The sequence below is a fragment of the Megascapheus bottae genome, chromosome 20 (genome assembly GCF_031878675.1).
Source record: "Megascapheus bottae isolate mThoBot1 chromosome 20, mThoBot2.hap1, whole genome shotgun sequence".
Classification (NCBI taxonomy): domain Eukaryota; kingdom Metazoa; phylum Chordata; class Mammalia; order Rodentia; family Geomyidae; genus Megascapheus; species Megascapheus bottae.
Genome location: NC_143528.1, coordinates 38548431 through 38797405, shown reverse-complemented (window position 1 = coordinate 38797405; position 248975 = coordinate 38548431). Strand labels below are relative to the sequence as shown.

The window sequence follows — 248975 nt, the reverse complement described above, 5'->3', positions numbered from 1 at the left end:
GAGGCTTTGGTTGGGGCTTACAGGTAACCAGGAAGCAGCATCTGGGAGTGAGAGTGGGAGACCAGTGAGTTTGTAATAAGGTTAATAACTAAGAAAGGAATTGTGTTAATCAGTTTTCAGTTGGCATAACAAAGTGCCCATGGCTGGATACTTTATAAAGAAAATGCATTTTTAGCTTAGTCTTCTAGAGGCTCAAAAGCATGGCACAGCATTTGCTCAGCTCTTGTTAGAGAGCTGGCCATAGCGAATAACATCACAATGAAGGGAGTTCATGCAAGGGCTGTGATTGGCACACACAGAAGAGCACTTGGGAAAGGTTCAAGATTCCCTTAAAAGAACTGTTCTCACAGGAAGTAATCTGGTCCCAAGAGACCTGAAGGAATCCCTTCTCAGAATGGTGCTCCAAGACTTAATTACCTTCCCTTAGGCCCCACCTCCTAAAGATTCCATTATCTCAATGCTCTCACAGTGTGGCTCATGTTTTCAGTACATTTACCTTTGGGAAACACGTTCAAACCATAGCAGAACTTTAATCATGGCAAAGTCAGAAGGCTCAGATGAGCCTGAAAGGAGAACACAGACTCAGGATCTGAAGCCTGAGTGAGGAGGCAGTTGCCAGGGAACACACAAAGCCCAGGCAGACACACAGAGAGCCAAGGCAGACTGAGAGGAGGAAATAAATGCATCAAGGATGAAGAACAATGTCCTGCCTGAAGCTGATCAGGACATGCTGTGCACATAAACTGACACATTGAATTGTAACTCCTTTGTACAATTAAAGACTATGAAAGAAGAAGGAGGAGGAGAAAGAGGAGGAGGAGGAGGAGGAGGAGCAACATCAGGGACCAGTTTACCCCAGCATTCCCTGGGTTTATCACCAGCAAGTGCAAGAGAGGAGAACTTGATACTAAGAGATACTAAGGTATATAAGAGACTATCAAAACTATACATAGTGGATTTGACACAGGTACTCTTTTTCTCACGGTCTCTAGAATGGACTAATAGGAGGAGAAAAATCACCACCTTTTAGAAAGTGAAAAGCTGGCGTGTAGACAGGGGCTGACAACAGACACAAAAGACTCCGTGTGGAAGCATGATGCAGGAAGGCAAAGGAGTCCCCACAAAGCTTAGCACTCTTGTGGTAGCTGCTTTTAGAAATAGGGTGATGGTGTAGCTAACACTATAGGGGATTGGTCGAAAATCCTTGTAAGACATAGGCCTGGAAACAGTTACTGCAAGCTGATTATGTTCTTTAAGGACCATTTCTCACTTTATAAAGAATCACATGAGAGATTTTTGGAGAGAAAAAAAAGATGAGAAATGTAAAAGATGAGCTTAAAACATGTCTCATGAATTAAAAAAGGAAACCATCAAAACCAATTAAGCCTAGTGTAAACAAGATCAGGCTCCCACTGCCAAAAGATGCTACAGAGGGAAAGGTCGGTGAAGATCGCCATTCCTGGCAGGGCGTTACATCTGTTGGAATGCATGTATTTATCATGGTATTTAAAAAGTCTGCTGGGGGGGCCGGGAGTTTGGCCTAGTGGTAGAGTGCTTGCCTAGCATGCATGAAGACCCGGGTTCAATTCCTCAGTACCACATACATAGGAAAGACCAGAACTGGTTCTGTGGCTCAAGTGGTAGAACACTAACCTTGAGCAAAGCCCAAGGACAGTGCTCAGGCCCTGAGTTCAGTCCCCAGGACTGGCAAAAAAAAAAAAAAAAAAAGGTCTGTTGGGTATTGGCAGCTTATGCCTACAAGCATGGCTACTTAGCAGGCTGAGATCTGAGGATCAGAGTTCCCAGCTGGACCTGGAAGGAAAGTCTGTAAGACATTTTTTTTTTTTTTTTGCCAGTTCTGGGCTTGAACTCAGGGCCTGGGTACTGTGAACCACAGCACCAGTCTGGCTTTTTCTCTGTGTTTGTGGTTCCAGGAAATCCAACCCAGGGCTTCATGCATGCTAGGTGAGCACTCTACCACTAGGCCATGCTCCCAGCTCCCATACAACGCTTTATCACCAATTAACCACCAAAAGGCCAGAAGTGGAGCTGTTCCTCAAGTGATTGAGCACAAAGCCATCCTGATTTCAAGTTCATGCGCCAGAACAAAAATACATGAACAAATATATATATTTTTTTACATTAGTAAATCCAAACGATCTCTTTGGAGGTTGTCTGGGATCCGTTCATTATCTTGAAAACTGGTAAAGGAATGGAAGGAATGGAGTTTTTTTTTTTTAATGTTAAGTGTATATATGTATATAGTTAGATCACAAAATAGATGTTGAGAGGAAAATGGTGGAATATTCAGATGTAAAGACAAAATATGATTTTTTTCTTCTTTTCTAAACAGACTCATTCTCCTAACCAACTGACAAGCATCTACATAGAATGAGAATACAAACGCAATAAAAAAAAGAGTTTATATTCTTTAAAGTAAGCAAACTGACAAATTACACCTTTCAAGTCAAAAGGCGGGCCCCAAATGGATCCTTTCCCCCCTTTCTTGGAGTGCACTTGGATAAATATCATTTTGCCACATGCACACAGCTGTGGAACATGAGCTCGCTATCCTTCGCGGCTGCTTTCGCTGTCGGTGCCTTTGGTGTTGTTTCTGGGTTTGTCTGTTTGGGGAGGGAAAGGCGGGAGCCCAGAAAGGGGGGTCCCTGACAGCTCGCTCTCCCCAGCCACAGCCAGGCACTGCGCGCGCGGTCTGTCGTCCCTCGCGGCGTCCCGTAGTTCGCCATGCGCGCGCGCGCGCGCGCGATTCAAACCGCCGGGGCCGTTGAGCGCGGAGAGCAGACGCGGGCCGCGCGGGGGTGGTGCGGGTCTCGTCCCGGGCATCCTCGGGCCTCACCGCGGCCTTCCTTTACCGAGCCTGCAGCTCCGGTAAGAGGACACCGGAGGACGCGGGCAGGGGAAGAGAGAGGGGCTGGTGCGGGCATCGGTGACCCGGGGTGCGGGGCCCGGACGCCGGTGACCCGGGGCGCGGGCATCAGTGACCCGGGGCGCGGGCATCGGTGACCCGGGCTGCGGGCATCGGTGACCCGGGCTGCGGGAATCGGTGACCCGGAGCGCGGGGCCCGGACGCCGGTGACCCGGGGCGCGGGCATCGGTGACCCGGGGTGCGGGAATCGGTGACCCGGGGCGCGGGGCCCGGACGCCGGTGACCCGGGGCGCGGGGATCGGTGACCCAGGGGTGCGGGCATCGGTGACCCGGGATGCGGGCATGGGTGACCCGGGGTGCGGGGATCGGTGACCCGGGGGTGCGGGCATCGGTGACCCGGGGCGCGGGCATCGGTGACCCGGGGTGCGGGGCCCGGACGGCCGGTGACCTGGGGCGCAGGGCCCGGCGGTCTGTGAAGCCGGACGCGGGGCTCGGGGGCTGGGGCTGGGGACGTGGGGCGTCACGCTGGGAATTGCCCGGGTCTCCCTGACGGTCCCCCGCAGAGTCGCCTCCCAGTGGGGCCCCGGGCAGCGCCCTAGGGTCTCCGGGTTCCCTTTGTAAAGGAAATTGCAGGGGCCTCCCGAGGTGGCTTCCCGTCCCTGGACTCCCGAGTGAGAAGGGCTTTCCTCACACCTTCCGTGTGACTATTTTCATCAGGAGACTGATCGGGCCAATGGAGGGAATCAGTAATTTCAAGACACCAAGCAAAGTAGCTGAACGGAAGAAATCCGGTAAGGTAGCAGAGAGAAGGCCTTTGCTGATGGGTGTTGCCACTAGACATGTTTACGTACTGTTAGTCTAACCAGGAGGACTAATTACCCAGGTCATAATTCGGTTATCCATGGGCTAATTACTAACATTCTTAGGATCTGGAGGTTCTGCCTGGTAAAAAATCAACGTCATGGGCCAGGAGTGTGGCCTAGTGGTAGAGTGCTCGCCGAGCATACACGAAGACCCAGGTTCATTCCTTGGTACCACATACAGAGGAAAAAGCCAGAAGTGGTGCTATGGCTCCAGTGGTAGAGCTCTAGCCTTGAGAAAGTTCAAGGACAGTGCTCAGGCCCTGAGCTCAAGCCCAGGACTGGCAAAAGAAAGAAAGAAAAAAAGATGTCATGCTGGGCGCTGGTGACTCTTGCCTGTAATCCTAGCTACTCAGGCTGGGATCTGAGGATCTTGGTTCAAAGCCAGCCCCGGCACAAAAGTCCTTGGGACTCTTATATCCAGTTAACCACCAGAAAACTGTAAGTGGCCCTGTGGCTCAAGTGATAGAGTGCTAGCCTTGAGCTGAAGAGCTCAGGGACAGCGCCCAGGTTCAGAGTTCAAGCTGCACAGAAGGACCAAAAAAGAAAAAAAAAGTCTATCTCATTTTAATTAACCATTAAGGAATTGCTTTATATCCCTTATTTCCATTACTCTGAGAAAAAGATATATTGTAAGTCAATTGAATGCACAAAAAGAAAAATCTTTTCAATGAACATTTAGATATCCATGAACAGAAAATTACCTTGACCCTTAACTTGCATCAGATACAAAATGGCTGAACATAGAAAATTTCCACACAATATCTTGGGGAGAAAAATCTTACATTGTCTGTTTCTAGTGTATAGTTTAATGTATTTGATCCTGTATGCTGTGACTGTATAAACTCTGTGTGAGTGTGGTGTGTGCTGGCACACGTGTGCGCCTGTGTATTCAGTGGTACCCAGGCCTCAACTCAGATCCCTGAGCTCTTGCATAGTTAGCTTGCTTAGATTTCTTTTTTGCTCATGAATGGTGCTCTACCAATTGAACTCCACTTCTGGCTTTTGCCTTTCTTCTTTTTTTTTTTTTTTGCCGGTTGGACCTGGGGCTTGAACTCAAGGCCAGGGTGTTGTCCCTGAACGTCTTTTGCTCAAGGCTAGTGCTCTACCACTTGAGCCACATTGCTACTTCCAGCCTTTTTTGAGTACTTTATGGGAGATTAAGTCTCATAGATATTATAGCTCCAGCTGGTTTTGAACTGTGATCCTCAGATCCCAGCCTTCTGAGTAGCTGAGGTTTAGGTTGATTACAGACATGAATCACCTGGGCCCAGAAATATAAAAAAAATAGATTCTTTACAATGTTGTATGTTGGTAACATATATGTAAAGACACTTCCTTCTACCCTCTCGTCCCAAACTATGTGATTTCTTTTATACTTCCCACAATGAGTTCAGTGTTTTGTTTTTTTGGTCAGTTGTGAGGCTTGAACTCTGGGCCTGGATGCTGTCCCTGAGCTCTTCAGCTCAAGGCTACCTCCCTACCCCTTGAGTCACAGCTCCACTTCTGGTTTTCTAGTGGTTAATTGGAGATAAGAGTCTCAGACTTTTGTGCCCTGGCTGGCTTTGAAACTCGATCCTCAGATCTCAGCCTCCTGAGTAGGTAGGATGACAGGCCATGAGCCACTGCCCAGTTCGTCGTGTTTCTAAGTGGAAATGTACACGGACATATGGTATTTGCCTTGTTCCCTACAGCATATTAAGTATCAGTTTTTCACAAATCTTTTACAGGTTGGAATTTTTTCCTTTTGTCCCTAGCTATTCTTGTGATTGGTGTTGAATTTTGTGAAGTAATTTTTCTTAATCTGTTGTCACAAGTTTTTCTGATCTATCATTCTGGCAAATTATGTTAAGAACATAATGTCAAAGGAACCTTTAAGAAATGAAAAATACAGTGGATAAGAATAACATTATCCACCAGGTACGGGCAGGGCACTGCACCAGTGGCACGGTGGCTCACACCTGTAATCCTTAATCCTAGCTACTCTGGAGACAGATCTGAGGATCAAGGTTCAAAGCCAGCCTGGGCACAAAAGGACCTGAGACTCTTATCTCCAATTAACCTCTAGAAAATGGGAAGTGGGGCTTGGCTGTAGGGTAGGATGGTAGCCTAGAGCTGAAGAGCTCAGGAACAATGCCCAGGCCCAGGGGTAGGGTGGAAGCCTTGAGCTAAAGAGTTTAAGGACAGTGTCCAGGCTGAGATCAAGCCCCATGACCCACAAAAATAATAACAAAAAAGCATCCAATAGAAGAAAAGTTAATTGAGCTTTAAGACATAGTGACAAAAGTAACCAAAATGGAGCACAGAGGAGCAAAGAGTGTGAAAAGAGTAATGAGACAGTAGCAAAATAGTAGACACAAATTCAGCCACAAATAATTTTATTAAATGTAAATATTCTAAAGTCTTACCGATAAACTGTCCTGAAGAAAATGTTCTATATTTGTATAGAAAACACAATATAAATGTAACTGAGCGCTGGAAATGTAGTTAGTATATGTTAGAAAATATGCAGACTTTGCTAGAATCCACACAGACATGCTGGTACATAAAACAAAGGAAAGTTTTTGCCTGCCAAGGGACCAGGCAAGACCCCTTCTCTGGTATCTGGGGTTACCTGTATAACCTGGGGGGGAGGGAGGAAGAGTTTGGGGGGGTTCTTGCTGCCTTATATGGTTATGACTGGTCAAAGGAGTACTGCCTCGGGTGACTTGTAGGACCTGGGAGGCCTAGGGAGGCCTTGCTGGCTTGTATGGGTATAGCTCAACACCCAGGGCCCTGCCCCAGGGGAGGGGTTGGTGGCTAATTGTTGACCACCTCTACTGACTGGGCCTGCTGCTGCCTAGGACGAGAACATGAGAGACGGGGCCATCAGTATGAATGAGGACCTAAGTTTGTAATTTTATTTTTATTTTTATTAATTTGAATCCAAACTTAGTCACATATGACCAGTGGTAAAAGGGTCTCCAGGAAGTCATCTAAGTGTTTGAAAATAAAACAAGATGTATCTACAGTAGAACTTTTAAGAATGTTAGGCTGCTTTTGTAGAGGTCTCTTCAACCAAAATTTCACTTTTAAATTTCTCTTTCTGATATTTAGTATCATGTTTAACTCCAAGTGTAAACATCCCTGCTTCTCCATTTATGAAAAAGCTGGGCTTCGGGACTGGAGTCAATGTTTACCTGATGAAAAGGTGAGTGTGAGGCTTCAGACAGACCGTCTTACTTATAACCCAGGCTTGTACTGCACTGGAGAGAAGGAAAATGGAAATCCAGATATACAAATACACGATGTGGGGCCGGGAGTTTGGCCTAGTGGTTAAAGTGCCTGCCTAGCATGCACGAAGACCCGGGTTCGATTCCTTGGTACCATATACATAGAAAAAAAGCCGGAAGTGGTGCTGAGGCTCAAGTGGTAGAGCTCTAGCCTTGAGAAAAGTCCAAGGACAGTGCTCAGGCCCTGAGCTCAAGCCCAGGACTGGCAAAAAAAAAAACAAAAACAAAAACCAAATACACGATGTGTTCCTGATCCTACCACACTGACTGCCAGAGCTCTGCCTGCGATGCTTTGATGCTTTTCTTCTTTCCTTGTTATGGAAGTGTCTTACCTTGTAAGTTTTCCTTGGTGTCTTAAGAAAAGGAAGTGGCAGAAGAAAGGCTTCCTTTACAGCATTAATGTAGGAGTTTTAGGAGGAAACCTTAGAGAGCAAACAATGACAGTGTCAGTTCGTGTCCTATCTGGAGGCTTGTCTCAGGATCTTCTGGCCTAACATGTCACAGTTCTTATTTTTTATTGCATCGTTGTTAAAAATGAGGAAATGCCTGATCTTAAAGATTGTGTTTGAAGAAAGATGAAATAATTGAATGAGTATAGTGCTCATGGCTGATAATAAAGACATCAACAGATTATTTTTCTAAAGTTTAACACTACCTAGTTTAATGCTTGTTAAATATATGCTACTTAATGTATTCTTGGAACTAGCCCAACTAGTCTAGCCTTTTTCTTACCATATCTTAGCTTCATCGTTTATATTATTTCTAGATCGACACATTTTCTTTTTTGTTGGGCAGAGCTAAATGGCGTTTGAACTTGGTCTCTTGTTTGCCAGGAAAGTACTCCACCACTTTCACAACTCCTGCTTGGTATGGACTGAGTGATCCGCTGTGCTTCCCCGAAGAATTGGACCTAACATGTTTATCCCCACGTCCCGCCGTGATGATAGACGTGTACCCTGAGCTAAACCACTGGTTGAGGTGTAATCCCACAAACTTTATGCACTGGCTGGCCTTGGACCCCGATCATTCAGATCTCCACTTTCCAAGTAGCGAGGACTACTGGCTTTATTAGATACTTAGAAATTTCTTTTATGAAAAGGCTAGTTAAGAATATTCTCAATCTGGGTGAGAATGGGACTGAATTAGGGCCTCCGACTTGTAAACACAAGCTCTGTCACTGAGCTGCACTTGTATCCCCTGCACTGTGCTGTCTGACCAGGATTTCTTATCTTTTGTTGTTGTTGTTGAAGTCTCTGCAAGGTTTTATCAGCTTTAAGTTCTGATGCTTCAGTATTGATTGTCTCTTAAAACAATTGCATCCTGAGTCTTTTGGGGTACTAAGAATGTTCCAAATCTTAAGATTAATTCTTTCTTTCTTTTTTTTTTTTTTTTTTGCCAGTCCTGGGCCTTGAACTCAGGGCCTGAGCACTGTCCTTGGGCTTTTTCAAGGCTAGAACTCTACCACTTGATTCACAGCACCTCTTCCAGCTTTTTTCTATATATGTGGTACTGAGGAATCAAACCCTGGTCTTCATGCATGCTAGGCAAGCACTCTTACCACTAGGCCAAACTCCTAGCCCTTAAGGTTAAATCTTGTCTTGTATTTCTGAGGTTCTTCTGATTTGTCTTTACATGTACCTTTTTCTTCTTGTAAATAAATGCCTACCTTGTCAGATAAAACTTTCCCTAAATTGTTCTCTTTACTGCGTTAAGCCTTTATTAAAATGGCTAACTTGAAAATTAATACTTGACATTTTTCTCATTTATATGTTTGTCATTTCCTCTGTAAGTATGCATCAGCGTGTGTAGAGATGCAGTGTTGTTTTCTACGTAGGCATAGAGGGGCCAGGTGTTTCTGTGTATTTCTTCTCAAATTCACTTTCATAAATATTTGTTGTTACTATAGTATCCTATACATCATTTCTGATATAACTAAATGTGATAAGTAGTTTGTGTCTTGACATGCTGAAATAGAAAAGTTAAAAGTTGTCATTTTCTTTTTTTTGAATATTAAATTTGTGTTTTTTTAAAAAAAATTATTGTCGGGATAATGTATAGAGGGATTACAATTACATTCGTCAGGTAGTAGGTGCATTACTTCTCACACATTGATACCCCTTCTCATGTTTTTGTCCCTGTTTCCCTCCCCCACTCCCTCCCAATCATCTTGTTTTCCTCCCTTCCCTATTTCAAATAAACAAATAAATGTATATACAGTATACCAATTAACAAAGTCAGATACAGTAACCACATGAGATTAACCATAAAGGCAAAAAAAGAGAAGAGAAATGCACATAGTACATTGAGAACAACAATCACAAAGATAAGCCTCTTGTTTCCCTATCCTAGAGTTCCTTGCATTTAGTCTCGTATGACCTTATGTACCTAGGTTTTGAGCTATTGTAATCTCTGGTAGGAGGGTCCTAGCACTAATTCTTAGAAATGAGGGAAACCATTGAGCCTATGTTCCTGTGGGTCTGGCTTACTTCGCTTAATATGACTTTTTTTTCTCCCAAGTCTTTCCATTTTCTTATTAATGGGGTGATGTCATTCTTTCTGATGACAGCATAGTTGTTATTTTCAAATTCGAATTTTTCCCATTTCCTGCGATTCATTTTGATAGACATTATTTCATATGGTCAGAGGCATAGAGGCATTGTACCTCTGGGTTCTTCCCCTGAGAATATCCTCCTTTGTTGTTACTTTAGCTGTAAAACTTAGAATATTCCGCCTTTATTCTTCCTCCTCCTCTTGGTATATAATTGACCAGACAGTCATCGTCTAGTTGAAATAGAACTTTAGTCTAGAATATATTGAACATATTAAAAAAAGAAACATACTGAGTCCTCAGAAAGTTCTTGTTTATCATTGAAAATGTATTATGGTTTTTATTCAGTTCATGCTTTCACATTTAGATCTCCGAGAGGTCTGTCTCATTCTCCCTGGGCTGTAAAAAAGATAAACCCTGCATGTACTGATCATCATCGAACTGTTTACCAGAAGAGACTAACTGATGAAGCGAAGATTTTAAAAAGTCTTCATCATCCAAACATCGTAGGTAAGTTTAAATTCAGTGTTAAAAGGCTATTTTGGATATCCAGAAACATTGTGTTACCCTTTCTTACCTGGTTTTACTAATCCAAATGAAGTGGATAGGACTATAGATTGTTGGGGAACAAGTTAATGTGAGCTGTCTAAAAATTTGCATGAAATGCTTTATATTCCTAAATTCATAGTCATACTTCGGGGCTGGTAATGTGGCTTAGTGGTAGAGTGCTTGCCCAGCATGCATGAAGCCCTGGGTTGGATTTCTAACACCACACACACAGAAAGAGCCAGAAGTGATGCTGTGGCTCAAGTGGTAGAGTGCTAGTCTTGAGCAAAAGAAGCTCAAGGACAGTGCCCAGGCCCTGAATTCAAGCCACAGGACTGGCAAAAAACCAAAACCAAAAAAAAAAATCATAGTTATACTTCATAGGTATAAATGTAGCCACTGAGGTGCTAATACTGTGAAGATTTCAGGAGGATGAATTGGCCTTCATTTAGTTAGGTTCATTTAGATTCCCTGGTTTTCATTTTACATTTTTAATGCCTGTAAGGCTTCCCTATTTAGGGAAGTGTAGAGTAATAAAAATGTGTTAGCTTGTGCTACTACTGGCAAACACTGAAGGCATTTTAAATTACATGTAGAGTTAGCTTTGTACATAATAGCTATTTTATCGTTAGGTTGGTCCGTGTTTTCAGTCCCCATTACTGTAAAAACCAAATACTACCGTTTATCCTTTTCTAGTAAAGAAATGTAACCTTTTCTTTAGGTTATCGTGCTTTTACTGAAGCCAGTGATGGTAGTCTCTGCCTTGCTATGGAGTATGGAGGAGAAAAGTCCCTAAATGACTTGATAGAGGAGCGAAATAAAGAAAGCCAACATCCTTTTCCAGCAGCTATAATTTTAAAAGTTGCCTTGAACATGGCGAGAGGACTAAAGGTAACCTTTAGGTTACATTTCGTGAAACTTGATGGACTACGATGAAGCTAAAAGTACTTGATGAACCTAATTACAAAGTGAATGAATGCTATTTCCTCCCAAAGGAGAGTCCTCCATTTCTTTATTTTGACAGCAGAATATTTAAGCCTGAGATAAGGTAGCTTTGTAATATGTGAGCTCTATTACTTAATATACATTTAGTAATTATTCCTAGAGGTATACCTTACCCTGCCCCACTCAATAATGGGAACAAATGTCTTAGTGATCAATCTTCATGGAATAAGTTTTGACATTGTAAGTATCCGTATATAGTGAAAAAGCTTTCCTAGCTTTCTGGTTGAGGTAAGGTCTCAGTAACTTTTCGCCCAGGCTGGCCTCAAACTACTGTCTTTCCAAGCTTCATCTCTCTAGTTGCTGGTATTACAGATGTGAGCCACTGTGCCTAGTTCAACTTTCTGTTGTTTTTAATTTTTGAAGTTTAATGATATTTTATCCTGATTTGTGTTCATGTGTGTTCCATTTTTCACAATTTTAGTACCTGCACCAGGAAAAGAAACTGCTTCATGGAGATATAAAATCTTCGAATGTAGTAATTAAAGGTAATTTTGAAACAGTTAAGATCTGTGATGTAGGAGTCTCTCTACCACTGGATGAAAATATGACGGGTAAGTAGCAGTATTTTAAATTTGTATTTTATATTTTTATTTTATGTCAGGCCTGGGTGCTGTCTATATGTTCCTTTTTGCTCAAGACTAGGGCTTTTTTTTTTTTTTTCGGTCATTAATTGGAGGTAAGTGTCTCACAGACTTTCCTGTTACAGCTGGCTTTGAACCACTGTCCCCAGATATCAGCCTCCTGAATAGCTAGAATTACAAGTGTGAGCCATTGGCTCCCAGCAACATTTGCATTTTAACATACATAACAAAGCACATGCTTTACCGGGCTGGTAAAGCGCACTTGTAATCCTAGCTACTCAGTCCAGGCAGGAAAGTCCATGAAACTCTTACCTCCAGTTAACCACCAGCAAGCCAGAAGCGGCACTGTGGTTTAAGTAGTAGAGCACTAGCCTTGAGTTGAAGAGCTCAGGAACAGTGCCTAGACCCAGGGTTTAAGCCCCACAACCAAATTTAAAAAAAGTGTACATGCTTCAACAATGAATTTATAAAGCATGTAATAAGATGCGTCCCTCCTTTTCTATGTTGCCTCCAGTTAGCCTCCTGTCCCCTCCCTTGCCACACTTATAACATAGAGATCAGGTGATGGGCTCAAGGTCACAGCTTGTCACATGTCTTTGAAGCCAGGCAAGAAGTCTGGCTCTGAGTCTGTAATTTTGAGCTCCAGGTCTTTGTATACGTCTCACCTTCTAAGACAATTGCAAATTGGGCAGCTTTTAAAATATTTTTTAGGAGCTGGGAGTTTGGCCTAGTGGTAAAGTGCTTGCCTGGGCATGCATGAAGACCCAAGTTCAATTCCTCGGTACCACATATGTAGAAAAAAAGCCAGAAATTGTCCTGTGTCTCAAGTGGTAGAGCTCTATCGAGCCTTGAGAAAGCCCAAGGACAGCTCTCAAGCCCTGAGTTCTGTATATATATTGGTTTTTTTGGCTGATGGGGAAAAATAATCCTTATTAGTGTTTTCATGGTTAATGGCTATACAATTGACTTGTAAAGTCCTTATTGAAAGTATGTGCCATTTTCTTTGGTTGCTTAAAGATTTCTAGTGCCTGGCCTCAGTTCTGTTTTGCTTGTGTGTTGCTTATTCCAGTGACTGATCCTGAGGCCTGTTATATTGGTACTGAGCCATGGAAACCCAAGGAAGCTTTGGAGGAAGATGGCATCATCACTGACAAGGCAGACATATTTGCCTTCGGCCTAACACTTTGGGAAATGATGACTTTATCTATCCCACACGTTCATCTCTCAGATGATGAAGAAGATGATGAAGGTATTCATAGAAAAATACTTAAACATTTTTTCTTTCATTTGTTTTAGAGAATAACATAATCCCAACTTTCCTATTAGCTTATGACACTGTCTTTACAGTAAAATTTAAAATGCTTGTTTTATTTAGTGGCATAGTTTCTAAGATGCAGATTAATACTGGTGACTAATTTGGTTAGACATAATAACCTAGTCAAACAGGTTGATAGACAATGGGGATAAATTGAGATCTAGAAAAATGAAATTACCTTAAAATCCTCCTCCCCTGAGATCAGAAAGCTGTAATTTGCCCAGTGGTGAGATCATCTGTGCTGTAATCTGGAAATCATACTGCTTGATAAATTGTTTCTACAGGGCAACTTAGGACTTACGCTTTTCGATGACTTTAACTGACAGTGTGTGGTCTGTGTCCTTCATGAGCAGATAAAACTTTTGATGAAAGTGACTTTGATGATGAAGCATACTATGCTGCGTTGGGGACCAGACCACCCATTAATATGGAAGAACTGGATGAGTCTTACCAGAAAGTAATTGAACTCTTTTCCGTGTGCACCAACGAAGATCCCGACGATCGTCCTTCTGCTGCTCAGATTGTTGAGGCTTTGGAGCTAGATGAAGAGTGACCTCAGTGTGGAGCGTGGCTTGTGCATCTATCTGTTCTCGTACTCACATGTGGAGTTGCCGTGGTCTACAGACTTGTACTCTGGACACTGTCTATTTTAGGGCCAATACTCTTAGCGTGAGCACTCAGTGTACTGGGTTTTCAGTGAATTAGTTATTTTTCATAAGGACTTAATACTGGTGATGCAACCCTTATAAACTGGGTCCAACGTTGAGTTGAGCAACGATTAACGTTTATTAAGAATCTTTCTCCAGATATTCTTTCACTGGATGGGTCTGTAATGTTAGCACTTTATGTGGTACAAGTAAGTTGTACCCTTAGCTGGCCTTCCTTGGCTGATGTGCTTGTTAAATAGCCCTGGGACCTGAGGAGAGGTGACACAGTAGCTCTGTGGGGTATTCCTAACCTCTCCTTGTAGCCTGTCTTGCTCCCTCAGCTCTCCCCAGGTCTTTGGTGTTTAATTTATTAAAGTTATTTCCGTACTGAGGTTCCTCATTTAGTTTGTATTTACTAATTTCATAATAGGACAGTACAAAATAAAGGATAGTTTGAGTGCTAGAAAGTATCAGCATTTTATGCTCTAATTAATCAGTGTTGTCATTAAATGTGGTGAATGAATATAACTAGGTTTCTTTCTTTCAACCTTATTTTCTGAATCTGTAAAATGAGGTGGATTTGGATCAGTAGTTTCTGTGCTCCACAGGTCCTGGGAATTTTCAAAGTTATTGAACTATAATTGTGAATCTTGGGGTTATTTACCCAGGCTGTCTACACAATTTAAAAAATTACTGTCAACAAGGAGAAATTCTAATTAGAAAAAAAAGAAAATGATGGTTCTTAATTTTATTGTCGGGAAGAACCATAATTTCCTGAGCTATTAAAAAATGTTAAAATTGCTGGGTACTGTTGGTGCATGCCTATAATCCTAGCTAGTCAGGAGGCCGAGATCTGAAGCAAGTCCAGGCAGTCGTGGGGCTTGAACTCAGGGCCTAGGAACTCTCCTTGAGCTTTCTCAAGGCTAGCACTCTACTACTTGAGCCACAGTACCACTCCTGGCTTTTTCTGTATATGTGGAATTGAGGGCTTTGTACATGCTAGGCAAGCACTCTACCACTAGGCCACTTTCCCAGCCCCACAATACTTTTATTTCTAGTTAAGCACTAAAAAGCTGGTAGTAGGGCTGTGGCTCAAATGGTAGAGCACTAGTCTTCAGCAAAAAAGCTCAGGGACAGTGCCTTGGCTGAGCCACCACATCCAGGAAATAGCAAGTTTTGTAAACGTTAGGTATCAAAAGGTAGTTAGTTATATTTGGCATTGCTCTGTGGCATAGTTGGCTAAACCACCTGTCTTGTAAAAGATAATTTCACTGTGGCATAGTTGGCTAAACCACCTGTCTTGTAAAAGATAATTTCACATTTGAGTAAGATGGTAATGATAGAAAGATGACTGATCTGCTGGCAATGCTTTATTTATTTTTGGTCGGTTGTAGGACTTGAACTCTGGGCTGACCCTGAGCTCTTCAGTTCAAGGCCACTGCCCTACCTCTAGAGCCACAGCGCCACTTCTTGTTTTCTGGTGGTTAATTGGAGATAAGAGTCACATAGACTTTAGTCCCCAGGCTGGCTCTGAACCAATCCCAGTCTCCCAAGTAGCTAGCATTATAGGCGTGAGCCACTGTGCCCAACTAATGCTATAATTTCTTAAGCTGGGTGGCTATGAAGGTATTTTGTAAATAGCTCATTAAGTTCATTTTTTTTGAGGGCGGGGGCATGATAAGAGTCTTACAGTTCTTATTGCCTGGGCTAGCTATAAACCATGGTCCTCAAATCTCAGCCTCCAAGTAGCTAGGATTAAAGTTCATTTTTTAAAAAGTATAATTTTGTATTTACAGAAAAGTTGCAAAGACCTTTTTTGGGGGGAAAGGGGGCATTGGGAATTGAACTCTGGGCCTGGGGACTGTCCCTGAGCTCTTCAGCTCAAGGCTACTGCCCTACTCCTTGAGCCACACACAGTTCCATTTGTTTTTTTGGTGGTTAATTGTAGGTAAGTCTTGTGGACCATCTAGTGCCTGGGCTGGCTTTGAACCTCAGTCCTCAGATCTCAACCTCCTGAGTAGTTAGGATTTACAGGCGTGAGCCACTGCGTCTGGTTTATGCAAAGACTTACACTTCGACTTACTCACCCTTCTCATAGTGCCACCAGTTAAATTGCTAAATTTGCCACCATAAACCAGTTTATCATGTTGCAAATTAACTACGTATTACTCTGAAGTAATGTGCGTACTTACATCCAAAAGAGGACTTTTATTATAAAGCTGAAAAAAAAAAACAGCATTCATATGCCCAAGAAACAATGTTAAGAATACTTTTTATTCTTTTTCAAAAAAACCAGAAATTTTAATAAAACATTTAGAAGAATTTTTAACAGTAGTGCAGAAAATAGCATTAGGATGTTTTGGCATAATTGCAGACATTTTAATACTTCCACATTCTCTTTGAAAGACAGGCCTTTTAAAATTTAGAATCAGGTTAACTTAAAGGCAAATAAAGATGGCATATGACCAGGAATAATACAAGCCTCCCCCCAAAATCCTTCAGCTACATGGCTTTTGAAAATTAAAACAGCTTGAATAAATTATACTTACAAGCTAAGTCCTCCAATAAGCCATCTCATCCAATTCTGTTAATGGCCTTAGTTACTAGTGACAAGTCCCCTAATCTAGCATAGCCAACATTTTCATTTGGCAAAAAGTGATGGAATGACAACAGTGCAGAATAGAACTTAAATTTCAAGCAAGCTTGCATTTGAGTAATTTGATCTGCAAAAAGATAAAACATTGAACCACAAAATTCTGTTCTTTTATAAGGGCTTGGGATCTTACTCATTCCTTACCATGTCTTGCTATAAATTAGAAATTCAAGACACCTAAACACCTCCACTTGTACAGCTCCAGATAACAGTTCTTAAAGGACAAAGAAGTCCATTTCGGTAGAAATTGTCAATGGTCTCACATAGGAAGCAAGTAATTTCTATTTATAGCTATAATGTTTCATAATAAAGAACTCAAGTGCTATTCAGTATTACCCACTTTCTCTCTCTGGGGAGTTTAGCTGGTTTCCAGTGAATTTATTCTGACATTCTAAGTCAAGATACAAGGTTTGTTGGGGATACATGTCTCAATGTTTATTTTGATGTTATCTAGAACATAGCCACATCACATCAGTTTTATCATTAACATTGGATTTAACTATTAAAATTGTATACAAGGAAATTCGGGGTGTTGCAGTACTTGGTTGCAAATAACTTGCCATCTGGTGTTGGGTCAGAAAATGCTATTTCATTAGTGCTGAGAAAACAGCCAAACATGAAGCAATTCCTGAAAAAAGAGGAAAAGATTATTTAACAGTAGACTCAACATAAAACACAATTGACAGGAGATTTGAAAAGACCAACACGAATGTACATCTTCGCTCCTTAATTCTGCTCAACTAAAAAGAAATAGTTGAGAGGAATCCCTCAAATTCTTCAGTATATAATAGACAATGGCTAAGAAAAATGATGGGAGATGAAGGAAAATAAAATCTAAATTACGGCATGGTGGTACGTGGCTGTAACCCCAGCTTGGGAGAGGCAAAAGCATTGTAACTTACATTTTGATAAAATGTTGGTCTGTGACAAATAGTCCTTTATCTCAAGTAGTTTGAAAAACATTGTACATCTGTTATTTACTTCTAGTGCCAACATTTGCCTCAGCTTGACAGAAGTGACATACAAGTGTCTTCCTGACAGTCTTCCCTTCGGCTCAAAGCCAAGAGGTCCCTGGGAAGCTAAGGACTGAGACTGAAGATGGGTAGGATCCATTTTATGTTTTCTTACCTGACAGTGTCTACCAGTCTTCTTGCAATGCGCTTTCTCCTTTTCAGTCTGAAAACCCAGATTCTGCTTATCCCACAGACCGCAGGTTCTGGTACATTTGAACACTGCCAAGCTCTAGAACTTTCTTTACAGCCTGAGGATTCTGGGCTAGATGCTTCAGATAAGACACGAAAAGCCTGCAATGACACACAGAAGTAGCTACAGAGGAGTTCATATTTTTCTTCTCTTTTAATTTCACAATTCTTTTTTCTTTAAATATCCCTAAAGAAAACTATAAGTACAACAAAGATAAACCTAAGTGTACTATTCAGAAATATATCAAGTCACTACCTTTGCAAGAGATGAAGAAGGGTATGAAAGATTCACAAAACCAAAAAAAAAAAAAAAAAAGATCTAGTCTATTAGTATATAACTAGTCTGATTTTTTTTGTCAATCAAAAGACAAACTGGGGGCTGGGAGTTTGGCTTAGTGGTAGAGTGCTTGCCCAGCATGCACAAAGACCTGGGTTTGATTCCTCGGTACCACATACAGAGAAAAAAAACCTGGAAATGGTGCTGAGGCTCAAGTGGTAGAGCTCTAGCCTTGAGAAAGCCCAAGGACAGGGCTCAGGCCCTGAGCTCAAGTCCAGGACTGGCAAAACACACACACACACACACACACACACACACACACACACACACACACACACACACACACACACACACACACACACACACACACACACACACACACACACACACACACACACACACACACACACACACACACACAAAAAGAGAAATCTAGGGGCTGGCAGTGTGGCCTAATGGTGCAGTGCTTGTCTAGCATGCATGAAGACCTGGGTTTGATTCCTCAGTACCACATATATAAAAAAGTTGAAGTGCTGTGGCTCAAGGGATAGAGCACTCGTGTTGAGGAAAAGCCCAAGGACAGTACTCAGGCCCTGAGTTCAAGGCCCAGGATTGGCCAAAAAAAAAAATCTAGATACAAAATCAATATACTAAAGCCAGTACCATTTCTGTACAACTAAAGGCAATATGACCATGAAAGTACTGCAAATCAGACAAGTCAACTGCTTTTCTCGATACAAGAGACGTTTTCTAAAACATCACTAATTAGTGTCAAAACAAGATTCTAATTAAGGGACAAGTAATAACCATGTCATGAAATACACTGATCTGCACTAAGCCATATGGTTCAACAATGTGGATCTATAGATTTGTTTAAAAGTTTCTCTATTTTATAAACTGATTTATTCTGTTTAAGTAAGGCAAAATACCAAATATAAATACACTGTCCACATGGCCTAAGGATATTTTAATGGGGAAAAAATGGTAGAATATTTATATGCTTACTGAGACTTTTTCAAACTTTTTCCTCACAAATGATGCCAATGAGACATACACCATACCTGTTTGATAGGTTCTGCAATTAAACATCCAACTACTCTCTTCTCATCAGATATAAAGAGAAAAGTTTTGGTTTTGTTTAAACATTTGGGAATGGCTTGCTGGAAACCCAACTCATGATCCACAAGTTCTTTTACATCTTCTACCTACAAAAACCGAAGGTGAATTTGATTCAAAGCACACAACAGAAACTACCTATCATTACTATCAATATGGTTATACACTATGTCAATATATGATTTAGCTTCCTTTATATGTCTATTTCCCAAATTTGTACACCCCTAAAATTAAATCTCACTATTGGTATGTACATCTGGTAACTGAGAAAGCTTTACAAACTTTATTTTTTTTTTGTTTTCTGTGCTCATTCTGGGGCTTGAGCTCAACTTGAATACTGTCCATGAACTCCTCTGCTCAAGGCTAGTGACCTTACCTAAGTAAAATCGTAAGTAGATTTCTTGTTGAACATTTTTTTTTTTTTTTGCCAGTGCTGGGCTTGAACTCAGGGCCTGAGCACTGTCCTTGGACTTTTCTCAAGGCTAGAGCTCTATCACTTGAGCCACAGCACTGCTTCCAATTTTTTTCTATGTACGTGGTACCGAGGAATTGAACCTGGGTCTTCGTGCATACTAGGCAAGCACTCTATCACTAGGCCAAAATACTGGCCCCATTGTAGAACAATTTTATCCCCTCCGTTGTTTTCTCTCACTTTCCCTCCCCTAGTGCTCTACCACTTGAGCCATGGCCCCACTTGTGACTTTTGCTGATTGAGGTACAAGTATCACAGACTTTCCTGCCCTGCCCCAGGCTGTGTTTGAACTTCAATCCTTAAATCTCAGCTTCCTGAGTAACCAGGATTAAACATGTGAGCCACCAGCGCCCAGTTTATAAACTTAGTTTGAATTAACACTTTTAGCAGAAATTGAGAATCCTTGGGGAGACACGGAATCATCAAAACAGATCTGTTTTAGCTTTACTGTTCATGTTGGCTACATATCCAACTCAAGAAATACAGGCAACACATGTAAGAAATGGGCTGTTGATACATCAAGGTTGAAAAGCTGAGATAAGTTTATTTTCAGTTATCAACTAATATTCCTTTGTCGTGTGTGTGTGTGTGCGCTGTTACTGGGGTTTGAACTCAGAATCCCGTACACTTCACTTGCATTTTGGGGCACGACTGGTTCGTTACCACTTGAATTTTTGTTGGAGATTGTAGTCTCTTGTACTGTCCTGGCTGAGCTGGCTTCAAGCCACGCTCCTCAGATCAGCCTCTTTAGAAACTGGGATTCCAGGCATGAGCCACTAGCACCTGGCATTTGCCTTTTAATTAATCTAAGTTTGGTTTTGTATAAATGACCAGAAAGTCACCCTACTGCATGTACCAAAGTGACTTGTCTATCCCGCAGTTTAGACTCCAACACAGCGGATTCAAAGATTATGATGCACACCTTTCTGAGAGCGTAACTTGGATCATGTGGCAGGATCAACACAATCTTTCCATCCCAAAATTCCGCAACCACTCTCTCTCTTTTCCAGCCCTGCCAAAGGGGGAATAAAAGGTAGTTCATTTGTAAAGAGAAAACCACAACAACATTCATTAATTTGGTCTGGAGAAGATGGAAGTAGACGATCCAATTAAAAGTTGCTGGCTCCAGCCAGCAGTGAACTGGGATTCCTGACCTTGGAGGTGAAGACTGGGAAAAGAAGACAAAAAGGAGAAGAACACAAGAAAAAGATGGGGTCAGGAGGACTACAGCCCAAGACTCCAGCCTAAGGCGAGCTTAAGACTGAGGTAGGGCCGTTTATTTTAAGTTCCAACCTTAAATACTTTTCTAAAACCAGGAAACTGCCAGGGGTTACATTCATACAAAACAGCAATCAAGTCTCAAATAGGTTAAGTGAGAAGCAATTGACACAGCCCAAAGTCATCATGATAACAGCTTACTTCCGTGTGTACTCAATTGTTCAGGTCCAAGGTCACCCTGACCCCATACTTGGTCCCCAACAAAAAGTAACATGGGAAGGAAGACAAAGATTCTTAGAATTATGGGGCTAATGTGAACAGACTGTGAAGAGCAAGAATTTGAACTACACTTACTACACACATTTTCTTTGCATGTAATAAATACACACGTATATGAAAGGCTGAAGTCGGATTACAGAGAACCTGACTGTTAGATGAATCTTCTCTTATGAAAAATATGTGGATGCCAAATGCCTAGGTATATTTGAACTAGAAGCACCATAGATAAAAAGGTAGGAGCTCAGATCTTGGAACAGAAAATGCCCGGAGAATCCATAGGAAGGTTTTATTTCTCTTCTAAAACTACAAAGAACAAACTATTAAGCAGTAAGAGGGTCATCTCATGCATGAGGTTTGGGGCTTTTTTTGTTTGTTTTGTTTTTTGTACTGGTCGTGGGACTTGAACTCAAGAGTGCTGTCAGCTTTTTCTGGCACTCTACCATGTAAACCAGTTTTACTTCTCTGCTTTTTAGCCCTTAAGTGTCTCACAGACTTTCCTTCCCAGGCTGGCTTTGAACTGCAATCTTCAGATTTCAGCCAGGTGTGAATTACCAGTGTTTAACAGTTTTATATTTTGGTTGTTGAGCCCTGCTCACAGCCCATGGGTTAGGACATACACAGCATATGCTCAATCAATGGCAATACTCTTAGACAATAAGTCTGAAACAGTATTAAAAGCTAACTTTGGGACTGGGGCAAAAACAGGTAAGTGGTATTGTTTTTGGCCTAGCACAGACAAGACCCAGGGTTTTGATGTCCAGTTGTACTGCAAAAAATAAAATAGTTTTGTTTTGTTTTAGTGTCAGTCCCAATTTTATTTTATTTTTGGTGATACTTGGGTTTGAGCTCAAACTCAACCTCAAATTTCTTCAGTTTTCTTGCTCAAAGCTGGCACTCTACCACTACATCTATGTCTCCAGCCCTGCTTTTTTTTTTTACCAGTCCTAGGCTTAAGCTCAGGGCCTGAGCACTGTCCTTGGATTTTTTTCAAGGATAGAACTCTACCTCTTGAGCCTCAGCACCACTTCTGGCTTTTTCTAAGTATGTGGTACCAAGGAATTGAACCCAGGTCTTCGTGCATGCTAGGCAAGCACTCTACCACTAGGCCAAACTCCCGGCCCCAGCCCTGCTTTTTTTGCTGATTATTTTGGAGGTAGGAGTAGCAATTTTTTCTGCTCTGCTGGCTTCAAACTACAAATCTTCCAGATCTCAGCCTCCTGAAGTCAAGAGTTACTGGTATAAGCTACCAGTACCTGGCTTCAGCTTCAACTTTTAAGGGCAAAGAAAAACACCTACAGGCAATGAAATACTTATGGATTTTATATGTCTTTTCGATATTTAAAGTAAAGGGCTATCTCTTCAATCTGGGAGATTATGTTGACTCACCACAAACTTGACTCCCTCCAGGAATCTCTGGTGGTGGTGGGCATGCTGCAGCTCATCTTCAGGGTTGGCAGCAGAGTAGATCATGCCACAAGACTTACACACAGTAGTCCCAAAATGTTTTTGACCTGCATCCTGCAATTGAAGAAGAAAAAATGCATGTAAATAGTTCCACGAGTAGCTCTAAATCAAGTTAATCTAACCGGTCATTTAAATGTCTCCTTATTTTTCTTTTATGCTTGCACAAATAAAATACTAAATGAAACTTAGTCATTATAACTTTGTTTCTTGTTCCCCACTCCTCCCTCCCCCCCCCCCGCCTCGCAAAATTGGAAGAATGAGCAGTAAAACTATAAGAATGAAATGAAATAAGGGGCTGATAAAAGTAATAACATTTTCTCCTTAAAAGGACTTTATAAAAATGGCCTATTATTCCTTCCTACACACAGTCTAAAGAATAAGTATAAATCATAAAACTTATTGTTCAGATGGTTAGACGCTGGTGGCTCATGCCTGTAATCCTAGCTACTCAGGAGGCTGAGATCTGAGGTTCACAGGAAAGTCTCTCAAACTCTACCTTCACTAAATAAACAATATAACAAAAAAAAAATTGGAAGTGGAACAGTGGCTCAAGTGGTACAATGATAGTCTTGAGCAAATGAAGCTCAAGGATAGTGCTTAGTTCCTGAGTTCAAGCCCCAGGACTAGTATTACCACCTTTATTGTTAAGATGAACAGTAGGACTAATGAAGCTTTTAAATGAAAGGTGAAAAAAGTCTGTCTCAAAGAGACAAAAGTAAAAACACAGGATTTCTATATTGATTACACAGGATTTTTAAGTGACTAGAAATGAAGCTTTGCTTCACGAATATAATTTTACATGTAATTGGACATATAAGTACATGGTATGTAGTACAACCTTGACAAGCACAGATAAGTACAGGGAATACTGGTTACTACCATCCAAAACACCTACATCTACACTAATACCAGATCTGCACTAAGGGTTGGGGAAAAAAAATAATAACAAAAAAAAACCCCAAAGCAAACTATCTTAGCCTTTCCTAAGTCACATCTAGTTTTTGAAAATATAATAACCATTTATAGCTCACAGGCCATTGAGTTGGAATTTGCCTATGGCCAGTTTACTAAATGTTGGTTTAACTCAATATAGCTATTCCCATTAAAGCTTTCATTGATCAGTCATTTTCTTAAAATAGTTCACCATCAGCACTGTAGTAAGATAACAACACTGACTTCAAGGCTACCACCACAGCAAAGGTGGCATTCACAAAAATCCAGATAGCTATATCCCAAGTTAACAATGCTCAGATGTCTACCTAAATTATTGTATACGTGAAAGCCACGTGCAAGAGAAACTGTTCTGAATTTACTCACAATTAAGAGCTGGTCTTTTGTTTCTTTATTTGTATTTCTCATATTCATATTTTTCTGAAGATTAGCCTGTTTCAAGAAGTTAGTACCATTCACGGAGCCCAAAGAAATCTGTTCTTCAGCTGTAGATCTTGTAATGAAAAGTTTATAAGTATTATGCAACAGTGAGAGAAACCTGAAGTTCATTCAGAAAGGGTTAGTTTGCTCAAGGGAACCCAGTATTAAGACTCAAATCCTGGTATTCTGACTTCAAGTCCAGATTCTCTACAGAATCAGCTGTACATAAATAGAATCCCTTTGCAAATTAACTTCATTGCCCAAAAGAACTTTTTTTTTGCCATAACAAATCCTAACAATTCTTATCTATATTAAGAAATTAGGGCCGGGAGTTTGGCCTAGTGGTTAAAGTGCTTGCCTAGCATGCATGAAGACCCGGGTTCGATTCCTCGGTACCACATACATAGAAAAAAGCTGGAAGTGGTGCTGAGGCTCAAGTGGTAGAGCTCTAGCCTTGAGAAAACCCAAGGACAGTGCTCAGGCCCTGAGCTCAAGCCCAGGACTGGCAAAAAAAAAAAAAGAAATTACGAGGTAACTTACAATCAGTCACCATGTTAGGACCCAACAACTTTTCTTTTAGGCAATGAGTGAATAAGTTCATTCCCCCCCCCACACACACACACAAAGCAGAATCTCAGCATTAAATTTTTTTTTTTTTTTTTTTGCCAGTCTTAGGGATTGGATAGAGTCTGGGTACTGTCCTTCAGCTTTCTCAAAAGACTAGTGTTCTACCACTTGAGCCACAATACACTTCTGGCTTTTTCTGTGTGTGTAGTACGAGAGGAATGGAATCCAGGGCTTCATGCATGACAGGCAAGCACTCTACCACTAGGTCACACTCCTAGCACCCTATCCTTTTCCTTTTTTTGGCCCGTTCTGGGCTTGAGCTCAGGGCCTGAGCATTATCCTTGGACTTTCTTAAGGCCAGAGCTCTACCACTTGAGCCTCAGCACCACCTCTGGCTTTTTTTCTATGCATGTGGTACCGAGGAATCGAACCCGGGTCTTCGTGCATGCTAGGCAAGCCCTCTACCACTAGGCCAAACTCCCAGCCCCTTTCTTTTTTTTTGGTGGGTCATGGGGCTTCAACTCTGGGCCTGGGCACTGTCCCAGTGCTCTTCAGCTCAAGTCTATCACCCTACCCTTTCTGCCACAGCCCCACTTCCCATTTTCTAGTGATTAACTCGAGATAAGAGCCTCAAGTTTAGTGCCCCAGCTGGCTTTGAACTTCAATCCTCAGATCTCAGCCTCCTGAGTAGCTAGGATTAAGCCACCATGCCCAGCTCATTAAAATTAATAGATACACATGTTAGTGGCCAGGTACTATATGATATTAAAAATTATCTTCCAGTTGGGTGTGGTGGCTCCCGCCTGTAATCCTAGCTACTCAGGAGGCTGAGATCTGATGATCTCGGTTCATTCAAAGTCAGCCAGGGCACAAAAGAATGTGAGACTCTTATCTCCAATTAACCTCTAGAAAACGGGAAGTGGGGCTAGGCTCAAGGGGTAGGGCAGTAGCTTTGAGCTGAAGAGCCCAGGGACAAAGCCCATGCCCAGGGGTAGGGGAGCTGAAGAGCTCAGGGACTGCGCTCAGGCTGAGTTCAAGCCCCATGACCCACCATATATATATATATATATATATATAATCTCTTCCAAGCCCATGAAGACCTTTCCCATCTCATAAAGTTTCTATGAAAATAACTAATTTTATAACCTACTGTCAATATTAGTCTTGTATTTCCCTTAGTGGTGAACTAAATGTTGTCTAACTTAAATAGCATAAGAAAAGGAAGTCTATAGAATTAATGAAATTTCAACATTAAAGCAAGAGCCTGGCACCAGTGACTCATGTCTGTAATCCTAATGACTCAGGAGGCTGAGATCTGAGGATGCTTCAAAGCCAGCCTGAGCAGGAAAGTCCCATGAGATTCTTATGTCCAATTAACCATCAGAATCCCAGACGTGGCTCAAAGTGGTAGAATGCTAGCCTTGAGAGAAAAAGTTCGGGGCAGTGCCAAGGCCCTGAGTTCAAGCCCCACAACTGACAAAATAAGTAAAGCAAGAACAATTCCTACCTTTTTGCATTGACTGAAGACACACTGAAGATGGGGTAGACAGTGGACTCAGAAGAAACTGGTAGAGGAAAAAAAAAGCCATAATTTTTATTACCAAGTAAAATCAAATCCTAAATTATAAGACTATGAAGATAAATAGGACCAAACGATTCACAACTTGACTTCAAGACATAATCAAGACACTGTGTTGGCAAAGAAGAGCCAAAAAGGCCAATGGGAGAAAATAGCTAGCAATAAATTCATATAGATTCAGCTGATTTTGGCAGGGGGGCAATGGAAAAAGAAAAAGACTGGAAATGTATGGTGGTGACTAGTCTGCATATCCACAGGCAAAAAAATTAGACATACTCACATATTACATAAAAACTAACTCAAGGGGCCAGGAGTTTGGCCTAGTGGTAGAGTGCTTGCCTAGCATGCATGTCCTTGGTACCACATACTTAGAAAAAGCCAGAAGTGGTGCTGAGGCTCAAGTGGTAGAGCTCTAGCCTTGAGAAAGGCCAAGGACAGTGCTCAGGCCCTGAGCTCAAGCCCAGGACTGGCAAAAAAAAAAAAAAAACTAACTCAAGTTACTGATCAAATTGCAAAACATAGACATGTAGAATAAAGCCTGTGTGGGACAGGGTATGTCAGAGATATCAATATGAACTCATTTTAATGTGTGCAGATGAAGATACACAGAAACAATTATAGGTATGTGTACATACACATCATGTATTTCGTTGGTAAAAATGCTAATTCCTGAAAAAACCCTTAATTTGTTAAGGACTGGGTAATTAAACAATATTGGGTTCAGACCTAAAAGCTGGCAATTCATATCTGAAATCCTAGCTACTGAGGAGGCTGCGATCTGAAGATCAAGGTTCCAAAACCAGCCCAGGCAGGAAAATCCATGAAACCGTTATTGCTCCTCCCACCCAACAAAACGCTGGAAGACTGGAAGAGGAGCTGTGGCTCAAGTGGCAGAGTGGTAGTCTTGGGCAAAAAACAAAACAAAAACAAAGCTCAGTATGAGCATAAGCCTTAGGACTAGCACAAGAATTTCTTATCTGTTACTTTAGAAGGTTCTAAGGATGGATTTCAGTGGCTTAAAAATTCTGATCATAACTGGGCTTTGGTCACAAATTTATACACACATACACAAACATTTTCTTTATACCTTGCTATTATTTTGAGGAAAAAGAATATAAATGATTCTTACAATGAGAACACTCAAATCTAGAGCTTAGGCAATTTGGCTACAACTACAGACCACTTAGGTCTTAGTATTCTTGTACAGTTTTAACTTAAAAGCTTCTTTTCCCCTGATTTTTAAAACATTCTTTGTTTTACCACAGAAATTAGCTACTAAAAATGGGTACACTAGTAAAAATTAGACCCGGAAACTATCTTTATATATTAATTTCATATTCACAAATACTAGGCATTATTATAAGTAGCTAAACTGTGAGAAATTTTACTTACTTGTCTTGTTTTCAACAGAATTGTCTGAAGGAAAACTGTTATCTTTAAGTTTATATTCCTTTGAAGAAACTACTGCACCAGATGAATCCTAAAAATAATGACCGCATTAAAAAATAAAGGCAATATATAATTCTTAGTGAATCTGAATAGGCTAATTTCCAAAACATAGTTCATTATGAGTTCTAATTTAAAATGGGATTTTTCTATCCTCCACTTTTAGGAAAATTTCTTTTGTATTCAATAATGTAAATTGCCCCATTTTTTTTTTTTTGTTGGTTGGGGGGCTTAAACTCGGCCTGGGCACTGTCCCTGAGCTTTTCAGCTCAAGGCTACCGCCCTACCATCGAACCACAGCTGCCACTTCTGGTTTTCTAGTGGCTAATTGGAGATAAAAGCCTCATGGTCTTTGGTGGTCTTTAGTGGCTCAGGCTGGCTTTGAACTGTGATCCTCAGATCTTAGCCTCCTGTGTAGCTAGGATTACAGGCATTAGCCACGGCACCTGGCTTATAAATTGACTTTTAACAATCAAGAGTACTTATTAATATTGTAATCTGTCATTATTGTCAAAAACATGTTTACTTCCAGATAGAGATCCAGATTATAGTTAACATCCTGATCTGGCTAAGAATTTTCCCAGTTTCTTATCTTTTGAATAGGAGCAAGAAAAGTGGGAAAAGCAAAGTAGAAAATCATAAAAGAATTTTTTATTAACATTACTAATTTGGTGAGTCAGGAAATACATAGCTGGAGGGAAAAAAAGAGGACATTTTTGATTAAAGTAGAATTCCTCTTCCAGACATTATCATCTTAAAGGAGACAGGGAAAATCTGTCATGGCATCATTTCTCTGAACTCCAGTGTACACACCTCTACTCTTTTAGGTTCATTCTTAGAGAACCAGTTCCTACAGATTTTTTTTTTTTTTTTTTTGCCAGTCCTGGGTTTGAGCTCAGGGCCTGAGCACTGTCCTTGGACTTTCTCAAGGCTAGAGCTCTACCACTTGAGCCTCAGCACCACTTCCAGCTTTTTCTATGTATATGGTACCAAGGAATCAAACCCTGACTTCGTGCATGCTAGTCAAGCACTCTACCACTAGGCCAAACTCCCAGCCCAAGTTCCTACAGATTTAAGATATACAAGTCCAGCTTGTCAGATTACTGAAAATAAGAATGAACTAAAAACCTAGCTAAATAACTACCTCTTTGAAGTAAAACTCAGAAAATATTTATTTTGGTGCCAGGACTTAGGCTTGAACTCAAGTACTGGGGCACTGTCCCCTTAGCTTTTTGGCTCAAGGCTGTGCACTTTACCACTTAAGCCACATGTTCCACTTCTGGCTTTTTTAAGTGGAAGATTGTCATGGATTTTCCTGCCCCCACAGGCTTTGTGATTCTCAAGTCTCAGCCTCCAGGGTAGATGGGATTACTGGTATGAGCTACCAGTGCTTGGCTAGAAAATAAATGAAGACAGAAATGGTGTTACACTTAGTTATCTGTTTGTTGTATGGAAATGGGAACAATAATTGGGAGATGGACAAGGAAATTGCACTTTCTTTTTTTTGTGAGTGATGGGGCTTAAACTCCACCTGGGTGCAGTCCCTGAGCTCTATATCTTAAGGCCTACCCCTGGGTCTGGGCACTGTCCCTGAGTTCTTCAGCTCCAGGCTACCACCCTACCCTTGAGCCAAGCCCCAGTTCTCATTTTCTAGGGGTTAACTGGACATAAGAGTCTTAGGTCTTTTTGTTCCCTGGCAGGCTTTGAACCTTATTAACATTACTAATTTGGTGAGTCAGGAAATACATATCTGGAGGGAAAAAAAGAAGACTTTTTGATTAAAGTAGAATTCCTCTTCCAGATATTATCATCTTAAGAGACAGGGAAAATCAGTCATGGCATCATTTCTCTAGACTCCACAGTGCACACACCTCTCTCTACCCTTTTAGGTTCATTCTTAGAGAACCATCCTCCTGAGTAGCCAGGATTACAGGTGTGAGCCACCATGCCCGGCTCACACATTATTTTCTTTTGCTGGATTGAATTTTCACTTGCACTGTACCTCAATTTTTCTTACAAAGAGATAAATTCATTTGCAGCCGGCTGGGAGTTTGGCTCAGTGCTAGAATGCTTGCCTAGCATGCAAAAAGACCCGGATTCAATTCCTTGGTACCACATATGTAGGAAAAAAACCAGAAATGGTGCTGTGGCTTAAGTGATAGAGCTTTAGCCTTGAGAAAGCCCAAGGACAGCGCTCAGGCCCTGAGTTCAAGCCCCAAAACTGGCAAAAAAAAAAAAATCATATGTAGCAAGTAAATTGCACTTGTAAGAGCAGCATTCAAAACTAGAAAGAAAACCAAATCATGTTCAATTATATTATTTAAGTTGAAGACTTACTAGGTAGCTCTTTCTGAGGTGATAGACTTAGCTTTCCTTACCTTTATTAATTCTTGTTTGTTTGTACTTCTTGTATGTAGTAGTTCAACATTCTTTTCTAGTAACAGGCACTTTGACACTTGAGTCTCTACAAATGTTTTTCTCTTACATGTAGCCTCTGAATGCGAATCTCTGATTGTTTCTGGTTTATTTTGGTGTGCGACGCTTAGTGACTGTGCATCTTCTGGCAACTTTTTAAGAGACTTTTTTTTCCTACCAATAAAAAATGCAGCTCCACCTTGGAGTGTGACCTGCGGTTTTACCTTTTGGCTTAGAACCCGTGGAGTATTCGGATTACTTTCAGCTAGATAACAATTATGTTTTTTCTCTACCACAGGCTTATTTGTCACTTGATTTTTCTGCTTGGAAATTCTAGAATCTTTTGACACATGCTTGATATGGGTATAACTTCGTTGACACTTAGCAGTTAAACGCTTCTGTGTTTTTCTGTTCAGCTTTTTTATAGGTACTGGTTTTCCATGTAATTTTTCTGTCATAATGGGAGTAGGTTTATCTTCACCATTAGTCTGAAGACAAGATCTATAGTCTCTTATCAACTTTCTCTCCAGAGGATTGAGATACAACTTATCTTTGTTGTAAAAAGATACCGTGGACACAGCAGATTTAAATGGTGAGCTGTGACTTCCAGATGGCAATCTGGTTTTTGGAGTTGTTTTGCATGGACTTGAAATTAGATGGCGTTGTGGAAAGCAAAGTCCTCCACTGCCTTCTTTTTTATCGTCCTTCCATTCAGAGTACTTTTTAGAAGGTGAGGGAAGTAGACTTTCAGTGAGATTCAAAATTACTTCCTGTGATGAAATGTCTGAGAACAGGCTATGAAAAGAAACAAAGTCCATTGATAGGTTAATTATTTTACTACAAAACTTGTGTGGAAACCTACTGCTACACAAACTCCCTTTATATCAAAAACTATACACATTGAAAACAAACATATTAAAAAAATATCAGAATGCACTCCTCTCCATCAAGCAAATACACATGCATTATGTTTAAAAAAACAGAATGATTCTCAAATCGTTTTTAATAAAGAATATAGGAGGATCACATTGTTTGAAGGAGGGGGGTCACATTGTTTAAAAAGAAATGAACTAAAAAAAAAAGAAATGAACTCATCTTACATATGTAACTACTCATGAAAGAAAAGAATATAAAATATCTTTCTACAGGAAGATATTTATAGTATTTGCAAGAAGGCTTTTGGGGTATGTGTGTTTGTGTTCAATAACCAGAAAAGCCAGGTTCTTTTGTTTTTTATTTTTGTGCTAGTATTGGGGTGCCAAGATGCTGTTCCTTGTGTTTCTTGCTGAAGGCTGGTGCTCTACCACTTGAGTCTCTACTCCTACTTCTTGGAGATAAGAGTTTCATGGACTTTCTTGCCGAGGCTGGCTTTGAACCTTGATTCTCAGAGCTCAGCTTCTTGGGTATGTAGAATTCCAAGTACATGGGTGCCCAGCTTGAAAGTTAGTTTATTTTAAATAAAATTGAATTATCTCTGGTATTACATGTAATAAGGATGGAGTACTAGTCTCCTTATCCCCTCTTATCCACAAGGGCACACATTCTAAGACCTTTCATGGATGCTTGAAAATACAGACAGAGTCCAACCATACATATACTACACTTTCTATACACACCTATGCAATGATTTAATTTAGAAAATAAGAACAGTAGGAGACTAACAACAAAAAAAAACAAAACAGAGTTTTTTTTTCTCTCAAAAGAAAAAAATCTTACTATATGATCATTGTCTTTTCTAATATTTTCAGACCTAGTTGACTGTAGGTAATGAAAACTTCAGATACAGGAAGTCTCTGCACACAAAACTGTAGCATTGCTTACAGATAAGCATTGACTCTAGGTTGGATATTGTATTCCATATTACAAGAATGAGTGGAAGGAACAAGGAAATAAAAGGTTATTTCCTAGCCATAAAAAAAGCTATTTGAGGGGGCCGGGAGTTTGGCCTACTGGTAGAGTGCTTGCCTAGCATGCATGAAGACCTGGGTTCGATTCCTCAGTACCACATATACTAGAAAAGCCCAGAAATGGTGCTGAGGCTCAAGTGGTAGAGCTCTAGCCTTGAGAAAGCTCAAGGACAGTGCTCAGGCCCTGAGCTCAAGCCCAGGACTGGCAAAAAAAAAAAAAAAAAAAAAAAACCAACAAAACTATTTGATGGCCAAGAGAGTAGTCTAGTGGTAGAGTGCTTGCCTAGCATGCATGAAGACCTGGGTTCGATTCCTCACATACAGAGAAAGCCGGAAGTGGTGCTGAGGCTCAAGTGGTAGAGCTCTAGCCTTGAGAAAGTCCAAGGACAGCGTTCATGCCCCAGCACTGGCCAAACAAACACCTATTTGAGTGCCTCCCAAAAGACTACATGATTTGTTACATAAGCTTGTTATATAGAGCCAGAATAGAGAATACTATGGCTACAAGGAGCAGACTCAGAGAAATGGCGAGTTAAGATGCCGGCTTGTTAGTTTGAACGTTTGTGTGTCTAGGATCACACTCACCTGTCAGGGCTCCAAAGCCTCTGCTTCCTCTTTCTGGGGGTGAACACTGCCATCTTCTTGACTGAACTCTTGAACTCACCAATGGGTATAAACGTGACGAGGTCAGCGCTGAGAACGGCGAGCAGCGGGTCAAGCTTCAGGGACGGTGCGCGCTGCCCCCTTCGGCTGTCTCGGCGGACGGAGATCAACCCACGGTCTTCCGAGGGCCCCTCCCACGGCACCCCCGCTCCCGGGCACCCTGCGCGCGGGCAGAGGCCCCCGACTTCCCACGGCACGCAGGGCGAAGCACCCCGGGCCTCCAGAGCCAAGCCCGCAGCCCGAACCGGGCGTGTGGGACCCCGCCGGGCCGGGCGAGGAACGCGCCGCGGGACCCGGGACCCGCCCGCGGCTCGGCCTCCCGCCCGCCGCGCCGCCGCGCCGCCGGCAGAAGCTCCTTCCGCTTGACACTCACCTCGGTGGTCGGAGTCCGCGGTTCCCCACGGCTCCTTCTATCAGCAGCCCCAGCGCGGGAGCTGCAGCCTGCAGCCCGGACCCCCGCAGACTTCTCAGCCCAGCAGACGCTCCACGAGCATATTCAAATTAGCGCGCGCCAGGCCACACAGGCGCTGCCGCGTTCCGATTCGTCGTCCTCAGAGGCTGGCCCTCGGATTGGTCAAGTTTTAGCGCTTGCCCCACCCTCCCAGAGGGCTAGCCTCAAGGTTCTCCCGCCCTTGGAAGGCAGAGCGGGCGGGGAAAGAGGGAAACTCGCTTCTGTCAATCAACCTCGCGGCTGGGGGCGGAGGGGGGGAGTGAGGGGCGGGGGAAGTGTCTCCACTTCCGTAAGCCCTTTAAAGATGCATTTTGGGAATTGTAGTTTTTAGGACCGAAGGACTCGAGGTCAAATTCTGGGGTCCAAGATTCTTGAGGCACTTCTTTATCACATTTGAGGTTCGACAGTTGTACTTTTTAAAAACAAATTATAATACTTCAAGGTCCCATTTCCACTTATCTTTTACTTTTTAAAAATAAGATCAGGGCATGAGTATCTGCTATGATGCAAGCATTTTCATATATTCAGTACTCATCACAAGCATATGAGATACATACTACCATTCCCATTTCCCAACCATAAAACTAAAAACAATTATTTACGAAACACTGTTTCTTGCGTTGGGAACCGTGACTGTACTCTTCAGTTTAATCAGTTTAATTATTGTTGCTGTTTTTCAGTTGACACCTCTGGCTAATCTGGCACATTTTTAGCTTGAAATATATTTACTTGAGTGGTGCACTCAATTTCAGAGAATGCAATTGGCCAAAATGAAGTGTCAAAAGACTACATTGCAAGAAAAAAAAATTAGTCATGGACCTTAATGGCTTTTGTTCAGGACTCATTAATCAAGGGAGCTTCTCTTCTATTTTTCTCTGCTGGGCAATAGCAGAATGCTGGGTTTGTGATAGAAGAAAAGAATCAGAATAGGAAAAGCACAGGTTGATACGCAGTTTACCTCAAGGAACTTTTTTGGGAAGAGTTGAAACATAAAAGACTTCTTTATACATTGTGCAAATTCAATTAGACTGAAATCTCCTGTCTTTCCAGAGAATACCGGTATGTTTTGGATTGTATTTTGTTGCTTGCTTAAAGCTTCAGTTTGATTAAATGACATTTAGCATAAGTGACTCCATTTTGGTTTGATCTCTTCTGTTGGGGTCACTCCAAAACAATGGCACCAGAAGTAATAAAAGTAATCCAGTTAAAACTTAGTGCTGTGGGAAGTTTATGAACTTTATACATACTTCACTTTATAGCAAGAGGGCCTCTGAGGTTCAGAGGTTTGTGATTTGCCCAACCTTATAAGGTAAGAGATGCACATTTTACACTTAAAGGCAAAATAGTTTATCAACAAACTCCACGAGGCATGCTTCCCCAGGTGACTCTCAATAACTTGTTTAAACTCCATCTTTGATGCCTTTCAACTTACCTAACCCTTGCAAAATACTCTTGAGTTTAGTGCTCCATTTTCATTGCTTGGCAGATGAAATTATTGAATACACCTAACGTATGGAGGAAATAGAGTCAAACTATGTTCCAGGAAAAAAAAAGATTGAATTAGGTTGGAGGCGTGACTCAGCAGTAAAGCACCTGCCTGCCATGTACAGGGCACTGAGTTCAAGGACTGGGGACCAAAAATCAAAACAAGTCACAACAACAACCACCCCGAAACTGAGGGAGAATGGACTCAGCACCCCAGCTGCGAAGGGTTATTCAGGGGAGGGGACAAGCCGCTTTTCCAGCGCAGTCCATTGTTATGGAGTGCAGTCGCAGCAGGGAGGGCGGCCAGCTCCTGCTCACCGTGGAGGAGGGGGGATTGCTTGATGAGCCAAGCGTGCATCTTCAGGCGTCTGGTCACAGAGTGGGGGATCACACAGGGACTTCCAGGTGAAGGGAGGCAGCCTCCGCTGCTCCCAGGAGATGCTGAATGTCCCTGCTAGGTCAGGATGGGGTGGGGGGCGATCCTGGGGCTTGGGCTCAGGGCCTGAGCGCTGCCCTTGTACTTTCTCAAGGCTAGAGCGCTACCGCCTGAGCCACGGCACCACTTCCGGGTTTTTTCTACGTACAGATGGTACCGAGGACTCGAACCCGGGTCCTCGTGCACGCTAGGCGAGCACTCTACCCACTGGGCCGCACTCCCGGCCCCTGTCACGGTTCTTATTTCTGATGGTGCTGTGGAGTCTGAACTCCGGGCCGCGCGCTCGCTGGCAGGCGCTCTGCCCCCTGAGCCACGGCCCCAGCCCGTCAGGGCCTCGTTTCCCCGTATCAGCCCCTCCCTCCAACCCTTCAGCTCCCTCACCCTCCCACCCCCCACCCCCGGCTTCGCCAGGATTAAAGATGGCGCCGGGAGGACGGCGTTGTGACGTGACCCGACGTAACCCGGAAGTGAACGCGCGAGTTCCGGCAGGCGGCGGCGGTCGCGGCGCTTCTGAGGTACCGGGAGGTTCAGGACCTCCGAGTGAGGGACTTGGCGCGGGGTGGCGGAGCGGCCGCCGGGATCATGGTGTTCTACTTCACCAGCAGCAGCGGCGGTGAGTGCGCGCCGCCGTCCCCGCGGCCCTCCCCGCGCGGGGCCCGAGCCCTCGCCGCGCCCCGGGGTCCGCCCCGCGGCCCTCCCCGCGCGGCCCGGGCTGGGGCTCGAGGCGCCTGCGCGCGGCTCCCCCCGGGGGGCCCGGGCTGGGGCTCGAGGCGCCTGCGCGCGCGGCCCTCGGAGCAGCCGCCGTCCCGGGGAGCTGGGGAAGCCCCCGCGGGCACCACTCCCGGGGGCGGAGCGCGTCGTGAGCCGAGGCTGCGGGCGCGCGGCCGGGAACTGCGGCGTCGGTTTTCCAGCCGGGCAGGGGCTGCGGCCCGCGTGCCTGGAGCAGCGCCGTGCCGAGGCCGTGGGCAGCAGCGCGCACGCCGCGCAGTGGAGCTCGACCGGGATGCCCCGCCGCCAGCCTCCCCGCCGCAGGCGCGAGCCTCGTGACGGCTCCTTCTTCTCCCGCGAGCCCTGTCCTTTTCGGTCCACGTTTTCTCGGTTCGCTGGAGACGGGCTCTGGACGTCTTTCCCGCCCTGGCCGGCCTGGAGCCCCTCTCCTCCGGGTCTCCGCCTCACCCAGAGACCTAGCATTGCGGGCAGGAGCCGCCCCTGGCTCTCTGCTGGCATTTCGGTCAGTTTGAAGTACCGGCGGCAGAGCTTTCTGCGGGCTGCCTGAGGGGGCGTGGCACCCACACGCGTGAGCACGTGTGCAGGCACGTTTTCATACGCTCAATCTTAGTCGGTTTACATGAGTTCAGAGTGTTTCATTTACAGCTCTTCTACAACACATCAGTCCTTTGCACATGATCCTTTTTTGTTGTTTGTTTTTGATTTTCCCAGTCCTGGGCTTGAGCTCAGGGCCTGAGCGCTGTCCTTGGACTTTCTCAAGGCTAGAGCTCCACCACTTGGGCCACAGCACCACGTGTGGCTTTTCTCTATGTATGTGGTACCAAGGAATCGAACCCAGTTCTTTGTGCATGCTAGGCAAGCACTTTAACCACTAGGCCAAACTCCCGGCCCTGTAAATGATCTTTAAAAATTTTTTTTTTATTATTATAAAGGTGATGTACAAAAGGGTTACAGTTAACATATGTCAGGTAAAGAGTACATTTCTTTGTGGGCAATGTCACCCCTTAGGTTGTAAAACGAACATCACTCTTTGGTGTAGTATTCAATTAAACACAATTTCAGAATTATAGAATTTCAGTAGAGTTATAGGATTACAAAGATGTGCACATGAAAAGTTGATAGTGGACTAGACTGTGCCTAGATAACCTGAAACACTTTTTATCCCTTACCTTCTGGCTTCATGCTATTCAACTGCCTTAACATGAAGCTATATTGAAGCTAAATATTCTCGTCAATGAGTCAACAGATGTCCACTCCTTTCAAGTTAGGTCTCAACTACTTTCAAGGAATTATGGACTGCAGTCATTGTGTCACCCTGAGGGAATCAAGAATCTCCCTCCCCATGGAAGGCAAAGGAAAATTGATACATAAAGAAGTTTCTCATTACTGAAGGTACAAGCAGGCTTTAATTTAAGCATTGATATGGAAATGAAGTACTTTGGCCTTCTGACCGTATGCACATGTGTGTTCTGTTGAGTGGCACTGACTTTATAATACAGCCAGATATGTGCTGCAACTTAAAGACTGAAGAAACATTCACAGGTTTAGTTTCCATTGAGGCAAAACAACTTTCAGTAGACTAGCTTGGCAACCTAGCACCTAATTTATGCTTTCAGCTCCTGATCCTAACTTTGCATTAGAAACAGCTTAGAAAACTTTTTGAAAATGCAAAGGCTAACCACCTCTCCCCTGATGTTTGAAATTAGTTGTCTGAAGTGGAGCTGGGCACAGTTGGGTGATTCTGATATACTATTTTTGAAGAAGTTGGGGAGACAAGGTTCTGGAAGTAGAAGAGGGGTTACTAAGCATAGGGTACCTCTTTAAAACTCTTAGTATGTAGTCTGTTTTTAGCTCTCGAAGAAGGCAGAGGTATTGGAGTGAGTTGGAATTGCCGCTGGGCTGTGTCCTCAGAAAGCAGGAGAGGATTCATATTTAACAACAAATGGGAAACTTCTTTGGGGTTGGGGGTAGGGATTCGAAGTGAGTAGTTACACTCTCTGAACTGTGTAGCTTAATCTTTGTTTTTATCTGCCTTTGAAAAAATGTAAAAGTTGAAAGGTGCTGAAGGTTCACACCAGTAATCCTAGCTATCCAAGAAGCTGAGATCTGAGGATCATGGTTCAAAGCTAGCTAGGACAGGAAAAGTCTGTGAGACTATCATCTCCAATTAACCACCAAATGCCCAAAATGGCACTGTGGCTCAAGTGGTATTGAAACAGCTCAGAGACATCAATGCCTAGGTCCCAATCCCCAGTTCCAGCACCAGAAAAAAAAAGTCATTCTTGACTCGAAGGCTCTCCAGAAACAGGTAATGGACTGAATTTGGCCCAGAGAGCTATGGTTTTCCAAATCTCAAATCTAGTAATTTGTTGCTTGTTTTTCCCATGAAGCAATATTTTGATAATGAAGTTAATTATTTCTTTTTCTTTTTCTTTTGTTTTAGTTAACTCATCTACTTACACTATTTACATGGGGAAGGATAAATACGAAAGTAAGTTTTCAAAAGCATTTAATTTTGAAACTTCCAGCAGGTAAGTACTCCCCTGACAATTGTTGGATGAGTTTAATTTTAGTTTTTTATTCTTAAAATTTAATTGACCAATGGTTGTACATATACATACATACATATATACATTACATATTGACTAAATGATATAATTGACATGTTTTCCATCTCAGACATATATTGTTGTTTTATACTATGAACATTCAGCTGCTTTGAGTTATACATTATTAAGTGTATTCACTTTACTGTGCAGTAAAACAACAGAACTTATTCTTCCTGTACTGCTGTCATATTATAGTTGTTCCAGTTGCCTATCTCCTCCTGTCCTCTTTCCACACTTCCCAGCCTCTGGTAACCACAAGTTCAGGGTTTGTTTTTAATTTAAACACACACACACACACACACACACACTTTATTGTCAAAATGTCATATGTTTCAGAGTAAAAGAAGGAATTATTGGTAATTGCAAATGTAAGTTGGAACTGCCCAGGTACAATATACAGTCTACCTCTCATAACAGTAAGTAGTGTATAAGATTCCCTCTCTCTGTCTCTCTCTTTCTTTCTCCCTCTCTCTTTCTCCCTCTCTCCTTCCCCCCTCCCTCCACCTGCCTCCCTCCCTTCCCCTCACCCCTCTCTCTCTCTTTCTCTCTTTCTCTGTTGTTGTTGGTTGTGGGGCTTGAACTCAGGACCTGAACTCTGTCTCTGAGCTCCTTTTGCTCAAAGCTAGCACTCTACTACTTTGAGTCACAGCTCCATTTCCAGTTTTCTGATCGCTAATTGGAAATGAGTCTTGTGAACTTTCCTACCTGGGTTTGATTCAACCAATCCTCAGATCTCAGCCTCCTGAGTAGCTAGGATTTCATGCGTAAGACCCTGGCGCCTGGCTTATTGTTGAAACCGCCATGGTTTATTAATACTTGACTTTTAGGTTTCTTCTGGTCATTTCCACTTGTTCTCTGGCATCCTCCTTATGTGTCTCCTTGAGGTACACAGAGCAGTAAGCCACAGCAGGAAGTGTCCTACAGTACAGATCAGCGCACAGCTACATTGTGCACGGTGTATAAACCCCCGTGTTTCCTCCCGTTACATCAAAGGTGGGAATCTGAGACTTCAGTAACAGAAGTACCTGCAGCCACACTGCTGCATACAGTTGTTTAGGTCTTTTGTTGTGCAACTTGGGGAACAGGGTTTTACATATTTCTTGCAGTCAAAGGCTGCCCTGTTTCTGGTTTACACTGGTGGCTAGCAGTGACATTCCTACCGTTCATTAGTATCCTACCTTCTGCATTAGTATCCTGCTTCCTGTCTTCTCTTTGTGAGAGCATGTGCCAGTCTCTGAACTCTCTGGGAATTCAGGTTTGACTTACACAAAAAGAAGTGTGTGTCAATTTTATTGTGAACTAAGACAGAAAAATAAAACTTACTTTTAAAATGTATGGGGGGAGGGAAATGGGGACAAAAACATGAGAAGGGGTATCAATATGTGTGAAGTAAAGCTCCTTCTATCTGCTGAATATATCTAACTCCTCTACTAATTACAATAAAAAATTTTTAAAGATGTATGAGTATTTCTATCATAGAATTTTTTTTCTTTTGGCCAACAATACTGTTTCTTTAAAAAGACAAAAATTTTTTTTTTGGGTGGGGGGGCCTTGAACTCTGGCCTGGGTGCTGTCCCTGAGCTCAAGGTTACTGCCCTATTCCTGGGCCTGGGTGCTGTCCCTGAGCTCTTCAGCCCTACCCTTGAACTACAGCCCCACTTCCCATTTTCTAGTGATTTATTGGAGATGAGTTTCTTGGCTTTGTATTGCCCGGAATGGCTTTGAATTGTGATCCTCAGATCTCAGCCTCCTGAGTAGCTAGGATTACAGGCGTGAGCTACTGCACCCAGCTTATAATTCGTTGGGGTTTTTTTTATGTCAGCAAGATTTCAATCATTGTATTTGTCTCAAATATATTTCTTTGGTGTTAATAAAGTGGAATTCCATGAAAGCAATAAAATATATGGACAAAATAAGATTAATAGGTACTATAGGAGAAGGTCAGGTGGTAATGGGATAGGAGCACTGAGCTTAGAAGGCGTTTGTGGGAGGAGTGGGGAGACTGGGTGGTCAGGTGTAGGGATTAGTACTGCAGATACATATTTGGCTGGGCAGTTGTCAGCAGGTGTTAAGTCTGGATGGTACCTTTAGTGCTGAACTTTGCTGTCGTGATTGCAGGTGAGTGTAGTGCTTCACTTGAGGAATCTCCATTGTCGTCTGAGCTGTCCATTTTTCCTGTCTGCCTGTAGGAAAGGGCCCTGAAGTCCCCAAGCTCCTCGTGCATCATGTGTATTTCTAGTAGTTCTGACTTTCCAAGAACTGGATTAAATGCATTTTAAGAGGAGACCATTTACTTAGCTCAACAGCCAACAGGTCTGTTCTTTTCATAGCCAGCAGGTGTCATCAGAGAGCCACACATTGCCCCTTGAGATGCTCTCATTTCCCATTTCTTTTTCTGTTACCTGTTGTTTGCTCAACTTCCCAATCAAGCTAGTTGAAAGCCCCCAGAAAATTCATGTCTGCTGACAGTGCTTTTATCCAAGAGTGGTAGGCAAACACCCCATTCAGGTTTCATAGACTACACTTTCTTGGGTACATTGCTGTGTGTGCGTGCACTGCCCTCAGGTTAGGCTTGAACTCACAATCCCCCCCTCCTTATCCTTGCTAGTACTGGCATTAGAGGCATATATCACCCCGGCCAACTCTTAAGTACATTTTAAAACATATTAATGCTTTGTTTGCCATACAATTCTTAAGGTACTTAATACTTAAGTACTTCTATGTAAGGCATAATTATTGCTAATTATTAATGTGGTTATAGAAGTATTTACTAGTGTGATATTTCTGAATTGTTTCTGAATTGGGGCGGGGAGTGTGGCCTAGCAGTAGAGTGCTTACCTAGCATGCACAAAGTCAGGTTCGATTTGTCAGTACCATATACATAGAAAAAGCCAGAAGTGATGCTGTGGCTCATGTGGCAGAGAGCTAGACTTGAGCAAAAAGTGTCCAAGGACAGTGCCCAGGCCCTGAGTTTAAGCCCAGAACTGGCAAAAAAAAATTCATAACACACTAAAAAGTATTTCTTTATCTACCGGGTAGGTCATTAAAACAATCAGATTGTAATAGAATGTTTTTGATGACACATCGGTTCATCAGTTCTCTACCTCCTCCTTCTCAGTACCTGAGAAGGTCCTCTCCCCACCTCCCCAGACAGCTGTTTTCACTATTCACCTCTCTTCTGGTATTTTATTTCCATATGTAGTAACCTGAGGTGATTTTTCTTTCCTCTTCTTGTTTTTGCTGGCCCTGGTGCTTGAACTCAGGGCTTGGCCATTGTCCTTGAGCCTCTTTGTGCTCAAGGCTAGTGTTCTACCACTTTGGCCAGGGTACCACTTCTGGCTTTTTCTGAGTAGTTTATTGGGGTCTCACAGACTTGGGCAGGCTTTGAACTGTAATCCTCCGGTCTCAGCCTCCTGAGTAGCAAAGATAATAGGCATAAGTTACCAATGCCTGGCTTTTACTTTCTTTTTGTATACCTTGTATTTGTGTTATCCCTAATTTTCTATAATTGTTTAATCAGTCTTTTTTTTTTTTCTTTAAGAATGAAAGCTTTGGGCCAAGAGTATAGCCTTCGTGATAGAGTGATTGCCTACCATGCAGGAAACCCTGGGTTCAACTCCTCAGTACCATATACACAGAAAAAGTCAGAAGTAGTACTGTGGTTCAAGTGGTAGAGTGCTATTCCTGAGAAAACTCAAGGACAGTGCCCAGGCCCCTAGTTCATGTCCCAAGACTGGAAAGAAAAAGCTTAATATATTGTTAGGTTTTAGGAAGACCGTTTTAACTTTTTTAAGTACTACTTTAGTGAGTCAGTTTTCTGAAGTATTTCCTAACTCTTTGGCCACTGATTTGTCAGTGTTAGCTTCATTATCTTCAAGTTTTAAATTGTTTATAGTTTAGGTCATTCAGTTGTAAAGCCAAAAGGCTTTTGTTGACTTTTTTCTCTTGTATCTCACTGTAGATGAAGATCTTATAAAGTATGGCTGGCCAGAAGATATTTGGTAAGTAACAATTTGGTTCTGCTCTCTATGGATCTTAGTTTACTTTCTTAAACTTGGCCAGCCTCCTGCCTCCTAATGATGCAAACTACAATGTGTGAATGGTGTTTCTGCTTCTTGGTATTCAGGGGCAGTGAGTGGCTCATTTCCTGCCTTTATGTTTACTGGATACATTGACAAGATTGTCTTGAGCTCTGATCTCAGGCATCCCTGTACATGTGCCTAGCTTTGAAAAACCCATCGTCTGCCTTCCCTTTGTCTTCTAAGCCCCCTGTGAGGTTAGCCTTGTTTTGATCTGGTTTGCCCCTTCTTTCCAAAATAACTTTAAACCATTTTCCTCTTTAATTTATTTTGCTATTCATCAAACCCAGTACAGAAAAAAATGAACAAAAAGACATCTTCATTTTAGTTGAATTATTTTCTCTTTTCTAGTTCTTAGGGGCCCTTTGAAGTGTGCATGGGCTTCTGGTATGTTCTCTTTCTGTCACCTTATCCACTCTCATTGAGTGACTTTCTTCCTGTTTCCATTGTCACTGCTCACTCTGGCCCTCATGATCTTTCTCTTGCAGCCCTATCCTGTGTGTTTAGTGATGCTTCGTCTTCTCAACTTGCAATGCTCTCCACCTAATGTTGGCCATGCAGAAAAGTCCTCAGATTCTGTTGCTTGGCTATGACAGTAGCAGTGACCATTTTTCAAGCACTGAACTGTATGGCAGATACTAGTAAGCATTTACCTCTGTTAATTCAATTTCTCCATAACCCTGTGAAGTATTGAATTCTGTGCCTATTCTTCAGATGAGGAACCAAGTGGGACTTCTGTCTGTTTGTCGCTGGCCCCTGTTCTGGTTCTGAATTATTGCTTTCCTCTCTTTTGCCCGCAGAACACTTCTTTCTTCTTTTTTCTTTTTTTTTTTCCTCTTTTTTGCTAGTCCTAGGGTTTGAGCTCAGGGCTTGAGCACTGTCCTTGGGTACTTTTTGCTCAAAGCTAGCCCTCTGTCGCTTGAGCTACAGCCACTGGCTTTTCTGAGTATGTGGTACCTAGGAACTGGACCCAGGGCTTCATGCATGCTAGGCAAGCACTCTACCACTAGGCTGCGCTCCCGGCCCTGCAGATCACTTCTTTTCCCCTTGGCTGTCATAGCAGGTGCCATTTGCTGACTTCCTAAATGACTAGCTCTCTGCTTTCCTACAGAGGATCCATTGAACAGTTCATTGTAGCAGCTGCTTTCTGGTTGTCTCCCAACTGGAATATTTGTACTTGTCTTTAAGTTCCAAAGATCCCCAGACTCTAAAATCTCCATGAGTATGCATATAAAATCATTACCTAATGAAAGTCAGCTTATCACACTTTTTAACTTGTTTTCAAATTAAATTAAGTATAGCTGAAATTTATAATTTTCAACCTATGCTCAATAAATTATGACTTGAAATTTAAATTTCATTAACCTTAGAACTCACAAAATGGCTGTCGATAGGTATCCACAGACCTGTTTTGATACTTAGGATCGCCAGCTTAATGACTGGTTTAGATGTAATCAGTTTTTTCTTCCAGAAGTAATTTGAGACCTGATTGAGCTGGAATAGGCCCAAGCCTCCAGGCAGTCTGGTTCTTGGACGGGCAGTGCTGGCAGTCTTTCAGCTAGTGCTGAGAAAGGCTGTGAATTGGTCTGAATTCCAGGATAGATTTTTAACCTAGGTCACTCTGCCAGAGTTTCTGGGACTTTCTTTTACCTCTGTGACTGCCAGCATCTGAGCTTATCTTAAAAAGCCTGTTGAGGCTCCTTTAAGGGAGGAAAAATAGAAATAGTGTGCATTCAGTCTGTGAATGCTTCCAGCACTTTCCCAGAACCCACTGTGGAATGAAACCACCTGCTTCTGGGGCCCTGCATCTGCATGCTGTCCTGCTGCTCCTCTAGTGGAGCTTCTAGTCATTACTGAAGGGAAATAGGGGTCAAATGGAAACAGGAACGTAGTAAGAAAAGAGCGAACATACTCTGAATAAATTTTGAGGGGATTTGAGAAGGAATTTTTAAGGAAATTTGCTTGAAATAGTTGATTTTAGAGCTGGATTTAAAAATACATTCAAACCAAACCACCATATATGACCATCTTTTGTGAAGGTTTACTTACTGTGAACATGTAAAGGTGGTGTGTGTGTATGTGTGTGTGTGTGTGGGAGAGAGAGAGAGACAGACAGACAGACAGACGATGTATGTGTGTGTTTGTATTTATGTATGTTTACTGTGCTGCTACTCCATGTTTCAGTACCTTGATAATACCTTTATTATGTGTGTATATGTATATATGTTTGGATATTCTACTAATACAATTCTACATCAGAGACCTTGATGAAATGGGTATGTGGAAAATAGTTGTGTATAGAGAAATGGATTAAAATAAAAGTTAAACGGCAGACATTGCTTCTCAGTTGAGCTTGGTTCATAATGTATATTTCTTAGGATTCTGAGCAGATAATGGGTTGTATAATTTCTAGTTTTACAAAAACTGCAGCTATTTTTGGGTACAAAAATGCCCAGCTAAAGGTGATTGTTATGAATCTTTTATATAAGAATACAAATGAGTAAATGAGCAATTTAGAGAACAGGAGTCACATATGATGTAATGTTTATTTCTGGCTACCGGTAATGATTAAGATTAAAACTTTGAGTCAACATAGACTGTTTGCCAAAAGTCCTATATACAAAAGTGAATAGCAGATATTTCCTCTTTTGGAAAAACATTAGAAAAAGCTTAATTTTAACCTCTATTGTGAATCACACTTGTCTACATCTTGTACTAAGTGTTATTCTGTGATAATTTTCATGTCTAAAATATAAATCCTAACAAAATCGATCCATCCGTTGGTCAGTGACCCCAGGACTGTGTTGCAAAGAGAAAAGGCCAACTTCATTTAGCTTCATTTGGTGAATAGAAATCTGGAACATTTCTCTCAATAGCACATAGATTTAAAAATATTTGATTAGATTGGTGAGTGGCAGTTTGTGTTTGTGCATGTGTGCGTATGTATGTACATATACTAGTTACTGGGGCTTAAACTCTGGAAACTAAGATCTTAGGTGCAGCCAGACACCATTGTCTCATGCCTGTAATTCTTGCTGAGATCTGCGGATTGGGGTTTGAAGATAGCCAGAGCAGGGAAGTCCATGAGACTTTTATCTACAATTAATTAACAAAAAAGCTGGAAATGGCTTTGGCTCAAATAAAAAGCTCTAGCTCTGAGCAAAAGACATTCAGGGACAGTGCCCAGGCCCTAAGTTCAAGCCCCAGAACTGGTCAAAAAAGAAGATACTGAGAGTATCCTGACACCATTGGCTTACACTTGTAATCTTAGCTACTTAGATGGCTGCTGGCTCTTTGAGTAGTATCTCCAGTTAACTATCAAAAAGCCAGAAGTGGGGGCGTGGCTTACGTGACTGAGCATTAGCATTAAGTGAAAAAGCCAAGTCAAGAGCATGAGGCCCTGAGTTCAGGCCCAAACTAGTTCAGAAAGTTGAGTTGGGGCCTTCTAAATGTTTTTAGACATGCAGTGTAAAGTGTGATGCTCATCTAGGACATGGAAGTAGGGCTGGTTAGTGTCATCAGCATTTAGGGCTGAATTTTTAGTGTGGTTAATTTAACAATTGTGTTCCGCTTTATGATGTAAGACCTCACCTAACTTTTCAAGTCTGAAACTGACATTTGCTTTTGGTTAACTTGCCATTGCATTAAACTTGTAATGTCCCAAGCCAAACCCTCTTTTTTTTCTCTAAAACATAGGCCACCAGATCTCCCAGACTGGCAGCACTGGCATCTGACCTCTTTTACTACCTTCTTTTTTTACCTGCAGTTTCTTTCCATGTTTGTCCTCTCAGCTACATGCTTTAGTTTGTTGCCAGCAAAATCTTAGTTCTTCCGAGAAGCTTTGGTTGCATTTTTTTTAACCACTTGAAAAATCGCCTGTCTTGGAGTATTTATCATCTTACTCATCTTGGCACTTAATCCTAGCTGCATACCTCAGTGTTTATTTTGCCTCTCCAGGTTTCTGGCAAGGCCTGTGGGGTGGTGACTTTGCAGTCCCATGGTGATAGTGTGGTAGGCCCCCAGTGACCACTTCTTGGGGTGCAATGTTTAGAACACAGCTGGCCGATGACGTGGTTATCTTGTACCTCTTGCTAAAATTGATTTTCATTCTTTGTAGGTTTCATGTGGACAAAATCTCTTCGGCTCATGTATACCTTCGATTACATAAGGTAATAATTTAAACATGGATTCATGACTTTTCTTTAGTGATGAGAACAATATCTTGTTATTTTTTTTCTTCAATTAGGTTGCTTAAAATAATAAATATATTCAGAAATTTTAAAGCCAGTAAATGAAAGGAATGTATTGCTTCGCCATCTCCTGCTTCAGAAAGTTACTGGAAAGTTCTGGTTGATTTCTGGGACTTAGAAGGGGCCACACATAGTACATTTTTGCCACATACCAGCTTCTTGTCATCTGTCCCTTCACTTTCTTGCCCTTCCAGTTCAGCTGACTACCAGACTTCTCTGATGGTTCCTTTTTCTCAGGCTCATGCCATTCTCCTGCTCATTGAGGACATGTTTCCAGTTATCAGGGGCTTTGTTGAACAGTCTAAAACAGTATGGCAGTAATAAGAAAGATTCAGTGTTCCCTACTGATACAATACTGCTATTCTTCCAGTCCGACTTAGGTCATCTGTTTTATGTAGTTAAAACACAGGGCATTTTGGGGCTTGGAGTTTAGCCTAGTGGTAGAGTGCTTGCCTAGCATGCATGAAGACATGGGTTTGATTCCTCGGTAGCACATACATAGAAAAAAGCCAGAAATGGTGCTGAGGCTCAAGTGGTAGAGCTGTAGCCTTGAGAAAGTCCAAGGACAGTGCTCAGGCCTTGAGCTCAAGCCCAGGACTGGCAAAAAAAAAAAAAAAGAAGAAGCCAACAGTGATAAATTACTCTTTAGCTCAACTCTGGACGTGAACTTCAGCGGTTTTTCCATGAATGTCCTTATCTTCCGAGATCCGTTGTAGGGTGCCATGCTATGTGTAGTTGTCATGTCTGCCCTTGCCTCTGGTCTGTCATTTCTGGAATCCGGAGCATCTGCACTCCCACATTCATCTGGAATAAGGTGTGTGTCTGTCTCCACTTACATGCATGAGTATGGACTCATCCTCTTTCTGCCTTGGTCACTGTGCTATATTTTTGCTCTTCTTACCCCAGCTTTGGTTGGAGCTTGTTCAGCTCTTTCAGCTTGGCTCTTGTTTTCCTCTGGTATATGTCCATTTTTTTGGTTTTTTTTTTTTTTTTGGTTTTTGAGTCTTCTTTTATTTTCTGACCATAAAAGGTAATTGTGTCATTCTTGCCCCAACTGGATAATCTTATTTTTCCCAAGGAATTAGATTGATTTTTCTTGGTAGGAAGGTAATTGAAAGTTGAAATCTTGATTCTGGATACTATCTGTGGCCATTGGAGTATCATTATGTTTAAGCCTTCTCAACTCAGCTAGGAAATCCCTAATCAAGATAAACATCCCTAACCTGCAAATCTGACATCTGAAATATGCTAGATTCTGAAACTATTTGAGGCTTGATGAGACATGACGTGGGAAATTCTATGCCCAAGGCACGTGACAGACCACAGTCAAAACATAGCACACTAAATATTGTACCCAATTTGGGATTCCTTTCCTTCCCCTTCCTTTCCTTTCCTTTCCCACCACTAGTACTAGGGCTTGAACTCAGAGTTTTGTGCTCTTGTCGGGCTTTTTTGCTCAAAGCTGGACTGGTACTCTGCTGTACCTCCGCTTCTGGCTTGTTAGTTAATTGGAGATAACACACCTTAGGATTCATCTTCCAGGCCTGACCTCAACCCAGGATACTCAGATCTCAGCCTCCTGAGTAGCTAGGATTATAGGTATGGGCCACCAGCACCTGACTTCTTTTTTAATTTTATAATTTAAAATATAGCTGGGTGCTGGTGGCTCATGCTTATAATCCTAGCTACTCAGGAGGCTGAGATCTGAGGATTGCAGTTCAGAAGACTTTGAGACTTTTATCTCCAGTTAACCACCAGAAAACCAGAAGTGGTCCTGTGGCTCAGCCTGGTAGAGCAGTGCCCAGGCTCAGAGTTCAAGCCCCATAACCAGAGGGGGAAAATACATGGTACTATATATGGCTATAGTACTAACTTCTGACTCTAGCAAGGCTAAACCATGTGTCCTATCCTTACATTACTGATAGGTCAGTGAAGATTCTGTGTTGGCGCTAACTCCTGAGTTCTCCTGAGCAACCTTTTGCTATTTTGGCAATAATAAATATAAAAGAAAATCAAGTGTGGGCAGTTTCCTTTTGATATATATTCTTCCTTTTCCTCTGGAATCTATTGTGTCATAGTGGAAATAATAGTGCCCATCTTCACTTCCCATTACTATTACATACTGTGTGAATAGAAGTTCAGTTTCTTTTAGAAATACATATTGTGCTTAGTTTGTGTGGGACTTTTATCTAGAATTAAAGGATTAGCCTTTTGTACTTGGTAAGTACTAAGTATGGGTTGAGCAGCAGCAAGACTGAGCATTTCAGACCAGTTCTGGAGCCAGCTGCTGGGTTTGAATCCTGGCTCTCCTGCTTACTAGCCATATGACCTTGTGCACATTTCCAGGCATATTTCACCTCTGTAGAAGAGGCCCACTACATGTCTTATTGGGCTGCTGTGAGGACTGAAGGCCCAAGCTCAGAATATTGCCTGGAATATGCTACACACTGTGTGTGCTCATTGTGTTCTGAATTCATCTTCAATTTGATAGGTTTCTACAGACAAAAAAGATTAAGATTATCTCTGGTATTTCTCTCCTACACTGAAGTGTTGAGATCTCACATAAGAACTTTGTTTCTGATAATAGTTGAGAGCGGATGACCTGTCATATGTTTGAGTCAGGATACTGAATTATCTGTGTTTATTTGTTTTGTTATGGAGCTGGGTATGAACTCAGTCCTTGTGCATGCTAGGCACTTGTTCTGCCACTCGGCTACACTCTCATCCCCTATCAGGTTTTCTCTTAGAGAAAGGGGTCAACATGGGTCCTTCACCAGGGAGACTTTGAGTTCCCCAAAATAGGTACATACCATTTCCCCACCAAGTTCCTAGAAGCAAGAATAAGAAGGAAAAAAGCAAAACTTATCTCTAGGCACCTGTGGCTCACTCTTGTAATCCTACCTACTCAGGATGCTTAGATTAGAGGGTTGCAGTTTTGACCCAGCCCAGGCAGGAAACTCCATAAGATTCTTTTCTCTAATTTACCATCCCCTCCCCCAAAAAAAGCTGGAAATGGCTTAGGTGGTAGAGTGCTAGACTTGAGCAAAAGCCCAGAGACCAATGGTCAAAAAAAATTATTTCAGGCATAATTATAGGCAATATTTTTGGTATAGTTATAGCTTTTTTCATTTTTTATTAGTGTTTTCTATATTACTGCCTTCTCTTGGCTTAAATAACATCTCCATGATAGACACAGTACATTTATTTCATTTTTCAGTGTTCTGTAATAGAACTGAAGAGCCCCTGCTTGTTATAACCTCATGCCAGCAGGTAAGGCAGCAGTGCCCTTTGCTACTGAGTGTTCCAGTGTCAGTCAGTAGCAAGATTGTGGACTGTCTGATTTATTTGTGTGTTCCAGGGAGAGAAGATAGAAGACATTCCGAAGGAGGTGCTGATGGACTGTGCTCATCTTGTAAAGGCCAACAGCATTCAAGGTCAGTTATAGGAGTTTTCAGAATCAGCAGACTGGCTACCTCCCCCATCCTATTCTTCTTCCTTTCCTCCCTTTCCCCTACCTCCCTGCATTCCTCTTTCCCTTCCTTCTCTTCCTTCCTGTCTTTCTTGGTTAAAACTTGACTGACCCTGGAAATTGGATTTAAGCGTTGATTATGATTTCTAAGTGTCATGTTAAAAACCATTGGTCTATTAAATCATGTGGAAATAAGTATGCATAACAAGTACTGGCTTTGTTGTTGTTGTTGTTGTTGTTGGTGGTGGTGGTGGTGGTGGTGGTGGTGGTGGTGGTGGTGGGTGGTGTGGGGCTTGAACTTAGGTATGGGTGCTTTGAGCTCTTTTGCTCAAAGCTAACATTCTACCATTTTTAGCAACAGCTCCATTTCCCATTTTGGAGTAATTATTTGGAGATAGAGTCCAATGAACTGCAGTCCTCAGGTCTCAGCCTCCTCAGTAGCTAGGATTACAGTTGTGAGCCACCAGAAGCTTAACTTTATGTCTGAAATGAATTGCATTTTAGAAGAGTTGTTACTGGCTTTGGCTTGCGTCATAGGAATTGCAGTTCATATCTTTAAGGTTGATGGCAGTTTTGCTCTCTGTCAAAAAAGCAAAAGCTAATTCTTCCCTCTCTGTAATGGTACTTCTTTTTGTTATCTTGGGTGGAAGATTGTCTAGATGTGCCTACCCTTAAGGTTATTTGTAAACAGTCTTAGAAATTGGATAGTGTTGATAGCTAAAGAGAGATAACTTCATTTTTAGTGTTGATGTCTCTGATTTGTTTGGGACAGATTCTCTCAACCTAATCCAAGCTTACCTTGAACTTGTCTTCTTGCCTCAGTCAGTCTGCCCGCCCTCCCTCCCTCCCTTTCTTTCTTCTTGAGGTGGGGAGGGGGCGGTCATGGGGCATGGACTCTGGGCCTGGCACTGTCTCTGAGCTCTTCAGCTCAAGGCTACTGCCCTACCTCTGGAGCCTCAGCCTCACTTCCCATTTTCTTGTGGTTGATTGGAGTCTTGTGGTGATCCTCAGATCTCAGCCTCCTGAGTAGCTGGGCTTACAGGCGCGAGCCCCTGTGCCTAGCTGCCTTAGTGTCTTGAGTACTAGAATTACAAGTGTGTACCGCCACATTCTGTTCTTGCTGTTTGCAATTTACTATTGGATTCTAGAATAAAATATTTAAATCATGGGCTGGGAGTTTGGCCTCGTAGTAGAGTGCTTACATAGCATGCATGAAGACCTAGGTTTGATTCCTTGGTACCACATACACAGGGGAAAAAAAAGCCAGAAGTGGTGCTATGTCTCAAGTGGTCGAGCCTTGGGAAAGCCAAAGGACAGTGCTCAAGCCTGAGCAAAAAAAAGAAAAAAGTATTTAAATCATGCTTTTCTACTTTTCCTCTCTTCCTTTATATACTGCTTTTCCCCTTTAAGTTGTAAGGTCATCAGGTTAGTTGATTTTCTCCCTGCTCACGGAGAATCGTTTAGTTGATTATGGATTGATCTGTGAATATCACTAGTTTCAGAAAGTTTTCTAGGTGATTCTTGAGTACAGTGTAGGTTGAGAATAGTTAGCCTAAATGTTTTAGACAGTACCTGGAGTACCATTTGGTGCTTGTTTGGTTTTGTTTTTTGCCAGTCTTGGACTTGAACTCAAGGCCTGAGCACCGTCCTTGGACTTTCTCAAGGCTAGAGCTCTACCACTTGAGCCTCAGCACCACTTCTGGCTTTTTTCTAGGTATGTGGTACTGAGGAATTGAACCCGGGTCTTCATGCATGCTAGGCAAGCACTCTACCACTAGGCCAAACTCCCAGACTCAGTGCTTGGTTTTTTTTTTTTTTTGCTATGTAATGTTTAGTGCACCAGTGAAGGCCAAAAGAGATGAAGGGAGTCTAGAAGTGATGAGCTGCTGAGATTGATTGAGCTGATAATAGGTCAGTATTAGAGGTAGGACCTAGACCTACATAGGGTCAAGATGATTTTTGGGTTTGATGTGAAGTTGAAGGATTAGAGGGCTGAAAAGAAGTACAGTTGAGTAGAAGATAAACATGGGGCAGATAGAGCTGGTACCCAGTTTCAGGGTAAAAGCTGGCCGCATTCCTTCCCTGTCACCTAATTCTGGTTCCTTAATCTTTTTTTTTTTTTTTTTTTTTTTTTTTTTTGCCAGTCCTGGGCTTGAGCTCAGGGTTTGAGCACTGTCCTTGGATTTTTCTCAAGGCTAGTATTCTACCACTTGAGCCTCAGCACCACTTCTGGCTTTTTGCTATGTATGTGGGGTACTGAGGAATCGAACCCGGGTCTTCGTGCATGCTAGGCAAGCACTCTACCACTAGGCCAAACTCCTGGCCCCTGGTTCCTTAATCTTAACTCAGGAAGCCTTAGTAATGAGTCAAGTACAAGGCCAAGAAGGAAGAAGTCATGCCTTATGGATCCACCCATTGTCCACTCCATAACTCAACAGATTATACTGAGTTTGATCTCATTTTATTTATCGTTAGGACAAGCTGTTTTAGATTTTCAATCATTAACATAAAAATGGAAATAATCATTATCTGGCCCTGTGTCCCAGCCTCCTCCACAGAGCTTTGTTCTTCCCTGTTTCCAAAGAGCTTTGGGCTTTTTATCCTGGGCTCAGTGTTGTCTTGCTCTTTTCAGTTAACTAGTGCTAGGAAAAACAGGAGTGGGGAGAGTCATCATTCTGAATTACCCTCTCTCCTCTTCAACTGTTGCCCTAGATAAGGATTCTAGCCTCTGGCTTCAGTTCTGGAGTCCGAAGCAGAGACTGCTGGGGGAACTGGGATGGCAGTCTTTGCTGTGAGATTTACAGAGGGCACTCTACACAAGGCACCCTACTTACAGAACTCTCTCCTCTGCTCAGCACTGAGAGAACACAGATTAAACCTTGTTTGTTGTCATAGAATTAGCTGTTCTTGGTCTACAGAATCAGAGCTTGGCCTGCTCTGTTCCTCATATGAGGAACATTGCCAGACAGAACTCCTTGAATGTTGAGAAGGCTTTGTTTCACCCCTTCCCTGCAGAATTTCTAGATTTTAAGCTGGCACCTAAGCATCTCTAGTCTGACTTAAAACCTATATCCCTTCTCATAGTTCATTCTAGCCAAAGCAAATCATTGTTGTTTCTGATTGTGTACCTTTGCTAGTATTGTTCCTTGTGCTCTCAGTTCTGTCCTAAATCATTTGAGCTGAATAAAGATAAGATTCGTAAGATACAACAGTTATCACTAACATGGATGGAGTATTATTAGTTATCTGCCTGGTCCTTTGCAAACTCTCCAGATAGTGTTATAATTTGATAGATGAGGGAAATGAGCTTAAGAAGGATTATGGAACAGGCAGACAGTGTGCCTGAAACCCTTTCATCCAGACTGTTAGAGCTGTGATGACTGTTTAATGATTTCTGTTATTCTGATATTTCAGATGAGCTTGAGAGAGTCATGGGGACACAGCAAGTGGCACAGTTGATCTCTGGTAGTGCCAGGATCTAGTCCAAGTCTTCAGAACCCTAGGCCAGAGCTTTATATTGATGCTTAACCATCCCCAACTCAATGATTGATTTGATAATCTCAGGAAACTTATTTTTTTCTTAGAAAAAAAAATCACACAAAATGAATTTGCATTCAATTTTAGACTGTTCTTAGAAGTCCCTGAAGCTAATGGTGGCCCATTCCCTGCTTTCCACTTAATGTTGTTGAATGGCATTACTACTGTTTGCTTGTTATTGTTGTTACTGCTCCTTGGTGCTGAGGGATGATGGTGGTTTAAAAACGTTCTGTGTTTTGAAGCGCCCGAGGCCCACTCTCAGGTTGGATAACGGCCCTTTGCCTTGGGTGAGGGGGCTTATGGCTGTGTCTCTTCCTGCCTGTATGTTAAAGTCACGCTCTCTTGATAGGCTGCAAGATGAACAATGTTAATGTGGTATACACGCCATGGTCTAACCTGAAGAAAACAGCTGACATGGATGTGGGGCAGATAGGCTTTCACAGGCAGAAGGATGTAAGTACTTGCACTTCTACAGAGTGAAGATGTGCTTGCTGTGTCTGCCATGGTGGCCGTAAGGACAGAGCAGTACTTTGTGTCTTCAAGGAGTTAAATTGGGCCGAAAATCTTGGCCCTCTTTGGGAGAAAAAACGAAAGTAAGAGTCCGTACTTTTCACCCTAATCTCTCTAAAAGGTAAAAATTGTGACAGTAGAGAAGAAAGTGAATGAGATCCTGAACCGATTAGAAAAGACTAAATCAGAGCGGTTCCCAGACCTGGCAGCTGAGAAAGAAGGCCGAGACCGTGAAGAGAGGAATGAGAAAAAAGCCCAGATTCAGGAAATGAAAAGGAGAGAGAAAGAGGAGATGAAGAAGAAGAGGGAAATGGACGAACTTAGGTATGCTGGAGCTCTAGCCCTGGTGTCAGTCTGGAGAATTAATTCTGGATTTGCCTTAAGAACAATGTATTGTTGAATGAAGGGGCATATAAGAAGCTTTAAATGAGTCTGTAAGAAAATAAATAAATAAATAAAAGCACTTATATTTAGGTCCAATAAAGCATGCTTGTAGGATATGGAAATATATGAAATAAAATAGGGTTTTTGTGGGGGGGGGTTTGTGGGGCTTGAACTTTGGGCCTGGGCACTGTCCCTGAACTCTTTAGCTCAAAGCTACTGCCCTACCCTTGGAGCCACAGCCCCATATCCTACTTTCTAGTGATTAATTGGAGATGAGAGTCTCACAGTCTTTGGTGCCCAGGCTGGCTTTGAACCATGATCCTCAGATCTCAGCCTCCTGAGTAGCTAGGATTATAGGCATGAGCCACTGTACCCGGCATCCATCATAGGTTTTTCTTAGAGTTTGGTTTGCAAAATTGTTCAGAAAGTAAAAGGTGTTATAGTATGAGTTTAATATTGGCTGCAACTTGAATGAGTTGTTTTAGCTCTTAAAAAACAATGGTGCCAGGCCGGGAGTTTGGCCTAGTGGTTAAAGTGCCTGCCTAGCATGCACGAAGACCCGGGTTCGATTCCTTGGTACCATATACATAGAAAAAAGCCGGAAGTGGTGCTGAGGCTCAAGTGGTAGAGCTCTAGCCTTGAGAAAGTCCAAGGACAGTGCTCAGGCCCTGAGCTCAAGCCCAGGACTGGCAAAAAACAAAACAAAACAAAACAAAAAACAATGGTGCCCAGCATGATGGCTCATGCCTATAATCCTAGCTTCGTAGTAGGAGGCTGAGATCTGAAGACCACGGTTCAAAGCCAGTCTGGACACTAAAGTACAAAGTCTATGAGACTCTTATCTCCAATTAATTACTAGAAAACTGGGAGTGGTACTGTGGCTCAAGGGGTTGGGTGGTAGCCTTGAGCTGAAGAGCTCACGGACAACGCCCAGACATAGACTTTAAGCCCCGATCAAACAACAACAGCAAAAAGCTGTTTTAAAACCAAACTTAGTGCCTTTGCTGTCACTTGACTTTTTCACTCAAGGCCTGTATTCTACCACTTCAACCGTACCAATACTTCCCACTTTTTGGTGGTTAATTGGAGATTAAGAATCTGTCAGACTTTTCTGCCTGGTCTGGCCTTGAACCATGATCTTCAGATTTTAGCCTCTTGAACAGTTAGGATTCAATCCTTAGAAAGCCACCAGCACCCAGCTCTTTTCGTATATTTTGAAAGGCTGGAATAATTTGAGGCTTCTGTGCCCTACAGTATATAAAACATAGTTTGGTTCTTGAATACCAGTGAATAAGACCATGAAGATTCAATTTTAGCTTTCTGTTCCTTCTGGAACAAACAAAATATACTTGCTTAAAACAATTGATGTATTGTTCAACAGAATTCACTGGTCTAAATCACAGTATAATATTGGTAGGCTGGTTCCTTTCATGGTAATTTGCGACTGGAGAGGAGGGACTGAGAATAACCCATTGGTTTCTGGTTTAAAGTGGATAGTGATGTCATTCTTTGAACTAGAAACAGGAAAGAACCAAATGATTTTAGTAGGAACTAGAACATGCAATGTAAACCGAAAAGGTGAAAATACTTTTGAGACATCAAAAAAAATGTCAGAGGGGCAGTTGTATTAAGGGGTAGAGCCTAGAGGAAACAAGAGTCCTATGTATTGTTTTTATAAAGTTGGGAATTTTGACCCAGTGATCCTGGATGATAAACATTCATGAAATGCTTTTAACTGGATACACTTATTTTAAATATTTTCTTGGGGCCAGGAGTGTGGCCTAGTAGTAGAGGGCTTGCCTAGGATACATGAAGCCCTGGATTTGATTCCTTGGAACCATATACACAGAAAAAAGCCAGAAGTGGTGCTGTGGCTCAAGTGGTAGAGTACTAGCTTTGAGAAAGCTCAAGGACAGTTCCTAGGCACTAAGTTAAAGCCCCAGGACTAGCAAAAACAACAACAACAAAATTGTTAATATTTTCTTCTAGGAGCTATTCATCCCTTATGAAAGTTGAGAATATGTCTTCAAATCAGGTATGTTCAAGTCAGTTACTCTAGCGTTGTTTGTTGAAAGAAATCATTAAGAGATTTTGAAAATGGAATTACTGAACATTACAACTGGACATTTTTGAACATTGGTTCTAAGTCTTCCATGAATACTAAAATCTGCAGGTGTTTAATTGGTAAAGCACTTGTTTATGGTCTATGCGTATTTCCCCACATAACTTTTAATAATGCCCTAGATTAATCTAACATAATATAAATGCTATGTAAGTAGTTGTTAAATTATTTTATTTAGGGAATAAGGACAGAAAGAAATCTGCATGTTCAAATAGTTTTGTTTTTTTTTTAAGTATTTCTCAGTGGGGTACCAGTGGCTCAGGCTGAGATCTGAAGTTTGCCATTTGAAGCCAGCCCAGGCAGAAAAATCCATGTGACTCAATTAATCTCCAAAAATTGGAAATGGAGCTGTGGCTCAGGTGGTAACGTGCTAGCTTTGAGCTAAAAAAAAAAAGCTCAAGGACAATTCCCAGGCCCCAAGTTCAATCCCCAGGACCAGCACACAAAACCAATTTCTCATCTGCATTTGATTACGTATATTAATGTAGAACCCACAAATACAGAAGGCTGCATGTGAACATGTATTACACAAACACTGTGTGATTAGTGTCAAATTTTGAGAGTTTTAGGACTTGGAAATTAAATTTTTAGAGCAGAAGATTGCTGGTCCTTATACCTTCTTTCTCTGTCATTTGCTTATCTGGGTACTAGAGCTCCGGGTTTGAATCAGCTTTTACGTTCCCAGTTTACCAGTAGAAAAGTACCTGTCCTGGGAAAACTTACCTTACTATAAGAAGAGGGCTCTTACAGCTTTTACTATTCTTTTTTTTTTTTTTCCCGTTACAGTTATATTCACCAGACAGAGGGCGCATTAGTTCTCACACATTGGTATCCCTGCTTGTGTTTTTGTCCCCCATTTCCCTTCCCCCACCACCTCACCTTTCTCCATTCTTAAAAAGGAAGGCTTTAATTCCCTTAGAATCTTTGGTTAAAGGACTAAGACTTGAATTTTAATTTAACTTAACCATTTCACAGGAAGAAGTAAATGTTTCACCCTGAAGTTGGTTTTAATTTTGAATTTTTAGCAGAATAGTCTTTCAATCTGGGCCTGGGCGCTGTCCCTAAGCTCTTCAGCTCAAGGCTACCACCCTACCCCTTGAGCCACAGCCCTACTTCCCTTTTCTAGTGATTAATTGGAGATAAGAGCCTCACAGTCTTTAATACTCGGACTGGCTTTGAACCTTGATCCTCAGATCTCAGCCTCCTGAGTAGCTAGAATTACAGAGAGCTACCGCATACCTGCCTGCAGTGGAATAATCTTTTAATCTGTTTAACCTGTAAATTTGGTATTGGAACCATAAACAATTATTTTTAACATTCCTTTTGCATACCAATTTATCACTAGGTGATAAATTATATTAAAAAGCACATTGATTCAAAGTGAAACTAAATCTAAAATACAAAAAAAAAAGGGGGGGTTTCAAGTTTTAGATCTGGGATTTGTATTTAAAAGTTCCTGTGATCCCAGAGCATAGTGTGTGCAGCGAATTCACCCCACGTAGGGTAAGCTTGGCATATTCTCCTCACCAGCCCCATATTAACTCTGGAGTTGTTTGATGGCAGCAGAATGCTGATCTGTGAAGCACAGTCCATCCATCCTGGTGCTCTGCTTGTTGTATAGTCATTTGAGGCACTTTTCTTTTGACTCAGAGTCCTTGTGCCTGTAGAAGTGAAGCACAGTGAGAGCCACTGAGTTGCACTGGAGATAAAAAAACAGATTCAGGGAAGCCACTGGTTTTCTACCCATATCTGAAAGTTTCCTTCCATCACTAACAAAGGACCTTTTGGGGAAAGAAGGGCTTGTACAAACTTATGTCCTATCGTTGTCTGAAATGTGGGTGTCAAGCAACAAGAAACAGGCAGTAACATAAATGAGAACTCAGATTGTAACCCTGTCAAGTCATTGTACCAGGACTCAGCCTGGTAGAGAACATTGGCAAAGGAGCCTGGAGCTGTACCTCCACAGGTCTTCTCCAGGACTTGCATATAAGCCACATCATAAAATTGGTCCCTTTCCTGTATATATGCCATCATGTAAGATTTTTCTTAATTTAAAAAAAAATGCAGGCTGGGAGTTTGACCTAGTGGTAAAGTGTCTGCCTAGCATGCACTAAGACCCGGGTTCAACCTTGGTACCATGTACATAGAAAAGCTGGAAGTGATACTGTGGTTCAAGTGGTAAAGCACTGGCCTTGAAGAAATCCAAGGACAATGCACAGGCCCTAAAATTCAAGCCCCAGGACTGGCCTCAGAAAAAACTCCAAAACTCAGTGCTGTCTTGGGTAATAACAAACTCAACACAACCTTGAGGCTCACTCGATAAACTGGTATTAAAGCACAAGTATTGTGCATGGTGGTAGTTAGCACCGTGCAGTTAGTATGAAGGTATGTTTCTATTCGCCTGGTGTGGATATGAATGGAGAGTAAAGTTGCTGTGGTGAAGCAGACCCGATGTTGTCTCCTGTATTTACTTGTTTCTTCATTTTAAAAATGGGGGGGGGGGGGGAAGGAGGGTATTTGTGTTGAGTAAGTAGATTGTACTTCTGCAGCATCTTGTTTTCTATAGTCACTTTTGTTAGACCTGTCCCAGGCCAGCTGGACTCATACTGTGGCAGCCACAGTGACTTCTTGAGAGGCAGGCCCGGCGAAGACCTAAGAGAACACACTCACTCTGCTCATCCAGCTGGCTCAGGGAGCTTAGCTCTTGTTCCTTTTAGCTTCCTGAACCCTGAGAGCAGGAGTGAGAAGGAGGCTTGTCCGTTGAAATAATAACTGGAAATTTAAAACTTTCTAGGATTTTATAGTTTTGTTTTTATATTTCCTACAGGATGGCAATGATTCTGATGAATTCATGTGAAAAGAGGAAAGGACCTTTGAAAGATGTGAATGGACGGACAGTGGCAGAGCTTTTGATTTCATCTATGTTATAGTGATAAAAAAAAAAAAACAGCCAACCAAAAATCTACCTTCATTCTACACTGATGTTATCCATTTTGGAATTCAAAAGAAATGGCTCCAGTTTTGCTGACAGCAAAGGAACAGATATTATATATTATACAGTTGAACTTGAAGACAGTATACAACTCTAGGGAAACAACGTGGTTTTGGCAAAACACATCTCAGCCCTTGGTGGGAGCTGGCTGCCCAAGTTTGTGAGGTAGACTAAAAGCAAACCCGCTCTGTAAAGTGGCCTAGCCTGGAAAACAAATGTTTTGAAGTGCTTTTCATATTCATAAAATACCTTTTTCCCCCATCTTTTTAGGAAAAATTGGTTGGTGGGTGGTAGCAGCCAGTGTTCTCCCATCACTGTTTTTTTGATTAGATAAAAACGGTCGGGTGTTGAAGATGTTGATACTTTCAGTGTAGACATTCCCTCTTGTCTGAGTCTGATGACGTGATCCTCAGCTCTTGTGCCCTTGCTTTCAAGGAATGAGGCCTCCATCTTAGCCCCATCATGTTTAAAGAAATAGTTGATATTAATCAGGTTTGGACCTGGGGGCAGTTGCTTCTTGAACCTAAAGTAACCCACGCCATGAATATGACAGTTTCTCTACTCCAGTCATTTCGGGGGCCCGAGATAAATAGAGGAAGGGATGTTCTCCACAGTGGGTGGGAGAGATGAGTTACCCAGATACAGTATGAAACAAAATCCATGTTAAATTGTGATTTTAGAACGAAAGTTGAGCATTCCCTGGCCACCCAGGTAACTTGTTTTGTTACCTTGAAATCATAAATGTTTTGAGGTGTAACTCCAGAGTTGAGCTTTCTCCTTCCTGAACTCCATACCATATTTCATCCATTGCTATTCATGGGCACCAGGGCGAGCCAGTGTGCTGCTGACCAGAAGACACAGAAAGCAGCCCCGGTAAGAAGAAGGAAAACAGCCAAAGAAGAGAACAGAGCCTGCAGGACAGCAAGCGTGTTGATTCACAAGAACACACCCAAATTCTGCCCCCAGTGCTGTTATTCTAAGTCATCTCAGCTGCAATGGAACTGGCTGTCTTTCATGGCTTTTTGGAAGTGGGCAAAGCCAGAAGGCAAGCATTGCCTTCTTACTTCAAGTTGGTGTATGAGGTTGAAGTGGAAAGTTCTTTTGAGACATAGGACATTGGCCAAACTTCAAAAGAGTATGGAAGGCAGCACCGGAAATCAGTGATTTTTGTGTGTTTGTGTGTGTCTGATACTTAGTCTGGCGTTCTACTATTAAAAAAATTAAAATACCAACTTCTTTTTTATCTGGAAGGACAAGGGTACATGAATTCATAGAAATTGCTGGTTAGAAAAGAGGCAACTCTTTGCCCATGCTGGCATTGAGTGATCTTGCTATGAAAACCTCTTGCTCATGGATTCATTGTGCAAACGTGGCCTTGAGCTTTCTGGGTAAACCCCAGCCCTGTGCACCCTCGTTCTGGCAGGCACTATGAGGTGTCCTCTTCCTCTACCGACATGTCTCTCCCTGGTTGAGTGTGAACTGCTGGCTTGGTGCCTGTAGACATTCCTTTAACACAACTAAGCCAGTCTGACAGGAGACTGCTCCTATACTTGCCTGTGTCACCTCTGTGTCGCCTTCTGCCTGTGCAGGCCTCCTCTGCTCCATGTTGAACCACGGAGCTTTTGAAGAATACCTATTTTTACTACAATAATATGGGAGGTTGTGGGGCCCAGGTTTCAACAGGTTGTAGTTCTCATCTTACACTGTGTTAAATTGCCAAGGTGTCTGAATGCCCTGGTTTGAATTCTTGGCCTTCATCCCCTCAGCTGTTTTATCTGACTCCCCAGCCTCTTGGCCCCAGTTATAAGCAAAGGCCTTTCTTGGGTATAACAGGTTTGTTGCAGATGGGTTCATCTTGGCATCAGAGTCCTCACATTTCTTGCTTCTGGCATGTTGCCTAGGTGTTTGATAGAAAGTTTGGAATTGCTACTGTTTCTTGGAGCCACGCCTTTGATTGGGCTTTTCTAGAGCTGGGCTCTACTATTACTCATCAAACATTCTTGTTTTTCTCTTTTGGGACTTGAAATTAAAGTCCTTAGCTTTTTTGCTCATGTCTGGCACTGTACTAGGATCTCAGCTCCACTTCTATCATCTCTTGTGTTCTTTCTGCAGTCCAGGATTGTGTTACTCAATTATTCCCCAGTGTCCTGTTAAATTTAGGTAGCATTCCCATTTGTTACCACCTTTGGAAAGGGCCAGGATCTTTGGGCAAGTTTGACACAGCAATTGTATTGCACAAAAAATGAAAAGTTAGCAACATGGTGGTGGGCTAATGTTGAATCTTACCAATATTGACTTGTGGTCTGATGTACTTTAATGCTGGAAGTATATAGCAAGCTTTGGTGGGGCAAGGAGGTCCTGGGGCTTGAACTCAGCCTAGGTACCATTCCTGACCTTTCTTGCTCAAGGCTAGCACTCTACTACTTAAGTTATAGCTCCACTGCTGGCTTTCTGGTGGTTAATTGGAGATAATCTCATGGACTTTCCTGCCCAGACTGGCTTCCAGCTGTGGTCATTACATGTCAGCCTTCAAGTAGGTAGATTCTAGGTAGGGACCACCATGGCCAGTTCATAACAAGGCTTTTACTTGTTGAGCACAAGCAGTCCACCAACTCCAGAGTGAGGGAGACCTCAGCTCCAGCCTCCAGTGGAAGAGCAAAGCTTTTCCGCCTATGTCTGTGAGGAAGGTGAAACCTTTATCTTCTGAACTAGAGGTGTTTATGAGAAAACTGAACAGAGTAGCAAAGTGGAGAGATGGAACAATTTTCTAGTTTCTCCCCAGTCATGATACTGAAGCCATTTTTTCTTGGGCTTAAAGTACATCTTGTGAAAATAATCCCCATCTTCAAAAAGATTATATTAAGAGTGAGATCTTTAGATCTGAAAGTGGATTTTTTTAAAAAAGGACCAAATGGTAATTAGAAGTATAAAATTAGAAACAAGTTCCAGGCTCATTGTCAGCCTGGCTGGCTGAGTGAGCAGCCTGCAGAAATGACTGCACGGTAGTGCCTCAGCAAGCTGTCCTCTGAATTCTCCAGGGACAGGTTCTTCACGTAGACGGTCACTTCAAAAACTTGAGACCCTGGCCCAGGAGTTTGGTCTAGTGGTAGAGTGCTTGCCTAGTATACAAGAAGACCCAAGTTTGATTCCTCAGCACCACAGAAGTGGTGCAAGTGGTAGAGCTCTAGCCTTGAATAAAGCCTGAGCCCAAGCTCAGGACAGGCCAAAAAAAAAAAAAAAAATTGGATGCCCTGGAGGAGTGTCCTGGGTGGCCATCTGTAAAACAATAGAAGCTTGTCATTTGAGTAGAACTGTGTGTGCTTGTGGGATTTCACTTTATGATTGTCCTCTCTGGCTCAAGACCACTGATGGAATGTGCCTGCTGAATAGAGAAAATTCTGTCCTGTGGGATAAACCATGCTTTTTAGTTACAGCTCAGTAGCAAGAAAAGAAGAGAAAATTAACTCGAAGCTAAAAGGTCTTGATATTGGAGCCTTTGACCCCTTGCTAGTTCATTAATATCTTGTGTTGCTGTAGCACAATACATGAGGTGACTATTCTTTTTCTTTTTTTTTTTTTTTTGCCAGTTCTGGAGCTTGACCTCAGGGCCTGAGCACTGTCATTGGGCTTTCTCAAGGCTAGACAGCACCACTTCTAGCTTTTTCTATGTATGTGGTACGGAGGAATTGAATCCAAGTCTTTGTGCATGCTAGGCAAACACTACCACTAGGCCAAACTCCCAGCCAAATAGGGTTATTTGATTCATTGTTCTGCCAGTGCCCTGGTGAGGGTAGTCTTGACATCACAACATCACTGGGGAGTTGTATGAAGACTCCCTGGGATCCTTTCCTGAGAATGCAGGGCTCTGGACTGTCTGCATTTTCTCACTTCCTACAGCTCACCCTGAAGTTACATGATCATAGAGCAATATTGAGGCTTTGCTCCCAGCTGTAAAATTATAGTTGAGTTCCTAAATGATTTTTCTAAGAACATGTAGATTCTTTTTCTTTTTTTTTTTTTTTTAATATACTAGTCCTGTGGTTTGAACTCAGGGCCTGGATTCTGTCCCTGAGCTTTGTTCAAGGCTAGCACTCTTACCATTGGAGCTGCAGCTTCACTTCAGGCTTTCTGCATGTGATGAAAAAGTAATGGATGTTTCTGTTCAGACTGGCTTCAAACCACCATCATCAGATCTCAGCCTCCTGAGATTACAGATGTGAGCCACCAGCATCCAGCTGGATTATTTCCTGTGTAGGGTAACCCATGCCTTGTTTTCAGCTGTCTTAGCTGCTAGAATTCTGAGGTTGAAATGTTTGGGTAGATTATAAGGAAAATGTAGTTTGGAGTCAGTTTTTCATAAGGAAAAATTTAGAGACTGAAAACATTGTCATACATGAATTGCTTGCTTCTGATTTCGTGGCTATACTGTTGGAACTTGCTTTCTGCCATGAAACAAAAGTGGTCTTTGCTGTTGGCATATGAGGATTTGATGCTGACTTTCTATAATTGTGAACAGCCAAGGGATGGTGGCCACTGTGACACCTAGGCAGCTTCAGTTCTTCAGCCTGCTGAGTAGGTGTCAAATTTTAAGTCTGGAAAAACAGAAGACATTTTACAAAGTCAGTATTGTGCTTCCCACGTGGACACCATTTTGCAAGCACTGCAGTAGCAATGAGTCCTGGCAAGACTTACCAACAGCTCAGTGGAGGCCTTGATTGCCCAGGTTCCTGCTGATGTTGTTGGTTGCTGTTTCAGAAAAGAAACTGGGATCAAGAGGGATCTCTCAGGTTTTGAATCTTTGATCCTTAGTGGAAGACACAATCTAGAGTCAACATGTTGAAACTATGGATTGAAAACAAAATATGAAAGCTCCTGCATAGTACCTTTGGCCAGTCTGTTTAGCTGTGATGTTCTTAGCTTCACATTTAAGGCTAGTATTCTCAGCACTAACGAGGCTTGCATAGCTTATTTCAAGACTAAAGTTGTGTTGATTATTTTATAATTTCATGACTAAGATATTGAAGTTGATTTTGTTCATTTGATTTTTAGGGTAAGTGATGGGAATTGTTCCCAGTTCCCTTTCTGGAGGCAGTGGGTGTTACCAGCTTTTATGAAAGGCAGGATCAGCTGCTCCCAGAGATTCTTCTGCCTGTTCCTTGGCTGCAGTGGTCAGTGTGCTGCCAGGGGCTAAGGCAGGGTTGTTTTCTGCCTTAGCCTCCTGAGATATTAATTCCAGAGAAAATATCTTGAACCTTCCCAGGCTTCACACCTGGCAGCTGGGAATTAAGGGCAGGTAATGAATTCAGTAATGTGCTGGAACAAGAAGATTAGATCTGCTTGGACAGTCAGTTAGTTATGGAATGGACTAGCTCTTACTAAGCTCTTGTGTCCAGTAACAATCTGAGCTTGGTGGGAAATGAGCCAGAAAGTAAGAAGGGCACTTGCTTTCATCTCACTTGATGCTTGAGGGTGGAAGACACTTGTGGGTAGTGGGAACTGGACAGGCCTGGGTGACTGCAGACCTCGATGCCCAACTCCCCTCCGATTCTCTCCCTGTCCCCAGCCTGGTCCGTTCATGAGCCAGGACCCTGGTGCCTCTCCTGCCACATTAGTAAGGATGTGAGAGAGGCTACCATGTATACTTACCAATATGGCACTGTCATGTGTGTCCTCTGTTCATGGAAAGTGAAAAGAAGGGTGACAGCAGGGCTGGGCAGGTAACACGAGGAAGGCATGTGATGAGCTGGGGAGCATGTGGGGAAGTCTAAGAGTAACTGGTGCACCAGAGGAGCAGACAGTCTTCAACCATGCTGATGTCCTTGTCTACCCTGCGAGTCCACCCTGCAGGAACAGATCTGACTCCAGGGTGCTCAGGTCCCATTCTGATCCATTTAAAAAGGACAACTCCCTCACAGACATGACTCACCTGGTCTACATCAAATGTCAGCCTTACATGCAACTCAGCCCTTCAGCCACCTCCAGGTTTGTGTTGGGAGTCTTCACTCTGCCCGTCTTCTGACAGCAGGTGCCTCCAGAATTTTTTGGGGGGGAGGGGGATTGGCACTAAAGGCCAGACTCAGGACTTTTACCATTTGAGTCTTACCTCTAGCCTCTTAGTTTGGTTTTGGGTGAATTTTCCCTATTAAAGACTCCTTGTGGGAATTTGTTTATTGAGTCCATTTGTGTACAACAATCTCATAAATATTACCCACGTGTTTATGACTAGGCCTTCTATATAGTCATCAAGAAAATCTGGAAAGACGAACAGGGTATTGCTGTATGCAGACTTCCCTGTAATGGAGATCGGCAGGCACATTTTGGGCACACTCAACTAGCTCTAATTTCCCTTGATTCTGTTCTTTTTGGACAATACTTTTTGTCCTTGCTCCCAGGGTCATTAGAACACGCTTACTTGAAACTCAGATAAAATGTATTTATGGGATCTTCTTGATCTACCAGTCGATCGTCTTTGCCAAAGGAATGAAGCTTAGAGAATGTGTACATGAAGTAGCCCTTTGGTTTTCAGGAGTTTGCCTAAGACCAATAAGAAGTTTGCCATGCTTGGAGTTGTAGGAAGCCATCAGTACTACCTTTGGAAAATCAGATACACACTGTCAGATCTCTGGTCCCCAAGTTCACAATTAAGCACATTCACAAAGTTTCATTAGCTGGAGAATCCTCCATGTGGCCTCATAAGGTAGGACTGGGCGAGGACAAGAGCTATTTTTAGGGAAGAAAAGGAGCTGGGACAAATCCCTTCATAAAGTCATTTATGAGAGTGGAGTTAAGAATCTGGGGACAAAGGTAACAGTTTGAAAGAATCATCAGGCGATGGAAAGCATTCTCTTACCAGAAAGGAAGAGAATCATCACAAGCAAGTAGCAGACAAAGTGAGGCATAGTGGGCCATTTACCGTGGAATGCTAGCATTCTCACCCACCACAGGATTGTCCAGGCTGAGGTGTGAACCTGCATGAATTGATAGCATTGATGAGACCCGTGTCAACTGAGAAGAGAGGCTGGGGATGATCTAGACAAAGGGGTGTGGGACTTGAGGAGTCTGAGGGCTGGGGGCTCTGATGGGGGTTCTGGCGGTCCTTCTCTGGGGTCAATATGGCTTCTCTTTGTAGATGTGGAAGCCCAGCATGGCTGTGAGCATGGGTGAAGAGCTCTCCGTGGGTGGGCAGAACCTGTCTGGTGCTTTCTTCAGCTTCACACCTTGGCTGTGGGAGTTTGTGAGCAGGTTGCTTGTGCAGCTGCAAGGACACTCAGGTCAGTGGATGTGAACTCATGTGAGGACCTTGAAAATATGCACTGGCAACCAAATTAAAATAGAAGCCACAAAGTATGACAGGTTTAATTGCTGCACATGTAATTTTGCGAAGCCACCTGTGTGTTTATAGGGCATTCACAAATAGACTTATAAACTAGCAATGCATAGTGGTTACTGAGACATCTTTGTGGTCCCCATCAAAGCAGAGGAGCTATTCCAAGACAGTCAGGAGAGTGCTTTCGGGTCAACAAGCTGGCAACATCTGAGCAGTGCTGTCAAGAACAACACCTCCTATGCCACTGTGCAATGCTTTTTCCATTAGGTTCTTACCAAGATGGAAGTTTAATTTATAAATTAGCCAAAGCAAAAGATTAACAATGATGGTGACTAGAACAATTAAAACAAAAGTTGCAAGTTAGGTGGTTTGGGATAGTCTAATACTTTCACATTGCAGGTAATGGAAATCGTGGAAAACAAAATCATAAATACAGGTAACTATGAAGAGCCTTCTAATAATCCAGATGTGACCATCTGTTTCTGCCCTGACTGTGTTTCTTGGAAGCTTAAGAGATCTGAGGAGCATATGGGAACTATTTTCGGTATTTGCATAGTTGGCTGTAAGAACCCAGACTTCTGACCTTGAAGAAAGGGAGAGGAGATAAAGGCATCCGTTTTGGGTTTGAGCCATCTAGGATTTAAGCATTGTGATTATCTTCATGGAGATATAGAGAATTCTTCTGTGCCTGGTTTTCAGTGGTGAAAAGTGACTTTCGCATGTCTGTAGTTGCATCATTTAGGGCCTGAGTGAATGATTTTACTCTTCTACATACTTTTCCTAAGAAATATTCTCCCATTCCTGAGGGGCCCAGCTTATGGGCTGTAAAGAATAGTGCCACAGACAGAGTGCCTCATACTCTAAGCTGTAGGGCTCTGTGCAGGGCCAAAAGACCCAGGAAGTCCAGCCATCCATGAAATCTGTCCTTCATCAAGGAACTGGCAAAGTTCCTTCAGTTCTGCCCTGGTGTTTCCAGAAGCATTTTTCTCTATCCAAATGAATTTGGCAATTGTTCCTAGCACACCTGGCTGCTTCAGGCCTGGCCTGTGTGTGGTGAAACAGATAGCTCTCCTGAGACACTGCAGAGATTTCTGCAGGCTGATATGTCGAACCTAGCCCAGTGACCCTGTGACACAGGGCCCTGAGAGCACCGAGGAAGGGTGATTCCCAGGCCTTGCCAGGAGGAGGTTCTATGAAAAAGTACCTTTTGACCAAATCTCCAAGGGCCACTCAGAATTTACTGGACTGTGAAGGAGCTTTCTTTTCTTGGCAAAAGGTGTAGGAGGGAGCAGGCCCTGGGGTGGCAGGACAGAAGATCAAACAATGCCATGATGTGTGGAGAGCTCAGAATAGCCTTGGGTACAAGTACTTCTGAGGAAATGAGGAGAGCAGGAAGGTTTGAGGCGGACAGCAGATGGAACTGAGTGTCACAGTAGGGCAGAGGACAGGTGTGGCCAGAGTTGGGCTTATTATTGATTCGTTTCTAGAGTAGTTAATGAAATGATGCAGTTCAACACAAACATTATTCTAAAAGTGTACATCAAGAAATGATCCCAAGCTGGGAGCCACGGCTCACACCTGTAATCCTAGCTATTCAGGAAGCTGAGATCTGAGGGTCGTGGTTCAAAGCCAGCCCAGGCACAAAAGACTGTGAGACTCTTTATGTCCAATTAACCACCAGAAGTCTGGAGGTGGTGCTGTGTCTCAAGGGTAAGGTGGTAACCTTGAGTTGAAGAACTCGGGGACAACATCCAGGCCCAGAGTTCAAGTTCCCTCCCAAAAGAAAGAAATGACCCTCAGCCTGACAGCCCATCCACTCATTCTCCCTCATACACATTTCTAGGTCATTCTAGTGTTTATTAATATATGTCTCTGCTGGGAACCAAGTAGCTGTTACTATGATATCCAGAAACTATAAGTTTCTGTAACTAAAAGAACTTAGTAACTGTAAGACTCTGTAACTTGAAAGAATTGCTTATTGTTTCTACTACCCCTTCCAAGACGACCCAACTGCAATATTCTTGTTTTTGTTTTTTGGGTTTTTTTTTTTTTTTTTTTTTTTTGCCAGTCCTGGGCTTGGGCTCAGGGCCTGAGCACTGTCCTTGAACTTTCTCAAGGCTAGCACTCTACCATTTGAGCCTCAGAACCACTTCCGGCTTTTTTCTATGTATGTGGTGCCGAGGAATTGAACCCGGGTCTTCGTGCATGCTAGGCAGGCACTCTACCACTAGGCCAAACTCCTGGCCATAACTGCAATATTCTGTAAGCAAAAAGAACTTGATTTATGTATCCTGTTTGGCAAACAGTATGACCACCTCCTGACCCCCTCCCCAGGTTTGTTTCAGGTACATGTTGTATAGAGATGGTTACTAAGCAATACCACTAGGCAATCTGCTTGCGTCAATCACCTTTCTGCTAAACGTATATATTCTGCTGTGCAAAAATAAAGATTGAGACCTTGATCAGAATACTGTCTTGGTCTCCCTCCTTGTGTCTGGTTTGTCTCTCTCATTCAGGTCTACTCTTCCTCAAGCTCTAATTGACTACCCTGCAGGCTGGGGCATGTCTCCCTCTTCACTGTGTCTCTATCCACAACTCCATTTGACTATGTAATTCTATTTTGGAACAATGTCAATGCTATGAATTCATAAAGCCTCCATGCATTTCGCCAATTGCTCTAATCAGATTATAGCAAAGGACCCAATCTAATCTAGTGTTCCACATCTGCCCGACAGCCACATTTCTCTAGTCTCCTTAAATCTAAAAGAGGGCTTCAGGGTTTCCTTGAGTTTCAAGCAATTGCTTTTGCCTGTTTTGCTCTTTTTTGCTTTGTTGTATTGCGGTTTTTGAAGGATCTATATCTCTGGTCCTGCAATGTGGGTATTTGCGGTAGTTCCTTTTCATGAGCTCCAGCTTCTCTTTTATTTTTTATTTTTATTTTATTTTTTACAGGACTTGGACATTGATGCCTGAGAGGCCTCGGGTGGATCTGTTCCATTCCTGCTGGTGTTACTTCAATCACTTAATTAAGGATGTGTCTGTATGTCTGGTTTTCCACTGTAAATTTACTAACTTCTCACCAAATTTGAAAATGTATTTGGCAGTAGAGATACTTTGAAACTATGTACTTGGCCTATTTCTGCTTTAGTTGCATTTATCAGTGTGAATTCACAGCCACTGATTTTTTTTAACTTTTAATGTTAATCGTTATTTTGAAGGTGATATGCAGAAGAGTTACCGTTACCCATGTCAGGTGAAGAGTACATTGCCTTCTGGAATATGCCACCCCTTCCTAGGGTCTCTTCCACTTTTCCCTCCTGTTTGTATGCATACATTGTAGGGTTCCTTTTAACATAGTGTCTATTGAGTGCCACTGCTACAGTTATTGATTTTTTTAAACCCTAATTAGTCATTCCGATGATGGCTGTTGTTCTAAATTCATCATTCCTCCTATTTTCAGTTCCTCAAACTGTGGTTCATCCAGACCTCTAGTGACCTTGTGTCCTTTCCATTCTCTCTGCATCCTGATGGACTGGTGTAATTTCCCTGATCTCTCACTCAGTGCTGCCTTGAATAGCCTGGAGTAGCAGTTTTTTCCCGTTTCTGCCAGTTGAATAGATTCTTAGAAGCAGGTTCTCTGGGTCAAGGGTAAATCCATTTGTGCATTGGTAGATGCCACCAAGTTCCACTCCAAGGTGTGGCATGGGTTTTGTGTCTTCCTGATCCTCTCCTTTGCCCCTCTTGAAACTTCTTGGACCTTTCCCTTAAGGGAAGGGTTCCTTCAGGAACTTTTATACCCCCCCTCCCAAGGCCAGCTATCTTCAGAGTTCTCTTTCACTAAAACTTTTTACCATGTCCACCTCCCCTTTTTCCTCCAGTCATCCCGAACATTTAAAAAGAAAGGAGTCAAACACTCGTAAAGGCCCCGAGTGTGTGGCTTAATCAAACTAAGAGTGACTATTTAAAACTACCTATAACTATAATAATTTGACTATTACTCCTTTAAGGACATAGAGAAAAGAGTCTTGTGATTTTTTTTTAAACAATTATTTTTTTCTAATGGCATTAGTGTTGCTTTCTGAAACTATGAAAATTAAAGTAAGATAAAGCAAATGACTAATAATCTTGATGTTGCTAGGAACCAAGCTTTTTAACTTAGAAGACATGAGATAAAAATATATAGTCAAAGATAATAGTCATGCAGCTGGGAATGTGGCTTAGTGATAGAGTACTTGCCTAGCATGCATGAAGCCCTGGATTCAATTCTACATAAACAGAAAAAATGGAAGTGGCACTATGGCTCAAGTGGTAGAGCAGTAGCCTTGAACACAGAGAGGCTTAGGGACAGTGTCTAGGCCCTGAGTTCAAGTCTCAGGACTGGCAAAAAAAAAGATATTAAGCAGAATCATGTATGCCTTATAAATTGGAAATAGTGTATATACTTAAATGTACTTTCTGTCTATTAAAAAAAACAGAGCTATGTTTCTCTTTCACTCTCTCCTTCCACTTTCCTTCCTTTTCTTGAACAGTTCAGTACTAAAGCCAACAGGTGAAGTTAAGTGAGTAACTGCCCTGGGGGGATGGGGACTAGGATTCCATGGGGTTGGGGGGGTGGTCAGAGGAAAGGTGGGCTGGTTGGTGTAGGGGTTGGAATCTGGGCAGGGCAAGACAATGTCTGCGTGGGGCCTCAGTACCACTAATATCAGTACTTTCTATGGGTTCCTGCCTCTACTGCTCCAGGCCTGTGATGCTTAGCCCAGCCCCACCCCAAGTTCTTATAAGGACCAGCAAGGGTGCAGAAGCAAGGGAAGTTGATGAGGTACCAGAGCAGAGTCTTGGACTTAGAGCCTTTAATAATACACTTAAAGAGTGGGTGTTTGGATCAAATATGTGAAATAGTATATACAAAAGAGCCTGTAGATATGATATATACATGTAAGGGGATATTGTTTATATTTTCAATTCCTTCACCTGAAGGGGATTGTTCTTGGCTCTAAGTTATAAGAATATAGGAAAGGGAGCACTGGTGAATTATTTAAGCCTAAGTTTCTCTTTGATTTCCTGCAACCAAATACCATTCAATCCCCCATCCTTGGGAAGCTGACACCTGGTTTCTAGAACAGAGCAGCCCAGGGTCAGTGGAGAGGAGGGAAGGAATGAGGGGGATCGAGTGGAATTTGGCCAAGTGACAAAGCATATGAATCAGAGTTGGCTGGAACCAGGCATCGCCCTGGGCTGAGCCAGGCAGACACAGCTGGCTTTCCTGGCTCGAGACGCAGGCCAGTATCCCATGTCTCTGGGCATAGGAGGGCATCTCAAGGAGCTGTGCAGCTGACTGCCTGGCAAAGGAGGACCACGGCTCCTGAGGATCCGAGGGAATGTGAGCTGGGCAGGTGCAGTTGAGCTGACTTTCAGGGGACCTGAACCTCACCCCACCTGGTCCCTGTCCCCATCACGGCCTCAAAGCTAATTTCTAAAGAGGTATATGGTGAGACCCACCAGGCCAGCCCAATGAATTGCAAAGCAGGATGGTAGGGAAGCCCAGGTGAGTGTGGGGAGCCCAGAGCACTGCAGTCAGGTGGCTGAGGCCTTCATCCTAGACCTGCCTCTTCCTAACATGCTCATTACCCTTCTTCCTGGAACCCAGGTTACCCCTGGCCCATGATCCAGAAAGCTTTCCTTTCCTTTTCCCTCCCTCCCTTCCTCCTCCCTCCCACCCCCCTTCCATCCCTCCCTCCCTCCCTTCCTTCCTCTTCCTTTCTTTTTTTTTTGCCAATTCTGGGAATTTGATTCAGGGCCTGAGCACTGTCCTTGGGTTTTCTCAAGGCTAGAGCTGTACCACTTGAGCCATAACACTATTTCTGGCTTTTTCTGTGCATGTGATACCGAGGAATTGAGCCCATGGCTTCATGCATGCTAGGCAAGCACTCCACCACTAGGCCACACCCCAGGTCCATGCAACTATCTTTTTTTTTTTCCCTTCCTCTGTGGGTCATGGGGCTTGAACTCAGCCTGGGCGCTGTCTCTGAGCTCTTCCGATCAAGGCTACCACCCTACCCCTGGGCCTGCCTGCTGTCCCTGAGCTCTTCAGCTCAAGGCTACCACCCTACCCTTGAGCTAAGCCCCACTTCCCATTTTCTAGTGATTAATTGGAGATGAGAGCCTCACAGACTTTAGTGCCTGGTCTGGCTTTGAACCTTGATTCTCAGATCTCAGCCTCCTGAGTAGCTAGGATTATAGGCGTGAGCCACTGAGCCACTGCACTTGCTCCATGCAACTATGTGCCTTTCCTTAAAGATCATTCCTTTAATCAAGTGAACATAATGTGAAAAGAGCTCTTGGGAGCAGAGTAAAGTCACCAATTGTGACGATATTTGTACGCTGGTCATTTCACCAGCTCCATCTTTGTGCCTCCTACCCAAAAGACAGTAATAGCTGCTTAGCAACTGGAACAAAAGCATCACTGGAGACTCCTCATACTTCAAGAGAAAAAAAAACCGAGAGTGAGAACTCATACTTACTTTTCTTGGGTGGTACTAGGGTTGACTGCAGGGCTTTAGGCTTGTAGATCAGAGCCCTGCCATTGAGCCTTCCTCATCCCTTCACGTTTATTTCTGGCTATTTTATTAACACTTAATTTTTTTTTGCCAGTCTTGGGCTTGGGCTCACGGCTTAAGCACTATCCTTGAGTTTTCTCAAGGCTAGAGCTCTACCACGTGAGCCACTTGGCTTTTTTCTATGTATGTGGTACTGAGGAATTGAACCCGGGTCTTCATGCATACAAGGCAAGCACTCTACCACTAGGCCAAATCCGCAGCCCTACACAGCTTTTTAAAATTATTGTTTCTTTTTTTCTTTTTGAGAATGAGTCTTGCTATATAGCCCAGCTGGTTCTGAACCCATGATTTTCTTGCCTTTACCTCCCGACTACCAGGACAGGAATATGGGCATGTGGCACTACTCAGCTCTCAATATTGTTTTTTAATGAATTCTCTCTACTAAACACATCTTGTTGAATTCTACCCATTCAATACAATCCTTTTTGTAATTATTATCTACATGTTTGTGAACATTTCTTCTATATGGTCATCAGTCTGGATTTTATTACTTCTAAGTTTACTTTCTTGTCCTCTGAGACTTTTCATTTCCTCACTTCTAGGTTGCAACTGCACTCTTTAGTCCTGGGAAGGTTTCTTATATTACTTATTTGCTATTTTCTCCTTTTTCCCCTGTCTTCTTTCTGTAATACTTTATTAAATTATTGAACTTTGCTATTTTTTCCTTTGTCATTTCTTCTTTTTCTTTTTTCTTTTTTTGGTGGGTCATGGGCACTGTCCCTGAGCTCTTGAGCTCAAGGCTACTGCCTACCCTTTGAGCCAAGTCCCACTTCCTGTTTTCTAGAGGTTAATTGGAGATAAGAGTCTCAGATCCTTTTGTGCAAGGCAGACTTTGAACCTTGATCCTCAGATCTCATCCTCTTGAGTAGCTAGGATCAGGCGTGAGATACCATACCCACTTCATTTCTTATTTCTTTATTCTGCTTTCTGGTAGACATTCTCCATATTATTTTCTAACTTTTGTTTTCTTTTTGGGGATCATGCTTGGGCACTGTCCCTGAGCTCTTCAGCTCAAGGCTACCGCCCTACTTCCTGTTTTCTAGAGGTTAGAGATAAAGTCTCAGGTCCTTTGGTGTCTGGGCTGGCTTTGAACCTTGATCCTCAGATCTCAGCCTCCTGAGTATCTAGAATTACAGGCATGAGCCACTGCACCCAACTTCTTCTAACTTTTCTATTGACCCTTTTGTATAAGATTGAACACTTAAAAATTTTAGTTATGATTTATTTAATGTTTTTTTAATGTGGCACTGAGGAATCAAACCCAGGGCATCATGTATGCTAAGGAAGCATTCTACCATTAAGCCACATTCCCAACCAGAAAGTTTTAGCTATTCATTTTCAAGAACTCTTTCTTCTTAAATAATTATTCCCTTTTCAAAGGATCATATTCTTACTTATGGTCTTTTATATTTCTCTGAGCACATGAAACTGGTTGTCTGTTTATATTTAAGAATGGATAGTTTGAAAAGCTGGTTGGAAAAGCTCTGTGTTCTGTTCCATTCCTTTGGGAGATTCCCCTTCAGAAATTAGAAGTACACTCATGTGCCTTGTAACAAAGTTTTGGCACATGATGGACTACATATAATGGGTCATAAATTTGCAACAAGGTTGGAAAATCCCAGTGCAGCTAACAGCCTTGTATAGTTTATTACTCATGTGTTTGTGATGACTCTGATGTAAACAAACACACTGTTGCCAGTCTTACAAACATATAGCACATATAATTATGTGTAAAGCATACTACTTGCTAATGATAATAAATTGCTGTGGTTTTGGTTTGTATATTTACTACATTATACTTTTAATGGTTATTTCAGAGTAAATTCCTTGTTCTTGTTTTTGAAAGCCAATTGTAAAACAGTACAAAATGTTACAGTGAGAATGATCTCACATAGCTTGTGTTTGCTGTCTCTCTTGGCCTCTCTTTTACTTTTTCTCTCCTTATAGGAACTGATATTTATTATTAAGGTCATACATAGTGTCAACAAGATGCCATAACTACAAAAATATTTCTGACATTGAAAAAAATTTTTTTTGGTTGTAGGGTTTGGACTCTGGGCCTGGGCGCTGTCCCTTAGCTCTTCAGCTAAAGGCTACTGCCCTAGCCCTGGAGCCACAGCCCACTTCTGATTTTCTGGTGATTAATTAAAGATAAGAGTCTCAGGACTTTGGTGTCTGGGCTGGCTTAGAAGCATGATCCTCAGATCTCAGCCTCCTGAGTAGCTAGGATTACAAGTGTGAGCCACCACACCTGGCTTAACATTGAAATCTTAATGCAAAGAGTCAAACCTAGTCATTGGAAGTGGCACTGTGGCTCAAGGGGTAGGGCAGTAGCCTTGAGCTGAAGCGCTCAGGGATAATGCTCAGGCCAGAGTCCCACGGCTGTCAAAAAAAGAAAAGAAAAGAAACCTAATCATTAAAAAATTAATTCAAATCACCCCCCAAAGTAACAGAATTTTTGGAATATATTTATAGATCTAGTCAACAAATTAAAATGAGTAACATGAAAAACACAAATTCAGAGTTCTGGTGTTGATGACATTTTTAAAAGGCAGCTGCACAAGCATTTCTGCCGTCGAAACCTCATCTGTGCACCACTCGGCTTCACGGGTCATCATTCCGCAGCTCTTTCAGCCACTCAGGAGACCCACACTTAGCCACAGTGCATTCATTGGACTTCTCTTCCTCTGTCTTGCACATGGACACATCCTTTGCCTATGCTTCCTAGTGTCTTCCTGGTAACCAGAGGGAAGGATTTCTCACCACTGTCTGGCAGGCCTTCCTGGCCACCCCAGGAGTGAAGCCTGCCCTGTAGCTCTGGCAAAGAAACTTGAGAAACTTCCTCTAAATGTTCCTTCATCCATCTCAGTGGTATAATGGAAGCTGGTATGGCCACCCATGTGCTCCATGCCAGCACCTGAGGCCCTGCCCAGGGCCAGCCCGTGTACCCCAGACTCTTGGTGTCCCTTTGGTCCAGGCTCATGCGCTGCAGTTGATTGGCAGCCATGTGTTCAGGACTGGTGGCTATATGATTCATCACGAGCTCACACACCGTAAGCTGGCTACCATGCTTGCAGAAAACCCGTGCTCCATGCTCAGGCCCATGTGCTGCATGGTTTGTGCTCACTATTTTGGGCCCCACAGTTGGTGGGCCTGGCCGAGCACTCCAGGTCCCTGGGGCTCCCAAGCTCGAGAGTGTGTGTGGTGATGGGGCACCTACGCTTTGGAACTGCACGTGCTTTCCAGGCCCTTCCCTGGTCTCTGGCTCAGGTATGCTGGCCTTGGCTCTCCTGGCTCTGTGAGGATTAAATTCCCGGGACCCTTTGGATAGCGTTACCATCAGCCTTGATCTCCAGCTGGTGTTGCTTGGGCCTGCCAAGATCCAGCAGAGGATTTCTGTCAGCCAGTAACTAAAGATACACACACAGAGGCAGGTAGACAGCCACCCCTTTTCCTTACAGACTCCTTAAGACTTTTATTTTCTTCCCAGCTCCTCCCGTACCCCTCATTTTCTCTGCCCCTGGCACCCAGAAGCACAGACTGTAAAAACTTTCATGGGGATACAGAATGGAAAAAATGAGGATGGCACTCGTGCATTGGTGCCCTCATCAACCACTCCCTTAATGAGCAGGGGTGTGAGTTCCGTTCTGGCCCAACTCACAGGCTGCTACTCTCTGGGGAGAAGTTTGGCTAGAAGTTTAGATTATTCTGCAGCTTTTGAGGCAAACATCCACTCAGAAAACATGATGTCACCAGGGATAGTTTGATTACCCTGCAGGATGCTGGCAGAGAAGCCCCCTTCCCATCTCCAGTTTGTCTTCTTCCCTCAGAGAGGGACAAGGACACTTGCTTCTAAGTTGCCTACTGCCTCTCTCTCTCTCTCTCTCTGCATGTATATGTGTGTTACAGAGGGAGGGAGATGTCTATAGCTGATATGAAGAATAAATCACTGCCTGTCTATCTACTCTATAAAATTAACTTTTTATTAATTATCTCTACAGTTGGAGCCACATTAGTTCAGTAAGCTTCCCTCCAGTCCAGCCTGACCCAGAGTGCTTAATACTGACCCAAAGGAAAGTGAGAGGGTGCTTTTATTTATTCTGTTTTTGAGAGGCTAGCACTGATCTTCAAGAGTCTAAGAGAAGTCATGCTTCTTTCTCCTTTTCTCTTTCTCTTTTTTTCTTTCCTTTTAGTGTGGTATCTCCTCACTTCAGAAATCTAGTTACATTTCCTTTTTATTCCTTTCCTCTGCTTCTTCTTCCTTTTCTCACCTTAAACTAATAATATGCAGCCTTTATTTATATACTATAAAAGCCAGTCCCTCGTTGTGTAAGCATCTTATGTACAGAATCTGTCATCAGAACTCTTGTTTTCTTTTACTCTTCCTACCAAATCATCCTTGCTTGTAAAAAAAAAATAGAGAAAGTACATGTAAGCATAACACAAAATACAAAAATTTAGAAACTGAAGTTATTCGTAATCACACTACTGAGTTTTTAGTGTATGTTCTTTCAGATATCCATCTAAGAATGAACTTGGAATTGTAAGCCCTAGCTCACCCTTGATCTTGACTGAGCTATGTGCCTTTCAGCAACTCACTTGGATCAGACCTAGTTGTACCAGCTGGTAAGCCATGCTCAGAGCAGGCTGAGGCCTGCTTTTTCCCTCAAGGAAGCCACTTGCTTTTCACTGGCCTTTCAAGAGTCAGATCTGGACACTGGGTGCACCAGCTACCCCTCCTATCCCTACTTCTCAACTTTCTCTCGTTCTGCCAAGGTGATGGAAACTGCTGCTCTCTGCTTTCCTCCACCTGCACCAACAAACTCAAAGTGTTGACCCAGAGCTATTGACATCTTGGGGGGGGGGGGTCCTTCAGGAGGGTGTGCAGAGCTGGGGTTGACATAAGAGAAACCCCTTCTCTATGGCTCAAGGCTGTTTCTCCCCCTAGATGCCTGTTGCTGAGTTTTGGTGGCCCATGTTGGGGCCTCTTGGCCAGGACTGTGGGTGTGGGCAACCTTGGGGCTCTCAGCTCAGCAGGAAGGCCTTTCATGTGCATGCCAGCTGGCCTCAGGCGCGTGGACCTGGCAGGGCCTGAGCAGTGAGAGCCACAAGTGTGAAAAACACTGTTTTTGGAAATGGATTGGTGGGAAGGGCAGATGAGAGGGAGGGATGGGGGACAGGCAGGTCACTGCATCTGTTCATGCTTAGAGGAACAAAGCTACAGTACCCCTGTGGGAATGAGACAAAACAGGACAGTTCCCCGACTCAGGAATGAGAGGAAGAGTATGCTGGATGGGGTGGAAATGGCTTCTGGAAGCTGGCTTGGCTAATCAGGTCAAGCAGGCAGACACGGTGGCATTGTTTAAAGCCACAGCCTCCCCCTTTTGTCCATTATCCCAGGAGAGCTCAGCTCCTTCTGCCAGTGGCGGCCCTGAGGGATGGGCTTGGAAGGACAGAGGCCCAAGGTCCAGGCAGCCAAGGTCGTCCATGCTGCGCCTCTCTCCTCCTGACCGCCCATTGGCTCTGGCAAACTTCTAGGTTGTTTTTGTTTTCATACAGGCTCTTTCCCAGCACACTGCCCAAAGGTCAGTCCCCATCTCTGGCCTGGGCAGCCAGCTGGGGAGGTGTGGCCACCTTTCAAAGGTGGAAGGAAGCCTTGGCAATGGAGTTGGTTGTTTTCTCTGGAGAGGGTGAGCTGAGGTATGTCTTTTATGGCTACTCCATAAAACTTCAATAGGTCTGGAAAGTGGTAGAGCTATATCCTTGGGGGGAAAAATGCTCAGGGTCAGCGCCTGGGCCCTGAGTTCAAGCCCTACAACTGACAAAAAAAAATTCAGTAGGTCTGGAAATTAGCAGTCCACCTGGCTTCCAAGTACCCAACAGTGTGGTAAGAGGCTGGCATCTCAGGGAGAACCCCGTGAGCCCCATTTCTGGAGCTGGATGAACCTCTGCCTTTGTCTTCCTGTCTCCAGACCTCAATTTGCCCAAGGCCACTAAAGTAAATTGCTGAAGATTGCTGGGTATGGTGGCTCATGCCTGTAATCGTAGCTACTCAGGAGGCTGAGATCTGAGGATCAAGGTTCAAAGACAGCCCGGGCATTAAAGTCCATGAGACTCTTATCTCCAATTAACCACTAGAAAACCAGAAGTAGGGCTGTGTCTCAAGGCGTAGGGTGGTAGCCTTGAGCTGAAGAGCTCAGGGACAGTGCCCCACAACTGAGCCCCCCCCCCCGAAAAAAATGCTGAAGTTTATTCTAGGCCTCCAGCAAACATTTATTGATCACACAGCACATGCCTGATAGGATGCCAAGACTGACAGTGGAGAGAGGTGGTAGAAGGGGCCAGAGAAGGTAACTTGTCATCCTTGATTGCTTGAAAATTACTCAGTCCCATAGTCTTGCCCCCAAAATCTTCAGCCCTTGAAACTCTGACAACTAGTTAACCAGCAACATGTGTCTTAAAAGATTTACAAACATGAGAACTCCACTGAGACAGAAGCCCCTTTTAGAATGAAACCAAAAAAAATGTATCACCTTCATGGTGTCTGTGGACAGCAGGGAGCTATGGATGGATTAAAGAAATTCTACTGAGGCATAATTTATGTACAATGCAGTGTTCGATTAGTTGGACAAATATATGCACTCTAAAACTACCATCAATATTTCTATCACCCTAGAAATGTCTCTAATTTTCTTCTTTTATAGCCAATTCAAGTCTAACCACCTCATCCCAGGTAACTACTTAGGCAGTTTCTGTAGCGATACATTCATTTTACTTCTTCTAGAACTTCAACTCAATGGTATCATACAGTCTGGGTTTTTTTTTTTGAGTCTAATTTCTTTGCTCAACATGTTCCTAAAATTCACTTATGTCGTACCAAAAATTGGTTCCTTCTCTCCCTTCTTCTATTTCCCTTTTCCTCTTTCTCATTCTTCCTTCTTTGTTTTTTTTTTTACTGGGAGTATAGCATTACCATAATATAAAATTTATCTCCAGATTGAGGACATAGCTCAGTGGTAGAATATCCACCATCGGAAAACAAAATTGTTTATCCATTTATCTATGGAGAACCATCATTGTGTTTTTACTTTTCTTATTATGAATATTGTATGTAAGTCTTAATGTAGAACATGTTTTCATTATCTTATATAGATATAGATAGATACATATATCTAGGTAAGGATTTGTAGATATAGATCTATATGCAGATATATACCTATAGATCGATATATTTTCTATATATTTTTTCATTATCTTACATATATCTATATATATGTAAAACCAAACTGATAGTATATATGTAAAACCAAATTGATAGTATATATGTAGGCATGCTGGATCATAGATTAAGTTTAAATTTATGGGAAATTATCTGACTTTTCAAAGTGGTTGTATCATCTTACAATCTCCCTTTCAATGTGTACCTCCTCCTTGGCAGTATTTGGTATTTTCAGTTTTAAAATGTTTAGATTTTCTATTAATATCTTCTGGTAATTTAGTTTACATTCTCTGACAATTAATAATGTTGAATTTTTGTGTGTGGGGGTCATGGGGCTTGAACTTGGCCTGGGTGTTGTCCCTGAGCTCTTTAGCTCAAGGCTACCACCCTACCCCTTAAGCCACAGCCCACTTCCAGTTTTCTATTGGTTAATGGGAGATAAAAGTCTCTCAGACTTCAGTGCTGGCTTTGAACTGCAATCCTCAGATCTCAGCCTTCTGAGTAGCTAGGCTTACAGACATGAGCCACTGAGCCCGGCAACATTTCTTTTTCTTACTGATTTATAAGATTTTTTTTAATATATATCCTGAGTGTAAATCCTTTATCTGATGTTTTCCCCCCAGTCTGTGGTTTGTTATTTTTTTCCCATATATTTTTTATTGTGATTCATAGAAGGGTTACATCATATTCACCAGATAGAAGGTGCATTACTTCACATACATTGATACCCTTTCTCATGACTTGGTCCCCATTTCCCTCCCCCCACCCCCGCCACTAGTCTTGTTTTCCCCCCTTCCCTATCCAATTTCAAGATTTCTTGATCATGGCCATTCTAACTGGAGGGAGGTGGAATCTAAGAGTTGTTTTGATTTGCATTTCTTTTTTTATTTAGATTTTTTATTGTAATTAATAGAAGGGTTACATTATTTTCACCAGATAGTAGGTGCATTACTTCACATACATTGATACCCTTTCTCATGACATGGTCCCCATTTCCCTCCCCCCCTGCTCATTTTGATTTCCCCCCTTCTCTATCCAATTTCAAATAACCAATTAAGCACATATAAAATATATCAGATAACAAGGTGAAATATTGTAACAATATGAGATAACCAAGGGATAGCAAAAGAAATGAAAGATAACATAGTACATTATATGGCTTTTGTTTCTATATCCTGGAGGTCTTTGGTTTGTTATTTTTTTAGAGGGATTGTTTTTTTTTAAAGAACAGAGGGTTTTGATTGTGAAAATGTTCAGTTTGTCCAAGTTTTTTTTTTCTTCTGTGATTTGTGACTTTTGTATACTAAGAAATCTTTGTCTATAAAGTCATGAAATAGTTTCTTAGTTTTCTTTTAGGAGTTTTATAAACTAAATGTAAAACTGTCTAGGTCTATGATCCATGTCGGATAAATTTTTTTGGATATTTTTTTCATTTGGGAAAATTTGTTTGTTGAAAAGACTTTTCTGTCTCTATTGAAATTCTTAGTCCATTGAGGAAATTATCTGGTTCAGTTGACCCATTCATTTGAAAAGTCAGATAAATGCCATGGAGCCACTATTTTATTATTGTCCAATACTTTATAGTAAGCATTGAAATCAAGTGGTATTATAAACCCACCAACTGAACTGTTCTTCAAAATTGGTTTTCCTAGGTCTTTTTTTTCTAGTTATGGGGCTTGAACTCAGGGCCCGAGCCCTGTCCTTGGGCTTTTCTCAAGGCTAGCATTCTGCCACTTGAGCCACATCACCACTTCCAGCTTTTTCTATGTATGTGATACCAAAGAACCAAACCCGGGTCTTTGTGCATGCTAGGCAAGCACTGGTACCACTAGGCCAAACTCCCAGCCCCTTTCCTAGTCTTTTAATCTTCACATGTCTGTTTTGGAAACAAGTTGTCAATTTCTATAGGGAGAAAATAAGCCTGCTAGAATTTTAATTACATATGCAGAATCCCTAGGGGAATGTAGGGAGAGTGGACAATCTTCGGTAACAGTGAGTCTTCTTATGTGTGAACGTAACATGTGTCTCACTTACAAAGATCGTGTGTGTGTGTGTGTGTGTGTGTCTCAGTGTCAGTCCTGGGCTTGAACTCGCTAGATGTTAGTTGGGGAGTAGATTCATGGGCCAGCACTGCCTATTAGGATTGTAGAGGAGGCGGGGTATGATCTTTCTTATGACCTTCCTGAAACCCGACAGATCCTGGGGGTGTGGTGAGCAGACAAAGGAGTGATAAAAGAGGAAGAACTTGGCTTGGGGTCTGGGGGTAGAGGAAGTACACAAAGGGGATCTTAAGACTCTCAAGGAAACGGGTCTAAGGTCTAGAGTTTGAGGATGAGGTCAAAGAAAGGCAAATACCCTCAGGTGACCTGTCATCTGCACACCGAAACTAACAGGAATCCCAGGAGGGCGGGGTGAAAGTGCCAGTCAAAGGCTTTCCCAGAAGCAGGTATCAGGTAGCTTGGGAGAACCTTAAGAACAACCAACCAGCCATCCTGGTCTCTGCTGGGGTGGGGTGGGGGTTCTGCAGCATGAGTCACGGCAACATGAAATAGGTCAGATGGAAATGTCAACAGGCTGTGAAAGTGCATTGAAAGGAAGAACGCCGTCATGACCCGTGCCACTAGACAAGGAGGCAGAGGGCTCGAACCAACCAGTTCTCAGCCACCCTGAAGCCTGCATTAAGGGTCTGGCTTTGATATCCTCATCATATTTTACAGTTAAATATAAAAACGATTGCTTCACACCATCTCAAATATCCAAAGGGGCAAAACGGACCTGGTGAATCCAGCCTCCCTCCTGCTGTGTGACTAGAAGAGCCTCTTTCCAGAAGCAGCTTTGATCCCTGGGGTTCGTGGAGCATCTTCTAGGTGGTCTTGGCATTTAGAAACTTCTGGGGTGCATTTACACTCTCCTCACAAATGATAGTCTGTGCTTTTCTGTGCCTCGTTTGCTTAATTATTTAAGATACCTTTTAAGATACTTTTTGGAAACCATTCTTTGTCAGTAAAGAGAGAATAGCCTCTGTGTGTGTGTGTGTGTGTGTGTGTGTGTGTGTGTGTGTGTGTGTGTGTGTCTGTGAGGTCGTACACACTGGTACTGGGGCTTGAACTCAGAGCCCAGGAACTATTCCTGAACTTTTTTGTTCAGGGCTAGTGCTCTGCCACTTGAGCCACAGTTTCACTTCTAGTTGTTACTGGTTTGTTGGAAATTAAGCATCTGTGGAACTTTCCTGCCTGGTCTGTCTTCCAGTGGCGCTCGCTCTTCAGGGCTCAGCTTCCTATGTAACGAGGATTACAGGCGTGTACTATTGGCACTTAGCAAACCCTGATTTTTTTTTTAAACAGCCACAAATAATAGAACTGCATCACACCCTGGCCAGTCTAGTAGCAGGAATTCCGAATTCAGGTCTATTTCCAGCATTTTTCTATTCAATACTTCTTCCATAAAGAGTTTGCACACACATCACTTCCTGTGTGTGTATGGGAGAGGGTGGCAGAGCTAGAGAAAGTCAGCATGAGCCAAGGTCATTGAGTGTCTCCACACCTGGAGGCTGTCTGCCTCCCTCTTAGATGCATGCTGGCTGCTCCTGTAGGAATGGGTGCAGCTGGCCCATAAACTCTGACGATAGAGAAGGAACTATTCAGACAGAGCATCCATTTGTGTTCTGTCTCATCTCTTCTAGTAATGCTGGGAAGCCCAGAATGAAATCTGGAAGACAAGCTTCAGCAACTGACCAGGCAACTTCTAACCAACCTCAGATTCCCTGATGTCAGACAGCTTGTTCTCTCTCTGGATGGAAGGTGTAAATACTGGTATCTTAGAGTGTGTGCTGTTCATGAGCCCAGGGACCTCTGCTGGGTCCAGCAGAGCTTGAGCAGAGCCTAGGGACCACCTTCATTTAATTCTATTCCACCTGGAACCCTGAGATGAGCTGGCCAGTTCACCCCAACCACAGAGCGCCCCAGATTCCTTAGTTGTCATTTGCATTCCCACACGAGGCACTCCAGGCCTTTGTTTTCACAGGCAAGAGCTTGGGAATCCTGTTCTTCCACCTGACCCCTGGCCTGGGCTGTGGGAAGATTACCAAGATGAAAGCCAGAGTTCAGCACATTGCAGGGGTGCCGTGCTGGGCCCCAGGCTTTGCTTGGGTGAGCCACAGTGTAATCAGGCCCTGATCATCCGCTCCTATTTCGCTTCCTTGTTCCTCAGGGGTTTCTACCCCCAGCGGACGGAAAAGCTCCGTAAGCACTTAGCCTGTCTGGTTTGGAGGAAGCGAGAGCAGTTCTCACCAGGTCCCACAAGCCCGCTTTCTCCTGGAACTCTGGGGCCCAAAGCTTGCTCCATTTCCCCTGCACTCTTTTGGAACTGATCTCTCCACTCTTTCTTTCTGGAACCCTTTGAAGCTGGGTGGGCTGGAACCTTCAACTCAGTTTCTGATGGATTTGCAGTCTTGGACTGTCAGACTTGCTCAGGCACAAATTCTGAGTGTGTTTCTTGTAGGATTCCAGCATCTAAGGAGATTCCATGCGGCTCCCTCACCATTAAAAAATAATCATAGTAAAGTAAGATAGATATTCAGAGAAGCACAAACGTATTTTAAAAAGTAATTTATAAAATTGCTGCCAGTAATTTATGCCTCTAATCTAGTCACTGGGGAGGCTGAGATCTGAGGATACGGGTCAGGCAGTCCAGGCAGCAACGTCTGTGAGACTCATCTCCACTCAATCACGAACAAAGCTGGACGTGGAGCTGTGGCTCGAGCCGTAGAGAGCCAACCTTGAGCGGTGGCCTAAACGACAGCACATAGGCCCCCAGTTCAAGCTCCAGGACACACCACCCTAGTGCACGCCCTCACGCACACTCACAGAGTCATTCTAAAGCCACCACCTGTGCAACCTTTCCCCAGGTTAAGAAAGAGGTTGACACTCCCACTCTCCCCGTTTGTGGTGCTATGACGTCTCCTTTCATTTTTGAACTCATGGTCTGAGGCTTTCTAGGCAGGCGACCTACTGTTGAACCATGCTTCCAGCCCTGTTTGTTTTTTTGCCTGTCCTGGGCTTGAGCTCAGGGCCTGAGCACTGTCCTTGGACTTTCTCAAGGCCAGAGCTCTACCACTTGAGCCTCAGCATCATTTTCAGCTTTTTTCTATGTATGTGGTACCGAGGCATCGAACCTGGGTCTTCGTGCATGCTAGGCAAGTACTCTACCACTAGGCCAAACTCCCGGCCCTTGCTGGTTATTTATTTTTTTTTAAACTGCTCAGTTTTTTTAATCCATTATGGAGATTGAACTCAGGGCCTGGATGATGCCCCTAAGCTTTTTTTTCATATTTTTTATTGTAATTAATAGAAGGGTTACATGATATTTGCCAGATAGAAGGTGCATTGATTCCCATACATTGATACCCTTTCACATGTCTTGGTCCCCATTTCCCTCCCCCCCACCCCCACCCCTCATCTTGTTTTCCCCCCTTCCCTATCCAATTTCAAATAACCAAATACAAATATATCAGATATATCAGGTAACAAAGTGAGATAGTGTAACAATATGAGATAACCAAGGGACAGCAAAAGTGATGAGTGATAACATAGTACCTTAAGAACAACAATCATTATTTATATGGCTTATGTTTACATCATATTTTAAATGACAAGTTTAACAAACAAGTGTTCAAGGAGGGAATCTCTAATCTTGCTGGTTATTATTATTATTATTATTTTTGCCAGTCCTAGGCTTGAGCTCAGGGCCTGAGCACTGTCCTTGGACTTTCTCAAGGCTAGAGCTCTACCACTTGAGCCTCAGCACCACTTCTGGCTTTTTTCTATGTATGTGGGACCGAGGAATTGAACCCGGGTCTTCATGCATGCTAGGCAAGCACTCTACCACTAGGCCAAACTCCCAGACCCCTTGCTGGTTATTTTTGAGAAAGGTTCTCACTTCCTGCCTAAGTGCATGCCTGGACAGTGATCTGCCTACGCTACAATTTCCATCGTTGTGGGATGTCAGCTCTGCTCCACCGTGTCCAGTGGAGCCCATTGAGTCCAGTGGAGTCCAGTGGAGTCCAGTGGAGTCATGGAGACTTTTCTGCCTAGGGTGTCCTAGAACTTGGATTCGCTGGATCTCTGACTCCCTTCATAGCTTAACGTCTCAAATGCAAGCCACTGAGGCTAGCTATAGGAGGAGCTGGGATCTCGTGAACTTTTCTAACACAGCTGACCTCGATCCATGCCCCTCCCTCTCTCAACTTCCCAAGTAGAATGATAGGCATGAGCCACCAGGCCCAGGCCCCAGTCTGTTTTCTTGGTAGAAGTTGCAGGTATGCTTTCCTTTTCTGAGCAAGAGTTGGAAAACGCTGAGCTAGTGCATTCTCTTCCTGATACCCCTATGGCTGTCTTCATCGCCTCTAATCATATACTTGTCGGTCTTCTTTGCTTGCCCTCAACCACCTCTTTGATCCTCTTACCACCCAAGTGGATTAGGAAGAAGTATGGATTGATAAAAAAATAATAATAATTTAGGAAACCCACAAAAATGCATCGGCTAAGAAGTGGTGTTGGGGGCTTTGACTGTTCTCTCCTTTTATCTGTGTCCTTTCCCTCCTTCCTCCTCCCTCCTTTTCCACAGTAAGTCACCTGACCCTCAGTCACGAGGGCAGACAATTCCCTCCTGCAGATGGAAGGAATTACAGAGTACCAACCGCACACAGGCACTAATTGCAGGCATAAAGACTAGTTACAATCCAGCCTATCTATCACTTTTAGTTACAGTCCCTGGGTTTGTAAGATTAGGAAGGACATATATCTGGGAGCAAGTGAGGGGCCCCAGAAAAGAGAGGCTAGAGATGCCAGAGCCTTGAGAAATAGTGGACTAGATTCCAAGTGTCATGGGGAACTATGGGAGGGTTAGGTTTGTACTACAAATGAATGAATGAACAAAGGAATGAATGAAGTACGTTGCGACAAGGAAGTATGCTTGTTTGTCTACCTGATTTAAATCTCTCAACAATCCCAAGAAGCGCTGTGACTATCTCACGTTCCAGATGAGGAAATCAAGTCAGACTTTCACTTGGCTGCTCAGAGCCAAGATTCAAATCCAGATCCCAGGGGTGTCCTTTCTCTGTGTGTCTCTGGCTGTTGTTTTGTTTTGCTTCTAGGTCTAGCCAAGAAACTGGCCCCCTCAATTATCATGGAGCGTGGTGGCCAGTGAGAGGATGGAGATGAACCCCTGGCTGGAGGGTGTGTAGTCACGTGACAGCCCATGGTAGACTGAGCTCCTGGTAAGATAGCACTTCAGAGGGGCAAAAAGTCTCTCATATCATATATTTTTTGTCAGTCTTTAGGCTTGAACTCAGGGACTGAGCACTGTCCTTGGGTTTTCTCAAGGCTAGAGCTCTACGGTTGAACCACAGCACCACTTCTGGCTTTTTCTATGTGTGTGGTGCCGAGGAATGGAATCTGGGTCTTTGTGCATGCTAGGCAAGCACTCTACCACTAGGCCACGCTCCCAGCCCCATCATTTAAAAAATCTTTATAGAGGTTTATAAGACCACCCACTCACTGTTGAATATAGAAATGAGGTTGTCGGCGGGGAGTTTGGCCTAGCGGTAGAGTGCTTGCCTAGCATGCATGAAGACCCGGGTTCGATTCCTCGGTACCACATACATAGAAAAAAGCCAGAAATGGTGCTGAGGCTCAAGTGGTAGAGCTCTAGCCTTGAGAAAGTCCAAGGACAGTGCTCAGGCCCTGAACTCAAGCCCAGGACTGGCAAAAAAAAAAAAAAAAAAATGAGGTTATCCTGTTCTTTATCTTGAAGAGAATGCATTCTTTCTTCCTCCCTTCTTCCTTTGGCTGTCTCTTTGCCTCTCACTCTTTTTTCTTGTTTACCACAACCATAAAGCAATGTACTTCTTCTTCTTCTTTTTTTTTTTTTTGTTGGTTGTGGGGTTTGAACTCTGGGCCTGGGCAATGTCCCTGTACTGCTTTAGCCACAGTGCCATTTCTGGTTTTCTAGTGATTAATTGGAAATAAGAATCTTACAATCGTTAGTGCTCAGCTGTCTTTGAACCATGATACTCAGGTCTTAGCCTCCAGAGTAGCTAGGATTATAAGTGTGAGCCAGGCACCCCGCACAATGTACTTCTTTTATCCATTCATCATCATCATCATCATCATCATCATCATCATCATCATCATCATCTCTTTCCAGTTCTGTCTGTCCCTTTCTCTAGCAAAAGGTCCTTTATTAATGAACATAGAAGACTAAGGAGAAATCTGCCTTGGCGGCTGTATGCACAGCTGTATTTCGGGACTGTAATGTTAGCATTGAGCTATGTACAGGGACTCTTTTGCTGGCTTCTTTCTTAGACCTGATCATATGTAGGTAGGGACCCCAAGAACTCAAGGCTTGCACCCTTTTGAAATAGCAAGCCAGCAAGGGGAAAAGTCCCTCTTTGTGCAGCACTTTCAGCAGGTCTGGAAGCCAATGTCCTTTGGCTAATCAGTCCTGCCTGGGCAAGATTCCGCTTCTGCAGTCAATGTGTTCTCATCACGGAGTCACTTGCCCGTCTGGGAGGACGTGTGTGGTGAGATCAGCTCTGATGGGGCCACATGCCGTGATGACAGGTGTTCGTCTAGGGAAGGAGAGGGGTGTGGTCACAGGCAGAAGAGAGAGCAGATGCCGGAGGAAGGAAAACAACAGCTGTCTACCGTAGGTGGTGCTGGGGCAGCTCTGCAGCAGTGTAGAGCAGGGCATTCTGCAAGGAGACACTGGGACAAAAACGCACATGCCACACGCTGGGACAGTACCCGGCAGCCTGCTCCTGAGGAGGCCCACGGTGGTGGTGAGGGACCAGGGAGTCGGCGGGCTTCCCAGACAACCGTTGTTGCATGGGCAAGTCCTGATACCATGCTCACTTATCGTGGTGCTTTTAGCAATAATGCTTTCTGGCCTGTAAATTTAATAAAAAACAGCCTTTTGTGGAAAAAAAAACCCCAAAACTTTTGTCACTTTCATTAGGGCTTTTGTCCTTAGCGACTCTGTCGTGGGAGATTTCAAACGTGTCCAAAGGAAAACAGGCGACCCCAGGACACTCTCTGGATCTCACTCAGTTCACAGTTGTTAATGTTTTGCCAGTCTTATTTTGTACAATTTTCATCCCTTTACCACATCGTACTTTAGACATGGCACGGGTGGATCTTGAGCTCTGTGACAGCATTGCTCACATAAGCATCCTCAGGGCAGGAAGACTTACTCTGGTTTCCAGTTTCCGAGGTTCCAGCCCTCCATTACTTGGTTCAGCGTTTCTGGAAGTTTCTGCGCATGTAGTGAGGCAGAAGGGCGAAAGGGCAGGTAAGATGAGCTCTTCACCTAACAGCAGCTAGAAAACAGGAAAGGACTGTGGACACGTTCCCAGCACCCCACCTCCCTCAGCTCCCCACCCCTGACACAGTCGACTGCCTCCTCCTGAAACTGGAGTCTGTCAGTGGGTTCATCCGTGGGTGAAGACAGAGTCTACATGATCCAAGCACTTCTCCAAATCCTCACCTCAGAACACCACTGGTGGTGGGAGCCAAGCTTTCGATCCATGGCATTTGGGGTCCACGCTTCATGTCCAAGTCATGACAGGCACACATCTCTGGCATACAAGAACCATGTGTTCAACAGCTCTGTGTTCAACAGATCTGTGAATTTTCAAAGAATCATTTATAAGCTGGTTTGCTTTAGTCTTTTATTTTTTTATTTGGGCCAGATTTTGGTGTAGTAATGACACTCTCCATCCTCCTGCTTCAGCCTCTAGATACTCCATTTCATTTTGGATCAGCCTTCCTTCCTTCCTTCTTTTCCTTCCTTCCTTCCTTCCTTCCTTCCTTCCTTCCTTCCTTCCTTCCTTCCTTCTTTCCTTCCTTCCTTCCTTCTTTGCCAAGCCAAGTTCTCAGGTGGTAACTTGGTTTTGTATTATGAGGACACATACGACATCCTACTCTTTTAAAGAGAATACTTGAATTCTTTAATAAGGTTACTGTGGGTTGTTTTGGAGGGTAGCTATGGTATATCCACTCTAAAAGCCCCCGTCTATACTTAGTTTGCTAAGATTTTTAAAAATTGTGGATAGGAGCCGGGTGCAGTGGCTCACACCTGTAATCCTGGCTACTCAGGAGGATGAGATCTGAGGATCAAGATTCAAAGCCCACCCCGGACACAAAAGGACCTGAGACTCTTATCTCCAATTAACCTCTGGAAAATGGAAAGTGGATCTTGACTCAAGGATAGGGTGGCCTTGAGCTGAAGAGCTCAGGGACAGTGCCCAGGCCAAGTTGAAGCCCCATCACTCACCAAAAATAAAATTGTGGATAGGTGATTAGATTTAGTAAATGACCTTTCTACATCTGCACACCTTTATTTTTTTTCCTGCTTTTGGTAAATGAGTTTCCAACCATCATAGAAAAGTTATAGAGAAAGTCTACAAATTCCTGTCTGCTTTTTCTGATCTAGGGAGAATTTGTTAGACTAGAGCTTTGTCTTCTTTGAGTGTTTTGGTAGAATTTGGGAGGCTTTCTCCATGGGTCTTCTGTTTTTCTTGTAAGAATTTTTAAACCACAGGTTCAATTTCTTTCATGGTTTTAAACTCTTCAGGTTTCCTACTTCTTGAGTTAATTAGGTGAGTTATATTTTCCTACCAATTTGTTTGTTCCACCCAAGTTTTCAAAGTTACTGGCATCAGATTTTCATAATATTTGCTCTTAATGTCACCTTTTCCATGTTGATATTTCTCTATTTATGCCTCCTTACCCTTTTCTTGGTCAACAATGTCTAGGGGTTATCAGTTTTCTTAGTAAAGTTGGTTTCTTTTATAACAAAATCAACTTTTGATTATGTTTATTTTCTCTATTTCAAACATTTTTCTTCCCGTTTCATTAAGGTCTGCCACTTTATTGTATCCTTTTCTTTCTACTTTTTTCTTTATGTTCTGGTAAACTTATTTATACATCTCAGGGTGAACACTTGGCCTCACCAAATTTATCCTTTCTTCTTTGTTTAATATAAATATTTAAGGGCCCTAACTCTACTTTTTGCTTTTGGCAGTAGCTTTCTATTTTAAAAGGGAAAATTGGAAAGTGAGTTTTATTTACAGTTAGTGAAGTACACTGCCATGTATTGTCTTGGATGGACTCTATCAGAGGCACTCACCGAGGAACTCACATCTCTCTCACCATTGAGACCATCTCCACGGCAGCAGTTCTGTCCCCTACATGCCAGAAGCAAATTTTACCTTCATACAGTAGTTTTGCCTTTTTAAAAAGAGTATAAATGGAATCATATTGCTTGCAATCTCTCATGTCTTGCTTCTTTCCTTTGTCGTAGTATTTTTACGTGGTATTATGTGTTTTGTTGGTATTTTAAATCTTTTTTCCTTCTCTGATCTCCTCTCCCTACCCCTTTCTTCATCTTTTCTCTCTTCTTCCTCTGTTTCTGTATCCTTCTTCCCTGCTTTTCTTCTTTGTCCTTCTTTCTTCCAGCATGCCACTCTACATAAACACCACAATTTATTTATCCACTTTTCTGTTTATGGATATATGGACTGTTTCAGACAGTCCATAAATGATTAAAGCTGCTGTAAAATTTTTTTGTGCAAGTCTTTTTGAGGAACACGATCGTATTTCTCTTCCGCAAATGCCTCAGAGTGGAACCGCTGAGTCATAGATAGGTCCATGTTTACCTTTATAGGAAGCCAAGCCATTTTCCAAAGACGTTCTTCCAAAATACTCTCCTACCAGGAAACCCTCAGTAACATTTGACATTTTCAATCTTGATGATTCCAGCAAGTAAACCAGGGTATCCCACTTGTTTTTAATCACTTTTATGATGTAGTATAACTTAAATACATTGAAATGCATAAAATTTAAGCATATAATTTGGTGAACTGACAACTCTATAACTCTGGTAGTAACCCCACCCCAAATGATGATGTAGAATATTTCCTATACTTTCGTGGCTCCCCACTTCTGCACCAGGCTTATACTGTTGGGAAAATGGAAGAGAAAAGAAAAGGAATAGGCCAGACTCCAGCACCCATGAGCTGAGCCTGTTAATTGCCAGCGAGGGGCACAGACCTTCCTGTGGGTTTAGTGATTCTGTGTGCGACAGGATTTGGGGACCAGGTTTATACAGGTCTTAACAAGGAAACAGAAGTAAAACTCAGGCTGCAGTAAAGCAAAACACAGGGGCTAGGACCAGGTACTTTGGGTTAGGTCCAGAATAGGATGTCTTGCCTGGGGTTATCAGGACATTCATCCAGGCCTAGGTTGGAATAACCTACCTGGAAACAGGCATGTGGCCCAGCCTGTTCATGTGTTGATTTGTCTGAGCTAGAAGTCCATTGATGGAGTTACACACTGTATAAATGTTTTTGTATGGCTGATTTCTGTCAGTGACAATTTTTTTTCTAAGCTTTTAATAAGGTATTTATTTCCCATACTTCTCATTAAGAAGAAAATTAAACCACAACTTCCTAGTTTCTTCCTGGTTAAATATGATACTTTATTCCTTATGTTCTATCCCTTACAAACCTCTCTTTATAGGAATGCAACTGATTGTTCCTATATTGAATCATGACAATTGTTTTTTTGTATTTTGAGATTTATTCATATGTTTGTGCTTAGCAGTATTTGTTTCTTTTTTAATGGCTGTATGTTATTGCACTGTATGGATATATCAGAGCTGGTTTATCCAGATGACATCTGACTTATGTTTAATTTTGGCTCTTAAGATTAAATCTTCTACAAATATTTTGCAACAGTATTTTAGATATGTATGCAAATTTTTGAATAAGTATTTTTGGACATATGTTTTTATTTCTCTTGAATAAATTCCCTAAGCCCCGAAATGGCCGGACCAAATGGGAAGTGGATATTTAATTTTTATTCTCACCTGTTTCAAAGTTGTTGTCTAATTTTACAATCCCAGTAAGAGTACAGGAGAGTTTCAGTTGCTTACATCCTTGCCAACAGTTGTTATGCTGAGCTGTTTCTCTTCATTTTAGCTATTTCAATATGTGTATAGTAGTTTCAGTTGCATTTCCCAGACTGTTAATAGTATTGACTGTCTTTCTTTATGTGAACACATTTTCTTATGAAATGCCTATTTATGTGTGTCACTCATTTTTTGTGAGTTGTTTATCTTCTTATGACTGAATTGTAAGAGATTTACATAATTCCATTTATGAATTCTTTGTCAAATAGTGTCTTGCAATATGTGATACAGAGGTTTTATTTATTTATTTATTTAAGCAGATCTCTTAATGAGCAGATTTTAATTTTACTCCAAACTGAAATCATAATCACTTCCTTTATGTGTATTGGTAGTATCCCTTTCTGTCTCTGCTTCCTGTCTGCCATGGGTACAGAAACTCCTCTGCCACATTCCTCACTCCATATTCTTCCAACAGAACAGTCCATGAATCTGCTGAATCCTCTTTTAAGTTGTTCTCTTAGGGAGTTTGGTCACAACTATACAAAAGTAAATAATACAATGTAGAGTAAGGGGTAACACCTGTCATATTTAGCACACATACTTGACTGAGTATGTAGCTGAATACCATTTTCAAGCTTGGGTAAAAGGCAATATGGCCAAGGGCAGAAGCACAGCTTCCTGTGAAAAGCCTGTAGTTTTCACAGCAGTAAATGCCCTGCTCTTGCTGTTGGTGTTTAGCAACCAAGCAGTTAGAATCCAGGAAACTGGAAGTCCTTTATCTGGGGCCTTGTCACTATCTTTATAAATTTGTAACTATCTTGTTCTGGGTCCTGAAGGGAGGTTCTTTCTGTGGATTTCAAGTTTCTCTGAGGCAAACAACCCTCAATGAATTTCCTATCTCACTATTCTAGAAGAGGTACTCAGTAGAGCTGCTTCATGTTCTGGGTCCATATCCATTTGACATTTATGTGGCCTTGTGCAAATGACTCAGTAGTTATAAGCGATCTATAACATGCAAGAGAACTTGGCTTGTGAGGATTAAATAATTAAATAAATTAAAAGTCAACCTATTTCGTCTTCTGTACCAATGGTTCTGAAATTTAAGGGGCATCTAAGTTCTCTTTTCTTCCCACCACAATCTGTTCTGCAATTCTGAAGGATCAGGTCCCGGGTGGAGGAAACCAGTCTGAATGTTCTGGGCTTCTGGCTAGCTGCACCCCAATAGTGGTCTTTGCTGGGCAATCCTATACAGACCTCCTACCGGTAACTTCATCATGCACCTTACACTTTGAAGTATACAAAAGAAAACAAAGGGCTGGGTGGGGCTCATGCTCACACCCCCATAACAAAAAGAAAAGGACTGGGAGCAAGAAGCAAAGAAAATGTGCTCCTCAGCTCACACAGTCCCAGGAAATCTGCTCAGCCACCCATGGGGTAAGGCTTTGGGAATGGCCAGCCTTTAGCAGCCCATCCCTGATGGAAAGTTCAGTGTGGTCAGACCATGTCTTTCAGCTTCCAATTCTTTCTCCTGTGGCTCTGTTTTGACAGGTGTATCCAGGGCTGGTGAAATAGAAGCTGCCAGCTCAGCCCTGGCCCTGGGAAATGTGCTGTAGGAAGGGCAGAAAGCTTGCCCAGTGCAGTTCTGCCCTGCAGGAGAGAGAATGAGTTTGCCAGGCGGAATGAGAAGGCTGGTCTGGGATTTTTAGAGGAACTCCAAGGCTGTGGTCCAGTTCTATAGCTTCCAGGAAGCCGTTTGCTCTCTTCTTAGGAGGCCCACGATTGACTTTAGGACTTTGCAAATTGGTTTCGGAATAACGCCACTCCAGTGGTGAAGTCTGGCTTCTAATCCAGTGGCTGAAATTCTACCAGCTATCCCCTCTCCATTTGGGTTTATTGCATTGGCCCTGGCAAGTTCCAGGAAAGCAACCAAGCAGCGGAGGAGAAAGTGCTTAGAATGACAGGACAGAGGAATGCAGCACACCAGGCCCAATGGAATCAAGAACAATTCCTTCCCTCTGTTTTCTGATGATGAATCTCAGGATCAAGGGGCGAGGGCTTATTCCACAGGAGGCAGGGCCTGGCAGGATAGAAGCATGAGCTATCCAGGTCCGCGTCCAGTGAAGGGCCTCCATTCTGAAGTCCACCTAACCCTTCAGTCCAGAGATGGCCCAGTCCATCTCTCAGGATCTCTAACATGGTGATTCAAAGTCTTTGCTTCAGGATTTCTGGTACTCAGGGCCTACTCCTAAGCCCCCTGGTAAGCTCTGGAATTTCCGCAGTATTTAAACATATGTACCAAAAATATGTACAGAAAGATGGCTCTGAAGGGCCCTCTTAGGACTAGGGGCTCTGTGGTGACATGGACAGTGGTAGTGGCGTGAAAAGAGGCAAAGGACAGGAGTGGAGTTAGATCACTCCCAGGTCTCCCCTGCCTCTCGTGGAGGAGGGAGGCATTGCTGCCTGGCCCCTTAATTGTCAGAACAGCAAGTGCCCTGTGCCCAGGACCAGGGGAGCTTCGCTGCTATGTGAGGGCGTGAGCACCACATTACAACAGTGTGTGTGGAGGGCTGGCCGTGGCTGAGAGCTGTGGAGCGAATTCTGTCCATGATGAAGCCTCTGTCCGAGGGCTCCTGGCTCTGCCTTCGAGGTCTTTAGGAAGTCGTTAAGGCGGGTGGGTGAGAGCCTACAATGACAGAGCTGTGTGGCCTTTGAAGAAGAGTCGGTCTCTGCCAGCCACCCTGTAAGGACACACTGAAAAGGTGGCCATCTACAGACCAGGGAGAACCGATCCCTTAATTCTGGACTTGTGCACCTCCAGAGCTGTGGTGGATAAATTCCTCCTGCTCAGTTCATGTGATTTGTGGTGTTGTATTATGGCAGTGGCACAGACCAAGGTTGCTCTTCTCAGCAACTTCACGAGAGGAAGCAAGCCCAGGGCAGTTAGGCAACTTGTCCGAGGCGGATGATGTCTAAACCTATGTCTGAAAATGTAGGAAGTCGATGAATCTTCCCCCGTCAGTAGAGAGGGTGGTAGTCGCTGCCGTAAAAGTTGTAGTGAAGCCCAGGAAGGACTATTTGTGAAGTCTTGAGGATGGTGTTCTGTTGGAGGTGTTTGTGATTAGGATTGTTCTGTTGTTGGTATTATTCTAGTTCCACAGTGCCCACCAGCGTTTACTGCCAGCTTGCCCCTAATCACATGTGCTATTGTGTTTCTCACTGTACCACATGTCTATTTTCTCTCTGTCTCTGTCTCTGTGTCTCTGTCTCTGTGTCTCTCTCTCATTACAGCTTCTTATAGCACTGTCCATCCCTGTCTCAGGGATTTACAATGGGATTTCTTGCCAAGGAACAAATTTAGGAGCTTAAAAGCCAGGTCCTGTGGTGGTGAGTGGTGCCCCTCGTCTGTTGATGAGACAGATGGTGTAGCTGAAGAGAAGGACACTGGAGTTGCTGAGAGATGGAGAAATGAGAAAACAACCAGTTGGACAAGCTACTGAGTTGTGGTTTGGTTTTGGTCAGCCATGGGGCTTAAACTCAAGGCTTGGGCGCGGTCTCTGAGCTTTTATGCCTGACTAGTGCTTTACCACTTGAACCACAGCTCTACTTCTGGTTTTTAGGTGGTTAATTGGAGTTAAGAGTCTCAGGGACTTTCCTGCTCAGGCCGGCTTCAAACCACGATCTTCAGATCTTAGTCTCCTGAGTAGCTAGGATTATAGGTATGAGCCACCTGCACCTGGCTCTATTGAGTTTTGTTTTGTTTTGACCCATGTAACCATTTCTCTCATTTTGTCCCCAAGCTCATCCCTTACAATGTGTCTTTGTTGCAGTGTGACTCCAGGATATCAGTTTGTCTTTACACTTAGACCTTTTCTGTATTAAGGGCCTGGTCCCTCACTCCAAGTTCCCTGGAAGTTTGCTTGCAGCCTCAAACTGAGCTGACTATACTGGCCTGTCATACTTGTCCTTGTGTCACCACCTGGGTGTCACTGTCGCAGACACCCTACCTGCTAGACTTGTTGTGGAGTCTCCATCCTCCTAGGTCTGGCCTGTTTTGTGCACAACACTCGGTGCAGAGCTAGCTTGTACCACGTCTCCTCTCCCCTAAGGAGAGGTGACCAGGTGAGCTTTAGACCTTACTCAGGCCTCTGCTCCCTGCAGCAGCTAAATTAGCACCCCACCCTCTCAGATCCCCAGGGGAAGACAGACCTCAGGCCACACAGATGGGTGAAGAAGTAGTGAAGCCCTTCTGTGGTAACCCCATTCAGCATTATCTTTCACATTTTTTCACTCCTCTAGGAAGCAACCCACCTGGAAATAAAGAATAAATCCTGCCATACAAGTCCTTATCCTTGAGATAAGGCACACCCTGCTATCTGCATTTTGGGGCAGGAAATGGCTTAAATTTGGAGAGAAACATTTTCCTTAGCAAGGTTTGCAGTCTGTCAGACAAGGGTTAAGTCCATCAGAAAGGAATACGTCGTATCTCTCTTTGAAGCAAACATGGCACTTCATGTTTCTGAATACCATGTTTCAGAGTAGCCGTTACCAGGCCTCGGTTTCCTTCAGTTATCCTGCTTCATTTCCCCTAAAAATGACTTTGTTCTATTTATCTCATGTATGTGGACAGGCTTTAAATTTGACTCTTTGAATCCCTGGCAGCCATTTACCTCATTTTCCTTAGGCTGTCCTGCCTCAGAGCCAGGCCCCTTAGGGTACATCTGGCCTAGACTGCACCATCTCTTATCTGAGAGACAGAAGGGACTGGGCTGTGGTCCCAGCCCAGAGCCATTTTCTGCACGCTCCTCCCTCCAGGAGTCATTTCCTCAGAAGCTCCTGCAGCCCACTGCAAACTGCTGGGAACTCTTGGCAGAACTCAACACTTCCAGAGTGAAGGGCCGTCGGTGGAGGGAGGGAGGCCACAGTGGGACACTCGGGACTGGTCCCCTTCAGAAGGCATTGTGAATCAGAGTCTTAACATCGAGTCAGGCAGAGAACACTCGAAGACGCCTCCCTTCTAGAAACAGCTTTTTACTGGGTCAGTACTATTACGGGGCATGATCCCGTCGGATGTAGACAGAGTGTTACATGGCAGCGGGCAGGGGCTAGTGCAAGCCAGTTGCACATCTATGTCAACAAGGAAAGTGACATAAAGGCTTGGAGTGGGCAGAGGACAGGATTGTGAGACATGTGGAGAGATGACAGTGCTGGATGAGAATATCCTTCCAGCAGTAGCATGAGGACCCCTCTTTCCTGGGAGCTTCCCAGCATCCTTTCTGCCACTGGATGCTAGAAGTGGGTGCAGACTGTGAGGTGATGTCAGGGGAGCCTCCTGTACACATCTGGATTCTTCACACACCCCATCCACCTTGCTGGACTCTGGACATCCTGGGTTGCAGTGGGGACAAGGTCAGCTATGGACAGGACATCTGGGTACAGGAGGGGAGAGTCATCTGCTATCATCTGATGTCCTCTTTTAGCCAGGTCCTCCCCGGCCACGGCAGAGGAGCGCCACCAGACACAGGGCACATCTGCTTCAGAGGAGTACAGCCCAGTTCGGCAGAGAAAGTCTTCATCCCCGCCAAATCCTCCTGCCTCCACATCTGCAGCCGTCCTAGATGCTAGGTGACCCATGTGTAGAATGTTCTACACCTTTAGAATCCACTCATGCAGATGGAACTCCTGCCTGATGCCTTCCCAGCTGCTTCTGAGATGCAAGATAGGCAAAGACTTTTTGGACATACGGGGAAAAAAAATCCGGTGGGCTTCTCAGGGGTGCTGTGCGCAGGGGTGAGAATGCCCTCGGTGGGGCGGGGGCAGCTCTCTGAGAACGCGGCGCCCATGGCTTGCTGGTGCCACACTCATCCTGTCCCTAGAGTGTGAACTAATGCCTTGCAAAGGTTTCTCTAGATCTTTTCAAAGGGGGTGTCCCGGGAAACGTTCGGCCAGCATGAGTGTATGTTATCAGGAAGACGGAGCTGGGCTAGCGTTCCGACGGCAGTCCCAGGCTTTCTTCCTGGGTGACCACCTCCCCAGGAGGCTCAGTCACAGCGAGGGGGTACGCTGCCCCTCCCTGCCCAGTCAGCCACCCTGGCCAGCGGGACAACTGTTCGACTGTGAACGTGTGTGTGCCTATGAGTGTGCATGTACACACGTGTGTGCATGCACACATGAGGGGAGGCTGCTCTCCTGTGGTACAGTCACTACTGAGGATCCAGAGCTGCAGGTCGGCCCTGCATCTCAGTGTCTGAGGAAGGCAAGGCTCCGAGCTGCTCTGAGCCCCCAGCTCCCTCCTGCGTGGCAGTGTCTGGCCTGGGCCCCTCCTCAGTAGGGGCTCTGGCTGCCTGGTGGGCCCGGGGGTCCAGGCAGGCCAGGAGGTCCTTGAATGCCTGGTTCACCCTTCAGTCCCATGGCCCCGCGCTGACCTGGAGACCCTGTTTTCCCTGCAATCCCTGGTTTTCCCTGAGGTCCCAAGGGCCCTGGGGAGCCCGGGGGCCCCTCTGGCCCTGGAGGCCCCACATCACCTTTGGGGCCTGGCTGTCCTCTCGGTCCTCCAAGGCCAAAGCTACCCTTGGCACCTTTGATGCCTGGAAAGCCTCGTGGGCCAACTGGTCCCCTTTCCCCCACAGGTCCAGGCTCCCCAGTCTGCCCTTGGGGACCCTGAGGTCCTGGGGGGCCTAAGTTGCCAGGGTCTCCTTTTGGTCCTCGGCTGCCAAGGGGCCCTTTTACCCCCATATCTCCTTTGAGTCCTCTTGGTCCTGGAGGGCCAGGAGCACCTAAGATGGAGAGAAGAGACACAGGTCATGCAAGGTTTCACAAAGACAGTAGGTACAGAGACGCCTGGGCACCAGGCAGAAGGCCGGCCCAGGCCTACCACTCCTGGCTGCCAGGCTGGTTGCTTAGTCATCGAAGTGAGAGTGAGAAGGGTGGGTTCTGTGCAGTTGCATGCATCTGGGTCCTGCGCCAGATTTGATGCCCCCCAGCTCCTGTTGTTCTGACTTCTAGGCCATCCCCCGGTAGGAAGTTGGGCAGCACTGCTGTTTCTCCCATTCTGGAGGTGGTCTGGCCTTCTCCATCTCCTCCAGGGTTGTCACTGTGCTTGCCCCCGCCATATCCCTGTGACTCTGAGGCATGTGGTGCAGTCAGAGGATGTGGAAGAGAAAGCCAAGCAAGTGAGTCAGCAGCAGGCACTCCCACAGTGTGAGTCACACCCAGAGAAAGGGAGATTACTCCAGGAAGCCCACCCTGACCACTTAAGCCTCTTCTCTGAGCTCTCGAGGCTACTTTCTTCTGAGTGTTTCCGTGGAAAAATGGAGAAATCACAGTGCAGTGGAAGCCACACGAGGTGCCTGTCTTCTGGTCCTGGTGGCTTTGGTCAAGGAGGGGTGGGAGGAGGTATGTCAGGAGACAAGAGCTCTCGGGATTGCACAGAGCTCCTTATCTTGGCTGAGGTGACCTTCTGGTCCCCTGTCCCCAGCTGTTCCCTCCGTCTCCTTCTCGGACTGCTTCCATGTGGAACAGACAGTGAATACCTTCATCTCCATGACCTCACTTGGAAGCTAGAGTCTGACAGCCTCAGCAGAGCTGATGAAACCCTTCTAGCATTTCCCTGCCACTCCCTGCCATGCTATGTGGCCCAGGGAGGTTCATGTGTGCCAGCCGGGAGGCTGAATTCTAGTCTGCAGATTGGCTGTGGGTGGGGACAACGGAGGCATCTCCAGGAAGCCAGGAGGCAGGGCCTGCCCCCCCCCCCCCGTCCCCAGCGAGCCCCTCCTGGCACAGCAGCCACAACACACAGGCTGGTGACCATACGCAGACAGCCTCCCCCAGCCTGGCAGGCGTTGCTGGGAGCTGGCAAAGCCACATCTGTCCTCCTTCTCACTCCATTCCTGGCACCTGGGTCAGCTGAGAGTTGGAGATGCAGAGAGCCAGTTGGTGGAGGAAAGGCCCTTTGGGGCTATTTTGGGTGGGGGGGGACATCTTGGGCAGGTCCCTCCCCATTTCACAACTCAGTTCTAGAACTCGCTGTGGAGAGCTGCACTCAATACAGTTGAAAATACAACAGAGAGCCGCGCTGGGCAGTTCCCAAAGGCCTGTGCTGCTCGGTGCTCTGTACCTCATGTGCGCCCTTCTCCTCCTTGGCTGTCTGGGGACTTTGTCCCACCTCATCCTTGCTCCTTCTAGAAGCTTCTTTGGGTTCAACTCCTACCTGCCCTGGGAATAGGAGGGCCTATAGGTGGGGCCTGCCCCCGGCTCCCTGGTTCTTTCATGGTCTGCTCTTGGCCTCTGGGTGGAAGCAGCCACAGTCCCCATCTCCAGCCCATCTCATTGGCAAGGACACCCGCCCTGTCCCAGAGCCAGCAGGTGTCCCTTCACTCCCCCCACTGGCCCGGGGCTCGTTCCTTACGATGATGCCTTCTTTGCTGGACCACCTCTCTTGCTTGTCCTGGAGAAGAACAGCTGCTGCTAAGAGGGGTTTTGGGGGGTCATGCCAGCAGCCAGGAGGAAAGATGGAGACACAGGCCACTCTTGCCCTCCTCTCCTCCAGTCTCCCTCTGGCCTCTCCTCCCCGAGCAGGCAGGTCCAGGGCAGTGTCTCTCCCTGGATGGGAAGTACTGCATGTCCCTGTGTTCCTGGTGGTCACAGGATCCACTTCACTGCACGTGTGGGCAGGACCCTGAGGAGAAGGTGACCTCTCCCACCCATGGCAGCGAACACAGAGATGGCAAGTGGGAGACGGTGGAGCTGAAAGTGTCTCTCTCTCCTGGCATGCTTACAGGCCCTCCACGTGCCCATTCTGCAGACTGGCCTGCCTCGCTGCCTGTGTCTAGGCTGGTGAATGGAGCCCACACCATATCAGCAGTGCAGCCATCAGCCCCTGGCTTACCTTCTCCTATCTACTGCAGGGCAGGCAGAAAAGGGCCCCGAGAGCAGTGACTGTTCACCAGTAGTTGTCAACTGCATGCCTGCTGTGTCCTGGCACTGGATTGTTGTTCTTTTATTTTGGTGTTGATACTGGGGCTTAAACTCAGAGCCTGAGAGCTGCTGAGCTACTTTTGCTGATGACTTCTGTTCTACCACATGAACCACAGCTCTACTCCTGGCTTTGGTTTACTTTTTGTTTTTTTTGGGGGGGGGGTTGGTGGTTAATTGGAGATGAGTCTCATGGACTTTCTTACTTGGGCTAACTTTCAATCCTGATCCTCAGATCTCAGCCTCCTGAGTAGCTAGGATTATAGGTGTAAACCACTGGTGCTGTTGTTATAATAAGTCAGACCCACTGGTTGTTACTCTTCTGCCACAGTGCAGAAGGTGGAATCTTGTCCAAGACATCTCACTCACTGGAGGTGAAGTCAGGATTCTGCCTTGTCCAGAGGCTCTGAGAACATGGCGCCTCCATCTCTGATGCTGCCCTTGATACCCTGTGGCAGGGACTACTGGGCCTGCAGGGCCAAGACTACAGTGGTCTAGTGCTGCCTGGAAGAGGGAGGAACCCCAGGACGCTCTCCAAAGGTGCTGAGAGGTCCCTAAAGAGTGGGAGGGGCCGGATCTGATGGCACAGTGGGCAGAAAGATGGAAAGTTCCAAGCCATTCTGGTCTATATAGTACGACACTGTCTCAAAAAGAAAAACCAAACCAATCTGGGGTAATGCTTGCCTAGCATGTGCAAGGCCCCAGTAACCTCCCTGGTACTGCAAAAGACAGAAGAGAAAGTAGGAGCCTGGTCCTTCCCCAGGCAAGTCATGAGAACTGCCCGTAACCAGGACCAGAGCTGAGTGGGGACAAAGCTGACAACCTGCAGCCCACACAGGGGGAAAGGAAGGTGTTGACGCCACCTGTGCAGGCAGGGATGAAGAGTGAGGGAGGGGCGCTTGCCTCTGATCTGGGCCCCAGCGCACTGAGTCCTGGGACGCCATGGTTACTCAGGAAAGCACTGGCTATAATTAGCAACCACCCACCACTGACCCACCACTGGGCCCAACCACCGCTGACTACATGTCTGAGATAAGTGGGTGGTCAGCTCTGTGGTCTGTACTGGGGGTGGGACAGAGGAAGAACAGGGCGGCAGCACTGCCATTCATCAGCATGGTGGGCACAGGCAGGGGACCCCAGAGTGCCCCCAGGAAACTGCCGAGGACACAGGGAAGGGATGTGAAAGGGGTGTCTTGTAGGTGACCAAGCTAAGGAAAGCATCCTGCCTGGATGTGGGAGGGCGGAGCAGCAGTGGGGGTATCATTGGAGTGGGTGACTCCAGCTCCTCCTGTCCCATGAGACTGCTGGCCAGGCCCAGGGAGACTTAGTTCTGGCTGTGGTCACTTGAGGAGTACTGAAAAAGAAAATCCCCACTGAGAGCAACCAGAATGGTTAGGAAAATGCCGGGTCAGCTTTCTGGGAGCTGGGCAGAAAGCAAGGGCAAAAATCCCAGGAGAAGAAGCTCAACAGGAGCCAGCCTGACATTCTCGGCTGTTTGTCCTCTCTACCACGCCCTGCTCTGTCCCTTCTTAGTGCATCACCTCCTCATCGCTGGAGATGGAGGTGGGCCTGTGGAACAAGTTTTCAAGCTTGATCCTTCTCCCTCTTGCCCACCCTGGGCTCTTAGCTTTTGCTTGTACTTTGATTTATCCCCCCACTGAGCACATTTCCTCCGGAAATGTTGCCAGGAAAGGTTGCCAGGAGCCTGCTGGGGATTTGTGAGTAGGACAGGAGTCTGTGCCATCAGGCAATGTTGCTTCATGATAATCCCTTATGCTAAGATGCCCATCTATGGCTTATAAGAACTTGTTCACATCATTGCCACTCACAATGGCTCTGTGCACTACAGGTGAGGTAGGTGTCCATATTCCAGTGTGTGGATAAGGAGCTGGAGTTCAAAGTAGCCAAGTGCTCTGTTCTAAATCACTCAATTAATGAGTAGTGATGGCCCCTGTCTCTAATTTCCAAAGTATAGTTTTGGCATGACACTGCCTAGCACAGACACAGAAATTCTCCTACAGAGTCATAAGAGATAACTATGCTAGCAGAGGCACAGACCACCTGGAAGCACCACAGGATTTCTGTTGAGTAAGTAGAGGCTTTGAATGAGAGCTGGGAGGTCTCTGAGCCGGGCTGGTCCTACCCATTCATTTAAAGACGACAGAGTGGAGGTTAGAGAGACAGGTGATGCTGGCTAAAGCTCCAGAGCAAATTAGATGCCAGGCTCCTTTCCTTCCATCAGCCTGGGCACTTCTTCATAACCTGTGGCTACTGGCATCCTGTTCCTTTCGTCCAGCCAGGAACTCTGCTGGCTGAGTGTCAGAACATCCACATACATCGGGGCAAATCGTCCTTCACGTGTCTGCACTAGGACGGGATCTTTCAGAGACAGATTTCACACACAGTGACTTTGACAACCAGGAGAAATGATGGCCAAGAGACATCATTTCAAATTGCACCCAAAGGACCACACAGATACATATTTGGGTGACATCAGATAGGAGAGCTTCGGTTGCTATGGCTTTGTTGCAAAAAACAAAATCAAACAAGCAAACGATCTCTTCATACACCACCAGTTAAATTAAAAAATAGCCCTAGTACTAGTAGAAACATGGCTGAAACACGTTTGAACATGTAGTTGGTGCCCGCTCCCCCCACCTTACTCTTATGCTGTTCTACTCGGCTGAGCTGAGAATAGTAGCTAATGTAAAGCTTCAAGTCTGTGCTCCTGGCACATTTGCAGTGTCTCCCCTCCGTGACCTAGGCAGAAACATTCACGGGCTGGGATGCCCCCAACATTCCAGTGCAGCCCTCTTCTGTGCAAAAGGCATATGGATCCTGGAGAGAACACCTGGGTCCACGCGCCAAACCAACTATCGCTGTTGCTTAATTATTTGAATAAATTATGGAAATTGCTGGTTCCTGGTTGCCTTGGTGTCCACACCTGGTATGTAAGACTACCAGAAGCAATATGCTTCCAGCCAGGAAGCATATTGAATCTTCATCCTTCCTCAGGAGGACAGCGGTTCTCCAGCTTTGCACCATCAAGCCTGTCCGCTCTCTATTCCACAAGGGAACCACACTGGTTCATTATGTAGAGGACATGGTGCAGAATGGGCTTAGGGAATAAGGACTAGAAATGTCTCCAGATTTAATGGGTATATGCTGCTTGCCTATCAAAGGGTGAAAAGTCTGGTGGAAATGCAGGGGCCTTCCCCCCTCTGCCATTTATAGAGGTTCAGTGTATGGTTATACTAAAATTTCCCCTCTAGAGTAAATAAATAAGTTATTTCACCTGGCTATTCCTACAACTAAAAACAATAACAAAAAAAAGAGGCACACTGAAAAAAAAAAAAAGAGGCACACTGCCAGGTGAGCCTCCTTGGATTTTGTAGGCCATATGTTCATCCTCTGCTGGATGTGCTACTCTAGCTGACTGGCCATGGGACCTGAAAAGCTGCTATTTGGGGAGAGGTCAGAGCAGGAAAAGGCTTTGCAACAGGTCCAGTCTTCTGTGCAGGTGGTTCTGCTACTTGTGCCGTATCATGCAATGGTACTTGAGATACCAAGGGGGAAGCAGGTGGCAGGTGAGTTGTAGCACAGTCCCTTAGGATTTTGGAGCAATTCCCCTCTGTTCTCTGCAAGTAACTGTTCTCTGCAGATCATAGTTCTTGGTCTGCTCTTGGTCTCATAGGTTCATTTAGCCACAGGCCATCCCTTTACCACATGACCTGAGCTATCCACCATGAACTAGGGATAGTTGGCCTACCAGGTGGCGAGCCTGGTGTTACAGTGATGCTCCATCACCAAATAGAAGTGGTGTAGATATGATTAGACCCAAGTGGATCCTGGAGGCACAGTAAGTTGTGGGAAGAAGCGGCTCAAATGCTTAGATCCCCACTCTTGCTCTGCCCGACTGCCTATGATGGTTCCGTATACACCTGAGGTCTCGTAGAGGGCTTTCTGACTGAGAGAAGAAGAGAACACTTGAACTTGATTACAGATGGTTCCTAATGACCTGCAGGTGCCACCTGCCAACAACCCCTCTCCGGGACATCCATGAAGGACAGTGGGGAGGGGCAATCCCCCCAGGGAACCTATCTTTGGGCAATGCACCTGGTCGTTCCTTTTTGAGCAAAGTAGACGTAGCTGAATTTGTGATTATCCATTGATTTATGGCTGTGGCTGATGGTTAGGTTGGATGGTCAGGGACTTGGAAGGAACATGGTTAGATCACTGGTGACGAAGTCTGTGGAAGAGGTATGAACATAGGTATCTCTGAATAGGAAAAATTGTATTCCATATGAATGTCCAGCAAAGAGTGACCTCAGCAGAGGAAATCTCTGGTAATTCAGTGGACAGAGGAAATCAATCAAAATTACCATCCATATACACACACTATGCCTTGTCTATCAGTTCAGGCTCACGGAATTCACTGCCTGACTGGGTGGAATGCTGCAATGGTGGAATGGCCTTTAGGAGACTGTTAGAGCACTGGCAGATGAGGTCCTCTGCGGGTCTGGAGCTAAGTTCTCTAGGGGGCTGCACACACTCTGAACCAGCTCCTAGTATATGGCGATAAGCTTTCCTATAGCCAGGTTTTTTTGGGGGGGGTTCTGTTCTTGTTTGTTGCAAGAACAGAATTGAACAGGAGTTCTGTTCTCTAGAGAGAGGAAGGCTTCCAGGAGAAGATGGGACGGTGCTCCTTGAACAGGAAGTAGAGGCTGCCACTTGGCTACTTTGTGCTCCTTGTGACTCTGAGTCAACAGGAAAAGAAGGGAATTAATTACTGAGTTGGCTTGAGTGATTGATCCTAACTACCAAAGAGACATTGTACTGCTGTTTCCCAATAAAGGCCAGAAACTGTGCATGTGCCTGTGGTGAAGGAGATTGCTTAAGGGGCTTCTTAGAATTGCTGTTCCCCATTATTAAAGCCAATGGGAAAGAAAGGGCAACTCCATCCAGGCATGGATAATAACGGCCCAGAATCTTTAGAAATGACTATTTTTTTCAATCATCCTAAACAACTATAACACACTGAGATCAAAGGAGATAAGTATGAATGATTACTAGCTAGAGCCACTGGGCAAGGTCTGCGTTGGCTAGGGGCGTTTTTTCCTTACTTTTATGAATATAGCTGTGTGGGTATATACAACAAAAAGGCTTTGTTTTCTTCTCTCTCTTATTTCCTTATCATGAAAACATGAGATTTATTGACTTGGCAAACTGCTTCAGGGCTGGAAGGGGATGAGTGAAAAATCACTTAAGGTCATTCACTCTTTGTGGGTTTTATACACGGGATCGTCCTGTCGTGTTAGGCGGAAATATGATCTTGTTGTTTATTGTTATTTAGAGATGGAGTATGATAATCAAAGGAGCTGTGTACGGGTGCCAGGTTGAGAAGAGGTGGACTTATGACGGTTAATTTTATGTGTGGATTTTATTGGTCCAGGGGATGATACCTGACCAGTTACTTGGTCAAATAGTCTGGCTGTTTCTGTGCAAGTAATTTTTTTAATGAGTGTGATATTTAAACTGATAGCCTGAATAAAGCAGACCACATTTCCTAATAAGAGTGTACCTCATCAAAGCATTTAAAGGCTTGAATAAAAAAACAACAGCAACTCTTTCTTCCTACTTGATATCCTTCCAACTGAGATATCAGCTCTTCAGCTAATGAATTTGCTATTTTTTTATGATCACACGAGTCATTTCCATTCTCTATAATATCTATCTATCTATCTATCTATCTACCCACCCACTATTGGTTTTGAACTCTGAAAGATGCCAGATCACAGAGACGTTAGAAGACAGCGCATCCCAGAGGGACAGATAAGGTTGGATGAGCAGATGAGAGCACTAATAAGGGGTGGAAAGGGAGAAACTGTTTCTCTGTGGGGACCCAGTTAAACTAACCCTCGCTTCCAAGTCCACATAGGGAGGACAGGCACAGTTAGAAGCCATAACACCTTGCAAGGATATTTCTTAAGGGTGTCTGTGGTCCTGTTAGACCAAGTGCTGTCTGATAAGATTCTACAGGCCCCGGGGGCTTGGTGGCAATCCTGCTAGCTCCACCCCTTACCTCGAAGGATGGTGACATTGCGGAGAATTTCTCCATGCTGCGTGTCCACAGCCTTCATCTCCTCCACAATCATGGAGAGGTTGCGGACGTTGAAGTCCAGCCGGGCACTGAGCAGGCCGAAGCGCTCTCGGAGCAGGTCCGTGGCGCCCAGCATGAGGGAGACGGACTTGTTCAGGTGGTAGAGCTCCTCTGCGTGGCTGTGGAAGCCCAGCGTGCAGGACAGCCGCACATCATCCAGGTACTTCAGCATGCTGTGCACGTGGTTGTCTGTGGCATTGATGTTGGTGAAGATGGTGCCAATCTCGATCTCATGAGAAGCCATGCGTCCTTCTAGGGACTCGAACCTCTCCACAGTACGGTTCTGGGCATAGCGGGTGTGGTACTGGAGGTCATGCATGTTCTCCTCGTGGTCGTCCAGGGAGGATGAGACGTTGTCCAGTTGCAGCTGCAAGCCCATGACCTGCAGCACCAGGTCGTGCATGCTCTCGGAGTTCTGGCTGATGCGCTGAGAGGCGGCCCCCAGCGTGGCCTGGATGCTCCTGACCGCTTCTCCAGTCTTGGTGGAGGTAGCTCGCAGGCTGCCAAAGAGCCGAGTATAGTTCTGCCAGTCCGTGACCATCTTCTGGAGGGTGAGCGTCTCCTCGTCCGTCTTCCGCTGGATCCCGTGGATCCACTCTGCTGTCTGGCCCACTGTGTAGTTGATCTGGTGGACGGCAGCTTTGGCATCGTAGCACTCCTGAGTGAGGGCCTTCAGAGAGAGATCTAGGCCAGAGGTGGTGGCCTGCCAGCCCCTCACCTGTGCCAGGAAGAGCCCCAGAGACTGATTGACTTGGTGGATGGAGAAGGAACAACCACCCATCTCTTGGGAGATTTCAGTACTGGAGGTGGAGAGCAGTTCCTGGGCCCGGGAGGCCTGGTCCAGCTGCACCTCCTGGGCCAGCAGTAGTTTCTGAAGCCCCTCCAGCTCTTCCTGTAGCTTCTTAATCTCTTGCCCCAGCTGCCCCGCCTCGTGGCAGACAGAGCAGTTGTTCAGGACTTTGGGGTCTTCAGGAAAAAGGGACAACATGTTGAGTTGCTGAATGAAGAATCGTGGGATAACGGTGCTTGTTTAAATTAAACATTTCAGGGCAGGCCTCCTTGCCCTGATTCACTTCCTAAGTCCTACTATGAAATCCTTGGAAAAGCCCTGCCACCTTTATGCATTTTATTTTAGTTTTACTAATCCTCTTTGTGATCTGACACACAGTAGCATTGTCTCCACCCCACCCTACCCCCTCGCCTTCCCAAGGGCAGCGCTGAGAAATGAGTCACAGAGTAACAGCTCTCACTCAGCAAGCTAAGTGGTGGACAGGGCAGGTCACTTGAAAACCCAGTGTCATGGCTCCTTTCATTTTATTCTCTCTTAGAATGTTCCTGAATGGGGCAGGGGTGCAGTACATCATGGCTTGCACCACCGCGGGGGTAGGGAGCATCTCGTGGCCCCGGAGGGCAGACCCAACTATACCTCGGTGTCTGGGACTGATGAATGTCCTAAAAATCACCCGAATTGGGCAGTGATGCCTCATGCTCATCATCCTAGCTATTCAGGAGGCTGAGATGTGACTGCAGGTCAAAGCCAGCTCAGGCACAAAAGTGAGGGAGACTCTAATTTCCCAGTAATCATCCATCACAAAGCCAAAAGTGGAGCCATAGCTCAAGAACCACCAGTCCAGAGTAAAAAAAAAAAAAATTAAAGGAGAGCATGAGGCCCTGAGTTCAAGTCCCAGTACCAACACACACAAAAAACAATCACTTGAAATACATGAGGATATTTGGAGATGCACTGCACATGGCTTCCTACTCTGTGGACTGTGGCTGGGTTTTTGTCTGGCTCAGGATCCTCTGCCCTAGTCCTAGGACATTAGTTCTTTTTGGAAGAATGATGCCTGTCCAGACAGGGGAGGGAGCAGAGTGGGGATCATCCAGTCCTGTGCCTACAGAGTGAGGAACACACGCCCTGCTCAGGGCACCACCGCCAGCCCTTCATCCGAGACACTGGGGCCTCGGCACAGTGCACGCTTACCCAGTTCTTGAAGACTTTCTTGCATCGATGTCAGCTTCTTGTCGTAAATGGACCGGGCCAAGGAGATGTCATCTGAGAGAGAGTCCACTTTCCTAAAAACTGGAGGGAAACAGAAGAATCTAGGGCATGGTCTTGGTCAGAAGCAGCGGTCATTTGTTTAGAAGTCATTTTCTTTTTATCAGTCCACATGCAAAACCCAAACCACTCGTCCGCTCTTAAGAGGAGGCCACTCCCCACTGGTTCTAAATGCAGATGCTCCCACAGCTGGTCTAACATGTCACGCCTGATGATGAGACCAAAAAGGGAAAATTCACAAAGCAGCTTTTTGTTTTGTTTTGTTTTTGGTGCATCATGGGGCTTGAACTCTGCCTGGGCGCTGTCCCTGAGCTCTTCAGCTCAAGGCTACTGCCCTACCTTTGAGCCAAGTCCCACTTTGCATTTTCTAGAGGTTAATTGGACATAAGAGTCTCAGGTCCTTTTGTGCCTGGGCTGGCTTTGAACCTTGATCCTCAGATCTCAGCCTCCTGAGTAGCTAGGGTTACGGGTGTGAATCACTGCACCTGGCTCACAAAGCAGATTTTAAAAAGGAAGGTATCCTTAAATCATCCAGAGATTGGGCTCCTTACATCTTCCAGTCATGTTAACATAGAAAACTGTTCTATGTCTACATGGGCATATACTTTTGCAGAAAAGATATACTTTTGTAGAAAATGAAAGCAAAATTGGGATGTTCTGGCTTTCTTCCATTTCACTTTATTTTTATTTTATTTTTTGTATTGTGTCATGAAGCCTGTGTCAAGGCTTCAGTCTCTTTTAAAACTATCACTATCAGTGTCTTCATCCCAATATAATAATACACTGATGACATACAAGTCTTTTATTTGGAAGAACACTTAGGTACCGCCTCTTCTGAGCTCATAGACAAAAATCTGTCATGTAAATGCAGATAATACTTAATCAGAGAAATAAACCTTTGTACAGGATGCTTGTATGTATGATTTTTCTCTTAGGATAAGCTGATAGAAATAGTTCTATGATCATCAATAGTTTTGAAGTACTGGGTTGAAAGTATGCTTCCACAAAGCTTATGCCACTTTGTACCTCTTGGCAGCTTGACAGCCCCTGTGGCCAAGAGGTAGAGTATATTTCAGCAGCAGGTGCCTGGGCCTGGCTGAGACAGAATGGGGTAGTTGAACCAACAGTGTGTAGGCTGTTTTTCTAATGAGTCTCAACATTAGGGGACAGATTTAGCACTGCTTCCGGAGCCAACACTAGTGTAAGGCTGGAATAAGGTGGTTGGGTGACTCTGTTAGCTAACCCTTCCGCGTAGCTCAATTTGTTACTCTAGCAATCATTTATCAACTGAAAATGTGAATCTAAGGTTCTTATCAGCCCCCTACTTCTGTTCCTATCCATTAGTTAGGATCTCTGGACTCCAGCCAACATTGTGTCTGAGGGATGTATGTGATTCATAACAGCAATGTCTTGGGAGCACATGGGAATAACCAGTCCTGTGCTGTTATAAGGCTCTGCCTCTTTCCGGTTTACAATAGTAATTATTTTGCTGGAGCCTCCTTTTAGGCAAGAATCCACATATTCAGACGGAGGACTGGAGGTAGAGAGAGACAAAAGACGTCCATTTTTATGCTAATGTTTCATAAAGTCTACTTTCCAGGCGGCATTCCATGTGATTCGCTGCACTCAGCGTGCATGCCAAAGCGCATAGTGTCTGGTCGGCGGTATCCCTTGTGTTTCAGATCTGTTTTCAAGCCAAGTATATTGGTTTACTGACTATCCTCAATGAAGGACACAGCCGGGCCCCCCTCCTGGGTGCTCACTCTCAGGGCTGCCCTCCAGGGTTAGGGGTCCCCTGGGGCTCTGCACTGGCTCTGCCTACTCCAGGCCAACTCTATGGTATCTGGTAGGTTGGAGCAAGCAAAACTACAGGATCCTGGACTTTCCAAGTGAGGCAAAGAGCAGAATGAGAGGACAATGACACATCTCACAATTTCAAATGCAATTATTTTCATTAGTCCGCCTTCTATGAGCATCCCGAGGAGAACTTGCCTGACCTGGCTACATGCCATCGCCTGGGTCATCTACCATAGTCACAGAAACCATACCATGTATGAAAGGCACCAAACTTCAGATGCCCGTGGTTCACGTGTATGTGGCCCTGGAGTTTGCAAATTTGAATGAATACTGGGGAGGGTCTTGGTGCAGGTGGGCTTTCAGCCTCATTTTGAGAAACACTCACATTGGCTTTGGAAGGGGCTTAGCATCACCTAATCCAGTGACTCAACTCTGCACACCCAAGGAATCACTTGGACCACTGAAAGATACGGATTTGTTTCCTACCCAGGGCGGGGTTCAGGCATCTGCAATTTTGTATGTGTGTGTTGGGGAGTCTTGGGGCTTGAACTTGGACAGCCTGTCTCTAAGCTCTTCAGTTCAAGGCTACCTCCCTATCCTTGAGCTAAGTCCCACTTTCTGTTTTCTGGAGGTTAACTGGAGATAAGAGTCTTAGGTCCTTTAGTGCCTGGGCTGGCTTTGAACCTTGATCCTCAGATCTCAGCCTCCTGAGTAGCTAGGATTACAGGCATGAGCCTCCTCGCCCAGCACATTTGCAGTTTTTGCCTGATGTGGCTAACACAGACATCCAGAAATCTCAGAAACCTGTCCTCAGAAGGACAGAGCTTTGCTCAAGCTAATTCTTGACTAGGGATTAAAACTCAGTCTCCACAGTAAGTTTTAATCATCTAGATGTCGTAGTCAGAAAGATGCTGGCTCTGCAATGTGGGCTTGCCTTTGCAGGAGAATCACAACCAGACCAGAGCAGTGGAGCCCTGAACTCACCTAGAGAAGCAAGCACAGCCACAGCCACCAGGAGCAGAGCCAGGAAGAGATACAGAATCCGGACTGAAGTATGCAAAGACAGGTTCTTTTGGCAGCGGCTGCAGTAGGGTCCTGGCCGGCCTGTGGGGGGGGGGGCAGAGGAGGGCAGAGGCTTAGATTAGTAGCTGATGCCAGCACAGAAAGGTTGATTTCATTCTTCTTTGACCTGCCTCATCACATTTCAAATCAGACTCATATGTAAGGAAGTTCTCTATCCTCATTCTCTACTCATATACATAAAACTGTTGATACTCTAACAGAGCAGCCCAAAGCAAGGTTTTGAAGAGATACCTCCATGATGGTTATATCGTAAACAGACACATCTGTCCTTTGCACTGTGCATTGATGATACACAGCATGGATAATATTGTTTCCCCCCTGACTGACCAACTTATCCTAGTTTGTCCCAAGCCTCCTAAGTTTTAGGACTGAGGCTCCCCTGCCAAAGAGATTCCTTAGCAAGGGCTGTCTAGGTTGTCTCAGTTTTGAAATTAAAACTTCTCCAACACAGGGAACTCCTGAATCCCAGGTAACCAGAAGGTTGGTCACCAGTCTCCAAATCGGGCAAATATCCAGCAGGTCTTCTGGAAACCAAACAAAATGCTTGCAGCCTGTCAGTCAGGTCGCTGATATGGAGGAGGGGGGAGGGGGAGCGCCTGGAAACTCGGGTAGGTGGCTAATGCCCAACAGAAATGTGATGTGACCTTGAGTGCGAAATTCCTGAGGTGAACTCCACTTCAGTTGTACATGGTGAACAACTGGAAGTGGTTAAAAATCCTGGGGCGCAGCTTATACTCCAGACAAAAAGGAATTCACATTTCTCAGGGACCACTGGGTGATTTCAGCAGACAGCAAAAGCCACTGGTCCAAATGCAGTGCAGGTGGCTTGGAAGACAATGAAGAGCACAAATCAGGAACCAGTTAGAACACAGGCCCTGTGCAGAGGCCGTCTGCCAGGGGAGAGGACAGAGATCCTTGGTGTGGTGGCAGAGAAGCCCTAAAGACAAACAGCACGCCTGTCAAATGCTGACTTCCTCCACACCATACAGCCCAGCGCGGCACAGCTCTTCCCTTCACTCACCAGGAAGCGTAAAGAAAGGAGAGTTAGGGTTCTGAAGCCATAGAACCATCAGTGGCTTATCAGCCTGGAGGGGAGCCCAGGGAGCTTTCAGCCCAGAGAGGAGAGGGGGCAGCCCTGGAGCCCTTACCCTCCTGGGTCCAGGGGAAGGATGACATATCTTCATCTTCACCTGCTGGTTCTTCTTCCGTAATGCACAGTGTATCCCCGTCACTGCCTGCAGACCTCACTGTGGAAGAACCAGGGCCATCAGACCTGGGGGCTGGATAGACCCAAGCAAACACACCCTCCCCCAGCTGCCCATTCAGTACCAATCCCCCGTGTCCCTGGCTGCCCATCGGGTCTAATCCAGCACACAGGAGCGCCTGGTGACCCGAGGTGAGTCAAGGAAAGGACAACGGTAAGATGAGAAGGCCTCAGGCCTCTGGTAAAATCTTCCCACGCCTGCTGAGTGAAGAAGACACAGAGCCAGCACTACCAGCTCTCCTACCTGCATCTTGCTCAGATCCTTGAGTACCATCTATAAAAGCTGGTTGATCTGACTCAGTGTCCTTGTCCCCTGGCTCATGGTAATGGACGTGGGGTGCCTTCACTTCAGGGACGAGGTTGACTGTTGCTTAGTGGAGGGTTTGGAGAGGATGTGGGAGATCAGAGGACACTGGAGGGAGACGGATCTTAGCTTCACAGGCCTCCCCCAGGACCCACCAGCATGTCAATGGGAACCTGAGATGAGAAGGGCTCTTGGCAGAAAGCCATGGTAGTGCCTTGTCCCTAGGATTTTGTGGTCCCTAAAGTAGCCCTAAGTGATGTGTTCTGACATTAGGAGATTGTTCTCCTTCCCCTCACCCTCATCTCCTCCCCTCAGTAGGAGTTGGTCTTTTATGAAGAACAGGTAGAAGAGGCCTAAAGTAGGTAGAATAAATGGAACCTCCAAAGAGATGTCTGCAAAATGACAGATGGTCTTCAATGAGCCAATAGGGCTTTTGTTCTAGGAATGGAGATGAAAGCGGATGGTGAATTCTAAATTGTTGAGGAGATATCTACAGAAGACAGATTTAAAGTAGGCATCCAAAGCAAAGGCAATAGAAATCTATATATTATAAAGGCCAACCTGAGCAATGTTAAAAGTCAAAAGACAAATTCAAGTGTGTTGGTACATTGTGCGTGAACACACACGTGTAAGTATGCAAGTAAACACTCATCAGAGGGCTGGTAGAGTGGGAGAAGGAAGGAGGGATAAGAAGACTCGTGAATACAATGAACTCATCTCTTAACATAAATACTATGAAATCACCCGATGCAGTTTTACGCTGTGACTTGGGCTGTGGTCCCACGAGGCATTTGCCCATCATTTACAAGAGCAGCTTTGCTATAGTGGTTATGGGAGGAGAATTTCTTTCCTGAGAGCTGGAATTCCTGACTTCCTGTGCTTGTCTGACCCACACTCACCACCCAACCAGGGCCTCTGACTAGTCCCCCCCCAAGCTGGGCTGGAAGAGGCTGAGCCGTGGACTGTCAGATTTTCCCCATAAGGGGCCCCCTGGGAGAGGGACTCTTCCACCCTTCCCTGCCCTGGCTCCATTTCTCCACACCCCTTGGTGGTGCTCCCCTGTAGTGGGGGACTCCTCCCTGCTCTGGCGCCAGCTCAATTTCATCACTTCATTGTTTACAGGCTTTGAGGGAATCTGAGATGATTTAAATCAAGCAAGGCTGAGAGCCGGCCTTCGGCGGACACCTCTCCCAGCGCTCTGTCATAATCTTGCTCCCCCAGCGAGAGGCCCTTAAATTGGCTGTCCTGAGCAAGCTGGAATAAATAATGACAGCTTTCCCGTACTGCAAGGCGCGGCCCTGGGGAAGGAAGTGACAGCTGCCAGCATGGCTCCGCACTCTCCACTGGGGATGGGGAGGGAAGGGCTGTCAGCGCTGGGCCATCTTCCCATCAGGCTCTTCCAGCTCTGTGACTCCTGACCTCCTGATCCCTAAAGGGGGCTTCTCCCATTGCTAATCCTGAATTTCCTGTTCTCCGGTCTCAGCCCACACCGCGGAGACTCTTGATTCACCTACATCTGGAATGCACTGAAATCCACTGCATTAGCCTTGTTCATTTTAATGAGAACAGAACCCAAAGCATTGGTGACGCTCTCACTTGCCAAGCCCTTTGCAAGCGCAACTCAGTGTGTGCACACGGCATCAGGTCTGCTCCACTCGGAGAACGGATGGACACAAAGGCATAAAGAAGGAGAAAAGCTGTGCTGACAGATGAGAGCAATGCCTGGGAATGAACCTGGATTCCCCCGCCTTGTCAGGGCCAGGCAAGTTCAGTGATGCTGGTAAAGACTTTTCTCCCATCTCTCCATCGCCTACTCCTCATCTTCCCCCTTCTGGGCCATGGAACTTAGCGTTGGATGCACCAGCTTTCTGCTGTGTTTTTGCACAACCACAGGCCAAGGACTCCGAGCCTGTTGTGTTACAGAGACTAGGGGGTGAAGAAAGCCCACACTGGACGTCCACAGCAAGACCCAAACGTGCACACACAGTCTCTGGAGTTGCAGATCCGTCGCTCAAGAAGGCCCCAGGCTTGGGACAGAACATCTCTATGGAAGCCTGATACCTGTTATTTGTGCTATTGTTTTATTTTACTTTTAATGTAGCAAAGCTGGAAGTTTGGTAAGAGAACTAGAGAGGCGGCACCTTAAGGAACATAGTGGGTGATATCTATTTATCTGTCATACTTTCCAACAACCTGCCTGAGCCCCGCAGCTCCAGATCCTGTGAACAACGGTGTTCACTAAAGGTGGCTTGCAGACCCTCTGGGCCTACGTCCTTAACTGGCAGTCTCTGCTGAATTCATTATGAGCTCACTTTTAATTTAAAAAAATGGCAGATGACTTACATATGGCTTATATCTGGCATCTTCTTAGAGTTTTCTATGGCTGAGGCCCGTTGATGCCCCGAGTTTGCAAAAGTTTAAAGCAGCAGAGCCCAAATCAGCACACAGAGGAGTCAAGAACAAACGGAAGAGGTCTCTGCTGGCCTCCCGGCTGTCTCCTATCCCTGTATGGGGATGTGGTATTCTTTGCATACAGCTAAGAGGAGGAGGAGGAGGAGGAGGAGGAGGAGGAGGAGGAGGAGGAGGAGGAGGAAGAGGAGATTTTAATTTTTTTGTGCAATTGCTCCTTAGTATCTGACCTCTGTTTGCCTGGACCTCTGAGATAAGGCTCTGATTCTTGTCTGGGTCTTACACAAACATCCACACAATTTAGGGCTTTTGTTATGGTGAAAGTTATGTAAAGCTGGGTGGCTGGAATCCTGGCTGGAGGAAGGGTTGTGTTAAGTAGGCTGCAGGAGTCTAGACAGAGAGCTCACTTCCCTTCCCTTCTTCCCTCCCCTCCCCCCTTTTCTCTCTCTGTTCTTCCGTTATTTTACTAGGGAGGCTGGGGTCAGGGCAGGAGAAGACATGGCGACTCAACACCTTTCTAACACCCTTCTGTGTGGGTCCCGCCAGGGGCAGCCCGCTGCTCTGGAAATCAAAGCAGCAAAGGCATCTAGGGCTCTAAGAGGCAGCTGTTTGCGTCCTCTGACTGGAGGTCCCAACGTGTCAGTCAGGGGAGGAAGGATCCTGGCCCTTGTGATAAAGAAGCCAGCTCTGTGGGGCATTAGCCAGGGCCCAGCGAGGTTCCCATCCCACAGGCAGTGTGCCTGAGTGGGGCCCAAGTCAGACTGGAGACTGGACAGGGCCTGTTCTTGTTACCTTGGGTCATAATCTTCTCCTTGATCACCGGAAGGACAACCACAGAGGAGAAACGCCTTTGCTTCCTCAGCCAGGTGGACAGTAGACTGGAGGTGCGTCTTGGCTCTGGTGGTTGCTGACTCCTGGGGTGTTTGATCTTCGTTCACTTCTTCCTCTGGGAATAGAAAGAGCCAGGACCTGCTAACCAACCACTGACTCCATGGTGGTTGCTGATGCTGGCTTTCTTTTGGCTAACCAAAAAAATGTGCAGTTGATTCAGCCTCTGCCTTTCTGAAACTTCATTCTTCCATCCCAGCCAGCCGGGGGGAGAGATTTGAGGAATGGAATAGGAAGTCCTTCTTTGGGCTCTTCAAGGAACACATTTCAATGAGAATCTTCAGCCCAGTTCACAGAGTGGGTTTTCCAAACAGCCAATTGGGCAGGGAAAAATAAAGGTCTTGAAGTCTTCCCAGGAGCGAATGCTATATTTAAATTCGCTGCAGAGCTATAGTTTAAGGTTGGAGAATGCTATAATTAAGGTTGCAGAGGGGGCTTCTGCCCCGCCCCCTCTGTGGGTTCATCTCTGTCCTGGTGGGAATCTACTGCCCCTCTCAGTCACAAAGAAGTTCAGCCTTTCCACCCAAATCTTCCTGCTCAGCCAGTTATCGTCAGCTCTGTGTTCCGTCCATGTCTTCCTCTCATGCCTGTCTTCTTCCTCACCTTTCATTTCATTTCTCCACATATTCTGCTTTGGAGACAGACAACGCCATTCCTCTCCTGGTCCCTCTACCTCCCTTCCTGACTCTCTTATGCTATGTTCCCCATGACCAGAGTGGGGGCGGGGAGAGTATAGTCTCCATTCTTCCTTAATCCTCATCCCCAAATCAGTTATTCTTCCATCATTGGCCTTTCGAGTTGCAGTTTTTCATGAGGTGGGATTTCCTTACTGGGCACAGAAATGTCACTTCTACCCTCGCCCTAAATGCCAAGAGCAACCCCCGGTCTCTGGGACAACCCCAGTGCTCACCTTAAAGGGTAAAGTTCCGACTTGAGACTAGAACTTAATTTTTCATTCACTATAGATGCCCGTGTCATACACATTCCTGGAAGGAAAATCACCCACATTTTATCATTTATTATTTCTGAGGAATAAGAGTTCCCTTTTCTGACACTTTGGGGCTTTGGAAATAATGAGCATGTGTCAGAAAAAGATTAATCCCAGCTAGGAAAGCAAATGCCTAAGTCTGTAGCCCATTGTTTTTCCATTGGTTTCCCAATTGTCCTTTTTCCTCCCAACACAAACTTCCCCTCTCACCCCTCTACTCTCAAGTCAGTGCAGTCTGTCATCACCTTGAAAATCCCTTTGTGCATAACCCACTTCTCACTTCAACTTTCTCTTATTGTTGTTGTTGGCTGTTTTTTTTTTTAATATTTTTTATTGTAATTAATAGAAGGGTTACATTATAGTCACCAGATAGAAGGTGCATTGCTTCGCAAACATTGATACCCTTTCTCAAGTTTTGATCCCCATTTCTCTCCCCTCTACCCCCGTATTGGTTTTTTTTTTATTGTATTTTATTGTCTGGATGGTGTATAGAAGGTTTTTGTCATTGTTGTTGTTTGCTTTGTTTTCTCACTCCAACTTTCTACCTATTCCCTTTTCCCTGAGACTGTCAAAGCCAAGGCCACTGCATCTGTCTCCACTTTCCTCCCCTGGAAGGAATCTTAGGCTATTTGATTAATTCCTTGTTCCTCCTCTAGGAACGCTATCCTCTCGTTTTTTGTGCCATCACCACCCCGTTCTCTGCCAGTGCTCCCAGCCAGTCCTCCTGGCTCTATCACAAGCCATTTTCTTCCTCTCATGCTTTAAAAGTAGTTTTCCAAGGTGGGCTCAAGTTCTAAGACAGGTCTCTGTGGGAGAGGTATCAAACGGACCGCTCCTGACAAATCCTGACACAGCTTCCCTGGCCAGGAAGACATTCTTTGGAAATGGGCCCTTGCTTGCAAGGCCTCTCATGGGACTGCTATGTGTCACGCATTTGCTCTGTGACATCATCTGCCTTGATTATCCAGTTCTCTTCTTGGTGTGCACGCCTTGTCTCTGCTGAGACAAGTTTGCTTCCCTTTCGGCTGGCCTGGCTCCTCCACAAATGGGTGGCTGGAGGGCACGGGACAACAGTTTGGGTTTAAGTGGAGCATCTCCAGGTCTGCAGGAAGAGGTGTTGAGGACCAGGCTGGATGCATGGTCAGGAGCTCCTGGTCCCACCCTTCTATTCCCATTTGTGCAACAGATGGTACTGGAGAGACTGCTCAGGGAGAATGCCCAGTGAGGACCCAGTGGTCCATGCCTGAGGTCAGGGTGTGTCCAGATCATTGCCAAAAGTAGACATCAAGGAAGGAAGCTGATACTGAGCCATATTCCCTCCGAGGTGCTTCTCTTACAACGCCTCCTTTGGAATGACTTGAGGTGTAAGCTTGAGTACCTTAGCAAAGGAGAGACCCCTTTGAGAGGAAGGACGGCGTGTGAGCTCTTCTTCATATCTTTCTTCATTACGAGACATCTGAGACCATACAGATGCATGGAAGATCTGTGCTGAGTTATAAGAATGTCGTGTTATATAATTCTTGCTTTCAGCTGGACGTGGTGGTTCACACCTGTAATCCTAGCTACTCGGGGAGCTGAGATCTGAGGATCGAGGTTCAAAGCCAGACTGGGCACTAAAGTCCATGAGACTCTTATCTCCAATTAGCCACTAGAAAACCAGAAGTGGTGCTGTGGCTCCAGGACTAGGGTGGTAGCCTTGAGCTGAAGAGCTCAGGGACAGCGCACAGGCCCACAGTCCAAGCCCCATGACTAATAATAATAATAACAATAATAATAATTATTATTATTGTTATTATTATTATTATTGTTTCCAGGGCTCTCACTCCAGCAGGAAATTCAGAGGACAAGGGACAAATGTCATAAATATACCTAGGTGTCTGGGGAAAGGCAGACTGAGACACCCTGCTCCAGAAACTCACACTCTGACAGCACCCTATGGGGTAGTCCAGGGCACAGAGGGGCTTCAGGAGTCTACTAACTTGATAAACCCTCGGGGCTTCAGGGCCTTCAACACACATTCACATACCACATAATTAAAGCACAGATGATGCACATAGAGTGGCATAGATGTTGTGCCAATCTAGATGCCAATTCTAACACCCAGAACAGCTGCTGCTAGTCCATGCAAACTGCCAAGTTATACACCACCACCGCCTACTGCAAGGCAAGATGCTTCTTCATTTCACAAATTACCCGTGGATAGGAGTCTTCCATCATTAAAATCATCCCAGATGGAAGGAAGGGTGACCATTTTTGTGAGGGGATGTCTGTGTGTCCGAGTGTTTGCAGCTGACCTGCAACATCCATACCCCTGGGGAACTCCGGGACTCCTTGAATCAGGCTATTTGACTCTTGCAACATCAGGCCTTGGTCTTCTAGACCAGGATCCTTCCAGTGTCCAGAGGCCTGGACGTGGGAGGCCTGGAGACGGAGAAGCAGCCCTGAGCTCCACCGGACCCTGTTGGAAGGTGGACATCTCCCAGGTCTCAGTCTGGATTTTCACATGCCCCATTCTCAGCCTGCCCTTTGATCAGGTGGTGTGGATACCACCTGGGATCTACAAAGATTCAGGGCTTGTTCTTCTCACGCCTGGGAACGTTGTGGTGGGGTTAGCTCTGCCCTGTCTGCAGCTAGCACAGACTGAGGGGGCTGACGCTCACCCCTACATCTTCCTCCCCCACGGCATGGGTCACTTCCACTCTCCAAGCAGAGCTGGTTCTGAGCCTCAAGGACCACCTGGGAGGAGAACAAAACTGACAGGCCCGGGGCTGCTTTCCAAGATGCTACCCTGTGTAGATCTGTCACTGGACGTGTTGAAACTAATCTACAGGCCGCTGGCTGCTAATGGCTCGGGCAGTCCAGTGGGAAGCTGAGGGTGCGCTTGTCACCAACGAGCTGGTGCAGCTGGGCTCCCCAGGTTACATGTAAGGGGGACCAGGTGCCAACTTACATCAAAGATGCAGCTGTCAGGGTGGTCTGGCCAGCTGGCTGTCAACAGAGGGAGCCCTGGGGGAAACATGGCAGAGCGGGCGCTGGAGCTCAGCCACAGGTGGCTCTTGTTTAAGCACTGACAGCCTTTCCCCCAGAAAACATCACATCACCGCGCTGGTTTTGAGCAGAGGACCAGGAGCCTCTGCCAGCCAAGGTAACTGGAAGATTGGCAGAGCCTCTGGAGGAGCTCCTGGAGCCAGCCTCCCTCAGGAAGCCCAGCCCCCACCCCTTCACGGCCCTGCTCCAAGGGGCATTTTGTTTTTTCCACTTGTGTGAGAAAAATCCTAGTTCATCTCACTGCACGGATCTCAGAAGCCCGGCTATTTGCTGTCGGTCTAGCATTTCCCCCTCAGGGAAAGGTGAGCTGGAGTCAACCTGCATTTCCCTTGCAGTCTGGTACCCCAAGGAACCCAGGGTGACCACTGGGGACTCAGAAGAACTGCCGTCAAAGCCTTGTGGCTGGGAGTTCCTTGGGCAGCTAGAGTGGCACCAGATTCAGAGCAGGGGCGGCAGGTCAGCGGGCGGGGCTGGCTCATTTCTGGGAGCCTCAGCAGTGAGGACCCCCCCGGGACATTTTCTCCTATCAACTCGGCCCTCCCGTCCTTCCTTCTCTGTATTTTTTCTTACAGTGTTTGCCTGGCATGTGAGTAGAGCCAAAAATCACCCTGAGAATGTGCAATGTCTTCTGGCCCTCGCTAAGGACGAGGCCCATGAGGCCTCAGTGCTTTCTCAAGCCCTCTGGCGATGGCCTGGCCTGGCCTACATATGGAAGGAAGGGTACCAAAGATGCAGTGGGCAAGGGTCCTCTCCGCCTGCCAGGGCTCTGTCCTGGGTGGTTGTGGCTTGCTTGGCTCATCCAGACAGCCCAGGACAGGCCATGGGGAAGCACTGGCGGAGGTGCCAGGGGGCAGGGGGTGGGACGCAGCAGAGAAACAGTGTTTATTCCCCACTGGAAATCAGAGCCCCCGATTCTTTGTATCTTAAGTCACTTCTTCACAGGACCAGCAACAGCATTTGTGTGCCAAGTGACAGAGAAGGGGGAGGGTTTTTTTTCTTTATGGCTGGGCACGCCTGGCTCACACCTGTAATCCTAGCTGCTCAGAGGCTGAGATCTGAGGATCATAGTTCAAAGGCAGCCTGGCACAAAAAGGCCACTGAGACTCTTACATCCAATTAAACACCAGAAAACTGCAAGTGGTGTTGTGGCTCAAGTGGTAGAGTGCTAACCTTGAGCTGAAGAGCTCAGGGACAATCCCCACGCCCGGAGCTCAGGCCCCACAACTGACCAAAAAATTGTTATTTTAATGAAGTCAGGCACGTGGCTATGACTGTCAGCCTGGCTGCGCGGAGGCAGAAATCATGAGAGTAAAGCGCTGAGGCCAACCAAGTCTCAAGACCCCCCCTCAACCTTGAGAGTATACAAGATGCCTAAATAGGAGGATCACAGTCCAGACCATCTTGGGCAAAAAAGCAACAGCCTATTTGAAGAATAGTCAAAGCAGAAAGGGCTCGGAGATCAAATGGGACAGCGTTTATCCAACAAGTACAAGGTCCCGAGTTCAAACCCCAGTAATACCAAAATCAGAATTATGAAACACTTAAAACCAAGTGCAGCAGCAGCAGCAGCAGCAGCAGCAGCAAAGCCAGAGTAGAAGAAGCCTGTGGGGGCTGCAGTTCTACCTGTCTGGGCCCCAGTTTCCTCCACTCTACAGTGTAGAGGTTTGTCTGTGGGATGGTTTCTTCAAGTGAAGGAAGAGCTGGTCTGGGTGAAACAGGAGGTGGGGCCCCGAGGCCGCCCTGCGCCTCAGTGTGCCTGGCAGGACAGCCTTTAAGGATGAGTGCCAATGAACTTTGGGAGATGGTGAGGTTCTCGTGGGCAGGAACATTAGCTGCTCCAGGAGGGCGCAGAGGAACCCCAAAGATCCTCTGCCTGGAGCCCCGCTTTTCCTGCAAGAAGGCGCAGGAAGTGGAAGCATGCTCTCTCCAGCGCCTCAAAAAAAGCCAGTCTGGTTGGGGTTTCCAGCGGATGCCCTGGGCGAGCTGGGCTCGGCTGGGCAGAGGCCAGGGCAGGTCGGGCAGGGTGTGGAGGGGAGGAAGGCAGAACCCAGGCCGGGACGACCCAGGGGCTGGAGTTGGTGGAAGAGAATGGGCGGGGACGACAGGCGGGACGGGACTCCCGGGCCCTCTCCTCTCCTTCCACCCCTGCGGGACCCCTCCTGGGTGATGGAGAAGGCGAGGATTCCATCCCGGGCCCCTCCAGGCTCTCCAATCGCCAGGGCCCTGGGGTGCTCTGGCTCCGGGGCCCCGGCTCTGCGGCCTCCGCCGGGTCTCCCTTACCTTTCATGGTCCCTCCTGCCAGGGCCCCGGAGGCTCGGCTGCCGGCGCGGGACAGGCCGGGACTGCGGCGGCGGGGCGTGCGGGGCCTGGCCGAGGGGTCCGTGCGTCCCGGGGTGCCCAGCGGACGCCCCGTGCGCTGCCCTCCGAGCCCCGCGAGGTCTGCGGCCGGCAGCGCCCCGCGCCCTCCTCCCGGCCCCCCTCGCATCCCTCCCTCCCTCCCTCCTTCCTCCTCTTTCTCTCTCTCTCTCTCTTCTGCCCCCACCCGCCCTCCTCGTCACCATTTGGGCCCCGGCCCAGATCAACTTCCTCGGTAATTTTCAAACTGCTGCGCCTGGCAGGGCCTCCTTGTGGGGGTCGCACAGTGGGGGGGCAGGGGAGGGAGGGGACGGGAAGGGAGGGGAGGGATCTCCAAATCCACACTCCCCTAGAGGCAGGACACCAGGGCTCAGCTCTACAAAGTCCTTCTCCTCCATGCCCCAGGTCTAGCTGCTGCTCGCCTGGGAATGCGAGGATTTCCACAATGGAGAGGCTGCAAGTCCCAGGCTAAGGGCAGTGTGCACCTCCTCCTCATCCACAGGATGTGTGCACCTCCTCCTCATCCACAGGACGTGTGCACCTCCTCCTCATCCACAGGAAGTCTATACCTCCTCCTCATCCACAGGATGTGTGCACCTCCTCCTCATCCACAGGAAGTCTATACCTCCTCCTCATCCACAGGATGTGTGCACCTCCTCCTCATCCACAGGATGTGTACACCTCCTCCTCATCCACAGGATGTGTGCACCTCCTCCTCATCCACAGGATGTGTGCACCTCCTCCTCATCCACAGGAAGTCTATACCTCCTCCTCATCCACAGGATGTGTGCACCTCCTCCTCATCCACAGGATGTCTATACCTCCTCCTCATCCACAGGATGTGTGCACCTCCTCCTCATCCACAGGATGTGTGCACCTCCTCCTCATCCACAGGAAGTCTATACCTCCTCCTCATCCACAGGATGTGTGCACCTCCTCCTCATCCACAGGATGTGTATACCTCCTCCTCATCCACAGGATGTGTGCACCTCCTCCTCATCCACAGGATGTGTATACCTCCTCCTCATCCACAGGATGTGTGCACCTCCTCCTCATCCACAGGATGTGTGCACCTCCTCCTCGTCCACAGGATGTGTGCACCTCCTCCTCATCCACAGGATGTGTATACCTCCTCCTCATCCACAGGAAGTCTATACCTCCTCCTCATCCACAGGATGTGTGCACCTCCTCCTCATCCACAGGATGTGTGCACCTCCTCCTCATCCACAGGATGTCTATACCTCCTCCTCATCCACAGGATGTGTGCACCTCCTCCTCATCCACAGGAAGTCTATACCTCCTCCTCATCCACAGGATGTGTGCACCTCCTCCTCATCCACAGGATGTGTGCACCTCCTCCTCATCCACAGGAAGTCTATACCTCCTCCTCATCCACAGGATGTGTGAAGTCTATACCTCCTCCTCATCCACAGGATGTGTGCACCTCCTCCTCATCCACAGGATGTGTATACCTCCTCCTCATCCACAGGATGTGTGCACCTCCTCCTCATCCACAGGATGTGTGCACCTCCTCCTCGTCCACAGGATGTGTGCACCTCCTCCTCATCCACAGGATGTGTATACCTCCTCCTCATCCACAGGATGTGTGCACCTCCTCCTCATCCACAGGATGTGTGCACCTCCTCCTCATCCACAGGAAGTCTATACCTCCTCCTCATCCACAGGATGTGTGCACCTCCTCCTCATCCACAGGATGTGTGCACCTCCTCCTTATCCACAGGAAGTCTATACCTCCTCCTCATCCACAGGACGTGTACACCTCCTCCTTATCCACAGGATGTACACATCCTCCTCATCCACAGGATGTGTGCACCTCCTCCTCATCCACAGGAAGTCTATACCTCCTCCTCATCCCCAGGATGTGTACACCTCCTCCTCATCCACAGGATGTGTACACCTCCTCCTCATCCATAGGATGTGTGCACCTCCTCCTCATCCACAGGAAGTCTATTCCTCCTCCTCATCCACAGGATGCGTACACCACCTCCTCATCCACAGGATGTGTACACCTCCTCCTCATCCACAGGATGTGTGTACCTCCTCCTTATCCACAGGAAGTCTATACCTCCTCCTCATCCACAGGATGTGTGCACCTCCTCCTCATCCACAGGAAGTCTATACCTCCTCCTCATCCACAGGATGTGTGCACCTCCTCCTCATCCACAGGAAGTCTATACTTCCTCCTTATCCACAGGATGTCTATGCCTCCTTATCCACAGGAAGTCTATACCTCCTCATCACAGGAAGTCTATACCTCCTCCTTATCCCCAGGATGTCTCTACTTCCTCCTTATCCCCAGGAAGTCTCTACCTCCTTCTTATCCACAGGATGTGTACACTTCCTCCTTATCCACAGGAAGTCTATACCTCCTCCTTATCCACAGGAACTATATACCTCCTCCTTATCCACAGGAAGTCTATACCTCCTCCTTATCCACAGGATGTCTATACCTCCTTCCCATCCACAGATGTCTCTACCTCCTCCTCATCCACAGGATGTCTATACCTCCTCCCCATTTACAGGATGTTTATACCTCCTCCCCATCCACAGGATGTCTATACCTCCTCCTTATCCACAGGATGTCTATACCTCCTCCCCATCCACAGATGTCTCTACCTCCTCCCCATCCACAGGATGTCTATACCTCCTCCCCATTTACAGGATTTTTATACCTCCTCCCCATCCACAGGATGTGTATACCTCTTCCCATCCACAGGATGTCTATACCTCCTCCTTATCCACAGGATGTCTATACCTCCTCCTTATCCACAGGATGTCTATACCTCCTCCCCATCCACAGGATGCGTATACCTCTTCCCATCCACAGGATGTCTATACCTCCTCCTTATCCACAGGATGTCTATACCTCTCCCCATTTACAGGATGTCTCTACCTCCTCCCCATCCACAGGATGTCTCTACCTCCTCCCCATCCACAGGATGTCTATGCCTTCTCCTCATTTACAGGATGTTTATACCTCCTCCCCATCCATAGGATGCGTATACCTCTTCCCATCCACAGGATGTCTATACCTCCTCCTTATCCAGAGGATGTCTATACCTCACCCCCACCTACAGGATTCATGGGCAGCCCTTCCCCCATCCACAGGATGTGTGAGCAGCCTCCTCTAATGAAGAGGATGTATGTAGACTTCTTCCCTGATCAAACCTAGGATAGTGTTTCATTTATAAACTAGTCATAGTAAAAGAGTAACAATAACTAAATATAAGAACCAATTAGAACAGTGTACTATATTAAAAGTCACATGCCAGGCACTCAACTAATCCTAGCTCCTTAGGAAAGTGAGATCTGATGACTATGATATGGAATATTACACTGTAACAAGAAAGGAAATCATGTGATTTGCAGGAAAATGAATGTAATTGGAGGGCCACATGTTGAGTGAGGCAAACCAAGCTGAAAGATATATGTTTGTGTGTGTGTGTGTGTGTGTGTGTGTGTGTGTGTGTATAAGTATATATACGCCCATATATACACTCTCTCTATATATATGTTTGTGTACATATACACTTATCTCTAATCTCCAGAAAACTGGGAGTGGTGCTATGGCTCAAGGGGTAGGGCAGTAGCCTTGAGCTGAAGAGCTCACTGACAGAGCCGAAGCCCAGAGTTCAAGTCCCACGACTGCCAAAACAAAAAAACAAAAAAATAATAGTCGTCCATCTCCCAGCCAAAAGAAGTCATTCCTTAACCATGCATGCATGTAGGAATTACATACAAGTTTGAAAACACTTCCATAATCAAAAGCAAAGGGCAAGTAAGTGACAATCTGTAGGGAAAATAAATTGGTAGAAAAAACAGGTGGATAACTTGATAAAATCAGCAAATCACAGGCAAGGTACAAGTCACAGAAAAGGAATTTTGATTTTTAAGTGAATAATTGTAGTGGGTAAACATAGAAAGAGATCAGGGCAGCAAAGTATGTTTTACCCACTGGCTTGGCTCATATTCAGAAGGACAATGGCATTCTGTGTGACTGTTCAGTGGGAACGGGGATTTGCAGCCAGGGAGAGCTAGCCACCCTCAGCGAAAGTCAGCAGGCAAGTTGCACAAACACTGGAGATATGCCACTGGCCTAGCAGCCTGCATTTTCAGTGCAGAGGGAAACAAAGGTCCCAATAAATGAAAATGCTTTGGAACTGTGGCTCAAGTGGTAGAAAACCAGCCTTGGGGGAGAAAGCTAAGGGATAGCACCTAGGACCTTAGTTCAAGCCCATAGATTAAATCTAAAGCTGGGCACTGATAACTCAAACTTGTAATCCTCTCTATTCAGGAAGCTGAGATTTTGGAATTGAGGTTTGAAGGCAACTCAGGCAGATAAATCTGTGAGACTATTTCCAGTTAATCAGCAACAAGCTAGAAATGGAGCTGTGGCCCGGGTGGTGGAGTCCAGCCTTGAGGGGAAAAAAAAAATCTGAGTGACAGCATAAGGTCCTGAGTTCAAGTCTCAGTACTGGCACACACACAAAAAGGAAGGCTGTTAATTGTGCTATTGCTTGCAGGAGTGGGGAGCCTTAGTGAGAGAAACCCACTGAGTCATATTTTTTTAAAAAGGCTTCCCACGCTTGGATTAGAGAGATTGAAGAATGTTATATATATGCATATTATATTATATATATTCTACCATGGTAGATATACATTGCTCAACAGCTTACTCTTTTCCATGGAATAAAATATCAGGGCTAAGCCTCTCAGTCAATATAGAGAAGAATTTAATGCATGTAGCTCCCAAAAGGTTGCAGTAAATTTTTCTATAGCAGAACACAAGTAACATTCCAATAAAACAGACTTTACACATGAGTGTAGTAGGTACTAAAAGTCAGTCACATTCTGCTCTCAAAGCTCCAGAATGTCTCGTTCTTTATTTCTGTTAACTGGTGGCAAAGCTTGAGATGATCTGATTTTCAATATTCCTGTCCATGGAACGTGTGTCCTTTGCAGAGTCCTACACAAGTCAGAGGAAGGTGGAGAATTTACTGGATTGGATTAGCTGATCTCTGCAGCATCTTCCAATTGTTACACAATCCTGTCTCCTGTCTCTGTGTGGAAAAGAGCCCAGTCCTAGAAATTCACCAGACTCAGTCACCGTTCTAGCTTTTCTGTTTGTAGCAGAATGATCCTGGGCCAGCTACCACATCTCAGCTTCCTTAGAGATAAAATACAACGGATATGCCAACACCAAAATAAGTTTACACAGAAAACGCCTAACACACAAAGAAGATATTAGATAATGTTTATTACTTTTTTCTTTTCCTTTCAGCAACCTCTTAAAACTATTAACTTGGTAATTATATATCCTAAGAACATTAATGGCTTTCAAAAGCATGGAATTGCCTGCAGAATGTGTATCTTTATGCAACTTAAATGGCACACTGACTAGTAAAAAAATATATAAGGAGAAATGTGAAATTTTTTTCTAAGCGAAAAACAAAAAACAAAAAGCAAACGAAGGAGAAAACACATACTGTACCACACAGGACTACAGCGAAGATAAAGAGGCGAAGCGTGAGGCAGTGATTTGTAAACTCTGAAGCAAACTCTTTAATATTGTCTGCTTTTCCTTGGAGAGCTAAAACCCCTCATGCTGCAGCTGGATTGCTTCAGCCACATCTCTGGGGAGAGCAGCTGGCCACAGGTCACTTCAGAGCTGCCCAGATAGTGGCCTGGCTAGCCATTGGAGAGCCCCAGATCCAAAGGAATCATTGGATTTTGAAATAATAGTTGGTTGTGGGAAAAGTAGACTTGACTTGAAGCAGATCGGCGGGGGGGGGGGGGGGTCATTGTCTTTTCTCCCAAAGATTCAGTAACTTAACAACTAGAGCTGAAAGTTAGAGTTGAGCAAGTCTGGGCTACAACATGAGTGCCTGCAGTGGTCTAAGTAAATTCTGTCTATTTCTAGGTATATTAGAAGCAACTCAGGGCTGGCTAACCCCAATCCTTTCCCCTAAAAGACCTACATAGGAGGTGAAGGAGACCCCTGGGGTAGTGTTTCTGGAACACATCCCCAGGATTCCTCTGCATTGACTCTTTTTTTTTTTTTTGTAATCATTGATGAGTTTCTTAGCCACCATTTATTTGATCATGGGTCTTCATTAACAGGAATTACCTGCTGAATGATTACAGTATAGAGAGAGGGTAAGCCGGGGTTTTAGTCTGTTTTTAGTCATAGCTGTGGAGCTGGTGGCTGGTTGTCTGCTCCAGTGAGGAGCTTGGCAATGTCAGGCCCTGGGATACGCAGCAGCTGAACTGTGCAGCATACCAGGCCTGGAGGCATTTGGGCAGTCAGAGATGGTGGACAAAGCATGAAGAGATTTTGTTGGTGGTTGTAGGGCTTGAGCTCAGGGCCTAGCAGCTGTCCCTGGGGCTCTAGAATTTTAAGCACCACTTCTGATTTTTGAGTGGTTAACTGGAGATAAGATTCTCACAGGGACTTTCTTGCCTGGGCTTTGAACCATGATCCTTAGATCTCAGCCTTCTGGGTAGCTAGGATTACAGGTGTGAGCCCTGGTGCCCAGTTCAGATTTTTTTTTAAGGTTCTTTACTTGACCTAGTCATACCCTTCCCTATGAATCCCTGGAATAGAAATCGAGCAAAACCCTCAAACCCACGTGGTCCTATGCATTAAATGTACACAACTGGAGGATGATAACCAGTAGAGCTTGTAAGCAAAGCAAAAAGCAGAAAGGGCAACAGGCTTTATTGGAGAGGAAAGCTAGAAAGTGTAACCAGATCTCCTTCAGCCTGGCTAAAGGGGAAATGGGGAACTGAGGCCAGCATGCTCTCCTGCTCCCACCCCACCCTCATATAACTGGGTGCTTCTAAATAATAGCCAGAAAGTGAGGTTAGGTGGGGAGGATGGAAGCAGGGTGGGTGAGCAGTGTTGTATGACTAAGTCGCTTCAAGGTCTTGTTTCTGTGTGCTCCATGGGTGTCTGTGTCAGCCGTGATCTCAGTCTCTCTTCTCCAAAATTTCAGGGTAGTTTGTTCAGAGAGAAGAGGAGGGGAGATGATTCGGCGGGGCTGTCAGCAAGGATGGTTCTAAGATATGGCTGCTGGAGGGCGGGGTGGGGGTAAGGGGACTGCCTTCAGGTTAAGTCATTTTCCATCTGCACCCTCCGGAATGGCAGTGAGCTGCATGGAAATCAGTAAGTGACTGGATGTCCCCACGGAAGCTGATTTGGGGGCCAGGTTCGACGCTGTGGGATGCATCTGTGGTCCTAGCTTCTTGGAGGTCAAGGTAAGAAGATTGTGGGAGAAGAACAGCCAAAGAAGAAAGTCCAGGCAAAAGAGCTGACTTTGTGGTGACTTAAGTAGTAGAACACTTGTCCTAGCAAGTGTGAGGCCCTGAATCTTCCATCTCTAGTACACACACACACACACACACACACACACACACACACACACACACACAGTTAATTTGGAAATGATGACCACAAGGTGAGGAGCTACCAGCGTGAGGTCGCTGGGCGAAGCAGACCAAATACCAGAAGGCCATTAGAGCGGAGATAGGTTTCATTTCCCTGGGCCTCCACAAAACATGTCATTGGCTTTCTCACAGCACCGCTTTTTGGAGGCAGTGAGCTGCTGGCCCTTGGGGTATTCAAACAGAAATAGCATGACCAGTTGCAGAGCTGGCGGTTGAGGGCAGCAAGGGACTGATAAGCAGGTCTGAACCAGTGGACTTCTGAAATCTCCTTAGAGCATTCGACATCCAGTGGTACCTTATGGCGCCTTCCAATTTTGCACTCTTAGGGACCTTGTCTTCTGGAAGCTGGAGGCATAAAGTGATCATTCATTCACTGTGTGACTATGAATCACATTTCTTTTTCTTCCTCTCCTCCCTTCTTCTCCATCAGCTGATTAGGGCAGATCCGGCCTGCTCTTCAAAATGCCGTATTTATAAACATTAGTATCTCAGGTCCCTGCCTCCTCATCCTCCTCCTCTGGAAGGAGGGGTGCGGGTGCCACTGATGTGCTGAGGAGGAGTCAAGTTTCCACCCCCAAATGTAGCTCTTATGAGAATCCAGCCTTTTGTTTTGGAAGGCAAATCAAGAAAAGCCTCTTGGGGGAGAAATTTTGCTTGAAGTTTTTGTTACATTTGCTTCTTCTGTGCTGAATCTTTTTGGCAATGAACCACTCCAGATTCTTCTTTGTCTCCAGATGGGAGAGACTGAGGCCTAAAGGGAAGTGATTGAGTCCACGGTCACTGGGGCCTTGGGACACAGGGGAATCATAGACAGCAAGCACTCAGCCCTGGAAGTCGCTGCCCCTTCACAGGTTCAGAGCTCTCCCCAGGCTGTGTCTTGGAAAAGAACAAGGACCCTAGTGGGTCTTGGGCCTTGGGCAAACAGAAATTGGACCCTGAAGGGGGAAACAGCCCCAGATGGATTACATGCCACTCTTCAGATACTTTCTTTTACCTGGCTTTCAAAATCTGCCACCCAAACACTGGGCTGCCTGTATTTGTTCCATCCACCCACCTTCCCTGGGCAGGGCGGGTGCCCGCCCTCTTTTGTAACCCTCAACTTCCTGGGGTCCACAATGGGTAGCTCAGCTTCTCTGAAGCTTCTGGATGCCCCCTCACTGCCAGGACACGACTGCCCTCGGAAGTGTCCCAATGGCCCCGGCTCCCGCGGGAGACACGTCGGGGCCCTTTGCGCGCAGAGACCAGGGCTGCGCGAGCCCCCGCGCCAGGACCTAGGCTCAGAACCCACTGCAAACGTCTAGGTGGAGACGAGGGTGCGTCGCACATTCACGAAGCCCCCTGGGCGTCTGGGGACAGTGTCTACTGAAGCCGCTGGCTCAGAGAGCCACGTTCCTTCCCGGCTCACCCGGGGTCTCACCAGACCCGGCTGCGCCCTGGATGCCCAGGGCCTCCGGGCTCCCCCGGTTCTTCTGTCCCGGCAGGAGTGGAAGGAGGGGAGCCGCTCTGGGAGGTTGACGGCCCGGCCGGGCTGCGGGCAGGGCTGCGGGCGCCATCCGCGGAGCCCATGCGCCCCCCGGTGCCCCCGCGGGGCGCTGCACCTGCGCTCCCGCTCCGGCCTTCCAGAAGGCTCGGCCGCGTCTGCGGCGTCCTGTGGGCGTGGGTCACGCGGGGAGGGGGGCGGTGAGCGGGCCGGGCTATAAAGGCGGCGCCCGGGGCCGCGCCGCTCGCCTCGCCTCGCCTCCCGGGAGAAGCGCCGGGCCCATCGGTGAGCGGACGCCCCCACTTCCCCTTCGCCGGTGCGGGGCCCGGGAGGGCGGGGAGGACCCGCGGTGTCCCCGCGCTGTCCCCCGGGCCCCGCGAGGTCCCCGGGGCCCCGCGCTGCGCTGTCGCGGTGTCCCCGCGCTGTCCCCGGGGCCCCGCGCTGTCCCCGGGGCCCCGCTCTGTTCCCGGGGCCCCGCGCTGTTCCCGGGGCCCCGCTCCATCGCGGGTGCGGGGCTGGCCGGGCGGCGAGCCCCAGGGTGCCCAGAGAACCTGCGCTCCGAGCCCGGAGCGGATCCAGGGCCCGAATGCGTCTCCGGGGATCACAGTTTCGTGGTGGGGGCGCAGAGCTGGCCTGGACGCGCGGTGGGGGGAGCCGGGGGGTTCCGGGGGGCCGAGGGGGGGCGCGCACCGCTGCAGGTGGACTCCGCCCCCCCAGATGCGGAGCCTGAGTCATCGTCGCCGTCTCCCACCTTCTAGTAAGTAGGGGTGGATCTGGATCTTCACCAGGCCCCGGGGAGTCGAGCGGCACCCTAGGGTCAGAGCTGGCTGAGACCGTCCAGAAATGTCTGGACCTGCCCCCCCCCAAAAAAAAAAGAATTGCTACAGACACACGCAGACACACACATACTCTAATATATATTATGTTATTCATTATATATTATCATAGGGAATATAATATATATTACATTACATAATATATTATATAACACTGCATTACATTATATAATATAGTATGTATTTATGTTACATTTATAGTATTATATTGTGTATATTACATATCGTATATTACATGGCGTATTTCTATTACATTTATTATATATATATTTAAGGAGAGGATAGGAAATCAAGAATCACTATAGATAATGAAAAAAAATACCCTCATGAGTCATTTGAATTCCCACCCTGGGTGCAACTAGTTCAACTTCCGCGTTCCATATGGAAGAGAAGACAGCCACAAAACATGCCTTTCCCCTGTACCTTACACCCTTTACAAGGGATGCAAAGGACATGACACAAGGAAGGAGGCCTCCAGAAATACTGGGGCAGGGGTCCTTGGCGTTGGCACTTCTGGCTCACTCCGAGCAGTTGGCCATGGCTTGGCACCAGCTCCAAGTGAAACTGGCTAAGTGACCCCCGCGGAGGGAAGGAGGCTTCGCTCTCCAGCTGTCCTGGACCCACAGGCTCCTGACCAGAACCAGCACTTCCATGAGTCCCCAGAGAACTCCTGGGAGCTTAGAAGGAAATCTGATGAATCTGTGAAGGCAGTGGGGGACTCTGGCCGCGGTGAGTGGTGCAGCCCCTCTGCCTTCCCCCCACCCCCAGAACACCGATTAGAGGCGGTCAATATCTGAGATAGATTTTGGGTCAGGTTTTGAATGAGTCAGTATTTTTATGATTATATAAGATGCTTGCGTTTACAAAATGTACTCACTTTCTGAGGTCTGTCCAGACGCACTTTAGAGATCAGGGCACTAAGGCCGATGAGGGTCAGTGGCTCATATATGCAATCCTAGCTACTCAGGAGGCTGAGATCTGAGGATGATGGGTCAAAGCTGGCCAGGCAGGAAAGTTTGTGAGACTCTTTAATTAACCCCCGCTCCCCCTGCAAAAAATAGAGCTGGAAGGGGAGCAATGGCTCAAGTAGTAGAGAGAAAAAGCTAAGGGACGATGCCCAGGCTCTGAGTTCAAGCCCTAGTGTGTGTGCATGTGTAAGGCTGGCTCCCGATTCCCCTATGCCCACCGATTCCCCTATGCCCCCTGCCAGGAAGCAATTGGATTAGATGATTGATAAAGCAAGGCGAAGTCTTGGCGGCATTCGTGCTTTGAGTCTGCACATGGGCGGAGACCCCCCCTTTCCCATCACCTCTTTCCTACCTTGCCCCCAGGCTAGCCTGTGCCCATCTGGCTTACGGACTCGATCCTAAGCGGCTTCTTCTGGTGCTTCCTGTGTCTGTGTTCTCTTTCTTCATGAGACTCTGTGTTCATTGGACGTAGGAAGCCAAGATGCCATGGGCGGCGGCCTGGAACGGAGGGCTCTTCCCCTTCTCCTGATAAGTGTTTACCTGAACCTTAGGATGTCAGGGGCTGGAGGAATGGAGAGCTCTCATTAGACTCTGTAGGTAATGACACTATATTGCCTCTATGTGTTAAATTTATTTTATGGCAATAAATGGAAATCTCCAGGCTAGAATAAACACAAAGAGGCCGGGAGATTGAAGGAGTCCACGCCAAGGAAAGAACACGAGGCTGAGAAGGAGAGTTGGAAAGGCTGGGTTCTCTCCCGAGAGTGGCATCGACTTGCTGTGCCCTGGGAAACCCACCCTGGTTTTGGGCTTTGGCCTTGTCACAGGGAAGGGGGAAGGGTGGCTGGAGAATGATGTTTCTCAGCTTGGCTCTCCAGGCCCCAGGCTCCTGGCAACAGATCCCAGAGCAGCGTGCACCTTCACACCCCATCCAGGGCCCTGCTCCTCTTTACCAGTGCCCAACACTGCCTCCTGGTTGGAACTTATTGGTGAGAATTTGATACTTTTTTTTCCAGAAGCAGCCATTCTGTTTTCTTTTTGCCAGTCCTGGGCTTGTGCTCAGGGCCTGAGCATTGTCTTTGGGTTTTTCTCAAGGCTAGAGCTCTACCAATTGAGCCTCAGCACCACTTCTGGCTTTTTTCTATGTATATGGTACCAAGGAATCGAACCTGGGTCTTTGTGCATGCTAGGCAAGCACTCTACTGCTAGGCCAAACTCCCAGCCTCAGAAGCAGCTATTCTTGGAGCCTCTTCCGGTGAGGTATTTCTGGCTGGCGTTATCTCTTTACTTCAGAGACTCTGTCTCGGCCAGAGGTATTTCAGGCCTGAGTGAGTGGTGAGGCAGAGGCGTTGAGATCAGGGCCTTCTCAGTGGGCCTGAGACTTGGCTGGCTCATCCGTGCACCTGTGATTGGGGAAAGTAGCCCATCACTTCTCCCACACCATCCCTTTGCTCTGTGTTGCTTATGTCATCCTTATTAATGATCTACTCAGTGTCTAGATGGGCTTTCTGGGCTGAGTTGTGTGTAGATGTGAGTAGGATATAGACCACTTCAGGAAGGGGGATCTTCCCTCTTCCTGTGGTTATAGGAACCAATTTGCAGTCTGGGCAACATTGGGGGGTAGGAGGAGGAGATTCTGATTTATGCAACCGCTCCAGCTTCTGGAACAGGGTCTATTGTGTAAGACCCAGGCTCTGGCTCAGGACAGTTAGCCCCATGGTGGCAGGAGCACCTTGGCAACCCTCACTGGTACAGGCTTAGAGGGAACAGAACGTGAAAAAGGGACCAGGCAGAGCCAAAGGGCACAATGCCCCTTGCCAGGACTTGCCTGGGGAGACTGCTCCTGGGCTCATTGTTAGCCTTTCTCTTTCCTGCCTTACTTTTAATTGATATCTCTGAATCTACAATGCAACCCAGCCCACGTCTCATGTGAAGGAAGACAAATGGATTTAATTTCTTCAGCCAATCAAAGCGGAGGGATGTTATTGCCTATGACTCTTGAAAAGCACATTCAGATGACGCTGGGGCTCCAAGGGGGAGCACAGAGCTGTGATTGATTGGTAATGTCTGCTGTGGGTGAGGGTGCAGCCCTCCACAAGAAGAGGGAGGTTAAGGTTGAGAGAATGAAGGGAGGTATTCATAAGATTTAATAGGCTTTGGGGAGGGGATGGAGGAGGGAAATGGGGACATGAGAAAGGGTATCAATGTTTGTGAAGTAATACACCTTCTATCTGGCGAATATAATGTAACCCTTCTATTAATTACAATAAAAATACATTCACAAAAAAGATTTGATAGGCTTCATACCCTTTGGAACAAGGAGGCCAGGATGCAGGAAGCCTCTGTGCTCTTACAGGGAGAAGGAGGCTTGGCCTGGTGCCCAGCTCCTCTGGTTTCTCTGTGCTGTTGCTCTGTGGCTCCTCCCAGCACTACCTTCTGTTACTTTCTTTCTTTCTTTTTTTTTTTTTAATTGCCAGTTCTGGGCTTGAGCTCAGGGGCTGAGCACTGTCCTTGGACTTTCTCAAGGCTAGAGCTCTACCACTTGAGCCTCAGCACCACTTCTGGCTTTTTTTTTTTTTCTATGTATGTGGTACCGAGGAATTGAACCTGGGTCTTCATGCATGCTAGGCAAGCACTTTAACCACTAGGCCAAACTCCCAGCCCCCTTCTGTTACTTTCTTTTCAAGGTGTTGGTGGCAGATCTGATCTTGTCTTCCAAGTTCCTCAAGGATAGACTGCAGTGATGCCCCCACTGAGAGGGCAGCTCGGGACCACTTGTCCCCAGGCCTCTGGAATTTGTGGCAGGCTGTGCCTGGGCAGGCAGGAAGGCAGTGGTTACTGTGACAGTCATTCTGGTTCTCTCCAAACAGAAACCTGCTAGCATTCTAGAACCGGACGGGGCTACGCCATGAAGATTCTCCTGCTGTGTGTGGGGCTGCTGCTGGTGTGGGAGACCGGGCAGGTCCAGGGACAGCAGCTGGTCTCCGACAATGAGCTCCAGGGCAAGTAGACCACTGTAGGGCCCCATGGGACTCTGTAGTGGAGCCCAGACGGGTGCAGGCACACATGCAAGAGTATTGAAAGCATAAGTAATGCAATAGTGGATGGGATTGTGGCCAAAGTGGTCGAGTGCCTGCAGAGCAAGCACAAGGACCTAAGTTCAAAACTCCAGTTCTGCCACAACCAAAACAAATGCCCCAGAGTTGCCAGGGCGCGGCGGGCGGTGTACATCTGTGACCACAGCTACTGACGAGGCAGAGGATCCTAGTGCTAGGATGATCTGGGCAAAAAAATCCAAGACCTTACCTGAAACACAAGCTGAAGCAAGGAGAGTTGGGACATGGCTGGCTGGAGAGATCCAGTACAAGAAGTCAGTCAGGCCTGGGTGTGAGTCCACCCCACACACTCTGGTTGCAGACTTCCGTCTGCTGTCTCCATCTTATCTAGTGCTCAGCTTCATTGAGGTTCTAATCAGCAAATGCCAATGGTGTATTATGCTATAAAACCTGATGCTTTACACACACACGTTTCGATGGTCACTCTCAAGCTCTAATTAGTAGTTGCCTGTACTTTTGTGGTGGACACTCCAGGCCTCTCAGCAGTCTTCAGGCCCAGACTGAATCAGGCCATCCCTCCGGGTCCTCTCTCTCCGTACACCTGGGGTCCAGACTTTTTGTCCCTCCCCACTCCCTCTTTCCCTTTGGACTTAACAGTGGTGCGGGAAGTCATAGCTAACATTCACACCAAGTGCCGGGCATGGGGCAGGCACAGGGACAGGGACCTAGGGACAGGGCATCTCAGTGTCCCTGGTGCTGTGTCAGTCACCACGGTGAATAGTGCCATTCATCACTGTCCTACCCCATCTCCGAGTGCTGTGCGCAGTGGCTGGAAAGGTAACACGCCTGGGTTTAGGTTCCTCCCATCCCCTGGGAAATTGTCCAGTGAGGCTCCATGCTGCTTCTTCAGGGCCACATGGCTATGGTGGGCATAGGGCACCGTCCCCAGTGGCATGACACTGCTGTGGGCTGAGCTTTGGGGGTGGAAGTAGGGTGGGACATCGGGCTGAGGCAGAGGACATTTGGCTGTCCACTGGGGTGCAGTTGGGAGGTCCCAGCCTTGACTTCCCCTGGCCTGAGCAGGCCTTTCTGACAGTCCAGCTGGTTGCGGGGTTATCTCCCCAACACCACCCCTTCCCCTCACCGTCTCCCACATCCTGTCCTGCTCTTGCAGAAATGTCTTCCCAAGGAAGCCAGTACATTACTAAGGAAATTCAAAATGCAGTCCAGGAGGTAAAAGAGATCAAGACTCTAATAGAGAAGACGAACGAAGAGCGCAAGTCCTTGCTGACCACCTTAGAGGAGGCCAAGAAGAAGAAGGAGGTAAGCAGAGCCCTGGCCCTGGCCCTGGCCCTCCCTGCTGGAAAAGAGGGGGTCAAGGCTGGCGCCTTGCTGGGTTGCCATGGTGACCTGCCGTTCTCCCAGGGCTGTGTCAGCTGATGCTGGGAGCTGCAGGGAAGGGGTAGAGAGAAGTATTTGCTTTTGAAAGCCTTGGGGGAGGGGAAGGAGGGATCCTGGATCTGCTTCTGGTACAAGCCTGGGCCGGGGCCTGATGCCCCAGAATAATTTCAGTTGATTTATCTACACGCTGACCATGCCCAAGCCCTGGATTGTGGGGGCGGGCTGAGGCTTCGCCGGTGGCAGGGGTGGAGGCAGTGGTGATACAGGTAGAGTTATCAGCGTTAACATCTGATCTACCTGGACTGTTTTTATGCTTCTCTTCACAATGTCTGTGTTCAACATTCAAAACTTTCCATTAATGTCTCTGTAATGCTGTGTCAACTGGCACTTTTCTATTTACCCTCTGCACATGGTAGCCACAAACAGTCTGAGCCATGCAGGGTACCAAGCCCTGTGCACATTGTGTTTTTATCATATATACATATATATATATATTCTTGGTAAAGTTTAATTTGTAAATTATTCACATCTGAGATTAGCAAGTAACAAAACAGAACGATTAGGCTGAAATTAAAAAAAATTGTGTGAATATAGTCTTTAGCATTCTACTGCGATTCCTCTCTGCACTGTAGTGATACTTTTTATTTTCACCCTGTTAGCTTTACGTAGTTTGTACAAAGGGGTTTCAATTTGACGTGTGAGTTTATGAGTGCAATGCAGCTCCATCTGTGCCCCTCCTTTCGTCATTCTCCCCTTTCTCTCTCCTCGCTTTTCCAAGTTCCATTTTCCATTGTAGTACTTTGGGGTTGTGGCTGGCCAAGGACAGCTGATAAGGGAGGAACTACTGTACCACAACTGCTTGAACTTGTCCTTGACCTTGAGCATTTAGGTTGGTTCTGGGATACACACACACATCCACACCCCTGCACACGTCCACACACGTGTAAAGGTGTACTCACCATGAGTACTGTGATGGACCTCTTCATTTGGGATGACCCGGGACGGTCACCGGATCGTGTGACACAAGGCATGTCTGCGTTTCCATGGTTGACAGGACGCTGACTCCTGTACACACCAGGGATGACAGTTACCACAGAGAGGAGATCTGGGGGCCACTGGTCTGCTGGGAAGGCGATTTAAGCACTAGAAGCTGAGCACAGGAAATGCAGAATAAGGGAGTGGGAAATCCTTGGATAGAAGATTGGCAGGGTCCCGAGAGAGGAGAGGACTGGGTCAGTCTAGAGGCTGGGGAAGACCTTGGCAGATGAGAGGATGCTGACAGGCAGGTGGGGAGAACAGTCCCGGAAGATGGCTCACAGGAGGCGGGCCTGCAGGGCTGGTGGGCGTGGGCCAGCGGGGTGGGGTTGGGAAGAGGACAGTGTGTGGTCTGGGAGGCTCACCTGGCCTCCTGCGTTCCTGCAGGATGCCCTGGAAGACACCAGAGACTCTGAGAAGAAGCTGAAGGAGCTGCCCGGCGTATGCAATGAGACCATGACGGCACTCTGGGAGGAGTGCAAGCCCTGCCTGAAGCAGACCTGCATGAAGTTCTACGCCCGTGTCTGCAGAAGCGGCTCTGGCCTGGTGGGCCGACAGGTGGGCAGTGGGCGGTGGCTTCCTGGTAGGATAGGCCTACTGTGTGAAAGGGGCTGAGCATGCTTCGTGTGTGGCCATGGATTCTGAGGGTGGGTCTGGGAGCCGTGGTTTATGCCTATGCAGGAGACATAGGTAGGAGGATGGCTGTTTGAAGCCAAAAGCGTGAGACCTGGCACCGGAAGTGCCGAAGGAGATGGATGGAGTGGCAGAGTGCTTGCCTTGCCAGCACAACACCCTCAGCTGAATCTCTCTCTGATAGTGCAGATAAAACAAGAGTTTAACAATCAAATAAAATGTAAGAAAAGGATTCTTCCTCACCAGCCGCCTCAGTGGCGTTTGCTCTCTCGGGAAGGCTGAGTGGCTGAATAAGGACAGAAGTGGCCCCGGGGGGGGGGGGGGGAGTCGATCGCAGTGACAGGACTGGGTTTCGTGGCTTCCCCTTGGGGGAGGTGGGCAGAGGGCCTGACAGTCCAGGGCCGCCAGGGGTCATGGTTCACCCATGTGACTGTGTGTAAGGGGCGGGGTGTGGCCAGCGCAGCCCCTGACCTGCCTCTCACGCACCTCCCAGCTGGAGGAGTTCCTCAACCAGAGCTCGCCCATCTACTTCTGGATGAACGGGGATCGCATCGACTCTCTGCTGGAGAACGACCGGCAGCAGAGCCACATCCTGGACGCCATGCAGGACAGCTTCACCCGCACCTCCCGGATCATGGACACCCTGTTCCAGGACCGATTCTTCACCCACGAGCCCCAGGACACCCACTCCTTCTCGCCCTTCGGCCTGTTCCACCGGAGGCCTTACTACGCCTTCCCCAAGTCCCGCCTGGTCCGCAGCCTCAGGCCGCTCTCCCCGTTCGGGCACATGGGCTTCCCGGATCTGTTCCAGCCCTTCTTTGAGATGATCCACCAAGCCCAGCAAGCCATGGATGCCCCGTTTCACAGCCCAGCCTTCCAGTCCCCGAGCTTGGAAGACACAGGAGGTCAGGGAGGGACGGGACAGGGACAGGAGCCTGTCAAATGCTGGGGCTTAGTGTTATGTCATCCTCCTGTTGCGTAGCAACCCACACGGGTGGTACCCACTCCACTGAAAGAAGAAAGGGACCGAGGCAGCCTGGCAAAGGCAGCATCAGTACCCAGGACTTGGAGTGGTGTGGGGTAGGATGTTGGTGGTCTTTCCAACAATCAGAGCCTCTTTTCCTTGGGTACTCTGGGGACATAGTGTTGTTGCCATGGCAATGAGTTATACTACAACCTGTATTGTGCTTCAGGAAGATAGTCATGGCTGGGACCTTAGGGCCTGGCTGGGGATGGGTGCTCAGTGCATAGACAGACAGACAGACAGACACAGACAGATGAATGAAGTATAGCAGGGACCTGGACCATGTAGTTCACTTGGCCCCAGGGCTTGGCTTGAGATGCTCTGGAACTACCACTGGGTGGGGGGGGGAGGAGATTGCACGGAGCTCTGTCAGGAGGAGCCCTGTCGGGTCAGGGGGGATCTGTATCATAGGGAACTCCATCGGTGTCAGGGGTACAGGAGGCTGTAAGGGGGTGCCCGCCTGAGTTGGAGAGGCTGAGCAACTCCAGGGAAAGCTGTCAGCTAGGTCGTGTGCCCAGTGGAAAATGCTGTGAGGCTGGCGCTTTCGCAGGGGAGGGGATGTGGCAGAAGAGGACCCCTGGGAGGGAGGGGCTGGGAGGACATGGAGGGGGCCTGGGCCAAAGGCCTGGGTCTGTGGCTGGACCACCAAGGTCCAACGCGTCCTGACTGCAGAGCGTCTGAGAGGAGGGAGCAGCAGAAGGGAGGGGGCTCTGACCTGGGTGGACCTCCGGGGGTGGGGTGGGGACTGCTCTGACACAGGCAGGCCCACGGGGCGCTCTGACATGAGCGGAGCCACAGAGGTGGCTCAGAGATGGGCTGGCCCGCTTCCCAATCCCTGAGTGCCTCCCCTGCCTCTTTTCTTGTGCAGAAGGCAACCATGACCGAGCTGTGTGTAAGGAGATCCGCCACAACTCCACGGGCTGCCTGAAGATGAAGGACCAGTGCCAGAAGTGCCAGGAGATCTTGTCTGTGGGTGCGTTGGTGGGGCAGTCTGTCGTGAGGGGCTTCGGAGCTGGGCTCAACTCAGAGTTCAGCTGTGGATGTCTGTGCTGTGGCCGACTGCGCGGTGGCCCAGAGCAGATCAGGACCTGTAGACCTGGACTGGGACGCAGGTTCTGGAGCTGGGGGGTCTGTGTAGAGCACCCCCGCCCCCAGGGCCAGCCGCTGGAGAACCACCTGTCCGCGATAGACACTGCCAGGGCCTGAACAAGGCATTGCCCTTCAGTTTCCCTGGTGATCCTGTCCCCCACCGCCAAGCACAGGAGATGGGCGACATTTCATTGCTCATGGTGAGAGTTTCGAGGGAATGCATTTTAGCCTGTATCCCTAGCTACTCAGAAGGCTTGAAGATCCTGATTCAAACCCATTATTCCAGCCAGAAAAACCTGTGAGACTTCTATCTCCTATTAACTAGCAGAAGGCTGAAAACGGAGCTGTGGTCCAAGTGGTAGAGTGCCAGCCTTGAGAGAAAAAACCAAGCAAGAGCTCAAGCACACACAAAGAGGATGGCATGTACTTTTTTTTTTTTTGCCAGTCCTGGGCTTGGCTCATGGTCTGAGCACTGTCCTTGGACTTTCTCAAGGCTAGAGCTCTACCACTTGAGCCTCAGCACCATTTTTGGCTTTTTTTCTATGCATGTGGTACCAAAGAATCGAACCCAGGTCTTCATGCATGCTAGGCAAGCACTCTACCACTAGGCCAAACTCCTGCCCCCATTGGCATGTATTTTATTTAACCAGCACTTACCACATGTGTCCTTAACACATTCATTGAGTAATTTTCAAAAATGACCTTGTAGGCGGGGGCAAGCATTGTCTCTGTCTCACAGAGGATAAGGCTCAGTTGTCCAAAGGCAGGATAACTTATCCAGGATCACCGGACTCCAGCGTCAGCAAGCTGGGCAAGATGGCTGGTTCTTCAGGCAGTGTGCTGGGCAAGATGGCTGGTTTCTCAGGCAGTGTGCTGGGCAAGATGGCTGGTTTCTCAGGCGGTGTCCTGGCTGGGTTCTCCCCTGGTCCCCATCTACAAGGTTCCTGGAGTGGCCCTAGGCCTCTGGCAGTGCTCATAGTGCTACTTGATCCCTGGGGCGAAGGAAGACTTTCCCTTCAGTACTCTTTGTATTTTGATCAGATTTATCAATTACATTCTCCCTGTGTGTAGATCATAGCTGTAATACAGGGAAGAAAAAACAAAAACAAAGAGTTAAAAGAAATAGTGGAGAGTTTCTAGCTCTGATAAATCAGATAACCTTTTGTGGGCAATTGACCAAACAAAGCACGCCCGCATTTTTCTGCTGGCGTGGTAACCCCCGTGGGCGAAGTCTCCCAGCCTCCAGGCTGCTGCTACATGTTGCAGCTCCAGAGCTCTTGAGACCAGAATAACCAGATAGGCTCAAAAGACAAGTCTGGAGAATGTGCTAGAACCAGAGTGACTCAGAAAAGAACAAGCCCAAGTTAGGAGTTGTAGACTTGGCTTGAACGCTTCCAGTCCATATGGTTGTAGGCGAGGGACTTACCTCTGTGGGCTTCCTCTCTATTACTGGTGAAATCAGTGATTCAGTCAATGAAACCTGACATGGCATGAGGGATAGGGAGGTGACACATGTGACATCCTTCCTCTCTGGAAATGATTCCCGGGAGGATGGGGGATAGCCAGGGCCATTCTGAGGACACAGAGCACTGGATGTCACCATTCCTCCATGTGTGACCAGCGTCATGTTCCCAGACAGAAGTACACGGGCATCTGACTAAAAAATAATGAGTCCCGTTCTTCACAAGTGCAGTTCGACTGACATCCCCTCCCCGCCCAGGACTTGTTTTTGACGAAGGATCCACCTTTTGGGGAGCACGGTTCATTTAGTCGGGGACATAGTGTCATTCTGCCTCCAGGGCTGCTGCGGGAACTGGGCTCAATTTGCCTTTCTGTCCCCTTTAATTTCCCCTTCACGCTTCTGCCTTCTGTTTTACATTTTTTGTTTTAACTTCCCTGGACAGATTGCTCTGCCAGCAATCCAGCTCAGGCGAAGCTGCGGCAGGAGCTGAACGAGGCCCTGCAGACAGCTGAGAAGATGACCCAGGAGTACAACCAGCTGCTCCAGTCCTACCAGACCAAGATGCTCAACGCCTCAGCCCTCCTGGAGCAGCTGAACCAGCAGTTTAGCTGGGTGTCCCAGCTGGCTAACCTCACGCAGGGGGAAGACCAGTCCTATTTCCGGGTTTCCACAGTAAGTTCCGCATAGCCAGGGGTGGACCCTGGGGGTCCTTGGATGCTGGAGAGGGGATTGAGCCTCTCGGGGTTGAGATGGGGCAGTAGAAAGTTATTTGAGGGCCACTTAGGCTTTTGATGGGCATTAAGCTCATGGTAGGAAACAGGAGCACCATCGAATCACAGCCAGTGCTGTAGATAGGGCCCCCTGTCCCAGATGAGCAAAGGGGGTGTAAGATTGGAGACTTTGGGTCCACTCCCCAGGGCTGCCCAGCCTGGCTGGCTGGTTGCAAAGCCTGGGTGCTAATTTGCCGTTGCTTCCCTGCTCTGAACTGTGCGGAAAGCCTCATGAATGGGGGCCTTGTTCTCCGTCAGGGAGAACAGCTTCTCTCAGTGCTGGAGGCTTCTCTGCATCCCCTTTCTTTCTTGATTCCTTTCATCCACAAGACTGGCAAGCTGCTGGGCAAAGACAAACGCTGGGAGTTGCTCTCTGGGACACCCTTATTTGCAGCTGGCACTGTCGTCTGAAGTGGACGTCTGTGAACCAGGACAGTTCTGCTCCGTGACTGATGCCTAGATTAGCAGCGAGCCTCCAGTCGGCGCCCCCCGCTCCCTCCCGGCCACCGTGGGGGGACTTTGCACTGCAGCCTGCATGGCTGTGGCCAGGACATGGCAGCTCTTCTCTTTCTCTCCTGTCCAGGTGACGACCCACACCTCCGACTCCGACGCCCCCTCTCGTGTGACGGAGGTGGTAGTGAAGCTCTTTGACTCTGATCCCATCACAGTGATACTCCCAGAAGAAGTCTCTATGGACAACCCCAAATTCATAGACACAGTGGCCGAGAAAGCCCTGCAGGAATACCGCAGGAAGGGCCAGTAAGCAGGCAGCCTTTTGTATTTATTGCCTCTTGTGAGTCTGGGGCCCAGGCAAAGGGCAGAGCCCAAGGATGAGCTGGGAAAGCCTGGGGAATTTCATGCTTTCCTCCATAGGTAGGGAAGAAGGCCGGTGCCTGGGTGCCCTGGCCGCTCTGTGAACACTCATCCTCTCCCCGCCCCTCTTTTCCAGAGAGGAATGACACGCAAGTGCTGCTGCTGTTGCTTTTTTACATGCAGGGGCCTCGGGGTGTGGCTCCCCAAGGTGAGCCCCGGGCCCCCCAGATAGAGCTCTGCACGTCCACATGGCCAGGCCCCAGTCACACCGGCCTCTCCTGCCTCCGGACTCCACGCTAACCGCCTGCGGCTGCGCGCCTCCTCACGCAACTAATTCAATAAAACCGCCGTTGTTGGAGCACTGGCGGCCTCCTCCTTCCCATGGGACCCTCCACCCCACGCGCGCTCTGCTCTGCTAGGAGGAAGAAGGGGAGAGAAAGAGTCAGGAAGGCAGTGGTCAGTGGTCTGGGATTGTAGCTCACTGGGCCCTGGGTTTGATCTCTGGTACACACACACACACACACACACGCACACACACGCACACACACTAATAAAACAATTAAAAGTAGTGTCTGCAGGGGTAGAACATCATACAATGGAGAATAAGGTTATACATGACAGAGTTGACTTAATTCAGCAATTGTGCATGTGATTGTGTGTGTGTGTGTGTGTGTGTGTGTGTGTGTGTGTGTGTGTGTGTGCCAGTACTAGGGCTTGAATTTCAGGGCTTTGAGTTCTTGCTTGGATTCATTTTCCTCCCCACACTTTTTGAGCCACACCTCCACTCTCGGCATTTTGCTGGTTAGTTGGAGCTAAGTGTCTCCTGAGCTTTTCTGCCCAGATTTTAGCCTGCTGAGTAGTTTGTACTATGGGCATGAGCCACCACAGCTGGCTTCGTTTCTTGTTCAGGGAGCAAGGAAAGGTCATGGAGTGAGGTCCTTGCTCTGAGAACACCGTCCCTGCATTCTGATGGCTGGGTCACTCTCTTGAGGGACAACACTGGAAATGAGGGTAAAGAAGATGGATGGATCACAGACACATGGGCCTTTTAACACGCCCTTGATGTTTCTTACATAGAAGATAATTTGCAGAGGACCCACTGGGTTTGGAATCCTGTGCGTGGGACCCTCCACCCACTCCCCCTCCCCACGACGTTTGTCTCTTTGCTGCTCCGAAGACATCATTTTTCTGCCCAGGTTGTTTGCCGTGGGATTCACAACTGCTCATTCTGGAGGGTAGCTGAGCTGCAGTACCCAGTGTTGCCAGCAGGGGACACTAGCTGACCATGGAACAAATGTCATAAAAGCCTCAATGTTCACAAGTACATTTGCCCCTTAGATACTCTTAATTATCTGCCCCCTCTTTTAAGGCATAATATGGACCTTGGCCCTGTAAGCCCCACATTTGTAAGGTTTAGATTGAGTTTTTTAGTGTTTTAGTATTGCCTCCAAGGAAAAAGCAGATTAAATCCAATCAACTGCTTATGGTACCCCAATTAGGGTCTGAAGGGTTTTGTTTAAATGGGCCCAATTGTAAATGACACTGTACATCAATGTTGTACAACATGTTTGAAGCTTTTTTTTTTCTATTTTCCATTTTTTTTGGGTGGTGAGATTCTGGCAGTCACTGTAGCCACGACTTGGGGTTCTCTTCATGTACCCATTTTAAACCCTCACATGCTAGTTAGTATACCCCAAGGCTGGCCTCTGAGGTTTCCTAGAACCTCCTTGATCTCCCCCTTTCCCCTGAGCCCAGAGACCTGGGTTTGAGGCCCTGGGCTGACCCACAGTCTCCAACCTAAGTTCCAGCCCGGGGCCTTGACCAGAGCACAGCATCGCCTCACTCTGTAAAAATGTGTGCTGGAAATTCCCTTCTTTCATGGTGTGGAATTTTGGGGAAATGTTGAGGCCTTTTGACCTCTGAAGGGCCCTGATGGGTCAGCAGCCAGGGGCCCTGTGGAAGGCAGCCATACACTGCAGCCTGGCTCCCTCTTTGGCTCATGGGTTCCTCTCAGCCCTTCCTGACCAAGGCATTAAGACACACTCATTCTTGGATGAGCATCTGCCTCTGTCCTCGTCTTAGTAGGTGGAGACATCAGGAGACTTCCCATACAGGAAACTTAGGGACTTTCCTGCTAGGTTTGGAACCAGTTGACTCGGAGAGTTTTTTCTCTTCAGCAACCCCCCACGTCTAGCCTCCCTCAGGTCTTGCTCCTCTCCTGGTGCACTCCTGACCGCCTGGTGTTTGGGACTGGCAGGCTGGCACAGTGTGGGTGAGAATCTGGCTTCTTGGTATCCTCCTGTCCACTGTGGCTGGCTTTGGACCGTGATCACCGAAGGTGCCTTGAATCTCTGTCCAGGAGCTGGCAGGATGCTGCCGTCAGAGGACAGAGAGTTTCCTGCCACGGAGCCATTTCTCTGCTGGTGGCTGGCTTCTGTGTCCCTTTCCAGACAGCTCTGCCAGCCCTGACCCCAAGGTCAAGCCTGATGTAAGGTTCAAAGGTTATAAAGCCTATCCATCCCCACCCCTCCCACACAGGTGGCCGGGACAGCTCTGCCGATTTTGAGGTACCCTTGGGGAAGTGAGGTGGCTTCTGTTTTGGGTCTGTAAATGCCCTGTATCTTCGCATTTGGGGAGAAGCTGGTGGTCGGGTTGGCACATCTTATGGGACCATCAGGGCTCTCCTGGCCCCCTCTTTTTCCTTAGCCACGTACCTGAGGGTGGCCCCCTGGACAGAAGCTGCCCACCCTGGGAGAGGTCTGTCCCTTTCCTCTCCCCTGAATCCACCTTTGAGAGGCGATGCTGTGCCAAGATGTAGTTCCCCTTTGACAGGTTCTTGGAGGCTATAGGCAACTACTGCTCATTGTCAGAAGTACAGCCATAGGACCAGCCCCGGGCCTTAGTTCCCGCCACAGCCACGGGCCTCCCTGTTCCCTGAGAGGAGAGAGTGGGCCACCAGGGGGCAGAGTGGGCTCAAGTTCAGCCATTTGGAAGGCAGTACCATAAGGCAGCTCAGCCTGTGGGAACTTGGGCCAGCTGGGAGAAACAAGAGAGCAGACTCAGCTCAGTGGAAGAGCATCTGCAGTTCAATTTGTGGTCTCCAAACACAACACTCAGAGTCTAAAGGGCTTTGCTGTGAGAATTTTCTATATAGATGGCCTTCGGGCAAGTAAGATACAAAGAAAGAGTAGATTGAGTTATCAAAAGCCTAAACCCCAAAGGACACCCGGGTTTTCTGGCAATCGGAAGGTCCCTTTCCAGAACATTCCGTTGCTTCTGTCCTTTGGGGACTGACGTTTTACTGACCCGTGATTTTTGGGGCTGAAGCCATTGTATGACTCCCTTACTGTCGGGACTTCTCCCACTCCAGTACTTGTGAGGTGCAAACAAACGACCAACCACAGAGCAATCACCATTCACAGCTCATAAAACGTAAGCCATCTAAAATCCAGGGCAATGAGGCATGTTTGGTAGGAAAAGATGGAGACAGAATTAGGCTGAGGGAAGAAGTGGGCGGTAGTCAGTCAGCTCCCATGAGGGACAAGTGATGTCAGGCTGTGGGGAGGGCCAGAGCCCTGCCTGGGAGAGGGCCGCCCTGGTGCAAGTGGGCGCACACCCATGAGGGACAAGTGATGTCAGGCTGTGGGGAGGGTCAGAGCCCTGCCTGGGAGAGGGCCGTCCTGGTGCAAGTGGGCGCACACCCGAGAGCGCCCAAGACCCTGCTGGAGGAGGAGAGCAGAGCCACACCTCCTCCATGCGCAAGCTCTGGCTCAGGGGTCCGCTCTGGAGGAGAGGGGTGAACCCCCGCAACTTCCCTTCCTGCCTGGCTCTTCCTGGGAGCACCTTTCTCCTGGAAAAGTGGTGCGAAGGCTCTAGGTAGGAGAGTGAGGCGATGTGCTCCATGAAGAAATAGACACGGATCTGGGTGGCGGTGCCTCCTGCTCCAGAGGATGAGCAGGAGATGGGACTGGTGGCTGCTGGGTCTCCATGCTTAAGGCCTAGGTTGGGGGCAGGGAGAGGTGTGGATAGGAGAGGTGTGGACAGGAGAGATGTGGATAGGAGAGATGTGGATGGGGAGGGGTGTGGACAGGGAGAGGGGTGGACAGGAGAGGTGTGGACAGGAGAGGTGTGGACAGGAGAGGTGTGGACAGGAGAGGTGTGGACAGGAGAGATGTGGATGGGGAGGGGTGTGGAAGGAGAGATGTGGATAAGGAGAGGTGTGGACAGGAGAGATGTGGACAGGGAGAGGGGTGGACAGGGAGGGGTGTGGACAGGGAGCGGGGTGGACAGGAGAGGTGTGGACAGGAGAGGTGTGGACGGGGAGAGGGGTGGGCTTGGTTTCCTCTCCTGCCTCAGTAAAACACTTTCTCCAGATAGGCATTCAGGAACATTCCAGTGGGGTCCAGCTTCTCGCGGATGGCACAGAACTTGGGGAAGGCGGGGTACATTTTCTCAAAGTCCTTCCTGGTGCAGTTGTGGGCCTGTGGAAGCAAGCAGAAACAGTGGGCCTCACTCTCAGACACAGGGCCCTGAGTCCCCGAGCCTCTGTGACACCGTCTCCCAGAGGCACTGGTGCCTCTCTCAGAGCCAAATAGAATTGGGAGGGGGAGAGGGGGAGGGCTGGAAAGCAAAGCTGGAAGGGGCTGAGACCACCATGGGACCCCAGTTTCAACTGAGCAGCTGTGTGATACCCTTTGTGGGTCCCCACTATCCTATCTGTTAAAGGGGTTCAGGGATGCCTGTCATATCCTGCTTTCAGGCTTTCTATGAGAACCAGATAAAGCCACGGGGAGACATTTCATATGGCAGTCTCTGGGCTAGAGAGCAGCAGAGACCCGGATGCTGGCAGGTCAGTCTAGGCAGGGAGAGGCTGGCGCCCTCTGGTGGATGCCATGGCTCACAGCCACTGCCCTCCATTCAAGGATAGCTCAGCCCTCAAGTCCTACCTTGGCCCAGTGGGGCCTGCCTCCAAATTTCTTCATGATGGTCTCGTAGGCTAACCAGTAGTCCAGCCGAGGCACATCCTTGCCATAGGGCCTGGAGGGAGGAGAGCCAAGGTGGTGAGCCAGGCCCCACCTGGACCACTTCCCATGTCCGGCTGTCTCTTAGCATGGTGCTGGGAGCCAGGCGAACTCTGCGTAGAGGACAGCGCAGCAGACACCGCCCATCTCCAGGGGGTTTCGACCCTGTGTGCCCCTCCCACATTATTTAGTTGGAATCTGAATGCTGTTGGGAGCTTGAACAATCTTCGTCAAAGACAGACCATGAGTAAGACAATGAGCTGGAAATTCCCGACCACCTCGTGTCTTTCCTGTGCCTTGTTGGTGCTCTACTACTTGGGCCCACAGCTCTACTTATAGCTCTTTTCTGTGTGTGTGGTAAGTGGAGAAAAGAGCTGCACAGCCTTTCCTGCCTGCTTTCAATCTCCATCTTCAGATCTCAGTGTCCTGAGTAGCTACGATGACAGTCGTGAGTCTTCCTTCAGTGCTCGGCGACCTTCGTAGAGGTTGGATAGAACCTTGAAATCTCAAGGCCACCTCAATGAATGTCTGGAAAACGTGACTGGACATCCTACTAGATGTGGCCAGTCAGTCTTCCTGGTGCAATAACTGTCTTCATTAGAAACATTCAGACACACATGTGGTGATGTGTCCTCACAGCGGCTTTCCCTCATGTGAATTTGCATTCACAGGCAGAAGATAAACAAGAACATTGCTGGGGTGTGAGCCTCACCACACACCTGTCCTTCTATGAACTAAGCCCACGTTCCCTCCATCTTTCCAGGCTCTCCAAGTTGCTGTGCATCCTTGAGTTGTCCCCTGGGCTTCTCAGCAGTTTCTTTTATTTGGGGGAGGGGGGCTCAATGCTGGGGATAAGAATGATGAGTGAGAAAGATGAGTGAGAAGAGGGCCGGGAGTTCAGCCTAGTGGTAGAGTGCTTGCCTAGCATGCGCAAAGACCTGGGTTCAATTTCTTGGTACCACATACGTAGAAAAGCTGGAAGTGGTGCTGTGGCTCAACTGGTAGAGCTCTCACCTTAAGAAAGTCCAAGGACAGTGCTCAGGCCTTGAGTTCAAGCCCCAAGACTTGGAAAAAAATAAAACAAAAACAAAGTGAGAGGAAGGCTGCTTTTTTGCAAAGCCAGAGAGGGGGTGTGAAGAATGAGGATACCATAGGGAGGTGGAGGAAATCTTAGACATGAAAGTTTAGAAAAGAGGAACTTCAGCCGCCCAGGGACACGCTGCCTGCCTGGTAAAGGGGAGGAGGTGTGGCTACACGTGTGGATGACAGCCCAGGACCTGGCAGAGCCATCGCGCTGCGAGAATGCATCCATGCAGAAGGTATCTGGGATCACGCACTGTCTTCTATCTGCCCAACCCAAACCTGGTCTCAGAATCCTCAACATAACTCTCCGGGCTGTCAAGATCACCGAGAGTGGACACAGGAAACATGGTCTCTGCCTCCCACATGGTATCTATTCATAATTAATATTAGCTCATTAGAAAGCTGGGCACCATAATAATACATTATAGATCAGAAGTGGGATAGAGCACAACAGGCCATAGCAAGGAAGAGCTATGGGAACTCAAGGAGAGAGAGGGCATCCAGACGCCAGGATCAGAAGATGGCACCAGAGCTAGCAGTGGAAGGTTGGGAAAGAGGAGGGGACAGCTTCCCACCCTGCCCCCAGCAGTGAGCCTGTCACCTCTCCCTGCTCCGGTCCCCTCCCTGGCAGTGGCCTGTCGCCTCTCCCCGCTCCGGTCCCCTCCCTGGCAGTGGCCTGTCGCCTCTCCCCGCTCCGGTCCCCTCCCTGGCAGTGGCCTGTCGCCTCTCCCCGCTCCGGTCCCCTCCCTGGCACTGGCCTGTCGCCTCTCCCCGCTCCGGTCCCCTCCCTGGCACTGGCCTGTCGCCTCTCCCCGCTCCGGTCCCCTCCCTGGCAGTGGCCTGTCGCCTCTCCCCGCTCCGGTCCCCTCCCTGGCAGTGGCCTGTCGCCTCTCCCCGCTCCGGTCCCCTCCCTGGCAGTGGCCTGTGGGTCACCTGTACATGATGATGTTCATATAGCAGCTGTCCCTCTGGAAGCAGGGGCTCAGCAGGATGTCGTCGCCCCTGGTAAAGCGCACCTCCACGGGGAAATGAGCCACCACCTTCGGGTTGGCTTCCAGCATGTCCTTCAGCTCCAGCAGCGCCTCCTTGGTCTTCTCTCTGCCCTCAGTCCAAGTGGTCAGAACGCAGACATCAGGTGGGACAGGGACGTCAAATGCCTGTCTCTGAGGCTCTGCCTGGCCCCCAGCTCCCCCGTGACAAGGCTCCTGACTCCAGGGCGCCGCCTCCTCTGAGGCCCTACCTGGGGATGGCCCAGTCCTGGACGTGCTGCCTGAAGCGGCACTCGTAGCTGAAGACCTTGTGGCTCACATGGCTGTTCTCCCTCTTGCGAGTGAACAGCAGCCAGAAGAAGAAGCGGTTGATCCAGGCGACGAGGCACGGCAGGAAGGTGCTGCAGGGACAGGGCGGGGGCACTGTGAGGACGGGGGACAGGGCGGGAGGCAGGGCGGGGGACAGGGCGGGGGGCGCGCTGTGAGGACGGGGGACAGGGTCGGGGACGTGAGGACGGGGGAGCAGAATTAACTATAACACCTGGGGTTCACTGTGTGCCAGGCACTGGGCTGAGTTCTTTCCAAATCTAGGCCTTGCTCTGACATATTCTACCACTCAGGACCCCTGGTTGCTTATCCCTCCAGGCCAAGCCAGCATGGCTGTGAATCATTCTCCCAGTTGCTGGGTTGAGTCCTTGTACATCTTACGTCTTTAGCCATTGTTCATGACTATCTGGACAAAGTTTAGTTCCTCATCACCTCATGTCACAAATGTCTCTGCCTCAAAGCTTTACCAGATCGTTGGGGCAATGGGCAAGGGAGTTTTAATTTCCACATGTTGTCAACAGATTGATTTCCAGGAATACCGTGGAAGTCATCCTATCCCACGCCTCTTAATTACTGTAGGGGTTAAGAAGCTGGGCACTCGTGCTCACACCTGTGATCCTAGCTACTCAGGAGGCTGAGATCTGAGGATCACAGTTCAAAGCCAGCCCGGGCACTAAAGACTGTTAGACTCTTACCTTCAAAAAAGCACCAGAAAACCAGAAGTGGTGCTGTGGCTCAAGGGGTAGGGCAGCAGTCCTGAGCTGAATTGCTCAGGGACAGTGCCCAGGCCCAGCGTTCAAGCTCCACGACCGACCAAAAAACAAAACAAAACAAAAAAGAAAGCCAACTGAAAACTTGAGGACCTGACTTCAAGCTGCAGCATCAATACTAGAAAGAAGCTAATGAGTGAGGAGAACTGGCATCTGTTTCCAGCCATTTATCAAGTACTCTCTGTATTAAGGATAAGGCATCACCTTTCAGAGAGGTCGCACAAATTAAAAGAAGGCCCAGGCACTGAGCCCTCCGCACAATGTTTTGGATCCAGTCAGCATTGGGCACATTGAAAACTGTTGATGGCATCTGAGGCTCACTCAGAGAGGGGCTGTGAGAATCACAGAGGCTTAACACCAGAGCTGTCATCATAGAAAGGAAGGGACAAGAGTGTTCTTGTCCATCATCTCTGGCCTGAGGGCTAGACACGGGCTCACAGTGCAGCCAGGAATGGGCTGGCAGCGTCCAGATACAGTGGAGGAGAGGCGTGGAATTTCCACTGAGCCCAAAGCTCGGCTTTTGATCACTCCCCTTTCACCCCACTTTTCCTTCAGCCTATTGCAATAAGAAGAAGCCCAAAGTCATTTATGAGGCCAGGCCCTTGGGAGAGACTGCGGGAGCTGCATTTGGTCACAGGTGCAGGTGAATTCTCATCTATAGAAGATTATTAGTTGGATTTATGTAAAAAGAAAAAAAAAAGACCTGGTCACCGTTGTTGGCTCCTGAGTTTGAAGTTTAGCCTCTACTTGGTAGCTTTTTTGAGGATGTTCGTTTCATCAATGATTGGCCCATTGACGAGTTCACAGTTGAATGGGCAGTTGGGAGGGGTTTCTAGCAGGAGGAGCTAGGCTTCTGGGGACCGCCTTGAAGGGCGGCTCCTTCCCTCAGGCTCCACCTCTTCTCGTCTCTGTTTCAGAGCTGCCATGAGGTAAGCATGTCTGCTACACTCTGCCTTCTCTGCCATGTTGCTCTGCTTCTTCATAGGCCCACCGTAATGGGGCCAAGTGACCATGTACTGAAGCCACCAAAACCATGAGCCAAGAAAACATTTCTTCTTTTTGTTGTTGTTGTTGGTAATGGGACTTGAACTCTGAGCCTGGATGTTGTCCCTGAACTCTTCCGCTCAAGGCTTTCTCCCTAGCCCTTGAGCCACAGAGCCACTCCCCACTTCCAGTTTTCTGGTGGTTAATTGGAGATAAGAGTCTCATGGACTTTAGTACCCGGGCTGGCTTTGAACCAAGATCCTCAGATCTCAGCCTCCTGAGTAGCTAGGATTACAGGCGTGAGCCACCATGTCTAGCAAATATTTCTTTTTAAAAATTGATTTTCTTAGGTATTTTGCCACAGAAATGAAAAATCAAATCCTGACTAACATATTTGGAATCCATCTATCCATTTCCATCCATCCATCCATCCATCCATCCATCCATCCATCCATCCACCTATCCATCCATCTCTACCCATCCATCTATTCACTCATCTATCCATTCCTCCTTCCTTCCACCTCCATCCATCCATCTACTCATGCATCCATCCATGCATCCATCCATGAATCCATCCATCCATCCATCCATCTATCCATCTATCCATCCATCCATCCACCTATCCATCCATCTCTACCCATCCATCTATTCACTTATCTATCCATTCCTCCTTCCTTCCACCTCCATCCATCCATCTACTCATGCATCCATCCATCCATCCATCTACCTCCATCTATCCACTCATTTATCTACCCACTTACCCACTCACCTATCCATCCATCAATCCGCCCACACATATTCATATCTTCACTCTATCTATCCATTTACCCATCCTCCTTTAACACCCTTTCCTACCTTATTACAGTCCTGGTTCTTGTGCACTTATGTAGCATCCTTTTTTTGTCAATCCCCTCTTTTCCTTTCCAATCTACTTGCACACAGCAGGTGGATAGCTTGTATTATTTTAGACTAGAAAAACTTTTGTTCCCTATTTCTACATCCAAATGCATGAGATTCATGCTGAGGATAACACTACGAATCTGAGTACTTTTGCAGGAGTTAAGTACAAAATTTGTTTTCTTCCTTCTACAAAGAGATAGCTTTCATTCAATCCTTGGCTGGCTTATTTTAAATACTCTGTTGTTCAAATTCCTTCTCATGACTTCCACTGCCCTTAAGATGCCCTTAGCTCTCCAGGGGACCCAAATATATTTCCAGGAGGAGCACCAGTGTCTAGACCTAGGAGACAGACTCAGTCTGCATGCATAAAGGTAAGGGGCACCTCTTCTGATGGAGAACGCACCCCAAACAGCACGTGGCAGATGCCAGGCAAAGGTTCCATTGTATCCTACCTGGTCCAGAGCAGGAACTCCAGTAAGTAGAATCCAACGGCATAGTCCCAAAACCAGCTGGCCGAGGAGGACGGCGGCTGGGAAAGAGAACTTGTCATTAGTTCTGCACAAGGCTTAGCTGCCTTCTGGCATGTTTATCACAATGTCCTTTAGGGATACGTGTTCTGGGAGTGGCTTCAAGCTGAGGAGGAAGGCAGAGAGAGGCCCCACTTCTGGGTGGCATAGCCAGTTTCCTGTCCTGCTTCTTTCTTTTTGTGATTCCGTCTGTGTGTGTGTCCTGATTTTGTCCCCACTCTTGGTGTTCAGCACACACGCCTTGGGCGCTCTCTGCTGGCCCCTGCACACTGCGGGCGTCATGGTCTCATGGGCAGGAGCCTTGCTCTCTTCCACAGGAAGCAGCCTGCTCCCTCTGGACATGGGGGGAGAGCCTACAGTGCTCTTGTCTTCCATTGTGAATAGGAGGTGAGGAGACCAGGGAAGGAGGGATGTGTGAAGCTTTCTGCGGCCCATCCCAGCTGTCTGGAACTCTTCTCCATCCTGCCCAGTCCTGTCTGCACTTCTGTCCTCTGCTATCCGCTCCCCCCCTTGCATCTAGGCTCCCTTACATGCTTGACTACACTGGGCCCCCACTTGGCTGCCTTTTTAACTTCCTTCCACACCACCTCTGGCCTGCCTGCCTTGCTCTTCATATTAGCCCTGTCTCACTGGCCTTGAGGATGGCAATGAGCCTGAAAGTGGAAGGGTGGCTGCAGGGGTGGGGTGGGAGTGGAAGGGTGGCTGCAGGGGTGAGGTGGGAGTGGAAGGGTGGCTGCAGGGGTGGGGTGGGAGTGGAAGGGTGGCTGCAGGGGTGAGGTGGGAGTGGAAGGGTGGCTGCAGGGGTGAGGTGGGAGTGGAAGGGTGGCTGGAGGGGTGGGGTGGGAGTGGAAGGGTGGCTGCAGGGGTGAGGTGGGAGTGGAGGGGTGGCTGCAGGGGTGAGGTGGGAGTGGAAGGGTGGCTGCAGGGGTGAGGTGGGAGTGGAGGGGTGGCTGCAGGGGTGAGGTGGGAGTGGAAGGGTGGCTGCAGGGGTGGGGTGGGAGTGGAAGGGTGGCTGCAGGGGTGAGGTGGGAGTGGAAGGGTGGCTGCAGGGGTGAGGTGGGAGTGGAAGGGTGGCTGCAGGGGCGAGGTGGTGAGGGTGCACAGGATTGGGGCTGGTTGCTCCAGGATGATGGCCAAGCTGGGCGTGCACTGCTCTTACCTTGTTGGTGTGGTCCTGGTAGATGACGCTCACGTGCTCCGTGTGTGGGAACCAGAGGAAGCGGAAGTACTCTGATTTATTCAGATGACTGTCTAGGTTATCCAGGACCTGGCCCGGCGAGAGGAAAGGGGAGAGATGGCATTGGTCCTGGGAGGGAGGTGGGGAACCCTGGAAGTGAGGATTCCACTGAGCCTCCTCTTCCCACCGGCAGAGGGCCACCCAGGAAAGGGGTTCATATCACAGTGACCCGTCCTGCTCAGTGGGCCATAGGGTGTCCTGTGGTTGGGGACCCCTGGTCCAAGTCCCCTGTTTATCTGCTGAGATTGGACAGGGGTGAGCCAGGACAGTACCTCCTTCAAGGTCGAGGGGAAGGATGTCTCCAGCAGGTGGAACTGAGGCACACACTGCAGGGTGATGGTGAGGATGACCCCGAGACAGCCCAGGTGCACCCGTGCAGCCTGGAACACCTCGGCATTGCTGGACTCGGAGCACTCCAGAAGGACTCCGTCGGCCGTCAGCAGGGTCAGCGCCACCACCTGGCAGTGGGACAAGGGCCACACTTGAGAGCCCTGGTCAGACATCTCCCCCCCAGACTGGCTCGCCCTCAGTAGGGAGGCCACTCCAGAGGACCGCCAGAGAGCACAGGGGTCTCTGGGCACAGTCAGGCTGCGAAAGAGCCGAGTGTTGTCCTGGAAGTGCTTGCTTAGCGAGGACAAGCCAGGGCCTGCATGCCTCTGGGTCATGGCCCTCAGCCCTCGATCGTGGATTCCCATAATCTGGCCAAATTTGTTCCTCCTTGGTGCCACAGACCTCTCCCCGCCTCCAGAGACCTCCCCTGAGGAAGGGACCACACCTGCCTGACCAGACACACCCAGCCAGAATCTGGATTTCTGCAGGCATTCAGCCTGATGGGCTGGAAATGGAGTTGGTAAATGGCCCCATTTCCCCTTCACCTCGCCTTCCGGAGGGGACCTCCTCTTCGCTGTTTAGTCCTTCAACATGCTCCACTCTTTGCTAATTTGGATGGAAATTGCTTCTGACACTTAGTTGGCGGCAGGGTGCTCAGGGTGAGAGAATGGTTACAGTTGAACTAATTCCGATTAGCAGCCACCCAAGACAAGAGGAGAACGTGGCAGAAGCAAGGCACGGTGGCCAGCTGTGGGAGGGAGTTTCTGCCTCATGATAATTTCTCACCAAAGCTGGGTCCAGAGCAGCAGATGAGAGCTCGCCTGGGAAATGCTTCAAAAAAAGATCTAAACATCTGTGAAGGGCAGAGCTGTGTATTTATCAGAGGTAGGATCTTGGGCATGTTGTGGGGTGTGTGTGTGGGGGGGGGTGTGTGTGTGTGGGGGGGGGCGCGTGTGTGTCTGTGTGTCTGCGTAGGCTTGAACTCAGGGCCTTGGTTGGTACTATCTCTAAACTTTTTTTTGCTCAAGGATAGTGCTGACAAAGACATCTTGAGTCGCCACTGGCTGGCCACCATTTTATGTTTCATACCTATGGTCATAGCCAGATAGAATCTCTCTCTTTTCCATTCCAATACTGGCGGTTGAATTTAGGGCTTTCTGCATGGGACCAAACATTTGAGCCAGATATTTCCAGCATTTTTGTTTGTGATTTGGTTTTGTGCATTGCTAATGTTGCCCGGACTGGCCTCGAACTAGTAACCCTTCTCCTTCCGCGATTGTGCGTGCGCGTCACCACACCCAGCTGAGCTTACACTTCCTTTTAGCTGATAACCTTCGTGGCCCTGTCCAGAGACCTTAGGCAGCACACCTGCGTGGCTATCCCCACTGAGGGGTGGTGCTAGGACTCTCCGCCAGCTCCTCACCCTGGACATTCAGGACCTTGTCTGCCAGTCTCCGGTGGTGCAGAGTCTGAGCTGCCCCTGGAGGCAGGGAGACTCACCTGGGTAGGCAGGATGCCATGCTTGATCCCGGTGTTGTGTGTTCCAGACCCGATGACGCCTCCTGCCGTTACGTCCGACACAGCTCCCAGGCTATGGGGACAAGCGGGATAGCAATTAGACTTGTCTGGGTTGAGTGGGCAGCCCTGAAGGGTAGAAGTTCTGCGCATCCTCTGCCTGGGGCTTCATCCCACATCTCCCCTAACCTGACCCTTCCCACTGGCCTGGGCTCTCCTGACCCTGTAATAAGAGCTAGTGGGAACACAGGTCAGATTTAGGGTCTCAGAAGCCCACAAGATCCCTCTCCTCCATCTGCCACTAAGCTAAGGCTCCTCCACACAGTGCCCACAAAGCCTCATGGACGTTCCGTGGTTCTCAGCTGGGGCTGAGTATGGCTCTTTTCCCCGTGCTGTGAGAAGAGGGACAAGAGGCCCTGTCACTTCAGAGGATGCTGGGGCCCCAGGAGAAGGCTGTGGCCCTCAGCCTGGGGCTCCCCAGAACGAGCAGGAGGGAGGCTCTGCGTGCAGAGTGGACGGATCCCTAGAGCACGTGAGTCTCGTAGGGGATAAAGCAATCGCAGGATTCCCCACTCAAGAATGGCGAGGCACGGGGCCGGGAGTTTGGCCTAGTGGTTAAAGTGCTTGCCTAGCATGCATGAAGACCCAGGTTCGATTCCTCGGTACCACATATATAGAAAAAAGCCGGAAGTGGTGCTGAGGCTCAAGTGGTAGAGCTCTAGCCTTGAGGAAAGTCCAAGGACAGTGCTCAGGCCCTGAGCTCAAGCCCAGGCCTGGCAAAAAAAGAAAAAAAAAAAAAAGAATGGCGAGGCAATTTTCAGTTTCCACGCTCCTCACAACACAGGCGTGGCAAGCAGATGTCCCCAACACCCACCCAGTGGGCTGCTGACTTGAGGTGCTGCTCCTGTCCCCCGCCCTGTAGACCCTGGGATGCTCAGAGCTGTTTGACGGACGTTGTCCCTGGACGCTGTCCCTGGGTGGACATTCTGGGGAGAGGCTGCTAACCCTGTGGCATGGGGTGTGTGTGAGGAGGACAGCGTCCCCCTGGGAAGCCAGAGACACAGCACAGAAATTCCCAGATGCTAACACCCGTTATTAATGAAAACACATCTAGTCTTGTTGACATCGGTCATTGCTTCTGTCCTACTGTCCATTTAAAGGCCTCTACAAGTACACACACACACACACACACACACACACACACACACACACACAGCCTGGGGTTTGGCTCATGCCTGTTCCCTCTGTTCAGAGCCCTGCCTTCTCCTCCTTCTAAGGCAATGCCTCTCTGCTTGGTGCCTTGTCTCTCCCCTGCCACTTGTAGGAAAGAGCAGGACAGGACAGGTGGGCCAGCCAACGTGGAGCCTGTGGCACCCACACACTCAGGGGGCCATGATGTTGAACCATTGCCCTGTGCTGTGTGTGCCGGCCTCTGCGCCTGCCTGCTCTCTCCCCAGAGTTCCCTGCGCATGGTGTCTGGGTTTTAGTTGGGGTTACCTCTTGAGGCCTGAGCAAGGTCTGCCCATGGAGGACACGGTGCCGCAAGGGTCTGAGTGTGGTGATCTCAGAGAAGCAGGAGTAATGGCTGCCTAAATGCCAAGCAGCCAGGGAAGGAAGGCCTGGGCCGGCAGACCACCCACCCACACCCACCCACACCCACCCACACTTGAAGGCCAACCACAGACACCAGCCGCATGGCGCTGATATACCAGGGTTCAAAACACCTCCTGCCTCCCCCTAGCGGTCAGAACCAGCAGTTAGCGATTTGCGCCGCAGGCCACATCGAACTTCTCTTTTGAGGGAATTCCCTTGGTACTACACCGAGCTAACACTGGCACCACCTTGGGAGAGAAGGGCAATGAAGCCATGGGCGGGGGGCCGGGGAGACCGCTCTCCTGACCCGCTCTGTGCTTACTTTGCATGTTCTTGTGTTTTCATCTCCAGTTGGTAATTTAAATTTTTAGAAACGCCCCATCCATGAGGGTCTCACTTTGTCTAAGACTATTACGGAAGGCTCAGCCTAGGTCAGGCACAATTCTTTCAATTTCCTGAGCCCATAGAGGATGGGAGAGGAGTTCCTTGAAGGGAAGACAGGTTCCCAAGAAGAAGGTTCCTCTAAAGAATTGTGCTCTCAGGTTCCCACCAGATCCGCAAGAGTACAGCCCAGGTCAGAGCAGGACATGAAGAGCTGCCTGGACCCACCTGTCACTGGAGGACTCTTACTTGGATAGGGACAGGCCATGCTTGTCCAGCTGTGGATGTAGGTCAGCAAGGAGAATGCCAGCCTCCACGGTCACCTGCTTCTTCTCCTTGTCCACCTGCAAGAGCCAACACAGGGAGGAGATGGGCTGCTCCCCTACCTTCACCCCATCCCACCCAACCAGGCTCGTGTGTGTGTGTGTGTGTGTGTGTGTGTGTGTGTGTGTGTGTGTGCAAGCGTGCGCATGCGCACGCGCGCAGGTCTAAGTTATTTCCTGTGAGCATTTGCAAGTCCAGGGCAGAGAGTCACGTGGCATAGTCAGGGGGGCAGATTCTCCAGGCCAGTGTGCCCTCAGCCCACCAGCTTCACCGGGAAAGGTGAAGCTATGCAACATAAGCAGTAAAAGAGCATCAGAGCTCTGTACGTGGAGGGACCGTCTCCTCTTGCTTTCACTGTGGGACAACCTGGGCAAACGCTAAAAACAAGAGGGGAATGAGTGCAGACCTAACTTCTGTCTGGTGCCTGCTGTGCGCCCAGGGTGCTGTGTCAGCCACTCCAGCGGCCACCCAGGGCGGTATGAACAGTCTGCATTTCACAGAGGTGACTCTGAGATCTCTTGAAGCCTAAGGTTGCCAACATCACTGGCAGAAGTGAAATGAGAGTGACTACATCCTTCTGACCTCGAAGCACCCACTCAGCGACACTGACCCGGAACACAGACAGAGCTCAGGAAAAGCAATTGCTGGAGCTCAGTCCTCACTAATTAGCAATCAGAGCTAATGACTGCCATGACTGATGTCTTGGCTAGGATAGTTTTCTAAGAGGTAGAATTTGTCAGCTTGAGAAAATTAAGAAAATAGAGAGAAAAGCAGATCCTAGGCTGCAGAGAAGGGAGTTTACCCAACAAAACCTACTACTGCTCTGGAGAGGCTGGGGGGGGGGGGCAGGAGGCCTGAGCTGGGGGCTTCCCCCTGCCCCTAGCTGCTTGGCTCGTGGCAGTCTGAACTGCACAATGTCAATCCTAGATCTGTGTCCAGCGCTGTCGCTGACCCTGTGCTTTTCAACCTCCATTTCTAAGTCACGCTGATTCCCACTTTTGGCTTTTCTGGGGTAGTCACCCTGGGTGACCCTTTTGGGAGTCGGGTTTTCCACTCCTGTGCTAGCAAAGGGAGAGGAGGCTGTGTGAGTGGGGGGGGGCATGGTCCCCAAGGCTGTAGGGTTTGGACAGACCTGACAGGTAGCCTGAGAGAGTCCAGGGAGGGCTCAGGAGTGGGCGGGGAGTCCCGTGTCCTTTGGGGACTGTCTGGGGCGGGGCAGAGCAAGCGCTCCAGTACCTTGAGAACCCGGTTCATCTTGCCCATGTGGATCATGAAGCCATCAGTGCAGGCGATGTCGGAGGGAGAGTGACCTCCGCCCACCACCTTCACCCGCTTGTTCTGCTGCCTGGCCAGCGCCAACACCTGCCAAGACAAAGGAGTCAGGCCTTTCTCAGAGGAGCCAGTGTGTGCAAGAACCTGGCCCAGCCTGCAGGGGGCGTAGGTGCTCCAGGCCTGGGTGTCCCCAGGCCTCAGAGGCCTCGCTTGCCTCGAAAGCTACAAGACCTAACTTACCTTTAGGTCGCTGCACTGTGTGTGTGTGTGTGTGTGTGTGTGTGTGTGTGTGTGCACTTTCTCCCTCCCTCCTTCCTTTCCTTCCTTTCTTTTCTCTCTCTCCCCGTCTTGTTTTTGTCAGTGGTAGAGCTGGAACTTGGGGCCTATGCACTGTCTGTCCCTGAGCTCTTTTGCTCAAGTCTAGCAATCTACCAGTTTGAGCCACAGCGCCATGTCTGGTTTTCTGGTGGCCAACTGAAGATAAGAGTCTCATGATTTTCCTTCAGGGGTTGACTTTGAACTACAATCCTCAGATTTCAGTCTCCTGAGCATCTGGGATTACAGCTGAAAGCCACTTTCTTGCCTGCTTGCGAGGGTAGGAACTCAGGTCCTCACACTTCTAGGTACAGGCTGCCACAGCCCGTATTTAAGCTTCGGCTTCTCAGGTTGGCCACTAGCCCTCCAATGTACATCCTGCTTGAGCACCACGACATCCCAAGGCTGGGATAATGGCTAGACTTTTGTTTGTTTTTCCAGGCCTCACAGGATTATTAGATACCTGATACCACATAAGATAACCCATTTTCTTCCTGTGTTGGTTTCCCGCTCAGACTTCCTCTTGGCCCAGCAAGACCAAGGCTACGGCCTCCAAGGCCGGGCTTCTGGCCTTGTTGGTGTGAGGTGACCCCTCACCTCTCTGATCTCTTCCACGGATGTGGGCTGGTAGTACATCTCTGGGAAGCAGCCATAGGTCTTTGCCCAGTTTTGGAACTGGACTCCTTTGTGCCCGTGGACCTGTGTTAGGAAACAAGCCAGGTCTGAGCAGGCAAGCATCCAGTGCCTGTCCTAATTCCACCCTCTGTGTCTCCAACCCACACCCCACTCATTGCAGAGCGGGGGTGAGGGAGGGCAGCCAGGGCTCAGGGTGGAGCTCAGGCTCCCCTTTGGCCCCAGAGCTATCAGGTGAGGGCAAGGGGGAAGATCAAAGCCTGTCGGAAGCTCTGAAGCCATGTGACCCCACAGAAGGCCTCCTGGTCAGATGAGCAGACTGCCTGGAGAATTCAGCCCACTTAGGCCAAAGGAGCTAGATGAGATCAAAGGAGGACTCTTGCAAAGTCAGACTGGCCTTGCTCCAGATAGAGCCTTGCTCAGGGCCCCGTGGAAGGACCGTAGCAGCTGAGCAGGAGCCCCGGAGAAGGGAGGATGGGGATCAGAGCAGCTCTAGCACAAGGCAATCCCCTGGCCTCTAAGCTACAGCACGGAGTCACTGGGCTAACTTCCTTCGTTGGACACCATCGTATTGCCAGATACCACGCTGGTTTCCTCTCTGTCTCGTATCTTCTTTAGGCCTTGCAATGACAACACCAAAAATGCTAAACGTGGCTTCCCCAAGCTCACCCAGCAAAGCACGGGAGTCCAGTTGAGGCCTCACCCTCCCAGACCTCTCCCAACACGACATCACCTCCCCCAAGCCTTCACTTCACGCTAAGTGGGTCCTCATGGACTCCCCCTTGGCTGCCCCAGGGCCTCACACTTACTTCAGCTTCATCTTCCCACACCTAGCTCTCGGGGCCAGCCTGGAGCTATACCCACTGACCACACCACGGGCCCCTACCATGGCTCCAGCAGTCAGTGGCCTTGGCTGGCTCTGATTTTCTTCAGGAACAAAGCCCTGGGCTGCAGGTACAGAGATGTGTCAACCTGGGTGAGTGCAAGCTGAATCTGGGCCCACAGCACAGCAAGGGGCTTTGGGCAGGAAGGTAGATAAAGAGTGCTGGGACAGGCTCCGCCCCCAGGACTGAGGTCACGGGCTGAGAGTGGCTGGGCCCTCCCTAGCTTTGGAGCCCCTGGCAGGCTAGAAAGCTCCAAGGCCATTCCTAAGAGCTGCCTGGTCTCTGTGCCCAACCCTAGGGTATTCTGGAGCCACAGAACTGGATCCTGCCAGCCTCAAAACTGGATCCTTAGCACTATAGACGAGGAAAGCTATGATTGGGCTTAATTCCTGAGGTCACCGTGCAGGGTGCAGTTGCTTTATGAGAGCACCTAGCCTGGAACATGATCAGTCCTGGCGAGGGTAGCTAGTGCTAACCTCTGGGCTCCAGTAGCGCGCTCCTATCCCCGCAGCTCAGCCAACTCTGCCAGCACAGACGCCGCACGCATGCATGCACATTGATGCAGCAGGCCACAGTGAAAACCACAGGTGTGGTAGATCTTCCCAAGTCAGAGCTGGCCTCTGGGGGGAACCTGAGCAACAGCTTGGCACTCCAGAGGAAGCACAGATGGGCATCAGCCAGCTGGCACATATGACATCCTGCCAAGGCAGTGAGAGGCAGAACTGTGGCAACCAAATCAGTATTTCTACCAAGTTACCTACTGTGTGTGTGTGCGCCCGTGTGTGTATGCACGTGAAGAGGGGTAGCTAAACTGAATGCAGCTAGACTGACTCCATCTTATTCAGTCAGCCTCCATTCTGTAAGAGTTCAGTTCTGAAAAATCCCCTCACCTCTTCTTCTTCTCAAGAGAACCGCAAAATGCTCCGTCGATGTATACTCAGCGAGCTCGCAAGGACATTCAAGATGCTCCATCGGATGTATACTCAGCAGGCTCGCAAGGACATTCAAGATGCTCCATCGGATGTATACTCAGCGAGCTCGCAAGGACATTCAAAGGTACACCCAACTTCTGTGGGAAACCGTAACATCAGAACCGATAAGAAACTGAGGAACGTCTCTAGGTAAGAGTTAACTAAAACGTGAGGCTGTGAGAATGAAAACTGAAACCTGTTTATTCTGCACTATAAAAGCTGTGCTAATTCTGCACTCGAGGCCTGCAAGCGTCACTGGTTTCCAAGGCACGGAGGACCAAGCTCGAGCTTGCTAATAAACAGCTCTTTGTTGCTTGCATTGGACTCTGGTGGACTTTCAGGGGAATTGTGAACTTTGGGCACAACACATGCATGTGTAGGCATGTGAGCATGCATGTGTAGGCATGCACATGTGTATGCATGGGCATGTGTGTAGAGTCACATTCCCGAATGACACACTGGGGTGAGTGAGGGTGGTGGCCTTGGTCTAACGGGGTGACAAACATCCTGGGAAAGTGGGAGTTAAGAAGAGCAGTCTGTAAGGGTTGAGATAAGATTGTGTACAAGGAGGCAGGCAGTCTGGAAGTCAGTCCCTATTGGTAGAGACACTAGGAAATCAGGGCCAAGAAGTGACAGTCACTAACACCACATGCACCAAGGCAGGGCAGTGTAGAACCAAATGAATGACTCTTGGTGATAACTGGGAGCAGTTTCTAGGTGGTGAGGGCCAGTGCATGTGAACATGAGAACCAGCAGTGTGCTGTAACAACCTGGATTCTATTAGTGTGAAAACAATCACACGCGAAGATCTGGAACAAGACCCGAGGTGAGGAATGAAGAGATGGGAAACTACTATTTTCCACAAGAATCAACAGGGCTAGGTTCAGAAGTAAATCCAAGACAGCAGTTAAGTTCTCCTCCCACCACACCTTCTTTCAGAGGTTAAGTTAGGAGAGAGACCTTTGAGGACTTAGCTAAGCCTGCCTAGTCCTTTTTGAGTAGGTAAAGATCCGAGAACTCCTTTTTTTTTCTGAAATGGGTAAAAACTGAAAGAATGAGAGCTTTGTCTAGCACAAGAAAGTCCTGAAGGTTACCTGGGTTTGGGGTGGGCCTCACCCATCTTCTCCACCCCAAATCCTGGTATAAGGATTAGGAGTTGCTAGACTGATTTGCTTAGGTCGGGAAGAATAAGAGCTACTGGCAAGAGCTGCCTTTTTCAGTGTTGGACTGACTTCCCAGGAAATATTTTTCTAGTTTTCTACTTCATAAATCTGTGATGACACCTTCATCTTGCTCGGAGATACCTTGACAGACTTGTCATGCGTGGATCTCAAGGACCTTTGTTTTTGCGTGAAGTGGAAGCTGAGGGAAGCTCTCTTCCATCCTCCAGTGACGAAGACTCCATCTTGGCATGCAGAGACTTCAAGAAACCAGTCTCCTCTCACACCTTAGGGGCCACAGAACACGGGCACCTGTCCTTTGTTTGAATGGGTGTGGGATTTCCGTCTCCTGTGTTTGCATTCTCCCTCTGCTGGAACGTAAGACTGCAGAGCGCTGTGTGCCCGATGGAGCTGGGGTCCCCTCTGCGTCGGCAGCAGCCTGGTCTGTGGGAATTTATTGTGGTGGTAGTGGCCCATGCAAGCTGTCTGTGCCCTTGAAGCCAGGCGGGGCAGGGGGGAGGTCACCCAGGCCTAGGAGGAGATCGAGGACAGTCTGTGCACTTGGGGCTATCCCTTGTGGAAGAAGCAGGGCCCATATCCTTTGGGGTGTGGCAGCCTTATTTTTTAGGAAAGAGAGCCTCTGAGGAACCCAGCGTCCTGCGGGGATGCGCAGGGCTGAAGTAAAGGGGAAAGCAGGGTGGCTGTAGTCCCTTCCCATTCACTGACCCAAAGATCTGGTAGGGGTCTGGGGGCTGTGGCTAAGACCTGAAGATGTCATTGTCATGTACTGGGGACAGAAGGCTCCTAGCAGCAAGGAGAGAAGATGCTGATTGACAGACAGCCTAGGGTCACCCATTTTAATGACTTGGGTCTTATTTTCTCCTTAATCTCTGCTCCTAACTTCAGTTCAACTCCATCCTACCCCCCTCCTTCAGATTCTCCTTCAACTATGATGAAGACCAAATGTTCTCCGTGTGTGTGTGTGTGTGTGTGTGTGTGTGTGTGTGTGTGTGTGTGTGATTTTTGTGCCTCCTGTGCTTTGGGGTGGTCTGGGTGGCCCTAAAACCAATGTTTTAGGCCCCAAACCTACACTCCCGGGATTTCCACATCGGGCTTGGCCACTTAGCTCTATACTCCAAATAAAGACGTGCCAGAGGCGTGCTTTTAATTGGCATGGCTCACTGCAGGAAGGGGGCAAGTAAACACTTCAGCCCATCTTCTGCCATGTGAGGACATGCTTCACACGTGAGCTATGGGTTTAAATAGACAAGGCATTAGGGCAGTGGGGGAAAGGTCTACACAACCAGGCATTAAACAATCCTGGTCCTTGGTGTGGTCCTTTGGATGATTAACTCAGTCCTGGGCATTAGGAAAGGGTTCTGGGGTTCTTATTTTGGGAAGCTGTTATTAAAACCATTACTTACCAGGATAAACAAATCCTTATTTTCTAGAGCAGGCCCAGAAGTTCTTTTTTTTGGGGGGGGGAGAGGGGCACACTTCCTTTTTTTTCTGTGGGTCCTGGGGCTTGAACTCTGGATCTAGGCCCTGTCCCTGCACTCTTCAGCTCAAGGCTGCCACCCTGCCCCTGAGCCACAACACCACTTCTGTTTTTCTAGTGATTAACTGGAGATAAGAGCCTCACATTCTTTAATGCCAGAGCTGGCTTTAAATCTTGATCCTCAGATCTCAGCCTTCTGATCAGCTAGGAGTACAGGCGTGAGCCTCTGCGCTCTTTACTTCCTCTTTGTAAAGATATTGCCAATGAACCCTTTTCTTCCCTCCCGACGACAACTCCAGACAACAACCCAGAGCAAAAAGACAGATGAAAAATGGAGATGAGGCTGTCAAGCTTTTATCTTGCTTTGAGTGAATTCACAAGCCCACGACTGGAGTCAGTGCTTTTTAGCCAAGGCAGTATAAATACCTGTTTTGTTTTTTGTTTGTTTGTTTTCAGTCCCGGAGCTTGAACTCAGGGCTTGAGCACTATCCTTGGGCTTTCTCAAGGCTAAAGCTCTATGGCTTGAACCACAGCACCACTCCTGCATTTTCATGTATGTGGTACTGAGGAATAGAACCTAGGTCTTCTTGCATGCTAGTGAAGCACTCTACTACTAGGCCAAACTCCCGGCTCCCTAAGTATCTCTTTTAACCCCCTTCTGGACTGGTTCTCTGCCTACTCTGCCAGGGTACCCAGAGTGTGGATCCTAGGGGAGAATTTGGGGCACCTGCCTACTCCAGGGTGCTACTCTCAGCCAAGCCACTCACATCTGTGGTGTCTGTAGCCTTTATTTAGGGGGAAAAAGTTACATGTGAATAAAAGTCAACAAAAATCCTGCATCTCGGTTACTCCCACCTGGGCTGTCATCTTCCTCTGGCCGAGGACACGGGCTTTTTGTTTATCTCTTCTTGTTTGGAGGACTCAGCTTGTTCAGTAACTGCTGACTCAATTTTCTTCCAGCATTAATAGGCAAAGACATAAATATTGCCGGTTCAGCGATCTCTGGAGAGATTTAGACCTTTTCCTTCCCAGCTGGGCTAATCAATTAGAGCGAGGTCCTTCACATACCATTTGTATCCTGTTCTCAACCCCCGGGTTCTCCTCAGGCGTATTTTGAAGGATCTCTAACAAGTTCTGGTCTGTGGGCATGACTTTCTCTGCTCAGTTGGCTCAATGTCTTTAATATATAAGGTGTCTAGTTCCTTCCACACCAAGTGGTGACAGGATAATCCTTCAGAACCCAAGGCGACGAACACTGTCTGCTCCAACAGGTATTCCAATTGTAATGCCACATCTCTGGGCAGGCCTTCCTCAGAGTTGTCTTTGACGTTCCCATATAGTCATACTGTGTGCTAAGGTGTTTTGCCCTACAGCTTGGGCACTGAAATCACACAAGAGTAAGTTGCAGAAAAAAAGAACTTAGGTCTTCACCTATAAACTTCTTTTAAAAAAGCTTGTTCATTTCTCAGTTTCTTTAGCTGTACTGGCGTTTGAACTCAGGACTATGTGCTTTCTAAAAGGTAGGCACTTTGTCACTTGGCTCAAGTCTCAAGCCCTTTGTGCTGTGGTTATTTTTGAGACAAGTTCTTGACTTTCGCTTGATCCACTAGGGACTGTGAGCTTCTTGTTTAGGTCTCCCCTGGGGGCTTGCGATGACAGGCATGAGCCACGGCACCCAACTTTTTCTGTCTAGAAGTGTCTCAAGAACTTTTTCACCTAGACTGGCCTAGAAGCTCAATCCTCCTGGCATCTCACCTGCAGAGTAGCTAGTAGATAGGTGTGAAGCATCATGGCCCAGCCTACACACGTTTTACCTGTTTTACCCGATTAGTTTTAGTTTCCTCCAGTTGAGACTTAGGAGACAATAACCCAAGGTGTGGCACCGTGGATGTGTGTAAGTACTTTACAATGAAGGACACTAGGGAGTGCAGAAACACAATTCCTCTGACCTCCTGGTCTCCTGCTCTTTCTTCTCCCCAGAATGAAACCAGAATTCTTTTCCAAGCTAGTCATCGAATCAGGAACCTTCTCACCCAAAGAGAGCCATCAATCACATCGAGAAAAACCCCTTTCTGCTTTCTCTGAGAAATCCAGGCCTCATAGAATGGAGGCCAATAGGACTCTGAAGGTACTCTGCCAGCTCTCCCTAACTCTATTATGAGATCAGACTTACTCTTCCTTGAACCTGTGCATCCAAAATATATTCATGTCTCTGTTTTGGAAAACTTGCATGTGATTTTTTTTTTTTGGTGCTGGGGTGGGGTGGGGTGGGGCTGGTACTGAGGTAGAGCTGAGGGCCTTGAACTTGCTAGATTGCTTGGTGCTTTACTGCCTGAGCTATGCTTTTTTCCTGGCAACCTGACATTTGTTAAGGGTGCTTAGACCATGGTCCTTAAAGTGGGTGAGAAAAGTAATTCTCCATCTCGTGCGCAGGGATTTATTTCTTGGCAACACCAATGACTGATCATGAGATCAAATGCTGTAGTCCCAGAGAGCAGAATCCTGAAGCCACGTGCTGTTAGCCTGCTGCCATGACAACAGAAGTCAATGGACTTCTAAAGAGGCAGGTTTGTTTTGGCTGGAAGTTTTGTTAATTTTAGTCCTTGATCAATGAGTTCTGTTGCTTTTGGACCTGGTGGGGGCATATCACCTCCCTATCCCCCTCCACAATGTTCCCCCCCTTGTGACCTGTGGACCTCATGGCCGTGTGTGTGTGTGTGTGTGTGTGTGTGTGTGTGTGTGTGTGTGTGTGTGTATTTGTGTATGCTGGTACTGGAGCTTGAACTCAGGTCTTAAGCTCTCTCACTTGGCTCTTTTTTTTTTTTTCATTCAAGTCTGGTCCTTTAACACTTGAGCCATACTTCTTCGTCTGACTTTTTGCTGGTTTATTGGAAATAAGACTCTCTTGACTTTGCTGCCCAGGCTGGCTTCAGTTTTCCATCCTCACAGCTCAGCCTTCTGAGCAGCTAGGATTAAAGGCCTGAGCCTGATGGAGACACCACATCTTAAAGTTCTGAAAGCACCAAGCTGGGACTAAGACTTTCGCATGTGGGCATCAAGGAGCCTTCAAGACACAAACTATGGACACTTACAAAGTGTGCCAGTGCCACCTGAGTCTGGCATCCCTGTCTGCTCCAGTTCTCTTTGTTCTGACACTGGCTGGGCTCTGCAGCTCGCTCCTCCCCAGAGCCCCGGACCTGCTGGGGGAGCAGGAAAGGGAAGCCTCGTTTGTCATCCACGGGCTGAGTCTGTGTTTGGAGGGTTTTTGGATGGAAAGCCCGTTGGCTTGCTAAGGAGCACGCCTGCCTATGTGTGAAGTGCAGAGGGGATGGTGCCATCCGCCACACGGGCGGGGGAGCCCGGGGATGGATGTGTGCCCTGCGCTGGGCCGGCTGTCCTGTCCGAGTGTCACAGCTTCTTATTTATGACCTCCCTTCCCACTGCAGAGCCGGCTGCTGTTTATGAGCTCGGCCCTGCAGAGGCCTGGACAGGGATTTGTCTCAAATGGGTGTCAGTACAGCAAAGGACACCAAGACTCAGCAAAGATGTAGTGAGGACAGAGAAAGAGTCCATGCCCCCATCCACTCAGTGGGGAGAGCGGGATGAGGAGGGGCTGTGCTCTGTCCCTGCTTTGCTAGCCTGACTCTGAGGTGAGGCTCTATTTTCACATTGCATAGAGCAGTGACACATCTCCTATCTGCCTGGCTTGACGGACAGGCAGCTCCTCCATGCTCCTGAGTATAGAGATAGCAGGTGGCCTTTAGTCTCCAGTGCCAGAACAGACACTTTTCAACCAGTCCACCTCCCCGTGCCTACTTCAGTTTCCTCTTCTGTGGAAAGCCTGCTTTCCTGTGAGCCAATCACCCAGAATATATGGAAGGCTTCCCTGGTGGTACTAAAGTTGGGTTAAGCGGAGGTGAAAGCAGGACAGTGAGCTCCCATGCAAGGGAGCCCTTCTCCCCAGCAGCAGGCCACTCTTGTATCTCCTGGGAGACACAAAAACGACTCCTCCTGGCCAGATGGGGAGCTGTGGGTATCTGACTGGGGGGCGGAGAGAGGGGGGAGGAGGGACACAATGGCAGTGACACAGCTATCCAAGCAGACCTACTTTTTGTAGAGGGGGAAACTGAGGGCCACAGGTGAGAGGCACCTTTTCCCATTGGGTTCTTTAGTGAAGGGACAGCAGGCATGCTGGCAGAACTGGCCGAGTCCCCTCATCCCAGCTTGGTTCCCATCCTGCCATATCTAAGCTGGGAGACTTACCTATATTCATTTTTTTTTTGTCGGTCATGGGACTTGACCTATGGACCTGGGCGTTGTCCCCGAGCTCTTCAGCTCAAGGCTACCACCCTGCCTCTTGAGCCACACCACCATTTCCGATTTTCTGGTGATTTATTGGAGATAAGAGTCTCTTAGTCTTTAGTGCCCAGGCTGGCTTTGAACTGCGATCCTCAGAGCTCAGGCTTCTGAGTAGCTAGGATTACAGGCGTGAGCCATCGGGCCCAGTCCTATATTCATTTTTGTCTTCTGGTGGTTAGATCATTAATTTGGATATTGGACGTCTCCCTGCAAAGGGTTTCCTGCTTATGAATCAATTCATCCCTTAAAATCTACTGTAGATAAAAACCCAGCTGCTACAACAGAATCAAAGGTACAGATCTCTCCACAATAACTGTAAAGACCTCTCCTTCCTAGAGCTGCCATTAATCAGCAGCTTTCCTCCCCCTGACCCCTCCCCCAGGTCACTTTTCCAGTCAGGACATGGAATGTGTCTCTGTGTCTTCCTCCCCCTCTGCTGGGATCCTGCAGCCCACAGAATAAAGTCCACATTTCCTCCCTCATGGCCTGATGGGTGGTATCTGGGCTTTGGAATCAAACAAGCCTAGGTCAATATTATGATGTAGTCACATGCCTGGCCTTGACCACGTGTTTCCTAGAGTTTGTTTGCTTAGCTGAAAACTCCAGAGTTGACGTGAAGATGAGATTCACTTGGTACATAGGCACTCAGAAAAGCAGTAGTTTCAACCCCGGGGTCCACCAGTGGAAAAGGAAGTGAGCAAGCTATGAAAAGACAAGTCCTTTACCATCCAGTTATGTGGTTGGTGCACCTAGATAGTCAAGTCCATGAAGATAGGCTGCTTGGCTGAGACAAGTTAGGAGTAGGGAGGATAGGAAGTTATTGAGTACAGTCTCGAAGTTTGGGAAGACAAAAACAGTTGTAGAGCTGTGTGATGGTTAGACCTAAACGTGAATGCATTTAATGCAGCTGAACTGCACTCTTAAAGATGGTTAAGATGCTGTTATGGCTTGGATAATATTTGTCTCCCAAGCATTTATGTACTTGAGGTTTGGTTACCAACGTCCTGGCATCCAAAGGTACCATAATGGTGAGGCCTAGTGAGAAGGGGCAGGGTCACATGACCCCATTTGCAAATAGGTCCATGCTGGTCTTGTGGAATGCCTGAGGTCTCACAGGAATGGAATTGCTCCCATAAGACTGGGTAGCTGGACAAAAAGAAAAGAAAAAAGCAAAAAGCTGGGTGCTGCTGGTTGGCCTGTAATCTTAACTACTCAGGAGGCTGAGATCTGAGACTCATGGGTCAAAGCCAGCCTGGACACTAAAGTCTGTAAGAATCTTATCTGCAATTAACCATCAGAAAACCAGAAGTGACACTGTGGGGCTTAAGGGGTAGAGCTCAGGGACAACGCCAGGCCCAGAGTTCAAACCCCATGACAGACCAAAAAAAAAAAAAGAGTGGTAGCTGTAATAGAGTAAGCCTTCCTGTTTGTCTGTTGTCCTGTGACCTCAATCTCTCTGCCTCTCTGTCTCTGTGTCTTTCTCTCACTCTCTCTCTCTCTCTCACACTTTCTCTGTCTCTGTCTCCTTACATTCTTACGATGCTAAAGACATTTAGCCTTCCTTTGTGTGATGTTCTTGTGCTATATTTTTCTCTATCCTTTATTCTGGAACTGTATGTATTTGAAGAGGAGCTTCCTGGCAAATAGCATGGAAGTGAGGAGGTTGGTTATAAACCATCAGACACGATGATATATCTATTGTAATTTAAAACACAACTATATCTTTAATCACAGCAAACATTACATTATAACTTTTCCAATATCATGGGTACTAACTCACAGAAAGAGTGCCTACTGGCTGCTACAAAGAGGGTAAGATATATTGTAAAACAAGAAAAATGTAATCTAAAACTCATAGCCATGCAATCATTATAAATAAGTACTTTGTGAAATGGTAGGCATATCTATGTAAACGATGTGCGTTTGAACACGCCCATCATTTCTGGACGGATGGAAACCACGAAGTGCAGGTCTGACTCCCGAGAAACCTGATGATACATGGGTTTGTTCTCCACTTTCTTCTGTGCATTGACCATAATTGCCCTGAAAGAACAAATAAAGGAGGGAATATAGTTCCCCTCTAGGCCTGAGAAAGTTCAATGGTGACCGGGAGCAATGAAGACCACAGGAGAACTGTTATTATAATGCACAATCCAGGCACAAATGTGTTGAGCCCACAGATGCCAAAGAGTTCAGTCTAATTAGAGAAAAATAACTGAAAACATAATGCAAGAAACCTCTTCAATGACAAATCTGCAATGTCATCTGTAACTGTCACGGGTCTATGGAAGAGGTTATGTTACTGAACGCTTTTCCGTCCAGTTATGTGTGTTACGTGTTAGTCAGTCTGTCCAGGCCTGCACACGCGCACTCCCCACGCTTCACTCACTGTGAAAGTTCTGCTCCTTCTTCCAGGCTACTCTCTGGCTTCACTTTCACTCCCAACCTGCCTATGGATTTAAAAACACAGAGCTCACTTAGAGTCATTGTCCTTTCAAAAGGTACGTGCCATCTCTTGGTGCTCGAGCTGTTCCGATTTGCTACCCGTGGCTGGATGGCTGCAGCCATCATTTCAAAATATCCTAGCCTGGAGAAGGCCTCTCACCTGGGAGGCAAACCCACCCTCAACTCGTTCCCTCACCTAGGGGGACAGGTCATGGGGCAGGGCCACCTGAGGGCGGCTCAGATCATGTTCAGATGAAGTATTAAATAACTTTAGGCTGGGTTGGGAGTTTGGCCTAGTGGTAGAGTGCTTGAGTAGCATGCACAAAGACCAGGGTTCGATTCCTTGGTACTACATACATAGAAAAAACAAAGCTGGAAGTGGTGCTGAGGCTCAAGTGGTAGAGCTCTAGCCTTGAGAACATCCAAGGACAGTGTTCAGGCCCTGAGCTCAAGCCCAGGACTGGCAAAAAAAATAATAACTCTAGGCTTTTATTTTTTGCCATTCATCTCTAGCCCTCTATTTTATTCAGTGTACTAGTTTTCTCCCCCACAACCCTGAACCAGTTATTTGATATCAGATACCAGTTATTCCACAATGTGGCTATCCAGTATAAGAAAATTATTTCAACATATTTCAGTATTAATTGAATTATAACTATTTTGGGGGCTCCATATTATTTCTACAATCACATACCTTTTCCACATATTTCTACTATATGTGTTCTATCTACATTGTTTTAATAATTTAATGGAGTATTGTGACAAAATTCAATCCATGTCAAATAAATTGAAGGGCATAGGTATGAAATTCAAATGCAGATATTATTTTCTGAAGAGAAATAGACCAATTTTCTTTCCTTCCCTCCCTCCCTCCCTCCCTCCCTCCCTCCCTCCCTCCCTCCTTCCTTCCTTCCTTCCCTCCTTGCTTCCTTTCGCCAGTCCTGGGGCTTGATCTCAGGATCTGGTCACTGTCCAAGAGCTTCTTTTGCTCAAGGCTAGTGCTCTATCTACTACATGAGCCACAGCACCACTCATGACTTTTTCTGTTTATGTGGTACTGAGGAATGTAACACAGGGCTTCATATATGCTACGCAAGCAGTCTACCACTAAGCCATATTTCCATTCCCTTATTTTTATTTTTAGCATTTATTTTGCCAGTCCTAGGCCAAACTCCCGGCTATCCCTTATTTTTGTTCTTATAGCATGTTTCAGATATTTCTTTTTTTTTTAATGAAAAAGCTTTTATTCCTAGTTTTCTTACTGTAGATTAGCTATGTATAATTAGTGTCTTTAGTGTTATTGTTAAATATTCATTTTTAATCTTTTCTACTTCCAAATAGCAGTCCCTCATTTGTATTAAAGAAAGGTTAAAAATACAAAAAAAAGCACACCTACTTTTCTATATAATCATTTATCAAAGTAGTATGTAAAATTATCTCAAATATGTGAATACTAAAAAGTAAATGTTTGATACATTTTCAATAATTAAAATCAGATAATGGAAGTAAACCTTTTCTAGAACTGTTTTCATTTAATTTTACCAAGGAATCCAAATGTTTTTTTTTTTTTTTTTTTTTTTTGCCAGTCCTGGGCTCTTGCTCAGGGCCTGAGCACTGTTCTTGGACTTTCTCAAGCTCTACCACTTGAGCCTCAGCACCACTTCCGGCTGTTTTTTTTTTCTATGTATGTGGTACCAAGGAATCGAACCCAGGTCTTTGTGGATGCTAGGCAAGCACTCTACCACTAGGCCAAACTCCTGGCCCAAATCTGGTTAATTTTATGAATTATATGAACTTACATAAAAAGGAACAGATAACGATGAATGGCTACTATTACTTAGGTATACTTCCATGCTAATAATGTGATACAAATGATAGAAATCGTGAATCGTAAATATGAAATCAATATACTCATCGCTGAGATAGTCATCCGCTTTCCAAGTTTTCCTTTGGGAGTAGACTTTCACCACCATCATGAGCAGGATGCAGAGCATAACAAAAAACGGAATGATCAAGAAAAATGGCCACCTCGGAGGTTTCGGATGGTAAACAGTCTCAAAATACTGCCTTCCTAAGACACGTAAATGCCCAGGATTAGAAAGCAATTAGCAGGAATCTAATAATTATTATTTCTGAAATATTTCTGAAGCTTACGAGGATGCCTATAGTAATTTTTTAATTCCTACTTTGATAATTTGTATGCTTTTATATGAAGAGAAAAAAATCAGTGTTCTATCCACCCAAAGCAACTACTCTGATGTTTCCTCAGGAGTGTAAGCAAGCACCCCTTGCTTTCTCACCGAACGACTTCTAATCCTGGGAGTCTCCAGGTGAAAAGAATTCAAGTGTGATCCCTGTAGGAACTGGTCCTTTATTCTCAAACTGTTTTGTTTTTTTTTTTGGTCAGTCATGGGGCTTGAACTCTGGGCTTGGGCGCTGTCCCTGAGCTCTTTAGCTCACGGCTACAGCCCTGCCCCTTGAGCAACAGTGCCACTCGCCACTTCTGGTTTTCTGGACTTCCTTCCCAGGCTGGCTTTGAACCGTGATCCTCAGATCTCAGCTTCCTGAGTAGCTAGGATTACAGGTGTGAGCCACCACTGCCTGGCTTTTCTCAAACTTTTTGTGGTGAAAAAGGCTAGACACAAAAGAAGTCTAAATGAACTCTTCTTTCATTGAACTGACACTTCCCTCCCCCACATCTTGTCTAAGAAGTTGTTGTTTACCCAAGATCATGGAGAAATCTCTATGTATCCATCTACACCTTGCATTCTGTCACTTCCACGGGGCGGGAGACTAAACACACGGCTTGTGGACCTGTTTCACAGTGTGTTAAATATGCTGGGATTTTGAGGGTCATTGGTCTTATCCATATATCCATTTGCTCAGTACAATCCATTGGATTTTTCTTCCCTGATTGGTTCTAGTTGAATAGACATGTTTCTAAACCCCTCACCCCCAATGTGCTTGTGCTTCTGCTTTATTAATGCCATACTATCTTACTTAATGGAACTCTGTCCAAAATCAGTACTATAGTATAAAATAACAATTTTGTAAGTTGTTTGTGGTAATTCTTGATTGCTCTTTTACAGGTTTGTTTGACGCATCTCAGCACTTTCTTGTATATTTTAGTTATATGTTGCTGTGATTAGGGCTTTTATCTATAGACTTATCGAACTCATTAAACCTAGAATATAATCAATCTTTTAACAACATTATACAACGTAAGTTTATATTGTCCATTAATTTATGTAATGAAACGCTGTCACAATGGACATAGTAGCATTAATAAGGTTCTTAATAAACACATCATAGCTCTCCATTTATTTGGATATTTTGATTTACTCATTTAAATTGGATGTATCTATCTTCCTATTTACATTTCAGTGTAAGAATCTTCTGCTCAGGCCTGGTCACTAGGTAGAGTGAGTGGAGGACCAGAAGAAAGGACGAAGTAGCTGTGGTGTTTTCACCATCGTCTCCAGCTTTGCCTTTAGGGGCTGTGTTCTTTCCATTTCTGCTAATGGAAAAGCCTGTGCCCTGCCGTCCAGCCCTATCATAGTTATTGTCATACTGTGTGTGGCTCAGGTCCGGGTTCTGGTGATATTACTTCTGCATGTCATCCCTGCCTCGCCCTTAGAAGGGGCAGGGGTGGCATCTTGTTGGCACTTCGGTTCTTTTGCCATTCTCTGGCTAACTTTTTTTTCCGGTCGTGAGTTTCCTGGTGCTTCATATTCAATACCTTCTGTTACAGATCCAAATAACTACGATTTCCTGCCTGGTTCTCCCCCACCCCTGCCCTCTCTCTCTTTCTCTCTCTCTCCTTTCTCTCCCTCCCTCGCTTTCTCCCTCCCCCTTTCTCTCAGTCTTTATCTACAATATTTAAAATGTTAAATGTGATTTATCTATATCACATATGTATCACGTACATTCGGATGGTTCATCCTCTGGGTAGTAAGACATAAAATAGCCATATGTAGTTCCAGGTCCACACATGATCTAAATGAACTTAGTAAAGTAGAGGCTGTTCAACTCTTGTCTTCATTAGTTGACTACTTACTAGCACTAGAACCTGGGACTGGGCGATTGCCACTGTTCACGCTCCCGCCTGGCCAGTTGCTTTGTGTCTGTTCACAATTTGGAGGTAAATACGTAGCCTGACAATGACAGTTCTTCAAGTTATTGCATACCTGAGAGCAGAAATATCATGATAAAACGGATTCACATGCATCCAAGTAGGACAAACAAGAAAGATTAGGTCAGACAAAGCTGAAGAGGGGAGAGAGCAAGAGTGGAAACAGAGAGACCGCAAGAGAGGAGAGTCAGTGTGACAAAGCAAGAACCCAAGAGAGAGCATAAAAGAGATACTGAGATGCCAGGCATGGTGGCTCACGCCGGTAACCCTAGCTTCTCAGGAGGCTGAGAACTGGGGATCATGGTTCAGAGCCAGCCCGGGCACTAAAGTCCTAGAGACTGTTATCTTTAATTAACCACTAGAAAACTGGAGTGGGGCTTGGCTCTAGGGTAGGGTGGTAACCTTCAGCTGAAGAGCTCAGGGACAATGCCCAGGCCCAGGGGTAGGGCAGTAGCCTTGTGTTGAAGAGCTCAGGGACAGCACACAAGCCCTGAGTCCAAGCCCCATGACACCACACACACACACACACACACACACACACACACACACACACACACACACAAAGAGAGAGAGAGACAGAGACAGAGAGACAGAGACAGAGAGAGACAGAGATACAAAGAGAGACAGAGAATCTGAGCACTTGCTTTCCTGAGGTTAGTCTTACTCATTTCTTATCTCCATGATACTGATACTTACACCGCGATTATTGCACTTTTGTGGTGTGCAGTCATAATTCAAATATGAATTTGCAACACATTGTTGATCCCTGCAAACCTAAAAAGGTAAGTCAAAAATTTGCTTATAGGTCATCAGGACTTTCCATTTATTTAAAAGTATTTCATATTACACGGACGTAAAACAAAACCCACAATGAACTATCACCTCTTCCCAGTTAGAGTGGCTACTATCAATATTAGATACACAAACAAGATAAAATTTGGAGAAAGAAGAATTCTCACATGTTGCTTTGGAAATGTAAACTAGTATAACTATTTTGTAAAGCATTACGGAGTTTCTGCAAAAAAGGAAGAAGGAAGAAAGAAAGGAAAGGAGGGAGAAAAGAAAGAAAGAAAGAAAAAAGAAAGAGAAGGAAAGAAAGAGAGAGAAAAGAGGAAAGAAAGAAACCACAATATGATTCAATAATTCAGCCTGGCATCGGTGGCTCATGCCTGTAATCCTAGCTCAAGAGGCTGAGATCTGAGAATTGCTTTTCAAAGCCATCTCAGATAGGAAAGTCCATGAGACTCTTATCTCCAATCAACCACCAGGACACTGGAAATGGAGCTATGGTTCAAAGTGGTAGAACTCTAGCCTTGAGCAAAAGAGCTCAAGGATACAACCCAGGCCCCGAATTTAAGCCTGACCAAAAAGAAAAAAACAAACAAACAACAATTCCACTGGTGTGTGTGTGTGTGTGTGTGTGTGTGTGTGTGTGTGTGTGTGAATCAATATGCAAATGAATATAAAGAAGTCAATATGGCAGTTTATCGCAGTGTTATTCACAACAGCCAAGAAACAGAATCTATTTAAATGCTTATCAATAGACAAATGGATAAAGAAAATGTGATATATAACTCTCTCTATATATATATATATCAGTCTATCATCGATCATCTCTGTTATCTATCATTTCTCTTTCTATTATCTGTCTATTATCTAGCTATCATCTCTCTTTCTACCACATCTATTTACATATATGGAATGATATTAAGTTATAAAAAGAATAGAATAGTTATTTGTGACAACACAAATAAACTTGAAGGACCTTATGTTAGATGAAATAAGTCTCAAACAGAAGGAAAAATACAATGTGATCTGAATCCCATGTGAATCTGAAAAAGCTAAATAAAGTTTGATGGTAGAGTGGTTGATGGTGTTTGGTTGTGGGAGATGATATGGAGGAGGGGGAGCTGGAGAGAGATGGGTCACAGGCACATTGTCACAGGAAAGAGGAGTAAGCCTGGCTTCCTGCAGCAAAGCCGGGTGATGAAAGCTGGCTATAGCGGAGGATCTATTTCAAACAGAAGAATAGGACTTTGAATAATGTCACTATGAAGGAGAATGTCTAATGCAGTTGATATGCTAATCACTCTGATTTGAGCATTACACCTGTAGACGATATTTCAAAGCATTGTCTTGAACCCATAACTATGTGCAATCAGTCTTGGGAGCATGGCTTAGTGGTAGAGTGCTCACCTAGCATATATGAAGCCCTGGGTTCAATTCCTCAGTACCATACACACAGAAAAAGCCAGAACTGGTGCTGTGAGCTCTTGCTCAAAGATGAGCAAGAGAGCTCTTGCTCAAAGATGAGCAAGAGTCTTAGACCGAAAATTGAAAAATAAATGCAGGCAAGTGAGAAATGTCCAAATAAATGGAGAATATGACATGTTTATCTATTGCTAACATGTTCTCATGATCTACAAAGTAATGGTTAATACAAATATGACGTTCACTAATAAGCAATAAACACAAATTTATATTATATACTTACACATGATATTATTTATTTAAAGATGAATTGTACTCTGGGTTTAGTTAATTCTGTAAAGGAATAAGCTGGGAATAAAACAAAAGGTCCAGACAGAAATGATTTCCTTACACTTAAAATACAGATTTAGCTACTTCATAATACTATGGGCATATTAATCATAAAAATAATTTTATATTTCACAATGTGAAACTATTTTTTTCAACATGTCATTTTCATTTAAGAAACACTTCAATTAAGTCTATCGGTTGGTAGCTCATGTGTGTAGTCCTAACCCTCAAGAGACTGAGCTCTGAGGATCATGTTTCAAAGCTAGATTGGACAGAAGAGCGCATGAGACTCTTTATTTGCAATTAACCAGCAAATGCAGTATGTCGATGTTACATGTCACTGGGGAAAAAGCCAGAAGTACAAAATGCACAACATTGGCGGGCGACCTCAGAAGAGAAGAAAGGTGACTCACCTTTTGTGCACTGCAGACAGTTCCATCATTCACCCACATTTTGTGTCGTTCCGTGGAATCCTCTGGATACTCTAAGGTGACACAGATTCGTCCACTTGCATTGATGTAGATGGTGATGGCGTCTTGTAGTCTAAGGACCTCATTCCCTTCATATATGCATACTATTTTTCCACACTTCCGATTGCTACCATTTATTCGGAAAGGAAAATCATTCATTTTAATAAAGAAATAGCTGAATAAACATCTCTAAAGCAAGCAGAGTTAAGCAGAACATTCAAGGTTTGTAAAAGAGGTCTACAATTTATTTTGCAACACCTAAAAAAAAAAAAAAGAAACATGGTCTTTCCTGATTTGCTAATGATAAATGGACAACTTTAATCATTTTGAACTATCTCCCGGTTATCCTGGTTATTCTGTACATGTGTGCCCCTTCTCTCTGGGTGAATTCCTTCACTCTTCATTCTTGACCACAGTCAGATTTGACGTTGTGCCATCTTTTAGAAATGATTGTTTGGCCGGGAGTGTGGCTTAGTGGTAAAGAGCTCCCCTAGCTTGTGTGAAGCCCTGGGTTCCATTCCTGTGTACCACATCAACAGAAAAAGCCAGAAGTGGTGCTGTGGCTCAAATGCTAGAACACCAGCTTTGAGCAAAGAAGGTGTCCAAGGAGAGAGCCCACACCCTGAGTTCAAGCCCCAGGACGGGAAATAGATAAATAAATAAATAAATAAAATGATTGTTTGGTAATTACCAGTCCTTTTAGGTTTTCTTTTCAGCATTGTATGGTGGGTCTCAAGCATACAAGATCCTGAAAACCCACACTGCAAAAGAAGGAAATATACAACACAAGAAAATAAAACCTGAAGGTACATCCTCATCACAGAGAAAAATTGTAAAAGTAGCCTGCAAAGGACTGTGATGAAATCAGACTTGTGTGCTCCACGTCGGGCCCCGCCTGTGATCCTAGCTACTCAGGAGGCCGACATCTGACCACTGCGTTTTAAAGCCAGTGTGGATAGGAAAGTCCCTAAAACTCTTATTGCCAATTAACCCTCAAAAAGCAGAAGTGGAGTTCCAATAGTTGAATACAAGCCTTGAGTTGAAAAGCTAAGGGACAGCGCTCAGGTTCTGAGTCCAAGCCTCACTATTAATTTTGTCTCTCCTTTTCCCTTCCCCCTCCTCAGACAAATGAGTGATATCATAAAGAGCATAACAAGATATTTGTCCCCTCCCTGTAAGAAAACATGAGGAAATAATGAAGAAAAGTATCCCTTGGCAGTACTGGGCCAAAGGAAACATATCCTGAGTTTTTCATACTGATGAGAATCGATTTTAGACAGAGCAGATTAGTGGTAACTTTCTCAGATTCAGAACATACTTTTCTATGCCTCCTTGGTGATAATGCTTACCATGGGTCCCTGGTAGATTTTTGTAAAAAATCAGACACATAAATGAATTATATAGATAAATCTAAATACGGGAGTCCTAGAGAGAAGGTATCTTGAAAAGATTCTAGATAATAATAAATTTTCTTCCCACAAAACCAGGTCTAAGCCCAGTCCACTGGTCAAAAACAGCCTTTGCAAGGGCTGCAATACTATGTCCAAAGCAAACAGCAGCTGTAACGCTGGCATGAAGCTTTCATGTTCTCTTTCCTTCCTGTGACTTCCATTTCGGGGCAGCTGCCCTTTCTGGCCTGGCTATGACCAAGAACTGCACAGACTCAATAGCTTGAAGACATAGCATCCATTCACAAAAAGAGTCTTTGCTTTCTTTTGAGAGTTGCACAAAAATGGAAAACCTCAGTGAAGACCCCACACACCTCCAGTGGCCACAAACCTCCACTAGTGAGGAAGCATGATGGAGATGTCCTGTATAAATCACCCCCAAACCAGCTTTCTGCCAAGATTGTCGTGTAGGTTCACGGTCTGCCATCTTCCAATTAGCTAGCTCTTCCCAGGCTGGCTCTCTGTCTGCTCCTGGATCCAACATGCCTTGAGCCCATGGGGAAAAGCTGCTGTAGAACCAGGAAAGGGCAGTGGGGCGCCAGCTCTTCCCCTAAGTCTCCCCTGTCACCTCCCTAACTCACTTAATGCTGTCATTTGTATTACAGCAGAGCTGTCCCTGAAGATCAGTCTCTGGATGCTTCCATAGAGCTCAGAAAGGCCAGCCCAGGCAGAAGGTCTACAGGACCCCTCCCTCACTGGAGAGCTAGAGCTAGGTGTGGTGCAGGCCTGTTTTCTTAGCTAGACAGGAAGCCGGACTTGGCCGATTGCACCTGGGCTGGAATTGAAATCTTGTCTTGAATGTGACCCTCAGGAAAAAACAGCCACAGATGGCTTTGGCTTGGCAGTGGGAACACCTCAAATCCTAATACTATGAATACAAAAGCAAAATAACAAAACAAAATGAAGGAAAGGAATAAAGTATGATATTTAACAACAATACTAATATGTAGAAAAACCAGACACCCAATAAAAACCAAACCCAAGAACCCGCAAAATACACAATGATAATATATGTAGCATATAAGTGCAGAAACACACTGCACTTCCCATCAAACGTGGTCTTGCTTCCTGGAAGGAGAGATGTTTGCCCTCATAGAAACTGAATGGCCTGGTGGCATTTTCTCAGAGAAGTATCTTAAAGCTTACCTAGGCGCACATGCTTTGTATACTGAGTCCTGGATGCCACAGTTTCCAGATATATCTGCCCTAGAATTTATTTCTTCAAAACATTGGTCACTACCAAAACTTGCTTCTGAAAGACATTGAACATACAGTAATGTAAACGAAAATGACTTGCAAATACATTCAACATTTTGAGAAAGGACCTAAAGCATATTATAGATATACAAGATGAAATCAAAATATAAAACTGAGTAGGATAGGAACTAGATTTAAAGGACACCATTCATTTTTACAATCATACAAAATCGCTTTAGTGAAGTATTTAAAGGAGTCGTTGTTATCCACACACATACATTACAGGAAGTCAGCATGAATTCGCAGTTAACTTTTCACAGGTCCAGGAAAATATATGTAAGTACATACAAGGCTATTTTAAAGAAATAGTTGGCTCACTGGCCCATATAATGCTAATTTTTGTATAAATACCTCTTCAATTAAAGCACCAAATTATTATTTATTTTGGCCACCTGAACTCTGTACATAATCGATTTAACTTTAATTCTCGTAAGAACTACTTAACTTCTCAAACCCTCCCCTAGCTCTGTTCTAGTTGGAGACCCAAGACAAAGCCTTTGGTCAAGATGTCTGAGAACCCCCCGTGACACTGGACTGAAATTTTTGAACCTGTGAGCCAAAGTTAACTTTTTTCTTTTTAAGAAAATTTATGTTTTACAGCCAGGCTCAGTGACTTATGCCTGTAATCCTAGCTATTCAGGGGGCTGAGACCTGAGGATCAAGTTTCAAAGCCAGCCCGGCACAAAAGAACCTGAGACTCTTATCTTCAATTAACCTGTGAGTGGGGGCTTGGCTCCAGGGTAGGGCGGTAGTCTTGAGCTGAAGAGCTCAGGGACAGCGCCCAGGTGGAGTTCAAGCCCCCATGACCCACAAAAAAAAAACAAAAAAAATATGTTTTACTATCTTTCAGTAGATATACAGAGGTGTGAGGTATACCCTTCTTTTTAGGTGGATTTATCCCAGGTATGTGTTATAGCAATGGAAAAGTTCACACACACATTCATATATATATATATATATATATATATAAACATGTAAAGTTAAGATGGTTGATAAAACAGGTAAGATCCTGGTGAAAGAAAAACACATTATGGCTGATTTTTTTTTTTCCCTTAGAAGCCATGTAGCAATGGAGTAACATCACTAAAATGCCAGAGAGGAAAAGTCAATCCTGCACTCTGTACCAGTGTAAAATATCTTTAAATTTTTAAGAGAAAAGAAAAAGATTTTTGTTGCTGTTGTTGTTTTTTATTTGTTGTTGTTGTTGAGTGTGGGACCTGAACTCTGGGCCTGGGATTTGACCCTGAGCAAGGCTACCTCCCTATCCCTTGAGCCACAGTGCCACTTCTGATTTTCTGGTGGCTAATTGGAGATAAGATTCTCACGGCTTTGAACCTCGATCCTCAGATCTCAGCCTCCTGAATAGCTAGGATTACAGGTTATGAGCCACTGAGCCCAGAAGAAAAAGCTTTTGTAGACTACCCCAATATCTATTTCCAGTGGGTCTTTAAGGGAGGTTAATGAGAAATATTCAAGAGAAAGCAAGACTATTATACTGTATAGAAACTATTTAAAGAAATAAAGGATGTGCCTTGAACATACAGATGCAAGCACAACTCTCCCCCCTTTATCATTCTCAAAGACAATTCTCTAAAACAAAACCAGAAGCAATGTGCTGAGAGTACAGTGTACAATGTCATAAGAGCATCGAAGATCCAGAACGAAGCTCTTGAAGAGGCTGTCTCCAGGTGTGAAGTAATGTGGTGTTAGTAAAGGTACACTATAATGAAAGAAAATCCCCAGATCTAGAGTATCACACATACACACATTTAGATGAAAACAAAGAATTAGATCGGATAGAGTATCCCTCAAACAGTGAAGTGAAGACCTAATGGGAATTTTTTCTCAGTAAAACAACAAACAAAAGGCCATTAAACTATTGACAAATTCAGAAAATCTTTCTGAAATATTTCATCTAAAAGGAATAAAAAGAGTCTCAGGAAACCTGATGACACATGCCTGAGGACTGTCCATTCTCATAATCACGAAACAGACAGAAATGACGAGAATGTGGGCCTGTGGGAGGCCAGCCAAGTATACCAATGGTCATGTAGAAAAGGAGCCCCAAAACTGAGGAGGAAAATGACGTGGGCAGAGACACTGATGAAGAACAATGACAAATTTCAATTTGATAAAAAATGTTAGTATGCAGAAACAAAGAAATTGGTGGCTTTGATATGGAAAAGTTGCAAAGAGATCGACGCCCATGTGCATAGTAAAGCTAACTACCACTAGACACACAGCAGCCTGGGGACAGTGGCTGGTACTATGCCAGGAGGACTGGTGAAAATAGCAAAAGAGAAAGGCAGGTAGCCAAGAACTCTGTTCAGACAGACCCTTCCTAGAAATCTAAGATGGACAAAGTCAGAGAGAACTCGTCTTGTGGCTGACTTCACTGAGGTGCACGTGTTGGGGGGAAAGTATATTGGACTTCATTGAACGCCATTTGAAGAAATGAATGCTCACCTATCCTAGCCTGCGAGAAAAATGTTAATTCTCCTCCAGGGTATTTGGTTATGAGTAGAGCAATGTTAAACACTGGTAAAGCACTGGCAATGTTAATGATAACCCTTTATTTTACAGTAAAGTACCCCTGTAAATGAGCCAAGATTTGAGGGGCTAGGGTGACGACTTCAAGCAGCCACTGTTTGACTCATCCTTGGTGTCCAGCTGCCATTAGCATAGGACTGCTAGCCAAGCTGTTTCTCTTGGGCAGTTAACTCGACCACCTTCCTGGCAGCCTGTCGCCTCGGAATATGAGCGTCTCCAGATGCCAAGTCCAAAGCACAACGTGCTCCAGAAAGTGCAGTCATCGCCTTGGCTGTTCACTTTCCTCTCAACTTTTTGACATCCCAAGCCTCAGTGAGCTCTAATGGCTATTTTCCCCTAAGCCAAGGGGGATGTGGCTCGACAGAAGGGATTGGTGCAAATCTGTTCTCTCATTTGCACAGTGCACTGTGCCCTGATCAATACAAACACCCTTGCTGCTTCCTTTTTGGCTCCACAAGCAGACTGGCTGTATAGAGTGTCTAGAGTCCCTCTTCTACATGACTTCAAGGACTGCAGCATTCGATCTTGAGTGGCCTCACCTTGGCTACTTTTGACTTTTATCAGAAGTAGAGTAGGTTGAGCTGGTAATACAATGAGGAGCCAGCAGCAGGAGATCAGAACTTGAGGTTAGTCTGGGGTACAAAGGGAGCTCCTTGAGACCCTGTCTTCCTTCCTCCCCTGTGTGTGTGTGTGTGTGTGTGTGTGTGTGTGTGTGTGTGTGTGTGTGTGTGTGTGTATGTGTGTGTGTGTGTTGATCCTGGGGCTTGAACTCAGGCCCTGGCTATTGTCCCTGAGCTCTTTTATTCAAGCTTAGCATTCTACTACTTGAGCCACAGTTCTACTTCTACTTTTCTGTTTGTTTTTCTGGAGATCTAAGTCTCATGGACTTTCCTGCCCAGGCTAGCTTCCAGTTATCATCCCTAGCTCTCAGCCTCCTGACTAGCTAGGATTTCAAGCATAGGCCACCAATGCCAGGCCTCACAAATTAGTCTTATTTTATTTTTGTTGGTCATGGGGCTTGAACTCTGGGCTTGAGCTCTTCAGCTGAAGGTTACCACTTTACCCTTGAGCCATAGCCCCACTTCCTGTTTTCTAGTGGTTAATTGGAGATAAGAGTCTCCTTTAGTGCACGGGTTGGCTTTGGACCTCGATCCTCAGATCTCAGCCTCCTGAGTAGCTAGGATTACAGGTAGGAGCCACCACACCTGGCCCCAAATTATTTTTTAAAGATGGTATGATATATCTCAAAACAGGATTCTTATTTGCTTCCAGCATTTGGTCATTGTAGAAGCAGGTCCACTTGGAAGTGATGCTAACTCAGAGCTATGCTTCAGGACGCATGACACTTCCAGGCCACCCTTTTCCAGGGCTGAGTCCTTAGCACGTCCCCTTTGGAATGGGAGGTGTGGGATAGAGTTCACTTTCCCCTCCAAAAGCTCACTTTCATTCGTTTCCTTTCCACCTGAGCATTCTGTCCAGGTTTCAAGCTGCTCAGTTCTGACCCTGTGGGGTTTCTGCCCAGTCACTTCTTACCTCAGCGATTACTTTGTAAGTACTTTCTAGCTGGGGTCAGAAAGTCAGACAACATCTTTTCTCTCATGGGTGGAGTCTAGGCCGGACACACATCCACAGACATCCACACAGACATCCAGACACATACAACATGGTTGAAGCAGGGGACTGTAGAGAGTAGACCAGGAAGCAAGAATGACGATGAGCGTGAACAATGCTGAAATAAACTTGTAGGAAGATGGCACAAGGCAGTGCACTGAAGGTTGCTGAGCCACAATAGGCGCAAGGATAGAGAAAACTCACTGCAAGACAGGGGCTGTTCTGGTCAGTGGGAAATATGTGCACAATTCAGACCCGCTAATAAATTCAAGTTGCTACTCTTCAGGGAATAGTCGGGAAGTTTTGGTCTGACCTTTCCTGGGTGCCTCCCTCAGATCTCTGGGGCCTCTGCAACATTTTCAGATACAGTTTTACATTCTAGTGCCCAGTTTTGATCAGTTTCTCATAAGGAGATTCTGTCCAGGTCAAGCTAAGGATACCCACTGCAGAAACGGAGCTTTCTTCGGGGATTTCTTTTGCCCCGATGCTATCTTTTAAAAATGGTGTTCTTGAGATATTGCCACAGAGTTGAGAGGTCATTGTACTGTTTTCACTTCATGGCAGACCATCTTTAAGTTTCTTAACATTCATGTTTCAAGTCTCTTCCCTTCTCTTATCCCAACACCCATCATCTTTTCTGTACATTGTCACCCAAATGGGATGAGTTTATTGCAATTTTTTTCGCACGTGCGCTGTTGTTTTAATTCTGGCTTTCAGACAGGTTTTCGTGACAGGCCTTTTCCAGGCCATGATTCCCTAAGAACAAATATCCCCACTTGTAGGGTGTTGAATTCACTTGGCTTCATCACGCCTCTGGTATGGCTACACAGTCTCCTTCTTATAGGGCTGACTCTCAAGGCTAGTTTTTCCATCATCCTTGCAGTGCTAATTCCATCTACCTAACTTGGGCACGAAAATGCTTGTATTTGACTGACTAGCTGCCAATAGCTACCTAATTTCCCCTTGTTTTATGGGTAGCATTTTAGGAATGAAATGTAACGTCAACTTCTTTTCAGTAACCAGGAAAAAAAATGCTTATATGCAAAATTGGAAAGTACCGTCTCCAAATAGTTCCTTGCATTGCCTCTCCCCACTCCTACATGTTCCTTGCACACATATCCACAGGTTGTTTCCACACGGGTGTCCGTCGTGGACGTAGAAGTTCTCCTGACAGGATGCAGATGAGCCGTTGCAGAATTCTGGGAGATCGCATTCCTCCAGGGACGGCCTGCACGGGCTTCCTTGTGGCCGAAACTGACAGCAGCCGGGGAGGGAAATGACACGGAATGATACCGGTTAGGAACCTACGAGCAAGCGCTAGGAGCATAGTTTCACTGTGTTAGTCATGGAGAACCACTGTTCCAAGGAACTTACAAGACATCCGTCACAGCACGGTCCTATGTCACAGTCCATCCCCGGAAGCAGTGTACACGTGGAACTGCTGCAACACTGAACTCCTTTCCTCTCACAATCCTGAAAGGCAAAACCAATGTTCTCATGGACCTTTCCAGTTAGATTTACATTTGCTGGAAGTAGGCATGCCTGATGAGTGCCCACGAGAGACTGAAGAAATCCTTCACTTCCATGTCGGCACACATAAAAAGGGCATTTATACATTTCCCTATCCAGCAGATGTCTGGAGCTTTCTGTGAAGGGCTAGGTCATGCGTTTGTCCTGTGTAGGAGGCTTTTCCTGTATAGCTCCAGCAGGAGCCTTACGCCATCACTAACACAATTCTCTGGAGTATGCATTCTTTCAGGGCAAAGATACTCAGCTCTCTGGCTCATGCAGCCAAACAGAGGATTAAATACAACATGGGAAATCAATATATAAGACTTCGGAATTTTAAGCTGGGTGCTGGTGGCTCACGCCTGTTATCTTTAGCTACTCAAGAGGATGAGATCTGAGAATCATGGTGTGAAACCAGCCGGAACAGAAAAGACCACGAGGACTCTTCTCCAACCAACCAGCAAAAAAACTGAACTAGAGGTGTGGCTTAAGTGGTTGAGTGCCAGCCTTAAGCAAAAAGCCTATTGAGAGTGCATGGTCCTGAATTCAAGCCTCAGTATGCGCACATACACACAGTACGACACACACATACACAGAAATCAAAAATTCTTTATAGGAATCACTAGTTCTTACTTAATCCTGAATCCCTTATATTTTAATACATCTCAAGATTTTATGGATTATTCTAAGTTTATTTAACTTAAAATAATTCAATGAAGAAACTAGAAAATGATACTTTTTTGGACATTACTAACATCCCTCTGTATCATTAAATCATATCTTATTACACCCTATTATATGTAAAAATCCATCAATGTTTGTGTCCTGTGAATCTGCCTTAAAATTCTATTAGTATGGTTAATAAAAGAAAGTCATACAAAAGGACAAAGCTGTAGACAATGTACACACACACACACACACACACACACACACACACACACACACATTTTGTCAGTCAGGGGACTTGAACTCTGGGCCTGGGTGCTGTCCCTGAGCTCTTCACAAGGCTACTGCCCTATCCCTTGAGCCACAGCACCGCTTCTGGTTTTCTGGTGCTCTATTGGAGATAAGAGTCTCAGGGATTTTTAGTGCCAGGTCTGGCTTTGAATCTCAATCCTCGGATCTCAGCATCCTGAGTAGCTAGGATTACAGGCATGAGCCACTCTGTCCCTCACACTTCTATATTTTTAATTCTCAAGGATTTGAAATGAAGCAAGCTGGGAAACCTTTTCCGTATGATGCACAAAGAAAAATCCCTATGGATTTCAGTAATACTCATATGGTTAATACCCACACAATTTTCCGTATTTTTTGCAGGTAATATATCCAACAGATGTTGTTGTTGTTAACTGTGTGGGATTCTCAAGGGGAAAGATATCACAGTGGCTCAGGACTCAATCACATGAAATCAAATGGAAGTCATGTGATATACTATGGAAAGATTTAGTGAAAAATTTTACTCAATGAAAATCAAGCAAAGGCGTGTGGATACCATCAAGTATGTAGAAAGGCTTATGTTGGAGATGTCCTTTGAAGTAACCTCAGCCACTGCCCTGGGAAGAATGAATCCCACCCATGGCTTCCAGATGACCCCAGAGTCATAAGACAGTCTATGGCACAATAGTTAACTGTCTCCTTCCTTTGATCTTAGATTTTTAAAAATCTGACTTCATTTATTGGGGTTTTTTTGGGTTTTTTTGTTTGTTTTTGTCAGTCTTTGGGCTTGACCTCAGGGCCTGGGCACTGTTCTTGAGTCCTTGATCTTTCTCAAGACCAGCACTCTACCACTTCAGCCATAGCACCACTTCTGGCTTTTTCTCTGTATGTGGTACCAGGGACTTGAATCCAGGGCTTTGTGCATGCTAGGCAAGCACTCTATTACTAGGCAACACTCTCAGCCCCATTTTATTCTTGTGTGTGTGGAGGTCATGGGGCTTGAACTCGGGCTGTGTGCAATCCCTGAGCTCTTCAGCTCAAGGCTACCACCCTACCCTTGAGCCAAGCCCCATTTCCCATTTTCTAGAGGTTAATGGGAGATAAGAGTCTCAGGTCCTTTTGTGCCCAGGCTGGCTTCGAACCTTGATCCTCAGATCTCAGCCTCCTGAGTAGCTAGGATTTCAGGCTTGAGCCACCTCACCCGGCTTTTATTCTTTTTTTTTTCTTTTTCTTTTTTCCAGCCCTAGGGCTTGAACTGAGGGTCTGGGCACTGTTCTTGAATCCTCAAGCTTTCTCAAGGCTAGCACTCTACCACTTGAACCACAGCACTAATTCTGGCTTTTTCTGTGTATGTGGTACAGAGGAATCGAACCCAGGATTTTGTTCACGCTAGGCAAGCACTGTACCCCTAGGCTATACTCCTGGCCTATTCATTAATTTTTGTTTCTACTTTCTCTCTAGCCTACACTTCCTCCAGCTTCACAACTTTATCTACTATTTCTATGGTTTGGAAAACCACATTCTGGTTTTTTTTGGTACTTAAGTTTTAAAAACCAATACATTTTCTTTCCACATATTTCTAGTATATAGTGAAAACTTTACCTCTACCTTTCTGAATAGAAGAGGGACATATGTTAAAATGATATGCCAGGAAAAGTATATTTTCAAGAGCCTGGATCAAGTCAGTTCCAGAATTAATCACTTTGATAATCACTGGTTTGCAACATTCGAGTGGTGCATTTTGACTGAAGGGCAGCGTGAGGGAAGAATGGAGAGAGATGAGTTCCGGGTGCAAGCTGGGCGCTGTGCAAGGAGTAAAACCTGGAAACCCAATGTACGACAAAGTAGCTACAGCTACAATGCTGTGAATGTGGAATTTTCTAAGAGTGATATCAATAATTGTTCATCAGAAAAAAGAGAGAAGGAAGGAAGGAAAGAAAGGATCTCGTTGCATCCCCAACTTCGATATGTGTGCGGTTACAGAGATGTTAGCTTGATTGTGAATATTTCACTGTATCTCTAGATCAAATTATTGACTTATATGCCCAAAATAGATATAATTTTAAGTTCTCAACGATATCTCAATCAAGCTAAAAAAGTAAAAATTACTTGTGTAATCGACAAATCAACGAATCCATATAGCAATATATCATTCCCCTTGTCTGCCTTCCCAGAGCCTTTGTAGAAGGGCAAGTGTGATCCTGAAGACCCCGCCAGCACCACCCTCTCACCGGGTACCTACCAGCTCAGACCCGCAGTCACAAACCTCTCCTGTTTCTACAACGCCATTCCCACACACTGGAGCTTGCTTGTAAGATGGCTGTAGGCGCGGCTGATTCTGAAGACAGTGGGACATTGGGCTTGCCAGGAAGCGTGCATAGTCTTCCATGCTGCAGTTGCTGAAGGTCTTAGCGCCGGAGGAATGGCTGCAAATACACAACACTAAGTTTCTGTGTAAGACTTGGTGACAGCCTGCCCTTCCAGTAAACAATCTAATTGGCACACCACACAGACCTCCTTTTGTGACGATCAGGAAACTTCCTTTGCCTGTGCATGGGAAGTCAGACTGATAAGAGCATCTATTCAGTCTTTTAGTAGGAATAAGTAGTGGGTCAATAATATTTTTTGTCTCTTACATTATACTGCGTTGTGCTCATGTTCTTGTTTGAGCTTCTTCCTCACAAATGGCCTTACCTCTCTTAATTGCTTCCTTTCCCTCTTATAATTCCAAGTCTTAAGAATACCCTTGCATTAACAAAAATGTCCTCTCTTCCTTCCTCCTTCCCTTTCCTCTCCTTCCTTCTCCCCCCTCTGCTCTCCTCCCCTCCCTTTAACTTCCTTTCTCTTTTCTTCCTTCCTCCCTCCTTCCTTCTCTTCCTTCTTTCTTCTTTCCCTTCCTCCTTCCTTCTCTTCTTTCTCCCCACTTCCACTGTCCTGGGATCTAACCCAGGTCCTTGCACATGCTGGGAGAGCTTTCTACCACCTCTTGCCTTTCTCCATATTCATAGGTGTATTCACTTTTATAGTTTTAGATACGTCTGCATTTGATAATTCATCTTTGTTCCTCTTACTCAAACTTATCAGCTAAATTCCAGAATTTAATATATAATTCATTCCCCAGTGTTTCTTCTGGAGCCTTCCCTAAACGCTTGATACCCCTTCCCCCAAATCTGCCCCTCACTAGGGAAAGCCAGTCAAATCACATCAGATTTTAGTCTGCCATTTACAGGCAGTCCTGTAAATCCTGGCAATCCGTGGGCACTGTCCCGAAGCTTCCTTTTGCTTGAGCTAGTGCTCTACCGCTTGAGCCACAGTTTTTTGGCAGATAAGTGTCTAATAGACTCCCCTGTCCAGACTGGCTGTGAACTGCAGTCTTCTGAGTAGCTAGGATCAGAGGCACTAGCTACCAGCGCCTGCCTTCAGATGGTATTTTTTAAAGAGGTATTTACATTATTGATATTTGGGTTCCATCTCTACAATCTGGAGACAGAGGCGTCATTTACCTGGTAGAGTTGCGAGACTGCAAGCCTGTGCCATTACTGTTTCTAAACTCAATTGTTAACCATCTGACAAATACAGCAGGATAAAAGGCTCACTCCATGTCTGCCATGAAACACCATCATATCTCTCTACCACCTGCATCCAGCGCTCATGCTCCCCAGCATTGCCTATGCCAGCTCTCACCATCCCTCATGACAGGATCTCCTCATGACAGGATCTCCTCATGACAGGATCTCCTCATGGCAGGATCTGGACACTGCTTCTCAACACCTACCCTTTGTAGATTTTATTTCCCGAACGTGGATAACATAGAAGTTAAGCCTCTTACATTGCTTCTGGGTTCATTATGCAGACAACTCCTGGACAGTGACACTCGCTGACGTCATCGTAAGAAACTCCCATGCTGAAGCTCAGTAACTGAGCTAAAACAATAGCAAGCGATTCCAGACTTATGACTCTGGGGTGCTGGGAAAGCAAAACAAAACAAAACCCGCAGCTGTGGATAAGCATTCTGCGCTGGGGGTGGGGGGGTAGTCTACTTCACCATAAGAAAAGTGTCATTTTTGAAAGTAGTGACATCGTTGGAATCTCTTCATACAACTACTTTAAAAAATCAAAATATACATGCCCTTATCCACCTTTTCTTTTTTTTTTTTAAAGTAGCTGCACAATCAAACAGAATAAAGGCACTTGTCGCAGGGTCCAGAGGCTGTGTGTCTGGGGGACCTCTCTGGTGTATCACAGGTGTCACTGCATACAAGAGAGTGGGAACAGTGACTTCTGAAACCACAGTACCATGTCAGGGGCAACTCACTGGTTGGTATCAGGTTGAGGAACAAAATTGTCTCTGTGACTCACTAGGTGTATGTGACAACAGTGTATTGTCGCATTTGTGCTCGTAGAAGAAAACTAGAAAACTTTGATGACAAACACAGGCATGCAAATGTCAAATTATGAAGAGGTTGTGATTTGATTCTTCAGAGATGTTACGTATTATTATTCTGGTCAGTTGTGAAGCTTGAACTTGGGACCTGGGCACTGTTTTGAGCTATTCTGCTCAAGGCTAGCGCTCTACTACTTGAGTCACAGCTCCACTTTTGGTTTTCTGGTGGTTAACTGGAAATAAGAATCCCATGGACTTTCTTGCTCTGGCTTCCAATTATAATCCTCAGATCTTAGACTCCCTGGTAGCTAGAATTACAAGTATGAGCTACCAGCTCTCAGTTCAGTGATGTTATTTTATATGACAGCTTCACAGGTTTTTTTTTAATTTTATTTTTCTGAGGCAGAATCTTGTTATGCCTGGCCTTGGCATTCCTGCCTCCATTTCCTGAATTGCTGGGAACACAACTGTGAACTATTATGCCTAGCCACAATATTTTTAAAAACTCATGAAGCCGATCATTGAAATATTTTATATTTTGCTAATAATGGATGATATTTAAAAATGATCACAGAGTAAAAAGGAAAGTAGACTCAAGCTGTTCTTATTCAAGTAGGAGTAATAGAACACAATGAAAATTTTGCCTCTCAATTTGGTACCAGTAAATATAGAAATATCAGATACAGATGAATTTATAGCATGTTATTGTTTTAATGTAACAAAAACTAAACTTAAACTTTTATATTTATAAAGACCATTAAATAAGTTTAAATATCTAAATAAACCCAAAAGAAGATAGGAGAACTTCAACATGAAAAAAACTACAGTGAGGTTTATACTGCTTTGCTTCTTTTATTTTACTACAAATTTTATTTATTATTATTGATTAATTAAATTATTTAATTTTCCCAGTCCTGGCTTGAACTCAGGGCCTGAGCACTGTCCTTGGCCCTTCTAAAGGCTAGAGCTCTACCACTTGAGCCACAGCACCACTTCCAGCTTTTACTGTGTATGTGGTACCAAGAAATTAAACTGGGGCCTTTGTACATGCTAGACAAGCTATCTAGCACTTGGCCAGACTCCCCCCAAATTTATTTTTTGTATTTAACTTGCTTTCTATTTAACTGGGAATATACTATGATTTTATTTCATCTTCCCTTTGCTTAGTTATTATATCTCCTATAAGGAAATACCATTTGGGTTTTCAAAATATTTTAATCAGAGTGTTTCTTGTGAATTTAATCTATCTACCTTCACATAATTGCTTCTGTAGTAGAAAGTAAAAGGTTTACTATTCATATCTAACATTATTTAAAATTTTTTCTCTTTATTCCATTCTTCACTCTTTGCCCTCTCATCTGTTGATATTATTTTCTAATGGATTCTGCACCATCGTGTGAGTTTTGTTTTGTTTTGTTTTTGAGGTCAGGAGCTTCTTCTGCTCAAGGCTGGCACTCTACGCTGTGAACTACAGCTCCATTTCTAGCTTTTTCTGTGATTGATAGAGATGAAGCCCAAGATGGCTTCAAACTGATCCTCAGAGCTCAGTTTCCTAGGTGACTAGGGTTACAGTTGTGAGCCATTGCTGCTTGGCCATGACGTGAGAGTTCTTGTTCTTTCATTTGCACACCACTTCCAAAACTGGTAGTATGCCTTCTCTCTCTCTCTCTCTCTCTCTCTCTCTCTCTCTCTCTCTCTCTCTCTCTCTCTCTCTCTCTCTCTCTCTCTCTCTCTCTCTCTCTCTCTCTCGTTAAGACAAAAATTAGCAGTGTTTATCTATTCTTACCTTCATTACTTTATAGACTTTCATAGATTTGAATATTTCTCAGTGTCAGTCATCCATTTGGTCATCCTGTTAGAATATGTTTTTTACTTCACATTTTGTGCACCGGAAATGGGGCCCAGTGCCTCCTACTTTCTTGCTCTGTTTGTGTGGCAGGTTCTGTTCACTCTGATTTTTTTTTTATTTTTGAGTTATTGCTAACCTTGTCCAGGCTGGTCTAAAACTCCTGATCTTCTTGTCTCTACTTCTTGAGTAGCTGAGATTACAGGTACATACCACCGAAATTGAGCTCAAGAGAAAATATGTGCCGCCTATTTAGGAAGAGCCAGGTGAAAAGGCATATCCTGTTTGTGAGAACAACAGTATGTGAGGGTGCAGAAACACACCATTTTGGAGCACTCTAAGATTTCCTGTGAAATAAGTAATGCCAACCACAAATGGCATTTGATTCTGGTGTCCTGGGAAGTATTTTAAGGTGACTGATTGTGTCAAAGGTTTTATTATAATCTAGGTTGTGACTACGTCAGCTACGTAATTGAGAAAATACATAAAATCTAAGCCTAGTTGATATAAATGCATGAATATTATAGAGACTATAACAAGAATCGATAGCACCCAATAGTAACTACTACTACCTTAGTGACTTCTAGAAAGGCTACGCTGGACTCAAGAGAGGAACAGGCTACCGTTCTTCTATGTAGGAAGTTCAGTGCAGACACCTTGTAGCCTATTAGCAGTTCAGACAGAGATTCCTAGAATATTACACATTTCATATGCAAGAAAATAACAAGGTAAGGGAACTTTTCATTTCCCCCATTAGTCTACTTATGGATTTGAATCCGATTATGTCATACCATACCAGAACAACTCCGCCTGCAAAGTTTTTGTCACACATCTTTCCTTGGACGGTGGCACCAATATAATTGGATATTTCTTTGTAACTGAAATTTAAAAATAGATTCTAATCATACAATTTTGCAGAGTCATACAATTTTTCAGATCATAAACAAAACTCGTCTTTTTTTTCTTTTTTCCTAAGACAGAGTTAAACTTCACAGGTTGTTGTTAAATTCACATTTCTGCTAACATCCAGATAGCACTTTCTAGGGAATAACTACTACTGATTCTGCATCTTTTTAAGGTGAGAGAAAAAAATTCAAAACAGAAATAATAGAAAGTGAAATTTCTGTATTGCACTCTAGAATATAATGACTCACCCTATGTAAAATGAATGAATCCTCCCAAAGAAAAATGTTAAAAGCAAGTAAAAGCCAGCCTGCCAGGCCACACAAAGGCATATCATATATGTAGGATGGAAGAAAATGTATATTAAGATGGAAAAGAAACCCTAAGAATTCAGGATTACTGATAAAAGAAAAGCAAAAAGCTTATTAAATGAAAGAGGCGAGCCAGGCCTGGGTGGTTCATGTTTGCAAGCCTAGCTACTCAGGGGGCTGAAATCTGAGGACCCACAGTTCAAAGCCTGATGGGGCAGACAAGTTCATTAACTAATAAGTGGAGCAAGAGCTCACGTGGTAGAGCGTTAGCTCTGAGGGAACCCAATCCCCAGTACCAGCACAAAAATAAACGAACAAAATAAAGCACTTGTATGCTAATATCCTCAGCGCCAAGAGGTTGCATGGTGCTTACATTATGGTGAAATAAGCAGTAATGTTTTCCTTCTCGCCTCCCTTCCTCCCTTCCTTCCTTCCTTCCTTCCTCCCTCCTTCCCTCCCTCCCTCCCTCCCTCACTCACTCCCTCCCTCCCTCCCTCCCTCCCTTCCTTCCTTCCTTCCTTCCTTCCTTCCTTCCTTCCTTCCTTCCTTTGTTTTTTTTCTTTCTTTCTTTTTTGGTCAGGTGGGGGACTTGAACTCTGGGCCTGGACGCTGTCCCTGAGCTCTTCAGCTCAAGGCTACCACCCTATTCCTTGAGGCACAGCATCAGGTCCAATTTTCTGGTGCTTAATTGGAGATAAGAGTCTTACGGACTTTAGGGCCCAGACTGGCTTTGAACCATGATCCTCAGATCACAGCCTTCTGAGTAGCTAGGACAACAGGTGTGAGCCACCACATCCGGCTGTCTTTGTTATTTTTAAAAGAATGATCACCACACTGGAAGGAGGATCAATAACTACATTAATAAAATTCGGATCTGAGGATTCCCAATAACGACTGATATTTGAGGTCTGGTTGATGATATTTAAGGATGTGACCTGTGTTCTAAGGTAAGAAGGCAAGTGGTGTTGAGGCTGGGGAAGTTTGAGCTACAAGTCAGTGGTGATGGCTGTGAATATCAATAGTTCTGTTGGAAGTGTGGTGGTTTGAAAAAGAATAGTCACATGGTGATGTCAGAAAACAATGACTAAGGACTTTTCCTCTCCAAAGGCTTGCCAGTCCTGAGAATTAGGGTCAAATTGGGCAATGAGTGGTGTGTGTGAGTGTGTGAGTGTGTGTGTGAGTGTGTGTGTGTGTGAGTGTGTGTATGAAGTGGTACATGGCTTGTCGAGCAAGCATGAGGTCTTATGTTCAAGTTCTCAGTGCCACAAAAAAGAAAAAAAAATTAGAAATAGTGCTAAAGTAATATGTTTTCTTTGGATAAGCTTCAGTAATTCCAAAATATGCTTACATTAGTAAAAATGCCATGTCATGCGGACGCAAAACAAGGAAAGATTGTTTCCATTTCAGAAACCTGTGCAATAACTCATTAGCACTTCCCGAGGTTGAAATTTTGTTTTCATCTGTCCAAAATTCCAGTGAAGACAAAATTATGGTGAGATTAAAGGAACTAAAAATCTACAACAGAACACACACAGAAAACATGTTCAAGCAGCAGCATCTGAACAGACTTGCCAATGCAATTCTGACAACAAACTTCTCGTACGTATTAAACAAACGACCTGCCAGTCTTCCAGTCTCCACTGGACCTTTACAGTCGCATACAACAATAGTGGTAATAAACAATAATACAATCACATTTTATACTTCTAAGCTGTTTGCAGATAAGCAAACCTGCAATAGTGTCTCATTTAATTTAGTCTTCACAACAACCTAACTAGGTATATGTAATTGTCATTGGGCTCATATTAAAGGCAGAAAGACTGAAAGTTAAAATGAAACTTGAAGTTGCCATCTAGCATATCACATGTACATTTAAGCAATATCCTAAAAGTAGGTATAGAGAGACTGTTTTAGTAGCCCAAGCTAAGTACAAAGTTTCAAAAGAGAAAGTACTTACAGCATTTGTCAATACAATCAACTGGAAAATTTTTTCAGTGACAATGGTTGTGTCGGAGCCCATATGATCATACTGCAAAATACAATTGCCTTTGAGATCTATGTATACATTGCCTAATGTTTAGTTACTGTTTTCCTTTTGTACAAAATTTAATGAAGTTAGAAATTGCTTAAATTATTAACATTATTTCAGTATCATACAAACCATAGAGTGTATCTAGGGTGTGGTCCTAAGCAAAAACACAATAGATTCTTGTTTGGATGCAATTATCCTGCATCTTGACTGCTTCAGTCAATATCCCACTCTGTTACTCTATTACTGTGCTAGACAAAATACTCTTTAAAGGGTGGATAGGCTCGCTTTCCATTCTTTCAAACCTAAATAGCTTCAAATAATAAGGAAAATTAAAAGCTAGAAAGTGTCCATGAGAACTGGAAATAAAACAAAAGGGAAACAAAATAGTTATGAAACAGAATAAATCTAAGTGACAGACATGAAATAGACATATGTCATTAAATGTGAATGGATTACATAATCCAAGCAAATACCAGGTTTTCAGACTTGATTAAGAAAACAAAAACAAGGAGAATTAACTGTTTATAGGAGACATTCTACATTTTGTAAAGATACAAATCACTTGAATGTGAAAGGCTTGAAATGCATACCATGCAAACAGTGATGACAAGAGACATCAATGTCAATCAATAAACTATCAAATTATAACTGTACATGCATCCAAGAACAGAGCCAGAGATTCATACAAAGTAAAGAAAAGAATCCCAAACTTAAGCAATAGGAAACTTTAAGAACAGAGATTTAAGTACAGAATTTTAGTACAGATACTAAAGACTGAAATAAAACCATATGCCAATAGCTATCCACAGAGAATTTTACTGTAAAACATTTACATTGTGCGTTTACATCAAGCATTCATGGAATACAATCCAGAAATAGAACATTTAGTAGGCTGTAAGGTAAGACTTACTGTAGTTAAAATAATTTTAAAAGTGCAAGGTATATGCTTTCTGAACGTAATGGCATTTAATTTAACAAAAACCAAAAAATAATAAAATTCCAAATATGCAAACCGATTTTACAAAACAAAGAAGAAACCTGAGAATACTTGGAAAATGTTGCAGTCATCAAAATCTAACATAGCCCATCTGATGCTATTCAGGCACAAGTAATGCTAGTGATGAATTTATTGCCAGAAGTAACAATATTGGAGAGAAGAGTATCTCGAAAACATAAATATGATTTTAGAGCTTAAGCTGGTGTAAGAACAGTAACATAAACCCAAAGAAAGGAAAAGGGGAAAAAGAATAAGGACCAAAACAAAAGTTATTGAAATTAAGGTAGAATTACAGAGAAAACAAAGCCAAGTTAATTATCTGAAAAGACAAAAATAACAGGAAAACTCATTAGCCACACTGAGAGAACGAAAGACAAAAATCTAAAACTGCTTTGGGATACAAATCCTGACTTTAGGGAAAGAATACAAATGATGAAGGAACTCTGAATACGACTGTATTACAAAAAGTTAAGTAACTTAGAAGTGAATGAATGACTCCTTGAAAGACAGAATCAGACTGATTTACAAAAAATTTGAAACTAAGCTAGCCAGGTGCTATGGTTCACACCTGAAATCCTAGCTACTCAGGAGGCTGAGATCTGAGGATCGTGGTTTAAATCCAGCCTGAGCACTAAAATGTCCATGAGACTCTTATTTCCAATTAACCAACAGAAAACCAGAAGTGGCGCTGTGGTTCAAGGGGTAGGGTAGTAGCGTTGAGCTGAAGAGCTCAGGGACAGTGCCGAGGCCAAGAGTTCAAGCCCTGTGACCCACAAAAAAAAATCTTGTCAACTATTGTTTTCAAAATTTAGAAAAGTGCTAGAGTATATCTAATAAGTTCCTAAAATTCTGTAACTATCTGTAAATGACTATTGAGGAACCATTTATTTTGTTTACATTACTAGCTATAAATTAATAATAACATTTTACGGAAATTCAATTCCCAATTGCCTACTGATAAAAATAATTCAAAATGTATTACGACATGGGAAATGCAAATTTATTATTAGTTCTTCTCTATTAAAAACTCATTCTGGCCACACAAGAAAGTTCTTTCTATAACCAACTTATCATTGAGAATAAAATATGCCAAAAACATAAATCAGACTGTACTTACCAATCGTTTTTCAACAACAATGTGCATTTCTATGTAGCAAGGCAAATCTTTTTGTGCCTGAAAAGAATCCACAAACTTTATGTTCCAAACTGAGGAATTAACTCTTTTCAATATTTGTCACTGCTATGAATGAACTCATATTTAAAATTTCTCATTGGCCCCGCAATCAATCCCATTTGCTCAATGAGACTTTTACTACATTATTTTGTGCTATGCCTTTGTATGTGCTTCCAAAAGAGTACTGAGACATCAAGTCTTGTATAGCTCACCTCAGACAAGATGAATAAAGGGTGTCAAATGATGGATTTTCTGAAGCTAGCCCAGAGAAATTGGCATTCGGAATCTGACGTTAAATACTGATACACAGTGACTACATTAAACCCCAGTGTTAGGTTTCATGAAACTTCCATTCTTGTTTTACCTGTCTATGGCTTAGACTCTGCTGGAAAATGGAGTTGATCACAAAATGTTTTCTGTTGTCACTGTCATTGTTACATGAGAAGAAACACACTAAGGCCAGACTCTAAGACAGGCTTAGCAGACAGGGCACAGCAGTGTGGAGAACACACAAGGATATGTGACAATAACATCAAAACCACCCTAGTGGGTGGACAAATATCATAATGTAGAAGAGAGGCTCCAAATTTGGAAATGTAGGAAATTATATTTATTTAGTGATTCAAAAAATGCTGACATTGAGGCTTGAATGTGCTCAAGGCTCTAACACTTGAGCCATAGCTCTACCAGCTTTTTCCTGGTTAACTGGAGAAGAGAGCCTCATGAATTTTTCGGCCCAACATTTCTACCTAGCATTAAACACCAAATAGTTCATGGTTTCAATAGCAAAGTTAAACATCTTCATTTCATTGATGTTCCTAAACCCAGAATCCTTTCCTGGATCTGAGCTACTGAAAAACAAAACAAAAAACCACTGTATTTAAGAGGTTTAAGGATTTGAGGATATTTCTCTCTTCCAACCAATACCAAGCGTTGGTTGTTTAATACTTACTGAAGTAAACCCCATTCATTCTCATCCTTTACATTAAGACTGCTGCTGATCAGTTTATTGGCAATCTAATTTAAAGAAAATCATCAGTTCACTTTACAAAAAATGAAAATGTGAGATGAAGGCGTGGGAAAATGTCTTTTGGGAAGGTAGGCATGTTGCCAGATTTGAAAGGACTTCAAACGTCAGGTTATTTAGTAAGCAAATGCATTAAGAGATTCAAGTTTATGAGCTTTCAAAGGACATTGGCATGAATATCTGGGGAGTCGGGAGGAACACGAATATGATAGATGCTAGGCAGACAGACAGACCGACAGACAGATGGAGACACATGGATAAATGAATGTGTGTGTGTGTGTGTGTGTGTGTGTGTGTGTGCGCGCGCTTACCTTGGGCAACTAATATGTTAAATAGGAAATCAATTAACTCAGGAAAGTATATGGAATAAGAATGAGACACCTGTAAGTCCCAGTAGATAAAACCAATAGAAAATGTGCAATGAGATGGACAAGCTAAATAAACCTAAGGTGTCACATAGAAAGTATCAATACTTATAAATGAGAGTGTACTGTACAGGAGAAAAATACAGTTTAGTCCATGGGCCACCAACCTCTATTCTTTGTACTTTATAGGGCAGATCTCTTTTTTCAGCATACAAAGAAACACTTGTTTTCTTGTGCCGTAGTTGATAAATTACATGTTCAAAACCAAGTGAAGACTCCAGTGGTTCAATGCCATAACTAATATTTCCAAATTGTAGTATGCCCCTACAAATGAACATCAAAGTGTGTGAGTAAAATCATACCTCTGCAAGAACCAATTAAGGATCACTATATCTTTACAAGTCAGCTACATTTTACTGATTTTTTTCTTAAGTTTGCATACATATCATGAACCGACTTAGGTCGAGAAGTAAGAAAAGTTCATGAGTATGGCAGACAACAATAATGTAATTACTATTTGTCTAGTTATCAATTAATGTGCCACGATCCGATTCAGACAGGACCGTTAGCGAAAATCATTTCCAGGTAAGCAGCGATCGGTGTTGCGGTCCCCGCAGCTCTGCATACAACCTGAGTCCGGTGCACGTGCTCAGGATCACCACGGAGTTGGTGAACCCCTCCACGTATCCTTGGTAGTGGCAGGCACTCTGCAAGACAAAGGGAAGCCCCATAGTTGAGCCTCGTTCACATTCAAGGCAGCAGTGTCAGACACTGAAGACACACACTTTAGGTTGTGTTCCCCAAATGCTTAGTATTTCTAAAACGGATTGTCTAGGATCATGAGGTGAATATATGGACTGATTTTCTGAAATGTCTCCTCCACCCCCTATCAGGTAACCGTTTCACATTTCTCCTGGACTGTAAATCCAACCTGACTTTCAATCGTTAGGATAAGGTTAACACGTCTTTAAAACTACATAATTTTTCATACTCCTCAGACTTAACTTCTACATGCCAGAGAAGTATAATGAATCCACATTCCCCAAAGCAGTGATTGTGAGGAAGTGTTTTAAGGGCAGCGTTGGGGTAGCTGGGGTAGACCAATGCACTGAGTCCAAAGGAAGAGAGAAACAGAAAGAGAAATACATTGAACCCAAGAAAGAAGAGAATTACGTTTGTGGAGATCCTGGCTGGTTCCCACTGGGCAGGTAATATTTCAACAGAAAGCCCAATATTTTAGCAGTGGAGGCAACAGTTTCAGAAGTGCTAGAAACTAAAATGCAGGAGGGGGGCTCTAAAACGGGCCATTATCTGAGGAGTACTCGATCTTCACTGAGAAGATGGAAACCATCCCCGAGGGTCTGCTCTGCCTCTCTTAGCAACCAGGCTGAATTTCACACCCCTCTCCCTTGTTGATCAGGGAGGACCAGATGCCTAATGACTGTGTAAAACCCACTGAAGCCAAGATGGCTGACTAACTCGGGACAGCCTCTAGTTTCATTACAGTCAAGTGTCCATTCAAGAGCCACATGACAGAAAGCGTCACAGGAAGCGGTGCCTGAACTCTGAGAAATCCCCACTAACTCTCGTCAAGTCCCCGGACTGGTGTGCCCCTCCGCCTGTCCTTCCCCTCGTGTCTTTGGTCCTGTCTGTGTCCCTTCCTCACTGAGGCTCCACTTTGCTTCCCTGGCCACGGAATACACCTGCCTTGCTGGAACTCAGCTTTGTTTGTCTTGGCTTTGTAATTCCAAATTGGAGGGAGGGGGACAAGAAAAGTTGATGGAGAACCACAAATCTGACAGAAGCCAAGCCCAGGACAGCTGAAGAGAGAAGAGGAGAGAGAGGAGAATTCTTTTGTTTAGACTTATTTATCTGCTCTAAAAATGCGTGGCAGGCCAAGGCAGGGCAACCCATGGACAGGAGACAGGGGAGAAGCCAGGAGAGCCCCACAGCCAGCAGGGCATCCACAGAAGCTGCAGAGATGACCAGTAACATCCAAGGAGGGAGCCAGACTCCTCACAGCGCCTGCAAAGCCAGGTGTGGACCAGCCACTACCCTAGGTAGTACTGAGAAAGAACAGTACTGAGAGCCAGTACTGAGACCATACAGTACTGAGACCAGCTTCATGCATTGTCCAAAATACCTAGCTTCCAACAACCACAAAAGAACGTTTACAAGACAGGAGGAGGAGGAGGCATGGCAATAAAATCCCCTGATGTCCTGATGTAAACCGCGACTTTTCATTGCAGGTTTTGTTTTTGAACCTGGTAGCCGCAAGTACATCTGCACACAGGACACACCCGGCAAGCGGGACGGTCTGGTGGTACGGCAATACTGCGTGGCTTGGTCACTAAGTCCTTTGGTACAATAAGAAGCGATCATGTTCATGTCAAAACAAAGCAGAACGCCAAGTGTGGAGCAAGTGAGTGCAGAGACAATGGGAAACGTACCTCGGCGTTTTCTTCAAGAGGCATCATAATTCCTGAACCGTCGTAACTATAAACTCTAAAACTGTTGGGTAAAAAAAGTCTGTAAAAATAAAGATAAAAAGGTATTTAATAGAAAAAGTGTTCCCTGGGGTTTTATTTTGGAAAATAATGACTACTATGCTTATTGAGGGTTGGCAGAAAAAGATCTCTCACTCTACAGTCCTTCCACGTCTTATCACCTTTCCCTGAATAGCCAAAGCAATTTGGTGCAAAAACCACATAGTTGGAGGCACTGGACTACCTGATTTTGAAATATACTACAAAGCTATAGTAATTGAAACTGCATGGTACAGGCATTTATAAAACCCATACATAGACCAGTGGAAGAGGGTATTCATCAGAGGAACAAATCCAGTCATTCGTTTATAATCGATTGATCTCTGAAAAATTTATCAAAAACATGTATGCGGAAGAACTGTCTTTAAAAAGCTCATTTTTGCCAGGTACTGGTGGTTCACACCTGTAATCCTAGCTACTGAGGAGGCTGAGATTTGAGGATCACAGTTCAAAGCCAGCCCAGAGAACTAAAGACTCTGAGACTCTTATCTGCAATTAACCATCAGAAAACTGGAAGTGGTGCTGTGGCTCAAGTGGTAGAGCACTAGCCTTGAGCTGAAGAGCTCAGGGAAAGCACCCAGGCCCAGGGTTCAAGCCCCACCACCACCACCACCACCAAGAGAAGTTCTTTCTTGGAAGATTGTATATACACACAAAGAAGAAGGAAATTGGACCTTTTTGTCTTATACCATGTACAAAATTCATGAAAAATGGATTGCAGATTTAATGCCTGAAACTACAAAGCTGACAGCATAAAAGCATAGAAAGAAAGCCCTGTAAGTTTAGCAGGGAAAAAGATTTTTTGACTATAGCACACACAAAAAAGCACAATGTCTTCCAGTAGAAAGTACAGAGCTAGCTAAGCACTGTGGCTCGCTCTCATAATCCTAGCTACTCTGGAAAGGGAGGAACAGTTTTCCAAGACTTCATCTCCAAAAATCCTGGCCAGTGGCCTAGCTCAGGTGGTAGAGTGCCAGCTAAGTAAACAAGCTGAGCAAGTACAAGGTCCCTGAGTTTAAGCCCTCATATTGCCAGAAAATAAATAATAAGCGTATAGCTAGAAATACTCTCTGTAATTTGTGAATAACAGCAAGAAAAATTAGTCCTTGCTGTTATCACGTAACTGTTTGTGTCTTCCCCAAGTTTATATGTTGAAACCTCATAACTAATGTGATGTTTAGGCCACAAGGGCAGAAGCCTGTAGAATGAGATCCATGTTCTTATAAGAGACCTCAAGAGTGGACCTCCCTCTATGAGAGATCAAACAAGCCCATCATTCGAAAAAGTGGAAATCTGGGCTGGGAATGTGGCTTAATGGTGGAATGCTTGCCTAGCATGTATGAAGCCCTGGGTTCGATTGCTCAGTACCACATACACAGAAAAAGCCACAAGTGGTGTTGTGGCTCAAGTGGTAGAGTGCTAGCTTTGAGCAAAAGAAGCTCAGGGACGGTGCCCAGGCCCAGAGTTCAAGTCTCAGGCCTGGAGAGAGAGAGAGAGAGAGAGAGAGAGAGAGAGGGAGGGAGGGAGGGAGAAGGAGAGAGGAAAGAACCATATTAGTTCTTTTCTATTACTGTGACAAAATGCTTACGTGAACGACGTAAAGAAGGGAATTCTTATTTTAATTTGCATTTGTACTTGATTACTGCAGCCCAAATGACTAAGATTCCTGCTGCGTGCAGGTCGTGAACACGACTGAGGGAAGCTACGCAGGCCTTGTCATTTGTGATCATGAAGAAATGAAAACCCTACTCTCGCCTTCATGCAGATGGGAAATGAAGCTCAAGCAGACACTTCACTGCTGAGGCCCTGGAAAGGGATAAGTGCCACTCCTGAGCCGAGCTAATGGATCGAGGAGTGAAATACCAGCGTCCGTGAGCACACCCCAAAACAAGACCAGATAGAGAGCGCTGTGGAAGAGGACGTGGCACCATATGTGTGAGAAAAGTGGTACGTGTGTGGTACGTGTGTGCCCAGAGCGTGCGCTGTGTGTAGAGAAATAACAATCATTAAGTGGACAATGGCATTCAAGGAGAAGTGATGGTTTTCACGTTGAAGACCCAGAAATGGAAGCTGTTGAGTTTACAGATCACAGTGGTATACATTTACACAGAAATGCCATAAACGAAAACACAGCTGGACACGTACACCAAAAACAGTTCCTACAGGAAGCTAGGCATGCTTTGCCTAGAGAAACAACGGAATGCAAGCTAATGTCCGAAGAAACTGCTCGAAGTGAAGCATACAATCAAGCATGATAGGGCGGGCCAGGACTTTGGCCTAGTGGTAGAGCGCTTGCCTAGCATGCACAAAGACCTGGGTTCGATTCCTCGGTACCACATACATAGCAAAAAAGCCAGAAATGGTGTTGTGGCTCAAGTGGTAGAGCTCTAGCTTGAGAATGCTCAAGGACGGGGCCCAATCCCTGAGTTCAAGGCCCAGGACTGGCAAAAAAAAAAAAAAAAGAAAGAGTGGTAGGGCAATGTGACAGGGTGAGTCGAGAATAGTAGACACTGGAGAATGGGCAGGATGGTCCCCTCAAAACTCCTGCTGAAGATGAGGGCGTAGGGGGCATTAACAGCCACCCAGGGACAGTTCCCAGAGTGAAAGGGAAAGTGAACCCCAAAAGTTGACAAGAAGTCTTCCGAATGAAAGCGAATGATGAACTCCATATTTGTAAAATTACAGTCCTTAGACATTTACCAGAGACAAAGCACAGCATCCTAAAAGCTCACAGGAATGCCTGCCACGTGAAATAGCACGCTTATTTGAATCTGGGTGGCTCTCCTGGCAAAGCTCACCAGTGAGAACAGGTCTGGCCCCACAACTGGCACACTGCAGTCATGGCATTAGCAGATTCTTTCCAGGGTTCCCTATGCCTTTGTTGAAGCAAATACAGCATGCAAGAAATTCAGCAGGAAGTAGTTTGCAGTGCACTTTTGGCGTCTTCTTTCAAACAAGGACCGTCTATCTCAGGTAGAAGCCATTTTCATCATGTACGATGACCTTCTGAGCTCGTTTCTCACTGCTTTGGTGATTTCACCCTCAGGTTGGTGTCTTTCACTATTTTAATTCTGTTCATTTAACCAAGAACGAGCTCAATTTTTCTTTTCCTTATTTTTGTTTGGTAACAAACTTCTTTTCTCATATTCATTTAGCTGCCATGTGGCTATTACAATATCGTCTAAGTCATGACTGCTCTGTGACAACAAGCATACTCTAACTTAAAAACATTGTCATACTTCAGTCCATCTAAAAATCTGTTAAAATCATTTCAATACAGGTTAAACAGAACTTGAAAACAAGCCATATCTATGTTTGCAGAAAGATAGAAAATCACCCAAAATTCATCCATGCAACCTTATGAACTGTGGGACACAATTCTGTCACCGCTGGCCAGGAAGAGGATGGGTGCCTGCTCTGAGGAAGGACGCTCGAGCTATTTGTTAGAGAGTGTGAAAAGAGTTCTGTAAGCACGTGTAACAGACAAGTGATGTGGGGAGTGGTAAGCCTGTAATTCTAGTACTCAGGAGGTGAGGTGGGAGGCTTTCAAGAGTGATATATCTTGGGCTTCATCCCAAGACCCTGTTCAAAAAAGAACAAAAGGACAAAAAATTTAAACAAAAACAGAGAAAAATAAATAGGCACTAACGAGAATTATTCTCAAATCCACGATAATTATGTTCTAGATAATTGCAAGTAGTAACTGCAGAACAAAGACAGTTGATAGAAAGGTCGGTCACTTACCTTTGCTTTAGGTGCATAATATATGTTTTCCCGTCAATCACAATGCTGTAGGACACCTGCATTTAAAAAGCAAGAGAAGCAGAGGAAATGATTATTGTATATTAATGATAATTACATTTCCACACACGATAGAATAGAGAAATTTTTAGAAATGAATATTCATGTTCAATATTCATCCTGAATAATGGCCTTCAGTATGATAATAATGGATAGAAGAATAGTATTTTGTAGTTTATTAATTTTCAAATTTATCCAATATAGTAGGATGTGAAGAACATATATTCTTATCAGATAAATGTGCTCATTGATTAAAAATTTGAGACCATTACAAAATGATTACATTTCATTGCAATAGTCAACTCTTCACTTAATAGCAAGCTTATATACAGTAAAGCAAAGAATTAAAAGCGTATAATGTATGTTATTTATAGATTTTATAAGAAATGGTCATTGTGGGCCAGGAGTTTGGCCTAGTGGGTAAAGTGCTGGCCTAGCATGCATGAAGACCCGGGTTCAATTCCTTGGTACCACATACATAGAAAAAAGCTGGAAGTGGTGCTGAGGCTCAAGAGGTAGAGCTCTAGCCTTGAGAAAGTCCAAGGACAGTGCTCAGGCCCTGAGTGCAAGCCTACCATTGGCAAAAAAAAAAAAAGGTCATTGTTAGACTACAGTAATTATTAGGGTGTTTTATTAACATAAAGATTAAAAAATGGCCCAACATGGTGGCTCCCACCTGTAATCATAGCTACTCAGGAGGCTGAGATCTGAGGTTCAAAGCCAGTCCAGGCACTAAAGTCGGTGGGACCCTTACCTCCAATTAACCACCAGAAAACCAGAAGTGGTGCTGTGGCTCACGGGGGAAGGCAGTAGTCTTGAGCTGAAAAGCTCAGGGACAGCGCCCAGGCCCGGAGTTCAAGCCCCACAACCAACAACAACAGCAAAAAACCATTAAAAAATGGTATCTGATGAATGGAGAATTTATTCTCTGGGTCACTGTACAAAAACAATCTCTTCTCATTGTTGAACCTCCCAGCCCACAAACATGGACTAAATCATCAGTTTAGCTTTTTCATACTGTTTATTGTTTTGTTCATCATTGCCTTCAATGATACATATGGCATACTAAATCTTTAAAAAAAATTCAGACCAGAAGTGCAAGTGACTTTTAACATTTCAAATCACGTTTGTGGAAATTTTGCTAGATGGATTTTTTTAAATTCTAATTTCCCTTTTGATTTTTTTTGTCTATAATCATAAGTTTAAGAGTGCGTGTATCTAAAATGTATCCATCTCTAATGGCTGTGGCTGCACTGCTAAGTGCTGGCCTAGACTGCCCCCGCCCATTACAAAACAAAGGCAAAACACTTCCCATTGGTTGTACCAGTGTGCAAACAGAAAACTCGATGAACAATTTTATTTTATTTTTTTGCTTGCCAGTCCTGTGGCTTGAACTCAGGGTCTGGACACACTTTCTGCCCAAAGATAGTGCTCTGCCACTTGAGCCACAGTGCCACTTCTGGCTTTTTCTGTATATGTGGTACCCAGGCATCGAACCTAGGTCTTTGTGCATGCTAGGAGAGCACTCTACCACTAGGCTATGCTCCCTGCCCCGAACAATTTTTTTTTGCTTATGTACTCTAACCACATTTTGTTTTGTTGGATTTAATTTTTGTAAACAATGAGTGTGAAACGGTACCCTTCACCAATCTGAGTGTGTTTATGTTTGTTAAGTTCTCAAGGTTAACCGTTGATTGTCATTTATAACTATCTAGGCTTCTAGTTGTTTCTTTTTTTTTTTTTTTACATTTTCTGTCAAATTTTATTTTTTAAAAAACCAAATCAAAGTTACAATTCAAGAACTGAATCTAAAGATGTCCTTAACAATAAAGCACATCTGTGTATGGAGTAAGAAAGGTTTCAAAATGGTCATATGTTATATGCAAATACCCAAATAATAAACCATTCCTTGTAAGCCTTTTGTTAAGTGGAGTCATAAAGAACTAAAGAATTATTGCTATGAAACAAATCTGTACTACAGTAGTATGAATCTTGGGTATAATAAGTTGGATGAAGTTAAGAAGTTGAAGATGTGATATGATGTGTTTGTGTGTATGTATGTGTGTGTGAGTGTATAAGCCAGCTGACCCAAGAACAAGTGAGCTATTTAACTTGTTCAATTGAGACAAGACATGTTAAGTCTCCATTTTTAAGAAGGCAATTAAAAATTACAATTCCAACAGCCCACAAACCAAATAAAAATATTAGAAATTAAAACTATGTTCAGAGAGCTTTTTGCCCAGCTCATTTTCGGCACCCCAAGGAAAATAAAAGCATCCATGACTATCACAGATGAAAACAAAATGAATTATCACTGGAATCAGTTATTTTTCCCCACTCTAGTGGTTTATTTCTTACTGATTTGGAAAAGTTCTTGATATAGTCCAGATACTTCAGATGTAGTAAACAGCTTGCAAAGGCTAAGTTTAGAATATTTTCCACTTGGTTTATAATAATTTGTTGATGTACTTAAACCTAGGTCTTCCTCAATTATTTTACTCCAGGATTTGTGCTTCTTAATCCCTTACTCAATTCCTCTAAAGAGCCTAAACAGTGTCTTACATTTTCTTTCAATTTTTAACAGCCTACTGTTTGATGCACTTATTTTAGCTAGAACTAATTCTGACGTATGATTGACATTAATATATATTATATTGCTAATCATCTGTCGCTCTGTCATTTATTAAGTTGAGTGTGTGTGTGTGTGTGTGTGTGTGTGTGTGTGTGTGTTGGCTTAGGCAACTGAAATATATTTTCCTGAGCTTCTAGGTCTGAGTACAGGGCATTGGTGAGGATGGTGTCTTCGGGACCAGGAGAGAAGAGAAGCCTGAGGCCTCTCTCCCTGCTAGCAAGTGACCATCTTCTTCCCCTGTCTTTTCACTGCCTTGCTCTGAATCCTAATTCCTTTCTTTTTCTTTTCTTTTCTTTTTTGACAGTCCCGGGCCTTGAACTCAGGGTCTGAGCACCATCCTTGGACTTTCTCAAGGCTAGAACTCTACCACTTGAGCCACAGCACCACTTCTGGCTTTTTTCTATGTATATGTTACCGAGGAATTGAACCTGGGTCTTGGTGCATGCTAGGCAAGCACTCTACCACTAGGCCAAACTCCCAGCTCCCTAATTTCCTTCTTTTAGCCCCCGGTACTGCGTGTTGAGCTCAGGTCCTCGTGCTTTCTGGGTACCTTCTCTATTACTTGTCCTTTGCCTTTTTCTGCTATGGACTTTGGCTAACTTTGCTGGGGCCAGCCTGGAGCCATCATCCCCCCTCTCCCCGCCGCTGGGATTATAGACAGGAGCCATCAGGCCTGGCCTCCAAACCCCCCTTCCTATGGGCACACCAGCTGTCTTGGATTAGGGCCCGCTGTACAGAGTGCATTTCAATTTGATTATTCCATGAAAGACTCTTTGCCAATAGGGTGATGCTCTGGAGTGGTGGGTTGGTACTTTGCCTGGGCAGGGGTGCTGGTCAACATGGCAATGGCTGCAGCTATCCTTCACCCGGGAAACTTAAGCCAAAATTGTACCTTTTTTCCTCCATGATCTGAATCTATCTGAACACACTGAATGACAGGAAATTAAAATAAAAAGCCATTTGCTGAACTCAACAATCCTTCATTTTCAGGTAGGTACAACATATTTGAGGCTGACACAGGAGGAAAGACACGGGGAAGGGAACTTTGGAGGAGGAGACAGCAAGCGAAGCGTACAGCTACAACACAAGCCCTTGGTCCTCTTAGCTGTGTGTAAGGGATCGGCCTGCATTTAGCACGATGTCTATGCCTTTTCAACCCTCTCACTGCCTACCCACAAACCACCAAATCCCGTGTGTGGTTTTCCTGACAACACCCACTGTAAGTGCTTAACAAATGCTCTGCAAAGAAGAAATGGGACCAGATGTCCTGGACTCTTAACTCAGACTGAGCATTTGGGCGCTCTTCTGTCAAACCATGCCGCTGGCTCCATCTGCCCATGTCTGAGCTTGGAGAGGGAATACAAGACAAAAGAAAGGCCCTTTGCAAGTAATGGTCCACCCATCCTGTCTTAAACTTATAAATGATTATATACAAAACAAGACCTAGAGGGAAATTAGAATCAACAAGTCAACTTAGCAAAGTTTCTATAAACATGGTTGAAATAGATATGTGTATAAAACAACTTGCATTTCTAGCCTGCATTTCTATTATGGCCAACAAAAAGGAAGTGATTTAAAAAAAAAAATCCTGAAAAAGATTGAGTGTTTAAAACACACAGTCGGAATATACTTCTCTAGAAATGATTGTACAACTTAGTTCCAAAACAAAAAAGAAAAGGATAGAGTTATTTAATATAAAGAAAAATGGGCACAGATGCGAATCTGAAAGAAAAATGTTGGAAAAGAATAGTCGCGATCGTGTTTGCGATCAACGTGGAGCAAGACTTTGAATATGAAACACAAGTAAACAAAATACCAACTCTACCCCCCACAAAACAATCCTTAAAATATAGTTTAGTGGGTGGGATGGAAGAGAGTATTGGAGGGGGCCAAGAAATATTCTGAGACAGCCGAGAAAGGACGGATTCGGAAGATGGGACTGGGGTTGGTAATAACCATTGCGCCACATTTCCTGGAAACTCTGCTCGCCATGCTTCCTTTTCAAACACAGCTTTTCTACCCAACCACCACAGAGGGTCAATCTGAAATCCAGGTGAAACATGGCGCGAGAACTGGTCGGGGACCACCTGCCCATGAGGTTTTCAGACTGCCACCAGGAATGGGGAGCATTACATGTTCTGCGTATCCTTCGCCTTCTGCCGACTCTATTTTCTCTGGAATTGTCACTTGCACGTGTAGCTTTTCGGAATCTGCACAGGGAGAAAGGTTTCATTAGAGCAAAACCTGGTCAGTGCATAGCTTCCGTCCTTTCCACCGTCCCCTGATCTGGTGACACTCCAGGGTTTTCTTTTGGGTGTGGCTTTGCCCTCGCCAGGCGCTCCACCACTCGAGCCACACCTCCACGCCGTGTGGCTTTATGTGGGTCTTGCTCTTCAGGTGGAGACCTGGACTAAGCTCCGGGGTGGCAGAGGGTGCCCTTGTCTGCCCCGGTGTGGGTGAGATGGGCTGGGCGGGGCTCTTGGCTGGCTCCGCACCGCCTCTTCCAGGGCGCCCTTCCCTCTCCGTCTGGAGTCCCAGGCTGGACGGGAAGGGGGGGACAGGGCGCGTGCAGCCGCGGGCAGGGCCCGCACCCCGCACCCCCGGGAGGCCGGCGGTCAGCCCCCACTCACTGCAGTCGGCCTGCAGCTCCCCGGCCCGGCCCAGCCAGCCCAGGCTCAGCAGAAACACGAGGCGCGCCATGCCCGTGCCCGCCGATCGATCGCGCCGACGCGGCGGCCGTTGGAGCGTTGGGGCGCGCGGAGGCCACCGGGGGCCGCGGTGGAGAACGGGGCGGACAGGGGGGTGGACAGCGGGGAGAGGGGTGGACAGCGGGGAGTGGGGTGGACAGAGAGGGGTGGACAGCGGGGAGAGGGGCGGACAGGGGGGTGGACAGCGGGGAGAGGGGTGGACAGCGGGGAGTGGGGTGGACAGAGAGGGGTGGACAGCGGGGAGAGGGGCGGACAGGGGGGTGGACAGCGGGGAGAGGGGGTGGACAGAGAGGGGGTGGACAGCGGGGAGAGGGGTGGACAGAGAGGGGTGGACAGCGGGGAGTGGGGTGGACAGAGAGGGGTGGACAGCGGGGAGAGGGGTGGACAGAGAGGGGTGGACAGCGGGGAGAGGGGTGGACAGCGAGGGGTGGACATCGGGGAGTGGGGTGGACAGAGAGGGGTGGACAGCGGGGAGAGGGGTGGACAGAGAGGGGTGGACAGCGGGGAGAGGGGCGGACAGGGGGGTGGACAGCGGGGAGAGGGGGTGGACAGAGAGGGGGTGGACAGCGGGGAGAGGGGTGGACAGAGAGGGGTGGACAGCGGGGAGAGGGGTGGACAGAGAGGGGTGGACAGTGGCGAGTGGGGTGGACGGCGGGGAGAGGGGTGGACAGAGAGGGGGTGGACAGAGAGGGGTGGACAGCGGGGAGAGGGGTGGACAGAGAGGGGTGGACAGAGAGGGGTGGACAGCGGGGAGAGGGGTGGACAGAGAGGGGTGGACAGCGGGGAGAGGGGTGGACAGAGAGGGGGTAGACAGCGGGGAGAGGGGTGGACAGAGAGGGGTGGACAGAGAGGGGTGGACAGAGAGGGTGGACAGAGAGGGTGGACAGAGAGGGGTGGACAGCGGGGAGAGGGGTGGACAGAGAGGGGTGGACAGAGAGGGGTGGACAGCGGGGAGAGGGGTGGACAGAGAGGGGTGGACAGAGAGGGGTGGACAGAGAGGGTGGACAGAGGGGGGGTAGACAGCGGGGAGAGGGGTGGACAGAGAGGGTGGACAGAGGGGGGGTGGACAGAGAGGGTAGACAGAGCGGGGGTGGACAGCGGAGAGCAGGGTGGATGGAGAGGGGTGGACAGAGTGGGGGGTGGACAGCGTGGAGCAGGGTAGATGGAGAGCGGGGTGGACGCATGGGAGGTGGCCTGTGACAGAAGCAGGTATGGTGGCATCAGAGTCTCCCTTGGACTTTCCTGTCAGGCTGGCTTTGAATCACGATCCTCAGACCTCAGCCTCTTGAGTACCTAGGATTACAGGCGTGAGCCACTGTGCCCTGCTTGAATTTCTAATTCTTAATAATATGTAATATGTAGCAATACTCTAGATGTCATTGTAGAGATAGATCAGTATTTTAGCTCCTGTAACATTGTGTGTTATATATTACACTATATATAATTTGTATAATACAATTAACAAAATTCCAATTAAACTGTGTATGGTTTATATATGCTATATATGTTATACATGTATAATGTCAATTGTAGGTATACTGCCTGGTTAATATTCAAATGAATAGGCCAAGCTAAACCAATACCCACATCAAGAAATGCAACAGGACCGCAGCAGAATTCCCCACCTTGTTTCCTGACAGTCATCGCCTCTAACCAATGAGAACCAATCACTGCCTGGAACATTGTGGTGACGTAAGGTCTGCTGGGTCGTAGTTTTGTTCCCATTGGTGGATATTACACATTGAATGAATTAATCACCATCTCAAATATGCCCCTACTTGGCTATGGTCGCTCTTTTTAGCACACGATTTTAGTGTGATTTTTAGGAGTTTCTATTTTCTTTCTAGGGCAGAAATGCTAGTCCACATAGGATATGTTTCCATAGAGCTGGATGGATAGGATGTTTCCATACAGCTGTCCAAGACTGGAGTTTAAATTATCCCCAACTAGGATTGTAGACAATTACAGAGCCTCCATATCAATGCCTCCCCTTTTTTCTCCCATTGTTTCCATTGATTTCACTCAACCTGTAGATGCCCTGCATTCTGGATTAACTTCTCATTTTGTTGGTGAATAATTTTGTGTTTATGCCAATTTATATAGCTTGTTTGGCAACTATCTGCTCGACACTTTGACTCATTTTCTAATTGGGTGCCTTGTCTCTTTCTACTACAAATAGAATCTCTTACATTCTTGGTAGAATTTCCTTTGTTGGATATGACCGAACCTAACTTGTGAACTTGTCTTCACCTTTAAAACCTTTTTGAGTTTACCACTAGTCCTCCAGCATGGCTCTCAAAACCAGGTCTGAGGTCACGAGCAGACAGTCCAGACTTAATCCTGAAGCACATGTCTGTACCCCAAGATGGCCTGACATGGTTCCTTTGTCTCTTCCCACAATCTTGGCCTGGTAATAAACCCTTCTCTGCCTGTACTCATCTCTATTTGGCATGATGGGCTGAATGGCAGACTGAACAAGTGGAACTCCTGGGATTAGGGCATTTTTAGTATTTTAGTATTTCCTTGTACAATCTAAAGACCTTTTCTGCTCTGGCCTCTTACATGGCCTTCATTGGTATATGACCGGATAGTTTTATTATAGTGTTACAGAATTGGTTCACTGGATTCCTAGTTGCTTTCTGAGGCATTTGTGAAGGCTTAAAGGAACTGTCAGGTAAAACACTTGAAACTGAGCTAATAGAAAATCAATTTGCCTATTTATGCTCCTTCTATTGCAGAATGTTTGAAGATTCTTCTTCTGTCTTACAAAAGAGCTTAGACATATTCAGCTAGCATACCAATGCTAGCTGGTGCCTGGAGCCATTCCCCTAGATCCTGTATTTGCCTTTCAAATCTAATGGACAGAAGTGTTTATCACAGAGGCAGGGCTACAAATTTAAGGCCCTCCTAGGTCTTATCCCAGGACAGGCTAGAAATATCTCAGCTGATCCTTCTGCAATCCTTCCTTCTCAAGGCACTGCTCTAAAACTCTTGGGCAAGCCCGATCACAGTGTGCTTAATCAGAACTCCGGGCAAATTCTCTAGGCAAGTGAGAAGTGCGAGTCTGAATACCGTTGAATACTTTGAATATACCTATGCATACTGTTTATTCTTAGCTTCTGGTTCTGCATTGCCATGCCTAAATAATTTCACTTGCTTCAAGACCCAGATGCCCAAATAGGACACAATAGAGGAGAGGCAAAAGGGGAAGTCTCAGAGGTAGTGGGTGCTTGCCCAACAGAGCATCCCAAAATCCACTGAAAATTTCCAATTTCATCGGACATTTCAAGCGCACAAGTTATGCATCAGTACAGGAGGAAAGCCTGTGAAGGAACAGGGCAGCAGGGCCCAGGGCTACCTTGATGGCTACTGCAGACCACGACATCCCAGCAGGAGACCCGCGGAGCATGCTGGTCTGGCGGTCACAGCACTCTGCAGACCACAGAAGGGGGAGAAAGGGAAGAAGGGGCATCCCCAGAAAAGTGCCAGCTTCTCAGAACCACCACCCCGACTTTCCAAGAATACAAAGAGCAGGAACTCCATTGTCGAAGCTTTATTGAACAAAGGCTCTTAATCTCTGCTCAGGTGCTCCAAAAAGAACTGCGAATTTTCTTGAAAAACTCTGGGCAAAGGCAAATCACAGGGCTGTCTTCGTTCTGTCCTGTCAGGACACTCACTGCTGTTGGAGATCAACGGGGGATACAATTATACCCAGAGTACTAATCACACATGATTTCTCCTAGATCTAAAATGACAGCATCCTTGAGGGACTTCATTTCAAGAAATGAACCCCTACAGAGCAATGCTGCTGGCAACAGAGCTGAAGTGAAGGCCACATCTGGATGAGAGCCTTCTTCAGCTCCCTGCACGAGGGGAACGAACCACACGCTAAATCTTGGAGATCATTGGCCGGTTCTTGACTTCAGTATCCAGCCAGTCAATGAGGATCTGGTTCACCTCCGCGGGCCTGGAGGGGAAATGAAGGGCAGTTCACCCCGTCTGAAGTCCCTAAGCTCACCAAAGCAGAGTCCATGAAGCAAGTGACCAAGCCTGACCCAAACTAGGCAGAATTAAGCTCGCAAAAGTGAGCAGGGAGCCCAGCCCTCCTCACCCCCATTCCAGTCTCCTTACTTCTCCATCTGTGTCCAGTGTCCACAGTCCTTAATGTGTCCCCTTTTCAGGTGGGGGATCTGAAGCACAACGGAAGAAGGTATATGAGCCCGCTTTCATGTCAGTGCAACAAGCCACGGAAGCCACGTGGCTGGGGTCTCTTGCTGCCCTGACCCCCGTGAGTCAGCCTCGAGGGCCTCCCCGCCCCATCACTAGGAGAGGGACTGTGAGGAAAGGGATGGCAGCTCGCTCGCGGACTCTCCCATCTCCACTGTCATCTGGCCTCTAGGCCCCTGCGCTGCCTCGGCGGACCCACTGGGAATTCTGTGTCCTCACCCAGTCCTCCATGTTCTTGGACATGTCAGGAGTGAGAACAAAGTCCTTCTCCGCTGTTACCATCAGGGCTGGAATCAGGATCTGCAGAAGAGAACCGGCAAAGGAGAAGCCAGCACACCAACACTACAGACCTCCCTCTTCACCTGGGCAGCGATGGCAGCGTGGCAGGGTGCCCGGAGGTGTCCTGCACTGGAAAGACCCTCAGTTTGCATGTCATTGCGGTCCAGGTGTGGCTTCTGTCAAACTGCAAGGAGGAGCCAGCAGCATCATTTGTGCCGGATTTAGTAACATAGCGATGGAATGCGTGTAGATGTGCGTGTGTGTGTGTGTGTGTGTGTGTGCGCGCGTGTGCATGCGTGTACATGTGTGAGTGTGCATGCGTATGTGAGTGAAGCAGCCAGGACAGGTAGCATGTGCTACCAGAACCAGCAGAGAAGGGGTTTACCTCTGTCTGCTAGAGCCCCACTGCCTCTGTTCTAACTCTACCATGTGTAACAGTTCTTCCTTCCCTCTCTCCAGTACTGGGGATTGAATCCAGGCCTCGAGGGACTTTGGTATGCTCATCCAGATCTCTTCTCACTGAGATATGTCTGCAGCTCTTCTGCAGATTAGACCCAGGCCAGCTTCCGAGCCTGCTTTTAAGGATGGTGATCTGCTGTCCAGGACCTTTGTTAATCAGGCCCTGCTCTCCTCGGAGAGCTGCAGCTTCCCCACAGCCTCGTGTGCTGTCCAGCAAGCATGATCACTCACCTGAAGCAAACCGAGGAGATGCCAGTATTTGAGCTCAGGGAGCCCTGGCTACTGTACTACCTTGCTGGGAGAAAATGCGCTTTGTCTTTGGTGTTTAACATTTGCAGTGTGAAATGCTTCCCCTTATAGACCTGGAGGTTTGGAGCGTAAGACTCACAGGCAAACCCAAATGGTAGCACGAGCAAAAGCCTTGTGCATCGGACAGTGCTCAGTACACCTCTATTTGGGCTCCGTGCCACCCCTGAGAGTTATTCTGGCGCATCTGCTGCCCTTGCCTGGGCCACTACCAAGAATTCTGGGCATCCCGAATGAAGCTACGCTTTTCCTCAGTGCCGACGACAGTCCGCCCAGGGGAAGCTCCAGACAGAGGCACTGAGGAAAGGACGAAGTAGGCAGGATTGTGCAGGCCTGCTGTGGGCTGGGGTCTTATCAGGCAGGGGCCAAAGGGAAGTGAAAAGCATCTGAGAGGAACTCAGCACCCACCTTCCGTCCTGTACCTTTGCAACCCCATTTCCAGTTCCGTTCCATGTTCCGGTACCAGTTCAGGGGACCTCTGGAAGTGGAGGAAAAAATAGCATGGATGAGGCACTCAGGCCTCCCTAGAAGGTTCTGTCATCCTGGGAAGATTCTCAACCATCGCTGGGGTGGGGGGACAGGACAGAGCCCAGCCGTTCATGCCTTAGGCCCATACCCACCAAACTGCACTCAGCAGGGCCAAGTACGGGGACAGAGAGTGCCACTACAGTGCCCAAAGCCATCAGGGAGCCTCAGGACATGAGACTACGGGGCCATCCTTGTCCTCTAGGGTGTGTCGAGGGTGAAGGAGCCACTCTCTGGAAAGGGACATTGGGAAGTAGTGAAAAGGTGCCCAAACATATGTAGGCCTCCATTTATCTGGAATTTTGTGTCTCTGTGAAGACAGAACTGATTCACAGAGAAGTTTTGACTCACAATCACTGTACAACTTCTGCCCTTCATGGAGGGATTATAAAAGAGAGCAAGATGGACTACCCCAAAGTTGGGGTGAACCCCATAGGTGGTGAGTCTTCAGACACTGGAGGCATTCAAGTCAAGTCTGGCCTGGCCTTCGGGCCGGGGTGGGGAGTGGGGGCGGCACCAGTGAAGGAAACTGGGCCTGGGCCTGGAAGCTGAAGTTCCTCCCTGCCTTGCATGGAGCCCTGTCCACTTCGTACCTGAACCCTGACTTCTTAAACTGCTGTATGTAGAACTGGATGTCTTCTTCCGTGACCATCTTACTGAGGCTAGGGTCTTCTGGGGTCTTCACCAAGAGGCCGCCTGCAAAAGGCCATTCGTTTCCTCCTATCCATAGCCTGAGTGCCAAGCCAGTGTGTGCTCAGTCGCTGAGATTGGGCACCTGAGTGCCTCCTGCATCCCACCTTAACATGAGGGAGGGCTGGTGCATCCTCACGTGTGTTCTGCTGCCCATGCAGTGCCCCACGCATCAGATGCACTCATCGCTCCAGCATGGCATACACTGCTCCCAACCCATATCTACCGCTCAGGGTGGTGTCATTTTGGCCAGGCCCTGTGGCCTCACCTCCCAGGCTCCCTCATACTAAACCTCTTCCAAATAGCCAAACACATTTCTGCATCCCTATAGACCTTCCCAGGGGGGCCTCATTGTGACACCCCATCTTGTATTCAGGGGTGTGCTGTATCCTGCCAATATCTTTTTTGCCCACCCAGGGGGTAACGGCTGCCCACCAAGGGACAATGCAGCTTTCCAGAGAGCCATCCGGGACACTAACACTGTGCCTGAGTGGAGCCAACCTGCCATTTTCCATCAGAGAAAGGATTCATAAACCGGCATGCTCTAGAAAGCTCTTACCCATTTCAGTGACTTGGTGCACAGCAAGAAAGCCCTGTTGGAAGAGGAGGTAAAAAAGGTCATGGGTGAGGCCAAACCAGGCCACTGAAGGGGCCATCTGAGAGCCCTCCAATACTCCAGCTTCTCTGTGGGAGAAGTCCTGTGACCTCAGAAGAAACCGTGGATGGTAGCGCTCACTCCATGCACTCGACTTGCTCCTGTACTCTCATAAAACAGTTTAATTCATCACCGAGACACAGCAAGGGATTACTAATATCTGATGACAGAATAATGAAATGTGAAATGGCAGATAGTGGCGACACTTCTGTCACAGATGGGCAAAATGTCCCCCAAGTGGGAGTTGAACTCTTCAGGGTTTATCATGAACCTACAGTCTGGCTGATTTAGGAGAGGATAGTTTGGGACTTATCAACAAGAAAATAAGAGGCAGGACCGCAGACTGGTAGTGGATAGAGAATTATACGTGAGATACTTCCCACCACAGTTCAAAGTAATAAAAGCTGGCGCTGGTGGCTCACATCTATAATCCTAGCTACCCAGGAGGCTGAGGTCTGAGGACTGTGTTTGAAGCCAGCTCAGGCATGAAAGTTTGTGACCCTTATCTCTACCCATAATGACAGAGAAATAGACATTTTTTAAATATATCCATTTCAGCTAGCTACCTAGAGGAGCTCCCCTAAGAGTTCTTGTATTTGCATCTGCACTGTTCCCAGGACCAGGAGACCCCCAAGATCTGAAGCAAACAATAACAGTGAGTCTGGGCAGGTGATGCTGCCAGCATGCCAGGCAGAAGAAATGCTAAACCACATGAAAGGAGCATTTTCTCAGTCCAGACTGATATACACATTAAATGCCGCTGAAGATGAATTCACAAACCAAAATTATAACACACACGAGCCTGTGCACCTCCCCTCCCCCACAGCAAATATATCAGCAGGGTGAGTACTGACTCAGGACTGGGGGGTGGGGGGGAGGAGGGCTCAGGACAATGGAGGGGAGGGGGAGAGCTGACACAAGGCAAATGGATAAGGGCTTGTGGAGTTAAGATATAAACTCCTTCAGCCTACTAGGACAGGGTTAGAGAGTGCTTTTACTTCTGTACTGGGGTAAATCAATTACATTAAAGAGGAATCATGCTAATAGGATAATTCCACACAACTAGGCCCTGTAGTCACGGCTCATGTCTTGGCCCGCAGTGACAGGGGGATGTGGCTTTTCTCCAATCACAGCTGCAAGGAAGGTGGCTCCCCTGCTCCCCCCAGCCCCCTTTGCCCTCTCCATACCCCATCCCCATTGATTTACCTCATCACTTGCTCGGAAGAAGCTTTTGAAAGTTCGACTCAAGTTTTTTTCCAATTCTGCCTCTGCCACTCCCTAAAACGGGCAGGAGAGCAACATGTGGGGGGAGGGTGGTTCAGAGAGCTGGGGACCACAGACCTTCCCCCCAAGGCCCAGGGCAGCCTCGACCTCTGTCCCGTCCCACCCAGCTGTCAGGAAGAGCCCGTGGGTTTTAGTTTTTATTTTGAAACATTAAAAAAACAAAACAGGCCAGGACTTTGGCCGAGTGGCAGAGTGCTTGCCTAGCATGCACAAAGACAGGTCCAATTCCTCAGTACCACATATACAGAAAAAGCTGAAATGGGGTGCTATGGCTCAAGTGGTTGAGCTCTTGAGAAAGGCCAGGGCTCAGGCCCTGAGTTCAAGCCCCAGAACTGGCAAAAAAAATGGGGTTTATGATGAATGTTTCCCTAAATTCTTGTTGTGAGGTTACTTGTAATAAGGCCTTTACCGGGAGAGGAAAGGGGGTGGGGGCAGCTGTAGGCTGATATTGGGGACTGAAGGGAGCTAAGGTGATGAGAAAGGTACCAAGGACTCTGCGAAAACAGTGGTGAAGGTCAAATGCAATGAGCACACAGCTCTTTTGTTCATGCAGTAACTTTAACATCAATGTCTGGTTGGGCCTCAATTATTACAATCAGACTGCCGTGGCCAGCCACGGGGGACGGAGCAGCCCATTTTCCTGTCAGGAGGCTGGGACGCATGCTGCCAGGCGCTCAGCCTGCTAGGACTGTTATTATGCATAATTAAGCATGTATTACAGGACACAGCAGGTGCTCAGCTCCTCGACCCCCACCCCCCAGAAAGTGAAGCACATGGTTTTACACACGTGCTAATTTCCTTTCCATCCTCTTGTCTTCTCTTCCTCCCGTGACTGAGTTGAACAATCACTGGATGCTTAGCCAGTGCCCTGTAGTGTGGACAACAGGCTGCTGCTCCCAAATCTAGTTAGATCTATCAGCAACATCTGACCCAGTATTTCTTTGGCTTGTTTGTTGGAGTCCTGGGCTAGGGGCACAGGTCTCTCCCCCGCCTTCCCATCCCGCTCTCCCTGCTGGCAGATGGGCTTGCGGTGGGTGCATGGACTCTTTCTCTGTGCTCACTACATCTTTGCTGAGTCTTGGTGTCCTTTGCTGTACTGACACCCATTTGAGACAAATCCCTGTCCAGGCCTCTGCAGGGCCGAGCTCATAAACAGCAGCCGGCTCTGCGGTGGGGAGGGAGGTCATAAATAAGCTGTGTGCAGACAGCCGGCCCAGCGCAGGGCACACATCCATCCCCGGGCTCCCCCGCCCTCGTGGCAGAGGGCACCATCCGCTCTGCACCTCACACATGGGCAGGTGTGCTCCTTAGCAAGCCAACGGGCTTTCCATCCAAAAACCCTCCAAACACAGACTCAGCCCGTGGATGACAAACGAGGCTTCCCTTTCCTGCTCCCCCAGCAGGTCCGGGGCTCTGGGAAAGAGCTGCAGAACTCAGCGAGGTGGCCTCCTGGAGTGGGTAGGTCCACTGACAACACAGCCTCAGCCTCTTCTCCGCCCTGGACAAGCCACCGGGGCTGGCACCCCTGAGTCCTGGCACTCACGTGGCTCAGGAGCCATCACATCTCCACAGGACCAGGAGAAGCCGTGTGAGTGGTGGCAGGGGTGGCAAGGCCTGGAGAAGGCTGTGTTTGGGACAGGGGTGGAAGGCCACACGGGGGGCGGAGTGGTGGTGGAAAGGATTCCCCGTGAGCAGAGCCCTCACTCAGCAGACACTACAGCTGGCTCAGCAGGTGCCTGGGTGAACACGCTGGCTTGCGGGACCCTGAGTGGAGGAAGTGTCTTTAGTCCTGGACAGGTCACTCATGACACTCCTCTCTGTGACCCTAGTGGTGGCAGTGATGCCCCATCACGCATGTCACCCATGGTTCAGGGCTGTCTTGGCAGTATGTGGGTGTACTTGACAAATTCCCATACTCTTCTTTTTTTTTGCCAGTCATGGGGCTTGAACCCGGGACCTGGGCTCTGTCCCTGAGCCTCTCTGTGCTCAGGTTAGCCCTCTACTACTTGAGTCACAGTGCCACTTCCAGCCTTTTCTGTGTATGTGGTACTAAGGAATCAAACCCAGGGCTTCACGCATGCCAGACAAGCACTCTACCACTAAGCCACATTCCCGCGTCCATACTCTTTACAGCACAGTTGAGACCTGTGGGACTTGATGGCCTTGAATGCCAACACACAAAGCTTAATTCTCAGGTCCCTAGGGAGTACCCAGCCTGGAGTCCATGCACAGTTTCACAGCAGCAGGGACAACCAGTACCGTGTTTTTATTCCCCTGCCCCTGAGCATCTTACACACACACACACACACACACACACACACACACACACACACACACACCCTCCCCCACCCAAAGGACTCACTGATCTCTGCAACCCATGCACCAACCCTATCTGAGAAATCCTAGGTTACCCCAGATAATTAAAGGGTCTGAAGATAAGCTAACAGGGAGAGAGAGGAAGAAGAAAGGATGATCAGGTGGATGCCAGGGCCCTCAGCACCCCACACTTACTGGTTCCTGGAAGTAGAGCTGGTAGTTAAAAACGGGGATTTTTTTGATAACCTCCATGGGGTGAAGGCTGGGATTATCTGGCCTGTAGGGAGTGTTCAAACTGGCCACTGCCCTGTGGAAATAAGAGGTACAGCGACAGTGTCCTATGAGAACCGACAGCCACAGCAACTAAGTAGGAAAGTGGTCTGTGACGGGTGTCACGCTGGCAGCGCATGGGGAAGGGGACTGGAACTCAGGATTGTTTATTCCTGGCCCAATGGGTTTTCCTTTTCCCCCCACTTGGCTTCTTTCTGCCCCTCAATGGCAAGGTGGCCTCGGTGACCACAGGTGCAAGGCCAAACTAGAGGTGGAGGCGTGGGAAAGGGAAAGAACGAGACGGGAGCTGGGAGGCAGAGGTCGCTGGGAGGCAGAGGTCGCTGGGCGAGGCTTCGCTCCCCCCTTGTTAAATGGTTTTAATTTTTCACTGGCCACCTGGGTCGTTACCGATGCCAGCGACTACGCCTCCCGCTCCTTAGGCCTTCCTTGTTAGCTTGGCAGGGGAGGGCTCGCCTTCCATGCTCCCGTCTCGTTTCTGAGATGTCTTCTGGGGTAAACGATGGGGGACATTCCTGTGGCTGTGGCCACTCACCTCACTCTCTCGGGGTGGAAGAGAGCCATTTTCCACACCAGCACACCAGCCCAGTCATGCCCAACGAACACAGCTTGAGGGATGCCCTGGATGAGGAGAGGACAGGAAACTGGTGGGGTGGGGTCAGGAGGGGCAGGTGACCTCTCCCTGGCCAGCCAGGGACTCTCCACGGACCCCACGATGCTGTCCAGCACATCCAACCCCACACTTCTGCATCCTTACACACTTCTCATGAATGGCCGGGAGCTCTGCCCCCTCCACCTCCCCTCACGCTGAAGGGGAGCGGAAGGAAGTTCCTCCCACAATCAGTATTAACCCAGTGATGGTGGCTGGCCCTCTGGAGATTCCACTCCCTTAAGTAGCCAAGAGAAGCTCCAAAGCTTCTTTCCTCTCCTTTCTGCAGCCTCCGCAGAAGCTGGCAGCAGCTCCCCCTGACTGATCCCCTTAGGAGCTGAGCAAGGGGTCTCTGTCTCATCTAGAAGCTTCCATGCATCTTCAGTCCCCACTTTACAAATGGGGGTACAACTCTGGCAGTGAGGTGAGCTGCCTAAGGCCACAAGGATGGCTGGTGGTAGAGCCACAGTTCTGACCCAATCTCCCAATCAGAAGGCCTTCTGTCCTCTTTTCCAGAAGGCCACCTGAGGGTCTTCTGGACCCTCTCCACCACCCCTCTCCTCACCAGGGGGGTCCTGGCCCAGGTCCTTGTGAAGCTCCACTCCTGTGCCTGTCACCAACCAGGACCTCCCTGAAGTTAGGCTTCTTTCCCAGGTCCTCCCTCCAAACACTTCAATTTCCACCCCAGAGGGCAGATGCCGCCTTCTCTGCAGCCAGACCAGGCAGTGATTTCTGGGGATGGGCCTGATGATCTGCCTTCTCAAGTCCCTCTGTCTCCCTCTATCTCTAGTCTGAGACAGACTCAGGTCATCTGCAGCCATGTGGTGAGTAGACCATGGACTCCCGACTGGGTGGCCACAGAGCTGTGCCAAGTGTCCCACACCCTTCCTGCATACCATCCTCCAACCCAGCTCCAGGGATTGCTGCCAGTGTAGAGGGAAGATCCACCCTGCCGCTTCTCCCTGCCTGCACGGGAAGCTGGGTGTCCCAAGTCTTCCCTTGATGCCCATGAATCATTAACAAGCTCCATCACGGCCTTTGGCTCTCTCTTTCCCTCCTCAGCCATTGAGGACCATGAAACTTCTTCCCCCCTTTCTCCCTGGACAGTCCGCAGGGCACTCCACCAATGCATGGAGTTCTCCAAAGAGACTGACTACAAACAATTACTCACCAACTTATCCAGGAAGGATACCATCTCCTAGAAAACACAAATCAGAAAGAGGAGGTGGGTGGATATAACGAAATTGTACTCAGATCGCAGTGCCAGAGGCTCACATCTATAACCCTAGGTACTCAGGAGGCCGAGATCCGAAAGACTGAAGTTCAAAGCTATCCCTGAGAAAAGTTTGTAAGACTCTACCTCCAAGTAACGGGGAAAAGAGCTATTCTGAAAGTGTGGTTCAAGTGGTAGCGTACCAGCCATGAGCAAAACGCTAAGCAAAAGCATGAGACCCTGAGTTCAAATCCTGGTAACAGCACACACACACACACACAACTTGGGTCTGCTATGCTCCAGTCACTGTCTAAACACTGGGGCACAGCAATAAGCAGAAGAGACAAAGCTCAGGAAGAGAAAGGAGGATCACAGTCTGAGGCCAAAGCAGTGTTCCAAATGGTAAAGCACCTTAGAAGATAGTGATGCTGTGTGGCAGTCCAGCATTCCCAGTTTGAGCTTCTAAGTCTATGAATGTTCAGGATTGTGGTTTCCATAAAGTTATCCACAAAACAAACACACACCTGTGCACACTCAGGTTTACAGGAGCCAAGCAATGCAGTCAACTGAAGTATACAAACAATGGACAGATAAAGAAAATGGAACCTAGACACACAAAAGATAGCAGTCAGAGGGAGAGGATGAAACTCTGTCATTTGTAAGAGCATAGATGAGCCTGGAGGGCATTATGTTAAATGAAAGGAGCCAGATATGTGTGCAATCTGAGATTCTGAGTGCATGGAAGAGGAGTATGAAGGTGCCAGGATGGAGGGGGGTTGAGGAAGGCATTGGTCAAGGGACACACAATTACAGTTAGGAGACTGAGCTAGCAGGAGTTCTACCGTGCTGTAAGGGCACTGCAGTTAATAACGATGCTGCTTTCCCCATCTCTTGGAAACGAGGAATCTTGTTCCTGAGGGTGGATCTGCCCCTTCTCAATACTTCACACAGATGAGATGACACCATAAGGCTTTCATAACTGGCTCCTACTCAGTGTTGTGTCTTCAAGTATCACTCATGGGGAAGCATTTACCAGTACTGCACACCTCTTTAGGGCTGTGTAGTATTCCTGTGCCTAGATTAAAATGTGTTTATGCATTCATCAGTGGGTGGCTATTTGGGTTATTCTTTATGCAGCAGCTGTGAACAGTTCTGTTGTGAATGGGGATGTCTGGGGAGTTTTGTGTATGGATGTGCAATTCTCTCGGGTACATTCCTTGTAGTGGATGGACTGGTAGGTCTTATTGAAGTAGTCTGGGTGGATAGGAGTATATCTTGCTTCTTCTGTGGGAGCATGGATCTGTAAAGCAACCTAATACATCTGTCTCAAGAATAGATTCTGGCAGTAATAAATGGGGCCAGGGTTGGGAGTGTGGCCTAGTGGTAGAGTGCTTACCTAGCATGCATGAAGCCCTGGGTTTGATTCCTCAGCACCATATACATAGAAAAGGCTGGAAGTGGCACTATGACTCAAGTGGTAGAGTGTGAACCTTGAGCAAAAGAAGCTTAGGACAGTGTACAGGCCCTGAGTTCAAGCCCCATGATTGGCCAAAGAAAACCCCCCAAAACAAAAAACAGTGGGGTTCAGATGCATGGACAGTAGCCAGCTACAAGGAGCAAGCACACCACACAGGGTCCCTGAAGATACACGAAAGGATTTCAGGGGAGCAACAAATAAGATCAAGAGCGGAAGGGAAAAAAAGGAGCAAAGCTGGGAGGCTGGGAGAAGACGACAGCCCGGCCTGGAAGCTGGGCTTTACCTGAGTTCTATGGCTGAGATGCCAAAGAATGTGGGGCTGGAGGAAAGCGAGTGTGACCATTCTCCAGATGGAAAGGCCATAGTGGGGTATGGCAGGGCGCAGATCGTGCTCTACTAGATATTAGCCCAGACAGTGGTCTTAATCTGGCTGTGACTTAGTTTCCTCTAGCAAACACTCTAAATGCTTAGTACACATTGGTTTTTGCCTGGAAGCATCATAACTTTCAGAAGTCACACCCAAAGGTAACTGTGCGTTGTATTTAGGGTTAAGTGGACACAGAGCATCTGGCTTCTATCAATGAGAAACCCAGGGTAGACCAGATGGTGTCATTGCTGAAGAGTCTTCTTACCTCACACAATACTTCCATGGCGTATTCTTCTATTTCTGTAATTAAAAGTAATAATGAATGTCTAATGCATGGGAGTTTAAATATAGCAGTAAACCCAAAGGGTCTTTCCTGCCTGCATTAGGAGCCTTGTACCCTCTCTTGGATTTTTCACTCAAAGCTGGGGCTCTACCACCTGAGCCCTACTTTTACTGGTGACTTTTGCTGGTTAACTGGAGTCTAGGTTATCTGGCTTTAGTCATGGCTAGACATGTGATCACGGGGGACCTGACCCACTAACCGGGTTCTTAACAGTTTGGGCTTCCAGGCATGGTAGTACACATGTGTAATTCCAGTAGAGAGGAGGATGAGTCAGAAAAATAAAATGGTTTTCTCTGAGGACCCCTTTGAAACTGACAAAAGCTAAGAAGTCTACCCACTAGGAAAATGTTGATAGACCCACACACGGTGTTGGCCCCAAGGCAATCTCATGCTGTCCTTGGTCAGGCAGGGTTAATCATCTGGTCTACCCTGAGCACAGAACAGTCTTCAAGTACAGGAGGCTATCTGGAGGTGAGAACCAGCCAGAGCTGGGAGGGGAATAAGGAGGGTGGAGACGGTGTGAATGTTTTCAAAGTGCATAAAAATCATAATAATCTGGTCATCAAATTACCCTAGGTCCGCTACATCTAGGCATGCCTCCTAAAGAACCGGAAGTGGGGCCCATTCCTTCCTGGTCCCAGCAACCCCAAACCTGAAGGCGACCACATATTTACCACTGAACAAAGGCATATGTGGTCTATACATCTAACAAGTGCATTCAGCCTTAAAGGAGACAATATTCTTAGTAACATGCTTAGAAGCCAGGATGCCAAGTGACACAGCCAGCCATGGAAGACCACGTACTGTAGTACGGTGCTTACATGAGGTGCTCAGGGGAGGACAGGGGCTGTCCAGGCCTGAGGGGGTCAGGCGAGGAGTTATTTCATACGTTCCAGAATATGAGAAGTGTCCCGAGGGTGAAGGCTGCACCTACTCCCTCCATGTCCCTCACCACCAGCAGGTGGCTTCCTGCTCAGGCAGTGTGAACAGCTGGAAGACATGGGACCTGACACACATTGACACAGGACACTGCAGGAAAGGAGGCAGGGCTGGCTGGACCCTGAAGGATAGTTCTTGAGCTGGGGAGAGGGCCAGCTCAGTGGAAGAAGCAACCACACAGAGCAGCTGCAGGGTGGCCAACCCACCAGGAGGGGAGGATGAGTCTCCATAGCCTTTCATGTCCACTGCTAGAACCCGGTAACCCGCCTGGGCCAGCGCAGGGATCTGGAAAACAAGTGGTTGGGATTTACTGCAGTGAGGCTTCAGCAGTGCCCACGATTGCCCTGCATGCTGCCCTCACGCCCCACCCGCCCTTTCCTGCAGCAGGACACTGGCTGGAGCCCCCGCTGGCCGGGCCTCTGGGAACAGTGGTGGGAAGACTTCCCTAGGAGAGCTGAAGAGCGTCTTCCAGAAGTTCTCTTTCCAGTCTACACCAGGGCCCTGGGGCCTGGCGTGGCGCTCACCTAACATTTCTGAGACCTTCGTGAGAATTTGGAGACAATGCTCTCTCTTCAGGTTCCAGCTGTTCCACAGTCTTCCAGGCTAGTTCACGTGGTCCAGATGGCCCATCCCCTCCCTTTGTCTGGGGGTCTACCTGCCTCAGTTTCTCTTACCTGGTACCTCCAAGAGAACCAGCTCTCAGGAAATCCATGGCAGAGGCACACGACCGGGCCAGAGCCCAGTTCTGCAAAATGAAGGCGGACCCCAGGCTGTGGGAGAGAGGGGAGGAGCAGGGCAGCAATGACCAGCCCAGGGGGCCCCAGGCTGGGGAAGGGGGCAGCCTAGGAAACGAAGTTCTTTTCTTCTTCTTTTTTTTTTTTTTTTTTGGCCAGTCCTGGAGACTGAACTCGGGGTCTGAGCACTGTCCTTGGGCTTTCCCCAAGGCTAGTGCTCTACCACGTGAGCCACAGCGCCAGCTTTTCTGTGTATGTAGTGGGTAGAAATCGAACCCAGGTCTTAACGCATGGTAGGCAAGCACTGATACCACTAGGCCAAACTCCCAGCCCTGAACTAAGAAATTCTTTTTCTCTGTCTAGCTCTTTGTGCATCTGTGTCTCCCTCCTTCCTTCCCGCTCCCTTCCCCCACTTGGTGGTACTTGGGCTTGAACACAAGGCCCTGCACCTGCCAGGCAAGTGCTCTACCACTTGAGCTACCCACAGCTAAATGTTCCTCTTGATGCTTCCCATGCACTCAGCTGAGCATCTGGGCCCTTGGGCAGTTATCCTCAGGGCAGCACAGCCTGGCTGCCAGCTCTCCTGATAACAGAGCATAACGTTGCCAAGTCCCAGACCTGGCACCTGCAGTTGGCATTTTGTTTACTCCTTAGCAGGAGTTCAGTGGTTGGCTCACTTCAGAGCTGTGGGTCCCGTAGTTCAGTGAGGAGAAGGTTGCTCAAGGTTGATTGTAGCCAATAACAAGGCCTTGGTCAGCCTGAAATCTGCCTGGTTCTAAGCATCGGTCTCATCTTGTTCTCTTCAGCTGATCCGTAGCTTTTGTTCCATTTAAATGGAGCAAAGACAAGGCCAGAAAGATCCCACAGTGAACCCCTAATGCCGTCCTGTCAGAAGCTGAGGGAGATCTGCTAGCTGGGCCAGGAATCAGGGCCTTGTCCCACGACACCCTTGACCTTGCTACGGTCCTGGCCACTAGGAATTTAGAGCGATTTTCCCTCTCTGTCTCCTCCCTGGAGCTCCCTGCCTGTGCCCCTCCCACCCAAGCCTGGCCTGGCATAAGGAAAAGCTCAGGCAAAAGGGTTTACCCAGAACACAGAGCCAGCTGTGCCCAGGCTGCAGCATCCAGGGCAGACCAAGGCTCGTTGGTCACACTGCTTTATCCAGTGTGATCCAGGGGCCGTCAGTATTTGAGGACTGACACTTGTGGAAAATACGCTTTCCTTTTAAGCAAGTAGTGGGCCTTCCATGCCCTCGTGCGAGTTCCCGTCTGTGAGCTGGCTCACCTTCACGGTCACGTACCCATGGCCCACGTCACTGGGACCGCAGGGGATAGGCAGGGGTGCTGCAGGACAGACGAGCTGAAAACAACAAGAGTAAGGTGAGAGCCAGGACAGCGTCTCCCTGCCAGCTTTCCTCAGAGGGACCTGGCGAGCCTCCCACCCCAGCCCTGCTGGCCTTGTGTCCTTCCTGTCTGTCACTGGTCCTCGGGGTTGGTGGAGCCCATAACTGGGTTCTGGTCATGGGAAGAGGTGGAAAGCATGGCCTCCCATCTTGGCCCAGGGGAAGCACACAGGCTGTACAGTCCCTATCCCAGCTCAGCTCACAGGAGCTCCAGAGCCTCAGCGCTGACGTCTCAGCCACCGCAGCCCCCACAAGACGACAGGCCACGCCCTCCTACATGAGGAACAGGCCTTCCTTGAGTGAGACACTTCTGTCTGTAACAGACATGGCGGTACATGCCTATAATCTCAGCACTCAGGAGCGGAAGCAGGAGGATGGTGAGCGCTGGGCTACAAAGCAAAACCCTGTCTTTCAAAAGGAGAAAGGAAAAAGAAAATCATTTTTCTTTCATGTTGTCTAAAGAGCAAGGCAGGGAGGATTTGAACTCCCTTCTCTTATCTTGGTTCCCTGCCTGGAACAAAATTTAGTTCACACTCTTGCTGTCAGGTTGTGTTTGCTGCTTATGGGCCCGAGTGGAAACGGGAGGCTCTCGGCATCTGTGTGCTCCCTGCATCTCCAGCAACGAGCTTCTGGCCCAGGTGTGTGTGAATCACACACAGAACACCGACAAGCCAGACTCCCCACGGGCCCAAGAGCGGCAGAAAGCGGGCCCTGTGCAGACGCAACGTCACCTGCAGCTTGGTGACTTTCTCCAGCTCTCTCAAGGCCGTGTCGGTGTCCTGGACACGGATGGTGACCATTCCCAAGTCGCGGGCCGGCTTCAGATTGCTTCCAAAGTCATCGAGGAAAACAACCTGGATCCAAGACAGCACGGCCATCAGTCGAGAAGAACCCTCACAGGAGGGAGAGTGGCAGGAAGAAACGCACACAGGGCCTGTTCCAGAAGGACACAGAGTCCTTTCCCCAAGTCCCAGTGACTCCCCGAGGAGGTGGCTCGGTGGCAGAGTGCTCAACTAGTGTGCACAAGGCCCCGGCTTCCACCCCCAGCACCACAACGACAACGACTTAGAAAAAATCATATGAAGTGAAGTAAGCCAGACCCCAAAGGAACATAGGCTCAATGGTTTCCCTCATTTGCCATAGTCAGTAGAAACCTTGGGCTCTCCTAGCAGAGATTTACAATAGAACAAAACCTAGAGATATAAGGCCATATAGAATGACACTAAATGAAAGGACCTCCAGGATATAGAAACAAAAGCCATATAATGAATGATTGTTGTCCTTAATGTACTATGTTATCTTTCATCTCTTTTGCTGTCCCTTGGTTATCTCATATTGTTACAGTATTTCACTTTGTTATCTGATATATTGGATATATGCGTATGTGTTTATTTGAAATTGGATAGGGAAGGGGGAAAACAAGATGGGGGGCAGGGGTGGGGGGAGGGAAATGGGGACCAAGACATGAGAAAAGGCATCAATGTTTGTGAAGTAATGCACCTTCTATCTGGTGAATATAGTGCAACCCTTCCATAAATTACAATAAAAATATATGAAAAAAAAGAAAAAAAACCAACTTGAAAACAATAAAAACATATCTAGCTGCATAAGGATACTCAGCCGCAGAGACAAACATTCATGTTTCCACACATACGCACTTACTGGCTTCACCTATTGAAAGTGAAAGGTTATGAATGTTATAAAATGTTTTATGTGGAGATGACATTAAAATTCATCTCAAAAAAACCAGTGTGTGTGTGTGTGTGTGTTTGTACTGGGGCTTGAATGTAAAACTGAGCTCTTACTTTGCTCAAGGCTGGCACTCAACCACTTGAGCCACACCTGTTTTTGCTGGTTAACTGCAGATGAGTCTCTTGTATTTATCTGCTTTGGTTGTCATTGAAACAAGATCCTTAGCTCTCAGCTTCCTGAGTAGCTAGAATTTCAGGTGTGAGCCACCAGTGCCCAGCTAAAAACCAACATGTTCAAATAGATAAAAAGAAAAAAAGATTGTCTACTAAGAAACTCCATTGGGGCTGGGAGTTTGGCATAACATGCACAAAGACCCAGATTTGATTCCTCAGAATACATAGAAAAAAGCCAGAAGTGGTGCTGTGACTCAAGTGGTAGAGCTCTAGCTTTTAGAAAACCCAAGGACAGTGCTCAGACCCTGAGCCCAAGCGCAGGACCAGCAAAAAAAAAGAAAAGAAAGAAAGAAAGAAACTCCAATGAGGGGGCCAGGAGTTTGGCCTAGTGGTAGAGTGCTTGCCTAGCATGCACAGAGACTGGGGTTTGATTCCTTGGTACCACATACATAGAAAAAGCCAGAAGTGGTGCTGTGGCTCAAGTGGTAGGAAAGGAATTTGATTTTGACCCATCCCCTTTTAAAAGTTGACGCAGGAGTGCACGAGGAAGCCAGTGTTTTAGCCCAGGGATCTCAGGAGACAGCGGGGACGTGGTGGGCCTTGGGGCACAGGGCGGAGGAACACGTTTGCTCCCCCTTTGGTGGCTTTCTTGAGCCTTGCAGTTTTGGTAAAGTCTCACGGGTTTCTATTTCTTCATAGGTCCCTGATCTAACACCTTTTGATGGTTTCTCTTTTGTGTATCTCTTCTAAGAGATACACAACAGGGCCTCTTGAATGCAGGAGTCCACCTGCAGGAGAACTTTCTAGATTGAAGGATGGGTAAAAGTCCTTAAGAAGTCCTGGCCTGGAGGAACAAACCTAGAACTTCCTGCCAGGACCTAAGTGTATCCCAGACTCTAAGGTCAGCTTCTCTCTGGTCACCACAGCTGGGGGGAGGGGGTGTTTCTTTCTTTTCGGAAGCATCTACACACCTCACTGGGACTGGCCTTCAGGGAGTCCAGCACAAACTTGTACATCTGCAGCTCAGGCTTGATCATCCCGACTTGACATGATTCGATCAGGAAGTCGAAGTGTGGGCTCAGCTCACTCATCAGCCGGGCCACGCTGCCTCTCTCGGCACTGTCATCCAGCCAGTTGTTGGTGAGGATGCCAGTCTGAAACCCTGCGCAGAAAGGTGTCTGTGAACAGCCTGCCCAGATGCCCCACCTGAGGCCCACCTCCTCTGCCAACTTCCAATAGACAAGTTGTAGCTTTTCCCATGAGCTACATGTGTACCCTGGCACAATGACAGTGAGCTGTGGCTACAGTCTTCACTGGGGGAGAAGGGGCAGGGCTAGGATTTGAACTCAGGATCTTGTGCTTGTTAAACAAGCACTCTACCATTTGAACCACTTATGCTTTGGGGTACTTTTCACTTTGGGGTACCTTTGCCTTGGACTGGCCTCCCTCATAACTAGATCAACCGGTATCTACTGCCACTGGGAAGGTTCTGCTGGGTTGTCCTTACACCACACTCCCTTTGATCTCTACATTCTGAGCAGCTGAGGTTACAGGTGTGACCCACTATACCTAGCCTGGATATAATCCTTATCAATGTCCTCACACTTGCCAGTTCATTTGATCAAAACAGTAGTTGTTTAAAATGTTTTATTTTTCAACTGTGATGGAAGATTGGGTTATTTGAGTTATGACTAGTAGTAGTGCTGCTGGAAGGACAGAATTCTTTTTATAAGGTAATCAATCATTGGTCTAAACTGTTTAATCAGATGAAGTCTGGTTCTTTCCCCAGGCATTCTGACTGCATTGCCTTCTCCATTTGGTAATCATACTTAGCCGATGCTGCCCTATCCTGGGTTCTGGTGTAGTCAGGAGACAGTGGTGGTGTGTAAACCTTACCTTTCTTTCTGAGGGCCAGCGCTGCCTGAAGCATGGGGTGACTGATGTTTCTGGAGGACACTGCCTTGCTAAAGATTTGACTTACAGAGAAATTCTCTGGGAGATGGATTCCAGAGGCTGCAGAATGTTTCTTGTAGTTTTCTTCCATGAGGGGAACCCACTGTCAAAGTGACCAGGAGAATCATTAAAGGGTGTAAACCTCAGAGAGGCCCAGGCAGTTCCTACAAACTCCAAGTGTGTGCATTCTCGTGGGCACTCACACACTGGGAATATCAACATTCACTTCCCAGAGGACATGGACCAACACTGACCTTGGCTACACCATTCCTGCAGAGCCCACAGAGTAAATAGTCCACTTAGAGCACTCCTGACAGCGCTGTCTCAGTCTCTCGGGGTCCCTGATTCTGCGGTAGTCACCCAACAGCCCCATTAGCCACTCTGTCCTAATTTAACTCTTACAGCTGTAGAGTCCCTGGGAAAGTTCTTCAGGGACTTGGCAATGGAGTCTGATTGGCCCAAAGAAACTACAAACCAGCCCCAAATGCTACCTGGAAGGATTGCAGGTCTTCTGATTGGCCATGAATACATGAAACACAGGGTGTATTGTGCACAGAACATACAGAGACTTAGAGAAGAAGATAGGGAGTTGCCCTCAGGTAATGAGGACATAGAAGGAAGCAAAGAATGTGTACAGCAGGTCAGTACCTCACCTCACCTGGGAAAACATGAGCTCCCCTCTCATGAGGCGGGCACTGGGGCCATCCAGCCCATCCTTCTGGAAAGTTTCACTCAGGAAACCTCTGGAAGAGACACAAAAGGAACTCACAATCATATCACCAATGTGCTAATGGTTGCCTTGGCAGTTATAGTGGGACAGCTATCATTTACATTCATAAACCACTATGAAGAAGGCACGCTGCTTCAGCCTGGGAGAAAAGAAGGGAGGTCCAGTCCAGGCTTCTGTCCTCATCAGTTGACAGCCTTCTAAAGGAAAGAACTGTTTTGCCCCCTCTGAATTCAATTATGCACATGCAGTTGCTACTTTATTTTCTTTTTTTTCCCTTTTATTATTTTTGGATAGCACAGATTGGCCTTGAACTTTCACTCATGTCCACATGGATGAAGTCATAAGCACCAACAGACCTCATAGCTCACTTGCAGTTTATGCCTTTTTCTTTTTTTAATCAAATTTATGAGTCAAAAACTAGTGAAATAGCATTTATCAAAAAAATATAATGTGTTTTGTCTGTCAAAAAAAATGCTCGTGTGTTTTGTCTGTCAAAAAAAAAATGACTTCTTGGCCAGGCATGCAATCCTAGCTACTCAGGAGACTGAGATCTGAGGATCACAGTTCAAAGTCACTGGCCACCAAAGACTTTGAGGCTCTCCAATTAATCACCAGAAAACTGGAAGTGGCCCTGTGGCTCCAGGGAAGGGTGGTAGTCTTGAGCTGAAGAGCTCAGGGACATCGCCCAGGCCCAGAGCCCAAGCCCCACAACCCACCAAAAAAAAGACTTTTTGGAAATGAGTTCATTTTTTGACCTGCACGGGACGTTTTTGGCTCCAAGAGGGCTTCCCATGTTCAAATAAAGTCTTCTGCCCAATCCTAATTTGTTAGTGTGACTGGTTTGATAGTGGACTTCGCCACCAGCTTGATTTTGTTTCTCCTATGGTATACTGACTCACCCTGGGAAGCTTGCTATCTTTTTTTTTCTGAAATGTAGCCAGGGAGGTGCAAAGTCTTAATACACAGGAGATAAAACCATCTAGCTTGGAGCGGGTGGGGAGGAAAGCCAGTTCCAGAGGTGGTGTGGGCGCTTGGTTCCTTGCTAAGCCTGTTCCTCTACCTGCGGACACGGAGGCTGCTCCGGATTTTGGTGATGAGAGGGTTTCATGATGGATACACTACAAAGGTGACCAGGCCCCGCTGGCCTTGCTGCAGTAATACTTTTATAACCCCCGTGGGGTGCCATCTCGAGAAGCGGAGAGGCCTGTGGCATGGCAGTTCGAAGCCAGCCCACCCAGCAAAGTGGGTGAGGCTCTTATCTTCAGCCCAGCACCCGTGAAAGCCCCAGACGCGGGGCCGCAGCTCCAGGGACGGGGTGAAGAAGCTGCAGGGCAGCGCCCATGCCCGCAGTTCAAGTCCTCCCAATGCCGGAATCCCTGGCTGGGGCAGCGCCGGGCCGCACCCGGGTTCCTGACGTGGGGCGTTCCTCCTAGGCGTTGTCTACCTGCAGGTCCCCCCGCCCCGCCACCCCACGGCTGGCACTGGGGCGCGCAGCCTGGCCATCCCGCGGTCTCCCCGGGCGCAGGCTGCCTCCCCGCCGTCGGGGGCGCCCTCGGGGCGGCCATCCTCCCCGGTGGGGACCCCTGCCTCGCTTCCTTCTCTTCTAGACCCAGGCGTCCCTTCAGTCCAGGAAAGCCGAGCTGCGGCGGCTGGGGGCGGTGAAGGGGCCTGGGGAGGGCGGGCAGCGCCAGGGCCCATCTGGAGTCTTCCACGAGCGTCTGTACTTGGCGATTAGGAAGACCAGGGATCCACTTACTACGGCATTCCAGGGCCAGGTTACTGCTTGAACCCTTCTCAGGGCCGGGCAGTCCCGGCCGGGCAGCACCGGCCCGACACCCGGACCCGGCCGAGGAGGCGGCGGCGGCGGCCTGGGTTCCCTTACCTGGGCAGCGCCAGGGCCTCCTCGGTACGGCGGAGGGAGCCCGCGATCGAGGGCAGCGCCAGCACCCCATCAAGGTCGAACACGGCCACGCGCAGCGCCATGGCCCCGGCTGCCGCCGCTCGCCGACACACACACAGCGCCCAGGCCGGCTCGGGACTGGAGCCTCGGGCCCACGGAGGCTGCCTTGGCTAGTCTAGTCCGGGAGGCCCCGCCTCCCCGCACGCCCCGCCCACCGCGCAGCGCCCCGCCCACATAGCCACGCCCACCTCAGGACAGGGCCTCGCTACTCGCGCTCCCCAGCACGCCCCGCTCAGGACACGCCCGCCTTGCCACGCCCACCGCGTCACGCCACTCCCACCGCGCCCCGCCCACCCCAGGACAGGGCCTCTCCACTCGCGCTCCCCAGCACGCCCCGTCCAGGACACGCCCACACCCAGGACTCTCCTCGCCCCGCCCCCGTCTGGCCACGCCCCCTGCTGCCTCCCGGAGAGAGCCAGGGCCACCTTAGGGAGCTCTGGTTAGGGGACTTCCGGGTTGCATTTGGAGCCACTTAGGACCCAGTGTGGATGGCAGAGGATCTGTCTGCTGCTCTTCCCAGCTCCTGTCTAGAATCCCTCCTCTGGCCTTAGACTTTGACAGAAGGTCCAGACTGTCACCTCTCCTGGGCTTGCCTGGAGGGAGGGAGGCAGGCCTGAGACCAGACTGGCAGGGCGAGGGGAGGGGGGCTGGCAGGGGGGGAGGGGGACAGAGGGTGGGCAGGGGATGCAGGCAGGATGGGGAGTCGGGGAGAGAGACAACTTTTTGTCCATGCACGTTTTTTCAAGCAGCTTTGGGTCCTGGTTGGCATATCAGTAAATACATGGCTTGCTGGTTGCCTTTTCCAAAAGGTTTTCTCCTTCAAGACATGATGTGCTTGTAGAATTACATGAGCCAACCCCAAATGCTTCAGTCCTTTAGGCTTAGAATCGATTTCCCCTTTGCACACCTTCTACTTGATACTAAATGTGCTTAAAAAGGGATGAGGTTTGCTTTTAATCACTGATTGTCACACTTGGTGCATTTGTTTTTGGAAATGCTGGAACTGCGTCCTGCTGGAAGGCCCGGAACTTTAGGATGTTGAGGTTGTCAACGTCTCCCTGCAGCTCCACAAATTAAACACAGGGCTTTGGCCGGGTGTTCCCACTTGCCCAGAGAAAGGCTCAGGAGCACTTCCAGTGGGACTTCAGAGGTTAATCTGGGTTTAAAGACAGAGGCGTATGTGAAAAGAAGAGAATATAGTAGACTCAAGAATTCAGTGGTCTCAGAGTTAAAGTTGACTTCCTCCTCCTCCTCCTCTTTCTCCTCCTCCTCCTCCTCCTCCCCCTCCTCCTTCTCCCCCTCCTCCTCCTCCTCCTCCTTCTATACTGTGACTTAAATAGAATTTAAATCTGGAACATGGACTTTCTCTAGGACTCCAAACATGCATATCTAGCTTTAAAAATGTTACTATAAAGGTGATGCATGCTGTATTCTGAACATCAAGGAGACATACCCAACACTCGGTTAAAGGTAGATAGGAATCTTTATTAGCCCAGCAGTGACTATATCCCACTAGTTAGATATTAATCAGCAGAGGTTTTAAAGGCAAAAAAACACACGCAGGTGATGTGTACATGCAGGCAAGCAAGCAGAGTTACAGAAACGAAATTTGCAGTTAGCCTTTTCATAAGCAATTTAGGCAACTTTCATAAACAATTTCATGAGGTCACTGCTGGAGCTGTTAGGGGAGAGGACACTTCTGCAGCTGTTGCGGGACCTCAGGATAACATATAGCCCCTGGTGGGGAGGGGCTCAGACCTGGGCCGACAGCATTCTGCTGATGCTGCTGGAGGCCAGAGGTGCATGCAATTTCAGGACTCGGGGTGGGGCTAGCACAGGCCACACCACCTAACTTGGGGAAAGGGATGAGGGTCCAAGATTTTTTAAAAACTATCTAAAACTGGGTTCTTACAATGCACAGACAGGTGAAAGTTACCCGTCAGGTAATGAGGACATTCGGTTTTGGACAATGTCACAGCTTCCCTTGCCTGCTCCTTGTCTTCCCCTCCCTTCCCCATATCCAGCTTCTTATTCAAGCCCTTGAATGTCTATGGACCTCTCATGATGACCAAGGCAGAGCTCTTGTTCTCCTCCCACCTCCACCACCTGTTCCTTCCAGGTTAGGTCCCTAGAGGCCGTGTGTTAAAGGCCTGACCCCCATTAGTGCTATTCCAAGTGGTGGAGCCTCCTGGGAGGTCCCTGCCGTTAGGGGTGTGCTCTTTAAAGGGTGTTAATAGGCCATTCTTCTCCCTCTCTCTTGTATCCTGGCCAAAAGGTGAATGGTTTTGCTCTGTAATGCCACCGGTGGTGGAATGTCTCAGCAGAAGAAATGGGTCAAACAGTCATGGTTTTCCAACACTCTTAAGTAGAAAATAATCCTTTTCTCGTTACAAGTGGAGTATGACAAGCATGTGTTACGGTAATAGAAGGCCGGCACCTCCCCACCCCCCACCAGTCCTAATCCCCATTGACTTGGTGGCTCCGGCCCAAAATGTGGGTCTGCTTCCTGAACCCTGGCTCTCCTCCAGGCTCTTTGACCTAAGTTCTAGTGGGTGTCAGTTGACTTGGGCAGAGCAGCAGCTTCTAGTCTAGTGGAATTTTCTTTCTTAAAGGGACAGATAGAGGTGAAAGTTTCTGAGAAAGACAGACCAGGTTCTTGGTCATCCACATTTAATCATTTTTCTTCTCTTTCTGTTTGAAATATTTGCAATGATTTCTGTTCCTGCATTTGAATTCTGAGTGGTATTGTTTATGAATATATAAATATGTTTGCATAAGTAGCATAGAAGAGAAACATGGCCTAGGGAACTGGAATTCATAAATCTCCCCTTTGAGGAGAAAAACCTCATAATGTGGAAATATAAAATTTCCCCTTCTATGGAAGTCATCTTTAAATAGGAGAAACTTGCTATGTGGTGACATGAGCCTTTCACTTATTCCAGAGCAGTTAACTAATACCTAGCTGCAGTCTGGAATATTTTATGATACCTGTGCATTGTGGACTAAATTACTTAGGCAGAGATGGAAGGTCTCCATGACATGGCATCATACTCTATCTGCTTAAGCCATGGGTCACATACTTTCTTATGCCCAAGACAGCAATAAGAGCTCCCTTGACTGGGCTAGGAGAACTAGATAGCATTTTTTCATATATTTTTTATTGAAATGAATAGAAGGGTTACATGATATTCACCAGATAGAGGGTGCATTACTTCACATACATTGATACCCTTTCTCATGTCTTGGTCCCCATTTCCCTCCCCCGCCCACCCTAGGTTGCATTTTTTTTCATATAAATCCCAATCCTTTCAAAACTCTGATTTATCCTGAAAATAGTAAGAGAATTACATTGCTTTATCTCCCCACTGTACATGTTTGAACTGAGCTCAAAGTTGTCTTCACCGTTTGCAAAGCTCACGTTCTACCTGACAGTTTGCCTTTAAAATTTTATTGTTATCATATACAGAGAAATTACAGTTATGAAAGTCTGGTAATGATTTCATTTCTTTTTGGACAACGTCCTTCCTGCCTTTTTTCCTTCCTTTCTTCCTTTCTTTCTTTCTCCTTCCTCCCCTCCTCCCTCCCTCCCTCTTTTCTTTCTGCCAGTCCTGGGGCTTCAACTCAGGGCCTGAGCACTGTCCTTGGGCTTTCTCAAGGCTAGAGCTCTACCACTTGAGCCACAGCACCATTTCTGGCTTTTTCCATGTATGTGGTACCAAGGAATCGAGCATGGGTCTTCGTACATGTTAGGCAAGCACTCTACCACTAGACAAAACTCCCAACTCTTGTTTTTCCTTTTTTTTTGTGGGTAACTGGAGATAAGAGGACTTTTCTGACTGGACTTTAAACCTCAGCACTCAGCAGCTAGGATTATAGCTGTGAAACACAGGCACTTGCACTTATCCTTAAAAAAAAAATACCAGGTACAAATTTTAGAATAAGTGGCAGCAAGTGATGTTTGTTCAAATGGTTATGAAGTTGAGCGTACTACTCACGCTAGGAGCCAGACACTAGATTGAGGGGGGGCTTTCCTCCTTTTGAATATTCCAGAAATGCCCCCTCTCCTTGAAAGTGACAGAGCTTACTTGTCCCCACAGAACCCCCAAAGCCTGTAGTTCTCGGGTAATGGCATTCATCTCTCCTGACCTTTGCGTGGGGAGCTGGTGACACGAAGAATCAGAGCTGGATGAGAATTAATTCTGGCAGCAGCAGCAGCAACAGAAATGACTGGTGTGCAGGGACATTGGTGACAGCAGTCCCTTCCATCCTAAAATGTACACACAACTCCATAGCACCAGGGGACTAACTGGGCTGAGCTGGGCTGAGCTGGGCTGAGCTGGGCTGAGCTGGGCTGAAGCCAGGCTCAGCTTCTCATGGTACCTCCTGTCCTGCAAGCGCATCTGTCGTCTTTGTGAGTACTGCTGAGAGCTACCCATCTCTGCATACCAAAATCACTTTCTACTTCACAAAGGCAATAGGTTTCTAACATTTCCTGTGCCCAGTCTCCTCAGAGGTATGAAGATGCCAAGAATAATGCTTTTTATTTCCCAGGCTTATTATAAGGAGCAAATGAGTTCCCAAACCATGAGATTACCAGAATTATCCAAGAGAATGCTAGAGAACGTAAACTACAAAAACCTCCATTAACCACATTCCCACTATTTGTTATGAGCGAATGTTATTGCCTTGCCACACTGACGTATAGATGAAACGGAGGCAGAACTCATGGCAAGCTTTCAGGCTGGAGAAGACACTGCTTCAGAGACTGAGAGGAGGGATCAGTCAAGGTCTGAGAAAGCCCAGGGTCGTTTAAATGGTGGGGATGTCATTCAGGTCATCAGCCTCGAGGCTCAAGATCGCTGGTGCATTCTAGACAAAGAGAGATGAGAGGTCGGGTAAGGGATCTGGAGTGTGACATCTCATCTCTCTTGAAAATAGAAGGAAGGCCACGTGCAACCTACTGAAGGACTGGCAGTCCTGCCGGCAGGTAGATGACAGTAGATGGCCCCTGTTGCTATCCTCATTCTTATTTTGCTAAAACCACACTGCTATAAGAGATGAACCTGAGACCCAGGAGAGCCTCATTTGGGGTGAGCTCAGGGAGCTCAGAGTCCTTCAGGACAGGGAGCAAGCCATCGCAGGAGCTGGGCAGAGAAGCCCAGAGCTGTGTCTGTCTCCACTGGACACAGGCTGAATAAGAGGAGCTCCTCCTCCAGACTGTGTGTGTGTGTGTGTGTGTGTGTGAGAGAGAGAGAGAGAGAGAGAGAGAGAGAGAGAGAGAGAGAGAGAGAGAGAGAGAGAGAGAGAGAGAGAGGAGAGAGAGGAAGGGGAGGGATGCAGGGATGAAAAGAGAAAGGGAGGGAGGGAGGGAGGGAGGAAGGGGAGAGCGTCTGTGTTCCCCACACCAGCAGTCCCTCCCCTGCCAGGCTTGGGCTTGAGTTTCGCCCACAGAGCCTTTGTACTGGGCTCTTGAGGATGCCCTCCTGGGTGGTACCTGTCTGATGTCCTCTCTGGCTCCCTGAGCCAGACACTGGGCAGCTCCAGGAGAAATGAGGACGCTGCAGAACTTGTTCGGCCATCAGAAGAGGGCAGCCTGGCTCCATCATCCAAACAGACGGCTCTCAGTCCCTCACATTTCCGCATCTGTTTGACCTGAAATGAAGGGACGAGCCCAGCCGCACCTGCCTCTCCATTGCAGAGGGGCTTAGGCTGGCTTCCCCGGTCTCCAAGCAGGCTGGTGCTGCGTGTCCCTGGAGCAGCCTGTCTTCTTCTATGACTGCAGGTAAGCCTGGCGCCTCTGGGCTATGCCGGGTGTTAGGTGTGTGGGGATAATGTGGATGTGGCAATACTTTGGCGGGGGTGCATGTCAGAATGCTGGAAGTTGTCTGGTTCTGGAGAATTTTCTTCCCAGTTCTATCCCAGCTGGGACTCTTCAGAGACATATAAGAAAAACAACTCTGAGCTTCTGTGATAGTTCAGTTTCAGAAGTAGGAGCTTTCTGGTACTGGATCTGCCTTGATATATTTATTACTATGATTCTCCCTTTTGCTCCCTTGTTAACACATTTAGTGACTTGAATGCGTCAGAGTTAGACTATCAGACCCTGGAAGTACTGGCTGACTTGAAAGGAACCAGTTCTCTATTGCTGGGTGGGTGGCAGCTGGGGCTGGGGGAGAAGTTGAGTGCATGACCTTTGAGAGTTCACTTGACCTTGACATTCAGGTCCCATGAGAATCAAGTCACCGAGCAGAGGCACTGTGGAAGCTGGATGTACACTTTGCACCCCACAAAGCTTCTAGTAACTTAGTGAGCACTGCTTGGCAGGGGAGACAATCTCTTCTCCTCAATTCCTGGAGCTGCTTTATGGTGGCATGGGGACCGTAAACGCACAAGCTGGGACCCCCCTGCTTAATGTACGGGGATCGGGGCTTGGGTGGAATTTAAGAGACTCTCCTGAGACTGTGACCCTGGTGCAAAGATTTGAATGTAGCCTGATAGGTGAGAAGTTTGAAAATAGCTGCAGCAGGAGGATGGACAGGGAAGGGGTGAGGCATAAAGATTTAATGGAACCAGGACCCGATGGTTGAGAGATGCAGTCACGAGCATGAGTGGGGGACACTGGGCTGGGGTGCCCACCAGAGCAATGGGCTCTTCGTGCCTGAGTGCTTTACACAGGCAATTGTTTTCATGCAGGCTTATCTGTGTACCCCATTTCCCTAGACTGGACATTGTCCCTTGCTGGTTGATACCCCCCACAAAAAAACCCTCAAAACCTAGCCGTG

General features: G+C 46.5%; 8 protein-coding genes across 11 annotated transcripts; 3 read left to right on the top strand and 5 right to left on the bottom strand.

The window, feature by feature from the left end:
- Positions 1 to 2775: 2775 nt before the first annotated feature.
- Pbk (PDZ binding kinase) lies at positions 2776 to 14075 on the top strand. Its single transcript, XM_090353655.1, has 8 exons — positions 2776 to 2889; positions 3605 to 3678; positions 6844 to 6937; positions 9935 to 10077; positions 10835 to 11004; positions 11540 to 11669; positions 12769 to 12948; positions 13368 to 14075. Exons 2-8 carry the CDS (start codon positions 3621 to 3623, stop codon positions 13565 to 13567), a joined length of 975 nt encoding a protein of 324 aa, XP_090209781.1. The 5' UTR covers positions 2776 to 2889; positions 3605 to 3620; the 3' UTR covers positions 13568 to 14075.
- A 1841-nt stretch (positions 14076 to 15916) lies between these two features.
- On the bottom strand, positions 15917 to 32364 carry Esco2 (establishment of sister chromatid cohesion N-acetyltransferase 2). Of its 2 annotated transcripts, XM_090353653.1 has the most exons (10): positions 32213 to 32364; positions 29684 to 30515; positions 27252 to 27339; positions 25788 to 25845; positions 23660 to 23786; positions 22265 to 22396; positions 20304 to 20393; positions 18855 to 18998; positions 17443 to 17618; positions 15917 to 16942 (listed from the first exon to the last, which is right to left on the bottom strand). In XM_090353653.1, exons 1-10 carry the CDS (start codon positions 32263 to 32265, stop codon positions 16810 to 16812), a joined length of 1833 nt encoding a protein of 610 aa, XP_090209779.1. In that variant the 5' UTR covers positions 32266 to 32364; the 3' UTR covers positions 15917 to 16809. The 2 variants fall into 2 exon arrangements, with proteins under 2 accessions (XP_090209779.1, XP_090209780.1); XM_090353654.1 differs by lacking the exon at positions 20304 to 20393.
- Positions 32365 to 35138: 2774 nt separating this feature from the next.
- On the top strand, positions 35139 to 59273 carry Ccdc25 (coiled-coil domain containing 25). Of its 2 annotated transcripts, XM_090353651.1 has the most exons (9): positions 35139 to 35275; positions 37835 to 37882; positions 41962 to 42001; positions 46197 to 46248; positions 49688 to 49763; positions 53685 to 53788; positions 53967 to 54169; positions 56219 to 56264; positions 59179 to 59273. In XM_090353651.1, the coding sequence occupies exons 1-9, from the start codon at positions 35245 to 35247 to the stop codon at positions 59206 to 59208; spliced, it is 630 nt and encodes a 209-aa protein (XP_090209777.1). In that variant the 5' UTR covers positions 35139 to 35244; the 3' UTR covers positions 59209 to 59273. The 2 variants fall into 2 exon arrangements, with proteins under 2 accessions (XP_090209777.1, XP_090209778.1); XM_090353652.1 differs by lacking the exons at positions 35139 to 35275; positions 37835 to 37882; positions 41962 to 42001; positions 46197 to 46248 and adding an exon at positions 49581 to 49599.
- Positions 59274 to 99550: 40277 nt separating this feature from the next.
- Positions 99551 to 118441, bottom strand: Scara3 (scavenger receptor class A member 3). Its single transcript, XM_090353650.1, has 6 exons — positions 118314 to 118441; positions 114693 to 114791; positions 113446 to 113565; positions 110590 to 110688; positions 108528 to 109571; positions 99551 to 100248 (listed from the first exon to the last, which is right to left on the bottom strand). Exons 1-6 carry the CDS (start codon positions 118321 to 118323, stop codon positions 99797 to 99799), a joined length of 1824 nt encoding a protein of 607 aa, XP_090209776.1. The 5' UTR covers positions 118324 to 118441; the 3' UTR covers positions 99551 to 99796.
- A 15484-nt stretch (positions 118442 to 133925) lies between these two features.
- Clu (clusterin) lies at positions 133926 to 147195 on the top strand. 2 transcript variants are annotated; one of them, XM_090353648.1, is made up of 9 exons: positions 133926 to 134032; positions 138422 to 138553; positions 139782 to 139930; positions 141431 to 141601; positions 142170 to 142581; positions 143569 to 143673; positions 145694 to 145923; positions 146605 to 146780; positions 146971 to 147195. In XM_090353648.1, the coding sequence occupies exons 2-9, from the start codon at positions 138460 to 138462 to the stop codon at positions 146978 to 146980; spliced, it is 1347 nt and encodes a 448-aa protein (XP_090209774.1). In that variant the 5' UTR covers positions 133926 to 134032; positions 138422 to 138459; the 3' UTR covers positions 146981 to 147195. The 2 variants fall into 2 exon arrangements, with proteins under 2 accessions (XP_090209774.1, XP_090209775.1); XM_090353649.1 differs by lacking the exon at positions 146971 to 147195 and having other exon boundaries at positions 146605 to 146784.
- A 3867-nt stretch (positions 147196 to 151062) lies between these two features.
- Positions 151063 to 166035, bottom strand: LOC150049453 (L-gulonolactone oxidase). The gene is made up of 12 exons (XM_090353647.1): positions 165922 to 166035; positions 165000 to 165101; positions 164052 to 164177; positions 162741 to 162835; positions 160503 to 160593; positions 158945 to 159130; positions 158595 to 158702; positions 157361 to 157437; positions 154179 to 154328; positions 153872 to 154036; positions 151781 to 151871; positions 151063 to 151315 (listed from the first exon to the last, which is right to left on the bottom strand). The coding sequence occupies exons 1-12, from the start codon at positions 165922 to 165924 to the stop codon at positions 151187 to 151189; spliced, it is 1323 nt and encodes a 440-aa protein (XP_090209773.1). The 5' UTR covers positions 165925 to 166035; the 3' UTR covers positions 151063 to 151186.
- Positions 166036 to 175605: 9570 nt separating this feature from the next.
- LOC150049452 (disintegrin and metalloproteinase domain-containing protein 2-like) lies at positions 175606 to 217581 on the bottom strand. The gene is made up of 21 exons (XM_090353646.1): positions 217455 to 217581; positions 216958 to 217034; positions 212136 to 212191; positions 208296 to 208374; positions 206476 to 206552; positions 206013 to 206169; positions 204397 to 204453; positions 202208 to 202279; positions 201599 to 201765; positions 199833 to 199914; positions 196636 to 196772; positions 195049 to 195232; positions 191736 to 191834; positions 191420 to 191615; positions 186090 to 186195; positions 183439 to 183622; positions 181181 to 181258; positions 180410 to 180539; positions 178264 to 178423; positions 176297 to 176357; positions 175606 to 175950 (listed from the first exon to the last, which is right to left on the bottom strand). The coding sequence occupies exons 1-20, from the start codon at positions 217522 to 217524 to the stop codon at positions 176324 to 176326; spliced, it is 2202 nt and encodes a 733-aa protein (XP_090209772.1). The 5' UTR covers positions 217525 to 217581; the 3' UTR covers positions 175606 to 175950; positions 176297 to 176323.
- Positions 217582 to 221070: 3489 nt separating this feature from the next.
- Ephx2 (epoxide hydrolase 2) lies at positions 221071 to 242266 on the bottom strand. Its single transcript, XM_090353645.1, has 19 exons — positions 242116 to 242266; positions 240162 to 240246; positions 239447 to 239606; positions 238522 to 238712; positions 236417 to 236539; positions 235568 to 235642; positions 234224 to 234319; positions 233756 to 233834; positions 232533 to 232567; positions 230382 to 230408; positions 229097 to 229182; positions 228469 to 228580; positions 225880 to 225951; positions 224578 to 224611; positions 223922 to 224024; positions 223212 to 223281; positions 221979 to 222059; positions 221664 to 221722; positions 221071 to 221499 (listed from the first exon to the last, which is right to left on the bottom strand). The coding sequence occupies exons 1-19, from the start codon at positions 242214 to 242216 to the stop codon at positions 221421 to 221423; spliced, it is 1668 nt and encodes a 555-aa protein (XP_090209771.1). The 5' UTR covers positions 242217 to 242266; the 3' UTR covers positions 221071 to 221420.
- Positions 242267 to 248975: the final 6709 nt, after the last annotated feature.

What these genes read in the sequence shown, in the direction of transcription:
- Ccdc25 (XM_090353651.1), top strand. Translation starts at nt 35,245, where the DNA reads ATGGTGTTCTACTTCACCAGCAGCAGCGGCG. An exon ending in CTTCACCAGCAGCAGCGGCG is followed by an intron (nt 35,276 to 37,834) that starts GTGAGTGCGCGC and finishes CTTTTGTTTTAG; the next exon opens with TTAACTCATCTACTTACACT. An exon ending in AGGGAAATGGACGAACTTAG is followed by an intron (nt 54,170 to 56,218) that starts GTATGCTGGAGC and finishes ATTTTCTTCTAG; the next exon opens with GAGCTATTCATCCCTTATGA.
- Clu (XM_090353648.1), top strand. Translation starts at nt 138,460, where the DNA reads ATGAAGATTCTCCTGCTGTGTGTGGGGCTGCTGCTGGTGTGGGAGACC. An exon ending in CTCCGACAATGAGCTCCAGG is followed by an intron (nt 138,554 to 139,781) that starts GCAAGTAGACCA and finishes CTGCTCTTGCAG; the next exon opens with AAATGTCTTCCCAAGGAAGC. An exon ending in CCTATTTCCGGGTTTCCACA is followed by an intron (nt 145,924 to 146,604) that starts GTAAGTTCCGCA and finishes TCTCCTGTCCAG; the next exon opens with GTGACGACCCACACCTCCGA.
- Ephx2 (XM_090353645.1), bottom strand. Translation starts at nt 242,216, where the DNA reads ATGGCGCTGCGCGTGGCCGTGTTCGACCTTGATGGGGTGCTGGCGCTG. An exon ending in GCTGGCCCTCAGAAAGAAAG is followed by an intron (nt 238,713 to 239,446) that starts GTAAGGTTTACA and finishes CTTTCTGCGCAG; the next exon opens with GGTTTCAGACTGGCATCCTC. An exon ending in CACTGGACACAGATGGAGAA is followed by an intron (nt 221,500 to 221,663) that starts GTAAGGAGACTG and finishes TTTCCCCTCCAG; the next exon opens with GCCCGCGGAGGTGAACCAGA.
- Scara3 (XM_090353650.1), bottom strand. An exon ending in AGAAAGTCTTCAAGAACTGG is followed by an intron (nt 109,572 to 110,589) that starts GTAAGCGTGCAC and finishes TTTTTCCTGAAG; the next exon opens with ACCCCAAAGTCCTGAACAAC. An exon ending in CAATGTCACCATCCTTCGAG is followed by an intron (nt 100,249 to 108,527) that starts GTAAGGGGTGGA and finishes TCTCCATCTTAG; the next exon opens with GTGCTCCTGGCCCTCCAGGA.
- Esco2 (XM_090353653.1), bottom strand. Translation starts at nt 32,265, where the DNA reads ATGGCAGTGTTCACCCCCAGAAAGAGGAAGCAGAGGCTTTGGAGCCCT. An exon ending in AGGCTTTGGAGCCCTGACAG is followed by an intron (nt 30,516 to 32,212) that starts GTGAGTGTGATC and finishes TTCTTTTCATAG; the next exon opens with CCTGTTCTCAGACATTTCAT. An exon ending in TTGCAGAACCTATCAAACAG is followed by an intron (nt 17,619 to 18,854) that starts GTATGGTGTATG and finishes GTGTCATTGCAG; the next exon opens with GCTTTTCGTGTCTTATCTGA.
- Pbk (XM_090353655.1), top strand. Translation starts at nt 3,621, where the DNA reads ATGGAGGGAATCAGTAATTTCAAGACACCAAGCAAAGTAGCTGAACGG. An exon ending in AGCTGAACGGAAGAAATCCG is followed by an intron (nt 3,679 to 6,843) that starts GTAAGGTAGCAG and finishes TCTGATATTTAG; the next exon opens with TATCATGTTTAACTCCAAGT. An exon ending in AATGTTTACCTGATGAAAAG is followed by an intron (nt 6,938 to 9,934) that starts GTGAGTGTGAGG and finishes TTTCACATTTAG; the next exon opens with ATCTCCGAGAGGTCTGTCTC.
- LOC150049453 (XM_090353647.1), bottom strand. An exon ending in CATGGCCTGTCCCTATCCAA is followed by an intron (nt 160,594 to 162,740) that starts GTAAGAGTCCTC and finishes TTGTCCCCATAG; the next exon opens with CCTGGGAGCTGTGTCGGACG. An exon ending in TCCCCTCGACCTTGAAGGAG is followed by an intron (nt 158,703 to 158,944) that starts GTACTGTCCTGG and finishes TCGCCGGGCCAG; the next exon opens with GTCCTGGATAACCTAGACAG.
- LOC150049452 (XM_090353646.1), bottom strand. Translation starts at nt 217,524, where the DNA reads ATGGCGCGCCTCGTGTTTCTGCTGAGCCTGGGCTGGCTGGGCCGGGCC. An exon ending in TACAAAGCATGTGCGCCTAG is followed by an intron (nt 183,623 to 186,089) that starts GTAAGCTTTAAG and finishes AATAAATGGTAG; the next exon opens with CAATCGGAAGTGTGGAAAAA. An exon ending in AAAAGTGCAATAATCGCGGT is followed by an intron (nt 180,540 to 181,180) that starts GTAAGTATCAGT and finishes TTCTGCTCTCAG; the next exon opens with GTATGCAATAACTTGAAGAA.